The 281,084-nt window shown below is 42.7% G+C and overlaps 2 protein-coding genes and 1 long non-coding RNA gene across 19 annotated transcripts in view; 1 reads left to right on the plus strand and 2 right to left on the minus strand.

Moving 5' to 3' along the window:
• Window positions 1–4,941: 4,941 nt before the first annotated feature.
• On the minus strand, window positions 4,942–188,200 carry FGD4 (FYVE, RhoGEF and PH domain containing 4). 8 transcript variants are annotated; one of them, XM_006114387.4, is made up of 17 exons: window positions 187,464–188,200; window positions 74,167–74,331; window positions 58,378–58,561; window positions 54,775–55,267; window positions 41,321–41,410; window positions 38,401–38,546; window positions 36,165–36,321; window positions 34,048–34,186; window positions 24,353–24,411; window positions 23,563–23,709; window positions 21,481–21,653; window positions 18,565–18,595; window positions 18,259–18,354; window positions 17,739–17,864; window positions 13,910–14,050; window positions 12,784–12,924; window positions 4,942–11,660 (listed from the first exon to the last, which is right to left on the minus strand). In XM_006114387.4, the coding sequence occupies exons 1-17, from the start codon at window positions 187,675–187,677 to the stop codon at window positions 11,403–11,405; spliced, it is 2,760 nt and encodes a 919-aa protein (XP_006114449.2). In that variant the 5' UTR covers window positions 187,678–188,200; the 3' UTR covers window positions 4,942–11,402. The 8 variants fall into 8 exon arrangements, with proteins under 8 accessions (XP_006114449.2, XP_075796471.1, XP_075796449.1 ...); XM_075940356.1 differs by lacking the exon at window positions 187,464–188,200 and adding an exon at window positions 131,102–131,245; XM_075940334.1 differs by lacking the exon at window positions 187,464–188,200 and adding an exon at window positions 131,027–131,178.
• LOC142831092 (uncharacterized) lies at window positions 27,991–33,541 on the plus strand. Of its 2 annotated transcripts, none has more exons than XR_012906761.1 (3): window positions 27,991–28,096; window positions 28,548–28,626; window positions 33,451–33,541. It is a non-coding gene; the product is annotated as an uncharacterized LOC142831092 (long non-coding RNA). The 2 variants fall into 2 exon arrangements; XR_012906762.1 differs by lacking the exon at window positions 27,991–28,096 and adding an exon at window positions 28,107–28,284.
• Window positions 188,201–205,877: 17,677 nt separating the features above from the next.
• The window catches only part of BICD1 (BICD cargo adaptor 1), a 228,458-nt gene continuing 153,251 nt past the window's right edge, over window positions 205,878–281,084 (minus strand). For 2 of the 9 annotated variants that reach the window (XM_075940399.1, XM_075940392.1), the window contains exons 3-9: window positions 270,578–270,730; window positions 268,697–269,134; window positions 258,231–259,325; window positions 253,433–253,584; window positions 244,196–244,513; window positions 243,069–243,259; window positions 205,878–212,282 (exon numbers count right to left, since the gene is read on the minus strand). In XM_075940399.1, coding sequence (XP_075796514.1) covers window positions 212,272–212,282; window positions 243,069–243,259; window positions 244,196–244,513; window positions 253,433–253,584; window positions 258,231–259,325; window positions 268,697–269,134; window positions 270,578–270,730 — 2,358 coding nt within the window. In that variant the 3' untranslated portion in view covers window positions 205,878–212,271. Of the gene's footprint in view, window positions 212,283–220,366; window positions 220,453–229,905; window positions 229,915–243,068; window positions 243,260–244,195; window positions 244,514–253,432; window positions 253,585–258,230; window positions 259,326–265,324; window positions 267,154–268,696; window positions 269,135–270,577; window positions 270,731–281,084 lie in introns of those variants that run through there. The other 7 variants (XM_075940436.1, XM_075940444.1, XM_014569197.3 and 4 more) reach the window with 7 other exon arrangements.

Below are 281,084 nucleotides of genomic sequence, written 5' to 3' on the forward strand. Positions count from 1 at the left end.
CAAACACCTTAACTGGATTACCGGCTACATTCTACATCCTAAGGACTTCAAAAGCCAAGCACAGGGTACTTAAGAGTACTTAAAACCCACTCTATCAGCTTCATTTAGCATGAACACTTTAATAGAAGGAAAAAATGGGGGGCGGGAAAAATGGTCTTTCCCTCCCGATCCCCTCTCTTTCTCTGCTGTTTATTTGCAACCTGGATCACTTAACTCCATTCATCTGAAGAAGTGTACATTTTTGTTAGTCTCTAAGATGCTGTAGGACTATTTGTTAAGTTTTTACAGGTACTGTTGTAATCACAACCACCTCTCCTCCCCCCCAAGCTTTCTCTGGCAAGGTGTGGGGGGCTCTGCTTTGTGCCCTTGGAAAGGGCAGAGTTGCGTGAGCCAACCGTTAGTGCCCTTTGGCCTGCAGCACTGGTCCTCTCGCCTGCCCTCAGAGCATCACTGTGGCAATGATTTAAAGGGCCCAGAGCTCCCTGCTGCTGCCAGACTTGCGATATGACAGTACCCCTAAGACATTTCAGTTAGTTTCACTCTTGGACCGAAAAAAGATGAGCCATCAAAAATAGGATGAATCTGGAACAGGGCTGCTTCTCAATAAACCTTACATAAGAGAGACCAAATGGAGAAATTTGGGAGTCCTGCTGTGTTTTGGCACAGCTAAATCAATGCTTAAGATTTGAAAACTCGAAGAAAATGTTATTGGAAACCAAACTGACCCTTTTTGTTAAAACAGGGCAAATGATAAGAGTTTATAGGGATGAAAAAACACACTTGATGGAATTCCCATTTGAAAATATTTACTAAAAATTAAATGGAAAAACAAATTTTTATTTTGGATTTCTTAAAAAGGATTCAGTCCATAAAAACACTATTTTTGAAAAATACAATCTATTAAATAAGCATGTACATTTTCCTTTTATTGTCCATTAGGTATACCCTGTAATTAGATAATCAAGTAAATACACGTTTGATGTAAGATTATTAGACTTGATGGAAACTAAGGAACAATTGTTTAGATTGTTGCCACGAAATGCATTGTGTATGTACCTGTAATTGAATCGCCCAACCAACAGGACTGGAGTTTTAGAACTGTAGAAGATGATGCACACTAACTTCCATCCATAGGCCAATAGCAAATCCACAGACCTAGTTTATTTTTAGTCAGAGGAAAAGGCCCATGATGGAGATAGTCCCAGAAAGCAAGCTGGCAAGTAACAGCTTTAAGAATGGATCCAGGGAGCAATCCAGTATCTTTGGATTCACAAACTGGGTGAAATACTTAGTGACTAGACAGAGATCCCTAGAGCTATTCTAGGGAACCGAGACATTTATGTAAAACTAGCAGATTACAACTCTTCTATCAGTTAGGATTTACAAACTTTGACCCACCTGAAGATGTATCGTACCTGCTTTAATCTCTCAATAATGCATTTTTTAACCGAATGAACCTTTAGTTAGCTAGATAAATTGGCTGTCTTTGTGCGAGACCCAGATTATCCATTGACCTGGGATAAGCACCCAACTCTTTAGGATTGGAAGTAACCTAATGTGATTTTTGGTTTTAATACCCTTTCATCACAAAGTCTCTCTTGTCTAGGTGGTAAAGAGGGGCTGGAGAACCTAAGGGAACTATTTTCAGCTCCATGGTAAGATTAATAGTGATCCATGGTTGCACATTTGTTACTGGCTTGGTGAAATCGTTATAAAATATACCACTTGTGTGGGGTGACTACCTTGTTTTCTGGCAGTTTGACCCCAAATTGGCATGCTCAGGTGTAAGCCATACCAGACAACATGACAATCTCGTACTGAATCTCAAGGCACCCTTCTGTTATCCCTTTGCCAAGATGAAAATTGTCTGCTTAATCCTTTTTCTTTTATGCCACCCAGAAGTTTTCAATCTTAGTAGTGTTCTCACCCAATGACTACTTAGCTTCTTTAGTAGCCTCTTTTGAGGGATCTTGTTAAAGATCTGCTATTTTACTGACACACAATTGAATTAAGGAGGCAAACTTTTCCTTTGCAGAAAAGTTCACCATAAACACCTCCTTTAAAGCTTTAGAAGGTAGCAGAGTTTTTTCTGTACAGACTAACAACAAATGGTCTGGTAGCACTTTATAGTTCTGCTGGAACCCTGAATTGTAGCCAATACTCATAGAAGGAATGTGTTGAATATCTTAATATGTACTTCAGTGTGTTCGTTGTGAAAACTGTCAAGCTGCCAAGAATCCCAAAAATGAAGACAACGGTCATCCATGTCTATTATTCCAAGCCATGGTCACGTATTTTTAAAGCTGCCCTATCTGACACAATCACAACATTCAGCAATAGAAAAGCCACCTGACTCAAGTTCGAAAAGTAAACCGCATGCTCAGCAGAGGGAGCCTAAAGCCCTTGAACAGGGATCCAAGGGCTTAGACAGAACTATGAAAGACCTAAGAAAGCTAAGCCATTGGGCAGCTCAATAGCAGATGGAAATTCAGTTCAACAAATCCTGATTAGCTAAGTTTGGGACTGTTGGGAATGCTGAGTGGGGGCTGAGGGGAGCTGCAGGAACTAGATTGAAACTAGGCATGTTAAATATCAGTTAATTGTATAGTCGATTAACCTCATGAATTCTTATCAGTTAGTCGACTAGTCTCTGGGGTGGGGCTGGAAACCAGTGTGCTCCAGCCCCACTCCCGAGGAGCCCCCTGAATCAGAGGCAGCAGTGTGGGGTGCCAGGTGGGAGCTGGTCCACAAAGGGAGCCAGTTAAAAAAACAGCTCCCCTCATAGACCAGCTGCCTGTCTCCACGCGCTGCTGCCTCTGATACAGAGGCAGCAGCACAGGGTGGCAGTAGCCCCTGTCCAGGAGAGGAGCTGAGCTCCTGGACCCAGCCTGAGCCAGAACTGAACCAGGCTGCCTGCCCATCTTGCTCCTAATACACTTTAAATGCAGAGCCACAGTGGGGGTAAGTACCAGACAGCGTGAGCCACAACTGAACTGGGCTGCTGGCAAGCCTGCTAAAAAAGTTACTGGCAGGTGGGGGGAGGGAGAAATGCGTGTAGTCTATAGCATTAATCTATAAGATTTTGCTTATCGGTTAATCGACTACACTATTACATCCCTAGTTGAAACTATGGGCTTGAGGTTGCTAGCTGCTGCTGCTTCTCTTTTCCCTATCACTCAGGTCTCCTTTAGGACAGCTCAACAGCAATCAGAAGCTCTGCTGATCTTAGAATCATAGAATAATAGGACTGGAAGGGACCTCAAGAGGTCATCGAGTCCAGCCCCTGCCCTCAAGGCAGGACCAAGCTCCGTCTACACCATCCCTGACAGATGTCTATCTAACCTGTTCTTAAATATCTCCAGAGAGGGAGATTCCACCACCTCCCTTGGCAATTTATTCCAATATTTGACCACCCTGACAGTTAGGAATTTTTTCTTGCTCCAGAATTGAGCACAGTGAGGGTGGAGGAAAAAAAAGAATGAGACCTCCAAGTAGCTTGACTTGAAAGTTGGATGAACAGCACACTGAAGACGGGGAGAGAGGAAGTTTTTCCTAGTTCTTGTTCTCTGGTTCTCTTGAGTTTTAGTGACTATTGTAGGGTTTCCAACTGCCATGATTGTCCTGGAATCTTTAGGCATTGAAGATTATCATGTGATAGAACCTCCAGGAATATGTCCAACCAAAACTCGTAAGCCTGACATGGGTTTCTGTTATTTTTTTTCCCTTCACATGGTGGGAAATTGTGATAGACTAGACACTTCTCAGAGTCGTTCAGTGATCAAACCCCACCTGTTCATATGTCTATTAAGAATACTATGTACAGTTGAGTGATTAATTCACAAACCCTCTATCTTCTAGACATAAATCAAGCACTAATTGCCTGGAGCTGGAAAGAAATTTCCTCCATGTTATTGCAAAGTTGTTCATTATGGGGCAATCAAACACTGGAGTACTATGTCCAGTTCTGGGTGCCACACTTTAGGAAATATTTGGACCAAATAAAAGAGTGCAGAGCAGATCAACAAAAATGCTAAAGGTTTAGAAAAACCTCGCCTCTGGGGAAAGGTTAAAAAGGTTTAAAAAAACTCGACACATTTAGTCTTGAGAGAGAAGACTGAAGCATTACCTGATAATTCTTCAAATATGTTAAGAATACTAAAGATGATGAGTATAAATTATTTTGATATCTCGTAATTTGCACAGGCCAAGTATGTAGAAAAGTATTCCTGTTAATGGGAAAAACATGATAGTTTAACACAGTCATACGAGTTTTATTTTTATTAGATACAGCTTGAAAACTATTTTAGTCCAAATAATTTTAACCTTTGCCAGTAAATTAGCTCTTCATGTTTATATGTACATAGGCTGTTCTTTTGGTGATAATCTACTGATACCAATTTATATCCAACTGGAGTGTCTCTTGCAGTGGTCTCATGCAGGAAACCTCTCCCTGGTTTAGAGAGACTACATGGAATTCTGTAGAATTCCATTTAAAAATATTTTGGGAATTTTTACTACAATTCTATAAAGAAGAATCTGACTTCAGTGTCAAGGTAATTTCTGACCTGACAAGCTAGTGCTTAGGTAGGTAATATTGTCTAGAGGAATTACATTTCAATGGTTAAACATATTAAGTCAATGACTGTCTTTTATTCTTTCCCACCACCCTATCAAAGGACATCCATGATGCAATATGTTTCATAGTAATACATAGTAGCTTCACAATATCAAACAGAATTTGTTTGCACCATTTCCTAAATCAAAATAAGCCCCTGATTTAAAATAAAGTAAGTATCCACACAACCTTTTGCACTGGTTTAAGATCACAGTTAAAATTAAGCCATTACAACTTTGTGTTCGCATGCCTTATTTTCAAGTGTCCTCCATATGCTCAATGTTGTATTGTACATCATATATCAGAACAGCAATGAATCATGGAGAGATTATCAACAGTACTTATTTAATGATGTTTTTATTTTATGGCATACAAACTAAGTATTGAACAAGAATTAAAGTGCTTAATTTTACAATATGCCAACTCCCATCTTTATGACCAAATGTACATATGTTACACAAAATATATACAATATCTGCAAATATTTTACATTCATATATTTCTTGACCAGAAAAATTACCGCTTATTTGCACAACTCAAATTTTGCCTCTTTTCTGAAATTTTGCAATTCAGTGTTAAGTCAGAGCAAATTTATACCTAATTTATTAGGATTTTTTTAAAGCAAAATAAAATTCATTTTTTTCCAAATTAAACTGCAAACAGTATTTTCATAATTGAGAGATTCTAATGCATGGCATGTATGTCTGACATGACACACTGGGGCTGATGCAACTCCCAAAAAAATAAACAGTTCAAATTTCCATTAGCTTAATTGGAGATATCTTACTGTATGTAAAATACTACTCTTCAATTGCAAATGATTATTCATATATAACAAACTTGCCCTCTTTCCTCTAAGCATTATGGCACCTCTGTGTAAAAGATGCTTTGACACCGTTTCCTCCCCTTTCTTAAATATTCCACCATAAATAGTTAATGAATCCACAAGAATAAACTATAAATTGAACTAGGTTAGTATCACACATTGATAGAAACAACATGTTTTATTCATGGACATCCTTTGCTTCACTATTTAGACAAGAAAAAACAATCTACGTTTATTTGAAGGGATGGTGATGACAAGGCCATGAATAAATCTGTGCATAATTTAATAAAGAGACAGTACAAAAAAATGACTGACTATTTAGCTGTATATTTAGACTGAATTTCAGCTTATAAATCAGTTGGAAACAGGCAATTAAAGTAGGTCTACTTACGCATTGATTTTTATCCCATTAAAGTATATACAACTGTGTCAAAAGATTACTTATATTTTTAATTCACAGTGTAATTTTGATTGTAAAATGCAGTCTGAAACAGATTGGTCTATTATAATTGTCTTAAAAAGATACATTTATTAAGCCTTCCCATTGTTTTATAAAAAGGAGAGAGACAGGACTAAGAAGAAATCTGATTGGCAAATGTAAATTTCCATCCAAAGAATATATTTCACTATAGTCCAATGGCTCAGAACTGCATGGGTAAATTAGCTCTCTCTTATCAATATGGCCAAGAAGTAGATGACAGCACTATAAAACAGCTCTTTATAGTTCATTGTAAGCCTACAAACACAGTTAGAGCCATATATACCTCATCTATTTTTTCGAGCATTAGTAGATTCTTCTCATACAATTGTTATTTGTCCACTCCCATACTTTATCTGGATAATCTATTTGAAAGCAAATGATTTGTTCTCAAGGACTTCCATCTCCTTATTCTCACTTATACCATTGTTAGTAGTTTTGGGAGTTGCAACACTGATAGGATTTTGAACTCAATTTTGAGCTGGATCTTGTCCTGTGATTCCAGGTGAATGACAATAGCTGTAGCATGCCTGAAGATGGAGTGACCCTAGTTCCCATAAGCATGCCTTCAGATAATATATGCAACATCTAGAGCAAGTGTAAAATCTCACAGCTGTTTAGGCTCCACTGGAGCTATGCCAGTTTACACAGCTGCGCCTATATACTTTTCATGGATGGGTCTCAATTGTTTATATATTTAATGTTTTTAAAACTTCCTTTAAGAAAACAGATCTTCTTAGAACTGGTTTAAAAAATGAGAAGACAACTTTTTTTTTAATTTCCTCTAATTTCAAGGGGGAAACAGAAGCTTGGTCAACTACAGACCTAGTAAAAATGAAGAAAGATTTCATAAAAAACTTCTTGAATTTTTCTGCATCTTTTCAAGATTCAGAGTTTTGACCACTCTACTTAGAACCTATTTGAATCTTTGTCAGTAACCTCTTCTAAAGCCTATACATATTTGGGGTATTTGTTTTGTATTCAATCTCTGCCTCAATTTACTCCCTATATTAAATGGAAGAATCAATACACTTCTAACCCCACAAGGGTATTATGAGGTTTATTAAACAGTAGTAAAGAGTTTTGAGAGCCTCTTTGTAAAAAGCTGTAATTGTGTGTGCATGCACATTGCATTTTAAATATTTTAACATTCCACTCCTAAAGGAAGAGAATGTTTTCAGTGCTTGTTTTTTTGGGGAAAAAATCCTTTTGAATTGGGGTATTTAAACACAAAAAATAGTCCTATCAAAGTCAATAGAGTTGAAGCTGCAAGATGTTACAGCAGGGATGGGGAACCTTTTTTGGGAAAGTGAGAAACCACTGCCCTCCCACCCTCAACCAGCATGGGCTCCCCAATGATGGGGGGAGGAGGAACCCTGAACCTCAGGGACTAGATCAAGACAAGCTGGGGGCCACATCTGGCCCCCAGACCTCTGGTTCCCCACCCCTGTGCTACAGGCTTTAACTGCCCTTACTCATTCAAGTATAATTATTGAAGCCATAATGGAACATACAGGAACAGTAGTGTAGAAATGTTGAAGACATATTAAAAATAATGCATAGGGTTACCAAATGAAATTATGTGCTTGCAGATAAGAAAAATCTGTTGAAAGTTATTTTGTACATTTTATCATTATTTGACGAATATATGCAACTAAAGCTTTTTGACTAGCCATCATTTTGGTAGAATATAAGGGGGGAAAGTTAAATCTGACTAACGCAGTAAGTAGTCAAATATTTGATAAGCTCTAAATTGCACAAATATATTCTCTATCACATAAAACATTTTAAAATGACAAATTTCAAAAATAGGGGTGGCAAAGCTAAAATAATGTAGCCATTCACATTAATTATAAAAGAATGCCCATTTGTTACTTACACATATGGTAGCATCTCTTCATGCAACTAAAGTTAACATTAATAAAGGTTTTCTTTAGGGAATTTGGTTTTAAAAAAACCTCACTTTGGGATGACATTTGGACCACAATATAAGTTGTCAGGTTGGAAACATTTTTTCTTTGTACATCAGATGTCCTAACACCATGGGAATTAAAGCATAAGAGTTACTACTTTTATTTTGTCTCTTTGCAGACAAATTAAACAGGAGCTTTTGCATGTGATTATGTGGATTAGCCTTTGAGGTATTGAGTAAAATACTTTGAGTCACCACTTGCTCCAGAAAAGCAACCTCTGTCCTTTACTGTATTTTGTTTTTAGAACGGTGGGCAAGTGTTTATACTCATAGAACACACACAATCAAATAATTCTTGCTTTTTAGAGTCTCCCATTACATGTTCATTGAGAAAGGAATAGGTTTTGAGCAAACTTATGGTAATAAAGTGAAATAAATTACTTGAGTCAAAAACTTAATTACTGATTCACACAAACTTTAATGGCTCAGAATGAGCTCCCATGGAACAGGAATGAGAAAAAGAGACCAGCTACTTGAACACCAGATTTCTGATTTTGGCCTATTCCCTAATCCATAGTCTGATTTTGGAAGTAGTAATTTAGGGCATAGACTTTCAGAGGTGCTGACTACTTGCCACAGCTCCAACTAAAGACATTGTAGATACTCAGGCTCTCTTGAGAGTATCAGACACAAATCTCTGCTTCTCAATTTTCCCTGTCTGGGAAAAAGGGAAAAATATCTGGCTACTTATATGCCTCATAAAGAAGACCAAGTTGATGTTTGGGATATGTTTTGAAAAAATGGAGCACTTTATTAGTGCTATATATTATCATCATCCATCCAGATAATCCCTTCCAGTGGGAGGGGAGCAAAAGAGAATAAAAGAGGTTTTCCTTATAGGATTCCTTTTCTACTGTGTGGGTAAGGGAGCTGTCCAGTCACGCAACAGGCCCTGAAACCTCCAACCATAAAGAATCTACATCATTTCCTGAGAATGGGCAATGATATCCCCCTCAAGATGCACTGAGAACCAGGTCCCCAGAACCAACAGTTCCCTTGGGAACTCCTTTTGAAGGTGGATCTCCATGGAGGAGAATTGACATGGAACGATAAAATACGGACTCCAGGTAGTTCTTTCTGGTCAGAGCTCAGCCTAGGTGTTTCCATGCCCCGATCCTGGATGGTTCTGTGTCCCCTCGGAACATGTAGAAAAAAAAGCAGCAACGCTACTGCAGAGAAAGCCAAGTCACCCAGCACTTTGGCTATGTCTACGCTGTTTTTTTTTTTTTTTTTTTTTTTGCAGAAGAGGATATGCAAGTGGTGCCCTATTTGCATATCTTCTTCCGATTCTTTTCGCGGCAGAGATTTTGCCGCTAAAAAGCCCTGTGCAGATGGGGCCATTTGTCAAGAAAAAACTGTTTTTCGCAAGATCCCTTATTCCTCAAATATCAAGGTTTACAGGATCTTGAGAAAAAGGTGTTTTTTTTTCCCGACAAATGGCCCCGTCTACCTGTGGTTTTTCAGAGGCTCCCCAATGATGGTACATTGGAGACTCCATTTAAAAATGTAGTGAACAGGATTACATGCAGAACAGCCTGGACCAAGACCAAGGGGCAAATTACAATGCCATAATCCTGGACAATTTTATGAGGCCAGATTCTGATTCACATGGATAGAAATCTGCACTAATTCCACTAAAGTCAGAGCATTACACCAGACTGCCAGTAGTACAACTGAGAGGAGAATCTGGGCCACTGACTTCAAAGAACTTGCATAGGAGGTATGTTAGTACACTATTTGTTGTGACTGTCTTTTGTTTACCCTGTTCACCCTGGGTATTAGGCAATACAAACAGAACTAAATGACATTAGGTAAATTACTGTAGAAGTACAAGTGACTGAAGTATAATCTTTCACCCTCAATGCTAAAAAAAGTAATGTCTGTCTTAAAATGACCATGAAATTTTGGGATAAAATAAATCTGAACTCAAATTACTCATTTTTATCTAACTGTAAAAAATGGACGCACTCAAAACTCTGGCTTTATCTCACAGAGTTTTAAAGAAGACTATCTACATTTTGTGACTTGGGATCATCTCAATTGCTATATTAAAGAAAATTCAAAAGAAGTCTTATTTTCTAAGTCATGAATTGATTAACTTGCTCCATTCAAGAGCCACTCATTGTATATGCACTATCATGTCATATAGTCCATCCAGAATAATAGAGTGGAATTCTCTTATAGCAGAGTCATTTGCATCTATATAAAAGACTATTAGAAATGAAGATTCATCATGGGCCCAATAGTCAAAGCCTCTCACAGGCAAGTCTTTACTTCCAAGAGCAGTCCTACTGAACTCAACAAGAATCAAGACTACTCATGCAAGTCAAGATTTTTCATCAGCGTGCATGCAAGGAAGTTTGACATACAGTATGATGCGTAATAATCCTAGCAGACGGTTTTTAGTTCTTACCAGTTGATGCAATGTGTATTTGTGAAAGTTAAAACATATTAAACATGTCCAAGTGTTTCAATGACCATATAGGCAAAAATTATGAGATCCCAGAAGTTCATTTAAGACCAAGATGCTAATTGCTAAAGCACATATTGTATTTTAAAAAGGTAGCACAGTACCTTCAGAAAGGTAACAGGCACAGAACAAAATTATTTAAAAAAAAAAACTATTCTTTTTTAAAAAACACAGCTGGAACTGACAAATCCATTACATGCCACTTAAATTACTATTTTAAAAAATTCTTAATGCACAAAATTAGCAAGATCAGTAGGGGAAAGCTAGTTAAACAAATCACTAAATAGTGACATCAATTTAGAACCCTTTGTTTAATTTGCAAGAGAAAACATGCTTTATTTTAAATAAATTATAGACTAATAAGAACCTTTTGTCACGAAGTCAAAGCAAAATCAAGTACAATTTTTTCTAATACTGTACATATATTGTACTTATTTTTCATATTTAGCAATTAATTTCCAAACTGAAAATGAAATTGTTTTCCTGAAACAGACTTTAAAAGCCAAAACTGTAAAATCAATTTGCATTAAAAAAGTGAATATAACATATGTACAGCATTGTGTAAGTAGTTCTATAAACTTAGATACAATAAATCAAATTGTCCCTGTATATTTCTCTACAGATCTATTTTGGTGATGCAGAGGTATATCTTTTTTACTGCTAAAGACCTAACATGTAAAGGATGCATTAACTATCCACATTCTTTATTAAAGTTTTGCCCAATAGCAAGTGAATCATACAATGCAATTTATTTTGAGACAAACAATAAGTACACTAACGTTAATAGGGTTTTGTTCTTTTAATGGCATTTTATGTTTTTTCTTAAAAAAAAAATCATCGGTGAAATGGGTCTGTACATTGACTTTATTGACAGAACATAAATATAAGAAAGTGATCTCTAAATAGATCAGTATCTTTTCAACATAAAGTGCTAAGAGATGCATGTAGTAATTAGGAGAATTTGCTTCTTTTGCTTGTACAAAGAAAAATTAACCAAGAATCTGACTGGATTTTTTTTAAAACAGATCATGGTCTTGAGCTTCAGCATTCAGATTTTTTAGATGATTCAGGCTGCTCCTCTAAACTTGTCGGCAATTCATTGTGACATTCTGGTGTCTCACCTTTGACAGCTAAATGGATGACTTTCAACCATTTCTGTTTCAGTTCCTCACTGTCTGCTGCAAAGCTGTGCACAGATTTGGACTGAGTCAGTTTAAAGCTATGCGGGAGGTCAGCACTTCTTGGAGTGTCATCTACTGCATAGCCCAGTAGTGGAATTGTAGCCAAAGCTTTAACATCCTAGGAAAAAGAAAAAAAAAAAACCAGTAACAACCTGCTTTGGTACACAATACAGGCTGAAAACAACTCCTTGACTGTCTCCAGGCCTGAAGAAGAACTCTGTACAGGCAGTCCCCAACTTACGCGGATCCAACTTATGTCGGATCCGCAGTTACGAACAGGGCGAGAAAAGCTGCTCTGTGTCTTCCTGGTCTGCAGACCAGGAAGACGCGGAGCAAAGCCGCGGAGGGGCTCCGGCAGCGGAGCAGCCCAGGCGCGTCTGGGCTGCCCCCCTGCCGGCTTCCTCCTGGTCTGCGGGGGGGGCGGAGCGCAGCAAGTATGCCCCCCGCCAGCAGACTAGGCTTTTCTCCGGATGCCTGTGGCAGAGCAGCTGGGGCGCTGCCAGTTGGTCCCGCAGCGCCGCTCTGGGCACTACTGGACCAACCCGGCAGCACCCCAGCTGCTCTGCCCCAGGCATCCTGATTCAGCCGCTGCTGGTCAGTTTCAGCAGCGGCTGAATCAGGACGCCTGGGGCAGAGCAGCTGGGGTGCTGCCGGGTTGGTCCAGTAGCGCCAAGGAGCGGTGCTACTGGAGCAACCCAGCAGCACCCCAGCTGCTCTGCCCCAGGCGTCCTGATTCAGCCGCTGCTGAAACTGACCAGCGGCTGACTCCAGGAAGCCCGATGCAGAGTTGCTCTGCCCCGGGCTTCCTGGAATCAGCCGCTGATCAGTTTCAGCAGCAGCTGACTTGGGGACGCTTGGAGTTTGTAAGTTGATTCTGTATGTAAGTCGGAACTGGAGATCAGTTTCAGCAGCGGCTGAATCTGGACGCCAGTTCCAACTTACATACAGATTCAACTTAAGAACAAACCTACAGTCCCTATCTTGTACGTAACCCGGGGACTGCCTGTATAAGCTAAAACTTTTGTCTCTCTCACCAACAAAAGTTGGACTAATAAAAAGATACTAATTTACTCATTTTGTGTCTCTAATAGCCTGGGAATTACATGGTTATAACACCACTATGTATACAGATTTTTCCTTAATCTCACATTACATGTCTTTCCACAGATGCTACAATGGGGCAGAGGGTAGTGGAGGGTGAAGGATTTCCTATGTTTTTTCTCCATTTCCTCTCTACATACCTGTGGAGCACCATACATGTACAGCACAAGAGCTTCATGTTTAGGAATAACACACCAAGCTTTCTGCCAAGGCTTTGATTTTTCCATATATTGAAGAAAGCTGCAAATGACACTGTTTCCAGAGACTTCAGCTGATTCTATCTGTGGGGAACAATACAACGATGTCAGAAGGAAAATTTTTAAGAAAAATTAGAGTTTTCATGATATTGAGAAGACTGAAGCAGACAAATTAAATTTAACACCATTTATAACAATCCATGGAAGCTTCTCAGAGGGATGTTTTAAAAGTTTAAAACCTCCACAAATGTCTGCTGAAGATCATGGAAGTTTGCCTGATTGAAGACTGCATAAAAGCCTCAGGACTGAGTGCATGAAAAATAAAAACGTATCTCATATATTCATATATATATTTCAGCCTCTGCCCCTTAGTTATGCCCAATCTGCCTTGCTTTCTCCAAAAAATTTCAAGTGTAGGTGGCAGACTCAATCTTAACCTACCTTCACCAATGCGTAGTTGCTGAGTTATTTAATATTTAAATAATCTCTTATTTCTAGCATGCCTACCATGAAGCATCCAAATCGTACCAGCAACCCACCACAATTACTCTTCTATTTTAGCATCCTATGAAAGCATCCAACAGAAATGCATTTTCATGATCATATTGAAATGAAACCATACCCCTGCATAAACCCATAAGAAATCAGTAAATACATTAATGGGAGAAGACTGACAATTAAGACCTATTACTTGGACTCAAGGCATCTTGGGAATCTGTAGAGGGAGAACATGCACAATTGTGTAGTGTTAAGATTTTATTTGCATGAATTTGGGACTAATGCATTTCTCACAAATAGCAATTTAATAAAAACTGTCTTGACCACATAGTATATATTTGAGAGAGTTTATCCATCTGTCTGTCTGTTCAAGGGTTTGATTGTGCCAGGAACATGGGATGTGCCTGGAATGGGATTGCTTCTCTCAAAACCAAACAGAAAAGAGACAGAATCACTAGGCAGGTGAAAAGGGACGGCTGAGAGTGCACAGTCCTTCCCCCTCCTATCCAAGACTGCCCCAAGCCTTGAGCCTCCAACCCCTCCCCCCAGGCACCCTTTAGGGAGAACATACCTCCAAGATGCCTTTCTTCTTCTTTTCTTCACTCTCTGTGCAACCCATTATAATCTGATAGCAGTCTTTACAAACTTTGTTCATTTTATTGCCATCATATTCAAGATGAGCTTTATAATCAGAGCATTTCCAGCAAACCACCTCAAGAAAAAAAAACCAAAATTTTAAGCAAGTAAAATTACTAGCAAAATCAAATTTATCAATTAAAATCTACTAAGATGTAACTCAACTGAGGGGTAAATACTGTCTTCTGACATTGGCAGGGCTCTCTCGCGTACCAATTGTAATTTAAAAGCCACTCCATTTCCAGCTATATCACTGTTACTCAAATAAGAGTGCTTTTTACCTTTCAAATTGCTGGACTTAAAAAAAAAAAATCAGTATTAGGATTCTTTTAACTGTTCTACAATTTAGGCCCTGATTCAGAAAAATCACCCTTGTTAAGGATGGGTGCTTAAACAATGAGCTTAAAGTTAAGCACATGTTTAAGTTCCACTGAAATAAATTGGAATTTCAAAATTGTATCTTCACATCAATATTAATGACAGTTTGAGTATAAGATATATTCACTCAGTCTCATGGTCCTTTCCCTGGAAGAAAAACTGAAGAGGTACGCTTACTATTTCCCTTTCTATGCCAGGGATACATCTATTTACTATTGTAAGCCACATACACAGCCTTCACTGTTACATGGGCTGCATCCACACATTATATACGCACTACCTGTTTTCACTCTGAGGCTATCACAGGCTACAGCTGAATGTTGATTGGGCTGTGGGTGGAGGGCAATAGCTCTACACACTCCAATCAACATGAAATCACACTGTGTTTTGTAAAATAAATTGCTTTATTTGAACCTTTGAATTGCTTTATTTATTATTCATGTCAAGACAGCTGAGGTAGCAGTCCTACTCCACAAGACTGCTGACACACCACTGGTGGACGAGATAGCTCAGGGGGGACACTGGCAGCTGGTCATTTCTCGCAGCAGGCAGTGCTCCACCCTGCCCCCAACCCTCTTACTGTCGTACTGGGAAACCGTTATGCTCTTGATACAGGAGATAAGGAATCAGCCCCTACAGCTGAGGAGGAGAAGCCTCATACCCCCAAGGCTGGGAGGTCTGCTGCCACCACGGCGGGGAGGAAACGTAGGGTAGTGGAGTATTGTGTTCAGTTCTGGGCACTGCATTTCAAGAAAGATGTGGAGAAATTGGAGAAGGTCCAGAAAAGAGCAACAAAAAATGATTAAAGGTCTAGAGAACATGACCTATGAAGGAAGGCTGAAAGAATTGGGCTTCTTTAATTTGGAAAGGGGAAGACTGAGACGGGACATGAGAGCAGTTTTCAGGTATCTAAAAGGTGTAACAAGGAGCAGGAAGAAAAATTGTTCTCCTTGGCCTCTGAGAATAGGATAAGAAGCAATGGGCTTAAACTGCAGCAAGGGAGGTTTAGGTTGGACATTAGGAAAAACTTCCTAATTGTCACGGTGGTTAAACACTAGAATAAGTTGCCTAGGGAGGTTGTGGAATCTCCATCTCTGGAGATCTTTAAGAGCAGGTTAGATAGACATCTATCAGGGATGATCTAGATCAGGGTGGGCAATAATTTTTGGCCAGGGGCCACTTCAAAAATTTTGAAGCTTCTGGGCTGCCCTGGAGGAGGTGGGGGCCAGAATGCTTTCGGGCTGCCCCCGCAGGGCGGGAGGAGGCTTTATGCACTCCCCTTGCCCCCAGGCCGATCAGGGCCTGGGGGCAGGTAGGGCGGGGGGATGGCGGAAGAAACTTTGCGTGCTCCTCCTGCCCCCCAGGGCTTTGGGGTGCGGGAGTGCATGATGTCTCCTCCTGCCCTGCAAGGAGCGCATGGCACTTCAAAGTGCTGCATGGTCCTGCCAGGGAGGAAATTGCGCGTGCTCCTCCGCTCCTAGGTCCTAATTGGCCTGGGGACAGGGGAGCAGCAGGGCCTCCGTTGGCTGGATCACACCACTTGGCGGGCCGAATCCGGCCCACGGAAGCCCGTTTGCCCACTCCTGGTCTAGATGGTACTGGGTGCTGCCATGAGGGAAGGGGACTGGACTTGATGATCTCTCAAGGTCCCTTCCAGTTCTAGTGTTCTATGATTCTACGAAACAAACATCTTTTAACTTTATTAAATCTAAGCACACAGCTTCCTACTTAAAAAAAAATCCCAAGTGAGGAACTGATGTAATAGTCTGATGTTATATTCTGACAGTGAACATTTTTCTTTAAATAGCATAAAATAAGAAAGCTAGACTCCTAAATAGCGTGGGAGGATGGCCTTTTATTATAAATATTTTTCAACAGCAAATATTCCTCCGAGGAGAAGACGCCAAGAATGAAAAATGGAAGAGAATAAAAATAACTGTTTTTATGGTTGTTGAAAGTAGCTAACTAGAACAGTACACAAGTGGAATTGAAGCACTCTGATACACCATCAAAACAGATGTTATTTTTCATTATGGATTTTGGTTGAAGACTAAGTGAGCAAAACTGACTAACTTCTAGAAAAGATATCTGGCATCAAACTCAATCAGCCTTTAAAATACTATTTATATCCCCACAAAACAATTAAATGGAGGGACACACACTGAAGATAATACAATAAGGAATCCATTAAGAATTCCTTGAATCACCAACCATGTAGAAGGAGAAAGAATTGTCTTCATAAGTATAAGTGGGCACTTCTAATAGTTCTTTGGATTGCTTCCTCTAGCTTAGAAGACTTAGTGCTAACCATAAAGAGCTAATGAAAAAATGCCTGAAGCATAGTACAAAGCAGAAAAGTAAAGCTAAGCGTGTAGTAAAGACATGTAACTGTAGGCCAAGCAACTCATCAAGGATAATCTCCAAGATGACAACCTTTTTTTAAAAAAAAAAAATATTATTAAATAAGAAGTTGCACCAACTTTTACTGGAAAAAGAAATGACTTGTTGGGAGGTATTTTTCTTCTATTTATAGTGAGTCCTAAGGGATATGTCTACACTTGCACCCTAGTTCAAACTACGGATGCAAATGTAGGCATTCGAAATAGTCAATGAAGCCGGGATTTAAATATCCCGCGCTTCATTAACATAATCTCAGCTGCACACTATTCCTATCGTCAGCTGATTCGAAAGTGAAAGTGCGCTCCGGGTCCCGTTAGTTCAAACCAAGGGGTTTGATTTGAACTAACGGGGCCCAGAGTGCACTTTCACTGTCGAATCAGCTGGCGTTCAGAATAGCGCGTGGCCGAGATTATGCTAACGAAGCATAGGATATTTAAATCCCCGCTTCATTGACTATTTTGAATGCCTACATTTGCATCCCTAGTTCAAACTAGGGTGCAAGTGTAGACATACCCAAGGTGAGTAAATAGGTAATAGTTCATGTTGTATAGCCTAATATTTTAGGCAGTTTGCAAATCTTACACAAATACCTATCTTTGCTAAGAATACGTGGTAAATTTTGCCCATCTTTTTCTCCTTTTTGGCTCACCTAATGGTGCTGCTTCTCACAAACCCCAAAAAGTCACAGCTGAAGTCTTTGCTGCAGTAACATGAACAACCATCAGCCACTAGATGGGGGTCTCTTAACAGTTAAGCTTTAAAAAAAACACCCCAGACAGTATGGTAGCACTTTAAAAAACTAACAAAACATGTTGATGGTATCATCTACATGTTTTATTAGTCTTTAACGTGCTACCGGACTATTGGTTGTTTTTTAAGTTTATCCTGTACAGACTAACTCGGCTACCCCTCTGAAGCTTCTAAATAGTTAGTTAGATCTGTTCTGCTGTTTGGTTCCAAGCTAGCAAATGTGTCTTTGCACTTACATGCCCACATGCTCGACAATGATGCCTTCTCCTTGTCAGTGCATTGAAGGGCTCTTTGCATTTCATGCACATTGTTACTTCATTGTCTCGGATCCATCTTGGTGCTCTCTTCCCAAGCTCAGCACTCTGAAGAGGGAAAAGAAGGCCAATTGTGCAGTATTTTTGGTAGATAAAATAATTATTCTCTTCCTCTGGAAAGGAAATGGCAAAGCACAGCTCAAGCTATGTTTTGAAATCTATGGGAAAGATAACTAACAAAGAATCTAGTCAAAAATTATAACACATGGCTGAAAGGACGCTCCACCATTCATTCTAGAAAGAACAGAATTGTTTATAAGGCATGGTCTGGCATCATGAATGGAAATAGCTGACCAGAAAAATGATTACTTTGTAATTGCATTTCCATAGGAATCTTAAGCCTGCATATGAAGCTTCTGACACACTCCAGCAATATGCCATTTGTAACTGGAAAAGGACAAAAAAGGCACCAGTTGTATTAAGCTACAACAACCCAACTTACAGAAACTTCAATGGGCATGTCCTCATACTCTTTTGCAATGGCATTTCTGAAGGTTTCATTCCTCTGCTGAAAAGCTTCTATGGTATTCTGAAGAGCCTATTATAAATACAACAGATAAATGTTGCAAACATACAATATTTAATAGACTCTTTGAAATTGCACTTTGACTAACGTTACCAGAAACGTGAACTAATATGATCAGCATTTGATTACATCAGAAGTTAATATTTACATTGAACAACCTCAAGTACAGCCCCAAAATAAAATTTGCATTTTTTAAAAAAGCCAAAATGTAGATGTGTTTACCTTTATCCATTCTTCCTTATCTTGTTCAGAACTAAAACAAACATTGACATATTATTATAAAACTAGTACAGGAAACATTAGCCTATGGTAGTTGGTTAATGAAACTAACTTACAACAGAAGCTGAGAGACTTCAAAATGATTCCAACATTTATAAAAAATAGTGCTAGTGAAACTGTCTAGTTAAAAATTGCATCAGAATCATGGATTGAGGCTTGGTACATTTAACAGACTATCTTTGAAGTTGAATTTAATTATAATCTTAAATGCATATTTAAATATTATACAATAATGGCATTTCCAGCACTAAACTTTCTTAAAGTACAGTATGTATAAAAAGCACATTTCAGTGCAAGTTTAAGATGCTGTAAATGAACCACAATCTTGATATACTGACAATTTTTCCCTGCCGCTCTCTTCCTAAAATAACCTTAAAAGAAACAAGAGTAGAAACCAAATGGGTTGAATAATAGGGTGATAGTATCTAATAGAAATTTGTTTTAACTCCATAAACAAAGCATATATAGGTTCCCTTTTATTCACTGGGACAGAAGATTTATAGTAAGCATTTTCCACCAAAGTATCTCAGGAAGGCCTCTAACATCAAATCCTATGAAAATAGGCCTGGTACCCAAGTAAAAGCACTACAGGTTGTTCCTCCAAAATCTGGGACTCTCTGGCCTGGCAAAATCCATGGTCATGTAGGACCACGGATGCTCCTGGAGCAGAAAGCCCAGAAGCCCAAGGGCAAGAGGGCAAGTTGGGTGGGACAGTCAGCAGCCCAGTTGGGGCTACACGGGGCCAGGGTCCAAGACCCAGCCCTGCGGCTGTTCCCGGCTGCACAGGAATGGAGTTCCATAGCAAGAGCCAGCGCATGGGCCACCAAGTGAGCCAACAGTAGCTGGGCAAGCAGCCCCAGGCCCACACACAGAAATTTCTGTGGGGGGAGAGGGGTGCGAGCTATGGGCGGGGCTAGTAGCTGCCCCGCCCCTGTGGCCCAGCCCCATCCCTTGCCTTGCTCTTGGGGAAGGGAAGGGAATCGGAATCAGCCTCAGCCATCTCCCAGCATGGCGAGGAGGGAGGCTGGTGTAATGCACCACTCCTGCCTTCCCCAGGCCAAGCAGAATCAGTCCTATGGCAGACCATGAAGGACTGTGGGCGGGGGGGGGGGGGGGGAAGAGAGAGAGGAAAAGGTTGCATTCACACCCTTTGCAGACCACCCCGCATTAGGGCCTGAGCCAAGCCAGTTTGGGGGGGGAGGGGAGGGGAAGAGGGTGAGGCAAGACTGCCTGCTGGGGCAGCCTGCCAGCAGCGGGTGATGGGCTTGGGGACTGATGTCAGGAGACCTCCCCTGTATTATAATCTAGTGATGGGGTAAACACAAACCCCATTTCTCATTAATTGTCCATCAGGGGAAAATGACTTGAAATAACACCACAGTGTTTTTTTGTTCTGCTACTCATTTAAAGCTTCTCACTTCACCGAAGTGAGGGAGGAAGTGCCCATGCCCTGCACCCCCCCCCCCCCCCCCCCACACACACACAGATTTTTTTCCTAAATGTAGGATGGGATGTGCAGGTGAGACCACATACTTATATAAGATGGAAAAGCCCCCAGTGAGGCTTATATATTTTGTAATATTACTGCAACCTGCAATAGAACTAGAATCCTAAAATAGAAGGACAGAGTCCTATTCCTCATCCTTCATCTGTAAATATTGGAAAAATGAATCTGCTAAATAGACAAAATAATTCTTCCTAGCCCATCAACTCAAGTAACTTATAAGTAATTCCTTCATGTAGGAAATGATCTATTTTTGAGGGTGACCAAAACACTATAATGTACTGAATCAGTAATCTGAAAATATGTAAAATTCTTGGAAAAAGGGAATTCTCGAGGCTAACTAAATATTTAACCTGAGAGACCACAATTTTATAGGATGAGATTTATGGATATGATACAACAAGAGTAAATTATGCACCAATTACGATGAGTTTAGTCTCATTGATCTGTTTAGGATAGCATTTTACCTATTACTTTACAATTTGGAAGGAACTTTATGAAACACATGCCAATATGTTTGCAAAAAACTAGATAAGCTTCCTCCCGCAAACTAAGTAACTTTTGGCTAATAAACTCCAGGTGGAATAAAGTGGATAAGTTCTATGGTGTTCTGCTACCACACAACAATTTCTGATCTGTATGACATCTAGTAAATCTATTATTGAATCAAAACATTAAAGACAGATTTACCTTTATGAAGAGATCTTTTCAATTTAATAGAATAATAACTTTTCTATAGGTACTGAATCATCCAATATAATTGAAAATTGTATCTCTACCATGTAATTATATTGGATAATTAAAAATCTGTATCAAGATTAGAATTTTCAATTACATTTTAAAGATAATTTATATAGATATGTTACATTTTTTACAGAGAACACTGCTATAATTCCTATTAGAGGATTTTTCCATAAAGCTAGGTAGGTAAATTACAATGAAGCCTTTGTTTATTCCCAGAATATAGACAACACGCACAAGACGACCACAAGAACCTTGACAGTATGCTGTTATGAACTGCAGACACCACTATTTAGGATAAAAGGTCATTTCTGCACACTTGTTTAATCATTGGCCTTTCTGCAGAGGCTGTCAATAAAGGCTGTATGTGGCAGTGATATATGAAAACTGGAAGCTTATCTATTAACAAGGAACTAGGCCATCAATCATTGAAAAAGGAGAAATAGCAGTTAGGATATTTTGTAGGTACACTAACCTGGGCAATTTTCAAACTAATGATTTGCAAATGCAAAGTTCCAGATCACTTTACCTGTTCTCCAAATCAACCAGTCCAACAATTCTCCTCTATTTTGATATATTTTTAGTGCTTCAGAAGTAGCGCACATTTTGCTTACCTGGCCTGCAACTCCAATGTTCGTTCTTTTCCAGACACTTGGAAGGTGTATGGATACTCTTCATTATGTGTTTCTACAATCTTCATACCATCAATACCAACTCTTGTTCGAACTGAGTATTTTGACCCCACCAAACTGAATTTGGGTACACAATACAGCAACATGTTGTTGAACTATTGAAAAAAAAAACCCATGAACATATCAGGAACAAAAAAGAAAATAAAGTACACTACGTTAGGAGGTTAATTGCGTTATCACGTTACAAAAACAACTTGAATGAGTGTGAGATTAGGGTTGTTAATATCAAAATCATAATGGAACAACTGAAAGCATGGATAGGATTTAGAAATTAAATGCCAACTACTGATACATTTAAAAGCCAGCTACAGCATAGATGCAGTAATTTAACATCAAATACACTGAGTGGACAAGATGCTTAACAACACTGCAAGCCCTTTACTGAGGAGAATTTTCCATGCTGGTTTCAATCTACTGAACAAGTGGGTTAACAGATTTTTCTTAATCTTTATACTGTAAGAGCAACAAATTGACTTGGAAGGAATTTCCAATTCATACAGTGATAATTTGTCTTTTCTTCACTGTACTTTTTTTTTTTTAATCAAATTACATTGAGAATATGTATACCCACAAAAAAGAAAAATTGTATGAAGCCAAAGTGGACATGCTGATGAAATAGAAATCACAGCTCTTTGCAAAGAATGTCAACTGAAGAAAAGCACCGTATAAGAACTAGGTATTATTAGTGTCATTTATAATTTGTAGATTTTAATGATTTTTAAACAGCCTAGAATTTCAGCCCAGGGATGTCGCTACTACTATGAGTTTGTGTTTATGAAGACTGAAATCAGATCCATAATGGTTAACAGGATTTTTTTCCTATTAATTATTAAAATCAGAAACTCACCGTATAAATAATATTTCACAAAAGCAAAGTCTACCCCGTTAAAATGATTTAACAGCTTTTTAATATTTCTTAAAGCTTAATAAGTCCTGTTGACTAGGGACTTGCTCATCTCTGCGGCGCACTTTAAAATCAGTCAAGAAAAAAATCGTTATGGTTTAGATGCAATGGCTAGTGAAGGATTCTATACGATTCATTTGATGATCTAAGCCACATTCATGCCAGCTAAGTGTATATCACAGATATGGCACATCTGAACTTTTTCTCTCCCTTACTGTAAATATGCACATCCCTCATTTTAATATGATGTGTAGCCCCATTCAGAACTTGTACTAATTATTTATCACTCGGCTAGGAACACAGGAGAGCAGAAACCTGTCCCTCAAAAATCACATATTTTACTACCCAGAAAGCGTGAAGCATCCAGTGGCCCATATAGCAAAGGGCACAGATCAGGGCTTGAATCTGCCATTTTAATTACACTAGAAGCAGCGAGTTATATAAACATTCTACTAGGGAATTAATGAAGAATCATTGATGGAGTCCAACTGTGTTAAATAAAGACAGCACTGACTATGTGAACCAAGGAAATGTGATGAAGTAAAGCAATGAGAGAATGTGAAAAGAAGATATGAATTTCCCAGTTGTACTAAATTCTTATTAGGCCGTGACACCCATTTGATTATATTGCAAGGATTTTGAAAGAAATGTAATATACGCTATATCTGTAACATACTTGTATGTTCAAAGTGCTGGATTAGCTAATCTATTGCTCTATAGTCATGTATTAATACATTCCAATATCTAATTAGAATAATATCTTAAATATTTCTGTTTCCAAAATGTAATCAACACAAATATAGTATTAGACTCTAGCAACAAACCAATAGTCTCCATGATAGCTATAAGCAACTAAAAAAAACTAATACTGCATTTTCTCAGAGATGTGTTACTGGACCTTGGTTTAATTCTATTTGAAACCACATATTCTTGTCATCTTTCATCAGGCATTGTGAGTAAAATATTGGACCCAGGTGAAGTTAATGGTAAAATTTTCCTTGTAACTTAAACAGAGAGAAGATTCCAAAGCGTTGCCTGAAAGCAAGAGTGAAATTTGAGAAGATCTTAATATCACTCCAAATGCACATCTTGATACTTACTAAGAAAAGGTATCGTTCTTGGGCTGATGTATTACGAGCAGCAAGTTTAAGAATCTGTCCTTCTTTTATCAGCTCATTTGAGGGGTTAACAATATCTTCCTCTTCTCCCAACATCTCATACACCTCTATCAACTTCTTCAGATTTTCCTTTTCAATTAAAATAAAGCAGCGTAAGTGATTTTACCAGTGTAAAAAGGTATTTGTGAAGCTTGTGTAAAAAGGTATTTGTGAAGCTTATGCAAGTCTGAAAAATATTAGCTTTAAAAGAATTTGTGCAACCTGATGGTAGCGGTTGCCAGAACTCTCTTATATTTAGGCATGAATTAGATTACTAGAAACAGATTATGCAACAAGTATTTTTAAATATACTTATGTAGTGCTATTTCATGTCCAGAATGTTTAATAGTTTATGTACCGCAGCATCTGTGAAAGGGAGATAAGCATTTCTCCATTTTGCAGGTGCAGAAACAAGCACAAAAAGGTTAAGTAACCCATATAACGTCTGACTGGCAAGCCAGGAAAAATATGCAGCATTTGCAATTTCCACCCCCAAACTTGAGTTACAATATCATATTTTATCAAGCATTCCAACTGACTGTAAAGAGGGTAATAAAAATAGCAGCATTTTGGAAAAGGGAAACCAAATTTTGCAAGTTCAACCTTTTGAAAAATTTGCATTTCACATACTTGGTAAAATTCACAGAATTTCCTAGCTGTACATGCTACTTAATATACAGTACTAAGAACAGAGGATTAAGAAAGGGAAACCCTCCCCACAAAAGTCATTTACCATTTTTCGTATAGCACTATTGGAGTGGCTGGCTGCTGTGGATATAATTTCCAGGGATTCTAGATGGCACCGAAAATGGAACACAAATGAAAACACATTATTATTTATTACTTTTTACAGATTACTGGCTCAAATATCATACTTATAAATGAAAGTCAGCTCTCTCATGCCACAAAATCATCAATAAAGTAAGCTACAGACATCTAGTCCAATACAGTACTTTTGCTTTAACTGACTATAAATACAAAAAAGTTAAAGCTATAGATTAGATGCTAGAAAAGCTTAACAGGAATCCTTACCACTTTTCAATTATTGTTGGGTGATTGTGCAGTGAATTTAAAAATTCATCAACTTGACTACTTGTACCCAAAAGATGATTCCAAAAAATCATGGCTCCTCCAGTCAGAAAGCAATCTGACGTACAGATCCAAAGAAAACAACTCCAAATTCAGACATTTTAAAGAAACTACTACATACCATGATTTGCAGAAGCTACTTGATAAATAATTGTGAATAATTTAAGAACTTTTTTTTAATCTATTCTTGCATAATTGATATATAGAAAAATATAAAATGGAACCTATTTTCACAAAAACAACAACGCAGCAGTGCATTTAAAAATATGGATCCCATTTTCAAGGGTTTCCCGCCTCCCCCCAGCAAAGATCATGTCTGTATAAAAAGCAAAATAAAAATGTGTTAAAATTCCAGGCTAGTCTTTCATAAGCCTTGTGCAGGGTTGGCTCTAGGCACCAGCAAAACAAGCAGGTGCTTGGGGCAGCACATTGCTGGGGCAGCATTCCGGCCTGCAGGTGGAGGAGGGCGGCGGGGGGCCTCCCGGAGGCCACACCAAGCTGGAAGCCCCGCGCCCGGCTGCTCGGAGCCTGCGCCTGGCCCTGGGGCACTGGGAGGGCAGGTCAGGGCGCGGCGGGGCACAGTGCTGGGAGGGCGGGGAACATGGCCCTGATGCAGGGCAGCCGCGACTGGTGACGCTGAGCCCAGAAGCGCAGGCCGTTGCCATGGTGGCTGCTCCCGGCAGCCGGCTCACTGGAGTGGAGTTCAGGGGATCAGCGGGCGCTGAGGCTTAGCTGCGGTGGGGCCCATCCCCTGAGCGGGAAGCCCCGCACCCAGCTGCTTGGAGCCTGCGCCTGGCCCTGGGAGCTCTGCGTGGGCAGCCCCGAAGTGCAGCCCCTGCTGGGAGGGCGGCATGGGGCGGCCGCAGCTGGTGAGGCTGAGCCCGGTGGCCTCTTCTTCGTCTTCATGAGTGTGCCCCCCCGGCCAACCCCCCCCCCCCCCGTGCGCCCTCCCCGCAACTCCCCCTCCCTCCACCCTCCCCGCTTGTGTTCTCTCCCCCGTAACTCCCGACTGTGAACCCCTGTTGCCCGGCTGTCCCTCCCCGCCCAGCCTTTGTGCCCCTGCTCACTGTCCCATTAACCCCTCCCCCCCAACTCCTCCTCTCCATTTCCCTCAGCTTGGCCTCTGCTCAGCAACCCCACCTCCTGGCCCACTGGATCCCTGCTGGGACCCCTTCTATTGTTCTCCCCGCAACCACCTGGATCACCATCTCTTGTCTGGCTCTCTAAACAATCTCCCCTCCCCCTACTCTCTTGGCCCTGAACCCTCCCTTCCCCTCCCCAACCCTACCCAGGAACCCAGCCCCCTTGTACTGTATCCTGACAACCTCACACCTGCCTAGGACCCAAGTGATTCTCCCTCTCCCTTTGTCTGAGGAAGGGGAACGCTGGTGTTTCCAGTGCCCATGTCCCCAGGTCCCTTCCTGTCTGGGGCAGGAGAGCTTTATTAAAATAGGAATTATGATCCCATTTAAATAGGCTTTATTTTAAATAATATATCTTTAAAATTAAATTAAAATGGTCATGGCCTAAATTTATCATAACCTATTTAAATAACTTATGAATTAAGTTTAAAAATTAAATAGAACATGTCTCCTGTCAACTTTTAAAGAAATTCTACCAGTTCACTGGTGTAAGTTGCTGTGTAAGCACCTGGAACCAGTGTTTACATCAGCAGTAGCTTCTTCTGCAGGTGAAGAGAGAATGTTTTTATCACTTTGGTTTATTCAGCTAGTTCAATTCAATGATTAGTTTATTCACCATTGCAAAACCGAGAGTTGACGAAGCAGAAAAACTTGTTTTCCTCTTCTCTCAGTAAAAAACTGGTTATGAGTGTTCTAACATCTTGAAGAACATGACGACTACATTCGATTGGTTAAATTCACTATGGATATTTCCTTTGTTTAATAAATGAATTTTAGATGCAAAATGTGTTTGGATACTTTTTTTTTGTTCTGTGTCCTTCATATTTAAGGTAGTTTTATTTCATACAAAATTAAATGCTGGTTTTGTTTATTTTAAATAGAATTTACCTCCAGACAGAAGTAGATGCAAATCATAGGTTTAAAAAAAAAAGTATCCACCACTCAGCAAATAATAAATGGGATAAAACCTATCTCTTAAGTGTTCCTATTACAAAATGGTGTGTAATAGAATAAAAATGTAAGAATTAAGAATCTGGTTACACGTAAGTTACACAATTATTTGGGCATTTATTTAGTTGTTAGATGTACTGAGTGTATTCTCCTGGTTAGTAAATTTAAACCTAGGTTTTCTGCTTGCCAGTTTAAATCATGATTAAAATTAGAGATTTAAATCAAAGCTATTTAAATCAATCCACCCTGCTTCAGAGGCTGTTTGGTCCGTCCCTGAAGGAGAAAGCACAGGGCTGCACTCATGGAATAGGTCTTAGGCTAGTGGGGTTTTGTTGTCTGGTGCCTGTCTTGTTCTGGACAGTTGAAACAGAAGTTCTCTTAATCCCTTTGAACTGCGTCATTGTATAGTGAGGCTGATTCTTGTCCATGGACACCAAGAGTTAGACAGCTTGTGTGTTGGGGTTGGAGTCTGAGTGATTATAAGGCTTCTAGTAATGAAATCCCTTTGCAGAGTGAGGAGTGGGACCAGGACTCCAGCACTAGATGATGTGAACAGCTGCATGCTTTGGAGGTCTTTAACTGGCTTGCTGTGGATGAACCTGCCCTCCCATTGTCCTCACGTAGGGAGTCCCTGGCACTCTCATAGGAGATGAAAATGCCCCGGGGTTTGGGTTCCCCCTGAAGCACGTACCCCACCCTCCAGGAAGCCGCACAAGCTGCATTCGCGCGCACATCCCCAGCAAGCCATGCAAGCTGCGGACCTTTCCCGGACAAAAAAGGGGGGAGGAAGGGGTGGCCAAAATATTTTATGCTTGGGGCAGCAAAAAACCTAGAGCCAGCCCTGGCCTTATGCATATGGTGTAGTTTAAAAAAAATGGGTGCAAAAAATCACATAAAAAACCAACAATTTTTTGTGCTCCATTCCAGAAAGGACATACAGTAAATTTTGCTGCTCTATTGCTAGCCTACGAAATCAGCATTAAAAGGGAGTTACTCACCTTGTGCAGTAACGAGTATTCTTCGAGATGTGTGTCCCCGTGGGTGCTCCACTGTAGGTGAAGGGTCGCCCTGAGCCTCAGATCGGAGCTTTCTATAGCAGTTTCCCCTGTTGAGTCACGCATGCCCAGGAAGCGTCTCGAGCCCTTCCCGCCTCCTGAGGAGAGTGACTCATCCCCCTCCCTTTCAGTTCCTCGGCTCCGCCCGAGTAATTTCGACTCGGAGCAGAGGGGAGGTAGGGAGGGTCGTGGAGCACCCACGGGGACACACATCTTGAAGAACACTCGTTACTGCACAAGGTGAGTAACTCCCTTTTCTTCTTCGAGTAGTGTCCCCGTGGGTGCTCCACTGTAGGTGACTACAAAGCAGTATCCAGTATATGGTTGGAGGGAGCCGGAGTCAGTGTTTGGCAGTGGTGGAGAGCACTGCTGTGGCAACTGCTGAGTCACTCTTAAGTTGTGGAAGAATGGCGTAATGTTTAGCAAAGGTATGATCTGAAGACCATGTCGCTGCCCGGTAAATGTCTCTTAGGGGGACATTGCTCAGAAAGGCTGTGGAGGCAGCCGTGGCTCGAGTAGAGTGTGCTCTTGGTGGGCATATCAGCGGTCTATTGCCCAGAGAGTGGCACTTAATTATGCATGTAGATATCCATTTTGAGATTCGTTGAGATGATATCGGTGTGCCTTTGGATCGTTCAGCGATGGAGATAAAAAGTCTTTCAGATTTACGGAATGGTTTTGTTCTTTCTAGGAAGAAGGCCAGAGCCCTCTGGATGTCCAGAGTGTGCAGAGTGGCATCTGTCTGCGACAAGTGCGGTTTTGGGAAAAAGGTAGGTAACACGATTGGTTCGTTAATATGGAATTCTGTACCGACCTTTGGCAAAAACGTGGGGTGGGGTCTAAGTATGACCCTATCCTTTGTGAAAATTGTGTAAGGAGGTTCTGACATTAACGCTCCAAGTTCGCTCACCCTCCTGACTGAGGTGATGGCTAAGAGGAAACAGACCTTCATAAAAAGGAAAGGAAGTGGCACTGTTGCCAGTGGCTCAAAGGGAGGTCTGGTGAGGTAGTTCAAAACAAGATTTAGGTCCCACAAGGGGGGTGGAGTCCTATGTGGTGGGTATACATTCTGGAGTCCCTTGAGGAATCTTTTTGTAATAGGGTGGTTAAAAACGGAGAATCCATCTACCGGTGTATGAAATGTTGCTATTGCAGAGAGGTGTACTCTTAGGGAAGAGATAGAGAGTTCTGATGCTTTAAGGTCCAGAATGTAATCTAGAATGGTATCTAATGGTGAGGCACGGGGCTCCATTTTGACTCGCTGGCACCAGTGACAGAAACGTGCCCATTTCTGTTGGTAAGTTTTCCTAGTAGACTGTCTCCTGCTCTGGAGGAGGATGTCCTTTACTCGCTGGGAGCAGCGATCTTCTACCTCTGAGAACCAGAGAGAAGCCAAGCCTGAAGATGCAGGGTATTGAGTTGTGGGTGCAGTATCTTGCCGTTGTTCTGAGATAGTAGGTCTATCCGGTACGGTAGTGGGTAGGGGGGCTGGACCGCTAGCCTGTGAAGGTATGGGTACCAGGTTTGTCGAGGCCATGATGGCGCAATCAGGATGACTAGGGCTTTGTCCCTCAGGATCTTGCGCAGGACTCTGGGGATGAGCGGTATGGGAGGAAAGGCGTAGTGTAGGGAGGCTGTCCAATTGATCAGGAAGGCGTCTCCCAGAGAGTGTTTGCCAAGTCCCGCACGTGAGCAGAATTGGGGATATTTGGTGTTCTGGGTAGAAGCGAAGAAGTCTATCGATGGCCATCCCCACTGGTGGAAAATTGAGTTCGCCACCTCCGTATGTAACTCCCATTCGTGGTTCAAAGCGAAGTTTCGGCTGAGTGAATCCGCTTTGATGTTGTTCACCCCGGGCAAGTAGGACGCTATGAGGGTGACTTGGTTGCGGATGCACGAGTTCCACAGGCGAATAGCCTCCGCGCATAAAGAGCGGGAGCGGGCTCCACCCTGCCTGTTTATGTAGAACATTGTGCAGATGTTGTCTGTTAGGATGCGGACTGTGTGATTGGCGATGGCGGAGGCAAAGTGTGCACAGGCATTCCTTACTGCCCTCAACTCGAGGAGATTGATATGTAAGTGTGTCTCGTTTGGGGACCATCTGCCTTGAACTTCGTGGCCGTTCATATGTGCCCCCCAGCCTAGCAGGGAAGCATCTGTGGTGATTTGGATAGTGGGTTCGGTTTGTTGGAACGGAACCCCTGTCAAGAGATTGCTTGGCACTGTCCACCATCGTAAGGATCCCAGCACGTGTGGTGGGATAGTAACCGTTTTGTTTCGAGGGTGCCGTGATGGGATATAAACGGTTGCCATCCAGAGTTGAAGACATCGAAAGTGCAGGCGAGCATGGTGGACCACATAGGTGGTGGAAGCCATGTGGCCCATTAGTCTGAGGCATGTAAGTACTGTGGTGGTAGGAACTGTAAGCATCCCATTTATAATTTCTTGCATAGTTGCAAAACGTTGTTGAGGTAGGTATGCCCGGGCTGTCACTGAGTCCAGGCGTGCACCAATGAACTCTATGTCTTGAACTGGATACAGCGTTGACTTGTCTTGGTTGATTAGAAGGCCTAGACGACTGAGGAGGGTCGTGGTCGTCTGTATCATAGAGGCTGTTTCGGCGTACGAGGATCCCTTTAGGAGGCAGTCGTCTAGATAGGGAAATATGATGACGTTTTGTCGTCTGAGATATGCCGTCGCGACAGCCAGTACCTTCGAAAATACTCTCGGGGCTGATGAGAGGCCGAAGGGGAGAACCCTGTACTGGAAGTGGTCTGGTCCCAACATGAAGCGCAGGTAACGTCTGTGGGAGGGGTGGATGGTTATATGGAAATAGGCATCTTGGAGGTCGAGGGCTGCAAACCAGTCCCCTTGATCTAGCGCAGGAATGATTGTGGAGAGTGTGACCATCTTGAAATGTTGTTTCTTGAGAAATTTGGTTAGTTTGCGGTGGTCCAATATAGGTCTCCAGCCCCGTTCGTTTTTCGGTTAAGAAATAGTTCGAGTAAAACCCTCTCCCGTGGAACTCTCGGGGTACCCTTTCTACTGCTCCGATGAGGAGGAGTCGATCGATTTCTTGTTTCAGAAGGGTCTCGTGAGAGTGGTCCCTGAAGAGGGACGGGATAGGGGGAAGGGTAGGGGAGATAGAGGTGAAAGGGATGGTGTAGCCCACTCGAATGATTTCCAAAACCCAGCGGTCCGATGTTATGGACTCCCATTGAGGAAGGAATGGGCGCAAACGATGGGTGAACAGATGGCCATGTTGGAGTAGTGCTAGATCGTAAGCAGGGTGTCGCAGGCCCTCGACCAAATCTTCAAATTTGCTGTTTGGATGGTTGGGTAGTTGGTGGGCGGGCCTGGTTGTGGCGTCTTCTGGGACCTCGTTGCCTTGGTCTAGTGTCTTCATAGGGCCTCTGTGATCTATTATATTGCCTATATCGGTATCGGTTGTATGAGTTATATGGGGTGTATCGTCCGCGTCTATAGGGCTGCGTGTACATGCCCAACGTGCGGAGTGTAGACTTGGAATTTTTGCTGTTATGGAGTATTTCATCCGTAGTGGCTGCAAATAGTTTGCGCTTGTCGAATGGCAGATCCTCTACTTTAGGCTGGAGATCGCGGGGAACTCCTGATGACTGGAGCCAAGAGGTTCTACGCATGACTACCGCTGTAGCTGTAATTCGGGCTGCGGTGTCGGGAACATCCATTGCGGTTTGAAGAGCAGTGCAGGCGATCATATGGCCCTCATGAACTATTGTTTTCAGGATGGATCTTTTAGACTCAGGGAGATGTGGTATCAGCTCTCCCAGTTTCGAGTAATTGTCAAAGTCATGATTTGCTAACAGAGCAGAGTAGTTCGATATTCTGAGTTGTAAGGTGGAAGAGGAGTATACCTTCTTGCCAAAGGAGTCCAGCTTTTTGTGGTCCTTGTCTGTGTTGCCCAACTTGTGTTGTGGGATCTTTGCACGTTGTTGCGCTGAATCCACTACTAACGAGTTGGGTTGTGGGTGTGTGAAAAGAAAGTCGTTGTCTTTTGATGGGACAAAGTACTTCCTATCGATTCTTTTATTTGTTGGTTGAATGGATGCAGGTGTTTTCCAGAGGTCTTCCGAGGTCTCTATTATTGCCTCGTCTATAGGGAGGGCAATCTTGCTATGTAATGTGGGATGGAGATTCTTTAGCAGTTGGTATTGTTTCCTCTGGACCTCTTGCAGGGAAACATTCTGGCTTATTGCAACCCTCTTGAATAGATCTTGGAATTGTTTTAGGTCGTCAATTGGTGCAGAATCTGATGGAACTACGGCTTCATCTGATTGTATATCGGGAGCATCAGAGTGTGTGACGTTTATTGAGTGAGTGTCTGATTCATTGTCAGAGATTCGGTCCACCTCCTCATCCGAAAGAATTGCTGGAGGTAGGGACTGCGGCCGAGATAAGCTTCTCCGGGATGGAGTGGAGTGAATTGGGGAGCGTTGTCCACGTGATTCCCAGTGTTCCCAGGGTCCCCATTGCGGATAAGGTGGGGGTGGGTAAGGCCAGTACGGGTGCCATGGGTTCTGTTGTGGTGGGGCTCCATAGTCATAAAAGCGAGATTGCCTAGGTGATGGGTGCCTCGAGGAATAAGATGTGTGGTGATCATCCTCAGGAAGGGGAGCGTCTCGGCCGGATAAGATTGGTGTAGACCTGGGAGGGGATAGCCGTGATAGGGACTTCCCAGGTGAGAAGGATGTGGAAGGCAGACACTGAGCAGAAAGACTGCTGTGTGCGAGAGCTTCTTGCTGGCTCTGCTCCATAGCAGTGTCGTCTGGCTGCCTGTCAGTTTGCCCTGGCAGCGTTAGTGCAGCATCCTGCTGCTTATCTGGAGGTGGTGCCGGGCGTTTGGGCTGCGGGTCACTCTGCTGCGGTGCCGTGGTTTTAATCGGCACCGTAGCTTTAAGGAGCGCTGTGGCTTTCGGCGCCGCGGAAGGCTGTGCATTTGAAAGCGGCACCGCGGTTTGCTTCGGCGCCGGCTTTTCTTGCCGTGCCGGCTGTTTTGAACGCTCCCGGGGCCGCTCAGCAGTGGCGTGCCCCGATGCCGGCGCGGAGTGGGAGGATCGCCCCGAAGCCTTTGTGGCGGGCGTCCTCCCAGTCTGGTGTGCCTCTCCTCCATGTTTAGGAGAGGAGGAGGCTGATAAGGAGCGGGATGGTGAGGCTCTACCCCTCAGCTAGGTTCTGGAGAGAAGGGGAGGCTCTTGGCGCGTTCCCGGCTGTTCTGCGGGCTGCAAGGATTTTTCAAATAGAATCATTCTTAGGCGGAGCTCACGGTCTTTCCTGGCTCTCGCCGTGAGGGAATTACAATGGGTGCAGCTGTGGGGAGAGTGAGATTCACCCAAACAACGAATGCATTTTGAATGACCATCCGAAGCCGGCATAGGGTCCCGGCATTGGTCGCACTTTTTAAAGCCTGAGGAGGCGGACATGTCCGGTTCTCTCCAATTTAAGCTTTTTTTTTTTTTTTTGTATTTATTTTAGTGTTCCTGCTGTTGTCGTCAGTCCGTGTTGGTTTCTCTCTCTTTTTTTTTTTTTAAATCTGTTCTTTCTTCTCTGTGTTAAAGAGCTGTGAAAACTCCGGTATCTCTGAGACCCGGTCTGAGGTGATTCAAGCCCCCCCGAGGGGAGGGGGGGGGTTAGGTAAGTGTATTTCCCTTATTACTAAAAATTCTTTTTCTTCTTCTTTTTTTTTTTTTTTAAAGAAACAGGCAAGGTAACTTGGATATCAGGGGAAAGAACTATAACTAAACTAGGGAGAAAAAGGCAGTCAGAGAGTCTGACAGGGAGCTCCTGTTTGCTCCGTCCGCAGGCGAGGGCGGTTGAAGAGGAACTGAAAGGGAGGGGGATGAGTCACTCTCCTCAGGAGGCGGCAAGGGCTCGAGACGCCTCCTGGGCATGCGTGACTCAACAGGGGAAACTGCTATAGAAAGCTCCGATCTGAGGCTCAGGGCGACCCTTCACCTACAGTGGAGCACCCACGGGGACACTACTCGAAGAAGAACAATAGGTTATTTTTCAGAGTCTTGCAACTATACACTGACATTTTCCCTGCAATTGTGGACCTTTATCTCATTTTTCCTGAGATAGCTTTATTTAGAATCCTTTTATTACTGTTTTCTTATTGATATATTAACTTATAACATAGTCCATGAAATATTTACTTTCAGCATCCTTCAAGTCTAGGGAATCTTGAGGCAGTTTCCTTAGGTAATCCTTTAGCAGCATCTCATAGCGTGGAATCCGTTGTACTGGTTCTAGCATGTGATGTTGCAATGTCAAACTCCCACAGACTTTTTGTGTCTAGGAAAATATAAATATATTTATATTCCACAGTTCAAACAATATTTTTCCATAACTTAGTATGAGATAATGTAAAACTGCGACTGACCTAAATTCAAGAATACTGTATCTTCATAACAGTGAACTGTAAAAATCTGAGATTTTAACCTAAGACTTCCTAATTGCAGAAATCAGAATAACTTTTTTCATCAGAAGCAAATAATTGAAATTCCTCCCAAGAATTTTTTAATTTGTATCCAGCCAAAATAATTTCATAAATAAGACAACAAAGGATACTGCATTTTAACTTAATTGTCAAATATTATCTATAATAATTAATCTTAAATATTTAATTCAGTTAATAAGGGACAAACAGTTTACCATAGAATGTCATAAGTGCAAGACATTTTCTTCTGGACTCTAGTGTGGTACAAACACATAAACAAGCACTCTCTTTCAACCCAGTTATCCGCAGTGTAATTATCCATTACTTTCGGGAGAAATGATGTATCTCTATTCCCATTTCCTTAGAAAGGAATAAGCAGTAGAGGAGACTAATGCATACAAACCATGTCCTGTACCGAGGACCAACATTCTGCTTAAGTTGTACTACACTGCAGGAATGTTTTATTCCTTTCCTACACTTCTAGTCTGTAGACTTGAACAGATATCCATACTAATAGATAGAAAAATCAAGAGGGGGCCCTGGAGAGGTGAAATTACGGAGACTTTTCCAAAGAGATAATACATTCCCATAGTCATCTGCTCCTTTAACCTCCAGTTTAGGATTGTAAATGTACTTCCTAACTCAAGTGTTTTGGAACACTACAGGTCATGTCACACAACATGACAGACTAGGAATTTAGAGACTGACCGTATAAAAAGCAAGTGTTGTTTACTTTTTAGTATCTATGACTGACAAAGCAAATATACTGCTCCTTGTGTGTTACATGAATGAAAGCATAAAAGTTATTTCACTGGAGAGGAAAGATACGAGGGGAAAAAAGGAAAAGGAAAAATAGGACAAAGTTAAATGGAACAAAATGGGATCCAAACTTTCTTCTAAGGGACCAGAAAAATAGAATATTTATGGAACAGACTATCCAAATACCACTGAGAACCTGTTGCAATATAAAAACACCATTGAGTGCATGCGCCTACTTGCCACCTAACACCCCATCATGGACCCCTTAAGAGGCATCAAACAATTCCCCAGTTTATCCAAGCTCATCATCAGAAGCAAGCTTCCCACAGATTACAAAACAATTTAAACTGGCAACACAGCCTGCCAGAACAACAGATGCAAAGCCTACAGACATAATTCCACTGCTACAACGTTCAGTTGCACCTGCAACATGGTTTTCAGTATCTATGGGTCCTACACATACTCATTGCCATATGTGGTTTACCTCATCCAGCGCAAAAGCCCTACCAACAACTACATGGATGAAATCAGAACCACAGAAAAATGGTCACACACAAAAAAACAACCTATCAACAATCATTCCATATCTGACCTCACAGTCCTCATCCTGACAGGAAATCTACGTAACTGCTTCAACACACAAGCTTGGGAACTTCAATTCATAACTCTGTTGGACCCTAAAAACAACAGACTTACCAGAGATTGTTGTAATGGGCCATAAAACCAATCTGTAACATGCCCTAGTGCCCGCTCACCCTTTCTTTAAAATAAAAAGGGTATCTGTCTCCTATAGTGTGTGTGAACCGAACCCCTTAGACTTAATCTATACCAACTTGTATTTAGCTCAGACACTAAGGTTACCTTCTCCATATCTGAGGAAGAGCTGTAGCTTAAAAAGTTTGTTTCTCTTACCAACAGAAATTGGTTCAACAAAAGATATTAATACCTTACCTATCCTGTTTTTTCTAAGGGACTGGACATTGAATTCCCTCGTTAGCACCATCTGTCAGAAATACAGAAAACCACACACACTATTTCTTGAAAAGGTACAAAACAGTGTCTCTCCTCAATTACCTGAATGTCTTGAATAATGGATTTAAACAGAGGTGACCGCTCAGTCCAGGTTTTCACCAGTTCCATTGCATTATCAAAGTTCTTCACATACTCTCCATACATCTTGAGGAAAGGAGATAACTTCTGTAGAATATCTCCAATTCTGGGGGTCACAGCCCTGTAGAGCAAGAGGACCAAGCCAACTTCATAGTAAATTAGTTAATACTATGTTGGGTTTCACTTATTTTCAAAATGATTTTTTTAAAAAATCTGAAGTAATGAATCCCCCAAGAACCAGCTACACAAAGGATCCCAGTTTGACCTGCAAAGGAGACCTGTAAAAGTGAAAATCTTTGTGCTATATCTTGATGATGTAGGAAGGCCTTACATAAGGAATAAAGCACTATGCAAAATGTTAATTCTTCTTTCATTATTTTCATTTAGTGAATGGCCATTCTCTGGGCTGCCATTTTAAGCAATATAACACTATACTTGTCAGTTATAGGTGAACACTCAGGTGGTCAATTAAAATAGAACTGAGAAGATTCCAGTACTATTAGAAACTAGCAAAAAAAATCAGGTTTAAAAGTATGTAATTCCATACTTTTGAAAAAAATTAAGTCACTTAGAAGCTTAAAGTAGTTAAGTTTATAGTGTTGCTTTATGTACACAGTAAAAGAGTAGCATTTAGCATTTCTCAAAATTTCAAATATCACTTTGCACAGACCTTTTCACAACTGTAATCTGGACTGAGACAAGCAGGTAATTTTATGATGTCGGATGGATCAAGAATTGCTTAATTCTTCTAAAAACACCCACAATTGTTGGTATTTGGACTACATTGTAATGGGGTTTCTGGATGAGACAATATTCAATAAAACCTTGGGAACTTCCAAATTAAACCTGTGTTTGCATGGCAAGATAAAGAGTAACAACTCAGGAAAACACTGAGATGACATAGGAGCAGACCAGTGTACTGATGGTGAAAAAACTTCTTTTGTGCTCATGAGGAAGAGAATTTGTTCTGTGTTTTGAAGAATTAGGTCGAACACATAGGCTGAGTTTGTGATGACAACTGCTGTGTTTAAGTAGGTCTACTGTTACAAATAACTAGAAGTATGCCTGTGCTGTGGTACTAAAGAGGCAAAAGGAAAAGCTTATCCAGAGAACAAAATGCCCATTTCACAATATTTTAACACACATTACCCTGGTTTGCTCTTTTAACATAGCTTGCCCTTGAAAAAAATGCCACAATACCACCATGCTAAAAAGAATCCAGAACAAGGTATTATTAAATTATCAAGTTAAAACTTGTAATACAGGTTGGACCCCCTGGTCCGGCACCCTCAGGACCTGAGTGGTCCCAAATGAGAGATTTTGCTGGACCAGGGGAGTTTATTTCTGCCCCCTGCCACCCGACCCCCAGCCCGGCTCTGCTCTTGGTTGGCCTCCCGGCCAGCTCCCCACCTGCCATAAGCCCCACTACCCTACCATGGCAGCCCACAGTCCCACCTCTGGAGCTTCCACTTCCACCATGGCAGACTGCTGCTGTGGTAGCAGCCCTGCAGGCCCGTGGTTCTGCCACCGGGGCTCCCAGTCCTGCCACGACAGATGATTGCTCAGCCACGGGGCTTCCAACTCTCTCAGCCCTGCTGCGGCAGCACCAGCCCAGCTGTTGGGGCTCCCGGCCCCTGCCAGGGCTCTTGGCCCTACTGTAGCAGACTGTTGCCGTGTCTGCCAGGGCTACCAATCTTGCCATGGCAGACCCAGCCTGCTGGCATTCCCGCTGCTGGCTCATCTGGACTCCCTCGGCAGTACTCAGCTCTGGGCCCCTGCTGCCAGCCTGTCTGGGTTCCTGGCCCCCATGTGGCTCCTGCCTCTGGCCCTCAACTGGGACGCTCTGGTATGGCAACATCCGTGGTCCTGCTGGAACATGGATGTTGCTGGACTAGAGTCTCGGTTGAGAGAGGTTCAACCTGTAATATACGGAATTCTGCTTTAATATCGAGTAGAAAGCAAAGAAAAATGTGAGTAAGTCCACTTACTTCACTGAGACAACATATGTGTTAAGGTCAGGACATGCTTAATTCCACTACTAAATAGACCCTAGTAAATAGTAGAGCAGCAGACACTTATTCCCAGCAGCTAATTTTATTGGAGCTTTTGAACAGCAAAGTGTCCTCTATCTCAATCATAATTTCTACACTAGCTCAGACCTATTACTAACAGGCTTACTATCTTTCAAAGCAACTCTTACCATTCTTGCATTCTTTTCTCAAGCTCTGGCAGCAAGAATTTACTATGGAAGGCGTTGATGGATGAAATATTAGAAAAGATTTTATTGACCACCTCAGCTGGAAATGAACCCCTATTAGCTTCCTCCAATAGTCTGCCATAGAATACCTGCAACAGAGAAGGACATACAAGTTAACAGCCCTATACGCATTTCTGTTGTCTTTGCATTTTAAGGTGGTTACTATTGTAGCTGAACTGTGGAAGCACCCCTAAATTACTGAAATAGCTTAGAATAGGTGTTACTCTTCTTCCCCTCACCTCTTTCAGATCTCAGGCTATGTCTACATTGCAGGCTTCTTGTGCAAGAAGCTTTTATCAGAAGAGATCTTCTGCAAAAACTTCTTGTGCAGGAGCGTGTCCACACTACAAAAGTGCACTTTTGAGCAAGAGAGCATCCAGACGGCATGGACTCTTTCTTAAAAGAAAGCTCTGATTGCTATTCACAGAATAGCCACCAGAGCACTTGTGGTTTTTTTTTCCCCCCTCCAAACTGGCTCTTTTTGCGCAAAAAACAGTTATTCCTCGTAGAAAGAAGAATACCTACAGTACAAAATCTGTTCTTTTGATTTACTATAAATTTACTTGTGCAAAAATGTGCTTGAGGTGTGGTGTAGATGTAGCCTCAGTGTCACTCCCTCCCCAGTGAAGCCCTGTGGGGTAAAACACATGCAGGACATAATGGATGCAAGTGATTAGGGATGTAAAATCCCAGTTAAAAATTAACTAGTTAAATGAAATGTTATCATGATCACTTTCACCCAAATTGGCTTCTATCTTCAGATTTGATACCAATCACTCCCTATTGGTCAGATTCAAGTCTAAAACGGCTGTCTCGCTGGTTATTGCCTCCATTTTCCGAAAAAAAAAAAATTGTCCCCTATATAGTTCAAGAAATCACTAAACATTTTTTGTTTTGCCATACTACTCTTCAAACAGATGTCTATACAGCAGAATTTCTTAACACACTACTTGTTTGTCAGTACAGTATATGAGAAACACTTCCTCGTAGAAGTTCTCGGACACTTAGTGTAATGGTTAGAGGAAAAAGATTAGCAGCCAGGAGCTCAATCTAATCCTAGCTTTGCCACTAAGTCAATCTTGTACAAACCAATACTTATCTCCTTTGCTTGGGATTTTAGAAGTATTATCAATTAATGGTGGTAATCATTACATACATATTGATTACTTTAACCAAATTTAAGGAAATAAAACTCAGCCTCCACTATTCTCTTTTTCTTTTGTGATGCTATTCGTTTTAAGTATTATCAGTAAACGTTTGCCTAATACTTGAAAAAACCAGCATGCAGAAATGCATCTAAAATTGAGATAGTGAAAATACTTCTACAATGTCAGTCAAAAAAGACTAAAATTAAATGTGATTATTTTACTGAGGTTTAATATCCCTAAATATATGCTATTATTTGCAAGAAGGGTCTATTTTCAAACATGTTCATGTAAGATAGCAATGTAATCATTTCCCTCATATTAATGAGAAACAAAACTGATATGCCTAAGCAGTCTGACAGCTACCACCTGGACCTGATCTTGACTTACAAGCCCATGCACTAAACCAGGGAAACATCAACATGCAATGAAGATGAAGAACAATGTCAGTTGACAAAGCAATGCATGATCAGAGCTATCTAGGTATGGTGGATATACCTATGAGAGGGTAAGTAGGCTCAAAAAGAAATTACAGAACTGAACTGAATACAGTATGACATATAAGAAATGACAAATATAATTTCAAGCTGTAAAAAGTGCAAGTGCTCAATTCTTCCATCACAGGATACGAGGAACTCTCATTTGCTTTAATAGGAATTAGAAGATTTACTCAGTATTGCCCAAGTACTTCAGGGGAGGGAGCTGATGGCATGGGGAAGGAGTCAGGGTTCAGAGAAAAGGGACTCAGTGCAGGGAGTGGGGGTGGCTGCTCTCCCGAGCAGACCACTGCCGCTGGGGGCTCCCTCCGTTCCCCTGTTCCCTCCTGTGGTGGCAGGGCACCAAACAGGTCTATCTCCCAGGCAGAGGGGCCCTGCTTACAAGGTCTGGTGATGAGCCCAAGCACTGCTGGCCACTCTCTTGGTAGTATGGCTGCCCCAAGTGGATACTCTGCAGTACAGCTCTCCCCTGCAGGCTTGCTACCCCCAGTGGCCACTGTGAATATAGAACCCCTCAGAACAACCCCTCCCTTTCCATGTTATGGAAAACCGTCCCATTCCCAGCACTTCCTGTTTTCCTGGCACAACCAAACCCTGACTTTGCTATAAGTTGGGAGAAGAGGAAGCTGCATACCAAAATTAGTGGTCCTCACACTTACCATTCTTGAAAAGACTCACCTCACAGACTCACCTTTCTAAAAACATACATATAGATTAAGCAGACACTGTGACAGAAGAATAGAGCAGAGAAGATTTAAGATGGGATGTTTCTCTTTTAGGTCACTATTTGAAAGCTGGCTAAAGTAAGTAGACACCAAATTTCTACCAGGCAGACTATTCAGTGGCTAAGAGCACAGGTGATTACATCAAATGCATACAACTATACATTAGCACCCTTGCCGGCAATTTCAGCAAAAACCAAGAAATGAATGGAGTACAGAGGTTTCTTGGAGACTGTCCCATTGGTATGAAAGTGTGCACTTCTACTGTTCATGCTGTGTTTTACATAAACATAATAATTCAGTTTCTCTGTCTGTCAGGAACTGGTATGTTTTGCAAACATTATGCTTTAAAAACAGAAAAAGAAGTGGCTGTTACAAATGATTGCTTAAATTGAGAGGATTAGCAGAAGACAAAACCCACAGTATCTTTATATAGTTTTTACAAACAGATAAAGCTCACACGTACTGCAGTGTAAGCACTACTTAAAACAAAATTCACCTTGTCTAAGAGGTCAAGTCGGTTGACGTAGGCTCTTTCTGTATGCAAAAGCTCATCAGCAATTTTGTGACGTTTCTGTTCATCTGTCTCCTGAGGAAAAACAAACCACATACACACAATATTTTCTCAGAATAGTTCAGGGTAATTCAGTTCATATTCAACATTTAATTAGTAACTCTTTTAGGCAAACACAAACTAATCCAAAGTGACAAATTCCCAAAGGAAGTAAAATTCCCAAAGGAAGTAAAAATCAAGAGTGGGATAAAATCAGAAGCAGTGCAGAACAAACAAAAAACATGCAAGAGTTTTCCTGTTTGTGCAGATGGTTTTGTATTACTAGGTATTTGCCAGACCGCTCACTGTTCCCTACTCCCAGGTTTCTATCCACTTATTCAACTAGTGTCTTGATAATTACTATTAATATTCCAGAGCTGGATGAATTAACTTGTTTTTTGAACAGATGAATTCAACCCTTTTTTCCTGCTTTCAATATAGTTTAAACTGACTGTTCATTGCCTGACTATTTGTTGTTCAAAATTATCATACAAACATTTTATGTAGACAAACAGGCTAGCCAGAGCTAAGTATTTACTAGAGCTGTTAGGAAATGCATTTTCTGTTTTCTGGGAAATTCCAACATTCCGAATCCTTCATCCGCCATTGTGAAATGGAACAAATTTGTTAAAATTTGTTCAGGAAAATCCAATAAATATTTCAGATCAATAGAAACATTTTGTTCCAACTTTTTAAAAATGTGACCTTTTAAAAAAGCAGAAAACGACTGTTATGGAGTCATTCTAAAAGAAAAAAATTGAAATGCTCTATTACAAAAAGCTTGAAACTGAACATTGCACCTTGAGGGAGGACACAGCATTTCCCCACAACATTTGGAATTTAATGCAATGACATTCTCCAACAGAAGAATGTTCCATGGGAAAAAAGCTATACAGTTCCAATATTCACAAGTAACAAGAAGTAGTCCTGTGGCACCTTACTGACTAACAGATTTATTGGAGCCTAACTTTCCATGGGCAAAGACCCACTTTGTCAGATGTGTGGTTCTGTGGCTGTTCACATTATTCACAAGGAGTGAAAACCGATCGTACTCAAGAAAATACCTCTATGGAGCCAGTATTTCATCTATACTATTGTTTCTACTACCTATCCGGAAGAGTAAATCTTTTATAAAGAGGAGGGTTTGAGTAAGTAATTTGTGCTATCAATTTTCCAAAACACATTTGCATGACTAAGACCGACAGACAGACACACACACACTACAGACATCTTTGCAAATGTCTGAGAAACACTGAAGTACAATTGCTGTTATTAGATAGCCTGTTAGTGGCTCAGTTTTGGTAGCACTCACGCAAGCTTTAATGCTATTATCATTAGGGATGTAAAATCCTGTTTCATCAGTTAATTGGTTAAATGTTAAGTTTAATTGGTTAACCACTTAAACAGGGGTGGACGGCAGTGAAGGGGGGGCTGCTCTGACCAGGCTGGGGCCACCAGATTTGCAAACTACTCCGAGTAGGCCGGGCCAGGTTAAGCATAACCAGTAAGCATCATTCTCTAAGGTGATTCACATATCTAATTACCAGCCTTATAAATGTCAGTATCTGTTAACAGTTGTAACATATTTCTATCCTAAGCTTCAGGACTGCCAGAAATCATATTGTTCCATGCCAAAACTTTTCCCTACAGACTTAAGTAGGTGTTCTGACAATAATCTCCATTAAATCTGCTTTCCCAGATAAGGACAGTTATATCACTGACACCTATAAAATAGCACTCTTACTGTTTCCACACTCTCAGAAGCACTGCAGAGCCCAAAACAACTACAGGATGCTATAGTTTAGGAGGGTAAATTACAAATAAAGACTCACATTTGGACTTTAGAGGCTATGAAGATGCTTGTTTTTACTGCAAAAATTATTTGGAAAAAAAATCCCAACCATTTCCCCAAGCATGTGTGATGAACCATTTCACTACATAGTTCCAAGGTACTATTTAAGTCTACATTATTTGTATATTTGCATGTATTACAGAACATAAATAAAGGCAAGCAGCTAAAAGAACAGACTTGTTAAAAAAAAAGTAACAGTGATATTGTCAATACAAAACATTAAAACCATCATGAGTTAGGATACTCAAACATTTTTATTTTTAAGACTGACTTAAAAATAAAGCTTTTTAAAATGTATTTTTAAAAAGTTTGCCATGTGCTTTTTACTCATTTAAGGGGAAGCTTCCTACAACCAAAAGGGTGAAAACATTTCAGGGCTACTCAGCTGTTTCTTAACAGGAGAAACTACCATTCTATCCTCTCTGATTTTCTGCTGGATCATCACCCTTGGTTTCTCTCCTGACTCATTTCCTTCCCTATCTCACCCACCTATGTCTCCTGCCTCTATATTTTCCCTCCTTTTCCCCTTTATATTTCACTTTTCTTCCTCTGTATCCTCATTAGTCTCCTCCTGAACGGTTTCATTTTCCCCATCTCTTTTAGTCTTCTCCTACCTCTCGTGTTCCTCTGAACCACCTTCGCCTCCCTCTTGCATCGCACATTCTCTTCTCTGGACCCTATAGTACAAGGGTCCCCAGTGCAGTGCCCACAGGCGTCATGGTGCCCACCAGGGTATTTGTGTGCCCACTCCGGTGTTTTAAAACAGTGGTCTCCAAAGTGGGTTGTGCGAGACTATCGGAGGGCGCGCATGCTGCCGCGCAACAGCTGAGGGGGGAGATGCTCGTTTGCAAGACATCCAAGGAAGCACATGTGCGGCGTGGCTTCCTCGGATGTCTTGCAAACCAGCGTCTCCCCTCTCAGCTGTTGCACGGTGGCACGCACTCCCTCCAATCATCTCGTGCACCCCGCCTGGCAACAGCTGAGAGGGGAAGGTGCCAGGTTCGCAAGACATCCGAGGGAGCACATGCATGGCATGTTCAAATGCCCGTGCAACAACTGAGAGGGAAGACACCCAGCGTGCCATGAGGTCGCAGCCTGGGGCTTTAAATTTTAAAACAGCATGGCCCAGCTCCAGTCCCGGCACGTGGTCTGGGGTCACGGAGGCACCTGGGGCCAGGCCCGATCACAGACTAAAACTGGAAGGCAGAAGGTGGGGGTGCAGGAAAAATAAGGGGAAGGCGGGGGAGAGGAACGGGCTTGTGCTGAGGGGAGGGGACAGGTCAAGAGAAGAAAGGGGAAGGCACCAAGGGACAGCGTGGAGGAGAGACAAATTCCAGGGAGCCAAGTGGAGACAATGAGAAAAATGGCAGGAGGGGAGGTGTCAGTGGGAGGGGGACAGGGTGATGCTGGGAGAGGAGAGAGTAAGGGCATTGGAGGCTAAAGGGGGGATGGTGAGGTGCTGGGAGAAGGCTTGAAAGAAGGGGTGGGCATGAGGAAGGTGGGAATGGAGCAAATAACATATGACAGCACAGGAGCATGAGGGGAATGAAGGCAGAGGTTGGTGAGGTGGTGGGTATTAGGGAAACAGAGGGCAAAGGGGGCAGGGGCAGTGAGGGAAGGGGGAGGCACCAGGATGGTGCAGGGGTAAGGGAAGGCACAGGTGCCAGGAGATTCTAGGGGTGAAGCAGAAGGGCAGACACCTCCAGGGGAGGGACCAGCATCAGAGGAGAGAGGCAGGGCAGGTTTGTAGAGGGAGGTGTTAGGAGAGGGGATGAAGAGGGGTAGCTCACATGATCAGAGTGGGGCTACTGGAGGAGTGGACACAGGGGGGAGAGAAGGGCTGGTGGAGGGGGGCAGGTCTCAGGAGGGCTGAGGGCAATGAGAAGGGCAAGATTCAGGACAGCAGAGGAGGGTGAGAGATTGGGGGGCAGCAGGCACCAAAGGAGCTGATAGAGCAAGGGGAGGAGACATGGCAGCAGATAGTGGGACATGGTGGGGATGGGAAGTGTGAGATTTAAAGGTGCCATGATTTTTTTTCGGGGAGAGTGCTTTTTTGCTCAACATTTGGACATCCCCCTTTTTATTGATGCAGAATTGTGTTATGTAATATTGAATGTTGTTTTTCGTATTATTTAATGTACAAATACAACATAAGCCTTGAAAAATTTTTGGCGTTCGCCACTCTTCTGAAAATACCAGTGTGCTATTGGCCACAAAAAGGATGGGAACCACTGCTATAGTAGATGGACACTCATCTCTGCTGCTATGGAGGTATCTATCCCATCAGTAAATTAGACTAGCTAACTTTTGAGTTCAGTCTTAACAGCTCACTTTCTCAAAATATTTAGCCACACCCAGACCAGAACACCTTTCCTGTTTCATCCAACACAACTGGCAAAATCCATGCATCAGACACAATTGTACATTTTTCATTAGTTTACAGATGAAGACTAAAATATGTATTCTATATAGTTTGGGCACACACTTACTACAGACATATATGAATGTTCCTCCCCTTTAGACTCATTGTACAAAAAGAAAAAAAAACAATTTGCATTTGAATTATTGCCTGAACTCAGACATTAAAGATATGATGTGAAAAAGCCTGCAGAGATTTAAATAGTGCACTTCCAGGATTAAAGTATAAGCAGTATATAGACTTTTTCGTAATCTTGCAATAGATTTAAACATCCGATGAATTTAAATAACCTTTTTTGTATGAATGCATCCCAAGTTGAGGCAGTTTCTACTGAAATTTATAGATCCAAGTAAACTAATATCAATACTTTACCAACAAAGCAATCTGCCAGACGGCATGGGGATATTGACTATGATTTTTTTCCTTTAGTCCATTGTCCTTCCCTCTAAGAATTTACAATCTAATACAAGTGACATCTGAAGGGTAGGGAGAAAAATACAGAGTATGTATAATTTATTTTATTTGTTATCACTATTGCTAAATTCAAATGTTCAAAAATCATGAGTGTCCTAACAGCAATAACATTTAAAAATACAATACAGTTGAAATATTTTTAATTGACTTTTGTTTGAGCGCGTAAGTTGCACTAGCTCCATCCACATTTTCAAGCTTTTCTCGGCAACCAAGCGGGCTAGAAACTTAATTTAAATGAAGGCTGATGTTCTCAGGAAATCTCTTCATCCCAGAACCTCTGGCTTTAAGACACATACCACGTACTAGGAGTCTTGTGATGCCAATCATGAGAGTTGACAATGATGTCAGGCGGTGCCCCACTCCGGTCAGACAGCTGGGATGCTCTGTTGTAGGTTGAGGGGTGCCATTCCAGGCTGGCACTGGCAACCCCATGCAGCACAGTAAGCGGCAGGCAGCCAGGTGGAGCAGGCTAGTTAAAGGAGGCCAGATGGGGGTACGCTGAAGGAGGCACATGCACTCCCAGACGGGCTCCTAGTGTGTCCGTGCCTGTCCTGCTGACCCCTTTCTCGCTGGATGCTGGGTAGCATACGTGCAGTCCCCAGTATGCTTGGCTGCCAGCAATCCCGGGAAGAAGCCAGGGAATGGAGCGGCAGGCCAGGGGAGTTCTCAAACCACCACTGGCATTTGCCTGCAGCAGTGTCCCCACAATGCCAGCCCCCAGCTCCCTTGGCAGGGACAGCAGAATAGGGACCTGTCCACCAGCCATATAAGGTAAACCAACCCTCATCCCCTGCACACACAAAATCCCTTGCCCTGACTCTTCCCATACACACTCACCTAGCCAGCTTCCCTGACTGCACCCCTCACACCCTTAGATCCCTGCCATAAGCCTCTACACCCCTCTCCCACATTCCCTGCCCTGAGTCCTGCACCCTCCACACCCTCAGCCTCCTTTCCCTGAGCTTCCACCCATGCCTCCAGCCTTCTGCTCTGAGCCTCCGCCCATGCCCAGCACCCTGCCTTTAGCGCCCCACCCCACAATTACATTTCTTACAGGAACCATTGTATCATAACCCTCCCCAGACCCTCTGCCCAGGCCTCCCTTCAAGGGGGGAGGGGGAAGAAGAGGTCCGATATAACAGTACCCAAGGTTATTTACACACACACACACACACACACACACACACACACACACACACACACACACACACACACACACACACACCTCATTTACTCTTCAGCTTCTCCTCAAGTTGCCAAATATTACCGTATTAATTTTTTGCACATCTACCCACCTTCAAGAAAGGGTATAAATACGTTATTACTCTTGAAGATGTGACAGCACTAGCTAAGACACTATCGTCACTCCCACACCCCCATGCACAATTCAGGGATGACATTCTGAGTATTTTTCCTCAGGAAAATGCAGCAGTTTTTGCACTCTGCCTTTTTGGGGAAGACAAATCTGCAGAACCAAGGAGACACAGATAAAGAAGATCTACATTCTCTCTCCCACAAGTGTGGCAAAAGGCAGGACCTTTTCTGGCAGAAAGTCAGTCTTAGAAGAAACTCCCCCTCCCTCTTCACACATCAAAAAAGCACATCACATCTGCAGCCTTCATGACCTCTGGGATTGATACTTCGGTATTTTCAATATTGTAGCCTCCAGCTATGCCACTAAAACCACAAGTCAAACAAATGCTTTGCTTACTGAAAATACACAGTTGATTTTAATCTCGCTGGAACACAGTAGTCCAGAGTCTGATTTTCCATTACATTCAAAATGTGTCAGACTTTTTTGGGGGGGAGGGGGAGGGGTGTCTTCAGTTACTTCTAATGGGACACTTCTCCCAAAGTGTTCTCTCATCCAGTTCTGGCATTCTTGTATTGTTCAGCCTTCATATTTTAGGGAAAAAAAGTCCATTTACAGAAGGCACTGATGTAGCAAGACTGTCAATTGTCTTAAGATCTTCTCTTTAAAGATCTGTTGTCATGTGTTATTTGCAGTTCTTGATATTTCCCCCCACCCCCTTACATCCTGTAAAGAGCTTATTGCTGCTAAAATAATCCTTTATGGAACCTGTTGAGCTTTAACAGAACAACTCTTTGCCAAGTCTAGTCATCATTTTGTTTGGACCCCTTTACAACCTGTAATTCCATAATGCCTTAGTCAGATCTATCTGCTACAGAATTGAGAAAAGGAACAGGCAAGATGTTCTCAGAATTAGCTCTCAATAACGAATTATGGCTTCACGTTACTTTCCTGATCCATCCTGGATGCACTCAAATCTTTCTTTCTTTTTTAGATAAATCTATTCAGAAAGCAAGGATGTTTCGCTCATCACTTTTTCTTGAATTTTAAGAATATATTTCAAAGCAGCAAAGTTGCTGTGCAAAGACTACAAGTAGACATTTACACAGTGGTTCTCTACCTTTTAGTACTGCCATCTTAAAACTTGGTGATTTCTCAGAACCTAATTTTTGTATTTGATACTAGATTCAAGGACACAAGAATGAACAGTTCTGTGACTTTAAATATTGATAGCTTAATTATATACATAGATCTAACCGGGGTTTTAAAACTATAATTTGATTGTATGGATTTTTGGCATGTTCAGTCCCCATATGATTTGAGTGAAAAGAATGAGCTGCTTTCAAAATGCATAGCCATGCAATGTTGAATCAATGTTTGCTAGTTTCCAAGTTTAAACAATATATATAGTTAGTTTTCACAAAAATCACTGCTTAAAACTCAACTCCAGAGCAAGTGGAAGAGGCATTTTCATTGCTTGATCAAAGGAGAATACAGAGAAGTCATTAACAGAAAGCCAAAATTCCTGGTTTGTTGGATTTGAAAACTTGGTCTTCGGAATGTGATTACCTGACAAGTCTAAGATTTTTGTGTCTGAAACACCTAAGGTTGGAATGGAGTTAACCATTACTGTGATCAGATTTCAAATCCAATTGGTATTTGGAGATTCATTTTCCACTCCAAGCAAGTATTCACCAAAATGGGACCACAATCCAGAAAAATTAGTTAATATTTTCTCTTAATAGAATTCTGATCACTCTAAAAAAATAAGTCTGATATCTCTAAGTCTGGGAATATCTCTGAAACTCACTTTTCTAATCAGCATCTACAAAGCCAAAGGTTTTTTTAAAATCAATCCTTTGATTTTTCTCTTTCGTATCTAGCATATTGGCATTTCTAATTTGAAATGCTAGGTTCTGTGCATTGTATTTGCCACGTACGTTCATCCTGTATGCTAAATTCGATGAAGACGCGCCCTTTACAAACTGTTTACCCAAGAGAAAAATCCTTGTTTCATCAAGCAATTTAAAGATGCGTTGTAACACTTTCCCATAGGATAACCATCCTGACTTTACTGTGATAGTAAGTGCAGTCAGAACACATCTTAACACATTGTACTAAAATAATGTATTCACTGCCCAGGATTTTACAATATTATTTTACACTAATGTTGAAGGCCTCATATTTCAGGGTTCAACTTCAATGCCAAAGCTTGGTGAAAAATCATTTAGTTTCCCATCTCTGCACAGCCACCTTCACCCTCTGCAAATCTGAGGATTAGGAGTGGCTCCTTTCTGGTTGTTTAGGTTGGGGTTTCTTAGCAAAATAAAAGTACTTCAACTATTGCACTTGCTTTCATAAATTTCAGAAAACACAGAAGTGGAACTAGGTTAATTATGTCTGTGGTTGAGCAAACAAAGCAAAAATATTAACTTTTTTTCCCCCCATCAACTGTTCTTGGGTATTTTCTGCAAAGTCATCACTCCATCGATGGATGCTGTTAATTGACTAAATTGTTTTTTCAGTGTCATGCCTGCTTGTGCCCCAATTGTACTTCTATAGGTCTATTGCCACTGGAAAGAGACAGGTCCTGTCCAACGGATGTGCTTGTTTGCCTTTTGCAATTCTCATGACCACATAAGATGCCTCTAAGAAGCTACTTCATTAGATACAACTTTTTTGTCCGTTTTTAATTTAATCGAGTTTCTGAAGGAAAAAAGCACAACTTATGTTCATGAATTCCAGGTGTTAATTTCTCAAGTGTCTCTGTAGCTTCCTTAGCCTCATACTTTCAGTTACTAACACTTCAAAATAAACTACACATTGTGGTTGTTCCGGGTAATATTGAAACATGAATATCTAGACGTAACATAACTATTGTTGTGTAATCTACTTTCCTTCCTCTTCTGTTTAACTTGATTAAATCACCTTCTTTGCCCCAAGGTGTGTTACATGTAGGCCTAGCACTTGGTAAATATCATTCTATCGTCTAGACGAGACACAACTGTCTCTACTTCAGTCTCCTTGCTTATCTGCTACCGCTGTGAGCCTCTCTCGATATATTTACACATATCGCAGCAACAAACACCCCCGTCCAAGAACACAGTGGGGCTAGCACAGAGAATCCAGTTTTGGTTGAACGCAGCGCTGGAGGTTTTATACCTTTAATTAAATATCCATCTCAATTCCAGGAGACTCAGGTCAATCCTGAAAGTTTGGCAACCCTACCTGGCGGGGTGCATGGTACTGTGCTAAAAACAGCCATGTAGACATAATGGATTGGGCTGGGAGGTTCATTGCTACAGATAGTGATTAAGGCTTAGAAACATAGGGAGGAGGATGGGCATCAGGGACTGAGCTCCAGCTAAGTTTACCAACCCTCCTGATTTCAACAAGAGTCTCCTGAAATTGGGCTCCAACTCCTGGAGGAGGCTACTGAAGCGAATCCAGGAGATTTTAGGCTACTAATCTCCGGAGGTGCAGCTGGGCTAAGGCAGGCTTCCTGGCTCCCTATGCTGCTCCTGGAAGCAACAAGGACATCCCTGTGGCCCTTGGAGGGAGGGACAGAGGGTCTCCACACACTGTACCTGCCCTCAGAGATGATTCCAAAGCTCCAATTGGCTGGGGATTGCCAACAATGGAAACTGCAAGGGTGACTGCTGAAGGGAAGGGCAACATGAAGAGCCCTCCCCACCCCCCTCCCCGACAGGGGCTGCAGGTATGTCCCGATCACTTCAAGGAGCAGTTTGGGGCCATAGCCCTGCTGCGCCACTGACCAGGAGCCCCATGAAGATAAGTCCCACGTGGCCGGAGCCTGCACCTCAACCGCGCTTCAGCCAGATGAAAGTGAATGAGGGTGGGGAGAACAAGCCACAGAGGGAGGGGGATGGAGTAAGCCAGGCAGGGCCTCAGAAGGGGCAGGACAGGGAGCTGGGCAAGCCTCTGGGTTTGTGCAATTAGATAGTTGGCAACCCTAGCCCAAGCCACAACTTTGAAGCACCGTCAAACACTTGTGGCTCCTCTTCACTGCTCCCCTAGAGAGCCACAGAATTACGTTGATATCTACTGCTATCACTAATCATTAGGCCACACACACACTCTCCTGCTCTACTTTTTGGCTGTCAAGTTGGGACATTAACAGCAACTACATATCTAAATTAGTGCATGTGTGTGTGTGGGCAATTCCTTTTACATCTGCTTTTTCACAGAGTAATTCTGCTTCTTGAAGAAGATAACAAGTCTGTATGCAGGACTGGATGATAGTCTTGTGCGAATTGCAAATGAATATATAGAAGAGAAACTGCTGTAATCTCTAACGTAATACAGGTTGAACCTCTCTAGTCCGGCAACATCCGTGGTCTGGCATGCTTTTGGTTAGCCAGAGATTTGTTCACTCATCATAGGTGTGCTCAAGTTTCCTGTGGTCCCATAAAGTGCATGTACCGTTACCAGTCATGGTGCTCAGGGTTCTGTACTGTTAGAAGATATTTAGGGGTAAACTTGAGCTAAGAGCCCAGTAAGCAGTGGAAGCGTTGGTAATGCTGCTAAACCAGTGTTTCTCAACCAGTGATACGAGTACCCTTAGAGATACTCAAGAAGAGTCTGGGGGGTATGTCAGGGTACGTCAACACAACTGAAATTTGGAGAAAACTGAATTTTTGTTTTAAGTTTTACAGCGCTTTATTATTTTTGTACTTTTTAAACCCAAAAATTTCATCGCCCGCCCGGCTACGATTAAGTTGTTTATACAATGGTAGGAAAAAATTGTGTGTGTCTGGAAAACTGTAGGTACTGGGGCTACTTATAATTATTATTACGGCCGGTCCCCGACTTACGAATGGGTTACATACCAAACACCTGGTCGTAACTCGATTTGTTCATAAGTTGGGAATACATGCTTTTTAATACGACTGTGCTGTTCGTAAGTGTGGATAGTGTGGTTGCAAGTCAGGGACTGGCTGTAATAGGCTTAATGGGACATTGGTCGTAAGTGCAAACGGTCATAAGTAGACGTGTTCGTAACTTGGGGACCGGCTGTATTTTGGGGGGGGGAGGGTGTATTTTATTAAAAAAAGTTGAGAAACACTGTGCTAGACAATATTGACCTCCCATGGTTTGGCAAATTCTCTGGTTCAGCACCAGTCAGGTTCCAAGAGTGCGGGATTAGAAAGGTTCAACGTACAGACTGTCTGTGGAATGCTGCTGAGAGAGGGTATTGCGGTTCTAGATTTTAACCACTGTGGCTTCTTTATTCTACTGCCATTAAAAAGCTAGTGCATCTAGCTGTACTTGGCTCCAATATTACATCTTTTCTTTTTGGTCTGATTAGGACAGAGAACATCTGTTGGTTCTCCAGGAAGCCAAGGGCAGGCACAGATGGGGTTGCTCTCGTTAGCATTTTCTCCAAGCATTTGCCCAGTTCCTTCCTGTATTTTATGTTCTGACAACATCACATTTCTGCCTTTTCCTGTGAGTACTGCCAGCACTTGTTGCATAGTTTGGATTCCCATTCTGCACTGCCTGAGAAGTGTATTGTATTAACCTAGCCGTGCCCATAAAAAGAAAGGCATCAGAGGACAGGCAGTAAATAAATATAATAGAAGGTGTGGCAGGGCAAAGGTGCTTTGGAGTCCTATCAGGCCTACACACAGATGGGATCCTAACATTGCTCGTATCAGCAAGAAATATAACCTCCCATTCACTGGCTACGGTATTCAACACTTCACATGTGAGACCTACCTTTCCCATGCACTCTATCTGCACACCCAGGATCAGCGCCTATACAAAATCAAGTGTCCAGTGAAAACCCATCACAAAGTACACAAGAAAACTCATGGGAACAAAATACTCAAGAGAAAAAAAAGCATGATTGCAAACCCATGAGAGCCTCCATCCACCACTGCTAAAATACATAATCCTATAGCAAACGAACAAGTAGGGAAGGACAGACACAGATGGGTGGGTGCACGCATGAGAGAGAGACAGACAGACAGAATTAGCAATGTTCAAGTGCATATGGCAGGCCCTAGGTTGCCAGAGATTGCTTTTCATCGCAAAAGTTAGGGGGCTATGCTTTCTAGACCGACAGTTTGGTTCTATCCTTTTCATCCCCCTGAATTTCCAAGTGACCCTGCTATGCAGCAAAGTGGCAATCACACAGATCTGTAGGCCTTAATAAAGATGCCAATTACCTTACACATTACAAAGACAGCCTCCCCACCTTTCGATATTCGTAGTAACTCCAGATTAGCCACTTATTGACTTACAATAAGCTATTTCCTCTTTCCTTGTCTCTTCTTTGCCCCTTGCTCCCACCTTCTATTCTAGTAGCTGATTTGTTCGATTATAATCGGTTTACTTTCTTCATTGTATTCCTTTGTTATATATGGTCATGCCAATTCACTTTCAGAATATGATCTGAAGAAGTGGTTCTACCCCAGGAAAGCTCATCACCTAATAAACTATCTTGTTAGTCTTTAAAGTGCTACATAATTTTTTCCTTTTGTTTTTCACAGATTTAGATGGCTGTGGTTGTGTTACAATACAGTGACTCGTGGACTACAAAGTCATCTGCATTTTGCATCAGGATGTGATTTTTTTGCAGTTACATTTTCCAACGCCTATTCACTTTCCCCTACTTGTTTCCTTTTAAGAAGTCCCTAGTAAGGAATCTCAGATCTATCCCCTGTCTAATTCCATTGGCCTCAATGGGATTTTAGGAAGGGATAAATGTATGCCTTTATTCCTTTTGTTTAACTGGGACATCCGACTGGCTTGCTATTGTCTTGCTAGATTTGTTCAGACAATTATACACAGGCTAAGCTCTCAAGCCAATTCTGTCTCCAGATGTCCTGATACTGCTGGGTTAACAGTGTTTTTTGCTACTCAACCATTTGTTCCTCCACCTTTTTTCATAGCACAAACATGAATAGACATGCAAGTTCAGGTCAGTTAGTCTTTTCCAAAAACACCTTCTCTCTTCTCCTTCACCGTCCAGTTTTGGAGGAATGCCACATTTTCCATATTCAAGATCATTGAGGAGTCCCAGTTTTGGTGCACTCGGACATAATATCATTGTGCAGTGCATATCCTGGGTGTATTTCTACAGGTTAAAAGCATTCAGCATTTTCATAACTACCACATTTAAAGGCTATCTCCTGTTGAAAGATTTTTTGTTTTATTTTCTTTATTGTATTTGTAGAGCTGAACACAATTTTTTAAAATTTAGAAAAATAAAATTTTCCTTTTTGAATGGCTCTATAAAAAATATCTTCATATGAAAAACCTGGAAAAACAGCAGGTATGGTTATAAGCAAAAAAATAAATACAGAATATAGTTTTACCTTTGCTTCTACATGCTCATCCTCCTTACTGAGTTCCTCATTCTGCTTTTCCTCATTCGGCTTTTCTTCTACATTAGTATTAATTTCTACAGTTTCATTTTCACAAGGGAGCAGTGTATCCCTGCTTGGAGTCCTGCAGCTGTCAAAAGTTTGCTCTGTGCAGACAGTTATAGTATGCAATGAGTCTGTAGTAGTGCTTTCTCTTTCCCCATTTACTAAGTTACTGTTGACTGTAATATCTGTAGCTTGTGTGGCTGTATTGGTGCTATGATCTGATAGTTGATTGGCATTGCATTCCATCTGGCTTTGTGCTACTACTCCATTGACCGTGTGTTTCTGTACAACCTGAGTTTGATCTGTATTATTTCCCTGCTTTTGTAGTGGGTGTTGGGAGAGGAGTTTTGGCTGAGGTGATGCTGACACAAATCTTCCTTGAGCTTTAGCAGCCTTTAGAACAGAGGATTCTTTCTTCAAATCACTAGGACTTGAGGGACTAAAGGATAAGAAGAAAAAAAAGGGCAACATTAGAAAAGTGTTTGATTTTAGGAGGGCTTTTGTATTGAGCAACTTTAAACTTCAAATCTGTTTAATTTGCTAATATTAGAAACATCCAGTTCTGGAGAACGTGTCGAACATTGGCCTTCCAAGGTGTAATGTCATACTTAATCCAACAAGTCACAGAGACAACAGTATACATCTTTCTAGAAATTAAAATGCTGTCCGTTATCTGCTTGTTAAAAAAAATAACTTATATTACACTCCTCTCACTAGTAAAACACAAAGCATATCACAAAGGAGAGCAAGTATTATCATCTCTATTGTACTGCTAGAGCAAATGAGACAGAAGTGCAGTGAGTGACTCGCTCATTCGGCAGGCTAGCAGCAGAGCTGGGACCAGAAACCAGATCTCTCTCAAATCCTAGTGCAGTGCTCTGTCCCTAGACCACACTGTTCCCATGGCTACACTCAAGAGTGCAACTCTTAATTTTTCTCTTTTCCTTACTTTGCCAGAATATATTGAAGCTTTATATTCCTATCATAGTTCTATATGTTTAGCTCGATAGTCCAGTCCCAGGTAAGTCAACTTATTTATTGTCAGCTTTTCAGATCCTTGTCACTATCAAGAGGAAAGAAGGCTGCCTTTTTCATCATGCCTCATCAGTTCTCCAGGTCAATCCCAAACACTAGTCTGTGCCCTGAATTTGATCTTTCTGTGCTATTCTTTCAAGGTTACTACTCTAGGCTACTGTTAACATTAAGACACTCTATAAAAGCAAATTTGACTACTTTAGAGTGAAATCACTGGGATGAAAAGGAATACTTGTATGTTACTGTTTTACTTGCAATTCATTGTTAAGCAAAAAATGTTTTAATGAACTATCATTCCAGAACTATTTTGCATAAAAAGTGCTAAAGGATACAGTCCTCCTACTGCATTGTTCGCAACATGGGAAGACCACTAATTCCATCGCACAATTCATTTAGAAGGGTTAGAAACAGCAGGTTTACTATCATATAACTCCTCCTTAATATAAATATTACAACCACATTCTGGACTCAGCCGGTTTATTGGTGGCTTGAAGAATACACTTCGATTTTGGTTTTCTGCAGCATATAAACATATCTAAATCACACTGTAATTTGTTTTGTGAAAAGTATCCCCTTTTAAAAACTCAGTGAATTGTGTATTGTGTTACTGTCACTCATAAAAATAAGTAACTTCCTGCAGGTTCATTTTGTTTCTTTCATGCCATTTTTTTAACATTGCTGCATATAGTTAAGAATAACTTTAACTCTTCCTCACTTCTATTAAATTTGTGGTTGTGCACGCTAACAAAAACCTAATACTATAATTCACAATCACAAATTACAGTTCACAGCTGCACAATTTGGGTATAGAGAAACAAAGCATTTGCCGAGGCAGTTATTCTTCCTGCTTTAGAGCAGTACCACCCTCCCACCTGAGGTTATGAAAAAACATCTCTTTCCACAGCCCACAATATATCACAGAATTTTGCAGGCATGTTATGGAGGCTTTTTGTCAAAAGAGAATTAGCAAAGCTCTAGGAGTCCAGTTCAGACTAGTGTGTGGGACTGAATACTAGACAGACCAATTATCTCTTCATGTACGACAATCCCTGGGTTTGTAAAGAAAAGAACAAATGTTGTAAATAGGGAATAATAGGTCGTTAGCATAATATTAATAGTTCTCTTTGGTTGCAAAAAGTAGTACTGACTTCTCAAAACCATCCAGACATCCCCAAAAGACAGAACTAACATACCTCCCCATCTGAAGGTGATGGCTACCAAAGCATGCTACCTGTGTAATTACCAGCCAGGAGACCTTGATATTTGAGGGTGGTTAACAGGTTCCCTAGCTTTCCCCCCTCCCTCTCACCCAACTCTGCATCAAGGAGATGCACAAGGTCTCGTTTCTCTCTAGAAGATAAAACTTTGGAAGAAGCTGGGAGGGATGGAAGTCTTAAAGGCTACACTCTGATTTCTTTTATTTCCCTACTTAACCAAAAATGAAACAGTTCCGTTTGAAGGCTGGGTGAACATTCATCACATGATGTAACCAGAGTCAGTTAACCCACACTGTAACCTGCAGCTTCACTGCATTTTCTCTCTCTTGTTAAACAAGGCCTATAATAAATCACCAGATAACTGTTAAAGCTGATGCAAGAGTAAGAGAAGATTTTCTAAAGACACCATCCTGTTAAAAGAATGTTGAGAATACTACTTGGGGGAGAATGCTTAAAAGCAAAACAAAACAGAGACAGGGGAGGAAGAACTAAACTGAAAGTTCTTGTAAATCCTCCAACTCTACATTTCCTTTTTCCTACTAGCAGCTGTCATTGTAGTGTAGCAGAAAGAGGTGATCTCCAATATCCGAGAGGCTCCTTTTTCTTTCATAGATCAAGTTCATCATCCCTGTGATAGTCTTGGTTTTCTAGACAATAAAGTCTCCTCTTGCAGTACTGGACTGCTGCTGTTTTAGGGTACATTTCCTAAGCTTAATGTCAAATTCTGCCCCTTGATGCACGTGTGCACATTGACCTTAAATTAGTGGTCTGGCGATGTACAAGTACCGTAGTCCTATATTCATATAGGAAATGTTCCTTCACAATACTGATGTTCTTGAAATATGGAAAGGCCAATGCCACCTATATCCGCTACACCTTTTGCTGCTTCCAGCATTGGCCCAGTCTCAGGTTTGACAGCTTTCTGGAAGGTCACGGTACAATATCTATGATCATTTAGCGAAATTTTAAACAAAAGAGCTACCCCGGGTTTGTTTTTGTTTTGTAGATCTGCTTTTAAAATGAAGGTGTCTGAGATTGTGTTCACTTAAAATTTACCTCTCTTCTGATGGCAATTCCAGCTCCCCCACCCCCATCCCGTTTTTCTTTCCACTTTATATTCACATATATCTTGAGTAGAGAAATTGACCTTGTGCATGTATACAGAACCAGCGAAACTTCTTGGGACAGGTATTATAACAAGTTTATTGCCATTTTATTTATGGTAACATGCACAATGATGTTGCCCTTAAACCCCTTCCCTTAGCCCCCTATTTTTAAAAGAAAGCAAGTGACTTACCTGCCTCCTTCAAAACGACTGATGAGATCGGACACTTTTCTGGGTTTTTCTTTTGAGACACAAGAAGCAGAGGTAGGTGTGACTTCCTCCATTCTTGTTCGTGCAGTAGGTAAAGCTTTACACGTAGGGGTTTGGTGTGCAGTGGATAAAAAGGAATTCTGCAGATGTACTGGCTTTGGAGGCACTGTAAGAAAACACACATTAGCTATTGCTTTGCATTGCTAAACTGAAGACAGACAAAAAGACACTAGGAATGCCAAAAAAGGTTCCTTGAGTTCCCCTAAATGTAATAATTCTCTTACCAATTTATATTAGATGTCAGCATTTACTGCATGCTGTAAAAAAGTTACTATATAGAAGCTAGTCAACATGCTACTTTAACAAACTTATAAAGTTGCTTTATAGAATCTACTGCAGTCAAAAGGAAAGCAGTTTTGATCCACATAACCAGTGCTGTTACCCAAAGCAAGAACTAGCTGCAATGAAGAGCACAGGAATTATTCCAGTTACCTTTCCCCAGCGGAGGCTAAATAAAGTACTGACCAAAACTTTGGTGTATTCTCTCACCTCCTCCCCTCTCCAACACCCAAACACCCTCCATACTCGGGTATTACAGGGGCTTTGCTTCAGGAAAGTTTCAGTTCTTGTTGTCCGGTACCAAAAGACACTGCCTTGAGCAACAGGGCTAAGATCTGGCTCAGACTATATTGGTGCGATCAGGTGCAGCTGTATTTTCACTGGACCTGAGCCCTTTTACACTGGCTGACAGTATTCTCTTATGAGCTAATTTAGTTTTATATAAGCCTTTTATACATACCAATTGTTCAACATACACAATACAAGGTAAAACAGAAACAATCATTTGGATATGAACAAAAATCCAGCAAGTCTCTCGCTTTGATCACTCCCTTTCCATAACACCAGAAGAAGGATAAGCTTTGCAGCACATCCAGAAAGTTTGGGGAATGGGAAAGTCAGGCGCTGGCAGACCGATGGGTGAGTGAGTTCCCAAGTCAGGGGTCCTTTTCGCTTTCTATAATTTGCCTCAAATCCTAGCTTTCTGAACTCCTCCCCACCATCTCCAGCTCTAAAAGTTTACACTCCCTTCTCCCACCAAAATATTTGCTTACTGTGTCCAGAAATCGTTCACTCCTCATCCCTATAATAGCGAAGGGTTTCTTGAACTGTCAGGGGTTATACAGCCATAGCCAAAAGGCAAAAGGCCAAGCTGCATGAGCAGCACTGCCATTCAGAGTTGCAGCTGCTGGTGGTTTCCAAACTAATCTCACCTCTATCAGAAACCACCATTCACCACATCTGAGTGGCAGCTCTTCCACTGTGGCCTGACACTGCTTCCTGCAATCATTTCAGAACAGCAAAACTGCTTCTGCATGGCAAGGAAAGTGGCAGAGGGAGAAACAAAAATCGTATGAAACAAGTCCCCAAAGATTAGTTGTAGGGAGGTGAAAGAATGTAAGAAATGGAAAAGGAAAAAATTTAATTACACACACAGCACAAATAAGCTACTACTTGGGAGTCAAAAGAGCAGCCACTTTAGTGGAAGAATGGTTCATGAAGCAATAAAGATAAACAGTTACTAAAAGCTGGTACACATTCAATAAAATAAGACTCCCACCAAGGGTGGCAAGGAGATGGCACTAGCACAGGATATGTGCACCATCCCCAGCTAAGAAGAGTAAGCATTCTAGAAGCTACTGATGTGGGGTACCATACAGGGTTGAAAGCCAGACAATTCCCTAGATGCACCAACACTTGATTTTGCATGTATTATGCTTCAGTATCAGACTTTTAAGTTGCAATTATTCACACATTTACCAAAGAGGAAGAGGGACTCCAAGTTTGGGGAAGACTGAAGAGTTAGCTCAAATTACTATAGTTTGGCTGAAGGACAACTAAGACTGGAGGTCAAACAGTGTGCAGTGATTTAAATGATGGAGAAGGCAATAGTTTAAGGCCGTTTACAAGACATAGCTAGGCAGCTAGGAGAGGAAGATCTTGTGTGTCCACTCCCTCTACCCCACCTCTCCCAGAAAAAAAATCAAAATTTACTACTAGAACAGGTCCTGGAACAGTTACTCACAGATAGCAGTTTAAGTCCAATCATCCAAAATGTCAAGACCATGTTGATCAAAATAGTTGCATATATACACCATATTGTCAGGAACTACCCCAGCCTCTCTCATCTCTACTTTGCATTCACATATGGGAGGAAATAGTGAATTTTGCCTTGAATCAAGAACTTCACTTCCAAATAGTAGCTTCAATGACAGCTTCAGTATAAATAGGGGCGTATGAGTCACTTTACAGATTAAATAGCCAGATCCCTTTCCCAAAGGGTTTATAACTTCAAATCAGACCAGCATCAAAGGATGATAAATGAAATGATAGTACAAAAGAGTAGAGGAGGAAGAGTCATCATAGTAAGAAATGAGAAATTTCTCAGTTACCTTTGGCTATTAACATTTTAATTCATTAACACATTAATTTATGTCTGTGATTCAGGATATAGAGACTGGACTAAGAATGAAGAAGAGGTGATCCACACTTGAAGGGTAACTCAACATGTAATATTTTTTAATGATTGCATTATAACCCAAGTACTATTTTCCTGGCCAGTATTTTGTACAATGAGAGGCTTTATCAGATAAATTAAATACATTTGTTTCATCCAGCTGCTTGCTGCTGGGAAGCCCTGTTCTCTCTCTCATTCACCCTTCTCTCATGCAGCTCTCAGAAGGACTGGCAGATCTAGGCCACTGAGCATCAGATAATTGTCAGCACTGAATAGCTAGCTGGCTGGCTGAACACACAAAGGTAACGAGACAGCTAAAAAAAAATATCAGACAGCCTGACTGGGAAGAAGCAGGACACATCTGAGGGTGGGCATTCCAATTTCCCTGGAGGAAGAGATGAAAGGAAAAGAGGAGTTTGGATGGATTTAAAACCAGAATTACAATGATGTTAAACACCCTTTCTTGTGATGCATTTTGTGCTCTGCACAACTGTAGAAAATCAGTTTGATAAATAATTAATAAAGTGAAAATTCATAAAAGTTGATGGTGTTAACGGTATTTATGTTGTGTTCAACAAAAACAAGCTATGCGTGTTTGGCACAGAAAGCTTTTTCATTGAGCCCTACTTCCATTTGGGGACAAAAATCAGTTTGTAGATCCTTCTTAAACTGACCATGGCAAGAGGTGGTCAGACTTCCTTCTAGTTGATAGCAATAATAGCTAGACAAAATCCTAGCTCCACTACAATTGGCAAACAGGAGGACGATCTTAGCCAACTAGGACAATCACAGTATGTTAGAAAAACTGGTCAACCTGAAGATATTAAGTTTTGAGTGACAGAACACATGAGAAATGGGACCAGACAGCCACACTAGTCCCATTAAATCAATTTGTTTTTATCTTGCCTCCATGCTTGCTCTACCACCTTCAAGTAAACTTTCAAATGAATCTAGTTAGGTGCCACAGAGCAGAGTCGGGCAATAATTTTTGACAAAGGGCCACTCCAAGATTTTGGAAAGTGGTCGAGGGCTGCACTCTTCCAGGATATTAATGGAGGAATTCCAGGGTCTGGGATGGAGGCTGAGAGCAGAAGGGAGTTTGGGATAAAGGATTGGGGTGCAGGAGGGAGAACGGGGTCTGGGAGGGAGCTTGGGTGAAAGAGGTAGTTGTGACCTAGAGCAGGGAACTAGGTAGGGTTGCCAGGTGTCCGGATTTGAACTGGAGTCCAATATTTGAGCTTTCTCTTCGGGAAACAAATTGAGAAAAGTATAAATGAGAAAAATATAAATGTCTGGTATTTTCTAAATAAGATGTAATGTAGATTGTGATGTAATGTCAAGTGTGTCTGGTATTTTTGTTGAAACCATCTGGCAACCTTGGAACTGGGATGAAGGATTTAAGGATGTGACCTAGGGTAGGAAGGGATTGTGATCTGGGGCAGGAGATTGGGGTGCCAGATTTGGAAGGGGGTTGGTTTGGGCGTAGGAGGGGGCAGAGAGTTTGGGAATATAGAGGGGAGCAGAGCATGGGGGAAGAAAGCTGAAGTGTCAGAGGCAGACTCTGGCTGGGAGGTGCTTACCAGCAGAAACTTGAGGCAGACCATCTGCTGCCGGCTGCTCCATGCGGCTCCGCTCTGGGCATGGGGGGGGGGGGGGGGGGACGAGCAGGGAGGGAGAAGGCTTCCTATACTGCCCTTGCTCCCAGCAAAAATGCTCAGCTCCTATTGGCTAGAAACTGAAAGACTGGCCAATGGAAGCTAAGAGATTTTGCTGGGGGAGGGGGCAGGAACAGCATGAGAAGTCTCCATCCTCTCTCCCCAGCCATCCAAAATGGAGAACAGTGGGCTTTTTAAAGCGAGTGCTGTTCTCTGCCTTAAGGGTTCCAGCAAGGCAGCCACGGGATGGATCCAGTGGCTTGGTGGGTTGGACCTGGCCTGCTGACAGCCTCTTGCCCATCCCTGCCACAGAGCCTCTGTAGGAAAAAGGCATGAAGATAACAGCTTGGATCCAGGAAAGGAGGAAAATCACTCCAGTCTATTCTATTCTAGATAGGTTCCTAAATCATGCTAATCATCTTTGTATCTAAGCAACTTTCAGTAGTGCATTACACAATGTGACTAACGTCTGACACAGGTCGCTGCTCTTATTCTCTATCCAGTTAAAAGACCCGTGAACTATATAAAGGTTGGACTTAACATGTCATGAGCATACTTGTTTGGAGCTGAATCTGTGCTGACCCTACAATGATAAGGAAACCCCTTGCATGGGGTTTTGAAGGATGAACTCTGATAGCCATGCTTGTAGGTTCTTCTATTGTTTTTAAAGTGTTTTCTCCATCCTATTTTAGTATAAGAAAAAAAAAGATTTGCACAGGAACAACTGCCTGGTAACTCACAATTGTGGGCTCTCACACCTATCAGTCTCTGAAGAGAAGGCAAGAGAAGCTTGCTTAGGCAGGCTGTCTTGTACTGAGAATAACTGGGAAGGGAGGCAACTGAAAATCACTAAGTATCAACAGCTGTGAAACGAACCTACTTAGACAGGAAAAGCACAAGAAAAAAGTCTCAATCGTCTGCTTAGGAAAAAGATAGAGGAAAGACTGGGGAAAATGCATTTTTCAACAGCTGTAGAAAAACTGGTTGGTTGAGCTACGTAGAGAAAGGCAGCTAAGAACCAGGGACCAGATAAAAGCAGAGCCAGTACATTTGCTGTGTTCTAACGAGCAGCAGCAGAATAGCCCAAGTTTACAGAATCCTGAAGCCAACTCCAGAAACAAACAGGAAAGAGGCTGACAGAAGCAGCAACTGTATTCTGTCCAAACCAAAGTACGTCACTGCAACAGGAGTGGTGGACAGCCCAAATGCCAAAACAGGAGACGTTGCTGCTGGAAAATGGGTGCATCTGGAAACTCAGCAGCTTGAAGAATAACAGCAACAGAGAGAGAGAGCAGATGGGGGAGGGGAGGGAGGTGTTGCAGCATCAGAGAAGACAGAGATGGAAGGCCAGTGTCAGCACAAGGGAAAGGACAAGAAGGGGGTACTCTCCACTTAAAATGGAGACTATTCCAGATGGACAGAAAAGACATCCCAAGCTTGAGGCAGGGAGACTGACAGAATATGAGTCTATAGGTAGAGCCAGTCCCCAGGTACTTGGCCTGGTGGGTGTTGGAAAGCAGGCTTTTTCTGTCCATGGCCTTCGCGTATAGCCCATCCTGCTACACAAGGCCCCTCACAGAAAACCCAGACTGTGAGATATTCAGAGAAGCATAGGAAGCACAATGCAGCTTTCTGTAAAACGGGATTTGGCCTTGTAGGCATCATAGAACAGGGAGGTGAGCATGAAAAAAATAGAACACAAGTTGCAAGAGATAAATAAGACTCTCTTGACCAGTCCTTGAAAGCAGGGAGGTAGGCATAGGGAGATAAGACGCAACTGCCATGCACACTAACCATGCCCACACCCAGCACTATCCACGGGGCCATCAGGCAGGTATCATGAGAAATCCTATAGGGCAGTATTTCACGTTACCTCATTACCAGCCTATCAGGCCCGGCCAAGGAACTAACCCTAATAAGGTACCGGATATCAGGTTATGTTATAAACGACCCTCAACCCCTTTGTTCGAAGAAGGTTCCGTGTATTGAGGGCACGTATCTTTTTTTGCCCGGCTAAAGGATTGATCACCCTAAGGCTGCCTTCCTACCCTTCGAGTCAAATATAGGGGTGCACGAGTCCTGAGCATGCTTCGAGTTCTAACGTATCTTTGTGTTGTTATCGTTGCTGGATTTGTAAGTATTGCTTAAATGTATTAGTTATTGGTTTAATTAATAGTTATATTGTGTTAATTTCACTGTGTATTTCTGTGAAGAGTATCTAAGTTCTGTTAACCACACTGTGTAAATCGTATAATTTTGTGTTGTGTAGTAGTGTTGTATTTAGGTTAAGTGTAAGTGTTAGAAATAGAAGTCCAAGAGTTGTTAAGTTGTAAAAGTAAATTTATGACTATGGTTATTTTAGGGCAGCTGGTGGAGTTAGAGGGGCTGGCTTTAGACAGAGTTTTTATTATCATTATATTGTCTTTGTTTTTGTATTTTTGTTAAGCAAATTAGAGACAGTGATTTAATATAAGTAAATTGTAATCTAGGAATTGTAATCAGTTAGGTATAGTTGTGTTCAAGTTTTCTATCCTGTAAAAGCATTAGGCAATTGTTAGTTAAAAAGACCATTTTTTAATTGTTAGTTTTGATAAAAGAATCATTCCACTTAATAAAGATCATTTGTTTTACACCATCATCCAGTAGTTTTCACTAGGTAATCGGCTTTAACCCTTGAGGCTTCCACCACATCACCGAACCAAGGTGTAACAGTGGGAAGCATACACTCACAATTGCTTCCTTGCTCTAGGGAAGGGGGTGACATGGATATGTGCCTAAAGATTGTTGCAATAGGATATGAATGGAATAAGATAAGGAAGGAAGACATATGGAACCTATTGTCTGGGATGGTGGTCTTGGACATTGTTACCCTTATGGGTAGGGTGGCCTGCAAATACTATAACTGTAACAGAGCTTTACTGCAAAAGTTTAAAGTGACACCAAAACTTTTAGGAAAAGGTTCCAGGGAGTTCAGGAAAAAGGGGCCTATGAGGTTTCTACTCAAATTAAGGGATATGTAACCAATGGGTAACTGGCTGTGGAACAAAAACAATCAGTGAGGCCTATGAATTAATGGGTATAGAATGATTCTATAATATCTGCCATGCCAACCTGAAAACACGTTAACAGACAGCAACACTAGAGAGGTTATGATGGCTGGAAAACTGGCAGGCCAGGATATGGATACTTTCTCTGTCAAAACCAGGGCGACTAACAGGGACAGAATGGGATCAGAACACAGGGACTGAACCCAAGCTGAGACCCACACTCAATGGGGGAGGGGGACACGACAACTCACTTCCCAGAAGCTCTGGGATGAGTAAGGAAACAAGGGATGTGCCATGTGTGGCCAGAAGGGTCACCTTGCCCAAAAAATACCAGTGATGTTTACTGAGTCCTATTGGGGTGGTGAAAGGCCAGCTGTAACCCAGCCTCAGAGCTAACTGTGCGACAATCATTCCACAAACATTGGATTGGTTCCCAAGAGACACAGGAGTGGGAAGCAGAGGTGCAGGGTGCTGCAGCGCTCCCAGATATTGGGTATACTAGTTCCACGCCCCTGCTGCCCATGATCCTGGCTGCTGGCCCCATGCCTCTGTGGTCTGTGGGCTCTACTACTGGCCTCCTGCTTGGCCCCACTCAGCCCTGCTGCCAACCCCCAGTTTGGCCATGCCACCAGTCACTTGGCCCTCAGTCCTGGGGTCCCAGCTGGCTGCCAGTCTTGTGCCTGGGGCTCCATCTCTAGGCTTTTCATGTGGGGTCCCAGCTGCTGACCCCAGCTCTAGGGGCAGAGACCAGGGGGCATAGCGTCTATATGCAGCTCAGCACCCTCACTCCAAAATCTCTTTGAGTGCCACCACCAAGAGAGCTTGGACTCCTGCAAAGATGAATTTCGGTCTTAATTGGGAATACAGGCAGTCCCCGGGTTAAGTACAAGATAGGGACTGTAGGTTTGTTCTTAAGTTGAATCTGTATGTAAGTCGGAACTGGCATCCAGATTCAGCCGCTGCTGAAACTGACCGCCAGTTCTGACTTACATACAGAATCAACTTAAGAACCCCAAGCTTCCCCAAGTCAGCTGCTGCTGAAACTGATCAGCGCTGATTCCAGGAAGCCTGGGGCAGAGCAACTCTGCCTTGGGCTTCCTGGAGTCAGCGCTGGTCAGTTTCAGCAGCGGCTGACTTGGGGACGCCTGGGGCAGAGCAGCTGGGGTGCTGCTGGGTTGCTCCAGTAGCACCGCTCCTCGGCGCTACTGGACCAACCCAGCAGCACCCCAGCTGCTCTGCCCCAGGCGTCCTGATTCAGCCACTGCTGAAACTGACCAGCAGCGGCTGAATCAGGACCTGGGGCAGAGCAACTGGGGTGCTGCCGGGTTGGTCCAGTAGTGCCCAGAGTGGCGCTGCCCCCAGCTGCTCTGCTCCAGGGTCCAAAGCAAAAGCCTGGTCTGCTGGGGGGGGGGGGCACACTAGCCGCGCCCCCCCCCCCCCAGCAGACCAGGGACACCGGGAGCAGAGCCGCAGCGGCAGCGGGGTGCCGTGCCTCTGAGGCTTTGCTCTGGCAAAGTCTCAGAGGTGCGGGACCCCCCGCGGCTGCGGCTTCAGTCCCGGTGCCTGTGGTCTGCTGGGGACGGTCCCCAGCAGACCACAGGCACCGGGACTGAAGCCGCAACAGCGGCGGGTTCCCGCGCTTCTGAGGCTTTGCTCTGGCAAAGCCTCAGAAGCGCGGGAACCCGCCCGGTGCCCCTGGTCAGCTGGAGACGGTCTCCAGCAGACCAGGGGCACCAGAGCAGCTTACGAACGGGGCTTTCTCGCCCCGGAGCTCGCAGGTAGCAATCCGCTACCTCAACCTCTGGGGCGAGAAAGCCCCGTTCGTAAGTGCGGATCCGACGTAAGTCGGGGACTGCCTGTATTCTTTTTTGCCAGAGGTGTGCCATGTTATACACCCTGGAGCTTTAGATCTTTTAGTTCCCCTGGGCCCAACTCATTCAGAATCTTGACAATGAGGACAGAGACCTATAACTTTATTTGAAATGCTATGGAGAACCAGCATATAGAGCTGAGAACAGGTTTCATGTGGCTCACCATAGCCTGGATAACTGAGGAGATGCGCTGCAGTGTTGGGCATTAGCTGGAGTTTCCTATTCAATGAAGGTTTAATGCTGCAAGATTGTAGTCCAGCTGAGCGCATGTATCGCTAAGGCCAGCTTTTTGACCACCAGGTTGACACAAAAAGTCTCCTCATCAACCTGGAGAGGCTCAAAAGGTTTACTCACAGATGCTGAACCTAAATTATAGTTAGAACATCCTTCAGAACTACAGGTGTACAGACATCTCTTTGTAAAATAGCTTACCAAAAGTGCAGTAAATGAACTTTATTTATTTGCCACTAACAGAACTTGAATTTCATTAGGTATGAAATAAGAACTCATGTGTGATACATCACACAACTGGAGGAACATTAGCATCCAACAAACAGTGTGTCTTGTTTATAACATTCTGTGAGATTATGATGAAGCTAGGCCCACTCTAGGGTTCAGACATATCCATAGTGGGGGCTAATTTCAAACTATCATGTTTCATCTCTGGATTATTAGAGAACTTTGTGAACGTTATCCACGCGATCCATGCATGGGTCATCCCCAAGCAGGTGGTGACACGTAAGCCGCCATATTTTTCATCTGACAACGTGCAGGCACCAGATGGTACTGAATGTGCCTGCCTGCTTCCTTTACAGTATAGACAGTTATGAGCACCTCAGGAACATGCTTAAGTCCCTCCACTGGCTTCCAGTCAGTTCCAGAAACCAGTTTAGGGCCTTCCTCCCCTACTTCCCTCCACTCAATTTTCAAAGCAAAAAGGATTCTAAGCTCAAAAACATTACAGATCGAATTTGTGATCTATGAATTGTTGAGCCAACATATTGCTGAAGGGAGCCCTGAGGAATAAAGAGGGCAGTTGACAGGAAAGTGGACAGTGGAGATCCCATAGTAAGTAGATATAAGCTGTATCCATTTGAGTTAAGTTACTAACATAGTTCAAATTGCGTAGCTTAGCTCAACCTCTCCCCGTAGTATAGATCGACCCTTTGACACACTATCATGTGTTCTGCTTAAAAACACTAGGAAATAATATAACCAAAATTGAGGGGAAAGAATTTTAAATTGGATCCTGTTCAGCAATGTGTTCACTTGCTCTGGCTGCATCAGCGCTGGTATGTAATGAATTATGAGCTTCCAAAGATTTAAACTTCTTTTCAGACAGAGACCAAGTAATTGCACTGAACAAAAGCAGGTTCAGGGTCCAAGGTTATTTTCAAATTTGAATCATGGGTAATATGTACAACTATGGTCATTCTACACTTACAAAGCTGATGAATTAAACATACACACTTCGCTTTATTTCTGTTACATCTATCGCAAATTTTGCTAGGCTAGCAGAATGTCATTTAGCGATTAATCTATTAACAGCAAAGAAACTGGCACAGCAATTCACGTCTGTTATCCTATTTCCTTTCATCACAGATATTTAAGGTTGGCAAGACTAAAGCAACCTCCCAAAAAGTAATTTTTGAAAACCATTTCCTGCTAGCACTGTAAACTAAAACTACAATGCTGTTAAAATCCAGCTTCTCCACAGAGCACACCCAACCATTTCAGACACTTGGATTGCTTTGGTTTATGTGGCTACACCTCATTCCATTCCTCATGTCTGTCTGCTTGGTTTATGAACAGAAACGCCCAATACAAAATGCTTGATAATTTTGTTATCCTGAATGCACTCAGAGAAGTAGAGAGGGAGATGCACAATGCAGACCCTGAACACACCAAGTCCTAAACTACTTACAATAGCTTTATTGCTTTTTTAGTTTGCAAATCTGCACAATATTGCTGGATGTGGCCCTATCTGGAAGAGGTTCTTTTGAGATGAACATCGGATTCATGGCTAGGAGGAAGCAATATGAATAGCAAAACTAGCTGAATTTTTCATGTTCACTGCTATCCAATAGAGAAATAACCTTACAATTTACAATACATTACTACAAATTGGTGTTTTAAAATAAATCAGACAATTTTTATGGATTTCCTACTTCTCTTCATCTATTAACCTTTTAAGTGTTTTAGTTCTTATGGATTAAAACTTATTTTTCCGTTTAGCTTGGATTAAATTACAACAGGACATTCAGGCAACACATAAAGGCTACCAAGCTGAGCAATGTTTATACATGACCTTCACTATAAACAAGATTATTTTACCATGGGTTTTATGTACAGATAGATCAGCTTTAATTTGCTTATGTTTCTGGAATAGTCCAATACTTACCCTCTACACCCACTGCCTTTTTCCATCCCTTAAATGCAAGATGAAGTAATATTTACAAAAGGTGCCAGAGTGACACCTCTAGACAGTAAATGCCTCATTTATACACAGTATAGGCAACGACAATGCTAGTTTCCACCATACCAGCAATGTACCTCAAACTAACCTGTAGAGGAATTCTCTTAGGAAGACAGGATCAGTGTCCATACTTTCTGTGGAGTATGAGGCCTTGTTTACAAGCAACTCCAGATAGGTTAACTGCATAACTGGAGTCAATGTACCTTAACTCTACCTTTAGAGCCTTCTCCACAGCTGAAGAGAGGAGTATCAGCATTGACAGGGGTACCCTCAGCATTCAGTATAGTGGATTTTTACTAGACCTGCTAAATCATACTCCAGAAGATCAACCACCGCAGTGCTATCTTCTCGGAAGTGAAAATGTGGCCTGAGCTGAAGGTCACTAAGCATGAGAAAAAATGCAGTCTTAAAAGACAAAAATTTTTTTTAGAAGGACAACATTTTTAGATTTCAATGACTTTTGGTCACTAGCACCCTCAGCTAAATGTTAAATCAGTGACCTCAAGGTGAAAAGTTCCACATCCCACAACTTCATTCCTAGCGCTGAGATTTTTGTCTGCCATGGTAACATATACAGGCCGTCTTATGTCGGATCAGACTTATGTCGGATCCGCACTTACGAACGGGGCTTTTCTCGCTACTGCGTCCTCTGGGGCGAGAAAAGCTGCTCCGGGTCTCCCTGGTGTGCTGGGGGGGGACTCCCCAGCGCAGCAGGGAGACCCGAGCAAAGCCGCACAGGCGGCAGACCCCGCTGCCCGTGCAGCTTTGCTCCTTTGCCCCGGAGCAAAGCCGCAGAGGTGGCGAGGTCCCCCGCCTCTGCGGCTTTACTCCTGTCTCTCTGCTGTGCTGGGAGGGGGGGGGGGGGGGAGACACAGCTAGTGCACATATGTAAACATATGGGTATGTGCTTACCATCTGATGGATTATTGGCTTCAGTACCTTTTTGACTGAGCTATAATTCTCTGGGCTGTCCTTATTCCCCCTTTCTGAGATAGGTACTATATTTGTCCTTTTCCCGTCATCTAGAGTCTCTCCTGTCCTCCATGGAGTTCTGAGACAATGGCTCGGATTTCTCTTCAGACAGTTCCTTCTGTATTTGGTCAGGCCCTGCTGATCTCTAACTTGTTTAAGTAATTCTTAACTTGCTCTCTCATTTTAGCCTCAGAGCCTACCCCATTTACACTGATGTTCACTATATTAATTACCAGATCACTAATTTTTCTGGTAAAAACTGAAACAGAAAGGACAATTTACCCATTGCTGCATTTTCTGTCACCGTCTTCCTCTCCTTATTAACTAATGGGCCCACCCCTGTTCTTAGGTCTTCCTCTTGCTTCTCATGCATTTGTAATATGTTTTCTTGTTACCCTTTAGCTATTTTTAGAAGGCAAATCAAGGAGAACACGTGATTGGTAAGAGTAAGTAAAATATACTTCCTCCATTCAACATGCACATTTGCATAACAAAAAATAAAGACTAAAACCTTCAATATAAAGTTTCTCTCTCTCTCCAAACCACCTCACTATAAACAGGTCCCCCATTTCTGCTAGAATCTGAAATTCCCCCCTAACTTCTCCTACTCACTTGAGCTGTCTACCTCACCATCTTGTTTAGGGGCAAGGAATCTTTTTTGGGTCAGGACCCACTGACCCACAGAAAAATCCATTCCGGGGAGAGAGGGGGGAGAGTCAGACACACTAGTGTGCTTATGTACCCCAGCTCCGCAGTGGAGTGGCAGGGGAAGCCCTGAGCCTCGGGAGCTGGTTCCAGGCAAGCCAGGGGCTGGATCCGGCCCTGGGGTTCCCCACCCTGATCTAGCGCAAATATAGGATCAAAGCCTTCCAGCTTAGGGATGCAGGACTCCTTTCACAAACTAGCAACACACTCAGGGAGCTTTGCAATGCGAAATGGCATCAAACCATAGCTCAGCAGGCCTGACACACCCATTGCTCCAATTCACCGTTGCCACAATCTGTAGCCAAAAGGTATTGCATAAGGTATCATGCAAACTGGTAACATGCTGTACCTAAATCCATTGTTTTGCTATCTTGACTGCCTCCAGTGAAAGTTACACAAGATGAGACCAAGAACAATGACAGACATTTTACAGGCTGAACATCCCTGGTCCAGAACTCTTGGAACCCAGCCAGTTTCGAAACAGGGAAAATCAATATCACCCCCTCTGTTCCAGGCTGCTGCTTTTGCCCCTTAGGCTCCGTTCTTCCCTACGTCAGCAATACTTCTGGCCCCAGCCAGCCAGTTTTTCTGTGCGAGTGCTGCTGTCCCGCAGCACCCACAGGCTCATCGACAATGCCAGACCAGGAAAGTCCAAATTACAGAAGCTCAACCTGAATTTGTAAGTTGAACAAAGGTGAGCAAGTGCAGGAAGGTGACCAAATAATTTCGAAGGGGAATGGAGGCTGCATTCCCAGGAAGCCTGCCTACCTATTGAAACAGGGTTAATGAACTTTGGAAAGACAATACAAAAGCAAGACACTATTTTGTGATCGATCCATCAGTAGATAGGCACATGGGGCCAGAGCTCTTGTGATCTGAGAAAGATGATCTTTCAGGTATGGGGGCCCACATCTCTGGGAACTAATGCAGTGAAAAACCTGCTAGAAACACAGATTATAATTTGCGGAAGTTATATTTTAGTCACTAGAAAGCACATTCTGTTTTACTTTAACCATATGTGTGTCTTGTCTTACTTGTTATCACTTAAATACCTGCTTTATGTTAATTAACTTCTTCTTCTTTATGAGACAGTCTCAGTATTGAGTATCAAAATGAAGGATAAAACTCTCAGTCCAACTTCTGTCTTTTAGCGAATATACCCCGCACCCGAATATACCCTGCAGTTTTTGCAGTTGGAGTAAAAAAATCTTGTATACCCCACGCAAAAGTATAACCCGCAGGGCATACAAGACTTTTTTTCAAACTGTGCGGGGGGGAAGGGGGGGAAAGGAGAGGCTTCTATGGGTCCGGGGTGGGGGAGGAGAGAGAGGGATTAACCACCCTCCGGATGGAGGAGCACTCACCTCCCCTGGGTCCCGCGTGGCCGCACAACCTCCAGGCGGGGGAATGAGAGTGCTCCCCTGCCCCTTCTGCGGCTGCGCAGATGCCAGCCTCCAGGTGGGGGAGCGCTCATCCCCCGGTTCCTGCGCAAGAGCACTCCCTCTGCCCCTTCCTGCGGCTATGCAGGAACCGGGAGATGAGCGCTTCCCCCTCCCCTTCCTGCGGCTGCGCAGCTTCTAGCCTCCGGAGTGCTCATCCCCCGGTTCCTGCGCAGTCGCAGGAAGGGGCAGGGGGAGTGCTCTTGCGCAGGAACCGGGGGATGAGCGCTCCCCCACCTGGAGGCTGTGCAGCAGGGGAACAGGCGGGGGAGCACTCACCAACAGGTGAGTAAAAAAAACAACGTATACCCCGCACCCGAGTATACCCCGCGGGGGTACAAGGTTTGTAAAAACAAATATAACCCGCGTATTATATTCGCTAAAATACGGTAAGAGGCTGGCATGTTTTCTGTCTCTCTGGAGGCAGGGAACTCAATAACTCCTGAAAGGGGGCAGCAAAAGAGACTCTACACTGCAGAAGGGAGGATGCACTGAGAACTCAGGAACTGAAGTGCACTCATTGTTACCTGCACAGCAGAAGTCTGACCCAATCTCAAGGAGTTTGCTGACAAAGCAGACACACTGGTAGCTCAGGAAACCGACTTGCAGTTTAGCAGCAGCAGAGCTTACCCCGACTGAATCAGAATAGTAACACACAGTGGGGTCTCAGCTCTGGGTGACCTATGCAAGGCATTACAGAGTGATACTTCTGGTATAATAGAAACAAGGGTCATAGTTTGAAAGAATACACTCTTATCTCAACCTACCAATCGCTCTTTGGGCCAGACAAGAAACTAAAACACTATTTGCATATCCGCATAAGGAAGCCAGTAGGCCCATGGGGTCAGATGGAATACTTGTGTTTATCTATATTTCTTCATTTGCAGCAGTACAAACCTTCTCTCTGACAGCCATTTTCTAGTAAAATACTGCTTTGCAAAAACCACATGGTCAAAGTAATATGCACAATTTCATGGTTGCTCTTTTATGCTGGTATCTTCACTGGATCAGAAGGGGAACACAGAGATTGAGCTTTTCCTTCAACAAATTGGACAATTAGCTGCAGAACAGAGAATTTGTATCAGGCTTACCTTGTGGCTTTGGACTTGAAGCTGAACGTGGGGACTGCTTAACTGGCACGTTTCCATTTATTCCCTGAGCTGCTTCATTGCATACGTTCTTCTGCTGGACTAGTCTGGTTGTGCTATTTGCTGAGCAAGACTTAGTTACGAGGCTCTTTGGACACGTGCTGCTGCCTGCAGGGGAGGAGAAAAAGAAAATGAATAATGCATAGTATAGCAGAGTTATAACACTCTACCAAGTATGTTCTGACATTTCACCTCCACACAGAAAGCTCTGAATGATTTTGTGGCAGCCATGGGTACTGGGTTTCACACTTGCAGTTACTGCTGAATATAAATGTCTATAAATAGAATCATCTTACATGGGTGTTCTTTCCTAGTAACATGAACAATACTGTCTAGTTTTAAAAATCTTGTCACATTAAGAGAGCTTCCCAAAAGCTTTCAGATCTATCAATATTTTGTTAATTATATTATGTATACAAATAGTGACCAAATATTTCCCTTTTCACTGTATTGGTTTTGCAAAAACAACACACTGAGCTACCTAGATTGACAAATAGTTGCTTCAATGAAGACTACTGTGGACATCTAACTACAGCTAACAGCTTTTCCATACGATCACCCATGCAGTGATAATGGGTTAGGTACATAAAGAAGGAATCTGAAAATGGCCCTCTCTCATTCAACTATATTTTGTTATTTCATTCTCCAAGCATTCTATTATAATTTCTGCTAGGATTCTCCAAAGATGATATGATTTATGCCAACAAGCACAAAAGTATGTTATCTTCTTTGTCTAAAGAAAGCTTGATGCAATTCCAGATCGAGACTGTAATTTCCAATGTGTTTTAATTTTCCAACGTGTGAGCTAGTAAGAGATTAAGAAATTTAATTTTAATTTTCTTCTTAACTCTATGAACACAATCCTGCATAATTCATCTGACATTTAGTTTTAATTAAGTGTCTCATTCAGTTCTTAGCTTCTCATTCCTTTTTTGAAAACTAAAAGCAACAAGGTAACAGGAGTCATTCTACAAATACCCCTACTACCACAAGCAAAGACTTGTGGCCTTTCTTATTGATATCTGTAGCACAGTATTAAAGAAATCTCAACAACAGGAGATCACATTGTATGTGTGGCATCATATGTAGTACTCTTAACACAATATTATCCACCCTTTCCAAATCTCAATTTCCATTACAGTATTTCATGCCCAACTGTTTCTACAATTCCTAATTTAAAAACAGAAAAATAAAATATCAGATCTGAAAATGTTGAAAGTTTAACTAAGTAAGAGTCTTTAGTGAGCTCAGTGGGAGCTGCCAGGTGCTCAGAATTTTGAAAACACAAGCAGATGGTTTCAATGTAGCTTTATCAATCTTAGTTACAAGGATTTTATGTTTGAAAATTTTGACCACAGTTTCTTAAACCCCAAATGCGAAGTAATAAGAGACAATGTCTACCATAAAAGATTTCTAGAGTCATTTTCACTGCAAAGTTGATTGTTAATAAGTCACTTATGATTTAAATATACGTACAAGGAACAAACATCCCATCAAGGAGCTTATTTTATGTATGGGCTATACTACGTTCAGGGTTCCTGTCAAGTGAACAATTTATTACTCAAAATAAAGAAATATTTGTTTTGTTTACATCACCATATTTGCTGGAGATATTTTCAATTTCTAAATAATTTTTACGTTTCAAACTTATTGTACCATTTTCTTCAAAAGCACAGGAACTACCTGTTACAAAACACAGTTTATCCTACCATGGTTAGTAGATTGTGTTTAGCACCCCAGAACTTGAATTGAAGGAGTGAGAGGAAACCTTGCCATAAGAATCCTATTACTATGTTTATCAATCATTCTCTGGGGACATATAATGTATAAAACACAAAGGAACTATGAGTTCTGGCTTCAAACCAGTATCTTAAAACAAATTTAATTAAGCATGGAAGGCAACAGAAGTGCTATAGGTGGGACCTCCCTGGTCCAGGCACTCTGGGGACCTGAGCAGTCCCAAACAACAGAGTTTGCTGGACCAGGGGAGGTCAAGCCTCCTCTCCCAGCTGTTGGGCCTGCTCCCCACCACAGGCCCTCTGCCCCCAGCCCTGCCAGGGCTGCACTTCCCTCCCACAGCTGGGGATATGCTCCCCACTGCACTCACTCTGGCTGTGGCTGTGCTCTTTGCCACTGACCTGAGCTGCACTCCTGGGCTCCATTCCGGATTGCGCTCCTAGATGCCAGCCCCACTGCCTCTGGCCTGGGCAGGGCTATGCTCCCAACTAAGCTGGTCCCAGCCAGGGTTTTGCTGGGAGCTACCCTGACCCCACTGCCTCCAGTTGGGCAGGACTGTGCTTCCTGTGGTACTGGCCCTGCTGCCATTGGGGCTGTGCTCCCGGACAAAGCTGTGCTCCCTGTCCCCAGCCCCAGCCGACCCCATGCTACCCACACCAGCCCAGCTCCTGACCCTGGATAGCTGGGGTGCTCTGGTCCAGCAATATCTGTGGTCCTTCCAGATAACAGATGTTCCCAGACTGGAGAGTCCCAGATTTTTAGAGGTTCAATCTGTACTTATAATCCTATCAGGCATGAAAGAAATAGAACATATTGCAAAAAAGCAGCAGCAGATTTGCACTGCTATTGTTTTCATAGTATCATAGAACTGGAAGGAACCCTGAGAGGTAACCAAGTCCAGTCCTCTGCCCCCATGGCAGGACCAAGCACCATCTAGATCAGTGGTCCCCAACGTTTTGGGGCTGCCGGGCGCCTGGGGGCAGGGCTGCTCACAGGCCGCACGCCCAGGGCCGGCACGTGCCGCGACCCCAGGTAGGGGCTGCCCAGGCGCCGTGCGCCGAGGGCCAGCACCAGCATGTGCTGCAACCCCAGGGCAGGAGTCACCCATGCGCGTGGGGCTGGCACCTGCTGCACGCCCGGGGGCGGGCCAGCCCAGATTGCTCGGCGGACACACATAAATGGCCCGGCGGGTGCCATTGCATCCACGGGCACCGCACTGAGGACCACTGATCTAGATCTAGATCAGTGGTTCCCAAACTTTTCAGCATCACGCCCCCTTTTTGATTTTTGAGAAACCCTCATGCCCCACATCCCCAAAATAGCAGCAAAACGTGTTGAGAAAAAAAGAAGGGAACTGAGCAGGGCAACAAAATTTGATGGGGAAGGGGCTGAGTCGCCTCACGCTACCCCTGGAATTTCTTCACGCCCCCCCAGTTTGGGAATCCATGGTCTAGATCATCCTTAACAGATGTCTGTTCCAACTTGTTCTTAATATCTCCAATTATGGCAATTCCACAACCTCCCTGGGCAATTTATTCCAGTGCTTAACCACCCTGACAGTTAGGAAGTTTTTCCTAATGTCCAACCTAAACCTCCCTTGCTGCAGTTTAAGCCCATTGCTTCTTGTCCTACCCTCAAAGGCCAAGGAGAATAATTTTTCTCCTTCCTCCTTGTAATATCCTTTTAGATACTTGAAAGCTGCTATCATGTCCTCTCTCAGTCCTCTCTTTACCAAACTAAACAAACCCAATTCTTTCATTCAGTCTTCCGTCATAGGTCATGTTTTCTAGATCTTTAAATATTTGTGTTGCTCTTCTCTGCACCTTCTCCAATTTCTCCACATTCTCCAATTTCTCCACATCTTTCCTGAAATATTGTGTCCAGGAATGGACACAATACTCCTAATCAGTGCAGAGTAGAGGGGAAGAATTACTTCTTGTGTCTTGATAAAAACACTTCTGTTACTGCATCCCTGAGTCATGTTTGCTTTCTTTTGCAACAGTGTCACACTGTTGACTCGTATTTAGCTTGTGGTCCACTGACCCCTACATCCCTTTTTGTAGTCCTCCTTTCCATTCTATACATGTGAAACTGATTGTTCCTTCCTAAGTGGAGTACTTTGCATTTGTCCTTATTAAACCTCATCCTGTCTACCTCAGCCCATTTCTCTAGTTTGTGCAGATTATTTTGAATTTTGACCCTATCCTCCAGAGGACTTGCAACTCCTCCCAGCTTGGTATTATCTGCAAACTTTATAAGTGTATTCTCTAGATAATCATCTAAATCATTAAAGATGATATTTAACAGAACGGGCCCCAAAACTGATCCCTGTGGAACCCCACTTGTTATACCCATTGATAACTTCTCTCTGAGAGCAGTTATCCACCCAGTTATGCACCCACCTTGTAGTAATCTCATCTACCTTGTGTTTTCCTAGTTTATTGATAAGAAGGTTGTGCAAGACTGTTAAATATTGTATTGATGTCTAGGTATACCATGTCTACCACTTCCATCTTATCCACAAGGCTTGTTACCCTATCAAAGAAAGCTATCACTTTGGTCTGATATTTGTTCTTGACAATCCATGTTGGCTGTTTATCATCACATTATTATCTTTCATATGTTTACAGATGGATTCTTTATTTATTTGCTCCATGAGCTTTCCTGGCACAGAACTTAAGCTGACCGATCTGTGGTTTCCTGGGTTGTCCTTATTTCCCTTTTCATAGATGGGCACTATTTTTGCCCTTTTCCATTCTTCTGGAATCTCTCCCATCTGCCATGACTTTTCAAAGATGATGGCTCTAATGGCTCAGATACCTCCATAATCAGCTTGCGTACTGAAGTTTTCAACTTGAGAATACTAAACATCTGCCCATTTGTTCTCTGTATTGATTATTTGCAAATCTTGAATGACATTTTCAGAATTTCAATTGTGTACCAACACAATGCTAGCTAGTTACTTGCAGGGTATTACTACAGTAATAACTGTGGGGATGGTAAAACCAATACACCGGGGGAAGGAAGAGAACAATATTTGAAAAATGCCACTGGAATATACAAGAATGAGATACTATGAAAGAAATAATGGAAAAAAAAATCAACAGGAAGGAGCGTTAGGCAACAAACAGAATGAGTATCCAGTCACCTTTTTACGTATAATCTACAGTGAGGTTAGAAGAAATCCTCCATCTGTTCTAAGACTGGGAGAAGCAGTATCTAGTTTTCCGGAAAATGTTAATTAGGAACATAGTGTCATATTTCATCTGCCACTGTTAGAAGTGCCAACAACAACGACGAAGAACTGATCTGCATTTGCACAAAATGAAAAAAATAGTTTGGCACAGTGGCAATCCTCAGTTTGTGATTCTGTAGGCCATAGAAAGATGGAACAAGATCATTAGAGTATCAGATTTTTTATTTTCTATTCTGTTCAGAACACCTAGGTATCTCAAACAGCATTTTATGTTTGCTGCCCTAGTGAGCCTATGCTTGGTTATTCATACTGGACTGTAACTGGATGCAGTCACAGAAGACCCCTTGGGGTGCTTCCCCAAGTCCTGACAAAGCCACTGACACTTACCTCCTTACTCTCTGGGGATTCGCACCACCCTGTCCTGCTGGGCCAGCTCACCTGGTCTCCCTCAGCCAAGGCACAGAGCTGAGATCACCATCCCCTTTCTCTCTCCTCCTCCCGCCAGGAGCAATACAGACACTGAAAGTCTTCAGGTCCCAGGAAGAGGTAGCCTCCAGGGAAACCACTGCCTAAATGGCATCAAACTTAAATAAATCCTTTAGGCAAGCCCCCTTTAACACTGAAAGAGGGAATGTACACACTGATTGCTCCCACAGGTAACACTTTTTTACACTGGGCTTGATAGTAAATAAAAGTGATTTTATTAAATACTAGCAGTAGGATTTAAGTGGTTACAAGTAAAAACAGGCAGAGCAAAGTAGATTACCAATTTAAAATAAACACATACCTAGTTCTAACACTTATTAGACACTTACCCTAAAACTGTTCTTATTCCAGCTAAGCCTTCAAAACAAGGACATTTCTTTCCCCCCCTGGAGTCTTTGGTTCATTCTCCTGGGAATCACATGCCAGACAAAGAGCTGAAAGACTTTGCATCTTTAATAGACGCTCTTTCAGGTGAGAATTTTGTTGTATATTCTCACCTCCCATGGAAAAATTACCTGGTCAGCACCAACTAGTTAGGGTGTCTACACTAGCTCGTTAGTTCGAGCTATGTAGGCAAATGAGGGCAACCAGAGTTGCAAATGAAGCCTGGGATTTAAATGTCCCGGGCTTCATTTGCATGTTCCCATGCACCGCCATTTTTAAATCCCCCTTAGTCCAAAATTCGTGCCCGCGGCTACACGCGGCACGGAGCAGATAGTTCAAATTAGAGATCCTCAGGAGTAACGGTAGTTCGAATTGGGATCTCTAATTCGAACTACCTACTCTATGCCGCGTGTAGCCGTGAGCACGGAGTCAGGACTAAGGGGGATTTAAAAATGGCAGTGCTTGTGAACATGCAAATGAAGCCCAGGATATTTAAATCCCGGGCTTCATCTGCAACTCCAGTTGCCCTCATTTGCCTACTTAGCTCAAACTAATGAGCTAGTGTAGACATACCCTTTGGGAGGTCGCATCACTTCATAAGATCAGCCACTGTTAAGACTTAAAAGAACAAAAGGGTCTGGTTTACAGGTGATCCCCCTAGACATTGAGGGAAACATGCTTGTTGGCTTTCATTTGCACATTTAAAACCAAAAGCCATTTCATACATCATATCTGTAACTTTACACACACACGAGAGATACATACACCAAAATCAGATCTACAAATCCATCCGACTCAGACATTAAAATTGATTGGTCATATGAGGTATTTTGCCCAAAGCACCTTCAAGTTGTGCATTTTTGTATCCAAGTCAATTTCATAAAGCATGGACAGGGGTGTGTGAAACTGTCACATATTCATAGTGGACCAAAACAGAAACATGTTTTTGGGTGCAGTCTAAGGCCATTGGGACACACAGACTTACTCAATCATAAATGAAAGCAAAACAGTTAAGTGTTTTCAGGAGGCAGAACTATTACAGTCTCAATGTCAGTGTAAGAATACAGAATTTTTTTTTTAAATATCTCATTAGTGATTAAGGAATTCACAACATGCACATTTTCCGGCCCACATTAAATGTGGTTTCTCACTGTCATGGTGCCAAACTAATTCAAGTGATATACTCTAATTAACTCTTACCTAATTTTTTTTTCCCCACACATCACAAAATGAGAAAGACAGTCTTATTATCTGACTACTCAAGACCTTTATTAAATGTTACTTTCTGCTTTGCAGGGCAATTTCACTCAGGCTGAAACCTGGGAGAAAACTAGTCCAAAAGATAAAACAAAAGAAAAAACTGCAGATACACTGAAAGGCCAACACATTTTAGAATAAAACTGTTTGTTTCAAAGCACTTTCCTTTGGAGCTGCATGTTCTCATTACTCAATAATCTTGATTTCTGAGGTATCCTGCAGTTTTGATGGCTATCATTTGCAATAAAAAATTCAGGTTGCTTATCAAAAGATTGTACTATTGCAAAAGCTTTTCAACTAGTTAACCTGGATTTGCTTTTGGAAAGGGCAAGTATTGGACAGGAAAGAGAGCGGATTGATTTCTGATCCATGGGACTGAGCTTATTAAAGCACATGGAAGGTGTCAGTATCCTGCTCCAGTTCTACCACTGCTAGGGAGTGCAGTAAGGGTGCGTGTAGACTACATGGCTCCGTCGACGGAGCCATGTACATGAGTGTACTCGGCAAAGGGAAATGAAGCGGCGATTTAAATAATCGCCGCTTCATTTACACCAAAATGGCCGCCGTGCTGTGCCGATCAGCTGTTTGGCGAGGCATAAAGGATCTGACGACACAGGGTTCTGGGATAGGCTGATCCCCGTCTAGACTACCGTGTTGTGCCAACAAACAGCTGATCAGCACAGCGTGGCGGCCATTTTGATGTAAATGAAGCAGTGATTATTTAAATCACCGCTTCATTTCCCTTTGCCGAGTACACTCATCTACATGGCTCCGTCGACGGATCCATATAGTCTAGACACACCCTAAGTGGTTAAAGATTGGCTCTGGAAGGCACAAGCCTTTCCCCAAAAGGTATCATTCAGTAGAGAGATCTGCGGTAAGAAAATCCAGTAACCCAGAACAAGACACAGAACATTAAGCAGAGTGGGGAACCTCAGGCTTAAGGGCTAGATGTAGCTCCTGGCTTGCCTGGATATGGCATCCGAGGCTCAAGTGCCTCTAGCACTAGGGAGTATGTGCTGGCGCTCCAACCCTCCTGCTGCCCCACCACAGGGCTGGAGCACACAATCTACTAGGCTAGGCCCCCATAGGCTCTGGTGTGAGGGGAATGTGGAGAGTGTCTGTCTTTCTCCGTCTCAGACGGGGCCACATCAGTGAGGGTTTGTTTGTTTGGTTTGTTTGTTTGGGTTTTTTTGTGCACGCTTTTCACTTGTGCACAGCCCATGACTGATTTTTTGGCAAGTCAGCGGCCCCCCAACCCAAAAGAGGTTCCCTACCCCGACAAAGTATTCAACGTTACCACATGTTCACATTAAATGAGAAAGTGTGATCTAGAAAGGAGCAAGAGCCAGGATATTTAAAAAAAAAAAAAAAGCAATATGCATATCGACAGGGCTCAACAAATAATGCAATCTACTCACCTGTGGCGAGTAGATTGCAACCCAGAAGAGCCGGGTTAGGGCGATCTGTGCATGCGCAGATCACTGGACAGTGCGGCTGGCGAGCCCTGCATATTTAAGTGTATCAGCGTGGACACTCCAAAAGCAAGTTTCCCCATCAGTAAGTGGGAACTTTTCAAAAGTCCTGCCTAACTTCCTATCTGCCAGATGTAGTTACTGAACATTGCTTGCCTAACTTTGTGAGACACACATACATTTGGATGAAAAAGTGGTAGGATCATTTTCTTCTCCATAATGCAATTAACAGGAATGCATGTTTCCTAAAACATTAGGAGGCTGATTTGAGAAGAGCCATCAGTTCAGACTCGCATCTTCAGTGCAACTTTGTGAATACAGAAGAACCTGATCTAATTTACAAATCTGATTTACCAGCACAAGATAGACAAGTCAATTTCATCAGCCACAACACTGCATGTGCAAGAAAGGAGGATGCTTCCAGATTTGGGGGAATAAGGGTACGTATATTTGCTCCAACTTCGATAAGAACAGATTTGTTCCTATATCCACATCTAGGGTTCACATAAGCCCTCGAAGTGAGGACAATTTAATGGAAGCCACAGAATTTCTAATGATTTTGGAATGAAACCATGGGGAAAAAACCCAAACATTTCAAGCACCTTTGATACAAAATCCAGGAAAAATCAACATCAACTCATGACCAGTAATTCTCAGAACCAAACAGGACTACTTCAGGTTTAACTGTACCAGAAAACTAATTAAAACTCAAGGGGTGAGGCAGAGAATATACTAGAATACATAGCTGGAGTTGCTTAACTTAAGCCAAATTTGATGGCATCCCCAGAGTGGGAGGCCGACAGGAGCAAATGATCCTGGTGGCTTCACCTTATCCTTGCGACTGCTGTTTTGAGGGCTGAAGCTGCCTTCACCGGTCAATTTACAGGTCTTAACTAGATCTGCTAAGTCGAATACCAGAAGGTCGATCTTCAGCGCAGCGAGTGAAGACATGCCCTCAGAGCTGGGCCAAAATCTGTTGACTTGCCTTCAAACTGACTACGCATTTGTCTTTTGAAAAAATTGTCAGTTGCAGACAAACTGTAAACACTTTGCAGGGTTTGTTCACATGGTTATTCTGTTTTGCACAGGAGTTCTGAGGTTAACTGTTAAGGTGGTGTTTGCGGTGGTGAGCCACTGATGAAATCCTGCAGGCAGACAATGACGTTATCAATAAGAGAAAAGCAACCATCTGGGGAGAGCTACACTACAGTGGAAATCTATCAGGGAGGGGGAGTAACATTGTAGTGTAAACAGATCCTCCATGAATGGAAGTTTCTGTTGACGCAGATGCTCCCCCACAGTGGCTCGGCTGATCAAAGAATTCTTCCACTGGCCTATTTGTATCTACACTGGGTGTTGTGGCAGCCTAACTTCCCTGTACAGATTGTGACTTCCATATCTTTGAGGGATGTAGCTAAGGCTATGATGATTTCACAGTCCCTTTCCCCCAATGCTTTATGAAACTGACTTATGAATACAAATATGCATAACTCAAAGATGCTTTGGACAAAATACCTCATGTAATCAATTTTAATGTCTCAATATGCTGACTCTGTACATCTTATTTTAATGTATGTATGTATGAAGAGTTCGGAATATGGAGTATGGAATGGTCCTTTGAGTCTAAGCAATGGTTGGTCTTAAGTCACGTGACCACACTAACTAGAGGGCTCGGAGTAGGTAATTTTCCATGAAAGGGTGGAATGTGAAGACAAATAGCTCCCGCCCAAAATGGAGGATACTTAGGATGCAAAGTTTTCAGACCCTTTGTCTTTGGCTTGCATGGCACTCCCAAGAAAATGAACCAGAAACCCCAGGGAGAGAGACATCCCTGGTTTGGAGGCTTAGCTGTAAGAACAACAATTTTAGGGTAAGTTAGTAAGTGTTAGAACTAGCTATGAGTTTGTTATTTTCAATTTGTAATCTACTTTGCTCTGCCTGTTTTCACTTGCAAACACTTAAATCCTACTGCTTGTATTTAATAAAAATCACTTTTATTTATGACCAAGCCCAGTGTAAAAAATGTTTACCTGTGGGAACAATCACTGCGTACATGTCCCTTTCATTGTTAAAGAGGGTTTGCCTAAATAATCCAGTTGGGGCTCTGATCCCATTTGGAGAGTGGTTTCCCTGGAAGTTGGGCTCAAAACTGCATTTTCCTCCTACATGAAGAGTTTGAGAGTCTACATTACTCTTCCGGGAAGGGGGTAGTGGGGTTGATAGGTGATCCCAGCTCTGTACCTTGGGTGAGGGAGACCAGGTGAGCTGGCCCAACAGGACAGGGTGGAGAGAAGCCCCAGAAAGCAAAGAAGTGAGTGTCAGTGGCTTCGTCAGCACCCCAGGAAGCATCTCCAAGGGGTCTTCTGTGACCGCACCCTGTCACAAGGTGCACTTAATTTTTAAACACAGACCAGGCCTCTATCAATCAGAGGACTAGTAGGTGGAATAGTTAGGAGAAAACTAGGCTTTGTCTACACTTGCTCTACAAAACTTGTGTCATTCATCGGTGCTTAAGACCCTCCATGAAGTACAAGGCTTTGGCATAAGAAGTACACATGTGAATGCTGCTTTGTTGGCAAGAGCATTCACCTGTTAAAAAAGCAAAACCTGCTCATTAAGGAGGGAAGTATTTTGTGAACAGAAGTGCCAACAAAAAGCATTCACACATGAACTTTTAGCAAAAGGCCCGTGTTGACACAGTGTTGTCACTAACACCTGCATAGAGTAAACACATCACTAGTTTTGCTTCTCTTCAAAAACCTAGTTAGCTCAACTGTGTATTCTACTAGGGTAGACTACGGTCGACTATACATATCCCACTTTCTTCCCTCCCCCCCCCCAATTCTGTATCAGAGGCAGCAAGGGGACAGAGCAGGAGCCTGTTCGCCGCAAGCACCAGATCTACAGAAGCGCCTGACCCCTACTCCTACCTCAGTGCTGCTGTCTATGATAGGGGGTGTCTATGATAGTGCAGAGGGTGAGCGAGACAGGCTGGAGCCAGTACATGTGGGAAACCAGCTTTCAAGCCAGCTCCCTGTGCATTTTAGGTCATGCAAGCCACCTCCTCTTGCCTCTGATAGAGGCAGCAGCAGGAAAAGGGGGCAGGGGAGGCTGCCATGGAGCAGCCTCCATCCAGGTCAGACCCAGGCTCACCATGGAGAGAGGCTACTCCACGGGATGCCAGCGCATCCTCTGTGGAGCTTGGACCGCCCCTCGCGGATCAGGCCCCAAATGTACGGATCCATTGTTTTCTAAAGAGCCCGATTCTGCAATCTTTACAGAACCCTTACTCTCATACGCCGACTCACCACACTCAGTAAGATCGCTTGCATTAATTTTGAATGCAAAAAATCAGATACGTCTTTAATTTTTATTTTGTTCAGGATACCAGCAATATACAAGTCATGTAGCATGGAACTATGCTTGAGAGTAAGATCTAACATTCTTTAGCATGGCCACCCAAATGTTACTGAAGAAGCACAATTTTTTTTGTTTATTTGTTTAAGCACAAGAGAAGATAGAGAGTTCTTATCATCACAGAAATACAAAATAGCTAGTTACAATGGTAGTTGACTTTCTTATGTTAATGAAAAGGTTAGTGTGACCACATGCAAGAAAATGCTTTCCCTTGTCTATATTTAAGACAGTACAGACTGGCGGTAATTTTAGATTTTCAAACATTGGTCAATTGGCTTCCAAAAAACCCCAATATTTTTAAAATATAAACTGAGATTCATTTAGTCCTTTCTTGCACATCATATAAAAATTCTGTATTGGAACACATTTTTAATGTGCCTATGTCGTCTTTTGAAATCTTGTTAATCTTTAAAGTGCTACATAGTCCTGTTTTTTGTTTCAGCTACACCAGACTAACACGGCTACATTTCTATCTTTAGCCCTTCAGTCCTCCTATCTGGTAATTTGTGCAGTTAAGACAATCCTAAGGCAATTTGTTTATTTAAAAAATAGCTACATTTTAAAAGATGAACGCAGATATATTTCACTGATAGAAGTCTCTGTGCTACTGGGCAATATTTTTAGAAACAGGATGCTGCAAGAAAATACCTCAGCCTGAAGAGAAAAACAAACTCATTTAAGAAGGTGTAAATGCTAACTATTCCTTTGATTAATTTAAACACAAATTTACAAATCATGAAAATTTCCTCAGTTTATTTTATGTGATATAAAGATTCCATATAAAATCTGCCAGAAATGAGACACACAAAAAAGTCATAAGAAAAAGAATTAAAAGCAATGTCAACACTTGAGCCAAACTTAATAGCAGCATGAACCATCTTTCTTATTTCTAAACTTTTCTTTCAAATTGCAGAATTGGATAACATACATATGGCAGAACCACCATTGATAGCCCCACTAACTCAAGCACAAAAGAACACCCCGGCCTCAAACCTGTGGATTAAAATCTGAAAAAAAAAAAAACTTTTAAAGGCAGTGCCTTAATTCTAGAAAGCTGTGCACTAGAGCCATCTCCATAACAAAGGCCAGATGCTAATATTTACTGCTGCAAGACAAAATCATTTAAAAAGAGAAGCATACCTTAGAAAAATCATCCCGTTTGTCAGAGCAGACTGAAGCAGACTGTGAGCCCTGTGCCCACTGCTCCCATAAATACCAGCATTGCCTCTGTGCAGAACTAAAGCCACTTTATTTAGCATGCTTTTTCTAATCTTTGGGGCACATGGCCCATTTTCAGGCTACTCAAGTAGTACCCGTTTGTTGCCAAGTAATTAACAGCCAACATCTACAAAACACAGAACAAAGAACAGCTCCCTAGGAAGGGCTGCAGCATAGAATCAGAAATATAAGGAACTCAAGCTGCAAACTTCACAAGAATTCCAGTACTTCCTGCTTTTGACCTGGTTGGAAATACCATAAGAATTGCCTTAGATGGCTGGTTTGAGCACATTTACAGTTTCCTGTGCAATCATTCAGTCGGAACCCCTCCTGCAGTCTCCCAGTCATTCTCTTTTACCAAACTTGCACAACGGTGCCAATTTTGATGCAGGCATTGCCTACCAAGAGTTAGTCTTCCATATCCTCAGCATAATGACCCAGGGATATTACATTTCATTTCATCAACTAATCGATTAGTTGATAATCAGGGGAGCCCTGGGAGCTAACCCTGATGTGCCTCTGCCTTTTAAATGCATTAAGAGCCTACTGGCTCTTAATATGTTTAAAAGGCTGATGCGCAGAGGAGGGACTCGGCACAAGCCAGGCCAGCTGATTCCTGGCTCATGCCTGGTCTCTCCTTCTTTACTTCTGCTTTTTATATGTATTAAGAGCCAGCAGGCTCTTAATACATGTAAAAAGCAGAGTCGCAGTGTCTGGGACTGGGCGCTAGCCAAGAATCAGTTGCTTCCTGGCTCACGCCCAGTCCCTGCTACCTCCCTGCCTTCCCTGCCCCCCATAGAGCCCGTGCTAGTGGGAACCAGTTCTTAAGCTGGCTCCCCCCAGCATCGGCTCCTGCTCCCCCCTATTTCTGCCTCTGATAGAGGCAGCAAGGGTAGGGTGAAGGGACTAGTCACTTACTTCTTCTCTATAATGACCATCATTAAGGAAGTAAGTTATATTCACATAATTCCTTTTGAACCCAAGACAATACTTAAAAGCAATCTGCCAGAGAACATTGTTTTGCTATTTAAATACTCACTTCAGCTGATGTGTAATTAAATGCTAATATCAACTGCTTAAATTTTATTAAATGATCAGGCTGACAGACATACTAGAATTCCAGAAAGACCCAGGCCAATAGTTTAATGTTTCTACACTGTCCAAACTCTCTCTTCTCTCCTTTCCCCCCAGCCCTACCTAAAATGAATTTATTCATCCCATCAATGAATAGACACACACACACACACACACACACACACCACCCCACACGATTAACTCCCAGGAATCTTTTGAAATTATTTTTGATGAAAAGACTTGGTTAAATTGCTTATTAGAAGCATTAAACACTAAAAACAGATGAAGTGTCATGTGATGAATTAAATCAATTTCCTGTTCTGGTATTTATAGTATTCCTAAAACAAAGAATAGGAACTTCCCACGAAATCTCATGCTACTGGAGGAAAAGCCTGATAAGCTTCCTTGTAAAGCAGGAGTGGGAAGCCTATGTCTTGGGAGCCAAATGTGGCTCCCAGCTTGCCTGGATCCAGTCCCCAAGGCTCAGGGCTCCCCCACCCCTGAACCATCATCAGGAAGCTAGCACTGGTATTTCAGCCCTGCAGTGTCCCCTTTCTCCCCTCCCCCCGTGGCCAGCATCAGCTCCTCACCACAGGGGAGGGGGAGCCCTGAGCCTTGTGGGCTGGAGTCAGGCAAGTTGGGGCTAGATCCCATCCATAGGCTCTGCCTGGCAGGGAGAGGAAACAGCTCCACATGTTGTTGCTCCCTCTCCCACTTCCTCCAGCTGGTGAAAAAGCAGCTCAGCAAAGCACTGCCTGGAGGCTTTTCCCCTGCCATTCCCATTGGCCCTAATCACAGCCAATAGGAGCAGCAGTGTCAGTGCCTGGGAGTGGCGGGAGACAGAGAAATATGTGCATCCCCAGGGAGCTGCACCAGGTAAGCTTCCCCCCCCCCCATCCACCATCGCCCCGACCCCACACCCACCCTGCTCTTACACTCTCCTCCCACTCAGAGCTCCCATACCACCTCCAGCAGAGACCTGCCACTTCCAGCCCACTCCTGCACCTCCCTCCCACCCAAACCCAACATCCTAAACCCACTTCCTGGCAGCCCCCATCCCACACACTGAACTCCTCATTTTTTGGCCCCACCTCAGAGCCTGGGGGGGGGGCACAAAAATCTACTAGCCTGCCTCCACCTCAGGCTCTGGTGTGCAAAGGGAATGTAGGGAGTGTCTTTCTGCTTCTTGGTCGGGTGCCATGTCAGTCAGGTGTGAGTTTGGGAGGTTTTCTTGCTTCTCACTTGTGTGGCCCCCGACTGATTTTTCTGTGGGTCAGTAGACCTGAACAACAACAACAACAACAACAACAAAAAGTTCCCTGCCCTGCTGTAAAGTTACCAGTGCTTCACCAGTGCAAGTGTCTTTTTGTGGGGATTGCCACAGTTCATACGGCATTCACTATGACCTGTCTGAGAAAGGCCCTCGATCTCCCAAGCCCTTATTTATTACAAGTAGCCTCCTTCATTATACAAAATGTAAAGCTTGGGCTAGATAAAAAAAAAAGACAACTTAAAACCAAGCAAATTCTTGTCAATTCACAATATTTGGCGTTCTTCTCAAAGTTCCAGCATCACGTCATGGCCACTGTACCAGCAGTCTCCCTCAAGGGCATCTACTCTAGATACCCAGCTCCTCAGCCATCATCCTACTTGAGCAGAGAGTGATGTCTCCTCCTCCTTTCTGACCTAGAGTTTTCCAGGTTACACAGTTGTGTCTGCTCACACAGTTATAGCCCCAGCAAGCCACACTGCCCCAAAAAGCTTGGCTTTGTCCTCAAAGGTTATGAACAGCTGTAATGGCCAACAATCATAAATTACCCAACAGCAACCCAACTCTAATCTTTTCCATCTATGTGTGGAATAAATTTTTATGTGCACTGAAGCATGTATATGTGCCAGTAGAAACACTAACCTAGCTGTAGGCACTCTGCATTTCAGCTAGGTGGTAATGGAATCTCTCTGACCCTATGTCTAGACTACATTCCTTTTTCTCTGTCATGCTTTTACCAGAAGGGTCTGAGCACTTTCACTTTCAAAAAACCCTTTTTCACAAAAGCACTCAGACGCAAATATGCAAATGAAACGCGGGATATTTAGATCCGCGCTCCATTTGCATTTTGGATTTGCTTTGTTTACATTCGACAAAAGAATGCAGTTTAGATGTGCCCTGAGTGACCACACAACTTTCAACAAACACTGCTACACTGCTCTTTATAAGCACATTTATACTTGAGGTAAAAGCATGACAGAGAAATCATTTCAAATAGCACCAATATGTATGCTAAAAGCTTACCAGATATCACCCATCAGTCTTATGCAGCCTCAGTCCTTCCAAACCCTCCCTGAAAGGATTGAGACCCTTTCCCCTCCAAGAGAAGGCCCTGTCTGTTTGCTGGATCAGAAAGAAAGCCTTGAGTCAGTTTAAAATCAGCTACAGGCAGTCCCTGGGTTACATCAATCCAACTTACATCGGATTCCTAGTTACAAACGGGGGGGGGGGGCAGCTAGTGCGGGGTGCCTCCCCCACTGTCGCCGCCTCCGGTGGCGCGGGGGGCGCTTCCCCCCAGCAGAACAGGGAGATGCGGAGCTAGTGCTCCTCCCTTCCCCCAGCAGACCAGGGAGACGCGGAGCGGCTTTTCTCGCTGCAGAGGACTCGGGTCTGCTGGGGGGAACAAGACACCAGCCAAAAGGGGGCACCCCAGAGTGGAAAAATTAATTTCCTAGGGAACAGCAGGAGCAGCAGGCAGTGAGACCCATTGTGTTACAGTCCCCACCTTGGGAGCAACAGCTCTTTCCCTCTTCAGCACTAGAGCTGCAAGTATCTTGTTAGCGTCACATGAAATTAACAAGTCCCTTCCAGCCTGGCAGAAGTGAAGCTGAAAAATTACCCAGTGGTGTGGGTGGGCAAGAATGGGGAGGAGCAGGACAGAAGGGAAGAGGGGATAAGCCTCAACCCCACACCCTGGCTGGAGCAGAGCAGGGTAAGCCCTGAGGGGATGGGTCTGGTTGCAAAGTGGGTGAGTGAACAATGAGGACCCACCTGTGGCTAAACTCCTGTTCCCAACACAGAATTTTTCTTTAAAATTAATCCTGTGGATAAATTCACACACACACTTCACAGGAAGGGATTTCCATTTTCTGCTCAGCAGAATACAACAACAGCTTTGATTGTATCAATATTTCACTTTGCTCTCCAATGACTATTGATTACAATTAATACCCATTTCACTGAACCATCTTTAGCAAATTCTATTTGGAACAGTAATATGCATTGAATAAACTTTTTTTAGTTATAAAAAACAAAGATTCTGACTATTAAATGAATAACTGGGATCTTTCAGGTACCCCAAAAGGAAGATTTGGATATAGCATGAAACACTGAAACTTATGATCAATTTTTAATTAAAATATCAACCAAAAAAACCTTGATATCAAAACAGTATGTGTTTTTCTTAGAATAAGGAAGTTGTATGAGAATCAGGGTCTTTTCTACCTAACTCCAGCTCCCCGTCTCCCCCCAAAATATGTACCAGTTCCAACTTGCATACAAATTCAACTTAAGAACAAACCTACAGTCCCTATCTTGTACGTAACCCGGGGACTGCCTGTATTTTATTCACAAGTCCTCTTTTTATTACTTGGTTGCTGATGAAGACAGTTTCTCTTAGCCTTTCTCCAGGTGGTAATACTTTCCTGGGGGTTTTACAACCTGAGTGAAATTGCCTAATTACCCCCCCCCCCGCCACCCCCCTCTCTCACACACACACACACACACACACACACACACACACACACACACACACACACACACACACACTGTTCTTAGCTCCTGATGGAACTTTTGGTCATTTTTTTCTATACTAGCCAGCTCTCAACTTCTCCTGTTCACTCAGACATGAATCTCATGGCATGCTAATACACCTGAACTAGGGATGTAAAATCCCATTTAATCCATTGATCAGTTAAACATTATGTTTAACTGGGTGGCATGACAAGCCAGCCAGGCTGGAGTGCTCCTCACCCACAGCACGGTTCAGTGGGCTAGATGGTCTGGAACAGCTTCCCAATGGGCAGGGCTGCCAGATTCAAGAGGTTCAAGCCTCTTATTTGATCAGCATTTTTCAGTAAGGTCTCCCCGTGGTGTGTGAAGTCCGAGTCCTATCTTCACGTCGTCTTCTTCACCTCTACAACCCAAACAACCTAGTTGCAATGCAGCACGAACAAGGAAACTTTACCAGCTATTACTTGAGGCCTCCTATTACCACGCAGGGAAGCTTGTTACATGCCCTTCTGTGGAACATAGGAGTATCATCAATATTTGGCCTTTCAGGTAGAAGACTCACAAACTTCATCCATCCAGACTTGCTCATATTTTAGCCCAATAATTGAAATGGCATAGTAATGAACTCAAGAGAGAGATTTGGGGGTGAGGGGGATAATAATATGGAAACAACTAGAGAAGGCAGAAATCCATATTCAACTAGTACAGCTAGTTTACTTAGTTAATACTGATCAGTTTACGTAAATTGCAAGGCAAGTGTCACCCATCACGAATTGCTTTATCACACATCACTTAGATGACAGCTATTTTTAAAGAACTGTGCTCCTATCACACCATGTGAACAGAATTTGACCACAACAGCCACTCTAAGCATTCTTCCCCTCAGAACACAAAACAGCACGCATGCACGCAGCATACATCGTGCAATACAATCATCTACTTCCAACCACTGCTGTGCTCGTCCAGCCAACATCCTTTCTGCAGCCATGGTTTACAAGATAGCTTTATGAAGTATATTATTTCACACACATTGCGTTCCCAAAACAGGTTGGTGTTAGCTATTAAAGTTGAAATTAAAAAAGGCCAAAAACAAAAAGAGAGAGAGAAAGGTTCTTGTGTTCATCACGAAGGGATTGTGTGAAGGCATTCATCAGATACTATACATACGTCTGAACTACACCTCGCTATCGACAGAGAGATGTAGATTAGGCATGTTAAAATTACTAATGAAGTGGGGATTTAAATATCCCATGGTTCATTCGCATAAACATGGCCACTGCTTTTTTTTTAAATGGACCTTTTTCGAAAAAATAGCAGTCCAGACATGGATCTTTCGAAAAATAAACCCTCAATGAGGTTTACAGCATCTTTCAAAAAAGGGTTTATTTTTCAAAAAATCTGCATCTAGACTGCCTTTTTTTTAAAAAAAGCGCAGTTTCAAAAAAAAAAAAAGCGGTGGCCATGTTTACGCTAATGAAGCACGGGATATTTAAATCCTCACTTCATTAGCAATTTCGATATGCCTAATCTATATCTCTCTGTCAACAGACAGGTGTAGTCTAGACACAGCCTATATGAATTGATGGAGTTGGGAGAGGAGTAAGAGACCAGTTCTGTGAGCTAAGACACAAAATCAGAAAGGTTTTAAAGAGTCTAGGCACAACTGTTGGAGCATGAAATTAATGAGCTGTGAGTGGAGTTGCCTGATACGGATAGTATGTCACACTGCATCATGAGTCACACACCTATGAGACGGTGGGCACCAGCAAGTACTGACGTCAGGAGAACTGGGCTTGTAGTAGACAGAACTGCAGAGAATTGAGTTCTGCATTTCGCTGCACAGTTTATCCCAAGCTCCCTCAGCAGATTGGCATCGAAACCCCAGGTCAACTGCCATCCAGCACACAGGCATTCTCTTTTTCCACCCCTGCCAACTAGTTCTGTGTATTTCAGAACACAAAGTGATAGGCTTTAACCTGACAGATCTATTTCACCCCTAATATTTTATTAGTTTCCCTTCATTTAAAATAGTACAGCTCCATCTTAGGGTCAGAGGACGTTTACATTGTGTGTCCTGCAGAGTCAGCAGAAGGCTGAAATAATGCAATTTAAATAAAGAACACTCTTAGTTACTGCATAGCAAGTTAGAAAAGTAATCCTAGAGTAAGTGAAAGTCACCATTGCAACACCACATATAAAGAATTACTTGACAAAGCAAGCTTTATTTCTCACAAATTAACCATGTATACTTAATACACTGAGAAAATAAACATGTAATGTTAGCCAAACATTCCCAGAAAAAACTCTATACACTGATTTATCACAACATAGCCTAGGGAGCTTTCAACTGCAAACAGAATGGTTGCTGTCAGCTCAATAGAAAACCGGAAATAGAAAGCACTTAAATAGCTACAAACTCAATTGTTTGAGAGTTGAGGTGTAAGTAGTAGCAAAATGAGCAGAAAGAAACAGTACTTTTGCATGATGAATTAGCCAAACATTCCCAGAAAAAACTCTATACACTGATTAATCAGAGCAACACTGTTCCAAATATATTACACAATCAAGCAGCTAAATTTATACACGTTTATACTTTTAAAGACACCAGATACAAAACTTTGCTCTTCATTTGTCTTTGGACTAAAACACTAAAGGCTACAACTTAAATTCCAAGACTAACGGTCAACAAAAACAATTCAAAAATCCAAACAAGCCAGCCTTACCTAGATCAGAAGACATAGTTTTCATGTAGTCTGCTACCAAATTCACTCTGCTGTTGCTGCTGTATGCACCAGTAATTGATTTCACAATAGTAAGGATCACTTGAAAGGTTCACATATCCCGATTTACAAGTTTTGAAGACCACTGACAAGAAGTTATAATCAGATGCTTGATACATACTGAAAGTTTACAGTTCAAAGACAGAATGTGATACGCTCCACCTCTTTGAAGGCATGCCTGCTGTGTGGGGGGAGAGAGCTTGCACAAGCAAGCAAAACTAAGGAGAGAAGAGACACAGACAGTCTGAGAAGGCTTTGCCCCTGTTAAACAGAAAAACAAAAGCATCAACTTATGTAACCTTCAAACCTCAGGCACACAGTGAAGTTGTTTTCCTCTAGTGACTCAGCTGTTTTGGAAGTTTCTACGACTGTGTTAATTCTACCACTGTATAAAATACAAGGTTAAAATGATAATAGTAGCTCTTTCCTCTGGTTAGTTCTTACATTCCCATTGGAAATAAAAGTCATTTAGTTGCGATGTCCTTTTCATGGTGCAAACAAAGGGTGTTTAGATGGCTTCTCTGAACTAAAGTAAACATGAAGATTAGAACTCCAAAGCAAAAGTAGAACCAAAAAAGATCACGGAATCTACTACATATTTGAGAGCTTGTGTGTGTCTGTTCAAGAACTCCTCCTAAGTGATAAGAGCTGGGATGACCAAATTCAGTATACGGCTTACTCTTATCACAGCTTAAAGCAATGTAAGGGTTTGATTTTGCCAGGAAAATGGCCTGTGCCTGGAATGGGATTGTCTCTCTTCTGTATGGTTTTATGAGAAGCAGAATCACGAGGCAGGTGAAAGGGGCTGGCTGGGGGTGTGACCCCCTCCCCCCCGCCCCATGTGCAAGCCTCCCATCGCCCAGAGCCCTTTGGAAAAGTGAGCTAAAGCTCTGCTCCCACCTGCAGATTCACACGGGAACATTGCTGGCAATGGGGAGTGCACTGTTTGTTGCACTCTCCAGCCAGAGCGAAGAATGCAAGGGGCAGATGAGCTGTGCATTTCGCTCTCACTCCCTGACAGGGATAGGAAGGGGAAGAGCAAACAGCCCTTATACGAATCTCGGGGGAGGGGGAGTTTTGAACACATCACGGTTTCCCCCCTCCCCAACACACACACACATAGCCCCCTGCCCTGAGCCCCTCACACCCCCCACCCCGCAACCCTTACTCATGTACCCCCCACGCCTCCAGTCTCTTGATTCTGTGCTTGCAGTCAGAGTCAATTTTATATGGTGCAAATGCAAATTATCTTAGGAAAGTACAGAGAAGATAGTAACAATTACCTTTACCAGTTCATCTCTTGTCATACCAAATGCTGAAGATCCCCAGAATCCCTCTCCTTTAACATCATGCCCTACTTGTATTGTATGACAATTGCTCTGTGTAACTTTGCTTACGCCGTAGCAGACAGTATTCACAACTAAACACAGTGGTCAGCAAAATAAAATACATGAAAGTAACTTATCCTGTTTCCTTCTCATTCATGTAGATCATGTGACAGGGACAAATGCTGCCCAGGCTTAGGGGGGAAAACACCTTAAAAGTCCCAAATTTCATTTGGGGCAGGAAAAATAAAATGGGTTAAATTGACTCAGTTCTTGGTAAACTCAGGCCATGTGAATCAGAACATGGCAGCTTTCATTTAATTCATAGTAGTTGAAGTCTTCTTCCTCAATCACTGCTCAGAGTATCAGGGCATGAATCTGCTTCTGTCTACAGGAAGATTGGAAGGTGATGTGTAAGATGATGCAAATGAGTATAAACTGGTGCAACTTGAACACCAAAATGAAGAAAAGAGAGAGATAACAGTAAAAACTGACAAAATAGCATAGGCCATAGGTACTGGTACTAGGATATGTGTGGGCAATAATTTTTGATGGGGGGGCCACTACAAGATTTTGGAAAGTGTTCAAAGAACACACTTTTCTATGGAGAAGGTGCAGGGTCTGGGACGGAGGTTACATAAGAACGGCCATACTGGGTCAGACCAAAGGTCCATCTAGCCCAGTATCCTGTCTGCCGACAGTGGCCAGCACCAAGTGCCCCAGAGAGGGTGGACTGAAGACAATGATCAAGTGATTTGTGTCCTGCCATCCCTCTCCAGCCTCTGACAAACAGAGGCCAAGGACACCATTTTATCCCCTGGCTAATAGCCTTTTATGGACCTAACCTCCATGAAATTATCTAGCTTCTCTTTAAACTCTATTATAGTCCTAGCCTTCACAGCCTACTCTGGCAAGGAGTTCCACAGGTTGACTACACGCTGTGTGAAGAAGAACTTTCTTTTATTAGTTTTAAACCTGCTACCCATTAATTTCATTTGGTGTCCTCTAGTTCTTCTATTTAGGGAACTAATACATATCTTTTCTCTATCGGCCCTCTCCACACCACTCATAATTTTATATACCTCTATCATATCCCCCCTCAGTCTCCTCTTTTCTAAACTGAAAAGTCCCAGTCTCTTTAACCTCTCCTCATATGGGACCTGTTCCAAACCCCTAATCATTTTAGTTGCCCTTTTCTGAACCCTTTCCAAGGCCAAAATATCTTTTTTGAGGTAAGGCGACCACGTCTGTACACAGTATTCAAGATGTGGGCGTACCATAGTTTTATACAGGGGCAGTAAGATATTCTGGGTCTTATTTTCTATCCCTTTCTTAATAATTCCTAGCATCCTATTTGCCTTTTTGACCGCCGCTGCACAGTGTGTGGACGTTTTCAGAGAACTGTCCACGATAACTCCAAGATCTCTTTCCTGATTTGTTGTAGCCAAATTAGCCCCCATCATACTGTACATATAGTTGGGGTTATTTTTCCTGATGCGCATTACTTTACACTTATCCACATTAAATTTCATTTGCCATTTTGTTGCCCAATCACTCAGTTTGGTGAAATCTTCTTGGAGTTCCTCACAGTCTTATTTGTCTGCCCTTCCCTGATGCATTGTATTCCTTTGTATGTGGTTGTTTGTCTGCTCTGGCCCCTTGTTTGTCCTCTCCCCTCCTCTCTTTCTGACTACAGCTTAAAGAATCTCTATCAATGGATTCTCCTCTAAGAGAATACTCCGTCCGATTTACATGCATCTCCGCACCAATCGGCCTTCCCCCATATCTTAGTTTAAAAACTGCTCTATGGCCTTTTTAATGTTTAGTGCCAGCAGTCTGGTTCCACCCTGGTTTAGGTGGAGCCCATCCTTCCTGTATAGGCTCCCCCTCTCCCAAAAGTGTCCCCAGTTCCTAATAAATCTAAACCCCTCTTCCCTACACCATCGTCTCATCCACGCATTGAGACTCTGAAGCTCTGCCTGCCTACCTGGTCCTGTGCGTGGAACTGGAAGCATTTCCGAGAATGAAATCCAGGACCTCTATGGTGGCAATCGCTTTCCTAGCAGCCTAAATTTGGCCTCCAGGACATCTCTCCTACCCTTCCCTTCGTCATTGGTACCTACATGTACCACGACCACCGGCTCCTCCCCAGCACTACACATAAGTCTATCTAGATGCCTCGAGAGATCCGCAACCTTTGCACCAGGCAGGCAAGTGACCATACGGTTCTCCTGGTCATCACAAAGCCAACTATCTATGTTTCTAACGATCGAATCACCCACTACTAACACCTGCCTCTTCCTAACTGGCATTCCCTCCCCCTCAGAGGTATCCTCAGTGCGAGAGGATACTCCAACATCCTCTGGGAAGAGGGTCCCAACTACGGGATGGTTTCCCTCTGCTCCCATTGAATGCTCCGTTCCCTTGAGACTTTCATCCTCCTTAAGAGCACTGGGGCTCTCAGACTGGAGGTGGGACAGTACTACAGTGTCCCGGAAAGTCTCATCAACATAGCTCTCTACTTCCCTTAGCTCCTCCAGTTCAGCCACCCTGAACTCCAAAGCCCAAACTCGGTCTCTGAGGGTCAGGAGCTCCTTGCAATGGGTGCACACATACGCCACCCGCCCACAGGGCAGGTAATCATACATGTTACACTCGACACAATAAACAGGATAGCTCCCACTCTGCTGCCGGGCTTCTGTCTCCATTTTTCTAATGAATAAGTTTAAGTATAAACTGGGATTCTTTTTAAACCTCTGGAATATAGATTATTATAAAAGAGTTATGTTTTAAAGAAGGACAGAAGTCACTAGTGCCCTCTAACCTCCCCCTCCAAACTCCTTGTTAGCTGTTCCTGTTCGCAAGGTTGGGTGCAGAAGAGAGCTCAGAGTAAGGTGCAAGAGGGGATGTGAGGTCTGGGGGAGTTTGGGTGAAGGAGGAAGTTGTGAACTGGGGCAGGAGATTGGGGCGCAGAATCCAGGAGGAGGTAGGGGTATAGGAGAGGATTCAGGCCTGTGATAGAAGGGCAAAGGGGGGAGGGTGCAGGATCTGGGAGGGAGTTGTGACCTGAGCAAAGGGGGTGAGAGGGTTTGGGTGGTGACCTGAAGAAGGGTGTTTGGGTGCCAAATGAGGCTCTTACCTCATCAGCCCCTGGCCAGCAGCCCAGTGGGACCCTGAGACAGATTCTCTGCCTGACAGCCCCAGGCTGCTCCAAATGGCTGGCTGCTCCCTACCTGTGCTTCCCTGAGCCATGCGTCAGGGGAGGTAGTGGCAATGATTGGGTTGGGGGTGGGGGCAGGGCGCAAAGTCTCTCCCCTCACAAAGGGACTTGGGGCTGTGGCAGGCAGAGAGCCTGCCTCAGGCTCCTGGTTTGGTGGGTTGGGGGCCTGAACTAGGGGGTTCTTCGGGGCTCAGATCAGGGATGTTAAAGTTAGTGTAATTTGCTAACTATGTTAACAACTGAAAATTTCAGCAGTTACATGTGGGTCAGCTGCCAGCGCCCTGGAAGCTGGCTTTTAAGGTGGCTCCTGTCATATAAAAAGTCATGTGGGGGAATTACAACTCACCAGGCTAGGATGGACGTTTCCATCATAGTTGTACATAGCCTGGGACCCTGCAAGCTCAAACAGCAGCTGGTCCTTATCAGCTTTAACACATGCACTTGAGCTGGGAAACTAAGAAGTGGTAAACAAGTCTGACCTCAGTCTCAGCTCCTAAGAGTGATAAGAATGGTGTTGAGCTAGTATGCGCACACCCAATAAACAACTGTAGTATAACTAGTGTATGGAGTCCTGTGCCCAGTGAGTCTCACCAGGGACCTACACCTTGGAGGGGGCCCTGGATTCCCCCAGCTGTAGCCATGTCCACTGCGGCCTGGTGCAAGGTGACAGGAATGGGACTCCCTGCAGACTGAAGGGGCGTAAGCATTTTTAAGTGCCTATTGCTCTCTTATGCATTGCTCGGCCTGTGCTTATTGATGCATCACTTTGCAGTAGCTGTGTAACCATAGGGCAGCATTAACCCTGTAATAGTAGTGACGTATCGAGATTAATAAAACGAACTATTCCTAATCGGCTCTGTCTTGAAGCGAATCCATAATTCTGTTTGGCCATGCCCCTATGAGTTGATAGCTCCCAGCATGCACCAGCTGCTACCCTGCCTGCCACCCTGCTCCCTGGGGGCCAGCTGCTGCCTCGCACTGCTGCTTCTGATACAGAGGCAGCAATGTGAGATGGCAACTGGCTCCCCAGGAGCTGGACCAGGAGTCGCATGAAGCCATATAGCAGTTTGGGTAACCAATAAGCTCATACTTATCTGTTTACACAGCTACACTCTTACATCCCTAGCTCAGATGCTGGTAAATTTTTCAGCATGAGCTGAATAATAGATGAATTACGGTGATGACTGTTTTTTAAATCTTACAGTGCATTTGGCAATGGGATTTGGACAAGGAAGAATTAAAAAAAAGAGCAGAGCTGAAGAGGGAGTCTAAGATAGTATAATTTCTTTGCTGAGGTGCTAGAGGAAGAGTGGAAATCAAGTACAAACTTAAGTAATTTAACCTACGCAAGGTGCTGAAATAATTTTTATATGGGGGTGCTGAGAGCTACTGAACCAAACTGTAAAACCTGTGTATGACGGGAAAACACTCCAAGCCAGAGCTCGGAGAAGCAGCCACAGAAGAAGCATCACAAGAGCTAAGTGCCTTTATTACTAGCTAATCATCCTCTCCTGGACAGTCTGCTATAAATTTCCCTTCCCCACCTGAAACGTGTTTTAGTCACCATCTTCTTCTAAGGTCTGAATGTGTTATGAAGCAGGTGATGTGGTTAGCATTAAGCTACACTCCCCAAGTCTGTATCCAAATTAATCTGAGTTCATACCATAACTTCCCTCTGTCTACCACCTCCCTTGCTTAATAGATAGGACTACTTGATAATGAACGTGCAGATTTAAAGGCACAGTATACTACAATATTTGCTTATTAGAAAACCCCACACACATTTCCTATTACTACCCATAGGCAATTTTAGTAAGGAAACCACTTAAAAGCCATCCAAATAGTGTTTTGCCTCCATAACAGATGCAATATTAGATCCAAAAGGATATGTAACCTGCTTCAAAAAATATTCTCAACATCAAAAAACACCAAGAGTAACTAATCCCCAACAAGTAACATTTAAAAAAAAATTAAGGAAGCCAATTCCCTAAAACCTGTAATCGCTCACAGCCCTGTTTAGTGTTTTTTATGTGCAGAACAAGCTATCATCATCATCAAGGTATTGATAACTGGTTTACTATCTTTATATTGAAGAGTCCGCTCTTGGGAACTGGGCCCTTCATTATTTTCTTTAGGGTACAGACATTGGGTCATGTCAGCAAACAGTTTTGCCAACCCCCAATAAAACTTAACGGTTTTGCTGTTGTTAATTTAAAACTTTTATACATATTTTGCCTTTAGTGTGACAATGCAAGTCTTATTCATAGATATCTGAAACTAGAATAAGGCCTTGAGGTTTCACCCTGAAATCCTAGTTTCTCTCTAGTTCAAAATATTTAGGGATGATCTCACTCTTACTCTTTCACCTCGCGACCCTACGAGGTGAGCAAGCAGGACAACTGAATTTCAGTGAAGAGGAGTACATGCTTCCTTCAAAAATAATTGTAAATTGCACCTGTTTCTTTGTTTTGAAATTAACCCCTCCACAGAAATTGTGTTTTCTGGGGGCAAGTGAAAACAAGATTAAAAAAAACATGCTATCAAATGGAGCTCTGCTCACTCCAACTCAGCAAGTAAGTTTGGAACCCATTACAAATATCTTAAAGGGAATATCAGTATGCTGATGAATTCTTGGAGTGAACACTGTATAAATTTCAATATGAGAAGAACTGCAAAGAGGGAAAGCTGTAAATTCTCCAACCCTAAGTTTGTTAAATATCCATTAATTAACTAATCAAACAGTTGATGGGATTTCCATCAACTGTTCAATTAGTTGATAAGGACTAGTGCGCATTCCGCCTTTGAAATGTACAAGGTGCACTTCAAAGAGCAAGTGCCGCCCTGCACCCCTGCCCTGTCCTATGGAGCTGGAGGGAACCGGCTTTTAAGACGGCTTCCTCTAGCATCCCCTCCTCTTCCTGCCCTTGCTACCTCTGTGATAGAGGCAGCAAGAAGGGGGAAGCGACTAGTCGACTAATGTATTGACTATCTGATAAGTTTTGCTTATTAGAAAGTCAACTAGTCGCTTACATCCTGTTATCTACCAGCCCTGTGCTCTTGGGAAGCCAGGGAGTGACACATGAAAAACCATCCCCCTCCCCATGGCCTCTGCTAGAATCAAAGACAAAGCAATGAAAAGGCCAGGGAAGACACACCTAAACTGCTTCAGACAAGGGTGATAGAATTAAGGAAACACCCCAGCCTCATCTGCATTGAAGATAGAACAGAGACACATCTCTATTAGCATACAGAATGGATTCCAGCTTTTCCAAAGCAGGAACCACACTGAACTATGGGATACCAAAAGCAGAGAAGCACTGCCTGATGGGAAATATCTGCTCCAGATGCTAATGAACCCAGGCCTAATTAGTCATTATCAAACCAATTCTAGTAATGGATCCTATTGACATCCAAAATAGTGAAACTGCCTAGTTGTATTGTGAGCTCTTCAAAGATCATCACCCATAACCAGGGGTGATCAGTCTCTATTGTCTCGCCTCTGTTTACCCAGAAACAATCCAGTATTCTCTTTGAACTATTGTCCTGTCCCTATAAAAACTCCTACCCTTACTCAAGAAAAACTGTTCTGAGACCTGGATTTAAACTGCATCAGTTCCATTGAGACTTCTTCATCTCCTGTCTGATCGTGCTGGGGGCTCTGCTCTGCTTGTCTCCTGCCTTCTGGACCCCCAGCTCCCATCACCATCTGCCAACCCCGATCAGTGCAAGCTCCATAGAGTGGTGAAGTGTCTGTCTGTCTGTCTCTCTCTCCCCCACTTCCTCTTCCCCCTCCACTACCTCTTTCTAAGCCTAGCCTCCTGAGTCTACCCTATGTAAACTGTTATATGGTTACCTAGCCCTAACATTTGTAATCAGTTTCAAATTAGATTTAATATTGTAACTGTTATCTGTGTTTGGCTTCCTATCACTACCCAAAAATAAATAACTTTCATTGTTAAGCTGGTTGCTTCTCTCTCTTTCTTTCTCTTTTCCTCACTCTCCCTCAAGGGGTGTTGTTTTGGCTTCCCCATTCGCTCTGTAACAACGCCTCTTGTACCCAAGCTAAAGGTCCCTGTAGTGCCCAAAATCCTGTGGGGTTTGCTCATCGTGTGGTTTACCAGTGAATAATTGTGGTGTGAAAGTGGGGATAGGCGGTGCTGAACCTGGGGGCTTATGAGGATGGCATCTTAAAGTGCTGTTTAATCCAGCCCACTGAGTCCAAAGGCTCATGACGGTGCAGTGTGGCATTGCTGTTAACCCAGCCTGCTGAATCCAGGGACATGAGAGGTCAGCTTGTGAGTGCTGATTACACAGTTCTCTCAGGCATGCTCTGTTAGTGGATGTGAGTGTCGCTAAGGTGGGAGAACCCCATCCTGAGGAACCTAGTTCCTGCAGGAGAGCTCCAGTGGGAGGGGGAATTGGCAGCAAGGAGAATTCAGCTCCATATGAGCGCACAAGTAAACAAAAGCAGTACACTGCTAGAGTTGTTAACCTCCCCCCAGTCCCATAAGAGTAACCCTAATAAATGAGCATATCCTAGAGTATTGGGCAAATCTGGTAACAATCCCTACTCTCAAACAGACAAACACTGCTGGAAATTACACTGAAATTTAACACACACAGTACCAAGTACATATCACAAATTTAGCACCACATCCAGAGATGAAGGGTGGCTTAGTGCTTAGGAAACCTGTGTTCATTCCTTGATATTATTCATCTTGATTTCAATAGACCTACTGGCTGGTGACCACTGCCCTAGCCCAAAGAGCCTGTCCTCCAGAGGACAAGAGATGCAAGAGCAGCACAAAAGCAATTTGTTTCCAGTGCCATTTTCTGCAAGTGCAATTTGCTGGCGCTTGGGACTTCTGGAGCTTAGTATATCAGCCTGTACTGCAGAAGCTAAAAGCCAGCTGTGTCCGGCTTCTTCACACTCCTTGCTCAGCCTGTCCTCCTTCCATCCCTCCTACAGAAAAAAAAAAAATCAGCCTTGTTTTCAGAGACTCTCAGGAAACAAGGGAAAAAAATCTTCCCAATAGGGATGTAAAAAGATTAACTGGTTAGCCAGTACGCATTAGACTTATTGGGTAACCAGTTGGATGACCAGCTGTGCCATGTTGTAAGCAGCCCTGGCTGCCATGCCTGTGTCAGACTGACAGGACCCCAGCCCCAGCAGAGTGCAGGCAAGACCTTGGCCCCAGTAGAGTGGCCCTTGCAGAGAGGCAGGACACTGGCCCCAGCTGCCTTCTGACCTCCTGCCCTCAGTTAACCAGTTCAATGGTGTAATTTTAATAGTTTAACGGGTTAACAATTTTAATGGCTGTTGACATTCCTAGAATAATAGTGCTTTGAAGTTGCAGCCCAAGCTGGTTATTCCATGTTGGGCTCAGCTGTGACCCAGCTCCCCATCTAGAAAATAAGGGTAATAGCTCTTCCCTACCTCAAAGTGGTGTTTAGAGGATAAATACATTAAAAAGTAAAAGGTGCTCAGATAATACAGTAATGGCTCCACATACAAGTATCACAGACAGTGACTGATTTTAAAGAAAGGTATCATCATCATCATCAATATAGTCTCATTTCCTTCATGGAAGAGGCCATATATTTATATAAAAAGCTTCTATTCTGTATGGCTGTGTCTACATTGGCATCCCTTTCCGGAAAAGGGATGCTAATTAGACACTTCGGAATTGCAAATCCGCTGGGTCCTTTCAAGTAGAAATAAGGGATCTCCCGGAAAAGGGCTTATTTTCCGGAAAATTGCGTCTTCACTGGCGCATTTCTCCGGCAAAAACCCCACGCCGGAAAAAAGCGGCAGCCATGTAAATGCAAATGCCGCGGGGGATAGTTAAATCCCCCACGGATTTGCAATTCCGAAGTGTCTCATTAGCATCCTTTTTCCGGAAAGGGATGCCAATGTAGACACATATGAGAAAAGAGTTGCAGAATAGAGAGATCTGCTCAGTGAAACGGTCTGCAAAGACAGACTAGCAGTCTGCCTATTAGATAAGGCAGTGATCCCCAACGTGGTGCCCGCAGGTGCCATGGCGCCTGCCAGGCCATTTCTGTGCGCCCACCAAGTGATCGTGGCCGGCCCCACCCCCGGGCGTGCAGCGCATGGACAGCCCCAGCCCCTGGGTGCATGGGCAGCGCCAGTCCCGGGTGCACAGCACATGGGCGGTGCTGACCCCAGGTGCACAGCATAGGGGCGGCGCCAGCCCCGGCTGCGCAGCACATGGGCGGCCCCCGCCACCAGGCGCGCGACTCATGGGCACTGCCGGCTCCTGGGCACGTGGCACAGGCGCCAGCTCCGGGCACGCAGCTCCCAGGCGGTGGCAGCCCCGCTCCCAGGCACACGGGATATGGGCTGTTCCGGCCTCAGGCCCGTGGCGTATGGGTGGCCCCACCCCTGGGCATGAAGCACAGTTGCAGCACCAGCCCCGGGAGTGCGGCGCATGGGTGGCACCAGCTCCAGGCACGCAGTGTATGGGTGGCTCCACGCCCAGGCGCATGTGTGGCCCCACCCCTGGGCGCCCAGCAGCCCCAAAAGATTGGGGACCACTGTAGGGATGCAGCATGACTATCAAAGACTCTGTAAGAGGGTTGGGGACAGAAACAGCTGAGTCATCTCAGAGCCAATGAATATTTTCTTTCCTAGAAAATCTCTTTAGGGCAACCTGACCTTCAAAAAGTCAATAGATGATTAAGACTGCACAAGCCTGAGAAAGCTTGTGAGAAACTAGACGTACATTATTGGGAAATTTCTTAATTTTACCAGCTATCAGAAATGCATTTTATGTACCGCATGGATAGTATCTACAAGGGATAGACAGAAGTAAAAACTGTATGGGAACAGACCTGTATTATTTTACTCCCAGCAAAATCAGTTCTAATATCAGGCTGATACTAAAAGAGGGAACTGAGGTCAGGTCTACATTAAAGGGGATTGTCAAATTAAGATAAGCAACTCCAGCTATGTTAACTACATAGCTGGAGTCTATGTACCTTAATTCGAGTTTCCCTGCCGTCCCCACAGTGGGAGGCCAATAGGAGCAAATTGCTCCCATCGGCTTTCCTTACTTCTTGCAGCAGCAAGAGTACTAGCTACTGACAGGGACACCCTCTGACTTCCATTTAGTGAGTCTTTACTAGACCCACTAAATCTAACTCTGGAAAAATTGATTGCGACAGTGTCAATCTTCCGCCTAGTGAAGCTATGGCCATTGTTGCTCTCGAATTATTTTACACATTTCAAAATACATGGCTGGTCTTACAAATGTAGAAAAGATAATTTATGATCCCATATGATTAGACAGCAGATAAAGGGATTTGAGGGATTTAAAACAGCTATAACAGACATCCCATTAACTTATTTCTCTTGTGTTCCATTCAGCATTCCTTATTCTAGCTAAGGATGGTACAAGTGATGAAACGGATTATGCTGCTTTTGAAAAAAAATCAATGTAGTAAAGCATTGGTATGACTTTATTAGAAGTAAATTGACAGTAGATGCAGCTACAGCATTAACATCTTCAGAGTAATGTGCCTACCAAGTAAATGGGATAACATCACTATTTCTTAGGGCTGTATAGGCCATGTCATCAACTACATTTCCTACATGGTTTCCTTGTTAGCAATGCTAAGATATCACAGATCTCTCATGCTATTAGAAAATAGCTTCTCCCAAAATTTGTCACTAGAGTGTCATTACCAATATAAGAAAACCTAAAGAATGGGTGATAAAATTTGATTAAATCTCTCTACCTACACAGAAAAGAGAGTGTCATGAAATGAAATCTCAGTAATTCTGGTTCAAATCTTCTCATTAGTGGTTAATGGAGAATGTTTCTAAAAAGGATTATTTTAATCCATATTATTCAAATTATGTGAGATACATCCAGTAAAACAGTGTTTGGTGGGGTCAAAAACATGCATCATGGGTGTTCAGTATAAAAGTCAAATCAAGCAGAACATTTACATTGCAACATGATGAATCAACAGATATGACTAGTCATCCTCTAGTCTCAGCTAACACCAGGTACATAATGGAGATAATACTAAAGATTCCACTAGTTCAGTCCCCACAGTGAATTAGAGCAGCAGGAGGCACATACTAGCTTCATCTAAGAGCCTGGTGCACTTGTGCTCTTTGATGAAGCTGCAGTGAGTATGTCACATGATTTTGAGGTCGATTACAAAAATCTATGTGGAAGTTTCACAACAGAGTGAAAATAACTATTTGAATTTTGTACTGATGCATACATCTAGGGTAATTCCATCAGCTACAGATTAGTTCAATTGACCGTGACTCACCTGGACAAAGGCTCTGTGCATTTACAGTGTGAATAATTATTGTAGGCTATTTTGAAACGTAACACATTATAATGCCCACTCATGGTCAAGAAGTTTGCGTTGGAAACGACAGCGGCTTGATGCTATGGCGTGAGACAATGATTTTGTTCCACAGACAAAAGCTGGAGAGCGCCCAAACTGAAGTGCAGCTCTGCACAGGTGGAAAATGCAGTAGCATGTCTCTCCAATGGAGAGCGCTGCTATGAGCACTGAACACACGAGTGCTCTGCATTGAAAGTGTTGGCTTCCCAGGGATAGACCCTACTCTCTGAAATCCCCTTTCCACTGTTTCTTCAGTGGTCGAATGGGAGACATTCAGGGCTTCCCATTGCAGAGAGGCACCCCAAGCAGTGAAGGCTGACATGGTTGGCTTCATGCCACCTCCTCCCAGACTCTCCACTGCACAGGGGGTGTGCCATGGAGCATTCCAGGAGCAGAACAAAGCAGGGCCAGAGCACACTGCTTCTGCAGTCTTCACTGACATAATGGCCCTTATGAAGCTGATATACCGGTAAGCCTACTGCTGGCTCTAATTCACCATAGCAGGTGAACTGGCTACCAACCCTTCCCAGGATCTGATGGATATAAGATAGACAAGGGGCATTATTTTGCATCTTCCCATATCCCACCATGACTAAGGATTATGCCCCTGTTGAAACTTAACTGATGGGCCACTGCTGTTTTCTTGAATTTTGAGCTACTCCATAAATCAATAGCAAGATGACATTCTCCCTGGAAGGCCCATAGCACTGGAAACATATCTTTCATGGCTCACCAAAGCCAGGAGTTGATGAGTAAGGATGTTAAGGAGCAGGTAATTGGCTAAGAGTGTAGTCCATATAATTTTTATTAACTACGCAATTAGTCGATAGGGTGGGGTGGGGGTGAGCTCTGTCCAAGCTTGCGCCTGATCCAGGAGCTACTCCTGCTGCAGCTCTGCCTCCTCTCCTCCCCCATGCACTGCTAAGACAGAGCTGGGGGAAAACAGCTTTTAAGTCGGCTCCCCCCCACCACTGGCTCCTGCTCCCTCCCCCCGTGCTGCTTGATACAGAGGCAGCAAGGGGGGGAAGCAAGTAGTCAACTAGTCCACCCAATAAACCTAGGCTTATCTTGACTACTTGACTAGTGTCTTAGATCTCTATTGATGAGATTCAGTATGAAGCTTAAATGACTTCTCCATTCCTCCATATTGAGGCATGGGAGGGGGCTGCACCAGCCCAGCCAAAGCAGCCCCCATAAAATTTTAACAGTTAACTAATTAAATGGGATCCCTATCTCCTGACCATTATGGGGTACTTGTACTTTAAAGGGAATATGGTCCCAACATAGGAAGATTCTTTCAAGCTAGTAGTGTAATATAGCAACTGGCATTTAATAGAGTATGCAGTAGATTAATGGAGACTCGAAGTCTGACTAAGAAATCTAACCATACTATGTTAAGTTGTGTGCATACACAAGCACGCAAATGGATTTTAGCAACTGCCAAATGAACTTTACTGCAATAATTCTCAAAGGAAGTCATTCTAACCATAAAAACACAATATTAACAAAAGCTGTGAGCAATTTTAAAATAGGGCAACAGCAAAAACACACTTGGATCTGTGTCAGGTATCCACATGTGAAAAGGTATTGTGGCCAGTGGTTAGGAAACCAGAGTGTGTGTTGGGAAACCTAGCATCTCCTCCCATCTCTGCCAATGACCTGCTGCTATGTAATCTTGGCCCACCTTTGTTTCCCCTCCAACCCTTAAACTTTGTGTATTTACATCGTAAGCTCTTTGGGGCATGGACAATCTCTCACTTTTTTGTACCATAGAGCCCTGATATCACAGCCTCTAGGTATAATCTGTAGTGCTAAAATAATAACAAAAAGGTAATGATTTTTCACCTTTCCCTAACCCGGAAAATCTTAAAACACAGCCTTTAAGGTACTGCTAGACTTTTTGTTAACAAAACATGTAGATGGTATTATGAGCTTTCGTGGGTACAACCCACTTCTTACAGACTAACTTGGCTACCCCTATGAAGCTTTCCCTAACCTGTTCTTTCCCCCTAGGGCAGACTCTTCCACATCCATCCTTTAAACAGATTCTTTTAACTGTTTAAAGAAGCCTCTGGTACAGGCCACCATTGAATAATGGACTAGATGGACTATCGGCCTCTGGGCATTACCATAACCAATTTCCAGCTACATTAACGCTGACAACAAGACAATTCCTACATTCCTATACAAATGGGAACCTTAATGGCCATTCAAACAGATTTCTAAGAACTTAGCACATATAATAAACTGTGCTACTATTAGCAATGAATCCGAACTACAACTCTGAATTCCAAACCTCATGTATATTTTGGGATGAGGAAGGGAGAAAAGAGAATTTGGATGCAAATACATGGCACTTGTTTAGGAAGGAGAAAACAAAAAGCAAAAATTCAGCAGTTAGCTTTTTCAGCCGCACAAGAGTCACTACTGAGCCAATACTATATTTTGAGGCTTTGTCTATACTTAACAGTTGAAAAAGCAACTGCAACAGCACTTGAAACTGAAAGTGTGGCCTCTGCAAGAGCCTGGTAGAGAGCTCTCCCATCATTCTACATAAACCATCTCTGAGGAGAGTAGCTAATGGTGCAGGGAACAGCTTCCAGTGCTGTAACATGGTTCACACCATGGCACTTTACTGCGCTGTAACTTGCTGCACTCAGGGGACCGGGGGAAGGGAGGGGGAGGGGTATTTTTTCCACAAACCTGAACCAGAAAGCTCCAGTACAGTGGCAGTGTAGACTTTGGCCATCTTTCAAACTGTCAACAGAGCTTATTAAACGCTGCATGGAGAAAGCCACTTGCATTGTACAATTGACCTAGATGGAAAGTCACTGCATCAAAGAGCTGTCTTTTAGTTTGTATTTTATATAGCACCTCGCACAACAGGGTCCTGAGCACAGCCATGGTACAAACATAAAAACCATGTTTTACTGCTTTTACAAAAAAGCCAGCAATTATGCTACATATTCTTGAACAATCAATCACTAGCTTTTTGTTCTATTTTTGTGGAAATAAATAATCACTTGTGCAACATTTACTGTGTGGGTTTTATTACTACAAAAAGTGTTTTCTGCTGTTTTAACATTTTCACATCCGCTACAAAAAATAGGAACTTGTGGTTCATTTGCTAATCCCCTCCTGCAAGGACAGACTTTGCCTTTATCATCACGGGTTTAAAATTTTAATCAAACTTGCAGGCTTTAACAGCAATAGTTTCTCCTAATAAATTTAACGGCTCAACATTTATTAGGTTTCCTCTTTAACCTAACTATAATTTCAGAAAATTGATAGACCTGCTTTGACAGATAGAGAAGAAATATCATAATGCCTCTATCCAAATCCATGCTATGCCACATTTTAAAATACCACATGCAAATAAGGTTGCCACACATCAAGAGATAACGGAATTGAAAAAGATACAGAAAAGTGCAACAAAAATTAAGGGCAAAGAACAGCTTCCATAAATGGCAAGGTTAATAAGACAAAGTTTTCAGCTTTGGAGCTAGATGATCAAGGTCTATGAAAATCAAGGCATGAGTGGAGAAAGTAAATAAGGCAGTGTTCTTTATTCCTTTGCGTAACACAGTGTGAGATCACCATATGAAATTAACAGGTAACAATTTAAAAACCACCAAAGGAAGTATTTTTTCCACACAATGCACAGTCAACCTGTGACACTCCCTCTCAGAAAATGTCGTGAAGATCAAGACAAACAGGGTTCAAACAAGAATTAGACCTATTTTCCATTAATTTATCTATCAATAGCTATTAGCTAGGATGAGCAAGAATGGAGTTCTTAGCCTCTGTTTGCCAGAAGCTGGAATAAGTAAAGAAGGGGATGGATGACTTGATTACTGGCTTTGTTCATCCCCTCTGCCAACAGTGGCCAATGCCAGATGCTTAAGACAGGATACAGGGCTAGATGGATCTTTGGTTTGGCACAGTATGGCTATTCTTATGTTCTCCCCAAACTCCTGCACCTCTGCCCCAGTCACAAATCCTTTCTAGACCCTTTTACCTCTCCTACATCCCTCCCCAAAAAATCAGAATCCTCTCCTGAACCCCTACTCCCTCCCGGACCATGCATTCCAGACCCGCACCCTAATCCCCTGCCCCAGATCACAACCCCCTCCTTCAGCCAAACTCCCTCCCAGACCAACTCCCTCCCACTCTCCAATCCTCTTCCCTGAGCTCCCTTCTACTCCCAGCCTCCATTCCAGACTCCGCACCTCCTCCATTAACATGAAAGAGTGTAGCCCTTGACTACTTACCAAATTCTTGGAATGGCCCCCTACAAAAATTGTCCACCCCTGCAGTAGTACGCACTGGTTACTTTATAGGAAGATTTTTAAACTTTCTTTTTGGATATATGGGGGGGGGGGGGGGGAATATTTCTCATCTATGTAGATGTACTTACACCTATTTTACTCTCACTTAAAATCAATTTGATAATTCATTAGTATATGCAAAACAAGGATTAAATGGGTTTAAGAGCATCTACATTAGGGGGCATCACTTATTTAACTACACAGATTTCAAATTAATTTAGTTAAGACTGTAAAACTTGTCTAATATAGACAATGCCTAAGTATTAGGACACAATTGCAAATATTAATATTTCCCCAATGTGCATCTACATATTAATATAATTCCACAATAAGTCTGCCCATTAGGGTTGCTTCATTTGTGTCTGATTCTCTCTCAAAAATAAAATATAAAATTTCCCTGAGAAGGTGTGTGGGGAAAGCCTACTGAGAGAATAGATGAACCATTTAATGAATGTCCTAAGGCTAGAGGTTTTGTCTACATGATTTTCCTGTGGAGAATATTGGTGTAGAAAAGAATCGAGTACAAGGAGGGAAAAAAGCTTTCCAAAAGGCAAAGAATAAATACTACCTGAAGGAGAAGCCAAGCGAGGAGGCACCATGGAGAGAAGAGTCTGGGGGAAAGAGGCAGGGCAGGCATGCCCAATCTTCAGAAATCAGAAAGATGGCTCCCCAATTAACTCCTACAATCATAGTATGTGTTTTAATGAAGTTACTGCTTAGCTAGAAAAACATTTTTCTTCAATAAAAAACTGTGACCAATCAACCTTTACCCCAAAATCAACCATTCTGCAGTATCTATTTGTAGTTTGGTAATCCACAATGTGAGCTACAATACATATGCATCCATAAGGCGAGACGCTTTTTATTTAGGGTTGCCAGGTGTCCAGTTTTGAACTGGAAAGTCCAGTATCTGAACTTTCTGTTCAGGGAAACAAATTGAAAAAAATAGAAATGTCCGGTATTTTCTAAATAAGATGTACTATAGATTGTGATGTAATGTAAAGTGTGTCCGGTATTTCTGTTGAAACCATCTGGCAACCCTATTTTTATTGAAAGTGATTCTTACCATGTTAAAAGGACAACATAAGAGGTTCCTAAGTTGCTCCCATCATAGTTACTCCAGAAGGAATTCCGTATGCGCGCGCGCGCACACACACACAAATTTCTCAACTTTCTGCATATTGTATTTATAAAAATAACAGAAAAACACAAGCATTATCAAAATAACCGAAAAATGGAATTCATGTCCAAACACCTGTCTGCGAATGTATGTCACAATACAGACAACAAAATGAGATTTTTTTTAAAAAGTGGTTATGACAAATAGATTCTTTTCTAGGCATATCAGCACATCTATATAGTTCCACAGAACAGATGGCAATACTAATATTTCCATGTATTGCCAAGCACAGATGACTTTAAGGCTATTTCTACATAGGCAAGAATAACCCCTGGCTGGACTCAGTCTCATAGAGCTATTGCATTGCTGCACAGACTTACAGGTTTGGAGTATAGGCAGAGCTCTGAGACAGTCCTGCCCTGCAGGGTTCTAGAGCTGAAGTCTACATAGCAATGAAACAGACCCACAGCCTCAACATCAAGACCTGGAGTTGGTGGACATGGGCCAGCTGTGGGTTTTTCTTTGTTGTGTAGACATACCCACAAGGGCAGCACATACTTTGGAGTGAAGTTAGGCCATGATCTGGCATAGCACTTAAACATTAAATGCCTGATTAAACAAATATAAAAAGCCTCATCTTGACTATTTTCCTAAGTTTAGCTCTTCTTATACCTCGACATACTTATGGAGGTCTGTCTATGCCCGTATTGCCTCCTGTCTCAGATGTACCAATTATTTTGTTCTTCTCGCTTGGCACTATTAAGACTCACAAAATCTGGAACCCGAGTCAGCCAGCCAAAACGGCAGCATTTCTGCACAGGGTCCTGGCATCTGCCATCCTATCCTAACACACACAATTGCTTCAACAGTTATCCCCATCTACCCCAGTTGAACTTACATTTCTAATTAAAAATGATTGAGATGAAGTTCATAAGGCACAGTTAAGGGTAAAATCTATCTAAAGGAAGATGAGAACACTTACTAAAGATTGTTACATCATTGCGGTACCAACTGAGTCTTGTCATGATGAAGGTACAAGCCCACATTTCCAGGCGTTCTGATTTATAGAGAAAAGACTCATATTACATTGCTGGTTACACACAAAGGCTATGTCTACACTGCAGGCTTTTTGCGCAAGAACACTTGTTCTTGCGCAAAAACTTGCAGAGTGTCTGCACTGCACACGCGTTCTTGCGCAAGTAAATTTACAATAAAGTATCAGAAAAGAGGGCTTCTTGCGCAAGAGTTAGTCCTCTGCTCACGAGGAATAAGCCCTCTTGTGCAAGAAGGCAGTGTGTACAGGCAACAGGGGTTTCTTGCGCAAGAAGCCCCTATGGTTAAAATGGCCATCAGAGCTTTCTTGCACAAGAGAGCGTCCACACTGCCATGGACACTCTTGCGCAAAAGCACATTGCAGTGTGGACGAACTCTTGCTCACAAGAGTTCTTGTGCAAGAAGCCTGCAGTGTAGACGTAGCCAAATAGTTTTCAGGTATTGCTTCAGCGTAATTACATTGTAATTTATTTTAAGTTACAGGCTGGATGCCCCTGGTCCCGAATCAGGCAATTTGCTAAACCAGGGGAGGTCCCCTGCCTCAACACCTCTCTCCACTGACAGCTCTTTCTGGCTCAGGTCCTGGCTTTGATGCCACTGACTTCAAGGCTCTCAGCTGTGCTACCAGCCTATTCTCACCCCCTCCCTCTCCTGCTACTCCACTACTGGCAGCCAGCTGTGCCACCAGACCTCCCTGCCCCTGGGCTCTCTGGTCCAGGAACATCCATGGTCCTGCTGGACTATAGAGATTGCTGGAACAGAAAGTCCCAATTTAGGGAGGTACAACCTGTATTACTGTCTACATCAGTGACTCAGTGATGGCTTTTCATAGTTAATTTTAACCATGATCTTTTCCCATATGTGTTCTTCAAATGCCATAGAGCTCCTCAAGTAGAAGGTAGCAGAACAAAATAGGTTTACCATAAGATACATGGTTATTTAAATTTCATTTTTTGCTTTCTGACCTAAAACCCAAAATAAGTTTTAGCCTCTTCTGAAACTGAGCTCGACCACTTCCATCTAGCTAGTTTTTAAATAAATGAATTTTGCAATATTTGCATTGAAGTTTTAAGAATCTGAATAAATTGAAACATGATAAGCAGACTAACATACCTTACTGAAAAATCTATATTAGATCAAGTGCATTTTCACAAATTGTTTGGGTCTCCTCTTAGCATTTACCTCAGTCCACTACATAACTGATTATAGGCTGCTTTATTCAAATGTCCACACTCAGGGCTGGCCTGTGCCATTTGTGCCCCCCAGGCGTGCGAAGCATACTCGCCGCCACCCCCGCCCAGCCCAGCAGTCCTACGCAGCGCTCCCTACAATGGGGCGCCCCGGGCAGTAGCCTGGTCAGCCCGTAGCTTGGGCTGGCTTTGTCCATACTCCAGGTTAAGGATGTTAAAATTCAATTAATCAGATAATCGAGTAGTCGATGGAAATTCTCGCTCAATGGAAATTGAAACATTCAGGCTCATGCTGGTCCCAACTGCTGCTCCTCTCCCTTTGAAATTTACAAGAGCCACAGGGCACTTGTACATTTCAAAGGAAGAGGCACAGAGGGGAAACTGTGCCAGCGGGGGGACTGCTTCACTTATCGACTAATCAAGGATACTGAGGGGAAACTGGCTTTTCAGGCGGCTCTCCCAGCACTGGCTCCTGCTCCCCTACCCCTGGCTGCATCTCTCAGAGGCAGCAAGAGGGGGGAAGCAACTAGTCAAGTTCCTACTTCGCTACCCGATAAGCACTGGGTAGTCAACTAGTCACTTACATCCCTACTCCAGGTGTAAGTTTAAAAGCAACAAGGAGTCCTATAGCACGTCAGAGACTAACAAATATATAGTATCGTGAGCTTCTGTGGGCAAAACTCACTTCTTCAGCATCAGCAGACGGCAGAAACAGCTTTCAGTTCAGGTGAATTCAATTCTGTGTGAAGTACCAGACAGAAAGCATTTTAGAATTAAAAGGAAACCAGAAGGAAGACAAGATTAAGTTACCTACTAGCTAAAGTTTTATCCCTACATGGTACTGAGAAAAAAGTATCCCTGCAACTTGTGGAAATATCAAATATTCAGTTAATGACCTGGTACTTTGCAGCAAGGCTAAAAGTAAAACCAAGTCAGCAGGCTTGGAAGACATAGTTGAGGTATTGGCACTAGCTTATACAAAAGGCTTATCGCAAAAATCAAAACTCAAGCAAGAATCGTATCACCATTCTAGAATCCAGCATGTGGTTTGCTGAACACAAGCAGTCTGACAGGGAAAATTGGCTTGCAAGACATCTAACAACAATAGTTTGAACCAGGTGAAAAGGAGCATTTAGCAAAAGCACGTTCATGGTGGACAGATCACTGCAGTAATACAAGTATCTTTTGTTAATCACTCACAATGAGCCTTACTAAGGAAAGTGAATGCTTTATCCTGTCCGGAAGACAAATTTTACAATACACCAGCCATACATAGCTACAGAGAAGCTTTTCTGCAGTACCTACTCCCCAAGATTAAAATTTAGACCTCTGAAAAGACAGAGGGAAAACTGTCACAACAGGACCAAATGGGTCATGTGGATTTTATAGTGAATGTTCAATTATAACACCAAAATAGGACTCCAAGAAATGACATACACAATGGCCATGGAAGAAAACTGGTGCAGAAAACTCGCATCTGAATCGAAATCATATGTAATTCCTTCTTGGCAATTGCATTTGTCTGAAGTAATAAAACAAGGGCTTTGAGAAAATAAGGGTGCTGTCCGATCACCCAGATTAAACCCTCGGATATTTCAGCAATTCTCGATACTTAAATATTATTCATCATACTGAACACAAACTATCATGTCAAATCACCCTACTCAGAAAGCTCATTATTACGAGTCCTAACCAAGGCAATCCCAATACTATAATCTGATCAACCACCAGGCAGGAAGCTAACAAGAAGCCATTTTACTTATAAATACATATAAATATGTTCTTATTCACCTTCTGGAACATCACAGGCTTCTTTATTAAAAGAAGGAATACAGTAGAACTTCCGAGTTACAAACACCAGCCTTATGAACCGAATGGTCAACCACATACCTCATTTGGAAGCGGAAGTATGCAATCAGTCACAGCAGAGAGAAAGACAGAGACAGACACTACACACACAGAGCAATATTGTAAAGTACTGTGTTAAATGTAAACTGCTAAATAAAGGGAAGTTGTCCGTGCTTGTTTTATTTAATTTAAGATTAGATATCTCAGCATTAGATATCAGTAAAAAGCATGGTCCATAGCCTATCAGCGTGTATAAAAGTCTGCTGAGAACAAGCTAAAAATTACAAGTGATAGATCCTATTAGAAACAAACTGTGGACATTACTTTTCATTTGAAAGATGATCCCTCTGGCATGATCTTGTAAGATCCCTTTTCAGGACTAGGTTTTCAGTATGAAGCAAAAATAGCCAGTACAGAAATTACTGCGACTCTATTATTTCCACAGTTCGAGTCATTAAAAAGCAGCTCCATTTAGATTTGCTGCTACTTGCAGTCATATAATCACTTACAAATATTAAGATAGCCATCAGGAACTTATAAACATGGTCATGAACCCCTGATGTTTCACAAATTGATAATCTTCGTGGCTAAATTTTAGTTGGCCAGTGAGGGGAGAAGAAATACCATGAGTCCACTACATGCCACGAATACGGACAAGTCAAAATGAAATATTCATAGGCCATTCACAAACCACCCACAATTTTTAAAAAAAAAACTATGTCTGAAATATACAGCGTACTAATGATATCAATCTCCATTCTTAAAACAAAGCCAAATTTAATTGAATTTTCAGTTGAGAGAATGTAATTGACCGCTCCAACCATTCATTACATATAGGACAGTTGACCCAGCATGAAAACGCTCACGTTAAACAACAGTATTTGATGAGTATGGAACATGAATGTGTGTCTCAATTATCTACATAGACCTTACTAACCAGCAATCTGGTCCTGGGCAGGTGAATAACCACCTCTGGAGAACTCAGGGGCAATTACTCCTATTACTATCATGCCTAAACATTTGCAAGGTCAGGATTTAGGCTATTTTTTATATTTAAGTATTCAAGTATGCAGTTTGCTCACTCACTTCTTACATAACACACACTACTTTGTTCCATTTCATGGCTTTCCAAGTAGTATAATCTTTCATTTAACTGCTAGTTAATTATATATAGCTGAGCAACTGGATGGTGATGATGATTGTTTTTATAATCTCACCTGAATATTCTATTCCTGCCTCTTCTACCAACCCACTTACCCCATTTTGCATATGGGAAAACAAGTACAGAGTGTAAAGCAATTCCCAAAGGTAAGCTGTGAGATTCATTCCTTTTATTACATCAATTTTGAAGTCCTCCAAATCTTCAGTTATATGTTGCTAATGGGGAGTGGGTGGTGGAGCAAAAAGTATTACATTCTTCCCTACTGAATACAACTCCCTCCCCTTGGAAAAGACTAAAAATTCCATTACAAATTATAGATATTTTTAATCCTTCACTGTCACTTATAGATTTAGCTGTAGTTATGCAAATATACCATACCAAGAGAAATTATTTCCTTTCAAATGCATCAAGCTATTTCACAAAATTGCCTAAATCCTTATATAGCAATTTCTAATTTCAGAGGGGGCAAAATGCAGACATCAGCAATATTTTTAAATAAAACAGGCATGAAAGGCACAAGTAATTTCATATAGAGAATTTACAAACAGGCTAGCAATAGCAACAAGCATGTCAGCAGGTTTTTCCTCCCACATCTAACATCCCTTGGCCTCCATTATCTCACACAAGTTGCAAAGCGAGTGACTTGTAAACAGACACTATGACTTTCCAAAACAGTGAATGTTGAGAGAATTGCCAACTTTAACCTTGAAACTGAGAAGCATCCACAAGGAGATAAGCCACAAGCTGAGTTTGGTTTAATTTTTTTAAATTCAAAACAGCAGAAAAATGTATCAAAACTAAACTTGTTTACAAACTCTGCAAGCCAGCAGCCTGGATGCAATGCATAAATCCACAACATGTCAGACAGCATTCCAGAATAATGTGGCAAAGAAAGAGCAGAAAGACTTGTCTGTTCATGGGAAACAATTGGGTCAGTTTGCTGGCAAGCCCTTTAGACTCCTTTACATTTAAATAACCAAACCCGTTATTCAATGCCAAGCATCCTCTATAGTTTTATATACCTAGATATTGCAAATGAGGCACAAGAAATGTCCCAGTTAAGTACCTACACTGTTCATATATTTCTGGCCATCGTATGTTGGTTATGTCTTATTGCTCATTAAACACATCCTGTAATAAGAGTTTGTTGTTTTTGAGCGGAGGCTGGGAGAAAGAGGTTGCGGCAAGATGCTCAGGAAGATCTTTTCTAAAGATAACAGTGCTGCTCCAGGATAGTTTTTCAGGAAGAATTCAAGGAGTGACAGAATCCTGCATTCGGGTACTCCTCAAAGTGGCTCAGTGCAACCTGCTGACCGAGAGTGCCAGTATTCAAGGACAGGTTTCCCCCATGACAGTGCATTGCACACAAAGGCATTGCTGTAGCCTTCATTTGCCACTGTATCAAGCAGGAAGGCAAGGAACATTTACAAGTTGTCAACAACGAATTAAAGTAACAGATTCCATAAGAAGTCATGTCCACATATTTTTACAAAGTATTTCAATGTGATTCATAGCATTCAGAAAGTGAAAAAAATGTTATGAATAACCAGATGCTTTAATGGATTAAATACTGACTGGCCTTTAACTCCCTCTATATGGAGATCAGGACTGACCAAGTGACCAAAACACACACCATTCTGCAGCCTCATATACATTCCAACTTTTTTTAAAAAAAATGTGTTGTAAGTCTATTTAAACATTTACAACATGTTCACCGTCATTTAAAATGTAAAGATACATCTGAGAATGTCAGTTGTGAAAAGTGTTCCCTTTAAACATTTCCATCTATGGATGGAATAAGTTCTCATGTGCACTGAGGCAAGTGCAAATGTGCAGCACAAGTAGAAACAAAAGAACTAGCTGTGGGTACTCTTTCTAATCAGCTGGGCAGCGCTTGATATAGTGCGATCACACAAGAAGCCACTTATAAGTCCATTCCATTATTGGCCTCTGCCTACACTTGTCAATGAGATACTAACAGTGTCTACTGTAATGGACAATTCTATGATTGACACTGTCCAGTAGGAAAAACTGAGAAACTCATTTCACACAAGCCACAAAACAACCATGATATAACTGCCAATTGCTACTTTTGACCCAGCTCAAATCTATAATGGCCTAATGATGAAAGTTCTCTCTTTCCAACCACATGAGTCAGTCTGCTCCCTGAACTTTCTTTTCAATAGCACCCAACTATAATAGAACACATGAACAAGTTGAATTACCACAACTTTAAGTCCAATAAAACAAGTTTTACACAAAGGACACTGCTCAATTGAAGCAAAAACACTTGATTGTGAAGAAGGGATCTGTCCAAATGCAAAATGATTGAATTACTAAAAGGCTGTACAGCCCTCACCAAAACTACTTCCCCACTTCCACCATGTGTAAGCATGGCATTGTTCCATTAGACATTTAAAAGGACTTCAGGACTATCTTCCTACATTTAGAGCACATATGCAGCCATGCAACTATGGGTTCTATATATAAACCCATATGTTGTAGAGCTTCCAACATAACTGCTCTAGAGATAAGAACTCAATTTTCAGCACCACAAGACATAGAAGCACCACATTGGTAGATTACAAATATAACATTTTCAGCTGTTATTCTGCACATAGCTGACCTATTAGCCATGTCATTTTCCAACTTTCCTCAGATTCTGACCTACTGACATTTTAAATACACAAACAGATCAGTGGAATTAGAAAGACTGACATAGCAAAATTAAAAGACTTTGGTGTTGCCTTCCCATCCCTGGCACACCTCTTTCTGCCCTCCCCCCCCTACAAAATAAAAATGGAAGTCTTGGAAATATGCATGCAACCTTAAGTGTTTTATTTCCAATGAAAATACCAAAACATGGTCAGAAACCTTTGCAGAAGCGAAACTATATATTAATTCTGATTTGGTACAGTAGTGCTTTAAGAAATATATTTTTAAAAAGTCTCTTGCATAAGGAAATAGTCATTTTAATTGTACGAAAAAGGTTAAATCAATAATTTGTTATAACACCACAAAAAACACTATTTAAAAAGGAGGACACCATGGATAAAAAAATAAAGGAGCTTTAGAAATGAAAGTGTTCCCCTAATTTTACACTTGCTTTTACTGATACCCTGACATGAAAGCACTGCCGTATTGCTTCCACATGCACAGCCCCAGCACCCTGAGAACTTGTGCAAAGTCACTGCACAATGTTACAAAATAAAAATTCTAAAATTTGATCCGTCAGCTGGGGGGTGGCATAGTGGTGGGGGGGGGGGGGGGAATTGATCTTACATTCAGCTACCATTTCATGTTCTACAGCATTTACATGGTTGGCTTAGATAGTTAATCTATTGTACCAGTATGTCCATTTGAATACCCCTCCCCACATAGCAAAAGCCCCTTCCAAAACATCAAGCTCCCCACTAACCACTCAAAGGAAAAGCAATTAACATTACAAGGTGAGTAAAAATCAGTCAGTCCAATAGTTCAGTGTGCAATGGGGGCAATAAACAGTATTTCACATACAGACGAGGTATGAATTGCCTCACTTTGGCTAGTTATTGTTCTCATCTATTAATTCAGATATCCAAAATCAGCTACTTAACACGAGACAAAAGAATCTTGAAAAATATTTCCGGTCCTCATGGATAAAAATTGCTAGACTTAAATGACCACTAATATTCCTCCGTAGATCTCAAACCCATATATCACATCAATATTGCACAAACGGTATGTATATAGACACATTTCGTATTTAGCACTAACCTTAGAAAAGCTGCATTTACTCCTCTTGGTTAGAAATCATTAACAGTTTTTGGTAAAATCCCTTTATGTGCTCTTCCAGCTTGCTAATTCAAGCCTTCCATTAACACACTCCATTGCAGATAATTGCAGACAGCACACGCTCCCCTGCTTTTGCCCAGTCCCCAACACAGCAAGGATAATCACATTCCAGCGGGGAGTGAACAGATGGTGGATTCCATGGTAACCAACTCTCCTAAGGCTATTGGTAGAGTATGTGACTACCACTTATTGGGTAACAATCACTCTTTGTGCTTCAGCCTCACAAATGCCTAATGAAGGAACATATAGCTTCTAGCATTCACTGGGCATGCCTAAGCAGGTCTTCTGCCATTTAAACAAGGCACTGCAACACAACAAATGCTTTCATCTGGATTTAACCTTGATAGTGGCTGTGCGCCCAATATTTTGGGCAGGTTTAATGCTGAAGCACAAGATCACACAAAGCTCAACTTGAAGTCTATTATAAATCGCTCTCAACAGTTATGGACACATGTAATTACATTCTAGATTTATTCTTCAACCTTACTGATTTCCAGATGGGTTAAGTGCAGTCAGTCTTTTTTTTCTAATTAATTAACTTCAAAACCATACTAGATTGAGATTTACATTATGTCACTGGCAAACAAAACAGGAGAGAGAGAGAATTATTCTATCTGGTGAAAAACACTAGAAAAACAAATGTTTAAAATGTAAATATTCATAAAACAAAAAAGTAGCAGTGTAAGATAACTAAGTTAATGCTAATAAGTTAATGCTAATATGGAACAAAAATAATCATCAGAACAATTTGCCAAAAGATTTATTTCCACTGGAAAAGCTTTCATACCTACTCGGTTGGAAAGCTTGCTGCCTCTTCTGGAACTACTATGCTTTTGAAACTAAAAGTACTCTATAATCTCGGGTTTTAAGAAGAATATTGCAGTTTCTTGTTTTGTTCTTAGAGCCTCTGCTGGGTTTTCTGCCTCTGCATCTTGTGACACTAAAGCTGATTCAGCAGCCAAAAGTTCTCTACTCTTTGTATTCTGACTGCCTGTGGGGGCGTGTCTGAAAAGGGCTTTTTGTACTGGGTAGTGACCATACACCCATCTAGCAATAAGCCCACACTGACCCACATTATTCTAACCAAGTGGAGCATTCTTAGCAACAACCTTAGTGGCATTATCCTGAGGACAGGAAGAGCAGGGAAGTGTTTTTTCAAGAACAATCGATAGCAGTCTTGCCTACAGAGGAGAAAGAGCCTTGAAGGCATAAGTTAAGGCTTTAATTGCATACTGTCCTCATTCAAAATAAGAGCCCTATTTAGTGAAAGAGCACACCTGTCAGTTTACCAGAATTTTGTGGGCAGGATCTGTTTACAAGTTCAGCCTTTCACAGTCAGGCCCTCCAAGATTCTGTCATTAATACTTTACAATGCTTTGGAAAAATTTGCAAGGGCAAGTCAAACTACCCAATATCTGCATCCATCCTAAGCATTACGGAGTGTCCAACTGACAGATTTACTAAAAAAAATCCCCTCCTTCCCAAACTATACTGGTCATATCTTTTACTAGAGTAACCCTGATGCTGCAGCACCATTAGCAATTCCTGTAGCAGAATGAAGCCCTCTATTGGAACCCATTGTGATAAATTTCAATTTTTCCCTGCAGACAATGCTATGTACAGTGAGATCACCTAGTGCTGCCCCTGTGTCATTCATTCCTGGATCCTCAATTCCTTTCAGTCACTGCACTCCTCAGCTAAATAAGCAAGTTGACCGCAAACAAAGCTAGAGTTATAATTAAACATAACTATTGCTTATAATTGAGGTTTGGGTAGCACCCAGAGACTGCTAGAGAGATTGGAACCCCCTTCCCATTGTTGTAACCACTTTACAAACATGTAGTAAGAGAGGTGCTGCTCCTCAAGAGATCAGTCTAAATCAGGGGTGAGGAACTTTTTTGGGTTGGGGGCTGCTGACCTACAGGAAAAAAAATCCATTGGGGGTCGCATACAAATGAGAAGCAAAGTGAGAAGGGGAAAGACACTCCCCACACTCCCTTTGCACACCAGAGCCTAGGGAGGCCCAGGCTAGTAGATTGGGTGTGCTCCAGCCCTGTAGGTAGGTGGCAGGGGGCTGGAGCATCAGTGTGGGCTTCCCAATGCTAAGCCTCGGAGACCAGATCCAGGCAAGACAGTTTGAATGACAGGACTGAGGTTCTCCACCCCAGATCTAAATAGACAAGAGACAAAGGGTAGGAGGAGAGAGGCACTGGTAGGTTAAGTGGCTTACTTATAACGTCACAGAAAATCAGTCACTAAGGTGGGATTAGAACCTAGGCAGTACATACTGGCTCCCAATGTTAAATAATGTCTGAAAAGCTTTACAAGTGGCATTGAGGTTCAGAGGCACAAAACCACACCTGATATTTCCCCTCATTTGCGTAGTCCCCGGACAACTCTATCTGCAAATTCTCACCCATTCCAGTTCCAAAGCCATGAAATGTGGGTCAGAATGCTGGAAAGCAGGGGAGAGAGATACCAACTATTTTATTCTTATATTGGCAGTATATTCAGATGAGCACTGGGTAAGAGGAGAGCTAATGGGCAACAACAAAGTGGTACAAGTTGTGATACAAGTAGATCCTGTCACGGAGAAACTGAGGAAACATCGACTGAGATGGCGAGGACAGGGAGCTGACAAGACAAGGGGTGTGTTAGTCAGAGTACAAGACCTAGTAGTCCCAGGAAAAAAGGACAAGGAAAACCCAGAAAAACGTGACTCAAGAGACTGAAGGAGACAAAAAAGGTCAGTGTGTCAGTGAGAAAGACTCACTCATCAAGAAAATGTGGAGACTATGGACTAGGCTGCTGATGCCCAACTAATGAAGCAAAGCAAAGGCAAGAAAAAGGGATGGAAGACTAATTTACATCTGTGTTATCCGAACACCTCAATCTGATGCATTTTATCTTCCCAACACTATGACGTAGGATACCATTACCAGCATTTAACACCCGGGAAACTGAGGCAGAGAGGCTACAGTACCTTACCCTAACTCCCACAGAAACATAACAAAGCAGGTAACTGCACTCAGGTCTCCCAAGTCTTAATCTACTGCTCTAATCATCCTTCCACTCCAACTCCCAGTGCATGTGCCACCTCAAATAATGGCTAAAGATCCCCAACTCGCTGAACATGGAAGCGATTGGTACCAGCTGACTATCATACAGGGATTGATGCTGGCCTGCAGGATTTCTGGAGGGGTGGGGATGGTTGTTTTGTTTTTTGGGTGTTGCTTGGGGGGGGGCACTGAGGAGGGTGAGAAGTGTGGATGGAAACTGTAGGACTGCCATTCTTCTCTGGCTGTAAGGAATTGAAGTTACACACACATACATACTCTCTGATGCCATACTAGAGAGACAGCAAAGTCATCACTATAAGAAAATCAGAGGAACTGTATTGATGACTATATTAACATAGAAGCCACAATGAAAATTATGTAACTACAATCGAGTGGGGAATCCTCTATGGAAAACACCAGTATAGTCACCACGTAATAAATTAGAAGTTATTTATCAGTATTTCCGTTGCTGGTCGTCTATGTTTATAAATACATTAAATGTTTGTTTATTAAATCTGAGAGTGGCCTAACATACAATGGCCTAACTCTATATAATATATTTTAAGTCCTGAAGAGACTCTGGTTTGTGTTTCAACATAGATAGTCTGAGTTACAGGATAAGAGAAGTGTATTACAGTTATACATATATTATTATTATTATTATTATTAAGCATCTCTTCTTTAACCCAGTACAGGTGGCTAACGTATTAGTCACAGAGACCCTATAATAGTGTTTACCATCTGCTTACTGATGTACCCAATACAACAGTTTGATGCATTTTAAATTCCAACTGTTGTAGGAGGAAAGTGATGCAAAAAGCATCACTGCCAATTCTTTGCCACCCATTGCTAAGCCTTAAAACTGCTTTTCCTAGATGTTTATACGCAAGGCCTTTTTGCACTGCTACAGAGCATGAAGACCTCACAAATTGGCACAGGACAACTTTGAAAGCCTGAAGCTCCTCCACTGTGTGCTAACTTAGTTAGCAGCAATCTAAGCCAGGAAACCAGGCCCTGTTATTTGATCAGGCAGCTACAGAGTCTGCCCCATCTGTGACCACAGCTGTCAACTCTAATGCCAAGTGAGCAAGAGAAAGTGATCCAAAGGGAAAAAAACAACTTCTTAAGTTTTGCTAATAGCAGCAGTAGCTGTGCCAATGAATGAATGCTAAAAATTCTGTGTAGATTTCAGTATGGCAATTTTTACAACATATGTTTGCCATGCTTTCTGCAGTGGCTCACAACCCCAAGTGCCAATCTCAAGGAAGAGATCCCAAAGTATTTGTATGTTCTACAAAAAGATTTCTCCAAATCAGTAACAAGTGTCAACTCTTAAAAGCTCTCTAACAGCCTTACCTTAGAGTCACAAACAGTTCCCATGGGCATTCTAGTTTACCTTGCTACTCAGGAAAGCAGGACTGTGTGATAGATGGTCACTTCACCCCAAAAATAATATTCAGGTTATAATCCATCCCAAAACACTATTCACTTACTACAGGTCAGGTGTACTCAGATCTCAAATCAATGATGATACCTGTAGCCAATGCCATAAAACTATAGATTTATTAACTTACAAAATAAAATTAGAGTAATTTACAAGGTTAAAAACAGGTAATACACCAATGAGTTGCTGTCTTTGGCTTTATCTGTCTACACTTGCAGCATTAAGGGGCTGCTGCAGCAATGCTTTAACATGACAGTGCAGTCCTGGTGCCAGTGCTGGGAGAGAGCTCTCTCTTCACTTTAGGAAAACCATCTGCATGAGGGGTGTAGTTCCCAGCACTGGGAGTCTGTCTACACTGGCAAGTTACTGTGCTGAAACATGCTGCAATAATGGAGGTTCTTCAAGATGACTGCCCTGTGTCTGGATGCCACTGTGCACCTAGATGAAGATTTTTGGTGGCAATGCTCTCTGGTAGGCTTCACACGCAGAGCAGATGGCATGCACGGTGCAGCTACTACACATGTGCAGCCACCGATCCCCTCACATCCCTACCTGGTACCTCAGTGGAGGTCACGCAGGGGTACCTTGGGCGTTTGCCCCTGCTTTTTAAAGGGGAGTCACCCTTACTTGATGAATGGGATCTCTTCCTAGGCTGGTCAGAGGAACAGTCCCTAATACCAGAGACTGAGGGAGCAGCCTTCTCAGAACATGGCCAACGGAGACGGCTGTTGAGGTGGAGTGGAGTGCTCTGAGTCCAAGGCCAGGCTCACCGTGTTCTCCAGGGAAAGAAACTTCAACTGTTGCTCCCCTGGATTTAGCATGCAGGCCATTAACTGCTTGCCCTGCTGGCACTGGACTGTGGTGCATGCCTGTCCCAGGCACTGAACACACTGAATGCCTGTTCAAGATGGGGATTGAGAGCCTGTAGGACAGGTAGCTTTTGAAGCCTGGGGAACCTGGCATCCCAAGGAAGGAAATCTTGTTATGGAAAAAAACACCTTAACAGCAAGAGAAGAAAAAAAATTAAATCTAACAATAACTGATTTAACTATTAAACTGGGGGGGAAAGGGAGCTATACTAAACTACACTAACAATAACAACAAACTATGAAGTTTTTGAAAAAGGCTGGAGAGCAATTGTGGTTTCGACTTATGCCGGCGGCAGCAGAGAAGGAACTGAGGAACCGTTTGGCTGCGTATGCGTAGTAGTGGCACCACACCTGCTCTGTGCGCGCAGCCTACCAGAGGACACGGCTACCAAAAATCTCCAACTAGGCATGCAGAGGCATCCAGACACCTAAGATGGAAAGCCTACAGGGACTCTCCTTGAAGAAGAGTACACAATTCTCATATAGCAGAAAGACATTTCAGCAGAGTCTGTCTCTATGTAGAATATCTAGCGTGAGCACACACAAACGGGTCATGATCATGAATGGGGCCATGATATTATAAATAGATTTACAAAATTATAGCATTGAAGATACGGGTCATTAAAAATAATCTGTTTACTGTCCTGTTTAAAAGAATGTTTCCCCCTCTGTTGATCCGATTACATTGTTTCTGCGGTGCTTCACATTATGAATACACATTTCAGCAACAATAGAGCGATAATCAGAGGGTCAGCAATACCTTTCTTTCCCTCAAGCATGTAAGAATCACATATTGGTAGGGCGGCAATTGCAGAATTGGCAAATAGGAATTTTTATTTTTTCTTAATATGGCAATAACTAGGGTTGCCAGGCATCCGGTTTTGAACTGGACAGTCCAGTATTTGAGCTTTCTGTTCGGGAAGCAAATTGAGAAAATATAAATGAGAAAATAGAAATGTCCAATATTTTCTAAATAAGATGTGATGTAATGTCAAGTGTGCCTGGTATTTTTGTTGAAACCATCTGGCAACCCTACCAATAACCTTTTAAGTAACCTAGAGTAGTTCTCAGGTATACACATGGGGGAGGAACCATAAAAAAAAATCATAAGAGTAGCATTACTTACATTTCCAGTGACTGCACAGAAGAAAATCAAATGCAATGTAAACTGAAGAAATATTGTTTTGCTAATATGAAATTTTCAAACATTTTTCTGCATTGTCGGTAGTCTCTGACTTCAGTATTGAAGCACTATCCCAGTCAAAGGAATACTGAAAGTATTCGCCCCATCTGTATAAACTGCAATGTTGTCAAATACACTATACTAACTAAAATAAGTTTAAGTTCCTTCCACCATCACCTGATAGCCTGCTATGTTACATACTCTGAACCCAAGTAAGGGCTTCACTCAAGAGTTTTGACAACCTCACCGTTCTAATACAGATGCAATTTTTTTAAATTTTAAAAAACTGATCTATGCAAGCAAAAGCCTAAACACAAGTGTAGTTATACAAGCATAAAAGTAGCTGTGCAGATATGGCTTGTTTTGTTTGGGAAACAGTTAACAAGCTGTACAGGCAGTCCCCGGGTTACATGGATCCGACTTACATCGGATCCCTACTTATAAACGGGGTGAGGCAACCCCGCACTAGCTGCTTTTCCCCCAGCAGACCAGGGAGACACGAAGCTAGCGCCCCACCCAGCAGACCAAGGAGACGTGGAGCGGCTTTTCTCAGCAGACACCTCAGCTTGAGAATAAAGGACTGAGGGAAGTGAGGTGTGGGAGAATAAAACTGAGCTCTGGAGAAATGTTTGGCTAGAGTTTCCTCTACAGTATGTACCAGTTCCGACTTACATACAAATTCAACTTAAGAACAAACCTACAGTCCCTATCTTGTACGTAACCCGGGGACTGCCTGTACTAGCAAAAGCAATTTTTTGCCAGTATTAGTTGCATCTCCAGCTGAAGGGTTTGCCAGTGAAGTTGTATCAATAGTTATAAAGGCAAAGCTTTTAAGCACAGGCAAGGCTTTGATTTGCTTCCTTAATCATGAGGACTTAATGAGGCACTGCAACCACTCCCTAACTGCTGATATAGGCAGTAATACCAAATATCATTTCCCATCCCTATCATTCACACAGATGGACCAACAACAGAAAAAGCAGAAAGAGAAAATTCAAATGTTGGTGGCAAAAAACACAGTTTAACACAAGAGAAGAAATGGCAAAAAGCCTATCTATGACATTTTGCTATTGGTGTGAAGATATGGCTTATCCTGCACAACACACCAATATTCTGCTTGCTGCACTGACTTTCCAACCAGTACCAAGTCCAAGTCAGAGAGTCTGATCTGATGTTCAAAGTCCTCAATATAGGGTACGTCTAGACTACCGTGTTTTGTTGACGGAAGTTTTGTCGACAGATACTGTCGACAAAACTTCCGTCGACCAAGAGCGTCCAGACACATTGAGTTCTGTCGACAAAGCAAGCTGCTTTGTCGACAGAACTCCGTAGTCTGGACTCCACGTTACAGGCAATAACACCTTCTGTCGACAGAGTTCTTTCGACAGAAGGTGTTATGCCTTGTAAAATGAGGTATACCAGAGTCAACAAAACTGCTGAGTTCTGTCGACGTTATGTCGACAGAACTCAGCGGTAGTGTAGACGCTGGTATAGTTTTGTTGACAAAAGTCCACTTTTGTCGACAAAACTAGGTAGTCTAGACACACCCATAGTGGAGAAGGAAGGCTTTATTTACCTGAGAGATGAAATCACCCTTCTCAACAACTACATGCCAGCATGGGGGAGAGAACTCACAGGAGAGGGACCTAGACTATGTATCTGACTTCTGCAAAGGCAAAAATGATCACACCGGTCTTATGTCCAACAATATACACAGAGCACATCTATTTGACTTGCATTTCCACTATTTTTTAAACAAATGCCCCCCCCCACACACACACACACACAAATCAGATCTAGAAATTAATCAAGGCACTGGTCCTAAAGGCTGGAAAGCAAGAAATATTTCTCATTTCAAATTCTTGGGGACGCTCAGGTATAATGGCAATAGAGATTATAAATTTACCTAACTAAAAATAACAAAGTAACTACACTATACTAAGATGCGTTAGATTAAAATTAGTTTACTTACAGCCACCCATGCCTTTCATCAAAAAAAACCAGCTAGCGATGTGAACGGGACTTCTTCTTAATCACAAATATTTACCTGTTAATAAGTTTATGCATTTTGGATTTAGTCCATAAACTCAGCACAGAAAGAGATTTACAAATACAATGTGTTAAAAAATAGGAAGTTCTGAATTTCATAGTAGTTGCTAACACGGATGCCACTCAGGAAGTATGCAATAAAAGTTTCAAAACACAGTAAGAGCATTCTAGTGGTGGGAACTAAAGCAGAATTAAAACAACAACAACAAAAACAAAAACTTTACAACTCCTTAAAAAGTACAGTAAAAACAAGTTGTCCATTAGCATTCAGAGAAGCTCTCATACCAGTTCACGCTGTGTCCTGGGCAAATGTATCTCTCCTGTTTTGGCTCTTTAAGTCTCAAGATTGTATTTTTAGGGCAGGACATGATTTTGTTGTGTTTGGTCTCTCTTACTATTGCCAAAAAATTAAAACAGTGAACAGATTTTTATGAAACACTGTGTGTCTAAGAGCTGCATGCTAGCTGATAAGCATTTGTCCAAGAGCTTACATTTAGATAAACAGAATTAGGAAGACCATCTGCAGTGGTTCTATATACGTCCATCACAAAAGATGGAGACAGGAAGTACCAAGAGCCAAGACAGAAGAGACAATCTGGGAACACTAAGTAGATTCCTCTTGGTCTACGAGACTTTCCTGAAATCTAAAAACTCACTAGGGCTACGTCTAGTCTGCAAGCTTCTTTCGAAAGAAGCCTTTTCGAAAGATCTTTCGAAAAAGCCTCTTTCGAAAAAAGAGTGTCTTGACTACAACCAGTACTTTTGAACGCCGCTTTTTCAAAAGAGCACCCAGGCAGTCTGGATGCTCTCTTTTGAAAAACAAGTTTGCATTACATAACGCCTTTTTCCAAAGAGCACTTTCAAAAAAGGCATTCTTCCTCATAAAAAGGTTTTCCATGGTCAAAAAATCTGCTGCGTTCTTTCGATTTACTTTCGAAAGAATGCGGCAGTAGTGTAGATGCAGGGGAAGTTTTTTTGAAAAAAGGCCACTTTTAAAAAAAAACAACAACTCTGTGCTCTAGACACACCCTAGATGACAACTTACCTTACGTACACATCATGCCGAAACAAGCACATATACTACATCTAAAAAATCCAGTCAGTCAACAATGGATCCACGATCTAATTATTTTTCTGTGCTTTTGCCAAGATATCTGCTTGCCCAGAATGTCTATTACACGGCATTTACATTCCTGATTTTTTTCCCCTTCAACTCCTACTAGCTAACATTTCGTCCGACAATGGTACAGAATAGAATGAGTCACTTTTAACACTCAACAAGGAATTTGTCAAAATAAGCAAAACACTTATGCACAAAACTATTTTCTTTCATCCCTTCATGGCAGAATCTTGATCCACAACTTGATCCCTTTCCTCTGTCATGCCCCATATTTAAAGAAACAATACACAACGCCTTTTTAAAGTAACATTTTAGTTCTATAGCTTTTTTTTTTGCTTTTTACAGCATGGACAGTAAATTCTTCACTCTCCCACCTTGGTAATTTTATGTTACTAATTTATGAAAGCAATAGTGTGTGTCATCTGGCACACTAAATAAAAAAAACCATCACTAAAAATACAGCTGTTACGTTTTCTTGCCTGAGTTCAATTTGGTTTCATCAGTGTCATTGCTAGAGCTATTGGTGACATCAACAGGGAAAAGTGATTCCATTTGAAAATGGACAGAGGAATATCAGTGCTCCACCACAATTATCTGAAACAAAATAATGCTTCAGCATCTACTATACAGACAGTTCACTCTATATTCAAGCTTATTTTAGGTCACCTAGAGCATTCACATAAAGAAGGTTGTATTGTTAGACACTATTCTCCTCCTCAGTCCATTTTCATGGCATTAATCTATATAAACCTAGATAGATCGCAACTTCTGCTCTAAGTTTTAGATATAGTCTCCATTGAGGCTGTTTATTATGGTAGCAACTGTAGACCCTAGCTAAGGTGAGGGCCTAATTGTAGCAGGTGCTATACACATATACTAGGAGCGCCTTACTCTAAAAAGTGAAGTTACTCACCTCCGGTGTAGTAACTGTCGTTCTTCGAGGTGGTGTCCCCACGGGTACTCCACTAGGGGTGCTGGGCTTGCCCCAGCGCTGCAGACGGAAGCTTGTCATGAGCAGTGTTTGGCCGGACCATGCATGTGCCGTGGGCTCGCGGCTTTCACACTCTTTTCTGTCACGTGGTCCGGCCCCCCGCCAGTTCCTCGAAACCACCTCGGAGTCTGTAAGTGACAAGAGCAGAGAGAGTGAGGGCTCCGAAGCGGGGAGGAGGGCATGTAGTGGAGCACCCACGGGGACACCACCTCGAAGAACGACAGTTACTGCACCGGAGGTAACTTCGCTTTCTTCTTCGGGGATGTCCCCGCGGGTGCTCCACTATGGGTGACTGCGTAGCAGTAGTTGCCAAAATGGAAGGAGGACAAGGAGCCCCTATTTATCCGCTGTGGAGAGTACCGCAGTGCCACTACCCCATCTGAGTGAGAGAGTAGAGAAATAGAATAGTGCTTAGCGAAGGTCTCATGTAAGGACCAAGTCGCCGTTCTGCAGATGTCCTTCAGAGATACCCCTCTATGAAACGCTGTAGTTGTGGCCATTGCTCTAGTGGAGTGAGCGCGTGGTTGGGACGGAAGGGGTAAGCCTTTCGTTGCGTACGATTGCACTATGCATGAGGTTACGAGATTGGAAATCCTCTGGGAAGATAGGCGTTGACCCTTTGACCTGTGTGCCAAGGAGACAAATAAGTGGTCCATAAGCCTGAAAGGTTTAATGCAATCTATGTAGAATTCTAAGGCCCTGCTGGTGTCCAAGGAGTGTAGGGCCGCTTCTCGTGGTGAGGCATGGGGCTTCGGGAAAAAGGTTGGCAGGATGACTGGTTCGTTAACATGGAAATGGGAGACAATTTTGGGTATGAATCTTGGATGTAATCTCAAGACTACTCCATCCTTACGGAAAATTGTATATGGCGGTGTGGCCATCGTGGCGGAAAGCTCGCTAACTCTGTGTGCAGATGTTATGGCGAGCAGGAAAATGGTTTTCAGAGTGAGGAAATGTAAGGATACAGTCGCCAGAGGCTCGAACAGCGGCCTCATTAGGGCGTTGAGTACTACATCCAGGCTCCACACAGGTGGAACTGGGTCATGAGGTGGGTCCATGTTGATAAGGCCCTTGAGAAATCTTTTAGTCGTAGGATGGGCGAAGATAGAAACGCCATCTGTCGGTGATGTGAATGCTGATACTGCTGCGAGGTGCACCCTGATGGAAGCTAACGCGAGACCCTTGTTCTTTAGGTGCAGTGCGTAGTCCAGTATGGAAGGAATCAACGGACGTATCGGACCGTGGTGGTTCGAGGTACACCAGGAGGAGTATCTGTGCCATTTGTGAAGGTAAGTTTTTCTCGTGGTTTGTTGCCTACTGTGTACTAGGACGTGTTGGACTGGAATGGAGCAGAGAGATTCGAATGGAGTCATCCAGTTAGAAACCATGCTGTTAGGTTCAGCATTTGTATCTGGGGGTGTTTCAGGCGTCCTCGGTCTTCTGTGAGGAGATCGTGGAGAGGCAAAAGGTGGATTGATGTCCACGCAGAGAGACGGTGCAGGAAGGGAAACCAGTGCTGGCGAGGCCAGTCCAGGGCTATGAGGATTAGCGTAGCGCCTTGTCCGCCTTCAACTTCTGAAGGACTTTGAGAATCAGAGGTATGGGGTGGAATGCATAAAGGAGGGGTCCGTGCCAAATCATCTGGGTGAGGAAATAATGAGCAAATTTGCTGGGTGAGCAAATTTTCTGGGTGAGGAAATAATGTGAGTAAAAGCCCCTGTTCCTGAAATCCTTTGGAACTGGCTCTATGGCACCCAAAGAGAGAAGGAGGTCGACCTCTAGTCGGAGGAGGGTCTCGTGAGAGGGGTCCCTGAAGAGGGATGAGGTGGGAGGGGTGGGTGGTGGGATGGCTATGAAAGGGATAGGGTAGCCAGACTGAACAATCTCGAGGACCCATCTGTCTGTGGTGATTTTTGCCCATTGATGTAGAAAGGGCCTCAGCCGGTGGTGGAAGAGCTGGGTCGTACGATTCGTGATGTTGCCTTTGACTGTCTGCTCGCCCTCAACCAACACATCAAACCTGTTGCTTGTTGTTGGGAGGCATGTTCATTCTGCCGGTTGGGTTTTGGTGTCGCTGAGGTCTCTGGCGAGAGCGTTGGTTGTCAAAGGGCCTCTGTTGCTGGTGCTGTTGCTGCCACTGATGTCTGATGTAGGAGCAGTCGTATCTGCGCTGATATGGTGATACGGCGTCTCTTAAAGGGGGGTGTATACATCCCCAGAGTTCACAAAGTTGTTCGGGAGTCTTTAGAGGAGTGTAAGATTGAGTCCATAGTCTCTGCAAACAGCTTCCCCTTGTCGAAGGGTAAGTCCTCGACCTTGGCCTGTAGTTCCTTTGGAACTCCCGCCGCTTGAAGGAAAGAAGCTCTGCGCATAACGATGGCAGTAGCAGTGGAGCGAGCAGTGGTATCAGCGACATCCATGGCTATTCGGAGGGACGTTCTCGCTGATGTGTAGCCCTCTTGGATTACTGATCTCAGGATCGATTTTTTTGAATCAGGGAGATGATCCATGAGGGGAGTGAGGCGTGAAAACATATCAAAAGTATGATTGAAGAGATGCGCTGAGTAATTGGCGATTCTGAGGAGTAGAGTTGCTGAAGTGTATACCTTCCTGCCCAGGAGGTCAAGTCTCTTTACGTCCCTATCGGAGCCCTGTTGTTTGAGGTGGGGGGCTCTAGACCTCTGTTGAGCTGCGTCGACTACTAAGGAGTTAGCCCGTGGATGGGCAAAGAGAAATTCCATGCCCTTTGGTGGTATGAAATATTTCTTGTCGGCTCTTTTGTTGGTGGGGAGAGCCGACGCTGGAGCACGCCACACTTCATCAACCAGTTCCAGGATGCCTTCGTCCAGAGGAATGGCTAGGCATGACCTATGCTGCGGTTGGAGATGCCTGAAAATCTTATGTTGCTTGTCTTTGAGTTCCTGCAGCGGGATCTCTTGTGTGATAGCTACTTGCTTAAACAATTCTTGGAACTGACGGAGATCAGCTGGTGGAGAGCTGTCGCCAGGTGTGACTGCCTCATCTGGAGGAGATGAATCTGGGATGGAAGACTCCAAAGTTTGGTGCACGAAGGAAGTATGTTCCGGCGCTGATGGGTGGTGAGAGGGTAATGGTGAATGGTGCGGAGAAGGGGAGCTGGAGTTGGAGAGCGCCTGCGTGAAGTGTAGTCAAAGGTGGATCGTGATCAGCAAGAATATCTGCTATGAGAATGTCGGGAGTAGCGGTCCTCACGATGGTACGAGCCATGTCGTGGTGAACAGTCATCATGGAAGCTAGAGCGGCTGCAATACTGATAGTGGTACGGGGAGCAGGGCGAACAGGAGCGGAGGTGTGATGCCCTGGAGGAAGCAGGAGAGGCAGAGAGCTGCCTGTAGTGATGCCTGTGATGAGGAGATGCAGCAGCCAGAAACGGGGAAGGCAGTCTTGAAGAGGCATGAGGAGACCCATACCAGTGAGAGGACTAGCGTGGGGATCGGAGTGCTGGCAGAGGAAAGGATGGTGCCGGGGAGAGGAAGCAGGAGCGAGAACAGCTGCGGCGTGGAGATCAGAGAGCAGCAGGGCTCCGGGGTGGTTGTGTCGTGGCATGTGCTGAAGCGCTAGCCGCTGGATTGCTCTGCTCCAGGTGCAGAAAGGCAGGAGCAATCGGTACTGCGCTGGCAGCGGAACGTGTCGGCGCCGTGTAGTCCGGCACCGTGCAGTGACTCAGAGGCGGTGCCGGGGCTGGTGCCGTGATGGTCGGGTCCGAGGCTGCCCTTGGAGCCGGCTCAGCGCTCTGCGCTGGAGTAAAGAGAAGCAGCTGAGCTGGTGCTGCCTGGGGAGCTGGCGTTTGGGAAGCCTCCCATGGCCGCTTAGATTTCAAAGCCGCTGAGGCAGGGGGACGTGGCTTTACATTGCCAGACGTCCGAGGTGTGTCTGCCCGGTTCTCCCTGCCATTAAAGGCAGCTGGCAGGGATCTCACTGGGGACAGACCGCCTTCTTTTGAAGTCCCGAAGTGGGAGAGGAAGCCCGGCGTTTGTGTGGCTGCTGATTAGAGTCAGTTTGCTGCAGTTGCAGGGCTGTGTCAAAGAGGAGCATGCGAAGGTGCCTCTCCCTATTTTTTTTCGGGCCCTGGAGGTGAGTCTTGAACAACGGGTACACTTCTGGGGGATGTGAGACTCCCCCAGGCAATGGATGCACTCTGCATGGACGTCGTAGGCTGGCATTGCCTCCCGGCAGGAGCCACATTTTTTAAACCCAGTCGCTGACATTTTTCCGGCAGCCTGTTTGTTGTTGTTGTTGTTGTTGTTGTTGTTGTTTTAATTGCAGAGAGACAGGTAGTTGTTCAATGTTGATAACCTGGTGGTAATGACTCTGTCCTGCTGTCTTTGTTCCTTTGCTCTTTTTACAGGTTTTTTTGTTTTGTTTTGTTTTTTTTAAAAGGTGAACGCAACTATATACAATGGAGTTGACAGGAGAACAGCTGAGAGGCGGGAGGTAAGAGCGGTATGCGGTTTCTGTTCTTACTCCCGATAGTTCTGTCTTTTGTCTTTTTTTTTTTTTTTTTTTGTTTAATAAGAGAAAGAGAAGGGAAAGGGAAGGAAAAAGGGAATTTATGTACAAGGGGAAACTAGAAGCAGTTTAGTTCCGTGAGTGAGGTAAGGAGCGCAGTTCCAAGCGTCTACAGCCTGAGGCAGTGAAGAGGAACTGGCGGGGGGCCGGACCGCACGACAGAAAAGAGCATGAAAGCTGCGAGCCCGCGGCACATGCGTGGTCCGGCTGAACACTGCTCATGACAAGCTTCCGTCTGCAACGCCAGGGCAAGCCCAGCACCCATAATGGAGCACCCGCGGGGACATCCCCGAAGAAGAATACTACAATCTAAGTAAGCCAGAAATAAAAGTAGTACTAGGTATATTTTAAAGATAAGTTTGAGGAAAAGAGATTAAATAACTTGCCTGAGCTCTCACAGGGCCCTGATACAGAGCTATTAACTGACCCCATGTTCCCAGTCTAGTTCCTTAACCAAAGATCATCCCTTCCACAAGTCCACAATTGACTTTGATCAAGCCAGTTTTTCTACACAATTTGTCTGCCATAGACAAGCAAGACAGCGTTAAGTGTTTCACATTCTGAACACCAGAAATGTCTTCATTTTCCATTTCAGGCTCCCTGTGCTCAGCTGTTCATTCTTGTGTCAGGTACACATTGCCATAGCTTTTATGTAATCTTCTTCAAACTTTCCTTCAACTTACTTTTGAAGAGCCCTGTTCTCATTTTGGTTTCAGTATTGCTTTTTATTTGAACAGGTTGTACCTCTAGGCTAGTCCAGCACCCACAGGACCTGACTGGTGCCAAACCAGAGAATTTGCTGGACCGCAGGAGGTCAATATTGTCTAGCAGCATTACCAACACTTACACTGTTTACTGGGCTCCTAGAAGACATTTAGGGGTTAATTAGAGCTAAACAGCAGCACAGAACATGGAATGGGCCAGGACCAGGAGCTGTAAACAAAGCTAATCTATTGGATTTATTTTCCATTATTTATCTATTCTTTTCACTTGATATCAACAACAACAACAAAAAGAAACACAAAACTGGTTTGTGGGGGGATGGATTGATAGGGATACTTACCTGCAGAAGTATTTTACGTTTTGATTCTTAAAGATGCTCAATGAAAATTCATTTCAGTTGATTTTCATGACAATGACTAACAACCTTGCCTCATCTAAAGCTGGCTACCACAGACTTGTCCTTTGTCTCAGGTTTGTAAATGAGGTGCTGAGATAGTAGGTACTGGGCATTCAGTAGAACTTGTCATCTTTTTACCATGACATCTCTCCATTTGTTTAGTAAACCAGTGTCTTATGGAGAGCGCAGAGCATGTTTAAAATGTAAGGCTCATTTTGTTGAGTAAGTTAAGGTACCCAAGTTTAAATGTTCTGCCTCCATTTTCCAGGGAGAATTTAATGCAGCATCTTTTATGATATCAACAGGGCCCTCCACGAAATGTTCATCAAAATATAAACAAAAATTTAATCTCAAAAGTAGTAGAGTTCAAAACACTTTTTGTGAGGCAGGTCTTTTGATTTAGATTAGGGATGTGAATGGACAACTGGTAAGTATCACCCTTATCAGCGTAACCCCCTTTTTCCTCCTTGGGTTACTCAGGAGTAGGTCACACTCACAAGTGTGCCTGGGCACCTGATGGTTTTAACATAAAAGGAGTACCCCAGTGGTGATGATGTTTAGTTGTGGAAAAACCCTATTCACCCCTTTGCTGCTGTCCCTTGCTCATAAAGAACATACAATGGCAGTGACTCCACCTGGAGTACACACTTAATGGTGTGCCTTGGGAGCCTCTAGAAATAAAATTATTCCAGCAATAATCTGGATCTAACTCCAGAACAACAATTACAAATCGTAAATAATATACATCTGATAGATTACATTAGAATGAACAACCTTTATTTAACAACTTAAAGAAACAGGGTTTAACAGATCACCAGTGAATAACATTAACAAAGTACAGGCAGTCCCCGGGTTACATGGATCCGACTTACATCGGATCCCTACTTACAAACGGGGTGAGGCAACCCCCCACTAGCTGCTTCCCCCCAGCAGACCAGGGAGACGCGAAGCTAGCGCCCCCCCCACCCCCCCGCAGCAGACCAGGGAGACATGGAGCGGCTTTTCTCAGCAGACCTCAGCTTGAGAATAAAGGACTCAGGGAAGTGAGGTATGGGAGAATAAAATTGAGCTCTGGAGAAATGTTTGGCTAGAGTTTCCCCTACAATATGTACCAGTTCCGACTTACATACAAATTCAACTTAAGAACAAACCAACAGTCCCTATCTTGTACGTAACCCGGGGACTGCCTGTACACAGTAATAATAGGAAACTTATCTATCTGGCATGTGCAGTGCCACCATTTACCCCACTCCTCAGAACTCACAGTACCATACACTTGCTTGTGTGGGCCCGCTTGAATATTTTGCAGCTGGAGTGCATGGTCCTAGTCTCCTTCTGTGTGCTGGGTACAGAGTAGCTTCTAGCCACAGGTACAGCCAAAGGGCAATCAGAAGCAGCCTACTAGATTCCTGTCCCAAAGGCTCTTAGTCCAAGTCTGTAGCTGCACCCTAACAGCTCCTGGACTGGATCAAACTCCTCCACAGCAGCCTGGCTTCCTTTCTGCTCCAAAAACAGAGGGAAGAGTCCACAGACTGCTGGGCCTCTCCTCACACACATGGAGAGACCCAGGACCAAAACAAAGAGTTGCTTCCTTCCTGGTTTCCTCCAGGGCTCATGGGAATTGTAGTCTCTTGGGCTAGATTGCACCACACAGGATCTTCCCAGAGAATAAGCAGAGGCACCTTTAGTAAGGGGACTACACCAGTTATCATTAACTGGCAGCCCAGTCAGAGCAGGCCCCACCCCCCTGTTTAAGCAGTTAACTGGTTAAACATAACGTTTAACTGATGAACTAATTAAATGGGATTTTAGATCCCTAGTTCAGGTTATTCAACATTTACATACGTTTTACTTTTAATTATAATTATTTACATAGCATTACAAGTCCAATACATAGGACAAGCATTGAGATCTTAGCCTTGCATGTAAGTGAATACGAAAATTCAACAGTGTGCCTAGACATCTCTAGAATTCAAAGAGAAGACTAAGAAATGGATCATCTCTTGCATTTAAAGAACCTGGCTGCCAGCACTCCAACGAAACAAATTTCCAACGAACAAGCTCATTGAGTTTGCTGTACAAGTGAACAAGAGTATGAATCTATAAAACAATATGCAATCTAGTTGAGGGCAGGGAAACAACTCCTGCTGGTGTTGGAATACACCTTGAGAGTTTCCATTTGACAATATTTCTCCAAAACACATTATATAAAAATATACACCAGATACAAACTGAAGAATACCTAGCACAATGGGGCTCTGATTCATGATGGAGACACTGAGATGCCATTAAAATACAAATAATAGGATACATATATAAACAATTTCCTTTTGAAATTTTATAGAACTTTATTTTAAAACAAATGCAATAGATCTGCTCAAAATTAATACAATCCATAAAAATCTGCATCCTTTCTATTTGAAGTCTGATAAGAGAGAGGCCCAACACCATTCCCAAAATATCTGACATTGAAAATTGCTTCCTTTTCTGGAACAGGGCCAGTAGTCTTTCGCTGCACTGTCAAAACCATACCACCAGCCCATAGATATTTATATCTGTATAATTTTGTTCAAACATCTAAACTGCTCTTAGCTGCCATAGTGGAACATAGGGACAGAGCTGGCCTCTCAGGTATCCTGGTCCCAGCTATTCAGACATTTGTAACTTTAAGACCACATATTGATTTTCACAAGAGCAAACAGTAAGCCAGAGTTTCTGACTACTGATTTCACATAAGTTTCCAGGAACACAGTCAGGCATCTCAAAGCTTCCCCAATGTGTCAAAATGGGAAGAACCTTCCTCAATACTGGCAGCGGTACCCACCCCTGCTATTGAATCAGCATCTCTCCTCTAGTCTACATAATGTTTTTCTAGGAAACTTCAACCCATTTATTCTCATCAAGCACAATTCAACAGTCTAGTCTTAGTCAGGCAACATGAACACAATGTGATAGAAATGAAAAAGCTGCTAAATGTCACCTGGAGAATGACACCACAGCCCAAAATGCCTTGCTATCTCCTTTAGCAGCCTCTTGTACACATGGACTAGAAGAGATGTGGGGGAACTCTTTTGGGTCGGGGCCACTGATCCACAGAAAAAAAAAAAACAATCCATCAGAGGTCACACACAAGTGAGAAGCCAAAAAAATACCCCCCTCCCCCACAAGCCACAAACCCCCACAAACCCTGAGAAGGAGAAAGATACTCCCCACATTCATCTCCCCTCCCACACCAGAGCCTGGGCCTAGTAGATTTTGTGTCCGCCAGCCCCACAGAGCACCAGCCCAGGCTCCCCAATACTGGGGAGGAGAGCCCCAAGCCTTGGGGGCCAGATCCAGGCAAGCCAGAGGCCACATTCGGCCCCTGGGCCTTAAGTTACCCACCCCCGGAATAGGTGTTTTTAGTTTTGGAGATGGGTAGGGGGGAAAGAGGGGAAATCTTCTAGGATCTCTACATAGGATATAATACACCTGATGAACACAGTTTCTTTTTCTCCCCATTCAATAAAAGGCAATGTTTAATAAAACCAAAGATTCCACAATGTTAAGAAGCCCAATTTTGCCAGTTTACAAAATGTCTATAGCATATGATTGAGGGAAATGAAAAATGGGAACTGCAAGATGTTTCTCACGTTCAAGTTCTTCTTCTGAAAGAAGAAACAACCCCCACTATTAGATAAAGCTAAGTAACCACTTTACAAACCCTCTCGTAAAATTCTGAGGTTTGACTTCTGTACTTTCTGCCTTTTTTTTTTCCACAATAGAGTTCAGCACATTTTAGGAATCAGCTTTGTAAAATAGTTTTAAGGACATCCCTTTGCCCCATCACCCAACTTGAGCCATCACAGCTACGAGAAACGTGAACTTGTAAGAATACAGTGTTAGAGGACTACATATGGTATGTGAAATATTACAAATGCATCCAATCCACCTCAAGTGGTTCAAACTTACAAAGTCTGGGGGATTGCGAAGGTTTCAGCCTCGCTTATGATGGAGGGGAAAAATCAGACCCAACCCTCTCCAAGTCGGCCGGAGCATGTGGGAGGAGGGCTGAGGCAGCATGGCGCTTCTGCCTTTACCCAGCTGGCCAGAGTACGCTTACTTTGGGGACCATGACAGAGGGAAGTGTTTGCACCCTAGCAGTCCACGTTTACAAAAAAAAAAAAAAAAAATCACACACCCACACAGAAATTCCTGTGTTCAGGCCTGAAAGTAGACATTAGGAGGTAACAGGGCAAATAGAAATAAAAGCCAAGTGAAGAGGAAGGACAGCAACAGCAAGTGTTCAGAAAGAAACACTTTGCTGACCCAAACAGCAAGAAGAGGAACCTCTGTGTTGAGGCTGGAGTAATGACAAGAACCTAACTATAGAAAGCTTGTTTTGGTTTTAAAGAAAGTCCTTTCTATTTGTATTACCAATTATATGCAGACATATAGTTGTACTGTGGCTACAGTGTAGCGACTTATAACAAGTGTATGAGAAAAACTGAAGCAACTGTATGCACTTTTTTAGTTTTAAATAAGATGTTCGATTTATCATCTGCTAGCAGCTAGTGGTAGGGAGAGGATTGCCGAAGAGGAAATCCTGGAAACCTAGAAAACACTCTTCAATAGTCACTACTGTACATTAAAAAGCACATCAGGGAAGTGCACTTAAAAAAAATTGGGAAGCCATCAGCAATCAAAGCACACCAAAAACTATGTAAAGCAAAACAAAAAAACCCCAAAAGTGTGTCAAATACGCAGTGACCCTTCATTAACTGTGTCAATGTCAATCCATCCCGTAAGCCCTGTCTGTCCCCTGTTTAAGTTGCTATTTAGCTAACATATAAAGGGCACAAATGTCTGAAAAGACTACCTAACTATCAAGTGCTTTTGAAAACGTTACCTATTACATTTTAATAGGACCTTGTTTCTAAGTTACAAAATAGGTAACATTTCACAAGGTATCAGTTTTGCTAGCTGAAAGGGTGACCCATTTAATTAATTCTTACTATGGCAATGAGCCTGAAGCCAGGCCTAGACTCTGATCCGGTTCTTTGATGATGAGTAGACAATACAATTCAGCCATTTGGTCATCTGCCTTTTCCATTACAGCAAATCCTGGAACAACTGGCCCTGCGGTTGCCATGCTCACAGCTCCATACACACATGACTCAGTCATGATTTTATAGTACAAACATTACTTTTTCCCCTCTATTTTGGCTGCTGTTTACATATTTCATGGTTTACAACTGCATCTTACTCTTCCGTTTCAAATAACTTGCGTGTGAAGAAATATTAAAAACCTATTCCAGTCTAAAAGGTCTTGAGTTTCCTCACAGCTACATGTACTGCTAAGTTTGTGCAAAACGCAGGACAATGTAGCACTTTAAAGACTAACAAGATGGTTTATTAGATGATGAGCTTTCGTGGAAGTGGGTCTGGCCCACGAAAGCTCATCATCTAATAAACCATCTTGTTAGTCTTTAAAGTGCTACATTGTCCTGCATTTTGCTTCAGCTACCCTAGACTAACATGGCTACATTTCTATCACTATGCTAAGTTTGTCACATTCTATGTCAAAAAATACCAACTACAAATGTCACAGAAATGAGAAAGTTTTACCTGTTTCCAAGAACATTGTTTTTTATCTATGGAATTCAAACACCCATTTATATGTTGCTGCCTCCTAAATCGGTCTACAAAACTGTTGGTCAGATCGAATAGGTCAAGTGTGGAAAAAAGAAAACTAATTTTTTTTTGCACCAACTGGTTGAGAGTTTGTTCTTAAATACTGTACGAAATAAGTTAGCTGTGCAGTAATACTCTGATGCCAAAGTTAGGCAACTAAATCCCTATTTAGGCCCCTACATGGCCCCATTTCCATAAATGAGACCCTTCAGCTGCAATTAAAAGATCTCTTGTAAATTTTGGCCTTGGTATGTACATTTCAGTATTTTACTATGTTGTATTTCATTTGGCACCTACACACCTAATTATACAGGGGGAAAAATGTATCCAAGAAAAAAATTAGGTCTATATGCTCACCAGTTTGAGATACACTGACACCAACATGAGCACTGGGAACTGCACATGTGAAATTGGAAACAAAAAAATACCGTTGTTTCCAAAGTCAAGTAACTTGTGAGAACACCATTCCTAGAGAAGATGGTCTCTGGTTAATGGATAGGACTGGGCATCCAGAGACTTGATTTCAGCTTAGGAGTGACAGACACTGCCTAAAAGTTGGAGAAGCTGGGCACCCAAACTGTAGCCCCACCACTATGATATCTCTTCCCTCTCAAAAAAAAAACCCACCTTCAGGCTGCCCCTTCCCACATTCCCTTCTTGCTCGTCTCCTCTCTTCCCTCCACTGCTCACCCTTATGGCTGGTTTAATTAAAAAACACACACACCACACACCACACTCGAAGAGCCCTCTGCCTCCCTTCTGGCACCCTTGGTTCTAGGGTTGCCAGGTGTCCAATACTGAATCGGACAGTTCAGTATTTTCACCTCCTGTCCAGTAAAAAAAAAAAAAATTCAGAAAATACCAGAAACCTAAAATGTCCAGGACTTTCTGATTTTTCCCCCCGGCCAGGAAATGAAAATCTCAGGCTGAGAAGCTCGGTACAGAGGCAGCCTGGCAACCCTAGTGCTTACCAGGTTCCGCAGGGGAGCTGTGCAGCCCAGCGCAGGGAGGCAAGATGGCGGGTGGCCGCCAGTATCCCGTTGGAGCTAAAAAGTCTCACCATACGTTTTTTCAAGGGGCCATGCTGCTGCTGCTGTTTTTGTTTGGTATTTTTTCTGAAACCGTCTGGCAACCCTACCTGGTCCAGGTCTCACCTCTTCTACATGACTTGAGGCAGAGTGGTTTTTATATGCCCAAACTTCCCATATGTAAAATGGAGGTAGTACTACTTTCTCCATCTGTCTGGCCTACTTTACTTGTAAGCAGGTCAGAACACAATTGCTCTATAGTATACTAATAACAGTCTTTGACAAATACAAGTACAATTAGAAGATACTATCTCTGCCCCAATGATCTAACAATTAAAGTTTGACAAATCATGTGACAGTCTCCGAGAAAACGGAATGGGAAGTGCAAAGAGAAGAACTGCTCTTAAGCAGAGTGTAGGTCAAGACCAGACAATTTGTAACTGGCTGTGTGTCAAACTCCTTAGTTCCCGATTTTTTGGCAGTGGGGGAAGAACATTATTTTGTTCCCTGTTTGTTGGTAAGAATCAGAGTGAAGAAAGCAGATACATCAAGCAAGCAAATATTACAAAATTTTCTAGAAAAGGTGACTTATAAGTGTCAACATTTAATTGTTTTATCAATACACAGGAGAACTCAGAAACTCTGTGGCCTGCAATAGTAAATAATCATGGTTAGTAACTCTCAGAAACAATGGCCCGCATATATAGCTGAAAGTTTGGAACCTCTGGTAGATAAACATATAAAACATTCCAAATAACTTCTTGATACGCCAAATGCTTCTGGTATTTCATTATAGTTACTAATCCATTAACACACAGGGAATTAGATTCTCTATAGAATTTGTGCGCATGTGCTTTAAAAAACAAACCAAAATCTAATGTAGTATTGGGAGGGACCTCAAGGGATTGATAAATCAAGCCCTCTTTGTAAAGATACACAATTCTCAACAGGTATTTGTCCAATCTGTTCTTAAAAGTCTTCAGTGACGGGGATTCTACAACCTCCTTTGGCGGCCTATAAGCTACCCGCATAGTTAGAATTTTTTTCCTATTACTTATCCTAAATCTCTCCTGCTTCAGATTAAACCCATTTCTTCCGGTCTCACTTTAATTGGACACGGAGAATAGCTGATCACAACCCTCTTTGTAAGTAATTTCAAATGCACTGCTTGGAACATCTTATTGGTGATGAGGAAACAAATTAACATCAAATCTGCACTTACATGGGCAAAATTTCCTCTAGTCACACTTTTGAAACTAATGGCTACATTGTCATTTATTTTAAACCCTTAAAATGTGTTTATAAAATACTTAATTCAGTCTATGAACTTTTAGCAGGCTTCCAGTTGGTTGTACTCTTAAAGATACTGAAGAGTTTATAGGTTAATAGTTCCAACTTTTGTGGTTAATGGTTAAAACAATTATTTTACAGCACTCCTCCTCTCAGATATTAAAAAAAACAAATGTAATCAAATCATAAGAACTTCACCATAACATTATTAGAAAGATCAGGCTTGGTGATACTATTCATAAGTTGTCAGACACAAAAACCTATAGCTTTACACACTTTCTTCTGAAAATGATACCAAGGTAGCCATTCTTGAAATTAATGAGCAGCTAGTGTTTTCCCATTTCATCTCTGAACTCACAGTACTGCAGAATATAACACTTATGAGCCCAAAAAATTATGATTTGGATTTTGAAGACTGCATAAGTCTAGCAGCAGCCACAAAAGAAGATAGTCTAAAGAGCTAGAATAGAAATAAATGAGGTTTGTATAATTACTATTTTCTGTATTACTAGGTGGCTAGATTATATTAGGAGACAGTTATCAAAGTCTTTGACATCCACACAGTTCAAACTTAGAGATTTTTAGACATGCTTACAGGCCAGGTCTTTCCTTTATTATACACATACGGAAGATATCAGAGACTTATTATGTGCACAACTATAAAGTAGAGGGACGTGGTCAAGGCTGATAGAAACCAAAAAAGTGGATCACGTCTGAATCTCTTGCAAGTACCTCTTTAAGCTTCAGCAATTTTTTTATAATACCTGGAATACACTAAAGAAAATCAGTACATGTTATAAAATGTAATAGCACATCTTTTCAATACAGGCAGTCCCCGAGTTACGCGGATCCGACTTATGTCGGATCCACAGCTACGAACGGGGTTTGCTGCCCATCTCCCTGGTCTGCTGGAGACCAGCAGACCAGGGAGACGGGAAGCAAAGCCTCTGAGGATGCTGGCAGCGGGACAGCCGCGGTGCGTCTGGGCTGTCCACTGCCCGCGTGCTCCACGGCTTTGCTCCACGTATCCCCAGACCAGTGAGACGGGGAGCAAAGCCACGGAGCACGCGGGCAGCGGACAACCCAGATGCACCACGGCTGTCCCGCTGCCGGAGTGTTCTGCGGCTTTGCTCCCCGTCTCCCTGGTCTGCTGGAGACCAACAGACCAGGGAGACAGGGAGCAAAGCGGAGCAAAGCCGCGGAGGACCCGGACGGCGGGACCGCGGTGCGTCTCGGTCCCCTGCCCGCGTCTCCCTGGTCTGCTGGGGGGGGGGGGGCGCAGCTAGTACGCCCCCCTCCCTCCCCAGCAGTCCAGGTTTTTCTCCGGACGCCTGTGGTAGAGCAGCTGGGGCGCTGCCGGTTGGTCCCACAGCGCCGCTCTAGGCGCTCCTGGACCAACCCGGCAGCACCCCAGCTGCTCTGCCCCAGGCATCCTGATTCAGCCGCTGCTGGTCAGTTTCAGCAGCGGCTGAATCAGGACGCCTGGGGCAGAGCAGCTGGGGTGCTGGTGGATTGGTCCAGTAGCGCCGAGGAGCGGCGCTACTGGAGCAACCCAGCAGCACCCCAGCTGCTCTGCCCCAGGCGTCCCCAAGTCAGCCGCTGCTGAAACTGACCAGCGCTGACTACAGAAAGCCCGAGGCAGAGTTGCTCTGCCCCAGGCATCCTGGAATCCACCGCTGATCAGTTTCAGCAGCAGCTGACTTGGGGACGCCTGGGGTTCTTAAGTTCAATCTGTATGTAAGTCGGAACTGGTGTCCAGATTCAGCCTGTTGAAACTGATCAGAGGCTGATTCCAGGAAGCCCGGAGCAGAGCAACTCTGCCTCAGGCTTCCTGTAGTCAGCCGCTGGTCAGTTTCAGCAGCAGCTGAATCTGGACGCCAGTTCCGACTTACATACAGATTCAACTTAAGAACAAACCTACTGTCCCTATCTTGTACGTAACCCGGGGACTGCCTGTACACTCATTTTAATTTGACAGCAGCAAAGATAAAATACAACTTAGCACATTTAACTTTTGAGGGGGGAAGGTGTGACATGAACCACTAAACAAGAAGAAAAAAATGCTAATGACTAAATTATCTCCTCTTAAGGTGTTTGGAGGGGGGTGACTGGAAACTTCCAATGAACATCCAAGGCATACTTTGCTTTTCATGTAAAGAAGTGCTAAACTTGAGGCATATTAAAGAGGTGTAACATAGGGATGTTAAATATCAGTTAATTGAATAGTCAAGTAACCTCATGAGAATTCTTATCGGTTAGTCGATTACTCTGTAGTCCCTGGGGGCGGGGCCAGCAGCCAGTGTGCTGCAGCCTCACTCCCGAAAAGACTCCTGCCACTCTGTGCTGCTGCCTCTGTATCAGAGACAAGAGCACAGGGTGCCAGGTGGGAGCTGGTCTGCGAGGGGAGGCAGTTGAAAACTCAGCTCCCTTTGTGGACCCAGAGGTGTAGCCAAGGGGGGCAGGAGGGAGCAGTTGCCCCCGGGCACCAGGCTGGGGTGGGAGCGAAGCACACACTGCTCTGGCCCATGTGACACTTTTGAACAGAGACCCACGAGTTGGGTAAGTGCTCCTGGCTCTCTACACACTGTGAGCTGAAGCAGCAGGGCCAGGTGGCAGCAGCGGCCACTTTAAAGGTTAGATTTCCTTACCCGGCCGTTCCTTCCTCCTGTGTCTGGCTCTGAGGGGAAGGAGGGGTGCTCCCAGAGCCGGGGGCGCCTGGTACAGGGGGAGGGGTGAGTGCATTGGGATGGGGGAACACTGGGAGGGACTGGCTCAGGGGGAAGGTTGAGTGCATTGGGATGGGAGGACTGGCTCTGTGGGAGGGTGAGTGCAGTGCGATGGGGGGATGCTGGGGAGGGGCTGGCTCTTGAAGCCCACTGAGGGCCACAAAAATGAAAACTGATAGCTTTCAGGGACACCAATGAAAAATGTACTTCTATTGGAAAGTTGTAATTATTTATTATTATAGGTTATGTTTTAGGTATATTTCATAATATTTTTCAGGTCTTGTTTTAATATAATACAATAATTTGATGTGTAAAATTGTTATTTACTCAAAATAATTTTTAATTTAAACAAATTTAAGATGCTTTTTAATATGATACATAATTTGTTTTGTTGAAATAAAATCAAGTATAGACCATGGTCAATCAAATAGAACAGGCTTCTGTGAAAATTTCAGATACCTTGTAAGTTTTAGATTTTGCATAAACATATATTTATTCGTGCAACTGCAAAAAAATTGACATATATTTGATATAAAATTAATATACATTTTGTGATTTTATTTGGAAATAAATACATAAAAACCAAAACACAACAAAATATACCCCTCCACTCCCCCAGAGACAGGCACTCCCATATCCCCATTCTAACCCAATTGCCCTCCACTCGCCCCACTCTAACCCAATGCCTCCTCCCACCCACCAACCCAGGCACTCCCAGCCCCGCCCCTCCCGTACCTACTGCCTGGGTCCCTGAGCCAGTGTCACCGCCGCCACACATTTGTTCCTCAGGCACTGGGGAGGCATGAGCACAGCAGCCAGCTGTGAGCAGGCACTTGATGCTTGTGCAGAACAGCCCAGCCAGCCGTGATATGCATTCGTCCATGTGCTCCGAGCAGCTAGTGGGCTGCACTTTATTCTTTTATAGAACGTACTGGCAAGCCACAAAAATTTTTGATTGGGCCATATGTAGCCCACCAGAAGCCCACAAAAGCTCATGATACCATCTACATAATTTTTGCCCTGGGTCACCTTGGAAGGGGCAGGGCCTAAACAGGAAAGGGTGGGGCTACATAATTTTTGCCCTGGGTCACCATGGAAGGGGCAGGGCCTAAACAGGAAAGGGTGGGGCTACCCAGACCATGATTGGTCTAGGGTGGGGGGAACCCCTTTACCCCCTCCTTCCCACTAGGCACCCATGTCTCTGGTAGGGCAGGAGGTGGCGGCTTCGGGCATTCCCCCACCCCCAGGTCAATCAGGGCTTGAGAGCAGGGAAGCCTTCTCCTGCCTTGCGAGGAGCACATGGTGCTTGGAAGCACCACATGATGAAACTGACCAGCAGCGGCTGAATCAGGACCTGGGGCAGAGCAGCTGGGGTGCTGCCGGGTTGGTCCAGTAGTGCCCAGAGCAGCGCTGCAGGACCAATCGGCAGCGCCCCAGCTGCTCTGCCCCAGGGTCCACAACAAAAGCCTGGTCTGCTGGGGGAGGGGGCACACTAGCTGCGCCCCCCCCCCCCCAGCAGACCAGGGACAGGGGGAGCAGAGCCGCAGCGGCAGCGGGGTGCCGTGCCTCTGAGGCTTTACTCTGGCAAAGTCTCAGAGGCGTGGGAACCCGCCGCTGCTGCGGCTTCAGTCCCGGTGCCCCTGGTCTGCTGGAGACCGTCTCCAGCAGACCAGGGGCACCGGGAGCAGCTTACGAACGGGGCTTTCTCGCCCCGGAGCTCGCAGGTAGCAATCCGCCACCTCGATCTCCGGGGCGAGAAAGCCTCGTTCGTAAGTGCGGATCCGACATAAGTCGGATCCGCGTAAGTCGGGGACTGCCTGTACTAGACTGTTTGGGGTTTTTTTTTAAGTTTTTCCTGTTACAGACTAACTCAGCTACCCCTGTGAAGCTTATAAAAAAAGATTCTATACTATACCATTCTTTTTTGCCTCCCGGTTTCCTTTCTCCTTTGGCAAGTTTGACAGCAGGAGTTTTGGTAAAAATTTATCAGACGTGCACACAGCTGGTGCTGGATAATCAGAACCTCAATTCTAAAGGAGTTGGCATTATTGAAGTGATAGATCACCCCACGTTTTGTTGCAGATTTTCCATCTCCCAGTCATAGCAGAAACTTGGGATTAATGTGGCTGTCAACTAAAAGTCTTATACATGTTCGGATGTTGGGATTATGAACACCTGGAGAGGCAGTTGGCCTTGAATCTTGATATCTATGGCTTCAGTTGAACTGCTTGTGTGAAAATTGGAAGAGCAGCTCAGAGAAACCTCTCTCCTTTACCTAAGGATAGAATTTCATGGCAGCCTGAAGGAAAGAGTCCTCATGGCAGACAGAAAGCCACGCTTACAGGGTATCTTCAGCCTTAGGCTACTTACTGCTTCAATTGCCTTCAAGAAAGTGAGGGTGATTCTTGTGTGTTAGTTTTATTTAAAAGTTTTTCAAACTGTTATTTTAACAGGTAAATTAATCTCTTACATTCATAACACTCATGTAGTTTTTCGCTGTGCAATAATGTGAAAAACAATTAGATTAACTAGGTAAGTAAATGGGCAGTTAGGAAGCATTACAGATTGCTTACAATAAATTTATTAGGTATCTTGTTAGTCTTTAAAGTGCTACATAACTTTTTTTTCTTTTTGTTTTACTAAGATCAGACTAACACGGCTACCTCTCTATTAAAAAAGATTTTGAGCATATCAAATTTATTGTACTTTTTCTTCATTAAAGCAATGTGTTACTCATTTGCTATAACAGTGGTTTTAAATGCATGAATGACATACAGTGATGCCTGTGTGATTTACCATGTGACCCCAGATTATTAGCGTTTTCTGGATCATGAGTAAATAATGCAAAGCCTGAATATTTCTGATTACATGGAAAGAGAAAAACACTGTCCTCACAATAATCCCAATAACTGCATTTTTCAGTAGGAACTGACTTTTGAAGGTGTAGAGAACAATGAGGCATAGAAGTGGTGTGAGCATTTCAACATGCCAGTGTCACCAGACTAAACCAAGTCATTTAATATTTTAGATGTAAGCAGAAGAGGGGGAGAAGCAGCCATGCCAGTGACATAAGCCAACGTTTTCTCTAAAGTCAATGATAAATGTGTCCCTCTCCTATTCAACTAAAGTAATTTCTCTGTTACTCTGAACTTATACCAATGGAACAAACTTTGGCCTGACTTTGGTCTTTTGTGGTTTACAGCAACAGGAGTAAGCAAAACAAAAATATGTATTCTTGCTAAGCAATTGCTTTTTCAGAGGATTGGGGGAGGGAAGAGAAGGAAAGCAGGGGTAGAGGATAAACAAAATAATACAATTAAAACAAAAAAAACCCCACACAGATGGCCATTTCCTGTTCAGAAAATTGAGTCATCTTGTGTTTTGTAGTGAAAATACTCTCTCAGGGTGTAGCCAGACAGACCCACACCCCATCTCATCCATCTTATTTGCCTTCCTGAAGCATACAGGACAGAGAAGGAGCAGTAAAATCAGCATAGTCTATGATGGCTCATCTGATCCTGAGAAGCTGAAAACATAGATATGAGGAGAGAGCTATTAAGGCAATAAGCTGGCCTTGAGGCTGCGAGAACTGCCACCAGCTGGTACCTATGTTGATTCGAACACACACACAGTCCCTGGGAGAGGAATTTCCCACTGAGAAAAGAATCCCCAGTAATTCCAATTTAGTTATCTCTCTTACAAGTGTAAATTAAGTTCACAACTCCCTTGTAAGAACTGGTCTCACAAAAGACAGACCAGCCCCATTTGGCATGACAGATAAGAAAGAGAAATACGTGACCCCATGGGTATATAAGATAGGTCCAGCACACACTCACTTTGAGTGTCATTCTACCCTCTACCTGCTGGTCGGGTTAGGTGTTTGACCTCCCGAGGTTCTATGGGGACGCCCACCTCGTATTTTCGTCTTTCCTAGGAATTGAGGGACCGGCCCTGGCCTGACATGCTGGAGTCGAGAGGCACAGAAGGGGGGTAAAAATTGTACCTGGATGTGGTCCTCTGTCTTAAGTGTACACATAGAAAGAGTAAGCTGTTACTTGGTACCATTATTTCTATTTTTCTATCTTTATCTTCTTTGTAACCATTTTTAAGATCTATATTTTGCTAGCAGTTAAGAAATAGAGCAATAGCCATTGTAACCATATGATTTATAAGCTTCTTTAATAAACCTGTAACTGTTTAAGTTTTAACCTGACTCCTTCAGTTGCTGTAACAGAACCAAGCACAATTTAAAAGAACTTCAGCCGGTCTTAAGGGACAGATATAGAGAGCCCTGACCATCGGCTGACACAGGGTAGCCCAAGTATCTTGTTTAAAGGGCCCCTTTCTTCACCCTATTTAGTCACTTCTAAGGAGAAGATTTTAATACTTCTGATGACTTGTCTGGACACAGAGAAAGCATCTAAATTTTACAAGGCTTTGTATCTGCAGACACTATACAAGCACATTGAGCCAGCCAGATACAGGATCTTTCTTTCTCTATGCAAAACTGGTGTTTTCACACTAAAACTTCACAATCTCAGACTCATTTCATATTAAAATACAAGTTCAATGGTGCTTGGATGCAAGAGAAGCTGGACCTGTCTCTACCCTTAACAGACAGCACTAATTTACTCTTGCTTCCCAGTGGTGAGTAGTAATTTGGACTTTCTATCCTATCCTTCTAATTTCTCCTACTCAGGAGGCATAGTAACCAATGGAATGGTGGTTTTACAGACAGGAAATTCTGTTTTAATGAGTGGGTGGGGAGAAGTGATTAGTTGCTCAACTCCAGAGATACACTTTGTAGTTCCTCGTTTTCTTACATTTCCCAGAATACTTTTATTTCTTCATGGGCAGAATCTTGAACATGCTCCGACAGGCAGTCCTGCTGATTTCACTGTGAGACTCCCCTGGGGTATGTGAATTCACAGTGTAACAGCAAGCGTTGGCAGGGTTAGCCTCACAACCCACGGAACCTCTGGAGCCTTGCTAAATAAAGGAAGCTGGGGACTGGTGCCCCATTAGTGACCTGCCTCACCTCTGCTGAAACAGTGTAGCCAGGGCAGAAATCATTTCCAACACAATAGAACTAAGATTTTTAGTGGCAATGGTCTGTGATGCTGACTTGTAAGATTTTAGTTTTGGTAAAAAAAGCCTTTTCCCAAGAGAGAAAACTGGAGCAAGAGACAGATTTACAAATTCTGACTGTAACAGCTCAGGTGCCAAAGCCCAGAATCCAGCAGAAGTTAAAATTCTCTTTTAAAGTGCAATTGCTGTTCCCAGGAGAATGTGATGCCACAAAGCAAAATTTATTTTGTGGGCAGAATTTCACATTGGGCACTGCAGAAATGGGCTGCTGGCTGCCACGGAGGCCACTGGATCTGGAAAGGTCCAACTCCAGGGCAAACGGAAGAAACTGCCAGGGGCAGGAAGAGCAGAGTTCCTGACAACTCCTGAAAGGAGGTGATGTGTGTGCTGCATCCTCACAGTGAAGGCCCTGGGCAGTGTCAGTCCTGCATAGTCCAGCACTGAAATCACCACAAGCCAGATCTGAGCATCACTAATCTGTTTCTGCCTCTAGTTCCCTGGCCTCAGGAAGGGAAAGGGGTGTGGGGATCAGGCAGGGGGAACTCATGCAGTCCCCTCTCAATATCCTCCAGTTCCTCTTCTCACAATAGGGTAGTCTATTTGAAATGGGATATCCCTATGGGGGGGCAGGGAGGGAAGGAGAGGAGAGAGACAGACAGACAGAGACAGAATCAAATAAAACACCAGAGAGGCAGAATCCAGAACTCCAACCCCCGATGTAGGGTTGCCAGATGGTTTCAACAATAATATCGGACACACTTGACACAATCACAATCTACATTACATCTTATTTAGAAAACACAGGACATTTACATTTTTCATTTATATTTTCTCAATTGGTTTCCAAACAGAAAACTCAAATACTGGACTCTCCGGTTCAAAACCGGACACCTCGCAACCCTACCGATGTGCCCAGCTGGCATGACAGACACACCCAGACTGAGGTGTCCAAGAAAAGCGTAACAGAGAGAGGGGCTTGTAGTGGTTTCTTTCATTCTCTTCTCCTGGGGAAGTTTTTTTTGTTGTCTGTGTGGTTACCTGTCAGCAAGTAGATCTGTATTTTGACACACACAAAAAAAATCACCGAAATAATTCAAACTGGCAAAATTCATATTGTTATTTTCTAGAATGAAATATGTAATATATTGTAGAATTTTAAATTATGATGCACTTTTTTGGGCATCGAATTCCCCCAGAAGTAAATTGCTCCGGAAATAGTGATATAATCAGCTTACTTAGACCACAGATAGGGATGGTTTTCATGATTCAGCAAGTCATGAAAACAATCAGGCTCAATTATGCTGATGAATGTAGCAAGGGTGTCAAACTACAAAAGCTGGACTGCCTTTTAGAACTAGTTTTTCTGGTTCACTACAAAACAAAATATAGCTGCGTGGGAGAAAACATATTTAACGTACTATAGCAAAATATTCTTAGGGGTTCCCTCCAGAAGTATATGCACTGTCCTTTCATTTCACCAAATCTTTTTGAACTGAAACAGCAGCAGCCATTTTTTTTATTTAAATGTTTTGCAAACCATTCCATTTCCATTTTTAATTCCACCATTCCATTTCCATTTTTAATTCCACAAATTTAAGAAAAATGGGTAAGTGGAATGGTTATTCGAGTTGAGAATACTGGCCTCAGCCACTCCCAAGATGACTTACAGCCAATTACTCTCGGTATTAGTCACACTTTGGTTAATATTCAGAGCATCTCTTTTATATGGTCTTAAGCATTCCTATACTTTTTACACTCAACATCTGCAGAATCATAGGATGACAAATACTCCTTCAGAAAAATAACTCACATCTCTCTCAGAATTCTGAAGACTGCTCACCTCTCCAAAGAGATAGATTCACTAACAATAAAGATGGGCTGAGAACTTTTGGTAAGAAACTAATGGATTCATTTATGCTATATAACCACAATGTGTGTCTTTTTTTAAACTTAGTTAAAACCATGGTGTGAACAGGAAGTGAATACTGAGACACCCGGATAAGGACATACTGTGTTTACATAGCGACAGGGCTAGCAGTCTCATTTCCTTTGTAGCTTCTAAGTGAAGACCAAGACTGAAAGTCTTGCCACTGGAAGATCTAATGAAAGGAAGATGACACACTCATAATACCCTTTGACTGCACACACTGAAGCACTGGCAATGCGGGAGTTTTCTGTGGGGGGGGGGGGGAAGCGGGGGCAGAGAAAAAGTGAAACAGACAATCTAACAGTCCTTTCTATTTCAAGTGTATCATATTATAAGATTGCCAGACACAAATAAAGGCTGTCTAGTAAACTTTCACAATTTTTGTTCAAATCCTATTGATTAAAATCAGTCACATTTCCAACCTACAGCTGCTCTCCCACATGGGCAATTTACATGTTAAAAAGGGAGGCATTGCATGTAAAGCATCTGACATGGGTCCTCTAAATGGGATCTTGATTTCATAGGCTAAGTCTACACTGCCACTTCAATGCACTGCAAATTTTGCCTCAGGAGCATTAAAACATCCCTCCCTCTGAGCGCAGCAAGTTATAGTAGTATAAAGTACCAGTCTATGTGGGCTTCCAGTGCGGGGAGCTGCTCCACTAGTGGAGATGGTTTACATAGAGCACTGGGAAAACTCCCTCCCAGTGTTTCTACCGTGGCCATACTTCACTTTTAAGTGCTGCCATTGCAGTGCTTTAATTTTAGATGTGTAGACAAAGCCCAAACCTGGCAACAGGAATATCGAAGAATCACAACCCTTTCATCAACATGTTAGTACCAGCAGTCTAGTAAGAACGTGCTTCTCTCAGGTATACAATCAAAAAAAGACAAGGGGTTTGGGGTAGGCATAAGTTCAGGGTGCAGGAGGCACTTCAGGCAGCTCCTGGGAGGTGGCCTATATTATCCCTGGGGCCCATTGGCACATGGGGTGGCCACACTGTCCCCAGCTGCAGGAGCCTCCCCGGCAGCTCCCATTAGCTACAGTTTCCTTGCCAATGGGACCTGCAGAGCTGTAGGTTGGGGTGGGGAGCACCCAATGGATCCTCCCTGTACACCCACTTGGCAAGTGGCTGCAAGGACATGCTGGCTCCTTCTGGGAGCTGCATGGAGCCAGGCAGGTAAGGAGCCTGCCTTAGCCCCACTGCACTACCACCTGGACTTTTAACAGCCCAGTCAACAGAGCCCACCAGAGCCGCCAGTATTCCTTTTCAACTGGGTCAACAAATGGAAAACTGTCCCCAAATGGAAACTTTCAGCCAGAGGCGTAGCGAAGAGGGTGCGGGGGCAATTGCCCCCAAGCACCATGCTAGGGGGGCGCCGGGCCGGGGTGAGAGCGAGCACATGCAGAGCAGGCTCACCTGGCATGAGTGCCAAGTTCTATGGCCGTCCCCGGGCCCTCCCTGCCATGTGTAGTGTTCAGTCGGCTCCCCCTTGCCTGCGCATGCTGCGCAGCGTTCTCAGCTGACCGGGGAGACGCCCGGGCGTGACGTGACATCACGGCCCAGGACTTTAAAAGTGGTTGGTGCCGCATGGTGCCGGCCTAGCTTCCGGTTCGGAGTCTGGGGACCTTCGGGGCAAGTGGAAGGCAGAAGGTGAGAGAAGAGGAAAACTAGGGGGAAAGGGTGGGAGAAGAAGGGGCTTGTGTGGAAGGGAGGGGAGGAGCTTGTGCAGACATGGAGGGGAGAGGGAAGATACAAATGCCAGCGGCCAAGTGAAGACAATGAAGGAAAGGGCAGGAGGGGAGGTGTCAGTGGGAGGGGGGACAGGGTGATGCTGGGAGAGGAGAGGGGAAGGGCATTAGGGTCTGGAGGGGGAGGTTCTGGGAGAAGGCTTGAAAGGAGGGGGACATGAAAAAGGTGAGGATGGAGCAAGTCATGTGTGAGGGCACAGGGGCAGGAAGGGAATGGGGCAGAGAGTGGTGAGGGGGTGAGCATCAGGCAAAAAGAGGGCAGGGGCAGTGAGGGAAGGGGGAGGCATCAGGAGGGTGCAGGGCTAAGGGAAGGTGCAGGTGCCAGAGGATTCTGGGTATGAAGCAGAAGGGCAGACACCAGCAGGGGAGGGATCAGCACCAGAGGAGAGAGGCAGGGCAGGTGTGTAGAGGGAGGTGTTAGGAGAGGGGATGAGGAGGGGTAGCTCACCTGATCAGTGGGGGGGCTACTGGAGGAGTGGGCACAGGAGGGAGAGAAGGGCTGATGGAGGGGGGCAGGTCTCAGGAGAGCTGAGGGCAGTGAGAAGGGCAGGAGTCAGGCTAGCAAAGGAGGGTGAGGGGTTGGAGGGCAGCAGGCACCAGGAGAGATGATGGAGCAAAGGGAGGAGACATGGCAGCAGAGAGAAAAGGTAAAGGTTTAAAAATATTTATTAATAACTTGGTATGCTGCCCACGGCAAGTTTGTTTGCACCCCGTGGTGCAGTTTGGGTTTATGTGGGGATCAACTCGTGGCCGGCGAGTGGGAGCCAAAACAAAAAAGTAGTCAGTGTAATGATCTTCTGTTGATATGCATTTTAGTAGTTAAATTCTTGGACTGTCATTGCTCATGAAAAGTTCTGTCACGTGGGTAGAAATCGGGTAACTATTGCATTTTATTAATATCAGCAGAGCTGACTTAAATGGGGTCTGTGTGTTGTGTAGTCTTGCCTTAATCTTTGTATTCATGCCTGTCAGTGTGAGAGAAGCTATTTGTATATATTTGCTTGCATATGCAACCATACTTATGTTGAGGCCCTCAGCATGTTCTGTAAGTATCAGTGTGGTTCCTGGGGCTTCCAAAGTTGAGTTGCCCTAGCTCATCCCTAACAGGTGTCTGTCTAACCTGGTCTTAAATATCTCCAGTGATGGAGATTCCGCAATCTCCCTGGGCAATTTATTCCAGTGTTTAACCACCCTGACAGGCAGGAAGTTTTTCCCTAATGTCCAACCTAAACCTCCCTTGCTGCAATTAAAGCCCATTGCTTCTCATTCTAACCTCAGAGGCCAAGGAGAACAATTTTTCTTCTTCTTCCTTATGATACTCTTAAGACACTTGAAAGCTGCTCTCATGTTCCTTTTCGGTCTTTTCTTTTCCAAGGTAAACAAGGCCAATTCCTTCAGCCTTGCCTCATATCTCACGTTCACTAGAACTTTCATCATGTGTGTTGATCTTCTCTGGACTTTCTCCAGTTTCTCCCTGTTTCCTGAAATGTGGCGCCCAGAACTGAACATGATACTCCAGCTGAGGCCTAGTGTAGATGGCTCAGTTCCTGCCTAGGGGACGTGAGACTGGGCGGGTTAATTTCCAATCCTCTTGTTTATTCTTTTCCTAAGTCAGGAGGGCACGGTAGTTCTGATGGAGACTCTGCAGGAAGGCGGCCCGCACTGCTCCCTGCCTGAAACCTTGTGCAGGTGTTAAACTGCTGTTCAGCCCACCCTAAAGGTGACTGCATTTCAGCATGCCTGAAGCAACACATCACCAGCAATGGACAGTAGAATGGCTCCTGGACATGGCTTGCTCATGACTGCTTCAGTTCCATTGGATGGGCCTCAGCCTCTTTTCTTCCCAACCCCCTCTTTGCAATGGGGCTGTAGACTCTGGGGGGAGAGGGGTGGAGGCAGGCAGAGGTGTCTCCCTGCAGCAGATGTAGACATGTCTCTGTATTAATCATTCTCTCATTGAAGTTTTTAGCTTTGTATTGAGACCTTTTACATGGAAACTTTGTATTATGTCTTGGTAGAATAGTCCCTAAGACAAGTGAGGCAGAGACTGTCCCTGTGGGGTGAATGAGGTGGGAATGGATAAGGCGGAAGGTGAGCACCTCTGGGCAGTTGCAAAGGTTGGAGAGGGGATGGAAGCCAGATCAATGAACCCTGGGAAGTGGGCCCATTGAAAGGAGACTGGACCTGTGGATGCTTTGGGGGTCAGCAGCAAGGGCCTGCCTTGGGAAGCCCCCTCTTTGGAGGTGAATGTGGCAGCATTGAGACACCACCCAGAAGCAGGAGCCACAGACACTAACTGCAGATTCATGGGACGGCTCTCACAGATCTTGCACATGCATAAGATGATACATCTGCAGGAGGGGGGGCAGTAGCCTAGCGAGGGGGCTGGAGGGGTCAGTTGCCCCGGGGCACCATGCTAGGGAAGCTCCAATTTAATCCCATTCTGCTCCCCCCGTTAACCATTCAGCTCACATGCTCCTACTCCACCTGCCACTGGCAGCTGGGGCCTCCTCCCCGCCTCTCTGCTCCAAGCCCGACCCTGCTCCATCTCCACTGGAGGGTTAGTGCATGAGGGAGCCTGGCCCCAAACTGTAGGGAGTGGGGGAAGATGCAGTACAAGTTCCCCTCAGCTGTGCACAAGGTTCGGGGCCGTGCCACATGGCGGCGGCGGCAGCTGGGGCAAGGGGGGAGTGGCGCAAATTTTCCTTTGCCCCGGGTGCATAATACCCTCGCTATGCCTCTGCTTTCAGCATGGCCTTTCATATAAACGCGGCACACATTCTTTGCATCCCCCACTACATAAATCCACACTTGCAGGTACATGACACAATGGCTTGTACAAAATGCCCAGACAGAAAGTTTATTAATGTAATTAAATGTCATGTCTGATTTTTTTGTGTGTTTCCTAGAAGGTTTTCTTTTTGTGGCCGTATGCTAATCCTATTGCACAAAAACAAAGAAGTTCTGGTTTGATAGTCATATCTCTAGGTTCACTCCTTCAATAAAGCATTTTGTAAAAAGCATACTGTGTAAGGTCTCATTTGAAAAACCTGATCAGTACTGCCTTGGTAAAATGTGTGCACCAACATGTAAAACAGGGATGCGAGCATATAGACTTTTAAACCATTAACCAATAAATCTGGGATTACCAATAACCTAACTGACTACATGAATGCCCCCCCGCACTTTCTGCCTCCGTATCAAATGCAGCAATGGGAGGTGGGCAGGAAAAAGCCAGTGCCACTCACAGACTAGCTCCGCCTACCACCTTGCGCTGCTGCCTCTAATACAGAGGCAGCAGCGCAGAGCAGCAGGGGACTCCCATGGAGTGGGGAGCCAGAGGCACACTGGCTGCCATCCCCAAGCGTGGGGGAGCATTTTAGTAACCATGTAAGCAATGAAAATTGTTTTGACTACACGATTACTAAAACAACAGATATCAAACACCACTAATGTAAAATAGGGGTGAAGAACCTATGGCCCCCAGCTTGCTTGATCCAGCCCACAAGGCTCAAGGCTCAGCCCTCCCCCTACAGAAGAGTGAGACAGCACCAGCACTCCTGCCCTGCTGGAGCCACTGTGGCTAGAGTGCTAGCACCAGCTCCCTGCTTTGAAGGGGGGAGGGGAGAAGGGAAGAACAAAGTCCCAAGGCTCACAGGCCTGATTGAGGCAAGCTGGGGCTCGATTCAGCCCATGGACTCAGCCTGACATGGGGAGGAAGTGGCTACTATGTACTGCAGGGAACCACCCCCTCATCAATCCCATTGGCTGAACTGCAGCCAGTGGGAGTGGAGAGGGATATTCCCTGTAGTTCACATTGCTAGGCACAGCCACCTATGCTGCCCCCCACCCTGAGGTCCACCAGCTAGGCACCCATGCTCCCATCCCTTTCCTCCTCCCACCCAGACTGTGCCTCATCTCCCCTCCCACTCCCTTCCACACAATCCCTTTCAAACCCCATACCCCCAGCCCACTCCTATGGCCTCCCTTCTTCCACCCACCCAGACCCCCCACACCTTTCCCTGCACCCATCCTTCAGACCCCAACTAACCCCGGGTTCCACGCTGCACTGCCTCTTGGAAGCGTCACAGTGACTTTCCAAGAGGCAACACATTAGGAGCCTGGGATCAGCTGGGGATTCCAGCTGATCCCTGGCTCCACTGTTGCAAATCCCCTTTGAAGTGCCGGAGCTTTGCAACGCGGAACCGGGGATCCGCTGGACACTCCAGCAGATCCCCAACTCCGCATGCGCTGCCCCTTTGAAGCGCTGGAGCAGCACTTCAAAGGGGCAGTACAGTATTAACACCTGCAATTAACACGTTAAAAAAATTAACAAGTTAATCCTGCCTGCATTAATCACAGGCATTAACGAAGGTCAATTGACAGCCCCTATTACCAAGACATGTTCCAATATGTCCTAGTGAGGAGGTCTTTAAACTAGGTTTGACAGCAGCAAGTGACCAAAACTCACAGGTAAGTTAAAAACATGGCGATCTTGGAGAAAGTCAGAAAATTGGGGAGGAGGGAAGGGAGAAGATCAGTTGTAACCACAGCAATAAAGGAGACAAGACAGAACTGGGGGGCAAAAATCAAATTAGTATGCCTGTATACTAATATGAGAAGTAAGGGGAATAAATAAGAATTCAAAATTCAAGTACACAAACACAATCATGCCACAGTTGGCATGACAGGGACCTGGTGGGCTAATACACGACTGGAATATTGGTATAGAAAGATACAGCTCGCTTGGGAAGAGTAAGCAAGGAAAAAAGGGAGGTGGTGTCGCCTTATATTAAAAGTATATGCACTTGGATTGAGATGGAAGTAGGACACATACTTGTTGAAAGTCTCTAAATAAGGGCACAGGGGGTTTAAAAAAAAAAAAAACCTACAACAACAAGGGTGATGCCGCTACTACAGACCACCTAACCAAGAATTGGACGAGTCTTTTTTCAACTAACAAAATCATCCAAAGCATAATATTTGGTGGTGATGGGAGACCTCCACTATCCAGACATCTTTTTTTGGGGAGAAAGCACAGCAAGGCACAGATTATCCAACAAGTTCTTGGAATACATTGGAGATAATTTTTTTTAGTTCAGAAGATGGGAAAACTACTGGGGGAAGGCTGTTTTAGATTTGATTTTAAACAAATAGGGAGGAACTGGCTGAGAATTTTCAAATGGAAGACATCTTAGTGAAAGTGATTATGAAATAGTAGAGTTCATGACTTCCTAGGACAAAGAACGATGAAATAAAGACAATGGATTTCAAGGTAGCAGACATTAGCAAACTCGTAGTGGGTAGGTAAGATCTCAAGAGAAGCAACTCCAGGAGAAAAACAACTGAAGACAGTTTTTCGGAGAGACGTTATTAAGGGTATAAGAGCAAACTATTCCACTGGGTAAGAAAGATCAGAATTATGGCAAAAAGACTAGCCTGGTTTAACCAGGAGATCGTTATTGTAGGGATGTAAAGGATTAACCAATTAACCGGTAAGCATTGCCTTACTGGCATGCTTATCAGGTAACAGGTTAATTGGCACCCAGCCCAGCTGAAGCAGCTCCTGCCTGTGGTGCAACATGGTGGGCTGTTTAACTGGTTAAACATACTGTTTATTTACATCCCTACCTGAAGAATCTAAAAATTAAAAACGAGTCCTACAAAAAGTGGAAGTTAGGTCAAGTTACAAAGATGAATACAAACAAGTATGTAGGGACCATCCATGGACGAAGTGACTACTTTTCAGCAGGAGAGAAGACATGGGCAAAAAGTCTACATTTTGTCAAAAACGCCATTTCAGGTTCCTGGCCACAATGCCTGACTCCTGAACATCAGTTGGAAAGGGTTCTTGCACAAGAGAAGAGGCTGTAAGAGGAGAGACAACAGACACCCTAAATTATCACTCTCTTAGCTCTCTACTCATGGCTGCATCAACAGCTGAAGAACAAAGGAAGTAGCATTGGAATGGGGGAAGAGAACCTGAGTCAAAGAGGTTCAGCCAATAAAGACAGCTGTAACATGTGCTGATACCACCATACCTGTGCCTGCTAGCCACTTGGATATTATTGCATTTTTTCTTTTTTATAACCAAGTCAGAACCTCAAAAAGGAATTCACTCTCAAAAGAAGCAATGTACAGAAGTTGTCTTCTCCAAAGAGGTTCTCTCCCACTTCACTGATGGCCTCCGAACTATGAAAGTCTCAAAATACTCGTCACTCCTTGAAGCTCCTGTGAGACACTGCACCAGATAACCTAACACAGTTATCTCCCACCATCCCCCAACCCCCAACTAAATCTCATGGTTCCTAGTTTTTTGATCCTCTGCCCAACAACCGTCTCTTCCTCTTGTAAGATTCAATGAGATCTGGGGACATACCTCCCTTAGGTGCCTTTTGGAAAAAAAAAAAAAAAAACAGCATTTATGCCAAACAACTTCTGTCATATGACCTTCAAGTATTATATCACCATGCCACAATTGTTTGCCAGCATTCATGAGAAATGTTTAAATAAAAACTTGATTCCCATGAGTCTTTCCTTTTCAGGTTATCACTTTTGCTTCACTCTAGCTTTGGGCACAAGTTGGGGGCGGGGGGAGGGAGATTTCCTCCTGTTATGTCTGTCCTGACTCCATTGCATATATAGTACAATAAAGCAACTTTGCAGTCACAGAAAAAACAAAACAAAGAAACACACATCTTCAAAACAGTTCCTGACTGTTCCAAAAAGATTTCAGCATTTGCCCAAGGGGAAATTAAATATCCTCCCTTTGGTTTTTGCAATTTGTTTTCATATTTGGAAACAAGTTTTCAGAGCAGCACATGGAAAGGGCATATTAACAACACTGGAAACTACTTCTCTGCATATTTATTGTTACGAACTCGTAGGACATGTGTGTAAACATGAGTTCGTATTATTTCACACTTTTCATATAGCCATGTGAAAGTTAAAGTTTGCCCTTTGCTGTACTAACTGCATTGCAATTTGTCCATATAGCGTCTATTTAGCTGAGACGCCATCCACTGCACTGTGCAGTCTCAATTAAAATCACCCATGTAGGAAGCACTTCCTGTGTCTAGCTCTGTCAATGCCCTAAGAATTTCCAGTCTATAAAAACGTGGCAACCCAAAATCTTCTTCAATCATTAAAAATATTAACCACCTAGCACATCACAAGACACTCTAGGCTGTATTCAGAAGGAGAGTCACATTACTGAGACACAGTTTATTGCAAGCCAATCCATACAATCATAACAGTACTTTTACTTAATGATTTGGGAAGAGTCAACCATCCACTGACACTATGTCTAAACTAGATTTTTCTTCCAAAAGAGGAATGTAAATGAGCCTGATTGAAAACGTACATGAAGCACAGATTTATAAATCTTGCGCTTCATTTGCGAGTGCTTTTTTGAAAAACCGTTTTTCAAAAAAGAAACGGTAGGCTTACAGTTTCAGAGTTTTTCTATTGTGGTATGAGGAGGGAGGGATGCACAGAAGGCTGTGGGAAAGCTGGGTTGAAGAAAGAAGTTTTTCATTTAGTTTGGAATTCAGTGAGGTTAGAAATCAACCTCTGTTTCTTCTGCCAGCTAGTTCCACTGCACTGTCTTGGTTCAACTTCTGCCATGCACAATCCTGAGTGTTGCCCTACATTCATTGTTCCAGTCAGCCAGCCACAGGGAGAGTTGGACACTCATACAAGACTTTAAAAATCAGGATAGCAACTTGCACCATAATAAACTATCAACTGTACCTTTTTTTATGACTTAGTTTAAAAAAATCTAAAATCAATCTCCTATCCCTAAGAAATTTTACTGGGTGAAAAAGGAAGGTCAGTTTAAAAAGACACCAGTTTTCTGCTCCAATCATATTTTCGTTCAGTTGGAACAACAGCAGCAAAAAAGTCAGGAATGTTTAGATATAGAAGATAAGCTAGTCTTGTGCCAAACACATGGTCTATGTAGATAATTATATCATTTATATTCAACCATCCGTGTCGGGCACAGACTTGTAAATGATTTACCATGATCAACACTGATATACTGTAACTAACTACATATTATGAAAGGCATCAGAATAATGTTGAATTATTTTTAAACACTCTTGAACATATGAATTTTAGCTTCAGATGTGGCTAGTGATTCTGTAGTTCAATTTTTTATTTGATGTAGAAGAACTACACTGAAAAAGGAGATGGGATAGAAAATGAAATAAAGGAAATCCTTAAGAGTATATAAGACAATTTCATGTGAAAATGGAGAAATGGTGTAATCATATTGGTGAGGTAAATTTGGATTAGGTAACAAGTATAAACGCATCCATTGTCACAAAACAGAGTTTCATCAGATCGTGTCTATCATAAGGCGGTTCTTTTTAGTTGTGATACATAAAGCCAATAATCCTTTCAGTAATTGTTTAAAACAATTACCTTTCTATCCATCAAATTTTATTCTCCTAATAATAGCTAAATCAGTACATTCGAAAATCCCTTTTGCACACCAGGCACTCAAAGATCACAAGAAAAAAATTCTGTGACAAATATACAAGAAATCAAAAGTTCTCAACAGAGTAGAAACATAGGGGTCAGATGAGAAGAGCTGAGGGACAGACAAACAGACAGATCGTCACACAAACTCTCTCAAATAGATAGATAGATATAGATATAGATACACACACACACACACATATATATACAGGTTGAACCACTCAAGTCCAGAAACATCCATCCAGAATGATTTTAAGTTAGCTGGATGTCCACTTTTCATGGGTGTGGCCAAGTTTCTCGTGGTCCCATAAAGTTTGTTTACCACCTCCAGTCCTACCTCTTAGTGTTCTGTGTGGTTATTTAGCTTTAATTTACCCCAAATGTCTTCTAATAAGCAGTGGAAGTGTTGTTAATGCTGCTACAATACTGACCTTCTATCATCCGGAAAATTCTCTCATTCAGAATTGGTCCTGTCCCAAAGGTGCTGGACTAGAGACACTCAACCTGTATGGCTGCCCCTTTCTCTGCCCCTGTTGTGCCAATGGGGTTATAACTGTCCTGGTCCTCATCTCTGGTCCCTTGCTGCCCACTTGTGGCCATTCTATAGCATAGCTGTGTTTACTAGCAGACACCACCCTTTCAGTTTTATGAGAAACAATTGCATTCCAGGCACATCCCATTTTCGTGGACCAACCAACCCCTTACCATTATCTAAATTATGAGGAGAGAAAGTTGAATACCAAATTTGGTGGTCCTACCTCATTTGATGGTCCTACCTCTATCATTTAGGAGTTCTGGAGCAAACGGACTCCCAATATAATGTAGATTCTCATTAGCATCCACATCAGAAGTTGCTTGGTTTAGATATAAAAAATAAAGTTGACACCGTGAACTATGAACATTTGGGATCTGAGTGAGACACTTAACTGCCTTTCATGCCATCACCCATGATAAAAGTTCTGAAGTCAGTAGGTTATTTACAAATTAATTGATGAGTGGGTAGAACAGAATCCAGTTCACACTGCCACAGGCAAAGTAATACAGGCAGTCCCCGGGTTACGTACAAGATAGGGACTGTAGGTTTGTTCTTAAGTTGAATCTGTATGTAAGTCGGAACTGGCGTCCAGATTCAGCCGCTGCTGAAACTGATCAGTTTCAACAGCGGCTGAATCTGGACGCCAGTTCTGACTTACATACAGATTCAACTTAAGAACCCCAGGCATCCCCAAGTCAGCTGCTGCTGAAACTGATCAGCAGCTGATTCCAGGAAGCCCGGGGCAGGGGCTTCCTGTAGTCAGCCACTGGTCAGTTTCAGCAGCGGCTGACTTGGGGACGCCTGGGGCAGAGCAGCTAGGGTGCTGCTGGGTTGGTTCAGTAGCACCGCCGCTCCTCGGCGCTACTGGACCAACCCAGCAGCAACCAAGCTGCTCTGCCCCAGGCGTCCTGATTCAGCCGCAGCTGAATCTGACCAGCAGTGGCTGAATCAGGACGCCTGGGGCAGAACAGCTGGGGTGCTGCCCGGTTGGTCCAGTAGCGCCCAGAGCGGCGCTACGGGACCAACTGGCAGCGCCCCAGCTGCTGTACCACAGGTGTCCGGAGCAAAGCCATGGAGCACGGGGGCAGCGGGACAGCCCAGACGCGCTGTGGCTGTCCTGCTGCCCTCGGGCTCCGTGGCTTTGCTCTGCTTTGCTCCCCGTCCCCCTGGTCTGCAGACCAGGGGGACGGGGAGCAAAGCGGCGGAACATGCGGGCAGCGGACAGCCCAGACGCGTCTGGGCTGTCAGCTGGCCGGGCGCTCCGCGGCTTGGCTCTGCTTTGCCCCCCCTCCCTCTGGTCTGCAGACCAGGAGGACGGGGGGGGCAAAGCAGAGCCAAGCCTCGGAGCGCGTGGGCAGCGGACAGCCTTGTCCGCTGCCCACGTGTTCTGCCGCTTTGCATCCTCTCCCTGGTCTGCTGGAGACCAGGGAGAGGAACGGCCCCGTTCGTAACTGCGGAGTCGGATCCGCGTAACTCGGGGACTGCCTGTACTACCAATGCGGAGGAAAAGAACACGCATACACAACATTACTTGGATGCATCAAAAGGAGATAATCCTAAATAAAGTGTGATTTCATTTTATTGTACCAACTTCTGTTGATGAGAGAGACAACTTTTGAGCTATCCAGAGCTCTTCCTCAGGTCTGGAAAAGTTAACCAACAGGTCACAGCTCAATACAAGGTGAAACAGATTGCTATATAAGCAGACCATTGAAGGCCAAGTGGCGTGTTAACATTTCTACAGGATAGGACAACAAATGGGGGATGAGTGGATTACAGACTGCTGTAAGTGCTCATGATTGTCCTGGGTGTCTCAATAATTATTGTTTTCCATAAAACCCAAGCTCCTGAAGTCAAGTAGATGTGTAAAGATTTCAGGCCTCACTCTTCTTTTTCCTCCGAGAAGGCTGTGAAGAAAGCTTCAAAAAGCGACCCTGACACACACTAAAGGCTCAAAACCCAGAAATCAAACATACCACAAATTATAATACTTGCACATAATCTCATTAAAGCCTATTGTGATTCTGGGTGATCCCGATTCATGATTTTTTGAACATCTGGAGTTGGTAATACAGTAAAACCTTCAGACTGCACACACCTGGGTGCCACCTATTATCCCACACAAGAACCCAGATGAGGTATCATTAAACAACTACAGCCTATACTCAGAGCTGGCCCAAGCTACAGGCTGACTGGGCTACCACCCGGGGCGCCCCATTGTAGGGGGTGCCGCGCATGCGCCAGGGGGCGTTGCACGCCCGGGGACAGGCCACGCATGTGCTGCACTCCTGGGGGTGGTGTCACGCTCCTGGGGTCTGGGGCGCACAAATGGCTCAGGCTGGCCCTGCCTATACTCAATGGGGACCCCAACCTCAATGAAATCTATCCCAAGCCCTCTCTTCTGGCCTTCAAACTCCTCCCAACTCACGATCAGATTCATTGCCAAACTCATGATCAGAAGCAATCTCTGTACAAAAGTGACACCAGTCCCTGCCAGAACAACAAACGCCAATGTACTCATGGTGAAGTGGCCCATTAATGGTTGTTCTAGGTCACACAAGTGATCCATCTAGCCCAGTTACCTGCCTTCCAGCATTGGCCAATGCCACATGTATTCATTCTCACTGAAGCAACAGGGCAATTGTGTGTTGACCACTTAGGCTAAACAATCTGTTCCACCTTGTACTGAGCTGTGACACTCCTTGGGCTAGTCTATACTAGAAGCACAAGAGCAGTGCAGCTGCACCACTGTTGCATGTCTGCTGACAGGAGAGCACTCTCAGCGGTAGGCTCAGCAGGCAGTCGAGTTGACTACTCGCGTTTATACACACACACACACACACACACACACACACACACACACACACACACACACACACAAAATCAGAGGCAGCAAAAGGGGGCAGGGGGAGAAGCAGGAGCCAGTGCTGGGGATAGCCAGCTTAAAAACTGGTTCCCCCCAGCTCTGTCTCCATGGGGTAGGGGTGGGGGCAATGGACGGACAGGGGAGGCAGGGGTGCAGTGGGGACCTTGGTGCAAACAGGGACCGAAGCTCTGCTTGCGCTGGGTTCCCCACTGCACTTCTGCCTTAGAGGAGCAACCGGGAAAGTGAGAGGCGCAGCAGAGATAGCAAGAGCCTGCTCCTACCTTATTGATTGAGTAGTCAATGGAAATTCCATCAACTACTCGATTAGCTGACTAATTGAAATGCAACATCCCTAGTATAATAAAACCACCTTCCCCAGAGAAGCTCTCTTGCCAATGTGGCACCCTCTACACCGGTGCTTAGGTCAATGACACACAACATCAGTTATACCAACACAATCTGTACTGTAGGCAAGCCCCAGTTATCTTTCTGAGATCTGAAGAAGAGCTCTGTGGAACTCAAAAACTTGTCTCCCTTACCAACACAAGTTGGTCCAATAAAACAAAATCTGATGCTATGTAGATCTATTAGAACAGTGGTTCCCAAAGTTTTCAGCATCACGCCCCGTTTTTGATTTTTGAGAAACCCTCACACCCCCACTAGAAAAAAAAAAAAAAAAAAGGGAAATGACCAGGACCGAAAAACAAAAACAGCAGCAAAACTTAAGAGTAGGGGGCATGGGTCACCCCTGGAATTTCTTCACCCCATAGAAAACTCTGTCTATCCTGGGACCATCACAGGTATAACAGTGCAAACATTTTATTTTAAAAATCAAAGGACAATTTGAAAACTTACGAATAATCTATGCTTAAAGCCAGTCAGTAATGGTGCTTGACCTTTTTTGTTGACATGAAGAACAATAGCCTGTGATTAAGGTCTAGAAATTGCATATTATAGAACTGAAGGTATTAATCATATTGAAACGCTAAATACACTGGGTCATGTTCAGTCTGTGGAGTTACACAAGCAATTAGTTTGACCCATTCTTGTTTTTACACATGAAGAATTTTTTAAGATTACCACTAAAGCTGCTTAACTGAATTGCCTCTGCTGAGGTCCAATACACTGAGAAGTCATTCCCATCTGCTCTCACAACTGCAGCTCAGCAACCCATTTAAGCAGCCTTTGTGGTAAGAAATTGGAAGCTGCCTCGTATCTTAACATTAAAAGTGTTTCCCACACCAAATGTATAAGCTAATTCATCTATTCTGTATTCACACTCCTGTTAAGAGGGGTGAGGGATTCGGTATTTTTCAGGAACATTCACTAGGTCAGAACTGTGTGCATGTTTTGATACAGCCATTAGAAGAGAAGCTTGTGTACAACACACACTTCCTTTGTGCTTGTATTGTGCTAGACAAAGGAACTGACTTGCTTTTGTAAAGTACAGAGATTTACTACTGTAGTTTCAGCAAGCCTCCTATCATCTCTAAGATAGGGGAGAAAAAGAACGAAATCTTCTTTATGAACTGTAAAAAGAAATGCATATACACCATGGTGGAAAGAAACAATAATAGGTGGGGTCATATCTCATTCATTGCAGCAATATGTTCTAATTAACACACAGATTTCACTCTCATTAATCCAAACGACAAATCTTTTGTTTTAACCTGTGTATATTCATGCAACAGTAATTTCACTATGTACTTTGCAAACAAAATCCCCCTGTTCTTTTAGGAACCCAAGTATTCTTTTGCTTCAGGTATTTCTTCACATGATAAAGAACATGCATGGTATTGGCTTACAAAGCAAGAGCATTGCTCTCATTCAGTTAAGTGAATTACTGTTTAATGATGGTCCTCAGTAAACCTCGTGTAAAAGTGCAATCAAGAAACTTAAATTAATATATAGGTTGGGACTATATAGGGATCATACATTTAGTTTGTTAACATGTATCAAAACCACATGCATAGAGTGTTCTTAGGGGTACTATGATAGAAAGCAGCAGAGATTCTTCAGAATAAGCACTAGACAGTTTTGTTTTAGGGTTTATCTACACCACACATTTCCATCTAGCAGCATGTATAGTACATATACAGCACGCCTCCAGCATTGGTATTTATAAACAGCATAGATGGTGAGGGACTGTATAGGCAAGTAAAGGCGCGCCTGAACACGCTCCCGCCCCCAAAATACACCCAACCTGTGTGTCCCTAGTCTGCACAGTGATTTTTAGCTGTGCAGTGTGCCAGTGCCAGAACCAGAGCCTTTCCCTGCTGCAGAGAAGACTGACAACAGAGAAAGGCCCAGACAAAAGCTCCAGCAACTCCCTGCTATCACAGCCTTTCCCCACTGCCTTCTTCTGCCAAAGCCTTTCACCCACACACATACACCACAGCTTAGAGAGTCTGATTCTCTTATGGCATACAGGCAGTCCCCGACTTACGCGGATCCGACTTACGTCGGATCCGCACTTACGAACGGGGCTCTCTCGCCCCGGAAGTCGGGGCGAGAAAGCCCCGTTCGTAAGCTGCTCCGGTGCCCCTGGTCTGCTGGAGACCGTCTCCAGCAGACCAGGGGCACCGGGCGGGTTCCCGCGCTTCTGAGGCTTTGCCAGAGCAAAGCCTCAGAGGCGCGGGACCCCGCCGCTGCTGCCGCTTCAGTCTGGGAGCCTGTGGTCTGCTGGGGACCGTCCCCAGCAGACCACAGGCACCCGGATTGAAGCGGCAGCAGCGGCGGTTCCCCGCGCCTCTGAGGCTTTGCTCTGGCAAAGCCTCAGAGGCGCGGGACCCCCCCGCGGCTGCGGCTTCAGTCCGGGAGCCTGTGGTCTGCTGGGGACCGTCCCCAGCAGACCACAGGCACCCAGATTGAAGCGGCAGCAGCGGCGGGGTCCCGCGCCTCTGAGGCTTTGCCAGAGCAAAGCCTCAGAGGCTCTGCTCCCCGTGTCCCTGGTCTGCTGGGGGGGGGGGGAAGCTAGTGTGCTCCCCCCCCCCCCCAAGCAGACCAGGCTTTTGTTTTGGACTCTGGGGCAGAGCAGATGGGGCGCTGCCGATTGGTCCTGCAGCGCCCGCTCTGGGCACTACTGGACCAACCCGGCAGCACCCCAGCTGCTCTGCCCCAGGTCCTGATTCAGCCGCTGCTGGTCAGTTTCAGCAGCGGCTGAATCAGGACGCCTGGGGCAGAGCAGATGGGGTGCTGCTAGGTTGGTCCACTAGCACCCAGGAGCGGCGCTACTGGAGCAACCCAGCAGCACCCCAGCTGCTCTGCCCCAGGCGTCCCCAAGTCAGCTTCTGCTGAAACTGACCAGCGCTGACTACAGGAAGCCCCAGGCAGAGTTGCTCTGCCCGGGGCTTCCTGGAATCAGCTGCTGATCAGTTTCAGCAGCAGCTGACTTGGGGACGCCTGGGGTTCTTAAGTTGAATCTGTATGTAAGTCAGAACTGGCGGTCAGTTTCAGCAGTGTCTGAATCTGGACGCCAGTTCCGACTTACATACAGATTCAACTTAAGAACAAACCTACAGTCCCTATCTTGTACGTAACCCGGGGACTGCCTGTATAGCGGCATGTACCCTACACACCACTGCCACTTACCAGCTCCAAAAAGTCTCTTGCACTTACCCACACATACAGATGTCACGAGCCCCCTCTCAAAGAGACCTCTCCATATATGAGAAAAATCTAGGAAAAACTCCCTCTGTTTGAGGAAGTCTTCTGGCATCAAGAAATGGGAATGCATTCCTCTGTTCACTTAAAATCATTAACCTGCTTCTGCTTTTCTAATCACCACTTGTGCACTGTGACGGGGTGGAGCAACCCCGCCACTTGAGCGAGGCAGACGGGGCCGCCGCGGAGCCGGCAATCAGCGCGGCAGGCCCGAGCGGGGGCGGAGGGACACGTCATCACGCGGCGCCGGGGCGCGCCGGTGATGACGTCGGGAGAGCAACGCCAGGGACGGCAAGGGGAGGGGGGATAAAAGGAGCCGGGGAGGCCAGGGGAAAGGGGGCGGAACCGGCGGGGCCAGCGGACCCGACTGGGCAGGAGCCAGCGGCAGCGGGGCAGGAGCCAGCGGCGGCGGAGCAGGAGCCAGCGGCGGCGGGGCAGGAGCCAGCGGCGGCGGGGGTGAGACCTGCGGCAGCCAAGCCAGCCGGAGGAGGGGCCCGAGCGAGGGAGGAACGAGCCACGGGAGCCAGGCAAGGAGGCAGCCAAGGCAGCGGGGAGCCCGCAGAGACAGGCGGGTACCCGGAGCAGTGAGGGTCGGCGGAGTGGAGCAAGACCCAGGGCGGGCTGTGTAACCCGAGAGCAGGGGTGTTTTGGGGTACCGGCCCCCCCTGCTACCACTGAGAGGGCACCTCTCAGTGTCAGGGCCCTGGGTTGGGGTCCGGAGAGAGGGCGGGCCCGGACCCCCCACTCCGCCCGGTGACCCAGAGTCAAGTGGTATCCTGAGCGCGGCCTAGGGGCAACAGGAGAGGCGGCGGCCCGGACGGGCGGCCTCTTGACATGCACCTTATCTGGAAAGCACACTTATCACAAATCCGCTCCTAGCTCTACGCAGGCAGGCACGCACAAGCCAGGCAGGTACGCACAAGCCATTGCAAACAACAGCGCAACTCAAACTTCTTTGGCTCAAACCACATGGCACTCCTGCACTTCCAAAAAGAACTCTGTGCAAACTACAGTACACCTTACTGTCCCAATACTTCCCCCGCATATTAGTACTGAGACTAGAGCTGGTCCAATAACTATTCAAATGTTTTTCCACAGATTTTTTTTAAACGATGTTTAACATGTTTGTTTAAGGCCCAGTCTTGTTACCTTGACTCACACTGAGGAGTATGTTTCTTCACAAGCAGCACCACTACTTTAAACATGGTAGGGTAAGATATAGGTCAGCATAAGTGAAGATGGCAAAATTGGGCTTTGCATATATATATAGATTAATAATCCACTAGATCCAATTAAAACTGATACCAAGTCTACAGCTAAATAATGTTTTTGAAAAGTACCGAGACTTTAATAGCTGGGTCTTTAAAGGAAATACACAGTCACGTTATCATTCCCTTCATCCCCAGAGGGGATGTAATAGTGTAGTCCATTAAATTGGGGGTGGGCAATAATTTTTGCCTAGGGGCCACTTGAAAATTTTAAGTTCCGGGGTGGTACCTAAATGGGAAGGGGTGGGGCTCTGATTGGCCTGGGGTGGGGGAGCCCCTTTGCCCACCCTTCCCACTAGGCATCCATGCCCTGGAAGTGGCTGGGCATGCTCCCCCACCCTAGGCCAATTAGGGCCTGGGGAGCACGTAAAGCCGCCTCCACTCGCCCCGCTGCCCTGCAAGCGGCGCGCAGCACTTCAAAGCACCACATGCTCCTGGCAGAGTGGGAGGAGGCTTCTCGCGCTACCCTGCCCCCAAACCAATTAAGGGGAGCTTGCAAAACCTTGTCCGCTCTGCAAGCAGCATGTGGTGCTTTGCACTTGGCGGGCCAAATCCAGCCCGCAGAGGCCCTTTTGCCCACCCCTGGATTCAATGATAAGCAAAATCTTCTAGGTTAATGATATAGACTACACACATTTCCCTCTCTCTGTCCTTGCCCATAGTTTTTTTGCAGGTTGGCCAGCAGCCCGGTTCAGTCCTGGATCCCTCTGGGTCCAGAACCTATTACTGCTGCAGCTCTACATTTAAATGTATTAGGAGCCAGGCAGGCAGGCCTCCTGGCTCACGCTGGGTCCAAGAGCTTAGACCCCCTTCATTCAGGAGCTGCTGCTACCCCATGCTGCAGCCTCTATATCAGAGGCAGCAGCACTAGGTGACAGGCAGCCGGTCCAGAAGGAGAGCTGATTTTTAAACCATCTCCCCTCTTGGACCAGCTCCTGCCTGGCACCCTGCACTGCTGCCTCTGATACACTGGCTGCTGTCCCTGTCCCTGGGGACTACAGAATAGCTGACTGATACAAATTCATGAGGTTACTCATCTATTAAATTAACCAATATTTAATATCCCTAATCCCCAGCCCTACCTAAAGCTAAAGAAGTGTTGTAGATGGAAGGGGAGAGGGGCATAGAAGGGGAAGAATTCTGTGATCATTTTGCACACATCTACCAACCTTAGTGTTCTTCTGTCACATGTTTTAAAGTGGTGAGCGGAGATGAACAAATGGCATTGCATAGTGGACTACCAAAATAAGGGCAACAGATGAAAACTGAATTTTCCTCTGAAGACAGTTCTTTGTAAAAATGGTATTGCAATTGAGCACCTCTGGCTTCTGCTGACCTGTAGTGCATCACCTACGCATGTCCAAACTGACAAGTGTCATGAAAAAACAAACAATATGCACGAGACCCCAGAGGAGAATACTCAATCAACATAAATGGCTGGCATCAGTGGCACTGCTATGTTTTTCTTTACAGTGGGTTTTCAAATTGTGCTTTCTCTGTTCCTATTCACCCACCCTACTGTGCCTTAAAAACGATTTGAGCATCCATGTTTCAAAGACTATTTGCCTATTTTTCCATGGGTACTGCATCAGAAGGATTAACATTTCTCACTGTCTTAATTGCATTTAAAAGCAGTGATAGTAACTAGTGGGGGTTAAGGAGGTAGTGGAGTGAGTTTATTTTCTGGCCCTTGCGATCGCTGGTGTCAAATTGTTGAAGCCAGGAACTTCAGATACTCCCAGAATCAGTTTTAAAGCTATTTTATAATCTGCTTTAAGAAGCATTGGAAGGATGTTCCAGCAATTAGGGCCAGGATTGGTAAACTCTGGGTTGAAGACCAGCTCACTGAACACTTGTTGTGTGGTCTAGGGCAATTTTGTGGCCACACTGTCCCTCAGTTTCTCATCTGTAAAATGGATACAACAACACTTTATTCTCACAGCACATCTGTGAGGCAAAATACACTATAAATTGTGAAGTTCTCTGATACACAATGCTAGAGGACATATACATACCTCAAACAGAAATAGTCCCGTTTGATATTGATACATACAGTATATCAGTACAAGTCCTGAACATGCTCCTGGATTATTTTGCCAAAAGAAATTCTGAAGGACTATACGAAACATTAAAAAGGTCACCTTCAAAGAAGATCAGTGTGATTTCTCTCAATTGTCATGTACTGCGTGTTGTTCTGGATGGTCTTCAGCATACTGTATTAGTGTTTTAGCTGAACTATTAAAAAGCATGCCTCAACTGGATCCAGCGAAACCTATATTAGAGCAATGAGCAGAGGGACTGACAAGAGGCTGTTTCATAGAGCTGGCTTAATGAAAGGGAAAGCAGAACTGGCTTTGGAACATTTGAGGCACTCTTAGAAGAGGTCACGGTCTAGGAAGGTTTCTCTCTACAGCTTCTTTCACTTGGGGTTTTTTAGATTTACCTATTCTAGAAAATACATTTTCAAGTCCGTGCAATTCAAGACCTGAAAACTTTGCTGTCTCATTTAAATGTTCTGTAATGACAGACTTTTTAAAAATGGCTGAAACTAATTAGAAACTAGCTTCAGTCTGATGGTTAAATGGTATACAGGAAATACTGGGGAGGGCAAGATCTTTGTGACAATAGGATTCATTTGACATGTGTAGATTAGCTGCCAAATGTAGCAGATCTGCCTTGAGCCGAGGCTCAAAGTTTAAAGAAGTGCTAGGTCTATGCTAAAGCAAAATGCAGGACTATGTAGCACTTTAAAGACTAACAAGATGGTTTATTAGATGATGAGCTTTCGTGGGCCAGACCCACTTCCTCAGATCAAATAGTGGAAGAAAATAGTCACAGCCATATATACCAAAGGATACAATTAAAAAAAAATGAACAATTATGAAAAGGACAAATCACATTGCAGAACAGGAGGAGGATGCAGGGCGGGGGGGGGGGGGGGGGAAGGAAGAAAGGTAAGTGTCTGTGAATTGATGATATTAGAGGTAGGGAGAGTGGGATGTTTGTGAGTTAATGGTATTAGAGGTGATAATTGGGGAAACTGTCTTGGTAATGGGTGAGATAAACATTTGAACTAAGTCCTTTTTGTAAAGTGTCGAATTTTAACATGAATGACAGTTCAGAGGATTCCCTTTCAAGTGCAGATGTAAAAGGTCTTTGTAGCAGAATGCAGGTGGCTAAGTCATTGAGAGAGTGTCCTTTCTGGTTAAAATGGCAAGAAACTGTTTTCTCTTTGTGATCTCTTTGTGTCTGACAAGATCACAAAGAGAAAACAGTTTCTTGCCATTTTAACCAGAAAGGACACTCTCTCAATGACTTAACCACCTGCATTCTGCTACAAAGACCTTTTACATCTGCACTTGAAAGGGAATCCTCTGAACTGTCATTCATGTTAAAATTCGACACTTTACAAAAAGGACTTAAACATTTGAACTCTCTCACCCATTACCAAGACAGTTTCCCCAATTATCACCTCTAATACCATTAACTCACAAATATCCCACTCTCCCTACCTCTAATATCATCAATTCACAGACACTTACCCTTCTTCCTTCCTCCCCCCCCCCCGCCCTGCATCCTCCTCCTGTTCTGCAATGTGATTTGTCCTTTTCATAATTGTTCATTTTTTTTTAAATTGTATCCTTTGGTATACATGGTTGTGACTACTTTCTTCCACTATTTGATCTGAGGAAGTGGGTCTGGCCCACGAAAGCTCATCATCTAATAAACCATCTTGTTAGTCTTTAAAGTGCTACATTGTCCTGCATTTTGCTTCAGCTACCCCAGACTAACACGGCTACTTCTCTATCACAGGTCTATGCTAGGACTTCTGGCTACAAATCAACATAAATTCACATAAGAGATAAGGAAAACCCACAATGAACCATTTAGTTACACTATTAATAAGGTAATTAAGAAAAGTAGCAATTTAATTATTTCTGTCACAATCACCAGCTGATAGATTTGCTCCAGCTGTTAAACCAAGAACAGGTGATGCTTACTAGGTCTGGCACCTCGCTATCTTCTGGTGAGAGAGTGCCCCTCCCCTAATTGGAAAAACAAACATCAAATAGTCATGCAGCACCTTAGAGACTAACAAAACATCTACATATTAGAGGCCAGAAGCATCCATTATGATCCTTTAAAAAAAAAAAAAAAACACCACCACAAACCTATCAAAAGGTGTTTTGCTGATAGCTTCTTGTCATTTCAGTCCCAAATGCCGATAAAACAAAACCAAAAAACAAATATGCACACTCGAAGTTTAAGATAAGATGTCTGTACCAAATATACGAACCACAGACTAGATACCAAATTCAATCCAGGAGTGATTCCATTAGTTTAAATGTTTAAGTAAAGTTGGATGACTTTAGTGTTAACAGGACCATTAAGACTTAGAATACCAAGGTCTCCATTTTTGATATTTTCATACAACTTGTGTCCATATACCTGTGGGTAGAATTCAGTCCATAGTAGTAATAATCTGCCAAATAACTGCAGATTGTTATAAAGCTAGTCACTAGAAATCTCTTAGGTGGTTTTCCATCTAACAATTTGCTTGTACATTGCTTACATTTTTAAGGAAGGAAAATATTTTCAAGACAACTTCCCTCTGAGCGCCCCATTTTGTTTTCTAATATTACACCTGTCAACTTGTTGGATAATTCACATATTAGCAAAAAGAAAAATCCTGTGCATGCAAGGGAGGTCCAATATATGATAAGCATTAGGTATTATAATTGCTGTCTGCATTAACGAATACTCATTTTGGTTTTCCCTGAATACACCAGATAGCAATCAGATATTCATTCACAACAGTCCAATCAACCTAATGCAGTGGGTGACTCATACCCAAGAGCAAGGAGAGCAGATGCCCAAAAGTGGCAGAAAAGAGAACCAAGGAACTGTTGATTTTGCTCAGATCCCTCAGCCTCTATAAGACTGACTGTTTTAACACAGACAGCTCATAAGCACTTCATAGCATATTGATTGATTCTCCTTTATTTCCTCCCCTATAATAAGAAGCAAATAAAAAAAAACCAAAGACTTATTTAAATAATCCCTGGAGATCAAATCTATTTGACAAGCTGACATAAAGCAGCAGTAGTGGGACTCTCAATCTTTTCTGGTAGACTCTGCAGATACTGTACCTTCCAATGCTGTATGTTGGAATGCAAGTCATCTCAGTTCTCTGAACATAGGCGTGCACAGCACATTTCATTAGGGTGTGCACTCAGGGAATTTTAATTTTTTTTTAAAGGCGAACATTTATTGAATACTCAATCATAATGGACATTATTTTTATTCAAACAAACTAAAACAAACAACTAATCTTTTTTTTTTAAATTAACAACTAAACGTTATTTAAAAAATACAAACTTAAGTATAGGACATTGTACTATTTAGTTTGTTTTTTACATGTGCACGCTTATTGCATAATACAGAAATCCATACTTTAAAACTAAAAAAGAGTATCATGCGATTAAATTAAAACGCAAAGCACCCAGTCAGAAAACCAGAAAATACCGGACATTGCACATGTCCAGTATTTTCTGGATTTTTTTTTTTAACCAGACCGAGCCCCAGAAAACCGGACACCTGGCAACCCTAAAACATTAGGGTGTGCCTGGGCACACCCCGTACGCACGCCAGCATCTCTGAAAGAGTTGGACTGGGCTAGACCACAATACTGCAGTATAGAACAATGCTGACCTGTACGAGCCTGGCAGGCAGCCCTATACCATGAGGTAAATGGGGCAGAACTGATCTAGTAATTTTTCACTCAGAGGAAGAAAACCAAGCTATGCACATGGTCTTTTTAAATCACCTTCCTCCTGGCCAGTCTTCTTTTAAAAAAAAAAAAAAAAAAACACCCATTCATATTTTAGAGGAAAGAGTTCACATTTATGAATGACAGAATAACAGTCATTTTTATGACAGTTAATGATCACTGGCCTATGTCCTTTGATCAACGTCTTCACTGCAGAGTTAACCCAAGTTGTTTACATGCAAATTAATCCTCTTGCATTACCTTAATTGAGAGTAGCCATGCAGTAGTACTACGCTCACACTGCACAGAGTGACTGGATCAGAAGCTGATGCTTGCGTGAACTTGAGCCCTGGCCTACCCTCTGATTGGCTAGCAAACTCAATTGAAATGTGCTGTCCAAGTAAGGGTTTGTGTGTGGGGCATCAGGACTCAGCTTAGAGGCAACACTAGAGTGCTAGCTGAAGTTCACTTGACAAGCCTTGTCATAACCCCTATGATTAACCAGGTATCTGTAGTGAAACTTTACAACCCAGGGTTTCTCAACAAATAGGTCACAACCCAAAATTAGGTCCTCAAAACACCTCCAAGCATCCCATGGCTCCAGTCCAATGAGAATGGCAGAACTTGAGTCCCTCATCTGGGTGCTATGATCTATACAGCATGTCAGGACTAGCCACTCCTCCTGAAGGAGGATGGGACCAGCTGGGCCAAAACGGAGTGAGGTTGATGCTAGGCAGCAGCACCCAGAACAAGGAGGCAAGGCCAGCCAGCTATGTGGGACCTGAACCACAGGAACCATCACTGTAGGGCTAATGCGCAGCGGCCTCTGGTAACCATCCTCCGATCCAGGGCCTGCCACTGTGCTGGGAGCAGGACCAGCTACCCACCCCCAGGGTCTATTTACTGGGTCCCAACAGGCCAGCAATATTTACAAATAAGTTCTGAATCCAAAAATGTTGGAAACTACTGCTGCAGACCACCCCGCCTGCAATTTGCAGCAACAACTTGAAAAATCTCTGTTTCCATTGTGTTCAGCTTTTAATTTAATGTCAACTTCTAATAGGCAAATCATTTTTACTGGTCCTTGGGGTAGTCACTTAAGTCACTTTCCATTCTAGTTTTAATATAATCAGATTGACATCGAGCATATCAGCATGAATTATTTTGGCTTTGATAATAGCACATTTGCCCAGATGGTTGTAAAGTCTTGTATTAAAAACCCACATCTGGATTTCACCTTATGCCAAAGGTAATACAATCCTTATTTGACCATTAGAAGTGCTTTTTTGCATGCAAAATGCTGCATTAGAATACTTACTGCATTAGAGATTTAATGCGTTAGATTTTTATGGTATGGCTCTTGAAGACTAGCTATAACCTACAAGGTTCGCTACATTAACACATTCTGATGCCCAGGACACAGCAAAAGCTGTTGAGCAGAAATTGGAGTAACCACAGTTCGCTCATTAACAATACACAGTTTAATAGTGTACGGAAAGCTTTTAAATACCAGCTGGATACAACATTCTAGAATCAGCTCCAGTCTTCGTGTTCTACACATGCCCATGGTACATGGATAGTTTTTCCAGTTGTCTGGCACCCAGATACAGCCAATCTGACTGCTGTGATTGTTGAGAGAGTTCTCCTGGCCCCTTGAAGTAACCTACATAGCTGGCATATTTTCAAATGCCTTTCATGAGACAAGTATATCAGTGTTTCAATGCATACAATACCTGAAGGGGGGCAGTTACATAGGAAGCTTTCTCCAGGTCCAACTAGCATTTTATGAACTAAAATAGAAACTGCAAAGGATCTGGCACCCTTCCTATCATGCCAACACCTAGCTTTAAAATGCATTATGGTGTGCCAGAAGGCTAAAGTGTACATTTGCAGCACCGGAGCTAGCATGAGTCACTAGTTACCTGGGCAAGATTAAAGGAGAAAATTTCGCAAGTGATAATGAAAAGAAATCAAACTGGCTAATCAGTCTCCTTTTCCCTACCTGTAAATCAGAGATGGAGCACCTACAACCTGCAGGCCAAAGTAATCTCCCAGAGCTGGGGTCTTCCCCTCCTTGGGGCAAGCTAGCACTGATGTTCCAGCCATGGGGGGCGAGTCTGGGAGCCTCACCCGCACACACACGTGGCTGGAGCAGGAGTGCTGACTTACAGTGGAAAAGCAGCAGTGAGCCAGCACTAAAAGCCCTTGTGTGGGCAGACCCGGCCTTAGGGCAAGGCAAGCAAGGTGGTTGCCTTGGGTCCAGTGCCTTCAGGGCCCCGCAGTGCGCCAAGCCCAAGTACAAGGGGCTGCGGCTGGAGCTGCTGCTGCACAAGCTGGTCACCTGCATTGCTGCTCATCTCACTGGCCTTTGCGCAGGAAATCTCCATAGGTACCCAGCCTGGCCACGGTCTCCCTGCCTCACCCTGTGGGCATCTGGGCTCCAGAGCTGGCTCGGCTCACGAGTGTGTTGACACATCTAGGTTGAGTTTGGTCCTACTGAGCCAGAATGCAGCCCAAGTCATTGGCCTTTCTCCCTGTCTGCTGCAAATTGTGTTTTATCTGTATGGAGGGAAGAGTCACACAAGACAGCAGAGAATCTGTCCCGGCCAGCGTGTTGTGGAATATATCCAGCAAGCAACTTGCGCAGCCCAGGCTGGATTCTGTAACCCCTCAGCTGAGTTTGACTTAAACTGAAGCATCCACTGGTGAGGCCCTGCTGTCAGTGTGATGCCTCGGGCCCCACAAACTCTTTGATCAAGCCTGTGGGTGGATGGCTGGCTCCGCCCGGCAGCAAGGAGGAAGTGGTTCTGCACACTGCCATTTCCCCTGGGCTGGGGGGAGACACAGGAAAACACTCATCTGCACGCCCTACCTCCATTGCTCCCATTGGCCAAGAACTGGAGGGGGGCTCTACAAAAATCTATTAGCCCTGAGTCAAGGTACCTCCTCATGGGACTGGAGCATGAGGGGAATCCTGGCACCCTGAGTTATATGTTGTGGAGTTTTTTGCTTCTCAGTTGGGAGCCATGTCAATGAGGGTTTTTTTTTGTGCTTCTCAATGTGTGTGGCCACCGGCTTATTTTTCTGTGGGTCAGTGGCCACCCCCCCAAAAAAGGTACCTCACCCCTGTTGCAAATGAATATGTTTTTAATACAAGGATGTCGTGTGAACTGCATTTCTTTGAAGTAGCCTGAATAGGAAGCGTTGTATCTATTTGGTGCATTATTATTCTCTCAAACTTTTGATATGGTTCTTGCCTAAGTAACGGCTAGTCACTTTCTCACTATTCAGTTTCTCTGTTTACTCAGATTTGCAGTGAACAATGCCCTATGATTGCCACACAGGGTCACCATAGAAAAGTTATAGTAAATTCAACATAACAGCATCACAGGCAGGGCGCAAAATGAGGCAGTAGGTTGGAGTATGTATACCTGCAATCCCTCTTCTGACTTCATTCACCTTGTTGCTGCCCTCTTCCGTTTTTAAGTTTCTCTCTGTAAAAGCACAAGGCCTCTTAACCCACCTCTCCCTCCTGAAACATTATAGTTAGTGGGGGAAAAAAGACCCATGGAGTTACAAAAGGAATGCTGATCACCACCACTTGTCCTAGACAAATTTTTCTTGAGTCCTCTCCCCCCTCTCCTGTCTCCCCACCTCTTGACTTCTCCATGTCTGTTTGGAAAGTAACTCTTTCAGCTATGGTTTGTCAGTAAAGTGCCTCACATACTTTAGACACTACGGCTGTACCATATAGCCCTTTTAAATATAAACATCCCCATAATCAAACGTGACACAAGAAATTAAGAAATGGAAGCTTTTAAGTATGACATTGCAGGGTAGAGGAATTGAACAGTATTTCTTTAAACAGATTATGAGCCCTCTAGTGGCTCTCATGGTTCTTTAAGCCACCAGAAACCCGTCAGAGCAATTGTGCGTGAATTCATAGTAAGGCCCTGCACGTATAGTCAATCAACATGATTTCTGCCATGATGGGTTTCCTTCATACTATGTATGTAGTACAAGGAACAACTCATCTGGATTAGTATCTCAGCCTCCCACAAATGTAGTGAAAAAGAGGGGTAACTGCCAAGGTTTAGTAAAAGTGCAAACGAAACTACAGCTGCTCATTTGGAGGAAAGAGTTACTACTCAATTCCTATTTATGAAAATTATCCTCCTACTACAGAAGTCCTATGCAAAATCCTTCAAGTAAATGGGAAAAGGAGGGTTAAATGCTTTTTTAAAAAATCATTCACTAGTATATTAATGTGCTCTGCAATTGCTATATCATTTTGCTCATAAACAACTTCTTAAGATTCCAGTACAGCCATTGTCACTGATGGGTTTTATAAAAGTTGGTTTGCATCAGATTCACATGTGCAGGCAAATCTGAGTTGACAGCTTCCTTTTAACATCGTGGGTTAGGTTAAGGGAGTGGCAGCTGGCACTTCCAGCTTGAATCTGTGTCAAGAAGCAAATTAACACAGTTGGTCGCTTATTCACAACAGGTGAGTTTCTTTTCTTCCTTCTAAAGAGAAAAACTAAAATATCACCAAGGACAGAATCCCACGTTTATTGCTTCTACAGTTTCCATGTGCTCAAGTTACAGTTAAATAGATTCTTTTTCCAACTTGCAAGCCCAGCACATTCAGAATGGGTTCTCAGAGCCAAGTTGGTTCCCTTCTATCCCCCCAAATCCCATCTGTAATAAAGGTTCTGCAGGCCTAAGTGACACCTGTATAACCCCCACCACGCCCTTAACTGAATAGGTCTGAATGATCAAAAAACTTAACAAGCCTATTCAGGAGGGATGAGATAAAACAGAATTCCCAGATTCTTCTGTTATAGCTCCATTGGCTCTAAAGAGCTAACAGAAAATCCAATAAGAGTTGGTCACTAAAAAGTCAGAGACAACACAGAATACACATATACAGAATATTTACATAGTATGATCATGCTATTTGTAATGGCATTTTCTCAGTTCCAAACTAGACATTATTGGACAGACTCACTAACCCAAGACCTGCCAACTCTCACATACTGGGAATTCAAACTGAGTTGTAGGTGCTGCTTTAATGCAAAAATTAGTTCTTGTAGAAACAATCACTTCTGACCCAAGACGACATTTTTAACACCAGAAGAGAATTTTAAAAGCAAACATCACCATGCTATGAAGCCTCCAGAAGAAAAATACATAACCTACTTTCATTGCCCAAACAGAACAAAACACCACCAAAATCAGAGTGAAAAGTTAATACCCTACTGCGTTCATTATAATTGGATAGAACCATTTAACATTATTGTATTATGTTATTATGACCCAATGGCCAGATGATCCCAGCTTCACCAGAAGGGATAGTGCCTGTAAGACCAGAGCCACCTTGAAGTCTTGCCAGGTGGTGAAGGGGCAACTGCTTGTATATTTCCATTTTTTATTAGTTATTGGCATTACCCTAAGCTCGTGGGGGGGGGCATCCTGTGGCCCGTGGGCTGCATGTGGGGTTGTGTGTGTGGCCCACGAGACATTATTTACTTTGGCCCATGCTCACAGGGTTGCCAGATTCTGCAGGTATCCATGTGTATAGTTTTTTCCTACCAATATTACTAAAGTGATATCTATGTAAATCAATTGTATCCTTTGGTATATATGGTTGTGACAATTTTCTTCCACTATTTGATCGGAGGAAGTGGGTCTGGCCCACGAAAACTCATCACCTATTAAACCATCTTGTTAGTCTTTAAAGTGCTACACAGTCCTGTTTTATGTAAATCAAGGCACATGAAATGAGGTGCATTCTTATTGCACAGAACACTGAGAGTCCTGCACTCCCTCTGCAGCCAAAGTGCTGCTACAATTCTATCGGCACGCCCTGCAAATTCTAGATATGCAAGTACAGTTAGCAAAACTACCCTATCTTAGGGAAACCATCTTGATTACGTGATTGTGGCCCACTGAGATAGAGGGCCACTCATCCAGCCCACTCTCGAGCCTGGGTTTTTCCACTGCTGCCCTAGCCCTTTAGCATCCTCGTCTTGAACTTCAGCGTGCTAGGCACTGTACAAACAATCAAAAGGCATTGCCCCAAGCTGCTTGCAGCAATCTGTGAGCCCTTCCAACCAGGAGTCACACAAGGCGGGGTTGAGTGGAAATCTTTCAGTGAACCAGGGGAAGACAGGGCTACCCCTCAAACTTCTAAGGGGGGGAGAGAGAGGCTTTGTGGCCAGACCTGAAGAGCTCCCAGGAAGTGGGAAAGGTGCCTCTCACTGCGCTGGGCCAGTAGGAGGTATCTCCCTCCCCCACCCATCCTGGACCATGGACTCCTAGAACTGGAAGGAATCAAAAGGTCTGCAGCCCTGCACTCATGGCAGGGCCAAACCTCATCCACCCCCCCCCCTCCCTCTCTCACACACACACACAGAGAGTTTAAGGCTTTCCCACGTCCAGCCTGTCCACTCGGGGAGGGACCTGGCCACAGGGCGCGGCAGGCTGAGGGGCGCAAAGGGGGGTTACCTGCTGCTTCCTTGCGAGCTTCCTGTCGCTGCGACGGGCGGGAGCTGACGCCTCCTTTGGGGACAGCAAAGACCAGGGCCGGGCTAGATTTCCGCCGGATCGCCACCCGCCTGAAGTCAGCGCTCTCCCCGCCGCTCATCCTGCCGGGGGAGGAGGAGGCGGAGGCGGCGGCAGCAGCAGCGCGCTCAGCGCCTGGCGGGAGCAGGGCTTGCATCGCCTCTGGCTAGCGCACGGGGGGGAAGGAAGCCAGCAGCGGAGGGACGGGGACCCTGCCCGGCTGCGGCTGGCTCCAGGCGCCGCCCGGCCCGGCCTTGTGACGCCGCTTCCCTCACCTGCCGCGGCCAGGTGCGTCCCGCCCGCCCCGCCGGGAGGCAGTCAGCCTCCGCACCACTGGGGCAACGCTGCAGCTCCGCCCCCTCCGCCTTGGCCTTGGCCTTTGCCTCTGCTCCGGCGGCGCCCTCCCCACCCCCAACTTCAGCCCTTGCCTTGGACTCACTCCGCGGCACCACTAGCCTGGCTTCTCCTGCAGCTGCCGCGCCACCTGCCCGCCCACGCAGCGCACCCCCCCGCTGCCCAGAGAGCACCTTGGAGCCTCCTCCAGCCAGGCAGCACGACCGCCTGGGCTTTGCGGGCAGCTCGCCCTCACACCCCGCTCTTCTTCCCGGCTGCTCCAACACGCACGTGCCTCCTCCCTCCCCGGCGACAACTCTGCGAAGCTGCCACCTGCGGCACCGAGAAGCGGCGGCACGAGGTAGCAGCGGCTTCCCCCCTCCTCGTCTGTGTTCTGCTTCCCGGGCTTGCTTGTTCCTTTCTCAGCTGCTGAGGCAGCGCGGACAGAACAAGCAGGCAGGGACATGCCTGTATCCAACCACACTGAGCCTTACCGGACTGGGGAGCTCTCAGGCCAAGGGAAGCCTGCCTGACAGGTCTGGGCTTCATCCATGAGAGCCTGGAGCGATCCAGCCTCCTGGTAGAAACAGACACAGATCCTCTGGGGGAGCTGGAAGGCCTGGGCCCTCCACCTTTCCATCCTAAAATCGATCCTCCTCACCAGGCAGGCACTGCTTTCCCCGGGAGTGCTCTTCCTCCTGCCCTCTGGAGGAGTGGAAGGATGCCAACTTCCTCAAAGATTTCTGTGTCTGTATTAGAAATGGGCCTTACCTTGTCACACACCAGGGAAAGAAGCCAAAGCAGGTCACCCTCCTCCTTTCTTTTTTTCTTTTTCCAATTATACAACAACCCAAGTACCAGATGTGTCATAATATCCAAAGTAAAGGAAAGAGTGAGTAGAAAGAGAAGGAAGAGGAGGGGCCATATCTATCTTCGGCATTGACATTCATCAGAGATGTCTCAAAAGTCAGCCCAAATTGCTTTGAATGTTTCAGGCATTCCCTTTCTGTGCAGAGCCATGCCTTCTTTAGCTGCATGGTCAGCCCTCTGGTTGAACCAAGCGTCAATATTTGGTGGGGGTTGATTTTTCCATTTCAGCAGAACTGATCTTTTTAGCAACCAAAAGCTGCATGTTGGACCCATGCTGCCTTGTCAGCAAGTAACTGCCAGACATCAAGCAGATACCGAAAAAAGGAAACTTAAGGGGAGGGGGCACCCATAAAAAATGTTTCCTCTGAGCTTGTGATAAACCACGTATGAGCATGTTCATTTAAACAAATATACTTTCATGTTCAGTGGTGAGGCGAGGCAGCAGTGTTTGTCAAACAAACATATTAGCATTCTTTTCTGGAACTGTGTATGTTTATTTATGGAACATATGCAGAGCACTGTGCTGATAAAACATAGTGTTAAGCTTGAGTAATTTGAAATGAGCTGTGTGTCAGAATGTCACATGCTCTGGAAGCACAGTGATAAGGGCCATATAAAAATCTATACCATCAGGGATGATTTATGAGTATACAGAGAGTAGGTGCCTCAACCACAAAAAGTGAAGCCCCACCCTAGAGTCTCCTCAACTATAAGCACAATTTTAATAAGGGATTCTGAGGGTATTGGATGCCTCACTGTGTATAAGGCAATCATCACTCTGCCCTAAGTTTTCCAAACCAAGTAGTGATTTGCTTGGATTCCAGTTCAGTACTTTAAGGACGGAGGTATTTAGCTCTTTCTGAAAATCAGCCCCACGTTAAGGTATCTCCAATGGAGAGAAAAACAAAAACAAGACAAAGCAGGTCCCAGTTTAAAAACAAAATAAACACTTCAGGAACAGAAATAAAAATGCCCACTGTAAAGGTCGCAGCTTGTCTAAGGCAATGGTCTCCAACCTTTTTACACCCAAGCTCACGTTTTAAATGTTAGGATAAGCCAAGATCTACCCCATCCCTTCTCCAAGACCCCACCCCTTCCTTGAGGCCCCGCCCTCTCTGTTCCCCTCCTCTCCATCACTTGCTATCCCCAGCCCTTATGCACACTCAGGGTACAGCTACACTGCTGCTTTTTTTTTATCCGTCTGTTGGAAGAGGTTTTTCCAACATTTGGCCCATCTAGACTGAGCCAAATGTCGGTGTAATGGGGTGTCGGGGGCCCGGGAGGGGAATCCCGCACCCTGCACTGATGCAGCGCTTGGCCTGAACGCCACGGCGCTCAAGCGACTGTGCCAGGAATGTTCGGCGGCCTCTGCAGGCTCTTGCACGGGAGCACCCTGCGCTGCCAAGCCGAACAGCAGGACTGCGCCTGCACCAGCATCCCAGGCAGAGGGCGCCCGCTTTTAAAAGGCTGTGGGGGAACCAGGGGAAGGAGGGAGTGGCCCTGGCAAAGGGGCACAGGGTGATGCAGCCCCAGAGACAGAGGCCTCCGGAACGAGTCAACAGGAGGCCCTGGAGGAGGGCAGCACGTCGGAGCACAGCAGGAGGGGAGGAAGGAGCCCAGGACGGGGCTGAGAAGTGGCTCGTGGGTCAGTGAGTTATGGCAAGCCCCCACCGACCGAACAGGAAGCTGCCGTCCCTGTTCTGAGGGTCCTGGGCTGAGAGCTGGAGAGAGGGTGGGCCCAGGTCTCCCTTCCCTCCCTGCGCACGGGCAGTGGTGGACTAGTTGAAGTGACTCGGAAAAGGCTGCTGTTGGACACTGTGGACTACAGGTTAACTGTTGGGGTAGGAGTCACCCGGTGAGAGTTTCCTCCTGAAAGGGAGGAAAACTGTAACAGCTGGAAAAAACCCTTCTTTCAGAAGCCCCCTTATTCCTCATGGAACGAGGAATACAGGGCTGCTGAAAGAGCATGTTTGCTCTTCTGCTAAAAAAAGCGGAAGAACAAACGCATCCCTGGATGTGGAAGAGTTTTTCCGGGATACCTCTGGTATCCCGGAAAAACTCTTGTAGTCTAGCTGTACCCTCACTGGGTTGAGACAGGAGGTGTGGGCTCTGGGGTGGGAATGAGGCATTTGGGTGTGGGAAGGGGTGAGGTGCAAGCTCTGGGAGGGAATTTGGATGCAGGAGGATGTGGAGAAGGGGATGCTGGCTTGGGGAGGGGGCTCCAGACTGGGGATTGTTTGGTTTGGGGTGCTGAGCAAGCCACAGGCTTGTGGATATGAGGCTGCAGGAGTTTGGGTGGAGGTGTGTGAGGGGCTTAGGGCAGGGAGGTCGGGAGTATGATGGGCTCAGGACACAGATATGCAGTGTGTGGGGATGGTTCAGGAGTGTTGTGGTAGAAGACTGCAGATATGGGGGTGCAAGAGTTTGGAGGATGTGAGAGGCTCAGGACAGGGGGTTCCAGTGTCTGATAGGCTTAGATTTGAGGTGGGAGGGGTACAGGAATGCTATGATGCTGCGGCAAAGTGGGGGGTTGGCCCTAATTGGGGGCTTGTTGGCCAGGCTTCATTTTAAAATAAAATATGTCGAACACAAAAGGTTTCAGCATTGTCTTTATTTATGAGGAGAGTAGAGCAACTGTTTTGAGTCAGGGGTCTCCGACCCCCAGAAAAGTCAGTCAGGGCCACACAAGTGAGATGCAAAAAAACAACCCCTCCAAAACACCCCAAGCCTCACTCATGCGGCCCCCAACTGTGCTGGTGGATGCTGGAGCAGAGAACAGTGTTCCAGTGAGTGCTGGGGCAGGTGGCAGGATCCTGGGGAAGGGTGGTGGGAGTACAGTGCTGGTGGGTGTTGGGGCAGGGGACAAGGTGCTGGGACAAGGTGCTGGTGGGAGTAGAGGACAGGGGCTGGGCACGGTGCTGATGGCAGGGTGGTGGTGGGGGCAGGAGGTAGGGTCAGCTCGGGCCAGTACCTGCAGCCAGGTCTCAGGAAGTACGTGCGCTGCTCCCCGGTGCGTTTCCTGAAACACCAGGTCCCATCACAGACCTCCCTGGTGCCTCCCTGGGGGAGGAGGTCCCAGGACCACACGATCTCCGGTCCTGGGACTCACCCCCCTGTGCAGGAAGGCAGCGGGGGAAGTAAGTCACTGGCCCGCCACAGACCCGGCATTTCAGGAAACACGACAACTGTTTGGGGGAGGAGGGAGCAGCCCATGCACTTCCTGAAACCCTGGAAGTGGCGCACAGCTGCAGGACTTCCCCCCCCCCCCCAACCCAGCAGGAAGCTGGCACTACCTCCATTGACACTGAAGGTAGCGTCAGCGGGGGCTTCTTCTTGGGAGTGAGGGGAAACAGTGGGGGGCCCAAACACCTTGCAATCAAATGGTTGAGCCTCCCCAAACAACCTGTCAATCACAATCTATGGGTTGGTGACCATGGGTCTAGGGCTTGACTCTATTACAGGGTGGAACCATCTGCAGGGGGTTGATTTAGTGGGTCTAGTGAAGACTCACTAAATTGACCACTGATCACTCTTTTGTTGACTGTGGTACTCCACTGGAAAGAAAAGAGTGAGGGAGGCAGCAGAAGTGTGTCTCCCATTGACCCACTGTGGTGTGTAGATCTAAGCTTCAACTTGAGTTATGTTATTAATGTAACTCAAATTGCATAGCTTAGATCAACTTGTGCCCATAGTATATACCTGACCGAAGAAATGTCAGTGATGAGCATAGAAATGCTTGTGGCCTCATGGGACTCCCAAAAACTGAGCTACCTGAAATTGCTGGTCATGTGTCAGTATTTAAGTTTCTACGTCTCAAATGAGCTCAGCAATACCAAAGAAGATCATACCTATAATTCTTTAATACCAAGTTTTAGAAAGTCTTATAGCACAGTCTTTTCCTTTACCCTCTGGAGACTAAGATTTGTAGACTGTACATCACAACAAATTATTTGAGCACATTTGTTTGGGTGGTAGTCCAGGGAGTTTCCTAAAACTTAATATCAGGCCTGTATGTTGTCTCTTCTTTAAAAAAAGTTTTACTTCATAAATATTTCTTTTTGGGGACTGACAATCTCATTCTTCCTTTTGTTTGAAATTCCAAATAGTATCAGTAAAACCAAAAATGGAATCCTCCACATACAAAATCCATAGTCAAATATGTAGCCAGCCAAGCCAAATCTTGCTCAGATAGTTGGATGTTACTTTGGATATATAGTCTGATTATTCTTTGAATAAATAGCTGTGGAATCAGCAACCTGGCCTGCCAAGGGGAAATATACAGAATAAAAGTACATATATCAAAAGTTAGACAACATTTATAGATGAGAGCACACATCTCTGATCTCATTCACTCTGTTGCACATTCCATATGAAAAACCTCTGATGGCAGCAGAAGTCCTCAACACACAGTATCTGCCAGGGTGTGCCTTAGAGAGCCAGATGAGTAGAAAGAGATTTTATATATACATCAATTAAATCAGAAAGCAAATGCAACATTTAGTAGGTGAAGACTATGTGAAATTGAGCCATGGGCTGGTGGACATCAGATTCTTAAACTAGTGAATGGCTTACAATGACAATGACCTCGCTCCTCATCTCTGCCTACTATCAGATGGGCTCAGTTCAGGAGAAAAGAAGTTGCAGGTCCCTGATCTTGGGCTGGATAGGGGCTAGATTGATGCAATGTAGATAAAAGCAGAGAAGCAAATGAGGGACAGTGCTAATGGACCAACTACAGCACCATGTGTAAGCAAGCGTAAGAGAATGGAAAAAGAATCATGAGTCAAAAATCATAGGTGTATCATGCTCTCTCTTCATTAACATGTGTACCACAGAGGACTGCAACCCTGATACCATAACATTGTGGCACTTAATTGTCATGTCAAACCACATGACCCACTGTTTAACATGGGGCTATTTGTGTAGTGTAGAAGCACTGAATGGTGAAGAGATAGCTGTTGAGAAAAAAAATCTATGCTAGTCTTTTGTATTCTAAGGTTCACAATGCCATACTGCTCTTAATGCCACTTTAGGATCTTGTCCAGTAGCTTTAACCATGAATCATTATGTTCATCATGACCAACTCTGTCTCTACCACATGGAAGACTCTAGGTTGAGTGCTGGTTGTTGCAGAGCTGTGCCTGCAGTTCTACATGTATACACACAGTTGAAGGTCATCAACTAGCTGAAGGATTCCTGGCCTCATAGCACATTGGTCTCTGCTGCTACTTTCATCTTAAAAACAAGTCACATTTTTCTTCCACAGATTTGCATCTGGTCCATTTTTTGCATACACTTATGCTATATTGAAATCATGTTGAAAAAGACTATACAAGCTGAACTTTCCTAAGCAGTCCCAAACCAGGGAATATACCAGACCAGGGGACACCAATGCTGGGCCTTCTGGCCTGGCCTCTATCCCTGGGGTTCCACTCCTCTAGAGTGCTGGGGCTCCATTCCCGGATGTTGGCCCTGAAGGTACCTGGGATCCACTCATGGGCCACCAATCGCCCCATTGGCCCTGGGACTCAGCTCTTTACTAATCCAGCAATGCTCCTGACCCTAGCCCACCAGTTTTTCTCAGTGAGTGCTCTAGCCCCGGAGCACTCACAGGATTGTTGACAATGCCAGACCACGGGTGTTATTGGACTAGGAAAGTACGGATTACAGATGTTCAACCTGTAGTGAGTACTCCATATTGTTTTTGAAAGATTTCTGCTTGGAGGAAGTAATTGCTGCTAATCAGTAGTTTGGCTAAATAAGACTTGCAGGATGGAACTCCCATTTATCAAAGTTCCACACTGGTTATAGACGTCTCAGATTATTCTTCATTGTCACTCCCAGTTTAATGAAGTCTGCCTCTCCCCGCCCCCATTGAAGTCTGACATGTAGATACCATCTATGAATTTGTTTTAATACAGATTAACTTCAGGTGAAAGCAAACTTTCAGAATCATTTTTAATAAACTGGAACAGAAAGAGGAGGAAAGAACCCTTTCTGTTCCTCTTGGGAGTTGATGCTAGCTCTCTTTACAAGGCAAAGATTTTTGAAAATGATTAGTGATTTTAGATGAACAATTTGAGACAAAGCATGTGTGATAGTCAGAAGATGGGTGCTCAGCACATTATAAAAATTAGGGCCTATTAATGGGATCTCAAACTAAATACCCAAAATTATTGGCTAGTTTTTATAATTTTGGCCAAATCTTTAGTTTTATGTCAGATCATAGCCTGGAGTGAGGTGGACTTCACTGTTAGGAAACTTGTGTTAATACTAAACTATTTTATATAACCCTAGGGCAGTGTTTCTCAAAGTGGTCTGCGAAACCACTTTGAGAAACCTGCTAACTGGCCACTCTGGTGTGTTTATTTACCGACTCCACAGCCACTGAGCTTTGCTGTTCCCCTTGGTTTCGATTTGCGTTTTGTAGCTAAGGGGAGCTGCAGGACGCAGTATGGGCTGGACCACTGCTTCCCACGGCTCCCCTTGGTTGCAAACAGCGAACCAGAGCCAATGGAAGCCACAAGGTTCTGTGGCCACAGAGCCAATAAACACACACACTGGAGCAGCCAGTTAGCAGGTTTCTCAAAGTGGTTTCGCAGACCACTTTGAGAAACACTGCCCTAGGGTTAAATTTTGTGTTTGGATATGATTGTGGTACAGGTTGATCCTCTCTAGTCCAGCACTCTATTGTCCAGCAACATCTGTAGTCTGGCATGATTTTATTTAGCCAGATATCCGTATCATGGGTGTGACCAAGTTTCCCATAAAGTTTGTTTACAGCCCCAAGTCCTGGCTCTCAGTGTTCTGTGCTGTTATTTAGCCCTAATTTACCCCTAATCATTTTCTAAGAGCCCAATAATCAGTGGAAGTGTTGGTAATGCTACTAGACAATATTGACTTCCCATGGTTCGTCAAATTCTCTGGTTCAGCACTGGTCAGTTCCCAATGGTGCCGGACTAAAGAGATTCAACCTTTACTCTCCTAATGAGACTATAAGTCAGATTTACACATCATAAACCAACCCATGTCCCAGGAATATTACAAGTTTTAATGTAAGGATCCATTTCTAGGTCTCACAGTTGGGCCTTATTGTCCTGAGCCAAAGTCTTCTTGAAGTCATTACAGTGGGATTCATCACACTGAGCTCAATGGACTTTGAATAAGGCTCCCTCTGTGATGGGTCGTGGGGAAGAAGAATGGTCCCATAACTTCTTAATTTTCTGCTGACACCATATCAGGTGGAAGAGAAAGAAAAAGCATGGAAACATGTAAATATAAAAAATAATGCTTTCTCTCTAGTGCTCTTTTTCCTTGTTTTGTTGTCTAGATAATCCAAACCTTTACCTTAGTTTGTCTTTATTCATGCTCTCTGTATGTATTTGACTATAAATCTTAGGGCAAATACTGTGTACATCTGTGGTGCTATATACCTCATGTAATAAATTTCGTGTATGCATAGAAACCTAACAACGTAATAGAACAAAGTGTTTTGGATCTGTACTTTACAAATACCAGGATGGAGGTTTTTATCTCCTTCTCCTGTATGCCACTAAAAGAACATCAAGCTGATGAAATTATTTGTAAAAAGAAAAACCCTCATTAATTTGACACTAATCCTGGAAGAAATGTCATGGTCATGACATTGTTGCTACCTGTATGCCTTTGTTCTGCTAGCAGTTTTCTTTCTGACAGAGCTGTCAGCTACCTAGCATCCTTCTTAATGAGGTATCTGGTACCTATGCATAAAATTTGACCTGAGTATTAATAATTTATAGTGACTTAATATACTGATTTTAAAGCTGCTGCAGTGTTTGCAAAAATCTCCTAATGGAACCTCTTCTATCCTTGGTTTTTTTTCCTTCTTTCATTCTCACCCATGTTTGGATGTTTATGACTAAGATTTGATTATCTGGAGCAGAAGTTGTGAAGATACTGCAAGATCTGCTCCTGTCCCAGCTTCAGTACTTTCATTCAGCATGTAAAACTATTGTGTTCATTGTTACTTTATTTCTGTATTACTTTAGGGGAAATATAGCTTACTGGCAGCCAGATTTCGTGCTCTAAATGCCTGACTCCTTTTCTAAGGCTTTGTCTACACTGCAGGCTTCTTTCTGAAGAAGCTTTTCTGGAAGAGATCTTCCGGAAAAACTTCTTCCGAAAGAGAGCGTCCACCCTGCAAAAGCACATCAAAAAAGCAATCTGCTTTTTGAAAGATAGTGTCCACACTGAATGGACGCTTTCTCACATTTCAGCTGTGATTACTATGGACAGAGTGGTCACCAGGGCACCTGTGCTTTTTCCTCTTTCCTCTTTTTTCAAAAGAACTCCCTCTTCTCCGTCCACACATACCTTTTTCCAAAAGAGCTCTTTTGGAAAACAGCTTCTTCCTCATAGAATGAGGATAACCAATGTTGGAAAAAACCCTCTGTTATTTCAATTTTTTTTCAGAAGAATGCAATTGCAGTGTGGACGTAATTGAATTTTTTTTCGGAAAAACAGCCATTTTTCAAAAAAAAAAAAAAAACTCTGTAGTGTAGACGTACCCTAATTTTGGAAACAGTACTTTCTGGAAAAAGTATGTATACAATTATTTCAAAGCTTTATACATGGTAAATGGTTGTGCCTTTAATATATTAAAATGTGGTGTGATGAGAACCTTTATAAACAATCATGAACAGATATAAGCATAGATGATTTGGTCTGAGTATAGGATGGGGATACAGGCATTCCAAAATTCCAGTCCCACCTCTGATACAGATTCACTTCTGTGGCTGTGGACCAAATGTTAAAAGGACATGTTGAATATAAAAAAAATCCTCCAAATTTCTCATTGCATTTGTTTTTAAACTTACTATTATTACAAGTACCAAGTTTACTGTGACTGAGATTGCAGAGGGTGAAATCTATTCCTTTTCTTTTTCCAGTGTGCTCACTGTGAGTATCTCCTGCTCAGGCAGTCAATTGCACTTGTAATCTGTGTGTCTTTCACAAAGTAACAAGGTAGGGAAAAGTTTAATTAAGAAAATGATAGTAGAACCTAGTAGACAGTAGAACCTAGGGACAGTAGAACCCCTGTTAATATAGGTAGTGGAATTCAGGGGGAAAGTGTGGTACCTTAATTTCAGCTCATTTTTCTGATTTATTTTTCAAAATTGGTATCTCTTCAACTGCATGGCCTCAGATTTTTTCAACTGCAAGAGAGAGATAATACCCATTTCCAGAGATGCCACAAGGATAAATTCATGTGTGTAGAATGTTAGAAGGTTATAAGAGTAATATGTTGTTAATTGGTATTTTGCTTAGATATCAGGGTATGTCTAGTCTACGGAGTTTTTCTGAGATACCTCTGGTATCCTGGAAAAACTCTGCCACATCCCGGGAACGCGTCTGCTCTTCTGACATTTTTTGTGGAAGAGCATATGTGCTCTTTTGGAAGCCCTGTAATCCTCATTTTATGAGGAATAACGGCTCCTCTGAAAGAGGAGGTTTTTCCAAAATTTTGCCCAGTGTAGACGAGTCAAATTTTGGAAAAGCCTCTTCCGAAAAAACAATTTGAAAAATGTACAAAAATTATGGAGCATCATTTGCGTACCTTTTTCTGAACAAAAGCAGCTGCCTAGAAGGCATTTTTGATAGCAGAGGTGGTACTTATTAAAGCATTTCCTTTTTAGTGCTATAATGCACACTGAGATTGTGTGCAATTGACATACCTTCCCACTCCTTAGGTTGCATGACTGCAGTTGTGACAACTGAGTCATTTACATTAACCTCTGAATTATTAAGCAACTGCTTTTTGAAATGCATTAGGTGTTCAGTGGTCCAACCCCAGTATTACAATCTGATCTGCACAGATGGACCCCTGTTAATAAGGCTTTGCAACAACACAAGGGCTTGTGTTGATCAGACTGTGCAATTATGGTCTAGGAGCCTGATGTGAAGCCCACTGAAGGCTTTGATCAGACCCTTAGCATGAAAGCAGTCAGGAATTATCAAACTTATAATACCATCATGGTTTGGTGGCCTAGTGGCAGCCATGTGAGAGAGTTGGATTCCTTTGGTCTTTTTCTCCTAGGGCTTATCTGCTCTACCAAGAAGACCGGAGCTGCTGCAGTCGCTCTTCCGGGGTTTGAATTAGTGGGTCTAGTGAAGACGGACTAATTTGGATGGAGAGGGTGCTCCCATTAGCACCTGTAGTCCTGCTCTGAAGAGGAGTAAAAAGGGAGTGTGGGCTCCTGTCGACCTCTTGCTATGTGAATGGCGCCAAAATGTGATTTAAGATACTTCAACTCTGGCTACATAATTAGTGTTGCTGGAGTTGCGTATCTTAATTCAAACTTATCCCCCAGTGTAGATCTAGCCCTAGAGACTAGCATGCAGGAGTCAGAAGCAGTAGAGAGGTATGTCTGTGGGAAAAGTGATCCCTGGAAACATATAATATTTGATTAAGACTATGTCTACACTACACAGCTTTTAGCGACAAGAGTGTGTCAACACAGAAGTCAGGCAGTGAAACTGCTGCGTGCCAGCTCCTTTGTTGACAAAATAGTCCGCTCCCCTCCCCCCCCCCCCCCCCACTATGGTGTTTGCTTTGTTGGCAGGAGAGCAGTCATCACTTGGCAAAATTTTTGTCTTTTTTTGGGGGGGGGAAGGGAATAACACCTGTGAACAAGTAAAGTTTTGTCTCAATTGCCAGTGTGGACATACCCTAATTGTAAAACAAACCTGCTCAGTCCCGTTTGTACAGACAGATGGAGCAAGGTGCCATGCTGAGGGAGGAGGAGTTTCCTACCTTATGGAGAACACAATGATCCTCTTTTCTCCCCTGATCATATTCTTTCCCCCTGTTTGTGACAGTAGGAGAACAAGATATGGAGTCCAAGCCCTCAGCATTCAGAATTCCCATTGAACTTCATGGGGGTTCTGTGCACATAGGACATGCAGGATTACACCCATAATTTGAGGCATTGTTAAAATTCATGGGCTAGCATCAGAATCAACATTCATGATGAATATAAGCAACACTCAACAACAGCTTACCACTTGGGGGTAGAGTCATAAGAACTCACTGAAATAAGCTTAAATTGCTATTTACTTTAAAGTCCATTTGTGCGATAAAGCAAGCATGAAGTTTTTCCCCCTGTAGGTTTCTTTTAAATCCTATTTTATGGATTCTGACTTCAAGGATTTCCCCCTCAGCAATAAAAGTCTTTTACTGGATGAATAACATTCTTAATAGGGTATGACTGTAACAATCTAGTTTGAAAATTATTTTTGCTTTTTTTAAAATCAGATCCTATATCTTATTGTTGGACTTAGATACTTTGGCCAGGGATTCAGTGAGCTCATGAAGAGATTCATAAAGAGAAACTAGTGAAATATGAGTTATTAATTTACTTTGATATCCACAAAGAGACTATGGCTGTGTCCAGACTCAGGGGGTTTTTCGAAAAAAGTAGCCTTTTTTCGAAAAAACTTCACCTGCGTCTAGACTGCAGCCGTGTTCTTTCGAAATTAAATCGAAAGAATGCGGCTTTTCTTTCGACGGTGGTAAACCTAATTCCATGAGGAAGAACGCCTTCTTTCGAAAGTGCTCTTTCGAAAGAAGGCGTTCTTGAAAGCAAACAGGCTTTTTAGAAAGAGAGCATCCAGACTCACTGGGTGCTTTCTTTCGAAAAAGCGGCTTGCTTTTTCGAAAGTTCCGCGTGCAGTCTAGACGCTCTCTTTCGAAAGAGGCTCTTTCGAAAGAGGCTTGCAGTCTAGACATAGCCTATGAGAACATTTTTCAAAGCATTGGATTTTTGGCCAAATTATTAGAATTCATCCCTGAGTTGTCAACATTTATTACACATGCATATTCATGCTTAGACAGACAAGGTGGGTGAGGTAATAGCTCTTATTGGACAGACAGCTAGAGAAGCTTTTGCAGGCAAATTTCCATGTGCCTTTAGAGCTTTTGTCTCACTTCAGGGCACACATTCCCTCTGCGATTAACGAAGACATTATTTATTTTTGTTAATGATTACCCAGCCAGAGGTGGTTTTGACCTTCCTCCAACTATTTCACTATGTTCAAAAGTGAAGTTTAGTTTTAGGTTCTTTCCCCATTTTTACATCAAAGTAGTTTTATCTTCTATATCCAGCAATAAATATCAATTATGTTACGTGGAGATCAGGTCCTTTGTAGTGACTTTTCATGTAATTAGTGTTTCTATCCTTATGAATAGTCTCCTGAAATCTAGCTATCTACATTGGATTTGATACAATGCTTCAGTTACAAATAAGCCCAAAACTACTATATTAATATTCCCTGTTACAGTATGTTACTATAATGCCATCTTTATAGAATGGTTGGGCAGTATACCCTCTTCTTTATACTTCTATACACTTCTTTTGTCACATACGTTATATATTAATTATATAACCTCAACTAAAATTCTGGATTGTTTCCAAAGGATGTAAGCAGGGAGAGACAAGAGTTACTTTGATATTATTGATTGTTCCACCAACTGTAACAGTTCTTATTGCACACTTACATCCCAAAATACATTGCGTTGTTTCATCAGAGAGGCTAGGGACTAAAAATGCTGCTGGAGACTGAATTAGGTTATCACTGCTTAACGCCATTTCTCTAAATGATCTTGCCATCAGGTATTTGGGGAAGTTTTTCTGCTGCTGCCTGTGATGGACAGATTAGATAGATAAATAGGGCTTTCAGTGTCAGCCTTCTGCTCAAGTAAAGGAACAGCTGGTAACTTAGGGTACGGGGGTTATTTTTGAAGAAGGTATGCAAATTGCACTCACATTTGCATATCTTCTTCCGTTTTTTTTTTTTCCGGAAGAGGATTTTCCAATATTTGGCCTGTCTACACGGGGCCAAATGTCAGAAAAAAACACCCTCTTTCAAAAGCCCTCTTATTCCTCGTAAAACAAGGTGTACAGGGGACTTCTAAAAGAGAGGTTTTTTCCAACATTTGGCCCCGTGTAGACATGCCAAATATTGGAAAATCCTCTTCTGGGGGAAAAAAAACTCCAGAAGAAGATATGCAAATGTGATTGCAATTTGCATACCTTCTTCAAAAAAAACCACAGTATATCCGTACCCTTAGAGATGACTCAAAGGCTGAGGATGAGGGATACATAACAGAAGCTGAATGAGGATAACTTCAGAGAAGCTAAATTCAGCATTGTCAAAAGTATGTTATTTTGGGTGCTCAACTTTAGAGACCTAGAGACTGATTTTTCTGAGTACTTAGCATTTTTATTGTACTTCGTATGTTCAAACCATAGCCCTCTTTGACTTCCTTTATAGCTGGGAGTGCTCATTCAATACTTCTGTATATCTGGACATGTGCATCTCAAAATCAGACATCAAGGGAATGAGGAACATCACAATCAGTGCCACTCCCCCTTGCAAAGATCTGGGCTTACATGAGTTGCTTAGAATTGACTCAGGAACGCTGTGACAGAGACAAGGATAGAATCCATTTCTCTAGGATGGCAAATACCTTCACCATAGGCCAGCCTTTCTCTTCCACTACTCTAATCATTCTCAGCCCATTTCTGTTTCCCTACACCTTTGTCTGTCCTATGTCCCTACCATCCTCTGCCTGCTTCACACTAGGGATGTAAAATCCCATTTAATCAATTAATCCAGGGATGGGGAATCTTTTTTGGCATGGGGGCCGCTGACTCACAGAAAAATCAGTCGGGGGCCGCACACAAGTGAGAACTCTCACTGATGTGGTCCTTGACTGAGAAGGAGAAAAACACTCCCCACATTCCCCTCACATACCAGAGTCTAGGAGGGACCAGATTATGTGTGCTCCAGCCCCACAGGGAAACTGTAGAGGGCTGGAGTGTCAGCATGGACCCCTGAGCCTCGGGGGCTAAATCCGGCTCCCGGGCCTGAAGATCCCCACCCCTGAGTTAAACATTATTGCCACCTTTACTTCTACACTGCCTTCAGGACTGGGCAGCTGGTAAGCAGTGGCTGTTGGCCAGGTACCCAGCTCTGTAGACAGCATCTGCCAGCAGTAGTGCAGAACTATAGGTGGCAATTTCATGCCATGCTGCCCTTAGTCCTGTGCTGTTGGTGGCTCTGCTTTCACAGCTGGGATACTGGCCAGCAGCTGCTGCTCATCAACTGACCAGAACATTAAACATTACAGTCTGGAAGGCAGGCAACCCTAAAATAATCGGGTGGAGAACCTCCACCCTACAACTCCTTTTTGGCTCAAGATCCCTTCAATTACAGCACCATGATATTTCAGATTTAAATAGCTGAAATAATGACATTTATTATTTTTAAAACCCTATGACCATGAAATTGCCCAAAATAGACTGTGAATTTGTTAGGGCTCTAATCATCCACATTCATCTGGCAAACACCTGTCTATCAGTCTATCTCTTATCAGAATACAGAATGATTAGCTGTTTGGGAAGGATTTTGACAATCCTTCTCCTCCTCTCTGACCCATCTAGTCAGATCCTTTTCAGATTTCTGCAAGGGAAAAGCTTTAAAGATGCTGTTTTGCTTTGATGTACAGGTATGGATTGCTGCACTATGCACAGCATTCATAACCCAATTTTCGGCTGGCTTTAGCTCATCCTTTGCTTGCACATCACTTGAGGCTAGAGAGATGTGCATTTTACACAGCTGCATAGTATGAAGGCCCTCCGCAGATACTGGTGTAATTCAGAGATTATAGACATTTGTGGAAACACTGTAAGGCTACGTCTACACTGCAGGCTTCTTGTGCAAGAACTGTTTTGCGCAAGAGTTCTTGCACAAGAACATTTTCCACACTGCCATGTGCTTTTGCGCAAGAGAAGTGCTTTTGTGCAAGAGCATCCATGGCAGTGTGGATGCTCTCTTGCACAAGAAAGCACTAATGGCCATTTTAACCATAGGGGTTTCTTGCGCAAGAAACCCCTGTTGCCCATCCACACTGTTTTCTTGCACAAGAGCTCTTGTGCAAGAGAGCTTATTCCTCATCTGGAAAGGAATAACTCTTGCACAAGAAGCCCTCTCTTCTGATGCTTTACTGTAAATTTACTTGCACAAGAACACGCATGCAGTATAGATACTCCACAAGTTATTGCGCAAGAATGGCTGTTCTTGAGCAAAAAGCCTGCAGTGTAGACGTAGCCTAAGTGTATTCAGTCCTTATTCCCATGTCTGTTTCAATGTCAGTAAAAGGAAACAGCAAACCATTTTTATTCAGGGCTATGTTGAACTTTCTTGAGCCTGGTGCCAAACGTATTGTGAGCCTCCCGGGAGACACTAAGCAGGAGTGCCAGACCCTCCCCTTTGTCCTGTCTTTTCCATTGTTCCCAACCTCTGTCTTGCTGCTTGCTGCTCTCCCTCCTCTACCTTTCCCATCATTCCATTATCTGACCTCCCTCCCCTCTCTCTGGGTGGTTTAGGCAAAGTGAATGAAGTCACTGTATGCTTTGCCTTTATATCTCTTAATACTGCCTTTCTGACAAACAAGAAAACTTTATCTCATTGACCAACTATCCACTTGCTGGAAATGTAGGCATAAAGGTGCATGAAACTTTCCCCATAAATAAACCTAGTATGGTCCTTCATCAATCCATACAATTTGTAACTATTCAGTGCATTGTGCCGTCTAAAGTCAGAGCTTAATTACATGTTCAAAAGCTTCAAAGGGGTAGCCTTAAAGGCTAACAAAACATGTAGATGGTATCATGAGCTTTCGTGGGCACAACCCACTATACTCCTGTCATCTGAAGACATGGGTTGTGCCCACAACAGTTCATGATATCATCTACATGTTTTGTGAGTCTTCAAGGTGCTACTAGACTATTTGTTGTTTTTAAAATTTTTCCTTAATTACATGTATTGCTAAACAATGTCAAAGAAATTCTCTTTGGTGTACTAACAAGTGGAGCACGGGCAAGAGGAAGGTCAAAGTTAAGATTCAAGGATAGATGTAAAAATACTATGAAAAGATTTAACATCAATCCAAGCTCTTGGGAATCTACATCATCAGATTGCAACACTTGGCGACAATTATTACAACAGGGAACGACATTCTTCGATAGTACCTGTGCAAGTCATGCAAAAGAACTCCACCTCAGATGGAAAAATTCTCAGACTCATGAAAATAGAAGTAGACTGGCATGTAGCTATTGAAATCAACTGTGCAAATCCAATATTGGACGCATAAGCCATGAAAGAAATTGCAGATCCAGGCACAACTCATAGATTGTCACTGCCGCTGCTTACCACTGTCTCTCACAATAAATGGGCCATATATATCAAACTCTACCTAATAGTAAAATGATACAAACAAAGCTATATACTGTATTGTATATGAAGCAGAGCAGGATTAGAATTAAAATCTTTGAGATTTCAATATTGTACAGAAGATAATGTGAGGTGGGAGGTTTTTTTGACTTCATATAGCACTATTCCTTAATTTTGGTGGGAGGGGAAGGGAACCCAGACTGAGCTGACAGGGGCTACAGGTTGAGATTGAGCAACACCAACAGAGCTGTTGGAGAATCCAAAGCTGAGCTAGCAGGGGTCTGCCCAGGTTGGTCCCTGGAGTGAGGAAGTAGCCGATGGCAAGCTCAATTAGGCAAGGTGGGGAGCAGTCCCCAGAGTGAGGAAGGGACCAGAAGCAAGAGCACACTGGGTTTGGAGGCATCAATCCCTGGAGCAAGGCTGGGACTGGAGACAAGTGCAGCAGGGTGGGGTAAGCGGGGACAGGGTCCCTACTTGGGAGCTGGTACCTACCTCTCTCAGGGGTACTTGGAAGCCAGTTCTCTCTCTCGCCAGCTGAACTGCAGCTGCTCTTCCTGCCCTCCTGGCAGCGAGGCTGACTGTGGTGACCTCTGTAACTGGACTTTTAGTGTCGACACTGCCAGGTCTGCTTGTTGACCGGTCTTTTAGGTCGAAAACTGGACACTAGGCCACCGGAGCACTGGAAGAGAGGCTCGTCACTTTTAAAAGTGGGAAGGTCATTTTCTCCCACTGTTTTCCTGCCTTAAGAATAAGTGACAGAGGAGGATGGGGAGAGGAGCAAGCAGTGGGAGGGGCTTCAGGGGAAGAGCTGGAGTGAGTATGGGGCCTTGGTGAGAAGGGGCCAAGTCGGAGTGGGTCCTGAGGTGGCGTGAGGCCACAGTCCTTCTGAGTGCGGGCCCACTCCCATGGCGCCCTTGTAAACCTGGTATTGTTTCCATGAACTCTGATAAAAGCATACAGCAAATTAATTACAGAGACAGGGAAGGAGAAAAGAGTGAGCATAGAATTAAATGAACAAAAAATGGCCAGTTTATTTACTGGGACAGCAATGCATTACATTGTAATTTTAATTGGAACATAAAGATGTGAGATTCAGTATACTGGCTTCCTTTAATTGATTTCTTCAGCACTGGTTTGTTTTTCTGAAACCATTTGACTGCATGATCATACTACACATGTACAAGCACATAACTTTATGAATTCCTCACAAGGCATTTGCCTAGGATTATCTATAGGTATAGGAAACAAGGCAGGGAAGGGTTAAAATGGGGATTATTTAACTTGAAATACAAATAATGCATTTTTGGAACAAAGAATTGCTCAACATTTTTTGCTTTTAAACAATAAATACCAACATCAAGTGTTTCTAATGTTCAATATTTTAGTCAATGAACACATATACTTTTGTTTTCTTCACCATCCAGAAGCTCTCCCTCATTTAATCCCAAGAAGGCATTACACCATAATTTCAATGCAACATAGGAGTAGCCAAGTTATAAGAGCAGTAAACATACACTACACAAATTTGGGTTTGTCACAAACACTATCAATGTTAAAACTGTTTGGAAATGAACACAACAATTGGTATGGTTTGTTAGATACAGGTCATCATGCAAATGGAAATGTTCAGTAAATTACAAAAATCACAAAACATCTGATTTTTGTTTTTGTTTTTTAAGGTTTTTTTTTTGTTTTTGTTATTTTTTACAAAGGATCAAGTTAATTAACCCTTTAACAGTCAAACCACAGGGCTTGAAATCAATAGGGCAATAACTAATGAGATATAATTAATTTACCCACTGGCATGGTGCACAAAGCCATACCTGTGAATAATAATAATTTTTAAAAAGCTAGATTTTTCTTATTTCTTCGTCAAAGCTGATTAAATGAATCAGCTAACAAACCATTTCATTTGTGTCACCTAGTTTTGTTCATTGATCTCCAGTACACCTTTATATCAAACATAAGGTTTAATTTAAAAAAAAAAAACAATTTGTTTAACCATTTTTACTAATGCTGAGAAAAACATACAAATAATCTCCACTCTTTCTATTACAGCATAATAATGATGAGCAGAACAAACATCTCCATATAAAGACAGTAAATTAAACCCAAGGCCCTATCACCCAGAGTCTGACAGCAAATTAACTAGTTATATAGAATATGGGATTTTTTTTTCTTTATCTCATGTCAGTTTGTCACTTTGTTGACTTAAGTTTTAGTAGAAAGGGATTTTCAAGAACTCTGCAGGAAAGAGATTAAAATGCAATGAAGATTTAAGCCATGCTTCTTAGGATATAAAGTACAGACAGACTCTGTGTAACAGCTGTCTTGCATTTTTGACATGGGGAGTAAGAATTATACAAGAAATAAGAATTCTCTAGCTTCATCATCATGCTTATGGAAAAGACTACATGATATAAACCTAAGAATCTCATGCACGCATTTTATATTGCATATTTAGATGCATTTGTGCCTTAAGGCGAAAGGCAATTAATTGCTTTTTTGTTTATTTCTTTTTCGCTTAATATTTAAAAATTAACACTCCCTTGCAACATTCATTTATGGTGAAAAAAATTCTGAATACTGTGAATCTCCTTCCCACACACTGCATGTACAGCAGGACAAAAAGAAGTACATTGATGGCTATCATTGTAAAAGAGGTAAATATTGCAATGATCATGCTTCAAACATAAAACATCAATGCCTGCCATTTTCAAATAAAGACTTTGTTAGTACAGAAACAAACAAATGTACAGCAATTCCAACAGATATACATCTATCACTTAAGAAAGGGAACAGAGTTCTCAGGAGCTGTATAATCTCATTATTCGCTCAGTTCGTTTCTACTGAAGTTGGTAGTAAAATTCTTCCAATGATGAAAGGTCAAGTTCTAAAGTAGCTAGCATAATATGGGCCCAGATCTGCTTGCACTACAGCCAGTGTAAGGAGGATGGTGTTCCACAGAATCATAGAATACTAGAACTGGAAAGGACCTCGAGAGGTCATCAAGTCCAGTCCCCTGCTTTCATGACAAGACCATGTTACTAGCTGCTGAATGCAAGCTCTGATACTAATATGATTTCAGGTTAGCAGCCTTCATTGGCAATGTCTTTATCATCTTTTAAAATATCCTCCTTCTTTTGTTTACAGATACATATGGCAAATGGTTAAACCCATCTTTATCTTAATAAATAGTTTCAATCTACTAATCTTACTATATATATAAATAATAATATTAATTCAGCTTGAGTTGAATAAATATGTCAAAGATCAATTAAAAAGGTTCTCCCTTGTGCTTCTATATAGAAGCAAAGACTCTTAAATGATTTGAGATAGGAAATTATTAATATTTTTCTATAAAAGTCTCAAGATTACCCTTGGATGCTGGTAGAGAATATATTCTCCCCCACTCCCCATTTTTACAATTTTCAATTTGTTCACTTTCTTTTCACTTTATATTTTAATTTGATTTATAGTTTATTTGTTTTTCTTCCACTGATTTCCATTAATGGGATGTAGATTATTGCTTTCTACTAGGAGACAACTCTTCCAAGCTCAGAAAAAAGGACAAAGGAGACCTACATTGAGGCTATGTCTACTTTACCAGATTATTTCAAAATAATTATTTTGAAATAAGTCCTGAAAAAACTATTTCAAAATAGAATGTCCACTACAGAAAAGCCTCAAAATTAGTCCGAGACAGGCTCCCTTAATGTGGATGAACTACCTCAACTTGGAGCCTCAGGAAGCACTGAGGAGTTATTACTTTGAATGACTCTGGGAAATAGTTATTTTGAAATAACAGCAGCTGAGCGTCCACACTAATGCTTTTTCGAAATAACAGTTTTGAAATAAACATTATTCCTCATCTCAAGCAGGAGTTATTATTTTGAAATAAAAAGACCTTTTTTTAAAAAAATAATTTTGAAACAATGGGCTTGCTGTGTGGATGCTCTTCTTATTTCAAAATAACAAGTGTACACATGCCCTTATAGGCTGACAACCAAGATCCTCTTTATGTATAACAGCTACATTTCAAACATGAAATTCAGGACAAGTTTTTGAAAGGTGCTTCTTTGCTGCATGGAGGGTAGTGGGGATACAATCAGCAATTCTAAGCATATCCAACCTTTAATATATGTATTCATTTTAAAATCAGGATAGATGCCAACATATTCGAAATGATTTTTTAAAATGGTGTGTGTGTGTGTGTGTGTGTGTGTGTGTGCGCGCGCGCGCGCGGAAACAATTCATACCAGACATTTGATAAAACTTTATATCACTAATTACTATCTAACCAAGAAAGCTTTACATTTTCTGAAATTTAAAATAATTTTTCTCCCCCAGTGAACTGACAAAAGAGGCAAGACTGCTCTGGGGCCTACAAAGCTTTATTTCTTACAATGCATTAACCACAGTCATTTTTTACATTTAAGTTGGTTCTTTCCTAGATCTCTTTAATTTCAAGAACGCATTCTTGCTTTATTATATTTAAAAATTCTAAATTGATTAGGAATTAAATTAAAGCATCACAATAGAATCAAAACTTTAAAAACCCACTTATTTCTGTAAAACATGACCAAATTTTCGAATCCACGGAACATTCTTCTATAACTCTCGATCTAAATGGGTATACCAATACAGTGTTTTTAGAGTTAAGTTTACTTTGCAAATCACAATTTAAAAATGAATATACTATGAATATACTATTGAATGAATATTTCAAAAAAGTATATTCTCCACAGATTCATATCTAATTAAAAAGAAACTAACATATACAGGGTTTTTTGATATTTGTTTTAATTTAGGGGGAAAATGTTCTTTGTAGTTTCAACATGTTTTCATATACAAACCAAATAAGAAATAATATTCTAAATACAGTCTACAGCAACTGAATATGGCATGGCAATGCTAATTCTTTTCTCACTTAACTGATAAGCAGTAGCTGTCCTTGTCGGACACAGATGCTACCACTGAAGAATAGTAATATACTGATCTAATACTGTCAGATATTCTGAGGTGCTTTTTAGAGGCTACATTTGCCCGGACAAAACAGTTCTTTAATAAAAATCTACATAGCAGCTTATTTTAGTGCCAAACAGCATGATAATGCTAAACAAATTGTATCTGACTTTTCTGTCACAAGAGTAGGTTAAATATGGCACTAAATAGTTATGCAAATGCAGTATATGAAGGGTTGTGTGAACATCTTGGAACCATATATAGAAACAGAATTTTTAGGTTGGTATGATCAGACTTTTCATGAATTTGTTTCTATTTGTCTCCACCTCCAATTCTACACGTTTTGTTACATTAACTCAATGGCTCTGACAAGGTTATACAGTGTGTACATTGTTGATTACATTAGGATATTTCTATTTACAGCACCTTTATTACTGATACTATGGTAATGTTTGTTAGGCACAATGATTGGCCACTGATTCTTTTCTCCATTTGGGTACCTTTAAGTACTGTTAGTATTGGAGGATAGTGTTCATTTCCTCAAATTCAGTGATATTCCAACTATATCTGCAACAATTTTTCTTTTTTAATTGCTGCAAATAGTAAGCTGCAGTAGTATTTTCATCTTGTGGTTCATATTAACATCACAGAGAAGAAACAGACAGAAACATGGATATGTCAAAACCTGTTTTCTTTAAACAAATTAAGGCCACTGACCAAGAGCAAGGACCATGCTAATTAGCAACGAGTGGGCTGTACTTTTCTATCCCGATAACCAGATCAGAAGCCCAAAGGTGCTAAGACACTGCAGCTTATTTAGCTGTTTGCCTTGCTGTCAGAGTCTGTGCAAAATAAATTCAGCTATCCTTCATTTTGCTATGAAAATCCATATTCTGCAACATAGCTTTAGTCAGCATTTAAAGGAGAGAATCTTTAACTAGGAATACTGTGCACCATAGATCACCTGAGTATTTGTCATAAGCCGACAACGAGCTAAGGTTCTGTATTTGTTAATATTTGGCAAGGAAAAAAATGCACTATAGCAAAGTCCTACCAATTTCAATCCAAGTCATTAACCCTACATGCATGAGGTATTTCACCATAGGATATCTCACGCTAAGTGTATATAACCTCACAATTTTCACTCTTTATCCCTTCACTGGTAAGGCCTCAAACTAGTACCCTCAATTTGGGAGCAAAAACAAAAACTGAAATTTTCAATTAAATACACAACATTTTACTTCAAGTTATTTTAGCTTTTCTTTATCAGACACCAAACAGAACCCTCCCCACACGCCCAGAAAAAGCACCAATTCATCCACTTGTCTGAAATGCAAAAACAGACTAAATATGCAAGCAAATAACGGAATGAAAATCAAAGCATCATTCTTTAGTCTCCTTCATAGGTTTAATAATTAGCTTCCAGTGAAGAACTAGAACAAAACTAGCAGCGAGTGTAATAGAAATTAGAAAACAAGTGCATAAACAATATCAGTGCAGCAGCAAAATACAAAGTCACTATTAACATTCCAATTCACCCCATTTTCAATGTTTTTGTGCAATGAAAAAAATATTGACCATATTTTCTGGCCAAGATAACAATCATCATTAACCAAAAAAACCCCTTACTAAATCATCTTTAACTTAAGCTATTTCTGGTTCTTTTTTGGAAGTAAAATGAATTAAATACAACCCTCACCAAAAAGAGAAATGATACAAAACAAATCCAAAAAACAAGGACCACTTTTTATAAACGTGAAATTATGGTGCAAATAAAATAAAAAATAAATGTCACACCCTGAACACCAGAAAAGAAAAATCTGAACTGGTTCCTATGGCTGAACGTAGAGGATGTGAAAATAGGTTTTGTAACACTTTTTTTTTTTTAAATATTGGCTTTAGTTTCTCAACATTTCAGAAGCAAAGCCACGCAGTTGGGAGGAACTTTTTCTCACGTTGTTAAATTTCACTAAACTTCAGGTGTGATAGCAAAGTTTGAATATAATTAGAGGAATCATAAAAAAATCACTTCTTGACAGGCAGAGCTCTGTGCTTTGTGTTCTTCTTCTCAACCATCACTCAGTTGCCAAAACATTGGATATGAATCCAGACTTGTCAATGCAGCAACAAGGCAGGATGGCCTTTTGGATCTTTGGGAGCAACTTAGACCTTTGTTGTGTAAGCTCCATTCAGTTTGTTTGTTTTTTCTCTTATGTTGCATCTGAAGATTAGGGATAAGGAGGAGGTTTGGAGAGACAGTTGAGAGGGGCACACTGAGAGCTGGAATGTGGCTGCTCTTCTGGAAGGTCTACATTAGGACTGAAAATTAAAAGAAGAAAAAACGCTTAAAATGCATGGCCAAATCTTTACACAAATGTACAGGTCTGGGTACCGATTTTCAAAGGGGATGGAACACAGCTTGCAAATTTGAATCCTCTGTTTAATTCAGGCTGAGAAAACGAATGCACGGGCGAAATGGTGTGAGCACATTTAAATGGCAATTTACAAGTGTCATTTAATTTGCACACCAGGGATTTGGTATGTGCATATGATGGCCCATTCTAAACTCAGGGTGCCAATTCAGAAGCAAGATTTCATCCCCTTTGAATAGAACGTACCAACCAAGGCATTTGTTCAAAACCACTGAAACTCCGCTTTAGGGATATCAACCCTGAGAAATACCCTCTAATGCAAGTAAGCACTTCAAAATGTCCCCAAGATTTCCAGTAATGCTCTGTTTGATTTCTAACCCACTTTGGTTTGTCAGTTAAGACAGGTTTCCTTGCTTATTGTTTTAAACATCAGTCTAGAAACAAAATTCACCCAGGGTTAAATTCACCCCTTACAGTGTCTCACATGGCCAAGCTGTATTTGAAGGGGTGACTTGCATGTCCAGGAAACTTTTACATCTGAGGCCTGCTTGAATTACCGTCCTTAATTTTTCAAGTGAAGCATCAACACATCAAGCTTCAGCTTCAGCATATGAATAAGATCAACCTATAAACACCTTCAGTTTTTTAGTCTGTTTGGGAAATGTCTTTTGGGGGGAGAAGGCAGGGAGGAGAGGGTCAGTATGTATTACAGTCTTTCTGGCAAGCACTTCTTTTGGAGCTGTTCCAAGCTCAGCAGTGTAGTGTACAGTGAATCACAAGTGCCCTTGTACGTGTTGTTCCAGCTCTCTTCGATTTTCCTTGCTTTAGAAACTACAAGGTCTCACGCATATATATTAGCCCCCCAGGACAGAATACTGGTGCATTGCAATTAGTCTGTTGTTGGAAATGGATCAATTGGAAATGCCAAAAGGTATTTATAGTATGTTGAAAACCCATAAATATGCACATACAGGATTTAATTAGGGAAATGGGAGAAAAGTTCAGTTTGTTCAAAGGTAAAACAAAATGCAGTACATTATCTCCATTGTGATTTTAAAAGGCCACAGTTTTCAAATTTGAGGAGCCTCACTACCATTGGAATTCAATTGGGCACCTAATTTCCCTTTAAAGTCTTGTAAGAATCCATATCATGCTTGAAGTTAGGCTCTTAATTCTCTGTGTAGGCCTTTAAATAGAGGACACTTGATTATGGACTGAAACGTACAAGGTACTGGGTACCCTCAATCCCCATTGGCATAAGTTACTTTTGAAGGTATCCAGCATCTGGAAGAATGAGTTTCTTTGGAGGGAAGAGGGGACACCCACCGGGGGAAGCTACAGTGATTCAGCACTTTTGAAACCTGTCCACTTGTCTTTTGGGGTTCTAACCTGCCATGGGCTAAGCACTGATCCAGCCAAATACTTGAGCATATGAGTAACCCCACTAGCTGGCCAATGCCAGAATGCCCAGCACCTTGTAAGATCAAACCTCATAATATATGGAGTTAGAGACTTAATTCTAGGCAGCTGGGCTTGTGTATTTTGGCCTCAACATTTTCCTAGTTGGATTTGTTTCACATAAAAAAATTCAGTGTAATTTTCTATTAAGGTATTTTCCTTTGCATTGCCATTAGTGTGATGCAACAACATGTAAATATAGAGCTGGCATTAGGGGAGGGATTTGAATAGGCTTTTCATTTATTCTGGTCATCCGTAATAGAGAGTGGGGGAGCAGGAGCACAGAAAAGAGTTGCATCAGTGCGAATTTCATCCATTTACTGGGAGCAGTGCAAGGCCTCTGTACCTTTTAAGTCTTCAGAATAGGGCTTGAGTGGAACTTAACTCAAGTCTTGTTTTTGCTGTCAATGAGAGAGTGAAATTCACCCTTAAAGAAGCAGGTATTATGAGGTGGCCCCATAATCCTACAAAGGTCCCATTTTTTCCTAGGACTCCTGTGACTGGTTGATAATAGTGGAGTGGACTGGAAAGAGTCGTACAATTTTTTCTTGTTCAGAAAGAGATCTATCCAAATGTGCTGACTTTCAAAGCTACCTTCCTAGCTTTAAAAATAAATAACACTAGGTGATGCATGTTGGGAGGACAGGATCACTGTTAATGTAATATGAAAATATCCCAGTACTCTGGACATTGAGCAAGTGTTCATTTTTCTATCCATGGTACTGCTAAGTTACCTTAGTATATAAAAACATTTGTATGCATAGAGAAACATGAAACATTTCTGTCTCACCAATCTCTTAATGACTAATAATATTGTATTAATAATACATATTAGAGGCATTAGAAGAAAATAAAATTAGTTTATCAGCATGGTCATTTTAATGTTTTTGTAGCAAAAATGCACACAATAATAATAATTTGCAATCCTAGTCAGTGTGAATCTTGTAGAGAATATTTATCTTATCATCCTATTGACACTGATAATGTTGCTGTCTCTGCTCAGAGAAAAAAATATAGTTCAGCTTAATACAGCAATACATTAGCAAGAGTTCGATCATGTATAGGATACAATCACTAAGGGATACATGGCATATGTTTCTTATGATGGTACACATGAATGAAACCAATGTGGCAATGTATTTTGGGGTTCAAGCGTCAGCTATGTTGAGCAGGGTAGGCAGAAAGAGATGACAGTAAATTACTAACAAACAACATCAAACAAAGATAGGGAGAAGTGTGGAGTTTTTGATACATAACTGAGAATAAACCTGCAAATTAGGAAGCTACATGAAGTAAAAATCTTGCCTGGGTGCTGGGTAGGTAGGCATTCTTCTTTTCCTTGCTGGAGGAGAGATTCCCTTCCTGTTTGAGAATCCCCTCGTTGAGAGTGGTCCCTGAAGAGGAACGGGGATTGGAATTTTGGAGGAAGTGGACAAGTAATCTTGATTGTATAATGGGATTGTGGGACATCTAATACTCACTTGTCTGTTGTTATGGCACAGCACACCAATTGTGGAATCAGAATACTAAATGATACCTGATTGGGTGGTGATGGTGGTATTATTAATGGCGTGCAGCTCTTGAACTCAGAAATATCTTTCTGCTGGAGGGTGGGGTTGAGAAGGTGCTGCATATGAGGAGGGTGCAAGAAAATGAGACTTCTGAATTCTCTGCTTCTTACAAGGAGATCACTAGTGATAAAACTGTTGAGATGCCAAACTAAGTTCATGAGGTTGCCTGTGACAGTTCCTTTTTGGGGCAGATGTATATATTCCCAGGGATCAAAGGGTGATCATAAAGTCCTTTAAAGTTTGTAATAACTGAAGTTGTACAGGGAGGTCCCTTGACCTGGGTCCATCTGTGGCCTCATGGCCTTCTCCATGAGGCGTTCTCTGACTTGAAGTTCCTGCATCTCCTGGCTAAGGAAGGGATGGCAGATATTACACCTAGCCACAATGTGCACCTCTCTGAGACAGTACAAACAGTGCTGATAGTCATCATTGGCCAAGAAGGAAAGGAGGCAGGACACATATCTTGAAGCCCTGCCCTCCTTCCTCCTCATTTTGGTGCCACTATATGTAATGCCTGCATATCCACAGTGGAGTGCACATAGGGACCAGCACTTGAAGAAATTCAACAATTTGGTAAACATCCAAAACATTGACTGCTTATTCATACCTTTTCAACCTAGCCATTCAAATGGATTGTCATGCACATTTTCAAGTTATCCAATGCACCCTGTCTTTAGTATTGTTGGAAACAGCAAGAAAATAATCTGTTATAGTGCTTCCAAATCAGGTTCTAACTCACCTAGGCAGAGGCAAGCAAAACTGTGAACATAACAAAACAAACTGGCCAAATGTTTCTGAACCTTGACATTTCAGGTTCAATTTGATTTGAATCTGCTCTAAAAATTATCATGGGAAGTTCACCAGAAGCTATTTACAAAAGCTATTCGAGAATTAGAATTACACTGGAACGAAAACACATCTGTGGGGAGATGTCATTTCTGTGTGAATTTCAGAATATGCACAGGTCCAAGTAAAACCCTTCTAGATGCCCTTTAAGTAAAAGAGCTTGGGCAGCCCCATTTGAGTAAAGATCTCGTGCCACATTTGGTGTTATGGCGAGGACCATAAATCATTTTGAACATGACTAGACTTGACATATCGTGGGATGCAGAAAATGATCGGGTGAATTTCAGTCATAATGAGACACTGTGCAGTTCCAGGTTAGATGGCACAGAGAGGTCACATTCCTTCAGGCATGGCAGCCAGGATTTGCAAAAGCATGCACACAGCTATTACAACTATAGGCAATTTGCTGTTCCCTCAACTGCCTTAAGGTATTATTCCAGATCCCAGTTATGAACTTGAAGCTGAAGCAGTAAAAATTCATGCTTTTGTGCTAATAATGGAGCTGCTGCTGTGTTTCTTCACTGTACAGGACATGGTCTGGGGTATGCACCTATGTGGTTTAGGCATGCCAGACATTTATCAATATTTATGACTGGCATTACATCCAACAGTGCATGTATTTCCTTATCAATAAGAGCATCAAACTGACGATAATATTTTCAAACCCAACATATAGGTTGGATAAGGGACTACTTGATTCTTGTGGGATGACTAATCTGGATTTCTGTAAGTTATGACTACAAATTCTAATTTCCCATTTTGATTTAGGTAGCCACAACATGCTTCTCATGCAAATTTTCCAAATCTGGTTCTAACAGAAATATGCAGAGGAAAACAAAAATGTAAATAAATGAATAAAATAAATGACTAAGCTTTCTAATTGGGGAGAGACATGTTTATACAGTGGATACCTCAGCACTTTGTAAGTGTCCTTATTTTCCACTCTCCTATGACATGGGGAGGGGATCTAAAAAAAATTTCTGCATGTGCAGAGGAGAGGGAACAGTGGTTCTGTAACAGGCTCTCTACTTCCCCAAAGGCCTGTGGAAACCACCACAAGACGGGGGCTTTTTGCGCCACAAGGAGGCAGGGCAAGCAAACAGCCACATGAAGTGATATCTATCCACTCCACATTCATAGGAATTCACTCATATAAATTAAATGCAGCACCTGTTGTCACTGGCGTATGAAATATCCCTCTTCTGCAAGCTGATCTTCCCTTAAGGGAGAGATCGGAGGCAGCTAATGAGAACTGCATGAGAGAATAGGTCCTGAGGCAGGGAGTGGAAGAAAGGGAGTAGGAGGGGAATAAGGGATAGGGTTACCAGGTAGACCCCGCCAAAAAAACTGGACACACTTGAGGGGGGGCGAGAGGGGAGGGACCAGCTGGGAGGGGGCGGGGCTGGCCGGGGTGGGAAGCAGAGCTGGCGGAGGGGGGTCCAGGGCCAGCTGGGAGGAGGAGGGCGGGAAGCAGAGCTGGGGGGGGGGGGGTCGAGAGCTGCGGTGCTGGCCGGGAGGGGAGGGTCCGGGGAGGTGGGAAGCAGATCTGGAGGGGGGGGTGCAGCCACTGGCTGCAGCCGGAGTCCAAGGGGCCGTGCCTCTGGCAGGCGCTCCTTTTAGTTGCGAGCAGAAGCCAGGCGGGGCTGGGAGTCCCAGTCCCTGCCCCACCTGGCTTGCATGTGACCACAGGCTCTCAGCTGGGAGGCAGGGCCGCAATTGGTGCTGGGAGCCTCTGTTCGCAAGCAGAAGCCCAGCTGGGAGTCCTAGTCCCTGTCCCACCTGGCCTTTGCATGCGACCATGCACCAGTTGTGCCCTACCTCCCAGTTGCTCTCCTGCCCCTGCCAGGCTTCGGTCTGGTGCCCAGCCGGAAATTTAGAAAATACCGGACATTGCACGTGTCCGGTATTTTCTGATTTTTTTTTACCTGACAGAGTGCAAATACCAGACTGTCCAGTAGAAAACCGGACACCTGGCGACCCTAAGGGACAGGCTCTAAATGGAAGCTTTGGGCCTCTCTGTGGATTCCTCAAGATTGTGATAATTTATAGTTTTACAGGACTAACTTCCCTGGCTCACTGGAAAGTTCAAGCAGCAAAATAGGACAATTCGGACTTTCCACTGGGCTTGCCTCTCGCCACACTTTTGTTTGCAGGACAGATGATATACCCAAGTGAATCTGCAGTAGTAGCAAACGTGATGTGGTTCCATTTTGGCAGAGATTTCCAGAATCAGACCTGCAGGGTATGACTTACTAGATTCAATTTAGTTCAGGCTCTAAACATAAAACACAGCCGGGAAGACTGTTCTACAGAGATCCATTGCTGTGTGCTCTCCATAACTATATACATTGATGATGCGACATACACGGGTGATATGACATACATTTCACAGCTGGCATTACTGTACTTCATGCTTGCTGAGGCACTGATGAGCAGTTCTGTGCTAAATGATTTTAGATCATTTGCAGCATGTCATTTCCCTCATAGAACCTAGAGAGCCCTGCAAAGTTTTACTCACTCAATTAGCAGGGGGTAAATTTTGATGTTGCTGGTTTTCTGCGGTGCAACAGGAAAGCAGAGATACAAAGAATTTAAGTGACTTATATGATGCCATAGGAGTCTCACTGACATAGCAGGGATCAGAATTCCCTGGCTTCTAGTCTATTACTCATATCTCACCTGTACTCCAACCTGATTAAAGAGAACTTCCATATGTACAATAGTAAGTTCATCTTTGAAGGGTGGATTAATTAATAAATAAAGAGGGGAGGTTTTGTTATAAATTAGAGGCAAATGTGGAAAATAACATAGCATACTGCAAATGAGCATGTCAAAACATGGATGAGTATCCTGCAGAAAGCATATATTGCACTGCAGCTGACAGCAACACATCCTGTTTAAGAAACAGCAGAGAGGGATGACAACAATTTCTTTGTTTCATACAGACTGTTTTATGATTAACTGAACTTCTGTAGCATTACCAGACCTTTGAACTGTCTATGAACAGGGAAGCCAAGAATGGAATTTTAATAACAAGATAAGGGCCTGTATTGATGGGGATGTAAAGTCACACAATTCAATGACAATTCACTCCCACTGAATTACAGTGAGAGTTAAGTATCACAGGGGTAGCCGTGTTAGTCAGTATCTGAAAAAGCGACAAGGAGTCCTGTGGCACCTTACAGACCAATACATCTGTTAGTGAGTGTTAGGTTCTTAAGTCTTTTAGGCACATTTCCCAGACCATACAAATAGGAACCTTCACCTATCCCTAAAAGATGTGTATCCTATTTATTTCATGTAGTTTACAGTTTAGATGGCAATAAATAAATAAATAAATAAACCCCCTTTAACCACCAATTGCTGTAAGATGAACTATTTGTTACATTTTTTTCAGTGTCAGGTCAGTACAATATTATTGAAATGGGATTTACATACTTTAAAACTTGTGTGCAGAGATTTTTCCTCTTTCAAACCAAATGTTTTGATTCATTTTTAATAACACTTAGAATTTATATAGCATTTTTAAGCCAAAATATCTCAAAGGAGATTAAGTTTCACTGTCTTTGTTTACAGATGAGAAAATTGAGACTAACCAAGAAATTAAATGACGCTGTCAAGACCATACACAGAGTCAGTGGCAGAACTAAGACTGGAGCCCAGTCCCCAGTGAGTCTCCTAACTCACAGTTCCCTGTTCTAATCACATGACAACACTATCTGAGAAAAGTTAAAGACTAGTTTGGTTTTTTATGTGGTCACCTGACATTGTTGAGTCTGCTGACCTTACTCAGGCAAAAGTCTCAGAGATTTCATCCAAAATATATTAATTTTTGTCACTGGAAAATTGTTTGGCCCAAGGATTGCAAGACTGAGTCCTAAATTATTTTTCTTATTTTTGATTTATGTATAAGTGAACAGTCTCCCATGCTGTAACTACAGAATGTATCGGAGTAGCTCAAGTCAATATTTTGGTTAAAAAGCAAGCAAGCCTGTCCTCCTTTTGCTCCCCCTCTTCCACCTGTTCCCCAGACACACACAAACAGTTCAGAACTTCATAAACAGGAAAGACTATTTGTATAGGAAAGGCAGGAGTGGTTGCAGACTGGCTATGGCATGCAGTTATTTGCAAAGAGAAAAGAGTTAGCTAAAGTTACCTGACAATCTGGCAGTCTGGCCCCCTGGCTAGTTGTGAGCCGCGTAGTGGTATGGAGGCAGCAGGCTGCTGATAATCTACAAGAAACTGATAAATTAGACATATATACAAAGAGATGACAGAGCAAGGGGTTAGTAACAATAGTAAAGAGACTATGCAGCTGATGGAGAGATTTAGTGAGGAATGTGTGTTCAGTTCTTGTCACTAACAGTTTCTTTCACAAATATTAACGGAAACATTTGAGCTTATTTATTCTTCTCTGGCAAGATATTAGATTGGAGTGTTAGACCAACCTTATTTAATGAGCACATACTAATGGACCTTTTGAAATATGAACCTGAAGGCAGTCTTTTCAGACTTGAATGGAGTCTGAATCAGGCTATATTAAACTATTATTTTATCATAAGGTATGAATGGAACTGATTTGCTTACTAGTAATAGAAAGTGTTAATTACAATTACTTTTACATGCTCAAGAATATTATGCCTCTTATAAAAAAAAATCTTCTCTGAACTTGCAGAGTAACATACCTATCTCCCCTGTGGCAGTTCTAGTTTCCATTAAAACACAGTTCTTTCATAATGATTTTAAACCAGACATTACAACCAGTACTTCAGAGTGTGCGTGTGTAGAGCCACTGTAAAGGCTCTGTCCATGCATAACAGTTGAAAGCACAGCTGCAGCACCGCTTTAAACTGAAAGTGCAGCCCCAGCACAAGCGCTGGGAGAGATGTAGTTAACAGTTCTGGGAGCAAAGCTCCCGGTGCTGTAGCCTGGTTCACAAATTCGTAACTTGTTACAGCTTTACAGCACTGTAACTTGTGCACTCAGTGGGGAAGGGGCTGTTTTTTCACACCCCTGAGCCAGAAAGTTACAGTGCTGCCAAGTGCCAGTGTAGACTTGGCCAAATTCTTGTGACTGTGTTTATACCGGAACAAGGAAACAGGTTTTTAATCCACTAACAATATTCTCTTTTCTGGATTTAAAAACCAAACCAAACAACAAAACAAACCCTGCACTGCTAGCTTCTGACCAACTTCCAAGTCTGAGCAAACCCCACCACTGCATGTCCACATAAAAAACTAACACAAGCTGACCCTTTACAATGGAGTTAGTCCTAACATTCTGTAACCTGTGTTATACATAGAGTCATACTAATCTTTGACAGGGTCTTTTCGGGCTTTGAAACCCTGACTCCATTGAAATGAGTGGAATTTTGCCAGTGATTTCAGTGGGCTCTGTGCATCTCATGCCTGCTATGAATATTGCATCTTAATTCTCTAGATCCCAGCTTTTGATTTTCCAATACTCTAAGGGTATGTCTAGACTACATGCCTCTGGCGACAGAGCCATGTAGATTAGGCTACCCAGTATAGGAAAATGAAGCAGTGTTATGCCTCGTGGGATGAGGTTTACCGGGGCAGTTGACAAATGCCTTTGATGTCAACCGCGGAGCGTCCAGACTAGTGCACTGAGCTGACAAACAGCTGATCGGCTCAGCGCAGCAGCCATTTTAATTTAAATGAAGCGGCGATTATTTAAATCGCCGCTTCATTTTCCTACGCCGGGTAGCCTAATCTATATGGCTCTGTCGCCAGAGGCATGTCGTCTAGACATACCCTAAAAGTCTAAAGCAACTGTTCAGGAAGAGGGAAGTATATTTCAATCTGAATTTTAATAACAAAAGTGACTAGACATCACAGTCAGTCAAAATCTCTCTCAGTAATCATGAGTCTTTTCTTCTTTTTCTCACTGATTGCCACTGAAAGTGCAAAACTCCTTTGGAAGGAGGCACAAATAATGTCACTCTCGGCTCTGGTGTAGAGGAAGATTGTTCCCTTGAAATTCAATTCTGCTGTCTCAGTTAGAAGAAGTTTGTTGGTAATATATATAAAGACTCCTCACATGTAGTTGACACTATCGATACTGCTCTTCTGAGTCACAGGGCAGAGTACCTGCCTACTTGGGGTCAGTCTAGTACCACCATTGCCTCTTTTCATACAACCACATTTATCAGTCATTACATAGGGATCTGAGTCCTCAAGTGATCTGTGCTGCCCTCTAGTGGTCAAAGTGCGTGTGGGCAAACTACATTTAGTGCCTACTTTCTCACTTCAGTACACAGAATAAATTTTGGACCTTGAGCATGACCTTTGTCAGCAAAAGAGAAGGAAAGAATGTGAGGAATTATGATTCAACACATCACAGTGTGTCATATGACTTGAGTTGACAGAGCTGCTATTTTGTTGCAGTTTGCAGAGTACTCTGTTTGAAGTGCTTGTCTTAGACCCAGATGTCTTCTCAGGATTAATCAGTGCTTAGTTTGGTAGCGGATGCCTTATGCAGTGAGATGGCTGTCCTACTGGTGAGCACATATCGAGAAGAAAAATATTATTTCTAAAATCAGTGTTTTCCAGTGTCTTCATTGAACTGGATGAGGTAGAGAAATGCAATCTTAAAGCAGGTTAATCGCTAGAAAACACCTACTCATTGTAGGACCAAACAAATTTGGTCATTGATTTGGAATGATTTTTTTATCCATTTACAGAAAAGTCTGGATCCCAAAACTTCATGAGATTTAGTAGATGAAAATAAAAGTTATTCTCTTTAAAGGAGTTGTGCCTACTTCCTTATCTAATTGCCAAGGACAGATGGTAGGAGTAAAGACTCCTAATTCCTCTGATCTAGCCAAGAAATCTTCCTATTTAATATTAATGTAAGCTTGGATATTACTATAGCATAGTACACATAAACAAACATCTCTATGAATAAAGTGAAATGCTTTTAGCAGTTAGCCAAAGCTCTAAGTTATTAGGATGGCACTTTCGTTGGGATGGAATGCAGCTGTGTTCTGAGAACATAGGGTAACTCACTTGTCATGCCTCCTCCTGTATTTTGTAGCACTCATCTGACAAAAAGTTGATCACTTGGTTTTGAACAGGACATTTCCACGGTGTCCAACTTCGGTAAGTGTGTGCAGAAATGCCTACTGGTGTATCATTGTAATGGAACAGTTGCCCCCATTCTGGCTTAGAAGGGATTACTGAGAGAGAGCCATCCTGGGACCCAATTAGAAGGAGGCATGAGGCAGCCAATCAGAGCCTGTATGGGCTGAATAAAAGGGCTGCTAGCCTGAAGGAACTCACTCTTGCTCCAGCTATGGAGGGAGAGGAATCTCGTTGCTTTCTAGCATGCGGTACTTTGGACAGAGCTGCTTTGGAAAAGGCAGGGTGAACCAGCCAGGGGAGCTTGGGCCTGAATAAACCCCAGACTGAGGCCCAGTGACAAGGGCCTAGGGAGGAATAGACAGAGCAGGAATAGGCAGCAGGTCTACCTCCTGCCCCCTTGCCAGTGATGACTGGCCTATTCAGACTGCGATTTGTCCGCCCCTGAGGAAAGGGGCTAGATGGAGAATGGCAATGGGTCACTAAGACAAGTTGGGTAACTGGGTTCTCTGGGAGGGAACTACCCAGGTTAAGGGACACCACAGTCTGGGAGGGACCTGGAGCCTTATGAGTGGCGGAGATAATAACAGGAGGTAACAGACAGGAAAAGATTGTCCAGCAAAGCATGCTGTGAGGCCAAAGAACTATTTCTCAGACTGGCCATCAGAGGGCGCTATGGAAGAGAGACAGAACCTTCTAAAGTCAGTATGAAGAACAAAGCTTTGTTTCACTATTTCATATATACCAGTATCAGCAAATATATCTATTTAACATTGGTAATATCCTACAATTTTCCTGTTTAGGCTTTGCGACTTTTTTTTTTTTTTTTGCGCTTTTGATTTGTACCGCATAAGATATAGACCCTGACACACACAAAGCAAAGACAGACATCCCTACATATTAGTGGTAGGGACCTTGTGACTTACACTCTTTGGGATGAAATTTACATCTGAGTTTATGAAGGGGACTTGGTGGCTCATGGAACTAGTAATGGAATACAGAGCTTTTGGCCCGTAGGTCACTGATTTGAATTCGACAGAGACTACGTGTTGTTGCTGTCTGGTTGTTGGTCAGCACCTACATGAAATGAGTTGCAGATCCTAATCTCTATTTACCTAAGAATGAATTATTCTTTTTCCTGGGATGTAAAAAACAATGACTTAGTAAAATTTAATGTAACCCCTGCTTAACAGAATGAATCAAAAATAGTGAGCAAGAAAACTTTTTCTGAAAAATAACCTCCCTTCTTCTGAACACTGGAATCTAGCTGAACAATAGGCAGAAATGCAGGGTATTACTCTGCAGATCTTCCAAAAACAATTTGTTCCCTCAGCTCTGTTTTACTCATTTGTGTAAATGCTCCATTTCCAAAGTCAAAGGCCAGTGTGAAATGCCAAACCATGGTTTGTAAGGGAGAACATTCACCTGGTTGATATGAGAGAATCTCTGAAGACATTCTGAAATTCTAATCTGGCAAAATGGGAGAAATCCTAACAGCCTTTAATATGAGGGGGAAAAAATCTATGCTATAAGGTAATATTTCCATAATTTGTAACACGAGGTTTGTGCAGCTTTTGTCTATTTATTTCCTACCATCAGTTATATTTGTGATTTTTCTCTTGATTTCCTAACTTATGTCCACGAAAAACTGCTTTTATTAAAACAAACTGGAATTTGATGCGGTGATTTCAGTTGGAATGCTGGCTACCTCAGAGAGAAGGCAGCATGAGAGAAGTAACAGAGCAAAGATGAGAAGAGCCTACCTACTTCCCAAACAATGCTCTCAGGAAACTGATCCATATAGGAACAGGGAAGAGCAGAATAACTGATGGGTTCCAGATCTTATTATAAACAGGTCAACACACAGGTGCACGAACCAGGGCTTGCTGACCAGTAACTCAATGGAAACAGTGATTGTAGTAGATGCACACCAGTGTGTTTAGTCTTTCTTTGAGGTACAGTGCTGATAAGCGCTAGATAGCACCAAATCTACTATGTGATTTAGTGCAGTAAGGTTGACCTACTGTGAGACTGTGTAGCAAGTCTTGCAACGATCCTTCATGAACATTGTGTCAGCACAGTAAATTACACTTAGGTTAAATATGTTACTCAGAGCAAATCATCCTTCAACATTTTTTACTTAACTAGTTGTCCCTAGGTTTCAGGCTGCTGAACTCTCATTTAAACATCAAAATGATGTTATCAGCATTTTCTGTACATTGCACCAAGAAGAGGTAAGAGGGCAATGGGATGACTCAGAGGACTGGTAAAAGGAGAAGGAATCTTTCATCTTGGGGCTAATGGACTGAATCTGATAAAGGTTAAAAGAGGTACCATCTGATGGTAACTGTTTGTGGCCTGTGTAGGAGGAGTTAATTATTTCAGATCAGTTTCTACATCACAGCAGCCATCTTTATTGACAATTTCAGAGGACAAAAAACTGAACAGAGGTGGAAATGATTATACTATTGCAACTCCATAGGTGCCCCTTGCAGGTCAAGATTGAACCTTGTTGGCAAGGCAGAGTGTGCAAAAGTTTGCATTACTGTTTAGCAAATTATACTCGTTCTTTGGATGGACAAACTCTAGTTTCAAGGAATATCAATTTGATGCCGTCAGAAGCACCCTATACCTAAGCTTCAAAAAATCTCAGAAGCAGCCTTTCTATTTACAATATGCTGAAAGAAAAATTAAATAGAAGGGGACAAGAGAGTCTTCAGTATTAAGCTCTTTCCCTCCTCCCAGATCAGCCAGTTTGGAGATTTCATACACATGAAGGAAGAACAGCTTCTATGTAGGCAGCGTTTTATGCCCAAACAGGAAGAAGCTAATAAATCAAAATGCTATTACAGTGTAGAGATAACTTAACCATATCAAATAAAGTAAGAGTTCCTCACCCATCAAAAGTTCACCTATATTAGGACCTGAAAACTTTTTTAAAGCAAGATGGGAACAGAAGAAAGAGCTCAGATTATTAGAATGTGGTCACCATGCTGCTGCTTCCAGTTTTCCTCCCTGTAGGGGGGAGCTTGGGGAAGGTAAGCCATTTCTCCTCTGCCAGGCCACACACGTTGCCTCACACAACTCTATGCTTCTCATGTACTACCTTTTTTTTGCGGAAGAGGCTCATCTGCCCCTTTTGTCCATGCACCCATTTTTAGAGTGCTTCATTAGTTCTTTGTTGGGGGCTGGCCAGGGGCCAGCTCAATATCCCAGGTGGAGCCCCTTTTTTGGGAGAACTCATGATAGAGATTTCATATCCGCGTGTCCCATCCTATTTCATTGTTTTGGTTGTGAGAATGAGGATTTGTGAATGGCCTTGTGCAGACAGGGGCTGAGTGTTTCCAGGGGATAGTAGCAGAAAGAATGATTGTAGGGACAGAAGGAAAGGAATAGGGGAATGGCAAGAGGCAAACTGAACATCCTGCTTCTGCCAGTTCATGCAAGTCACACTGGCCCAGGGATTGCAAAACTGATCCCTGAATGGGTATTCACATTCCCCTGCACCACTTGTAGGCATGTCTGGGTCAAATCTGATCAGATGTTTTCAATTTTCTACTAAAGCAAAGATTTAGTACACACAAGTACTGACTGGATTAAATTCAGCAGTACAGGGTAAGCTTCCAAAGGTGTAAAACTCATTACTCCCCCATGCCTGTTCACTGCTGAAGTGTGCACAAAAGATACAGTCTCATAAGAAGCATGGAAGGAAAGCATTTGATGATCTAAAGGCTTATCAGCAAGAACAGGTGATTGATTTATTGGACTAGCTAGAATATGTCATTACTGGCCTAAAAGAAAAGCATTTAGAAAGATGTGATCTGTCTTTTTGACTGCCACAGAACAATGGGATGAAGCACAGATAACAATAATAATGTAGTGCTATACTTTCGTTAGGACAAAGACATATGGCTTTATGATCAGTTTGTTTAAATTGCTTCCTGGAATATCTCAGCCATCTCTGGTTATTGATATTTTTAATCCAAGCAACTGTAAAACAACAGATTTTTTCTTCCTCACAGCATTTAGCTAGGTAATTTGCCTGTGCAACTAAGATTTTAAAAAATACAGAATTCCAGCTGAATTAATTAACAAATGATAGGCCTATTTCCTCCTTTCCTGTTGTGTAAGAAACAGGCAAGGATGCTTCAACAGTCCCCAACAGCACCAAAAGATACGTTCCTCACGTGTCATGGTTCATAGATTAGGAGATTCAGGCAGCCAGCTAGCAAGCATTATCCTATCACCAGCAACCATTATCCAGATTCAAAAGAGATAATTGATGAATGAAACAATAATAAATCACTGGAATCAGATGGTATTCACCCAAGATTTCTGAAGGAACGCAAATGTGATATTGCAGAACTACTAACTGTGGTGCGTAATGCATCATTTCAATCAGTCTTTGTACCAGATAGCTGGAGGGTAGTTAATATGATGCCAATTCTTTTTAAAAAGGCTCTACAGGTGATCCTGAAAATTACAGGCCAATAAACCTAACTTCAGTACTAGATAAATTGGTTGAAACTATAGTAAAAAACAGAATGGTCAGACACGTAGATGAACATAATTTGTTTGGGAAAAGTCAACAAGGTTTCTCTAAAGGGAAATCGTGCCTCACCAATCTACTAGAATTCTTTGAGGGGGTCAACAAGCATGAAGACAAGAGGGATCCAGTGAATACAGTGTACTTAGATTTTCAGAAAGCCCTTGACAAGGTCCCTCAGCAGAGGCTCTTAAAGTAAGCTGTCATGCGATAAAAGAGTCTCTCATGGACTGGTAACTAGTTAAAAGACATGAAAAAAGGGTAGCAATAAATGGTCAGTTTTCAAAATGGTGAGTGGTGTCCCCTGGGGTACTGTTCAACATATTCATTGTGTGACAGACTGCTTGCTAAGCCAGAGCTCTGCCACTACAGCCTGGCTGAAAAGGGCAGTTGCAGCCAGCAGAACAAGCCCATTCCTGAGGGTCTAATGGGAAATAGCTGTGGATCTCATTAGACAGAATGCTAGATAAGGCAACTAGAGGGGAAGTAGAAGGGAAGGAGCCAGAGAGTGGCCAAGTGTGCTCCCCAGGAGAGGGTAGCTGAGTTAGTTGCTGAAAAACAAAGCTCTGTAAATAGAAGGTGGTGGGAAGTTGGCACAGACAATAAAAAGACATGGGTGATTGCACCACAAAGGGTCTCCAGGTGATTTGTGGCTGAAAAGGGGTCCCAGGGCAAGGGACCTGAGTGAGAACCTTGCCTCAATAGACAATTTAGAAAAGAGGATAAACAGTGGATTGGAAAAGTTTGCAGATGATACAAAACTACTCAAGATAGTTAAGTCCAAAGCAGACTGTAAAGCACTACAAAGGGATCTCATGAAACTGGGTGACTAGGCAACAAATGTCAGATGAAAGTCACTGTTGATAGAGTAATTCACATTGGAAAACATCATCCTAACTATACATATCGAATGATGGGGTCTAAATTAGCTATTATCACTCAGAAAAGAAATCTTGGAATCACCATGGATAGTTCTCTAAAAACAGCCAGTCAATATGCAGCAACAGCCAAAAAAAACTAACAAAAAGTTGGGAATCATTAGGCAAGGAATAGATAATAAGGCAGAAAACACCATATGATCTTTATATAAATCCATGGTACATCCACATCTTGAATACTACATGCAGATCTGGTCATCCCATCTCAAAAAGATATATTGGAATTGGAAAGAGTACAGAAAGTGGCAACAAAAATGATTGGGGGTATGGAACAACTTCCATGTGAGGGGAGATTAAAAAGATTGGGATTATTCATCTTGGAAAAGAGATGGCTATTGGGGGATACGATTGCGGTCTATAAAATAATGACAAGTATGGAGAAAGTAAAGAAAGAATTGTTACTTACTTCTCATAATGTAAGAATTGAGGTCATCAAATGAAATTAACAGGCAGCAGGTATAAAACAAACAAAAGTAGTATTTCTTCATACCAAACACTGTCAACCTCTGGAACTCCTTGCCAGAGGATATTCTGAAGGCCAAGACTATAACAAGGTTCAAAAAGGAACTAGAGAAGTTCATGGAAGGTAGGTCCTTCAATGACTATTAGTCAGGATGGGCAAGATTGCTGTCTCTAGCCTCTATTTGCCAGAAGTTGGGAATGGGTGAAGAGGATGGAACACTTGATGATTACTTGTGCTGTTCATTCCCATTGAAGCACCTGGTGTCAACCAATGTTAGAAGACAGGATCCTGGGTTAGATGGACTATTGGTCTGTAGAAACCATTTTATGTTTAGCTAGAAGCCATCTTGTATAACAGAAACCATTTCAGCTTTTTTGCCTTTGCACATAGACTAGAGTGAACTTTCTATCACCCCGTGTGCCAGGCCAAGACAGATGTGCTATTGGAATGTGTTAATTGGGCTGTTTTAGATAGGAGAGGTACTCCCTTGTACCTGTCCGCCATCTTGTTGACAAGGCTTTATTTTTCCTAGCTTAATTGATGACTTCTGTAATTGGATGCCCTGACGTCAGGCTGTCTGGTCAAGGGTATAAAGATACTAGGATTGATTGTATTAGGCGGCCTCACTGGGCCCGGCTCTGCTGGGACCACGTTTGGCTCACTTTGGTTTTATTGGCCAATAAAACTGTCTGTTTAACCGCCTAAACTGAGTGAGGTTTTTGCTTCAACAAGTCTGACTCAGTATGACCGTTCTTAGTGTTGTTGCTAAGAGCAGACTTGAAATGTGCTCCACTGCTTTGAATCCTGCCCCATGAAGTTAGATTTCTTTAGCAGATGAATTACTGAACAGCTGTCAGTGTGGGCTGGGACAGGTTTTGAAACTCAATGTACAAGTAATAGTCAAACAGAGGGACAGGTTGCATTAGGGTTCTTTATTAACAGAAATTAAAGCAACAGGAAAAGTCAGAGGGCAGGCAGCAGAAGTGTCACAGAAGAATAAGATTTTCTCCAAGATTTAGGAATGAAAGCGAGAAGGCCAACACAGAGCAAAAGAAAGGCTCAGGTGGAAACAATGATTAAGTAGGCCAGAAGTTGGGAGCCAAACTTGTATCAGCTACACATGCTTACAGACTAGATGATTTTACATCAGCTGACGGTCTAATCCTGATATTATCATCATAATCTCAAAGGCAGGCAAAGAGATATGCTAGTGCAGGAAATGCTAATGCTGACTTATCTGCACTGGCCTCTTGCTCTTTTTTCTTTTAACATTGGAACATTTAAATTGGTTAATTATATTTCCTGCCTTGAGTTGCATGTAATAGCAGAGGACTGGATTTGATAATCCAGGTGGTCCCTTCCAGTCATATGTTCTTATATACTTGTTATATGTATATTTTATCGAAATCTTGTCTCCTTTGCCCAACACTGTACAAATAGTTTCACCTATCTGAAAACATAATTCACAAAATCTTTTAAAAAGCCATGCTGGTTCATCCCCAATCTGTTCCACTTCTCAATTCATATACCTTGCTCAGACTCCCCACCTTTTAAATGTGCTGGCCCATCACAAGAGAACAGACAGCTCATTTTATGAAAAAATTGAGTTAGCTTTATTCAGCACTTTCTTCTAACACCTGCAGTCCCTGCCAGCCCCAAAAAGTCTGTTCTGGACTTTCCATGGACTCCACTGGTCATGTGAATGACAATCAGATCAAAGGAATGCAAGCAAAGCTGTATGCCAACCTAATCTTCAGCTTTGCCTCATTGAGGTTTATATTAAAGACACAATCATCTTTTTGCTAATAATTAATGTAACAACATTTCCAGATACAAAAACAATATGAAGAATTTTAACAGTTTGACACTTTTTTTGGTACATGATACTTTTGTATTGTTACACTGATAACTGGTGGGATTTTTAAAAATCATTCCTCACTAAATCCAGTGAAAAGCTAAATAGTGGGTTAGTAAATTAGCAGAAATGGGAATGGACAGAAGCTTAAATATATATTGTGTTAAGATTGTTATACAGTTCAAAGGAATAATATTTCTACAGATCCAAACATCTACCATTAACACACTTATATTAACATGTGATATATCAGTTAGAGGCTTCAAAAGTAAAAAGGAGAGGCCTTATAAACATATCACTAAGACTAGCGGATAAAGTGATAGAAATGTAGCCGTGTTAGTTTGGCGTAGCTGAAACAAAATACAGGACTATGTAGCACTTTAAAAACTAACAAGATGGTTTATTAGGTGATGAGCTTTCATGGGCCAGACCCACTTCCTCAGATCAAGTAGTGGAAGAAAATTGTCACAACCATATATACCAAAGGATACAATTTAAAAAAATGAACACATATGAAAAGGACAAATCAAATTTCAGAACAGAAGGAGTATTGGGGGGGGGAGAAGGTAAATGTCTGTGAGCTAATGATATTAGAGGTGATAATTGGGGAAGCTATCTTTGTAATGGGTAAGATAATTAGATTATTTATTCAGACTCAGGTGTAAAGTGTAGAATTTAAGCATGAATAACAATTCAGAGGATTCTCTTTCAAGTGCAGTCTTAAAAGGCTTTTGAAGCAGGATGCAAGTAATTAAGTCATTGAGACAATGTCTTTTCTGGTTGAAATGGCAAGAAACTGTTTTTTCTTTGTGATCCTGTCTAATATCTGTTTTGTGGGCATTGATCCTTTGGTGAAGTGTCGGAGACATTTGTCCAATGTACATAGCAGACGGACACCTCTAATATCATTAGCTTTTTATCACCTCTAATATCATTAGCTCACAGACATTTACCTTCCCCCCCCCCCATACCCCTTCTGTTCTGAAATTTGATTTGTCCTTTTCATATGTGTTCATTTCTTTTAATTGTATCCTTTGGTATATATGGTTGTGACAATTTTCTTCCACTATTTGATCTGAGGAAGTGGGTCTGGCCCACGAAAGCTCATCACCTAATAAACCATCTTGTTAGTCTTTAAAGTGCTACACAGTCCTGTATTTAGTGGATAAAGTTCGTTCTAGCCTGCAAACCTGGCCAAGGCATGGATACAATTTGTACCATGTCAGTGTACAAGTAAAGATCTGATCCAAGGCCTGCAAAAATCAAGGTGAATGGGATTTTGGTAGGCTTTACAACAGGCACTAAACAGCAACTGTCACAGTTCTAAACAGGAATACCTCTACCATTATGAATATGTTCATTTAGATGACAGCAGTTATTGGTGAGATTAGATTACAATCTCCCAAGGAATAGCTCTGCAACAAAGCTAAAAAAATCCTGGCATGACTGACTTAAACAAGCAGAGATTCACTTCTGCAGTATCCTATGTTTTCAGATAAGAAGCACAGTAACAGTCATATATTTTTGGTGCTAAAAATTAGTAATTTATGAAACCGCATTAAATTTTTTCACAGAAGATAAAGACAAGAGGATTTTTTAAAGTAATTTTGAAGAAATGTCAATAATTGTTTCAGACAATTGAGGATACTGGCTTCAGAAACAATCTTTTTATGGAAAGTAACAGTACTGGTAATATATTTTTAAAAGGTATGATGTGTTACTTGCCTATATATTTGGTTTGAAACAGCCTAAAGTCTAACAGTTTCTAATAAATAACTTCCAACAAACCTTTCTAAAATTTGTTATTTGGATGAGACTAATTCTGTACTACAACCACATAATTTTGTATAGACAAAGAGAAAAGTCAATAATCTCTTGATAATATTAAGCCTTAAGACATGGGGCTTCACTACAATCCTTTATTTCTTTATTTAATTTTGTTTTATAGCTTGCAATCCATCTTCATAAGGAGGGTTTTTTAATCCCACTTTAAAAACATAATGAGGAAATACAAATATAAGTGAATACAACTGGTGGCACAGCAGTGAATTCATGTCGTCATAACAGTTAAATTCTATTGATCAGCATGAAATGTATGCCATCGGTCTTGTCTGTGGTAATTAGGAAGCTAAACATAATAGAGAAAAAGCATAAAGCAAATAGGTCCTATTCACAGTGGCACTAAGAGGTAAAAGTACATTTAGCCAGCTGATTTCTTGATCAGTTACAGCCAGCTAAAGTTCGTGGCAATGATACATCTCTTCAGTTTTGGAGTAGCTTTCACAAGGACAATGTACCACAGTAGGAGTGATGTAAATGTGTAATGATCATTAAGCATTAGAAAAGTGAGCATATCAGAGGTGGAACATATAGTCCCAAATGGTGAGATTAGGATATATAAAATTTGCTCTAACCCTAACAATTAAACAATGAAGACAAATTACACACATACAAATGGTTCATTACAAAAATCAGAGAGAACAAACAGTAAACAAAAAATGGACACAGTTAGTAACATTAAAAATGTCAATTATCCTTTTTGTATTTAGCCTCTAAAAAATTGCAATTTAGTTACAGTTTGTAACCCTGAAAAAATTGATTAAAATAATTTCCATGAATAGTATTAGATTAAACTAATACTGTAGAATCCTGTAAATGTCAAGAGCTTGTCTGCATATAAAAATGAAGCAAGCAATTTGTGTATATAAATTCAGACCATAAACATGAATACATTCATGGCACATAGAAATATATTTTATGCATACTCACGGGGTCACAGAGAAACTCAAATAAGATCCTCTTGCCCATGGCTCACCCAAAAGAATAATTTGAATTTGGCCTATGTAGTTGGTCTCAGTTTTGTGATTTTGGAGGATTTTGAGAGTCAAGATAATTTGTTTAAAATATTGGACCATATTCATCAGCATGATCCAACTACTTTGTGTTGCTCTAATTACATACAGCAGCTACAAATTGATCTGATCTGGCTGGTTAAGCCAAATTTCTGGCTGCTTTTCGACACCTTAAAGCAAAAAGCATATTGGTGAATCTGGCCCAGTATTTTTAAGGTTAGTTAAGACTCTGAATGAATTAATTTTGACAAATTCCTTTGAGAAGCAGGGGTGTATTGTACTGCAGTTTTATACATTTGCGACTAAGGTAAACATTTAGTTTCCCTTTCAACCATAAAAATTATCTTAACGCATACATAAAATTGTATCTTACACACAATAAAATTCAGAGTCCAGAAGCCCTGTTACAGAATCAAACTTTTGGTCAACATGGAACTAGCACAGAGGTAAATGTCAATTTAATGCTCAAATGGTGTGTTTTTTTCTGAATGTATTCTATTAACCTCAAAATATTTAATTTAAGACAAGGAGAAGAAAGGATTTTTAAAAAACTGTTAAATTAGTACCTGAGCTACGAATTTTCATCAATGGCTTTGGATCACATTTTGTAAAGAAATTATGCTTTCCTTCATGTATAGGTTTGTAATAATCCCGCTCTCACAAAAGAGAGAGATGTTAGAACAAATCTACATTTAGGAGTTAAGGCACTGGAGTTTATCAAGTTTGGAATAGTTTTGTGGATTTTGTTCTTAAATGCAAAGCAAAGCTGAAACGCTTATTAGCCTCTAAAATTACAAGTTACAATCTGTATTACTCCAAAGCTTGAGGATTAATTGCATCAGAAAAAATAAGATAGAAACAAAACAGTTAAAAATATAAAAAATTTTCTCTCTCAAGGGTGTAAGTTACATTGACTGTAATAGAAAGGGCTGTCAATCACAATTAATTCAAGTGATTAATTCAAAACAAATTATTGATTCAATTGCAACAGAATACAAATAATTCAATGCTCACATTATATTATTACAAATATTTACATAATATTTGCATTGTAAAAAGAAAGAAAAGAAATAGTATTTTCCAATTCATGTCATGCAAATACCATCATGCAATCTCTTTATTGTTAAAGCACAAATCATAAATGTACATTTTTGATTGTGTGTTAAATAACTTCATTCAAAACCAAAACACTTTTGTAGCTAGTGTTGCAGAGTATTTACCTGCCAGGTAATGCTAAACATTCATATGCCCCTTCATAGTTCAGCCATCATTCAAAGACCATCCTTCCATGCTGATGATGCATGTGAAAAAATGTGTTAATTAAATTTGACTCAACTCCTGGGGAGAGAATTGTATTGTCACCTGCTCCATGATTTTGCCCACATTCTGCCATATATTTCTTGTTATGGCAGTTTCAGATGCCTACTCCACATATTCTTCGATTTAAGGACACTTGCACGGCAGAGTGACAAAATGCAAAGAAGGTGCCAATGTGAGATTTCTAAAGACAGCTACCGCGCTTAAACCAAGGTTTTAGAATATGAAGTGTCTTCCAAAATTTGAGAAGGAAGAAGTGTGGAACATGCTGTGAGAAGTCTGAAAAGAGCAACACTCTGATTTGGAAAACTACAGAACCTGAACCACCAGAAAAAGAAGTTAATTTTCTGTTGGTGACATTTGACTCAGATGATGAAAATGAATGTGCATCAGTTCTGGATTATCAGCATGGATACATATCCCTTGGAATGGTGGCCAAAGCATGAAGGGGCATATGAATTTTAGCATACCTAGCAAGTGAATACCTTGCAACACAAACACTAGTGCCATGAAAATACCTATTCTCACTTTCTTGTGGAATTGTAAATAAGAAGCAGGCAGCATTATCTCCCATAAATGTAAACAAATTTGTTTGTCTTTGCCATTGGTTGAACAAGTAGTAGTACTGACTGGACTTGTAGCCTCTAAATTTTTACACTGTTTCGTTTGAGAGTGCAGTTATGGGGAAAATAATTCTATATTTGTAAGTTGTACTTTTACAATAAAGAGACTGCACTACAGTACTTGAACGAGGTGAACTGAAAAACATTGTACTTTTATCTTTTTTTAATGCAAATATTTGAAAATAAAAATAATAAAGTGAGCACTGTATACTTTATAGTATGTATAGAAACTGAAATCAAGATAGTTAAATTTGTAGAAAACAGCCAAAATATTTAAATACATGGTATAGTATTATTATTCAAAAGTACACTTAAAACTGTAATTAATTTTCTAATCCTACAATTAATCATGATCCATTCTTTTAATTGTTTGACAGCCCTAGCTATAATGATTTATTCCTGGGGTAATTTTTGTACCACTGACGTGTTCCCCTGCAGATTTCTTTGGTTCTCTGTAGAAGGGAAGCCATTTCAAAGGCCTGGCTCTGGATGGCCCTGGGCAAAGTCGGGGGACACTGCCTCCCAAGAGAGAGGCAAGGCGTGGGATTGGAGCTGCCCTGGTGAAGGAGGGTGCCTGTTTTCTGTATAACGAGTGCCCATGTTGGGGCAGACAAGGGTGGTGGGGGCAAGGAGGGCAGGGTGGTATGAAGAGGCAGTGTGGAAGGAAGGGAGTGGGATTAGGGTGACCACATGTCCTGATTTTATAGGGACAATCACAATAGTTTGGTCTTTGTCTTATATAAGCGCCTATTACTGCCTATCCCATCCCAATTTTTCACACTTGCTCTCTGGTCACCCTATGTGTGATAGGAAAGGGGGAAAGGGGTGTGGGAGTGAGGGGAGGGGAATAGGGGCAGAGGAGAGTGAGGAGAGGAAGGAGGAGGGGATGGGGCTGAAGACAGTGGGGAATGGGGATGGGATGAGGAAGAGAAAGGTAGGAGAACTGTGGTGATGCAGCTGTGCCTCCTCCCCCAATAAGCACCCATCGAACCCACACCTTAATGAACACCAGTCCCCTCCTTCTGGACCACTCCAGTGAGTGCCCTATGTTGTGCTCCATCTTCTCCAAACCCAGACACGCCAATGAGCCCCACCTCCATGCTTCCTCTGCTGAGTCCCAACCACCTTCACCTTGACCCCCCCTCCGCCGAGTCCCATTGTACCTGCGCCCAGATCTGCCAACAATCCCAATCTCTGCATCCTGATCCCTCACTGAGCCACCTACATCCATATTGCCCTCACAGAATCCTCTTACCCACTACATGGATCACTCCAGAGTAAGCCCTCCACACTTGGATCCTGCTGGGCTGAAGCTGTCTGCCCACACCTGGTGTGCCCGGTGCAGAGGGGCAGGGCCTGGGGTGTTTCTGGAGCAGTCCTAACCCTTGCACAGAGTCAGAATAGGGTGCAGCCTAAGCGCTGAATCCTTGTCCTGCAGGCAGGGGCAGAAGTTTTCCAGAAACTTTGGTGGTGCCCAGCATGCCCTCCCCCAGCTAAAATCCCTCCCCCTCATCTGCCTAAGGCTCTGGGATGCAGTTTGGAGGGAGAGTGGTACAGGCTCTGAGATGCAGTTTGGGTGCTGGATGCAGGCTCGGGCTGGGGCTCAGGATTGGGGTGCAGGCTCTGAGCGGGAGTTTGGTGGCTGGAAGGGGTGCAAGAGTTTGGGGGAAGAAGAGGGCTGGGAAGAGGGTATAGACTCAGGGAGGAAATAGGGTGTGTGAAGGTTGCTGCACTTACCTAGGTCACCCCACTCTGGCAGTAGCTCCAGGGGAATGGAGGGTCTCCACATGTTCCCCCTGTGCATCCTCCAGACTCCCCTGCCACCCCATGCATTCCCTCTGTGCATCCACCAATCCCACACACACATGCACACACACAGGCCTCAGGGACACATATATGCTACCACTCTAGTTCTACTGAGCCTGGGGGCAACAGGCAGGGCTGGGAGATGCATTGGCGGGGGGGAGAAGAAATGCACAGGGCAGCATTGTAAAGCCTTTTGTGAGCCCCCACCTTCTGCACTTAGTGCCAGAGTGGGGAAAGGCTTTGATAGGTCCCAGATGTTTAATCTGCATGTATAACACTTTCATTATAATGAAACACACACACATACTTATCATTAACAAAGAGGTAATATAAATCACATAAAACCAAAATTGTATAAAATACTTCTGAAAAAAAAAATTAAATAATCAGTAGTTGCACAGCACGTGTACAGGAAACTTCTTTGAAAAACACATTGGAAATGGAAAAATAAAGGCAGTGTGAATTTCTCATCACTTGTGAGCTGGCCTAGTAAGGTACTCGTGATAGAAAGACACTCAGTACCTTAGAGGACTGAATCTCTCTCTTCTTCAGAACTCTTTCAACAGGATTTTAGTTGAACAAAACCCCCTCCCCAGGTCACTACAATAAATCTTTGAGTGTGTGTGTGTGTGTGTGTGTGTGTGTGTGTGTGTGTGTGTGTGTGCAAAGAATGCATAGCATATACACAAAATCTAAAATCTTTGGAGACAAATCCTCAGCATGTGTAAATGAGCATCACCAGTTTACACAAGTTGAAGGTCTGGCTTTAGCTGGTCTCTGAATTTCAGAGACCAATGTCACTTCTACAGGGTTTGTTTTGTTTTTTAAATTGGTTAAAAAGAGTTGTATAGCACAGATATAATTATCTATTAAATTCAGTAGTACTTTTCTATCTGAATAAAATGGGTGATTTTTTCTCTTGATACATCTGAAACACTTATGTGTTAAACATGTACCCATCTGATAACTGCTGTTGGTAAACATAAATTGAACTATATGCAAATGTAAAACCGACTATAATTTGATTCAGTAGCATGTGAAAGAAGGGCAGAGATCTGCATGTACCAAAAAATATTGTGACTGACTTCTTAATAGCAGACTGAACATAAACAAGAATAATACAGAATATTTAGCACCCACAACTGTAAGGTGAGTCATATGTTTTATGCAGAATAAATTGCAGGTATGAGTTATTCTACATCATACTCAAAACCCTCCTATGAAACCATTAGCTAAAGCTTTTTTCTCCAATTCCAAGGGCCACCACAGAGGAGTGAAATGTACCACTTTAAGCCCACATTGCTAAAAACAACAAAGAACTTGTACGTCAAAGTAATGGGTGTGGCAAAGAAAGGAAGCTGAGGATCAGCTTTGGACCTTTTCCCCTTCCCTTCATTGACAAAGTCAACACAGAATGCCCTCTGTCAAAGCCGGGGTAATGGAATATTAAAGGCCATCTCATAACCTCATCTATAGGGGTTGTACATGAAAATTAGAGAGGAAGGAGTTCAGTTACAACTGAAAATAAAAGACCATTGGTGATACAATGCTGTGAGGCAGTTAAATTCAGCATCAATTCATTACTCCGATTCCTGTGGAAGAAATAAAAGCTGTTATGGGACCTTTTGCTTCCTTTTTGCTCTCTGTTTCTCAGGTAAATAGGAAAACACCATACACAATACAGAGGGCTGCAGTTGCACATGCTGTTTGGCTCAGCCTAGCGGAGAGATAAGCTGTAGCTGCATAAAAAGGTTTATTGATAAGGTAAGAGGGGGAACACATTTCAATCCTAGATGTGATCCATACACTGAGATCCCAGTGGAGTGTGCAGCAACTCCACAGTACAGAAAAATACACTTCCCTGAGAAACTGAAACAAGATGTTTTAGAAGTGAATTGATGAGTGTTCTGTAACTGTGATTAGAAATCTAAAGGAGACCCAGAGGACCATACTGCAATAATCCTGAAATCAGAAGGGTGTATGTACTGATTTACTGATGTGTTGGACTTATCTGGAATGAAGAAGGAATTAAGAATTATTTCCTGAGCATTCTTTACTGGTGTGGGCTAGATTCATCTTGTCAAATTCACCATGAAAGTCCCTTACTGAAGATGCTAGACCCAACTTCCACTCTGCCAAAAGGCCAGTAGCAACTGGCAATTCCCCAAAAGTAGGGAGCAGTGTCCAGGAATGTGGCATGGACAAGGTAGCCAGGGGATGCACCACTCAGGAGATCGAAAAGATGGGTGGCAAGCAAGGAACAAATGAACACCACCGTTAAAAATGCAATATGTGGTGCACAAGGGAACTGGTCATAGCATAACTCACATATCTCTGCACCAAGTTCACGTTTTTTAATCCTTAGTCTTCATCAAATATATCTCTAATTCCAACACACTGGAGATTAAAGAATGACTAGAGAAGTCTAAATGTCCTATGGATGAAATTGTCTTATGAAGGAAATGCTGATTTTAAAGACTCATAACTTAATTACTGAACCAATACTGTCAACACTATTTTTTCTTCCTCACCGATAACATTAAAATAATATGTTTGAAGTTTCTAATCTCAGCCATTCTTTTCACTCTTGTATAACTCAAATATACTAGGTTAAATTTTTCCTCAAACTTCTCTAAGTCAGAACTCAAACCAAGTATGGATCATTTCAGCTCAATTGGCATATGCTTGAGGAAGTTATGAGAATAAGGGAAAGGGTTACACTGGGAGATACATTGCGATGTTACTTTGGTGCTTACTACATGTGAGCACTATAATAAGTAAAAAGACATCTATTTATAAGATTAAATATAGGAGGTTTAAATTGTAGATGAAAAGAATAAACCATATCAACAGGGATACTGGTTAAAAAAAACAATAAACTTGATGGGCATCAGAGTGACTGCCAGACAGTCCTACTGGACTAGAAGGCTGGTTTCTGTGAAGTAGAGATTCAAAGAAGATATGTATAAAACACAAAAGGAGTGGAAGCAGGATCAATGGGTTACGGCATCATCTTGGGACTGCATCGTAGGAGTTGGATAAGAAGAGCACAGGAAAAGTTTGATAAAGAAGTGTTGCAAACCTCTTTGGGGTGGTTGTGGATGTTTTAATTCTGTGTCATCCTTCTTGAATTCTATTGCTAATTCTACTTGTGACAGCTCATATAAATGAAGATGGGTGCTAGAACCTTTGTATTTCATCCTGTTGTGTCATTTGGGTTTGGATGCAGTTGTTATCTGACAATCCACTTGATGAAGAGGTATTGGTATATTCTGAGTAGCAAACATTGTTCCTGATTCTATACAATGTATGGAGAAAGACCCAGTTACTGACACAAGGAGCTCGCACAATTCCTGCAAAAATGGACTATGGAATACTTTCTGCATAGGGGAAAAATAAAACGCAACTAAGCTTGCTGCAAGAAGAACAATATTAGACCATTCCCAACTCTGATTTACATTCCCCATTCTAAAACGGGCCTGAATAATCTTTAAACCTGAAGCTGATATAAAGCTTTTGACTATACTTAACTGTAAAGTAAAATGAGGAAGGCAAAAACTATCTGCCTTTATCAGGATTAAGTGCTCAGTATAACATTCCTTTGAGAAAACCACTATAGCAGGTTTACTTGTTGAGATATGGGCTATATGAAAGCATAAAATGCCAATAAACCAAACCCAGGAAGCTGTTTAGGAGTCTTTTACCCTGCAAAGCATAAGGACTTCAGGAATATAAAACATGGTCTTAAGAACCTAATAGTCTTTGAGAATATGCTGGTGCATCTACAGTGCACTGTTTGAAGGCATTTATCATCAATGAACACTTCTGCTTTTCAAGCACCAGTGAGTTCTTTGGTCTCTGTTGCGCAGCAGGTCATATGAGATGATTTTAATGGTTCCTTTTGGCTTTAAAACCTATCGAGCTTGTAAATTCTACACAAACAAAATAAACTCCTTTACAAAAAAATTACCTTGCGAGGCTTAGACTCTCATCAAAGTCCCACTGATTTCAAATGGGGAGTTCTGGTTATACAAATAATGCAAGATCAGTTTCCTTAGGGGTGTGTAAGTAGCCTCCAGAAAGAGTGATCATGACCCCATTCTAAGAGGAGGAGGAAATGACAGCAGGTACCATCAGTGTTAACAGGTTCCTGCCTAGAGGGTAATTATGGATACACACACTTCTCTTTCTTGGCACATTACTCTTTCCTCCAAATGATGAACAATATTGACACAACTGCTGCCAGATGTTCCTAGTGAAATAAAATAGTCCTATCAGGTAAGGTCTGATTATTTATTTTATATTGCTGCTAGAGCAACGCAAAGGAAATATTTGAAAGGAATTTTTGATAATGGACAGATATGATTTGCCGTGCTGGGGTGCCATTTCTTAGCAACTGTCGGCCATTTGATATTTGACAGTAGAATCTTATGGATGTCTGCTGCATTCATGCTTCCTACAGTTCTGCATTAAGCATCTGAGCCAGCGTTATGTGAATCACTCTACTAAAAGCCTATTGCAGTATTGCTTTAATGAAGGGAGATTCTGCATATTTTGATATATTATGCCATTTTCTTAGAGCAGATACCCTATTTATTTCAGAGGATGCCACCTGTCTGGTTTTTGCTCCTTACATTTTCTGTTTGGGCATCTTCTGCTTGTTAAGTTTTAAAGCAAATAGTTAAACACATCTATTGAGAATCAAAAGGTGCATGTTAACAGGCTAAAAGCACTGCTTAATGGTAGACCATCCTTACTGCTTTCTAAGAAAAAAAGAAAGCAATGATTTGCCCACCACAAAGAGAAACATGACATGACCTTAGGAACCAGGAAAGCTTCCTGGCAAGATGGACCCCGTGAGTCAATTTACATAAAATAAATCTTTTGTGTCTCGGCCTTTTGACTAAGATCAAGTAAGTATATTACAAAAACTCTGTTGAGTAGCCACGTGCAAGCAGGACACAGATTCTACTTTTGGCCTGTGTCTATTTCCAGCCATTATATGCTGGAATGAGAATTCTTGATTCCTCTCTCACTTTCAGTTTGCATTTTCATACTGGCTAGCAAAAGAGGCACTGGGCCAAACTCAGCACTGGTGTGACTGGGTGCAACTCCTGTGGATGCGAATGGGAGTTGCCTCCACTTACAAATAGATTAACTTGCTCCACACCATCTAGAACCAGTTTTTGTACATGTGGGAGCTGACGTTCTGCCAGCAGCTGCAACAGATTACACAGGAGAGGACATTTTGCTTTTAAAGTTGACAGAATGTGTCCAAATTACATAGTATGCAGTTTTGGGGGTCCCCTATTCTGCTAATCACTTTGCGCCACATGCACCCAAGGAAAAAATGTTTACCTGGTATGGCCACGGTTAACCTTTTTTCCTTGCTGAGACGGTACCCATGGATGAGTTCACTCATGGAAGGGGGGCCCCTCAGAAGAAATGATTCTGTGGAGGTGGGATCAAATGGGAATCTTAATATATTCTGTAGGTGTGTCCCTGAAGTCCTGGGATGGCTCTGATCACAAAGGGAAGGTGAGAATAGTCTTGCAGGAGATCCAAGAAAAATACATATGGAAACAAAAGAGTTTTACTTTAATTATCTTTAAATGTCTCATGAATGACAACATTATGTTAAATGTATGTAACAGGTAAAACCAGCTAGGGTTGCCACCTTCTATCACTTCCACAACAGGACATGTTGCCCTGTGTTGGAAATTCTTTTTCACACTTGAGGAGGTTTATTTATTTATTTTCCACCCATCTTCCCACTCCTTGTTCATTATAGTCAGCACTTAGTAGCCTCCCTGAACATTTTCTTATCCTTTGCATTGAGACCAGATTGTTCATTCCCTTTCCCTGTACTAACACCCAAGACACTTCTCCAATGGAGTTCTTTTCAATGTCAGAACCACTGACATCTCCACAGCTACACAGCTTTGGCATGCCAGTCAAGAGACAACGCCAGAATTCACGGCTTGAACAACTAGAGCATTTGCTTTAGGTTATCAACAGGAGCCATTCCTTTTGAATAAGCAGAGTGAACACATTCATATCCTTCTCCCACACATGAGGAGACAGAGACAAGCACTATAGCACATCAGAAAGATTGTGTTGCTTTTGAAAAAAGCATTGACGTGCCCACATAGCAGAGCTTTTTTCTTCATTTCTGGAGGTTATTGTGCCATGTGTAAAACCTTTAAAAGGACATACAAGGTGCACTGAAACACTGACAGAATATAGTTGAAAACTATATTAGAAAGGAGGAGATAACATTATGGGTAGATGAAACCAGAAACACACTTAGCCAGGCTTTGAGTTTTGATCAGTCACTATTTTTATCCTCCCCTCTCCCATCACCCCAACCAAAATATAAATCATCATCATCATCATCATCATAAATAATCTGTTTACAATTCAGTGACTGACTTTAACTAAAGTCTGGCCACTGCACTGTACTATAAAGATCACTGCATGCATACCTTTTCCTCTGAGTGCCACTGCTGACCAGAAAGTTTGGTTGCTGTGGGCCCTGACTATGCAGGAGGAAAGTGTCTATGGTTGGCACGGTGGCTGATGCTTCCTCACTTACTTTAGAGCGGCTGTCCTTGCTCTTTCCAAGCTTGCCTTTGCTGCGTCGGGACTGCTCATGATCGAACTCTAAATCCTCCAGTCGCTGGGTGAGGGCAAGTTTTTGCTGGATAGCCATCTTCAACAGAGAGTTTAAGGTCTTCTTCTCATCCTCTGCAGCTGCCAACTGCCTTTGCATCTCATCCAACTGTATGACATACTCATCACACCTGGAGAAACAAATGGAATAGAAGGGTAGTGAAGCATTCTACGACCCACACAGACCACAGCAAATCTAAAAGTCAATCTAACCTCATCTCTAGAACAGGCTTAATCTCAACCTAGCTTCCAACTACGCTGAGAAAAATGTGGATGCAGATCTGGATTTGAAGCTCACAAATTCAACAGGAGAATTTGGATCCAGAGAACTGATGGAGCTCATGAAAACTTTTCAGATTTCAGATCCAGCCAAGGAATTCACCCCTAGGGTTTTGGTTTCGGGCCATCCCTAATTTTGAGCCCAACTGTGAAGTGGGCAAATTCAGCTAATAATTTTCATAAACTGAAGGGCATCGTAAATAATAAATTCCACCTAAATCAAATTATTACACAAAACAATATGACAAAAGCAAGAATATTTTCATTTAATACCCAATATTGCAGATATTTGTGTGATGAAATGCTATCTATTATTTGCCTGTGCTAATTGTTCAAAAGATATATGCCATTTTTATGGATCAGGAGGTTGTTCAGTGTTTGGACTCATTCAGTCCTTGACCAGACTTCCGATAAGGGAGCCAGTGAGGCAAACTGCAGTGAGTAGGGTTTTGTGATGTGGACACTTGCTCATTTTACAAATGTGTGTCTGTCTATCAGTCTGTCCATCTCTTTGTTCAAGAATGCCTCCTAAAAGGTAAGAGCTAGAACCATCAAATTTGGTATGCCGCTTCCTCTTATCGTAACTTAAAGCAGGGTCAGGGTTTGAGTGTGCCAGGGCAAAGGGAGGCATGTAGAATGTATTGTTTCTCATAAAATGGGAAGGGAGGGATCTGATATAAGGGGGTTATACTGCAGAATGACCATAGAGGGTCAGAGATGGGGACCAAGACAGACCATTTGGCCAGGAGGGGGTGGAGTAGAGAAAGGGACAGCTATTTGCTATATATTTCAGAGTGTTTGTCTGTTCATGTGTCTGTTTGTCTGTGTGTCTTTCTGTACCCCAGCTGGAAGACATGCACCTCTTCCCTAGCTGTACCAACTGCAGCTGCAGCAGCCACAGATAGGTGCTTCTCACTTGGCCCCAAGCTTCTGGGGTGAGAGAGGGCTGGGGTTGTTCTCTTCCTTGGGTCAGACTGCATACTGAACCCCTCTAAAGCTATCACTGGGCCAAGACATGATGTCATGGCTGGAGGGAAAGAGCTTTAATTGTATTAAATGAGGAGCCTCTTTTCTAGTCAGAATTTTTACTAGATGCAGTCCAGTTGCACTGATTATCAAACTGCTGGATAACGAGAATGGGACAGCAGCATCACTCATTCTCGGCAGCATCAAATGCTTCTAGCATGCTTTTAAAAAATGCTAAAATATGCAACCACCATGTTAGAAATTTCATGACAAAAATTATTTTAATTCACCACAAAAAAAGACACATTTAAATAACAAAATCCTACAATTTCTCTACTAAGGGCCAAAAAAAAAAAAAAAAAAAGACTGAAATATCTCCCACAGTAATTCTGCTGAAGTTGATGAAGTTACGATTCACATCAGTATAACAGAGATAAATTCAGCTCGCAAAGGCTATGTATACACTACCAGGTTATTTTGAAATAATAGCTCGCAAAATAACTATTTCAAAATAAGCTTATTCCTCTTCACAAGCAGACGTTGTTATTTGGAAATAATAAGTCCATTATTTCGAAATAACAGGCTTGGTAATGTGGATGCTTGCCCTATTATTTCAAAATAAGAGAAGTTATTTTGAAATAATTCCCCAGTGTAGACCCGCCCATAGTACCATCAACAGGAAATAAACACCCAATCCACCATTTTATTTTCTCTCTCAAAGGGTGTGTCCACACAGCAGGGCTTAACTCAGAATAAGCAATGCAAATTAAGTGATGTCAATTGCGTAGCTTATTTCGAAATAGTTTATTTCGAAATTGGGAGTGTCTGCACAGCACTTATTTTGAAATAAAGCACTCTTTCTCCAACTTCCCTTACTCCTTGTACAAGGTGGGTTACAGGAGTCGGTGTAAGAAGTCCTCCAGATTGATAGTATTTCAACATTATTTCGAAATAACTGCCTGCTGTGTAGAGTCGGACTAAGTTATTTTGAAATAACGCGTTATTTCAAAATAATGTTGCTGTGTAGATGTACCCAAACTGTCTGACTTACAATAACTTTCTGAATTCTTGCTAGCTGAATGATGAAACCCCATTTAGTCTATGACTTTTACCCTTCAGTTAGAAAGCAGGAACACAGTGTTTGGAAAATTATTATTAAATCTATATATACATTGTTCTCCTCTTTCAAGTGATTTTAGCAAATTTAATTGGAATCAAAATGACTGTAAACTAGTCATAGCCTCAGAAATATCTGCTTTTTATAAAGCTTTAACAAGCATGACTGCATTTGATTGTCGAAGCCATGGGGAAAGGAGATATTACTGAAATGCTGGCTAGCTTACAGTCATCTGTGATACCTGTCTTTGCTAGAAGCAGTTTGCTGTTTTAATAAATCTATTTGACATCGCCACTAGCATGATGTCAGCATCCTGGAAATTAAATTGATTTGAAAAATGAATGGCTGTAGTACCCTTTATATCTCAGATTTAAATTTGTACTCTCTGGAATCTGATCGATCTTGTATCTCCCTTCTCCCATTTTACTATTTAGTTTACCCAAGAAGAGATAAAGAAACTTTGACTTCTAACTAAATCCCAGAGGGAATTTTTTTAAAAAAATGCAACTACTAGAATCAACACCACAAATACTTGCAGTATATAACACTAGGAGCAGAAGTTCCTTGCTTTTGTATGCCAATGACGCAGTTTCCTTTTTGGGATAAAATTAGTAGGCCTTAGGTCTCAGAGTATACATGATCTGCAAGGTACAACTAGATTATCAAACTGTGTTTCTGTGCAATCATTATTTAAACATAAGGCTTAATGAAGATGTATGTTATTAAAACCAAGTTAGACAAACACACTCTCGCTGCCATATAGGACATCATCATAGATTGGCTTTAGATTTGGACATAATAGGGGGTTCCTTACTGGTTGTTTGTGACCTCAAATGCATGTCACTGATGACCTAATAAAAGTAGTTTTCTGATAGTCATCCTTAATTTTCTGTACATCAGAAACTTATTTTCATAACAGCAATAAGACATTCTTGACAATTAATTGCATGAGAATTAGTCACTTGAGGGTACATCTACACATTTATTTTGAAATATTCTGAAATAGCTTATTTCGAAATAGCAGGTCTACACAACAGGGGAGCCTTGAAATCAATCCAAGGCAGGCTCCCCTAATGTGGATGTGCTGCTTCGATTTAGAGCCCCAGAAGGCAGTGGGGAGTAATTACTTTGAATGGCCCTGGGGAGGGGCATTTTTGAAATAGCAGCAGTGGAGCATTCACAGTACTGCTCTTCCAAAATAGCTATTTCAAAATAGTCATTATTCCTCATGGAATGAGGTTTACAGAAGTTAGAATAAGCCATCTGCTTTTTAGAATTTATTTTGAAATAATGGAATTGCTGTGTAGATGCTCACATTGTTATTTCGGAATAACGGCTGTTATTCTGAAATAACGCTGCTGTGTAGGCGTACCCTTGATGAATACTACCATCCACAGTAAGCTATAATCTCTCAGAAACAATGGCCCATAGGTTTCTATGTTGTTGGTTTTTTGTTTGTTTTTTAAAGAACCAGTGTTCCAAAAAGCTAAGCACATCAACAAGATTCAAGTCAAAGGTTTTGATTGCCTTTTGAGGGTGCTAAATCTCCGATGTGCTACAACAGTGATCCCCAACGCGGTGCCCGTGGGTGCCATGGCGCCCGCCGGGGCATTTGTGCGCGCCCGCCGACAACCTGGGCCAGCCCCGCCCCCGGCGCGCGGAGCACTGTAGGCGCCGGCCCCAGGCGCGCGACACGCACCGGCCCAGGCGTGTGGCTTGGGCGGCGGCGGCAGCCCCGGCCCCGGGTGGCTTCGGCCCCAGCCCTGGGGTACATGCCGGCACTGGGCGCAAGGGCATCCCCGCCCCTGGCGTGTCCCAGGACGTGCGGCCCCACCCCCCCGGACGCCCGGCACATGAGTGGCCCCACCCCCCGGGTGCCCGGCGCGTGAGTGGCCCCGCCCCCAGGCACCCGGGAGCCTCTAAAGGTTGGGGACCACTGTGCTACAAGTTTCCTATAAGTCCACAGAGGTGAAAGCTATTTCCTTTTACAGGAGGAAAAAGGTGATGATAGATGTTGTACTTCCCTCTGTACTTCCTTCCGCACTAGATCCCTTTTTCCTCACCTCCTCCCACCATATTGTTTGCTTTGGCATGTGGAAATTGAGGTTTTGTTTTTTTAAAAAGGCACCAGTCTATTACTGTGCTTTCTCCATGTGTGTTTGTCTGCCGCACTGCTTTAATAGGAATGATGCTCAAACCCTCTGCCACTGACTCAGAAGGAGTAGAGAGGGCTGGCATCTTGTATCAGGTCTAGGGAGACAGGAAGGAGCAGCAGACTGTGTGGGTGCATTGAGGATGAGAACTGGCTCAGGTGGGCAGCAGCAGTTGGCAGAAATTAGATCAGCTGTTGCTTGTCCAGGCAATAAATAGGAACTCAAATTCTACTCTCCCGTCCGAGTTCCATCTATGTCCATTGCCCCAGCAAATCACTTCCCCGATGAATAAGCTTCAGCAGGAGCACCCTATTGACGTTCACAAACAAAAAATGCCATTATAAAAGAATTATGGCTGAAAGTGTCTTTTAATAGAGTCCAACTAGTGCCCCAGGACATAACTGCACTTATAAAACATCCTCACCTTTGAAAAATACCCAAACCTTAGAATGTTTGGCGATGACCAGTTAAGAGATCACGTGTCTTATTCATCACCACATAATATTTCATCACTTATTGAACATGGACAATCCGACTTAACTGACTCCCTCAATTTTGCAAAATACATGCAAAGGTCAAAAAAGTAAAAAATAACAAGGATCTTAGGAGACAATGGAAAACGGCTCCTTCTTTGAACAGGAAATGGATTTTTATCAAGCCTTCCTATATGGGGTGGGTGTGGGGGAAATCTAGAGTTGTAGGGAGTATGTGCTCCTGGAAGGGGAATATGAGGAATCTGCCCCTTTAGCATCCATGTGAAGAACAGGACTGCTATTTCCCCACTTCAAGATGTGAATTTAAACTGCTGTATTGCCACAAATATGGTATATCTGATTTTTACAGCTGAGCACTAGAACAAATAAATAAAAGTTGCCCTACAAAACAGAAGTGTACTTCATATAGGAAAAATATTCTACTTCCAAATACTGTAATACAGAAGAAATAATTTATATTAATATTTTCATAATATTTAAAATATTTATTTTAAACTCTTCTTTCAATAAATGCTTTTCCTGCGGTATGGACTCAGAAACAGGGATCATGTGATACAGGGTTTCCATAGGGACCACTCCAATTTTCTTCAGCATGAAACTAAACAACTGAATTTTCACGCTCAAGATTATGCTTTGACAGAATCATAATTAGAAAAATGTCAAATTGTCCCATTTTTCAAGCAGATTTTTTTTCTTGAATTGGATGCCCATAGTACATTGTTTAGAGTTGTAATTTTTATTTAGGCACACAATGCTTCCAAACAGGGGATGACAACTTGCTGTATCATGTGAAAAATGTGACAAATATAAAATTCCTTAGATTTTGGGTGGAAGGAGAAGAGAGGGGGCATTTTTAGCAGGGCAGAACCAAAATGAATGCACTGATAAATATGCTCTGCCATGAAATTTTAAAAACATACTGACTTTTTCTGACTGTCTGTGCCTACAAAATACTGCATAAACCGCAGTACCACTACCCTTACCCCACACTGCCTTCTATAATTCATACAGTGACATTTTTAAACACTGATGCATGTCACTATATGATGTTACTTGTGGCTCTGATTATCTCTAACAGACATATTGAACCTCATTCCAAACAGATCAAGCTAAAATAGTGTCATCCATATTTTACTGATTTTAATCTATATAGTTAGGTGCATACAGAAAAACTCAAAATGCTAATAAAAGACATTTGATCTTGAGAAGCAATTTCTTGAATACAGTGGCCCCTCTATGGTAAGAAATACAAGGGTCCAAAAGCAATAAAAACATGGGGAAAACACTTTTGACTCTTATGACAACAACCCCACATGGCCTAGTAACTGTTAAAGAAGAAAAGGGATATGGTCTAGAACAGCAGATGAAACATTTTAGAAAGGATATAGTTAGTGCCTTGCAAGAGTCTACAAAGAAATAGTAGAAGTAATGTTATTTGAGTGGCCAGTGCAATTCTACCCTGTGGCTATGTCTACACTGCCGGGTTTTTTTCACCAGACGATATGCAAATCATGCTCTCATTTGCATATCTTCTGCCAATCCTTTTTGTGGAAGAGGTTTGATGCTAAATAGCCCCGTGGTTACAGGATCCTGTGAAAAAGGGTTTTCCCCCCCAACAAATGGCCCTGTCTACATGGGGCTTTTTAGCAGCAAAACCTCTTCCGCAAAAAGGATCGGCAGAAGATATGCAAATGAGAGTGCGATTTGCATATCTTCTGCCAAAAACCCCCCAGCAGTGTAGACATCGCCTTTGTGTATGTATGAGAATACTGATTAAGCTTGTCGTCTGCACAGATGCAATTGCTGTGACTCATAGAGGGTTGGTGTGCTGTTCTATCTAAAGAAATAGTGCACTGTGCCTCAGAAAGGCTCTCACATGGAGAGCAGGGTGCCGGTTGTGAAGTTTTGGCAATAGGCCTCACATATTTCTGAGTTTAGCTACAAAGGACTAGATTCACAAAAGGGCTTAAAGGCCTAACTGGTCTTTTAGGAACCTAAACCCAGAATCATGCCCCACTTGGATTCACCATCCCCCAGCTCAGCTGCCCTTGAGGCGTTTTTTAAGTCACATCTTAATGCACCTTGATACTGTTAAAGAAGAAAAGCTGCAGCTATATGTGCCAGATACTGTGCTCTATGCAAGGCAAACCTTAATGGTACATGGTCCTCAAATGGTGCAATGAAAAGAGGATTAGCATCTTAGGCGTAAATGGGAAAAGAGGATAGTCTTAAAAACAAGAGAGGTGTGAAGAGTACGTCCATGAGAACTTTCTCAGGAACTTAATGCAAAAGGGCATAATTCATATCACAGCATAGGGGTTTATTTCCTTATCAATAAGCATGAGATTTATGTGGGCAGCTTTTTTTAGTAATAAATAGTCTTTTAATCAACCATATTCTAAAACAGGAAGATAATTCTAGAATCTGTAATTTGCTCTTTTTCTTATTTTTGTTGGAAACCTGTTTGTCACTTTTATTATTTATGGTCAGTCAGTATTTTAAAGATGACCTACAAGAATATCTGTATTCTTTAATGGCCTGTTACAAACCCAGTGAAGTCAGTAGAAAAACTTCTACTGTCTCCAACACATGTTGAATCATCCTTGGAAAGCTGCAGTGTTTAAAAATATACTTTTAGTATCCCAAGCAGGATAGAGAGGTGTGTATTCAGTAAACCAACAACAACTTAAAAGTACCTTCCTTATTTCAAACTGTCCGAAGTTCAGCCACATAGCGGATTACTGGCTCATCGTGTACCACATGATAAACAGTCTGCTTCATACCACTGATGCAACACCCTTCCTCAGGACCCTGCTGCAGAGTTGAATGGCCTTCATCAATGTATCCCTCACAACATGTGGGTTTTTTTAAAAGATTCATAAACAGATTTTTTTAAACCTACACAAAACTATGCACTCTGGGAGAAACTATCTTCATATCAGTGAAGTTTCACTCAAAAGGAGCTGCTGATCTGACTCCTAATTACTATAGAAAAGTTCCCGTATGAAACTGTGCATGTAATAAGGTTAGGCTAGGACACTAGATGAATCAGGAGCCAGAAGTCAATGGGGTGTGAGAAGAGAGGGGGAAAGTAGGGTGATTTAATCCCATAAAGTGCTGAATCTCTCTCTTTCCTTGGTCACTTGGGCAAATTCAGCACATATTGCTGCAGCTGCTGGATCTTTCGCAAATAATTATTTGCAGGTCACCTTAAAGAAATCAGCTACAAAGGAAAAGTTCTCTTTAGCAAAAACCAAAAAGACAAGATGTAATTAATTACCACTCTGTTGGGAAGAAGTGAGGAAAAAACTGCAGAAGGTGTGTGACATTTTTAAACCTATGAATGAGAAGATAATAAATGAACTACCAACAGCTGTAGGAAATAATAATTTACAGTGCAATGAGAAATTGCAGTAACTTGATAATTTTCATGGCTGGGTTATAGCAGAGCCTTACTGAGGGGGAATTATAGATTTTTTTCAGTGGCAAATAATAAACCATATGGCAAGGTCAAAGATGGAGTTTAGCCATGTGAAGCTGTTTGCATGGCAGAATCACCATGTGCCTTTTCTGAATGTGAAAAAGTCACATAAATCTAACTGTTATTGTCCACTTCAAAAAACAGAGTATAAATCCAAATGTAGAGGGCTCTAATATAGATATTTATAACTCTTCACCCAAGGCTCTACTGGCATTTCCACTTGTAAGCATTATTTTCAGAGGTATGCAGCCTGGTGCCATTTGGAAGCTTGAAAATGATGCAGTGTCTGCATTACAAACTTCATTCATCTTCATCCAACAAAACTCTGCCACTGCTGAAATAGAGCTTGTCCCTTCCACCAACAGAAGTTGCTCCAGTAAAATATATTACCCCACCCACCTTGTGTGTCTTACTGAGAAAAGTAGTTCTGGTATCCACATATTAGCACATCAAGAGCATAAGAAGAAATACATGTAGGTGAGAATGTTCTCTCACTCACATCATATACTTACCTTTCAACTACTGAGCATGTAAGACGACTATGAAGCAGTTTCCCTTACCTTGTTGCAAACCATGCTCTCAAGGATGAGAAAGTTGCTGCATCTTCTTTCAAAGCCTTTAATTCATTTCGCAGTTTGGTCATGGTTTCAGTCACCATTGATTTTTCATTCTCATATTTATTCTTCAGATTGGCCAGTGCCACTTCAGCTGTCTGAAAAAGAGGAGAGGGGAGGGGCAAGGAATATATGCCTCTGAGATGGGAATTTGATAACAGCTAAGATGCCAGGTTATGATTTCGTTTCTGGTTTCCCCCATTATTCACATAAAACCAATGATATACATGAGATACACTGATGATAGTTTCATCTTCTGGACAGATATCCTAAACTCTCACAAATTCCCACCGCAACTTCAGTGACAACCACACATCCATGAAACTCTCTCTAGAACATTCCCACACCAGCATCAACCTCCTGGATACCACAATCAGCTTCAGCAATGGAACTGTGAGGTGATCTATATAAAAGAAATCCATGGACCACCACATTTACATTCATATATCCAGTAACCACCCTGAATGCACCATGAAATCTGTTAGCTATTGCAAAGTACTTAGATGGCTAAGAATATGCTCTGAGGAGAAAGTCTGGAATACACACTTAAAACAGTCTTCACCAAACAAGCACATTCTACCAGAGAAGTAGATTTCATCACGGAATGGGCCACCTAAATACCTGAGGAGAACCTGCTTCAATACAGGAAACCAACTCTCCAAAAAACCCTTTTTGTCACTCACAAACCCACACTACAACCCATATGAGGTATCAGCAAACAGTTATAATCTATATTTGATGAGGACCACATCCTGAAAAATGTTTTTCCCAACCCCCCGTCTTCTGGCCATTAAACAACCCCACATCCTGATCAAGTTCATCAGCAGAAGCAAGCTTACTACAAACCAGGGGACACATCACCTCAAAGTGGCACCAGGCCCTGTCACAGAAATAGATTCAAAACTTGCAGACATATCTCCACTCTTATGATGATGACTATCCCCACAACATTCCTTTGAAGACCATGGGTCCTACACATACCTATCATTAAAGGTACAGTACCACTTCTAACACAATAATTAGGTGGGTGAAACCAAACAATGACTATGCTCTCAAAAGAATTCACACAGAAAAATTATAAAAGACAAAAATTTCATATCGCCCCATGGGCAAACACAAATTAATTACTTCATGTCTGATCTTTCAATCTTTGTCCTCAAAGACAACCTACACTACAACTTCAAAAAACAAGCCGGGAATCCTGAATTCATAACTGCTGGACACTAAAACCAATGGACTTCACAGACGAAGTTGTTTTATGGTTCATTAAAACAATTTGTAACACCTCTGCTGCCTGCTGACCCTCCATTCTTCTACCACTACAGAGATGCCAATTGCCCACTTCACATTAAGGATGTTAAAACGCATTGTGGGGCTTTTTTTGTTTTTTGTTTTGGTAAACGTGTACCTTCTTAAATTTTAAGCTGGCTTCCTGCTAGCACCAGCTCCCAAGGAGCCCTCACCCCCTGCCCTCTGCTCTGCTGCCTCTGATATAGAGGCAGAAGGCAGTGGCAGCAGGGCGAGGGGAAGGCAGGTAACTCCTGCTTACTCCTGAAGAGTAATGCCCAGGAGGAAGAATGCAGAGGCTGTCTGCGCCGCAGGAGGTGTGAGTTGAGCGCAGGGTTTTCCTGTGCCACGGGGGAGGAGAGGGTGTTAGCTACCTCCAGGGTTTGGCGAGGGAGGTGGCTGGGGATTTTTTGTGTGACATTTTTTTTTTTGCTCAACCAAATTGTTCAAATTGGGCCCCACACTTTCTAAAGCCGGCCATGCCTTCCACTTCCACCAACAGATGCTGGACCAATATAACATATTACCTCACCCATCTTGTGCGCCTCTCAAGTAAAAAACAGTCAGACTTCTTTAATGCAATACATTTTTTTTTCAAAAAAGATTTAAAAAACTATTCTCCTTAGAAAGAAGGAAGCCATGAATGGACACAGTAAACTTAAAAACTATTGGATTCAATCGGCCTGAAGCATTAAGACTGTACAAATCAGCAGTTATACTCTTCCATGTCACAGAATCTTATCTCTTCACATTCTTCTGAAAATTTTAACAACCAACCAATTGTGTAAATGATAATGATTACTTAAGATAAAGTCTAGGGAAGAAGTTATGAAGTTATCCTAGTCTATATTCTGCCTCTTTCTTCCCCCCGCCACCCTACTCATTTTCTTTCTTGTTTCAGGCCTGATCTAATTTTCATGTTATCTTTGTGTCTTGTTTGCTTGCCATTGTTTGTCAGTTTTATTCATTACTTAAAATAATTTTAAGAGATTAAGAAAATTACAGATTTGCATTTTTATAGTGTTACAAGTATCACTTAACATTACTGTAACGAACATATTAAGAAACATTTTTTTCTTTTATATTTTTCCAGTATTTTTCCTTTGTGAATCTGAAAACACTTTGGTTAGTATTTAGTTAATTCACACACTTTTGTTAGTGTGTTGTTAATTCTGTAGTGTTTCTATTACAGTGTACATGTGTCAGTTCCCCAGTTATTTTTGTGAATCTTTCACATAGGAACAGAGAAAAGAATAATAGGAAAAATGCAATTGTAAAAATCACAAAGATTGGAATGGGAACATCAGAGGAGAGTGCAATGGTTTTAAAACCTGAAGCGACTTTTAAATCATCTTTTGGAAATTCACTAGATTTCAAGTTCAATACGGTCGGTTCCTTGGTTGTTTTCCTTCAGTCAGATCAATTACTGTACAGTGAAGAGAATTAAGCACAATACAGGTTAAGAGATGGAAGTACTGTTTACATTTTTTCAAGGAACTACCAGTTATAATGCCAATTTAGCAAAAAATGGTAGTGAAACACTGCATTGTTTCTTTTGGCAACATGATGCGGTTTTCTTTTTTAAGAATAAAGTTACAGTGCTACTTGGTGGCCACTAGATAGCACCCATGTTTCCTAAATTTACTGTGTAACGCCATTACGTAAACAATAACACAAACCATAAATCCTGGGCTGGATTATGATCTTTAGAGGTCCTAAGCACTGAAAAGATTATGGTTCCCCCCCCCCCCATGTAATTCAAAATAAAAACAATACATACCATAAAATCTCATTATTATTTTTTTGGTGCCCTTGTTTTGCTGGTGCCCTAAGCACGTGCTTAGTCTGCCTATTGGGTAATCCAGCCCTGCATAAATCCTGCATTTTGTTTCTAAAGAGTTGAATGAGGGTAAGAAGAGAGTAATATGCTCCCCATTCAACAGGGCCCACATACATAGATTATAGTTTAATAGATTAATAGTTAGGTTATTGTTGGAGAGGCATGAGACAGAAAGAAAGCTGTATGGCTTTCAAGTATTAGGATAAGATTACATAGTTAGCAATTAAGAGACATCTTTTCACCTGCAAACTGAGCAAATTCGACTGGAGTCATCGAGAAACTGACACAGAGTCCCACAGAGCTTTGTCACATGATACTTTTTCAGGGAAGAGACGCGACACTAACATTTCACAAACATATTATTCAGAAGTCTTCTTTCTCTAATTAAATGTGTACATATGTAAAAAAAAAACCCATATGGCACCAAATACACTGGATGTACAATACAGCTAAGGAAACGTTGCTGTTGGAATCTTTAATGTGGTACCTCCTAAACTATGGGTGACTTTAAATTTTCAGTCTGCCATCATTTATACTAGAATAGTGATGTAATGTCCTATCAGGATTAAGACCCATTATCCTGTTCTCTGAACTAACCCAGATGGTGAAAAAGCCCTGGAGAGTTTACAACCTGTGGTCCTGATCCTGCAAACACTTGAACACATACTTAACTTTGAGGACAAGTAGTACTAAGGAAGTTAGTGAAATTATTCACCGGCTTAAAGTTAAGCACATTGTTGGCCTGAGACCTAATTCACCCCCATGCTAAATTAGTCTTGATTAACCTTGGGTTACACTCCAGGATTTCACCAATAAAATTAAGAGAAAAAGTTCTGTGCTGCTAAGGCACCCCCACCTCAGGAATGCCCCTAAGAAGAGTTATATCACCCAGGGTTATAAAGTAGAGACATCCAGGCGCTGAAAAGTTCAGTGAAGATACAGAAAGACCCCAACAAATGGTAAAGGAGATAAGATAAGCTCTGACCCTTGTATGCTGATAATCGGCACAAACAAAGAAGGTCATAAATAAAGTATAACTGGGCTTTAAAATGTAAACAAAGATTTGAACAAAACATAGCTGCCAGTGTGTGATTGGTTAACTTTTGTTATTTGGGGTACTGAATAATGTAACAGGTATAGTAAAATTCAAGGAAGGTAGCTAGTTTTATCTTTTTAATGTAATGAAGAACAATGCTCTTTGGGAACCATCTTCAGACTGCTGTTCAGCAACAAGCCTCTAGAACTCTGACCCTGCTGCACAACCTGGTGCAGAAACATCACTGGGACTCCCAGATGAAAAGCTCCTGACTGGCCATCCGATGAAGTTTGTCTGTACATCGGGAGCGTAATAATAGCTGTGCTGGGCATGTGTATTTTGTGTGTGTGGCTAGTAAATAGATGTTTAGAGCATGGCTGCGTAAGGCTCTTTCACTAGGGAAAAGTTATGCAAAACTGTATAGCCCAGAGCTCTGGGAGAAAGGGTGGGTTTTTTAATTGACCAGATTTACCCTGCGCTCCCTGGGTGAGGAGATGTGCTATCGAAGATCCCTATTTGAAAGGCACATAAATCAGCTATGAAAATACTGATCACCACAGAATGACAACATGGTTACTCACCTGTTTGTTGGCTTTCAACACTGCCCTCAGGGTTGCTATCTGCTCCCGTTTTGTACTCAGCAGGGACTTCAGTTTCAGTATCTCTTCCATTAAGGCCTCCTTGTCCTTATCAATCATAGGCACCAGTTCACGTGCTGCCGCACGCTGACGTGACAGTTGCAGTGACCGGTCTACAGCCTTCTGCAGGTGCTTGATTTGGTCCCGTATTATGGCATTTAGGTTGTAGATATTCATTGGCTCTTTGCGTATGTCACTGGTGTCAGAGACAGGAGATGAAGGAGGGGCCGTGATGACAGGAGAAATCGTAGGTGTCTTGGTTGGACTTTGTTCTTTGCCAGCCTCCATGTTCTCTTTCGAAACCTGCTCAGTCGGGGTCCTGGCTTCTACCGGAGATGCCGTTCCTCTCCTAGCGAGCCGTGGAGACAGGAGCCCCCTGGGATCATCAGGTCCCTTCAGGCTCCCACTTCGGGTGACTCTACTTTGCCTGTAATAGTCCAACATGACCCTATTAGGCGTTTCATTATTACACAGACATACATGGTGATAGAGCTGGGCCAACTCCTCACTAAATGTTACCAGCTCATCCTGGGCTGTGTTGAGGGTATTATGGTTTTCATTCGCGACACTCGTCATCCTTTGCAACTCTTTTTCCATGTGAACCATTTTTTCATAACTTTCCTTAGTTGATTTTTCCAGGTTCGTCACCTGCTCATCATACCGCTGGATCCTGCTCTCATACTTCACCTTTTCTTCAGTGTAGTTTTCTACACATTTATTGTATTTCTCCTTTAAGGCCTTTATTTCGGCTTTAAGGTCGATCACTTCTGTAACGGCCACTTTATATTTACACTCAAGAATCTCCAGGCCATTGATGTCCACTTCATAGTCATGCGCTTCCTCACCGGAGTCTCGGCCCTTCTCACAGTCCAGCTCTACTTTCAGCTCCTTGTTGCTCTGCAGTCCCCTCATGGCATTGACATGCTCTGTGAGCCGGTGGACCCGCTCGTGTTGCTCAGTCAGGGCTCCCTTTGTGTGTTCTAGCTGCGTTTGGGACTCTTGGAGGTTGGCTAGGAGAATACCTTTTTCTCTCTCCACCTAGAATGATTGAATGAAGAACATTAACATTTGACAAAGAAATGAAACTAAGAAATCTAGACCCTTAGGCCATGATGCCTTTTGCCCCGGCCCAACTTTTTGGCCAGGCCAAACCCTAGTGGGGCTCTGACCATGTGTGCCTCTTGCTCAGATTCGTCCTGGCTCCAAATCTGTCATGACACAGGGTTCTCCTGGGGCAAATGCGAGTGGCACTGCAACCCTCTGCACCAGCTTGCAATTCCATTTGCTCAGATTTGGAGGGAGTGGGTGGAAGGGGTCATGAGCCAGGAGAGTCAGGTTAACAGTAGGTGCCAGGAGGGGAAGAGAAGGTCAGGCAGGGCAGGGTATCCATGTGCTCCTACTTTAAATGGTGCTCTGCAGGCCCTGTATGGGCCAACTCTCAGTCTTCATTTGCTTGTGTGCTAGCCACCAAACATTGCCAATAGCATGTTTCCCTACAACTAGGTAACCTAGTTGTGGTTTTCAAAGCCTCCAAGGGGATTTAGACACATCAGCCATTAATTTTAAAATGACATGGTAGGTACACATTTACACCTCCTAGAGTATCTGACAATGTCAATGCCTGCTGCCATTTGCAATAGCATAATGACAGGTGTTCATTATTTCCTATTATTAGTGCTCATTTCATCAAGAGCTACGCACTTCCCTAGCACTTCTGCTAAATCACCTAAATTGGCAGTGACTGGTGTGTCTCTAAACACCAGATTTCCCCAAAATATATTCTTTGAATTTTAAACAGCCACCACACATTATTCAGCTTACTTCCTGATATAATACATCATAATGATACACATACATTTCTCTCCTACATGTATACATTTATTAGGATTTTCAGTGAAAAACTCTGGCTTTCTTTCACCATCATTATTTACATATTTGGCTTTTTACCAACAGTAATGAAAAGCACTTTCTCGGTGCTCTAGGTATCCATGACAATCTGAAAAAAAATACATTAAACAGATGCAAAAATTCTCCCAGTTCAAATGAAGTCATGAAGCAACTACGTAAATAGAAATTACAGCACACACATAATCCCCAGATGTCCAATCCACCACTATGTACCAGACCCAACACTCATCTCCTCAAAGACGAGAGAGAAAAAGTAGTCCTTGCAGCAGATCCTGGAAACTAACAAACTCTCTATTACAAACCTGGGGGTAGACACAGATGGTATCAATCAAAAGCCAGCAATCTGTACATGTGCTATGAAATGTTTGGGCCACATCACCTCCTTCCTGGGAGAAGCAAAAGCAAGAGCTGTGTGGCCACGGGCTCTGAGCTATATTAATTCTGTCCTAGGTTTTCATAGAAGAATCTGGCGGTTAAAAAGTATCCGGTGCCATGGAGAATGGCTATTCCCCCAGCAGGTGGGAGAATTAATACAGAACTTCTTAAACCGAGGGAACCAGGTTAGTTGTTAGTAGTTTGGTCCATTCAGATTCAGATGGTCATAAATAAAAAAAACCAAAGTTTAATGTTTCCTGTGTGTCTCCATCCAGATCAGAACTGGTGATACAAAGGAAGGTAAAAGATTATGAGTCTATTCCTTCCAGCCAATAGCAGACCCAAAATTGTAAGTGGAAAACCAGAAACCACTCTAAAACCACGTTTAAAATCTGGCCGTAAATCTTGTGTGTGCAAGTGGAAGGGAGAAGATGTCTTTTTCTTTATTTAAGCAGAAAAATTGGGACCAAACATTATTACTGTTTTCCTCATTTCTGTATTATGTCACAAACAGCACATCCACATCTTCGGACATACAGAGCTGCATTTCTGTTAGCATTTAGTCCCCACTGTAATCTAAGGCTGCTGAAGAGGTTAGCAGAGTTGTTGACTCGAGTCCCACGTCTTGAACTCGAGTCCGACTTAAGTTGCCTAGGTGACTCGACTTGAGACTCAACTTGGGTTCACTGTTTGTGACTTGAGACTCAACTTGAGACTTGCTAATTTTGTTAAATCAACTTGGTGAAAAAATTGTCCAAAAATGCCGATATTGATGGCTAGTACAAAAGTGACTTGACATTTTTTAAATTAAGACTTGAGACTCGACTTGAAAGTGACTTTAGGGACTTGAGACTTGAACTGTAGTGACTTGAGATTCGACTTGGACTTGACAATGACGACTAGAAGACAACACTGGAGATCAGTCAAATTCCATGGCTGTAGCAGGATCTTCTTTAGTTCGGTTTTCAGCTCCGCCCTGCCCCAATTTCCCCTTTCCCTCTTGTTAATCAGACTTCATGCTGAGAGGGTTTGTGCTCTATACCTCCTTTTTTTGACAGTCTGGTTTATTAAAAAAACCCAGCAATTTACAGCAGAGAACTTCTGACCAGCCTTCTGGTTAATTCTCTTGGTGTAGGGTTCCTAGTCCAATTCCTGCTGAGATTTTCTTCCTAGCTGTTTTTGCACCCTGCAAGTCTCTCTCTTCCTCAGCCTAGTTTTCACTGAACCACCACTCTTCAGTTGGGGTTGGTCCTCCTTTGAGCAGGGGGCTGGACTGGTTAACCTCCCGAAGTCTCTTCCAACCCCCATCTTCTATGATTCTTTAATGGAACACTGGCCTCCCACGTCGACTCTCCCAGGAGTCTCTCTCCTGACTGAACTGAAACTTTCATCATGTCCCCTAGAAGGCCTGGTGCATAGTTGCATTCTCCTCACCCCATTCCATTCATCTAGCAAGGTGGACTGAACCTGGCACAGATGAGACTGAGTAACAACCTCCTTAAAGTGCCAGCTCTTCCTAAAACAACTGACTCTTACCACATTACTGTTCAATGCAGATATCTTCTATTGTGAAGGAAATGAATGAGAATCTTTATGATAACTCTGATGAACACAAATCAGCTCTGGAAAAATGGTTTATCTTGAAAATGTTGAGACTGGCAAAATAAAGGGAGAGCCTTCATGTAAAGGATTATCTGTTTGCAGGTACAAAGGGATAGTGTTAGAAGTAGTGGGTCTGGACCCCATCTTCTCACCTAGTATTCCAATTAAAAATGTAAAGACATCTATGGAATCAATGTAAATGTATTCTAATTAGTTGTATAACATTAGATGGCATAAATATGTTACTGAGTCTTAAAGTGACTAATGCATGCTTAAAAACAAAGCAAAAGCAAATTCCTGAATAATAATGACTTTTTGCTGTTTCTAAGTACAGCATTTGGATTTCACTTTTTATACTCTGCCATGTTTTTACTTCCACCCACAGCATCCTTCTAGAAATAGGGTGTATATTTCAGTCTAATTAGGAGGTGTGGGGACAACTAAATTAGTAGTTCCACTAACTAACTTTATCACTATCTAAAACAAACTGAAAAACTGAGCTGTGGTGTTTTATGCTTCATACTTCTTCACAAGGATTTCAGATTTGGGGGCTTTTTTCCCCCCAGTGCACATCAGTGGTTTGCGTTGACCTATCGGAACCAAATTTATCATTGCTTACTTTGTTAACAAGAGAAATTTATTCACACATTGACAGTGGGAAATGTGAGGAACTACTAAACAGGAAACTTCAATGATGGATCCTGACGTCTCATTTTCTTGGTTCTCTGGGCGGAAAAGCACTGGAAGTGCTACTGAAGCGGAAGGAGGAGGTCAGAAAGGGAAAATGCCCTGAAGGCTGTTCACCGGACAACATGTTTGATAAAAAAGAGTTAGCAGGTCTGAAGGAAGATTTGTCTAATCCTCTTTACCTAGAAGAAAGGTGGCTATGGTGCAGGGCCTTAGGAATATGGACAATAAATTAGTGGAGGGAATCACAGGATTCTGAAAAGGAAGTGGATAACTCTTCTCTCCCAAAACAGAAAAGACACCTTTGCCATTAACCATCGCTAACATTTTAATTATGGCATGGAACTTTGCTGGGAACTGTGGGGCGGAGGGGTGGGGGGGAGCCATGTGACCCACCATGTTTAGAAGTTGTGTCTTGTTTTCATTCTAGGAATACAAGTGGTGACATGGTCTCCTCTGCACCCATCAAAGCTGGCCTGCCAAGGGGCATGAGGGAATCCAGCCCCAAAGCTGCAGGAGGGATCGTATCTGCCTTAACCAATATTTTGGTAGGTGTGCTTACTTTTGAAAACAGGGCAAATAAAATTGCTGTGGTGGACAGAAATTTCAAAGAGCTAAAATACACACTCTTCGGAGGAAGTTGAAGGTGTTCACACAAAACTTTGTTACATGCTTTCATGAATATAACACTGTGAAGACACACTGCCAAATCCCCGTGTTCAACATGAAGAAACTTTGCGGACAAATTCCTTATATTTAATTTGTGTGACCCATAGGCTACATCTAGATTGCAAGCTTCTTTCAGAAGAAGCTTTTCAGGAAGAGATACTATGCTCCTCAGTGGTATTCTATACACAGAGTGCATCAGCAGGGGATTTTAATATGGAATGCAACATTGTGTTCTGTCTCCAACCCCAAGAGCTCTTTGTAGGGTAAGTATTCAACAAGAGGAACTTTTCTTCCCTTTTGTTCTTAGTTGAATGCCAAATCTTTCCTCAGCTAAATGGCAAAAACTCCAGTTGACTGAAACAGAACAGAGTCTACATACACTAAGGACTATTTCAGATACCCTTACTTGCACTGACTAGCACCTTGGCCCACAGGTAGTCTCGCTGAAGTAAATGGGAGTAAGGTGCTACTGAACCATTGTAATGGGATCAGAATGGGGCTCTAATTTATTCCACAAGAGGAGCTGGATCCTAGTGCCAAAAATGGTCTAGAAAAAGTGAGTGTCATAGAACCATAGAAATGTGGAGCTGAAAGGGACCTTGAGTGGTTAATCAAGGTCAGTCCCCTCTGCTGAGGCAGGGCCAAGTAAACCTAGAGCATCTCTGGCAGGTGTTTGTCCTACCTGCAACTATGGGGATTGCACAACCTCCCTTGGAGGTCTGTTCCAATGCTTAACTACTCTTATAGTTATAAAGTTTCCCCTAAAATCTAACTATACCTGCCCCATGTGCCTTCTTGTGGTGTTCTGCCTTTGCCCTACCTTGCCCTTTATTCTCCCTCTTCCAGGCCCTTTTCCAGAGACTCCACATTTGCTCATCCCATCACCACCCTTAATGGGGTCTGGGTTTATTCAGAAAAATAACTCAGAAGTAAAACTCAGAGTCCCAACAATCTGTCCTGGGGAATGGCTCTTCACTCAGAACTTTGGTGGACCAAAAAGGTTCTCCACAGAGTTCTTTGTTAATGAGTTCTTAAGGGGTAACCAGCCCTATGATTCATCTTTCAGCAGTCCTGCTCAAAGCTGAATCCCCTGTAACCTTCCCAAAGGCAGCCCCCTCAAACAACTGTCAGCTCTCTTACAAGGAGCCAACTGCTTGAGGTACCTTCCCTGCACCAGCTGTCTCTGGTTAGCTCATTTAGCAAGCCAGCTCCAGGCTGCAAATCTCCAAAAGGCAACTCCCTCTTCTTTGTTCCTGTGATGGGGTGGGCCAGGCCCAGCAAACCATAGGGAAGTCCTCTGGGAAAGCTAGAGTGGCACAAAGGACATGACCAATCAGGGCCCAGCAAGCTTGTTAAAAAGAAGCTGTTGGGTCAAAGTGAGGCAGTTCCTCCTTGGAGCTCCGAAGGCTTAGACAGGGCTGGAGAGCTGGGTTGCAGGAGGGCTGCCACAGCAGGGAGTGCAGACACAGGTACTCGGCCAACGGGGGCCACTCGCATGAGGTGAGTGATGTCCTGTTACAGTTCCCCTTTTAAAAAAGAGGTTATATTTGCTTTGGGTGACCGCATTTCCCTATGCCAGTGATTCTTAAAGTGTGGTCTGTGGCCACCTTACAGGTGGTGCACAGGAAGGATGCCAAAAATGGCATCACTCTAATAGCCACGCTGGCGGCTGGGACCTGGCTGCTTGCTCTACCACCCCAGGCAAGCGCTGTGTTGGGGGCCATATCAGTGAGGGTTGGGTCTTTTTGGAAGAGTTTTTTGCTTCTCACATGTGTGGTCCCCAACTGATTTTTCAGAGGGTCAGTGGCCTCTGATCCAAAACAGATTCCCCACCTCTGCCATAAATAAAAGGAAACACTGAAACCTTTTGTGTTGGACATAATATTTTACTTTATTTAAAATGAAGATAAACTAACATGAGAAAGTTAAAACATTTAATCTGTATAATAATTTAAATTAAACTGGTCTCCCTAGCTGTAGCACTAGCAAAATGGCTTGGATATAATTATGTAATTAACGGTGAGTGTCCATTAGCAACTGGGGGTCCATGGAAAGACTTACACTAATTCAGATGGTCCATGGGCCAGAAAGTTAGAGAACCACTGCCCTGCGCTGAATAGGGGACAACCAGTAAAATTACTTATATTCAAGTGAGTTCAACAGTAACCAATCAGAGCTATGCAGTACAAACATTCAAATTAGCATCAGGTTGACCGAGCCTCTGCTAAAAAGAAATACTGTGTAGTTGGATTATTTTCACTTACCTTCTTATCTCTAAGGCTTTAGGGTTCACACAGGGAGAAGTAACACACATGCACCCATTTTTCCCTCCTATCCACACACACGGGAAGGGTGACACATACACACTCCTGTACACCTCTCTCACATGGGAGTGGGTGGGTGGGAAACCAGCTGACCTGCCTGGCACTCTCTGGGTTGGATGCTCGGCTGGATGCAGGAAAGCCCAAAATCCTCTGGCTCCCGGCACTGGCAAGGAGGTGCTGAGGCCTTCATGTGCCAAAGTCTTGCACAGGCTGAACACTGTGACCAGGGACTAGTTTGCTGTAGAGCACTGGGAGCTGGATGAGTCCCGCCGGTGGGGATATGGAGGAGCAGTTGGGCTAGGGAGGCAAAGATGCAAAGCAGGGAGAGGGCAGCGAGAGGGGGAGCACGTAAAGGGTGATGGGTGAGCAGCAGAGGCATCATGTCATGTAACTGGCTGCAGGCCATGTCATGTAACTGGCACAGAAGCTCGCAGTGCACAGCCAATGCAGGCTGGAAACGGGATAGGGCAAGGTCCTGCTGGTGGAGAACTGGCACACAGTGGGGACTGTGCTGATGGACTAGCAGGGGGAGCACCCAACCCCACACGCAGCCACCAGTCTTGCACAATTCCCCCCAGCGTTGACCGCTGGACCTTCCCATTCATCACTGGTGGGAAGGCTGCTCTTGAGCAGGGATCTGGCTCACAGGGCCCACCATTACTGATAAGGGTGGAGTGGGACAGAGAGAGGAGAGAAATACAGGGTAATTTGCCTGTTTTCTTAAGAAAAAGTTGCCACATCTACAGGAGGGGTTAAATACGGGACTGTTCCTTTAAAATGGGTCCTCTGATCATCCTGTATTTTTTCTTTGAGACTGGTAAACCAGCTCTGGATAAAATTAACAGGCCAATTCACCTGAGTGTGATCTTAAAGGAAAGAGGAACTGTCAGGTAATCAGGCTAATTTGCTGCATGTTAATACTGAAGGAATGTTAATGGGGCTTCCAAATACAAGCAGGTCACTTGTGTTGGTAAGAATCAAGAGTAGATACTAAATTGCACTTGTCTATGTTTACTTACATCCTCTTAAGAAGGTACCAGTGTAACCAAACTAACTTTTCATATTTTGCATTTGCCTTTACATTATGTATGCAACTGTTACAGAGCAGCTTTCATAAATTGTGATTAGATCAAGAGCATGTATTTAGCATTTAAATGTAAAAATAAAGATTTGGTGGCTATCACACTGAATATTCAACACCAAAACCTTAGGGCTGAAGCGTTCAGTTTTCATAGTGAGGCCATTAGGAGTATCTGTTCTTCGTCAGAATCGATGCTGAGACTGTCCTTCTAGGAAGACACCTGTCAAATGGTTGTTTAGGTCAGACTGCTATAAATATGGATTTATGGGACTCATCCAACAACACTGATCTTTCCAGATGCCATCAGGGGGCTTATTCTAAATTCAAGACGGAGCTCCTCAAATCTACTTTGGGATAACCCTGAGACACTTGTGGGAGGACCCTAAGGGCACATCTACATAGAGGTGTTATTTCGGAATAACTGACGTTATTCTGAAATAACAAAATGTGTGTCTACGCTGTAAGCCATTATTTCAAAATAATGGCGAGCTGCAGGACTTCTTACTCTGACTCCTGTAACCCTCATTTCCCAAGGAGTAAGGGAAGTTGAAGGGAGAGTGTCCTTCCTTTGACTTCCTGCTGTGTAGACAGTGCCAAAAAGCTGAAATAAACTATTTTGATTTCAGCTACACAATTGATATAGCGGTAAGAGACTTATGGAGAATTAATAGTCATAATACCTCGGCTGGACTCAGATTCTGAACTGAAACTAATGTTTCTTATCAGCTTAGACCTTTTAATAACTCTTACTACTTTTTCTGAATTAACACATTTTTAGTTGAGTTTACCAAGGATTAGGGATGTTAAATCCTGGTTAATAGAGTAAGCAGGATCCCACTCCACTCCCTCTCTCCCCCCAAGCTGGGGGTGTGGAACAGCCCTGTGTGTGGGAGGAGGGGCAGGGTGGGGCTCAGCAGGAGCTGGCTGCTATGGGGAGGCGGCTTCTTCTTCACATCCCTACTAAAGATTGGATTCCGGTTCTGTTTTTGGTGAGATCCTGAAGTATACAATGATCTGGGGTAAGTGACTGTTCTTTTGGGACTGGAAGAACCTATTGTTTGGCCGTTTTGATTTTAATCACCTGACATCATAAAGTGCAGTTTCTCTGGGCTGGACTGCTGATGGGGCTGTATGTGACTTCTTGGTAAAACTAATACAGTGATCCAGGGACACACATTTGTGACTGGCTTGCTTAGTAAAATCTAACCGTAGAATTTACCACCAGTTTGGGTGGGTCTGCCACATCCCTTTCTCCTCTCATCCTCTAGTTTTTTATTATTTCACAACATACCCCATTTTCTCAACTGAACTTCCCCCCCCCCCCCGAAATCTGGAAATTAGAAAACTCCTAGGGCAGTGTTTCTTAAACTTTTGAAGACCAAAGAACACTAAACAATTTTTTTTTTATGGGGAACACCAAGGATTTTTTGTTGAGCGGAAAAAAAAGATAAGGGAGAAAAAGGGTTGGGGGGGGGGGAAGTTATTGAGGGGGGAAAAAAAGGGTCAGAGGAAAGTTATTGAGGAAAAAAAAAGTTCACCTGTCCCTTTAAGGGTGGCCATTTTGAATTCCATTGTTCTTCATGGCACACCTCTGACTGCCTTGCAGCACACTGGTGTGCCATCGAACACAGTTTAAGAAACATTGTCCTAGGGAGCAAGCAAAGTTCAGAGAAAATACATCATGGGGAATATGAACATGAACAAGTTAATCAGTCGTTAGCGTTGCAGACTGGTGTAATGAGGTGAAAAAGCTGAGCTCTTACCTGCACAAGTTGCTGTTTCAACTTCTGCATTTCTGATATGTTGAGCTCACTGAAGAGATCAGAGACGGGGTGCAGAGATTCACCTTTCCTAACGGTGGGAGTCCGGTAATCTCCATTCAGTTTCACAAGAGGCCCATGAAGATGCCCATTCATTTTGTCATCATTATTCGGTTCGCTCCCATCCTCAGCAAACTTTAGGCCATCTACCGATATATTAATGTGGTTACTGTACATACTATCATTGAGGTTGATATATTGGGAGAGTTCCTTCCTCAGATTGTTCTTTTGCTCCCTTTCATTTTTTAATGTCTCCAGGACTTCCTCCAGCTGATGTTCAGCAATCTCCTTCAATCGAATGGCATCTTCTAGCTGGCTATTAAGCAATACTGTCTCCTCCTCAAATCGTTTAATTTCGTGCTTTAAACCTTCATATTCAACCTGAATTAGACAAGACAAAGAACATTCATAACACTAAAACTTGGGGCTTAAAAACCTGCCATTTATTAGCCTGATTGAGTAATCAGAGAGGTATTTTTTAAATCCTATAATTGTGAAACTGATCATTTTTCATGGATTCTTCTTCCAAATGCCAAAAAAATCTGATAATAAAACATCAAGGAGTACATAATACATGATTTCATAAATGTAAGTATATGCAGGACTAATCTCTTATGGAATTTCATCTTGTAGATCAAAACTATTTTCTGAGTTTTGAGTCCAGACACAGAGAAAATTTGATACAAAAATATTGCTATTTTTAAGTCAGTCAAAATATTCAGATATTTTCTCCTCTTTACGGTATTCAGGATCATTAAAAGTGAAGTGTTGTAACAAATACAAATATTTGTGAATAGATTCTCTTCAGGTGGGAACTATGACAGTCCTTTCCGAGCTTGAGTATCCCCAAGATCCGTGCATGTAATTCCCATGAAACTAGTGAGAATTTCACCTGTGCGTCAAAGAGGAAATATAATGGCTTGGATAATACCTCTCTGATAAAAACAATCTGCTGGAAATTTTTAAGTGATGGTGTCCCAATACAAGGAAGGGAGGCTATTAATCTGTTTTTATCATCTCCACGTCTCCTGTTGTGCTACTTTGTTGTTCTAAGAGCTTCAATCCTCAACATGTCAGGATAGGTAAAATATTAGCAATCGTTAGATGAAATAGCACTGCATATCCTGATAGCAACAAGATAGCTTTGTTAACAAACTCCCAATAGAAACTCTGGCACTCTTGAATACTTGATAAAAGCCCTAATTATCCCGTTGAGCATGTTAGGATTTAAAAAGCAATTACATGTTATGGGGGCAGGAAGCAATTACAATCTGTTGCAAACTAAGCCATTGCCTTACAAATTGTTACCCAGTCCTAGCATGGGATGTGTTTCAAAGAAGAAAAATATTGCCAGTTTAATCACCCAAATTGCATATCTATTGATTTATCATGACAAAAATGGCACTTTTGACAGAAGAACAAATTTTGTTCAAACACCAAGACAGTAATTTTCTTGATTACGTCTTCAGCAGAAAAATGTACATTTTTCAGAGTAGCATTTCTAAATGTTATACATACATAAGTGAGTCAGACTATGCCTATCCCTTCGACATCAATGGCAGGTGTGCACATTGTATCAAGTGGAGAGCAACCCTGTTTACAGGTGGCTGCAATGGGATTTTAACTTGTCATGGAATCTCAGGGTGCATTCAGCACTTCACTAAGATTTCCTGTGTGATCGTTTGCCAAGAGTTTTATTTCACTATAACCAACAAGATATGAAGAATCTTATACCAGATTAATTTAAAGTAGGTCAAATCAATTGTAAGTCAATTGGTGTATTTTTTTTTTTAGTGTAGCATCTAAAATCTCATCTGTGCTTACTTGGTTTTGTTTCAGTGTGGACACCAGTTTTTGCAAAGTGATATTTTCTTCTTCAAGCTCTGTGTAATCCTGAAGAAGTCTTGCCTCTCGGAACTTGTATTCTCGAATTTCGTCTTTCATCCGTATTCTCTGTAGCTCTGCCATTTCGTTATTCTGAAGAAAAGGGGAAAAAACACAACATATTACTATTTCATTCCCAGCAACATGAATGGTAAACATGGCCCCAGCATACAAGGACAACAAATTAACGTTACATGTCACAATGGCAATACTGCAATTTATGTGTTGTCAGACCAGTTTCTCATATGTGTTTTACAACTGGATGCATATAAGTGAGCATGTATAGTTCCAAGATTAATTTTCTATTTAAATTAAAAAACCCTTCATTGTTTTTCATCTCATTATTTTTATTTGCTAAAAGCCTGGTTGAAAGGTTTAAATCAAAATGCAGGTAGCTCTTGTTTGTCTCTAAAGACAATAATCTAAATTCACGCAGTAGAAAAATGAATAATGGTGTCGGTCTTGCAAAGATAACTGTTAACTAAGATGAAGTAATATGAGAACCAACTGCATATTTTGAAACCCAGTACAATTATTTTTGTGCTGTACAATTTAGTGAAACCTAAAGTGACTCAAACAATGGAAAACTCAGTTATTAGAAGATGTGGTCTTCTAATAAAGTTGAAGTATTTCAGGATAACGTGAGGCAGCTTCTTAGGGACCGAGGTTACCAGAAAGCATGATCCATTGTTTCAGGGTCTGCTGTATGTATAAGTCACTTCAATAATAATCCTACCAGTATCCTAGACAACATTCTTGTGTATGTTTCAAAAACTGCCACCAAAAAGTTATTCGACTGCACTTAATTCTAGGCTTGCCTAACTTTTTGGAATCTAGAGCTTGGGTTTCCTAAGGTTATTCTTTGTAGGAGAGTCAGATGTGGAAGTGACCTTTAGGCTCTCTAAATCATCAGATATCAGAGACCTGACTTGAATAGTACATTTGTGTAACACCACTGTCTGTTATGAAGTTACTTCTGATTTACAATTAGGCTTGAAATGCTAGATTTGTATTGGTAAAGGTCGACCAACATTGATTTCAGCATACACAAAGCAACGAGAATTATTTCCATCAATAATCATCAAAATTTACTGATAGGCAAAGGAACAAATGCGCTGCTTGACAACTCCTTAAAGTTTGGTTTAAGGGTAAAATTTTGACATAGGATGTTGACAGCTTGTATTTTAGCAGTTACAAACCTTGAACTTTTAGAATTTCAATTATTTACTCTCATGAAATAATTATAGTCTGGCATCCATAACTTCCTGCAGCAGTGAACATTTAATTTGATAAAAATAAATAAAATGTGTAAAAATAAACATCAATATTATCTTTTGAAATTATTAAAAAAATCCAATTCTCCAACCCCATTTAGAATGGAGTAGGTGCAAGTGGAATCAGCAGCAGATATGGCCTGTTGGGGTAAGAGTGCCCATCGCTGCTCTGTATGTCAGCCCTTTATTCCTGGTCCATGGCAGTAGGGGTCATCAGTTATATCTTCTCCCCTCCTGCAGGAATGACGAGCACTGTGGCAGCAGTGGTACCCAGGAGGCATGAATGATTATTCTATAGTAAGAGGAACAGGTATGTTTATAATGATGGCTCAGGCTCTGCCTTGCTGTGATGCTAGGAGGAGCACAAACCGAAATTCATGTCTCTGGCTTCTCCACAGAAGGAGAGCCATCAGAGGCAGTATCTTTTTCTGAAAAGTGGAGCATTTCTCTAAGAATCAGGAACTACAGAGCCTGCCTTCCCTGACCTGTGTGTGTCTGGTTCCGTATGCAGTGGCAGATTAGCCACTGGGCCAGGCGGGCCTGTATCCATATGCCCCAGGCAATTAGGGCACTTCCCATCCCTGCTCTGTGTCAGGAGCGCTAGGAGGGATGGAGAAGTCCCTGTGCCTTGACCCTGCTCCCCAGCAGGAGGGCTGGAAGGGCAGGGGAAGCCCCTGTTGCCCAGCAGAAGTGCCAGCGGGGGAGTAGGGCAGGATAAACCCATGTTCCTCAATCCTATTTCCCTGGCAGGAGTGCTAGAGGTGAGGTGAAGGGACTGTAAGAGGAAGAGGTGGGGAGGGGTCCCTATCTGCTCTGGTCCAGAGCTCCACAAAAGTACAATCAGCCTCTATCTGTATGTACAGCCTAATTCTAATTCCTATTACATAAGGGTGCTGTAGTAAATTCTCAAGTCTGAATTGATTTGCAAGACACAGATACTTAGTTTTGCCTCTGGGTTAACTAAGGTGTAAAATCCCAGAAGATAAAATTATAAACCACCACGAAGTATGTTGATTCAACAAAGATGACAAAGGGTGACAAACAAGCACCTTATTAGACCAAGCCTTTTCATTCAAAAAAAATTAATGAAAACTCCTGGCACCCAATTATAAAAAGTGAAGAAACTGCAAGATCTCAACCTTGGGGCAAGATTTCAGTTTAAACATCCCAGGTGGCAGAAAAGTCATGGGGGGTGGGGGGGGGTGGGGGGAATTAAGATGTATTCCTGCAGCTTTCCCTGGTGACTGAGCCTCTGAGTCATATCTGGGAATGGCATTGTGTTATTTTTCCGGGTGAAGACATTTTATGCCACCAGAAGAAGAAATATAAAATTAAAGAATACGAGTTAGTTTGAATGTGGTTAAGGAAATACATGTGTTCTAAAGAAAGGTCCTGACTAACGAGTAGAAGGAAGGTCTTGAAAATAGCGAGTTATCAGACCAGAAGGAATGAAGTAGGGAGAATGCATGGTTTCAAAAGGGAGGTTACAATAAAGGACATCTTTGACTGATAGGGTGACTGCACATGGAATTAAATAAAGCAAGAGAGAAGAGCCAGCATGAGCCTTCCCAACTGCATTCCACATACCAGTGTAATCTCAAAAACAAAGGGCTATGTAACCGAGGTACAAAGGAAAAACTGCTGGTGAGCAAGGAGGGGAAGAGAAAGGGAGGAAAAGCCTTGGGGAGAAAGAAGGCTGTAAAGCTTCTCTGGATTAAGACCAAAAAATAAGGGTGAACTAACTCATCTGACAAAGTGGGTTTTACCCATGAAACTCATGATCTTATATATTTGTTAGACTTTAAGGTGCCACAGGACTACTTGTTATTTTTAAAGTTACAGACTAACACGGCTATCCTGCTGAGACTTGCCTCCAATTGCTTTTAGCTGAAGTCATTATCTGGCTGTTAAAGGATATTAAACAAAATTAAGAATTTGAAGATTCTTTGTCCTACCCTACCTGATCATGCTGGAGGCCACCAGAATAGACAGTTCCCTCTATTTCTTGCCTAACTGTAAGCCTACTGATCACATGTTTATGGATACTTTGTCACTGTATTGGGTGCAGTAACTGCTTGTTTTTAGGCTGTCTTGCATACTTAGAGAAACTGTATAAAACTCTCACAACCAGAGGCTCCCAGCTGGGAGGCGGGGCAGCGATTGGTGCTGGGAGCCTCTGGTTGTGTGCAGAAGCCGAGCAGGGGCAGTGGCTGGGAGTCCCAGCCCCCGCCCTGCTCCGCTCGGCTTTTGCACGGGACCACAGGGCTCCCAGCGCCAATCGCAGCCCCGTCCCCCAGTCGCTCCCCCGCCCCCGTCAGGCTTCCGTCCGGCGCCCAGACGGAAATTCAGATAATACATGACATTACATATATCCGGTATTTTCTAATTTTTTCTACCAGACAGACGGTGCAAATACCGGTCTGTCTGGTAGAAAACTGGACTCCTGGCAACCCTACCCTCTGCCCCTCTCAACTGCTGGCTGCTTCTGGCCTGTACCTGGCCACACTGCCCCCAAGCTCAGGCTCTGGCCCTACCCCTGCTGTAGCTAGACTCCACCATCAGCCCCCCTGCTGCCAGGGGCTCCCCAGAGCAGGAGCGCCCTGCAGCGCTGCAGACCTGTGGCTGCTGGAGCCAGATCTCTCTGCTGCACTGCCAGACCCCTCTGTCATGGGCTCCAGTGCGGCACACCCTGTCTTGCTGCCAGTCCTCCTGCTGGACCTTGGATGTTGCTGGACCTGAGAGTTCCAGTTTAGAGATGTACAGGCAGTCCCCGGGTTACGTACAAGATAGGGACTGTAGGTTTGTTCTTAAGTTGAATCTGTATGTAAGTCGGAACTGGCGTCAGCCGCTGCTGAAACTGATCAGTTTCAACAGCGGCTGAATCTGGACACCAATTCCGACTTACATACAGATTCAACTTAAGAAACCCAGGCGTCCCCAAGTCAGCTGCTGCTGAAACTGACCAGCAGCAGCTGAATCAGGATGCCTGGGGCAGAGCAGCTGGGGTGCTGCCGGGTTGTTACAGTAGCACCGAGGAGCGGCGCTGCGGGACCAACCCGGCAGCGCCCCAGCTGCTCTACCCCATCTTTCTTAAATTTATTATGTTAAAAAAAATAAGAGAACGCTTTGTCTTTCATCGTATGTATCTGCTTGTCCTGCACATTCCTGGAAGTATAAACAGAAGAAGTTGTACTTAGGGCTCTACCAAATTCATCGCCATAAAAAATACATCTCAGACCTTGAACTCTGGTGTACTCATATGTAATCTGGTCTTTTGTTTGTTTTTACGCTATACTGTGCAGATTTCAGGGGAGACCACCAACATTTCTCAAGTTGGGGGTCCTGACCTAAAAGGGGGGTGCAGGGGGTTGGAATCTTATTTTAGGGGTGTCACAGTATCGCCACCCTTAGTTCTGATCTGCCTTCAGAGCTGGGCGGCTAGAGAGTGGCAGCTGTTGACTGCTGTCCAGCTCTGAAGGATGTGCTAAAGTAATGGCAGCAATATTATACCATGCCATCCCTATGTCTGTGTTGCTGCTGGCAACTGCTTTCTAGCAGTCAGCAGCAACTGCTCTCTAACTCCTCAGCTCTGAAGGCAGCAGCACAGAAGTAAGGGTAGCAGTGCCAACACCCCTCCAATAACCTTGTGATCCCATCACAACGCCTTTTTGGCTTAGGACCGCTACAATTCCAACATCTTTAAATAGCAGAAATCATGAAATTTGTGGTTTTTAAAAATCCGGTCACCAAAATGGACCATGAATTTGGCAGGGCTCTGTTTATAAATACTTCTCTTTTCTCCCTTCTTTTATCTATATAGAAAGTGTTACTACAGAACAAACTCTTTCATATTACATATGCTCTGTGCTCTTGTTAAAACAAAAAGCAACAACTAAAGACTCTGTCAAAAATTATCCCTGCTGGCTTTGGTATTACCTTCAGTGTATATCCAAATCACCAGGTGGAAGCAAGCCTATTATCCTGTCAACTTATCAACATCAACTCAGCATGTTATTTTGAAAGATGACACATTTCAGTAACAAATCACTAACCATGTCACTGAAAATGGCATAACATTGCACTCTATACTCCAGGCTTTCCCTTCACACTTGCAAATGCCTTCATTATGCTGGCAAAGATCCAGTTGCAAAGTACAGGTTCATTTTCAATATGCACAGAAATTGCTCGTCTTACTCGTACAGCATGTTTTGTCCAAGCTAAACTAAAAGCAATCTGTGGGATTTTATTTAGATTTGTATCTAGTATGCACAAATATCAGAAGATGTCTTTCATTAAAATGGAAAATGTTATACTACTTTCATTATTATGATATTTCTTTCATCTTTCCAAAATAACTGGCTCAGTTTGTATTTGGTCCTTGTCACAAGTATAATATGTGCTTCCACCAAACGTTCTGATTAAAGACATAGGGTATGTCTATACTTGCCCCCTAGTTCGGACTTGTGAGGCAAATGAAGCATACCAAAGTTGCTAATGAAGTGTGGGATTTAACTGTCCCGCGCTTGATTAGCATATTCGCGGCTGGTCGCCATTTCAAAATGCTGGTAGCCCGAATTAACTTACCGCGTGTAGACACGGTAGTCCGATCCAAAACCTTTCCCTTGAATTAACATGCAATGAGGAATAACAGTTAATTCGAGAGAAGGGTTTTGGATCAGATTACTGCATCTACATGCGGCGAATTAATTCAGGTTAACGGCATTTTAAAATGACAACCAGCCACGAATATGCTAATCAAGCACGGGATATTTAAATCTCGTACTTTATTAGCAACTTCGGTATGCTTCATTTGCCTCCTTACTCCGAACTAGGGGGCAAATGTAGACATACCCATAGGGAATATGTCCATTAACAACTGTGTTTATTATTATTATTGTTTTTAATATTTTGACTGAACAATAAATCCTTATCAAGTTTAAGGATGTAAATTCCATTTAATCAATTAACTGGTTAAATGTTATGTTTAACCGGTTAACCAATTAAGCAGGCTCGCATGGTAGGGGTGGGCTCCTCGCCCTCCATGGCCAGGTTGGAGTGCTCCATGGCATGCTGCTCCAGACAGGCCGGCCTGCCACAGGCAGGGGCTGCTCCAGCCCCAGCCACCATAAACAGTAAGCATCACCCGGCAAGGATAATGCTTACTGTTTAACCATTCATATTCTTAATGGAGTATACAAAAGTCTACTTGTCATAAGCTATGGTGGGTGCATGATGCAAGTTTCACATTTGATCATCACATCAAACCTCTCTAAAATATGTTTGAAATGCACCAACAGATTTGTGTGTGACGTAAAATGAGTCAGTCAGCAGGGCAATTTTCCAGATGAGCCACCAGGGTTCAATTCTAATCCAAATGAGTCTATGATCAGTAACATAATTCATAATGAAGCTTCACTTTTAATCATGTACTGAATATTAAAGTTCCAAAGGGTGGCAGCTGACCCAGAAATGTTTGATTTAACCAAGACATTTCCATCATCTCCAGAGCAGATTTCTTTAAGAACTACTGTATCTGTAAACACTAAGTTAACCCAAGAGGTGGAGCTAAAGGTACAGGAGTAAGGTACAGTAAAGCCTAGAGGTTTTTTCCATTCCTAGTCATCATAGGAATTTGGTGCAATGATTTTAATGCATCTGTGCCTCCTCCCCCCCCCCCCAAAAAAAAAGAGAGAGAGAGAGAGAGAGAGAGGAGAGAGACCTATACAATTAAAGAACACAACAGACTTGTAAGCATGGTATCAGACACAGGTTCATGAGCAATTTTTTTCCCATGTAAAATTCAAGTGAGGGATTCCAAGTCAAGCAGAAGTCATGCCAGCAGCTAACAACACAATATAAAGCCTATTTTCTTCTAGGGTGAATGCATATTAGCTTTGTAAATTGGAAAACAATCAGATATGTGCACACTGAAGCTAGTCTACACTCAATCAGAGTTTAAGTCTCAACTGGTGGGAAGCACAGCCACGGCCATTTACACTGTATGTGAATTTATAACATTAATTTAATAATTCAGAAACATGAATAATTAAAAATCCAAGTACTTTAGTTTTAATAATATGTTGTTGTATGTATGCAATAGAAAACAACATTTGAAGATGATGTTTGAACTAACAAGTGGAATGTTTTGAAATTGATTAGTCCAGATAATTTATGATTAAATATCTGCTCTCTTGAATCTGGTAATGCCTGTCATTGTAAATGTTAAATGTAGGTGCCAAATTTACTATAATCTATCAGATGAAATAAAATATGTGTATTTTGGAGATACCAATGGGATTGAACCTGTAGTTTGAAAGTGACATCAGCCATTTGCTCTTTTGTAAAACAAACAAACCCAGCCATCCATCAGGTGTTTTGTGCCAAATTTCCTCTACTGGGTCCAAAAAGAGACTGACTGCACACAAAAGAAAAGTAATACTAACTGAAAGAGTTGCATATTAACCACATATTCACTAGAGCAACAAACTGACCTCAATCTGAACACAATTATTTTTATTTCTGTATTTATTTTGTGGTTGAGAAATTATTACACCATTTTCGTCATCCTCTAAGGATAAAATCCTGGCCTTTACATCCTACATCTGGGCATGGTACAAGAACCTAAACAGACTAAGAGTGAGACTGATCATTTTTACACTTGTCACAGAAAATTAAAATTTTAAAAAATGCATTCGTTTATGGTTTGTTTTTGCATGACAATGCTACATCCCAGGCTACGTCTAGACTGGCATGATTTTCCGCAAATGCTTTTAACGGAAAAGTTTTCCATTAAAAGCATTTGTGGAAAAGAGCATCCGTGCTAATCTAGACGCGCTTTTCCGATTGCCATTTTCGCGATTGGGGCTTTTTTGCGCAAAACAAATCTGAGTTGTCTACACTGGCCCTTTTGCGCAAAAGCTTTGCACAAAAGGACTTTTGCCCAAACGGGAGCAGCATAGTATTTCCGCAAGAAGCACTGATTTCACACAGTAGGAAGTCAGTGTTCTTGTGGAAATTCAAGTGGCCAGTGTAGACAGCTGGCAAGTTTTTCCTTTGCAGAAAAACTTGCCAGTCTAGACACAGCCCTAGAGTTTTTCCTTGAAGATGGAAGAAAAAAGAGTTATCGTCATCCATAAGAAGGCTGGATTGCTGATCCATTTTCCCATGTATCAGATGCAGCAGAGTCAGTATCGTTATAAGCTCTCCATTCCCCATGGCAGTTGATTTCCCCTTCCCAGGATTCAATGTAACTTAATCTTATTACAAGTTGAATCTATACAGTCTGGCACTCTCTGGCCTAGCAATATCCATGGTCCAGCACGATTTTAGTTAGCCAGATATCCACTTATGTGCGTGGCCAAGTTTCCCGTGGTCCCATAAGGTTTGTTTACAGCCCCCAGTCCTGGTTCTCAGTAACAGAACACTTGTAATTAATCTAATTTACCCCTAAATGTCTTCTGAGAGTCGAGTAAGCAGTGGGAAGTGCTGGTTATGCTATGCTGCTAGACAACATTGACCTCCCATAGTCTGGCAAATTCTCTGGTTCAGCACCAGTCAGATCCTGAGAGTCCTGTACTAGCTCAACCCTAAATGCTTTATGGTTGAGAGATGAGCATGACAGTCTGTAATAGTCACCATTTTACACAGGAAAGGAGTTTACATCTAGCCTCTGTCCACAGTTGAAGGGGTATGTGCTATCCACTGAGTGAATCTTTCATCTGGTAAATACCAATTAGAGCTCCATTTGTCATCACCTTCAAGCAAGCACTGCTCTGCCTTCTGTTTTGCTAGAAAAATTCACAGGGTGCACACTCTATCTTAAATGTTAGCAACACTAAAAGCCAGTAGGAGGCCATAAAATCATAGCATGATTAACACAAGCCCCAAGACTGAAACTTATGCAAATGGACACCTGATAACTACAGTCATCTATCCTAACAGCATGCAAAATCACAATCACTTGTTATAAATCAATCCTTTTGTGGGGTTACTAGCAGGTTTCACAGTATTCTGTAAAATACCTGGATTGAAAAATCAGTGGCCTAGAAGAAAACATGCTATTCCCCTTTAACTAATTACTAGACTTACACTCCTCCAACTGATGCTGGCTTTTTACTTCAGTGAAGCTACTTCTCATATGTGTTTTTCATTTCAAATGAATTATTTAAATGGTATTATGCACACTATTTGATAAGCCTCGTCTTCTATAATGAGTAGCAATACCCAGAGAAACTGAAAATCAAATCATTGTAATACAGAAAATCTCACAAACTCTGGGCATGTCTATACAATGCTTTAGGCTTCATCAGAGGGGTGTAAATTCTAGAAAGTATTGTCAGGTAGGTGTCTTGCTGATGGCTCATGATGTGTAAAAGGGAAGTCAAATCCCCCGGAGCCATTGATTCCCCTATGAGGGGCACGTACAATATACATACATTGCTAATGCTTAGATATATTTGCTATTTGTATAGGAGTAAGACATGACAAAGGTCAAGGCCTGTCACAGGTAATAACTTATAATAAGGAGACGAGGGGAAGTGAAACCAGTCTTCTGTTAAGTAGAGATATGGATAGATTCCACATCCTTTAAACTTGTGACCGGCTCAAGCAGGAAAGGGAAAAGGGAAGTATGGCTTGCCCATTGTTCAGCAAAAGTGAATGAATATAACACAGCTGTAACTGCAAAGTCAGCAAGTAGGCACTGTATTTAACCTCATTTGGAAAATTAACCTGACCTATAGGAATGCTAAACGTCAAAAATGAAGTAACCTATCATGTTAAGGCACCTAAACCAGGAAGGATGTTAACCCTATAAGAACCCCTGCATATGAGATGTTGGGGGTCGGCTCTGATTTGAACATTGAGTTCCTTAGCCGTACCTTGGTTGCAACCAATAAACTTGAGTTGGACCCAGCCTGAAAGTGTGACTCTCTTCTTGGGGTAAATCAGACTAGCCTCCAAGGGGACGAAACCTTGCAATTTATGCAACACTCATGTATTTCCTGCTGGCAGTTAGCCAAAGTTCACTAATACACATTACACTAGTACTATTTGAAATGTGACTATGTTAATGTGGGAAATTTTAGTGAACGCCAGCAGGGTCCACATGAGCTAGGCAGAGCACCAGAACCTAGTGCACATTAGGATTTACACCCCTTTGGTGTGGAACAAAT

This window comes from Pelodiscus sinensis, chromosome 1 (assembly GCF_049634645.1).
Source record: "Pelodiscus sinensis isolate JC-2024 chromosome 1, ASM4963464v1, whole genome shotgun sequence".
Taxonomy (NCBI): Eukaryota; Metazoa; Chordata; order Testudines; family Trionychidae; genus Pelodiscus; species Pelodiscus sinensis.

Coding starts and splice junctions, on each gene's coding strand:
- FGD4 (XM_006114387.4), bottom strand. CDS start 187,677: ATGCAAGCCCTGCTCCCGCCAGGCGCTGAGCGCGCTGCTGCTGCCGCC. Junction 58,562..74,166: donor TTCAAGTCCAAAGCCACAAG/GTAAGCCTGATA, acceptor GTTTTCTTACAG/TGCCTCCAAAGCCAGTACAT. Junction 55,268..58,377: donor AGTCGTTTTGAAGGAGGCAG/GTAAGTCACTTG, acceptor CTTATCCTTTAG/TCCCTCAAGTCCTAGTGATT.